Source organism: Pimephales promelas, chromosome 22 (assembly GCF_988280905.1).
Source record: "Pimephales promelas chromosome 22, fPimPro1.hap1.1, whole genome shotgun sequence".
In the NCBI taxonomy this organism is placed as follows: domain Eukaryota; kingdom Metazoa; phylum Chordata; class Actinopteri; order Cypriniformes; family Leuciscidae; genus Pimephales; species Pimephales promelas.
This window is the reverse complement of record NC_142790.1, coordinates 26075720-26289344: the sequence shown is the minus strand read 5'-3', so window position 1 is coordinate 26289344 and position 213625 is coordinate 26075720. Positions and strand designations below refer to the sequence as shown.

Sequence of the window (213625 nt, the reverse complement as noted above, 5' to 3'; positions counted from 1 at the left end):
TCAAGTTCTTCATCGTCGGGTGCACAGAAAAACAAGTTGCACTTACAATGAAATTCCATTTCCATACAGTAAGACATGAATGAATGACTGAATGCCCAAACTTATATATTTTTTATATTATTTTGAAAATAAATACATATGGGTGGTTTGGAACAACATGAGGATTAGTAGATGATATACAGAATTTACATTTTCAAGTGAACTATCCATTCAAAATAAAAAAAGACAGATAGATTGATGGACGGGCGGACAGACAGACAGAACGACAGACCGACCAACAGACAGAGAGACAGACTTACAGACCGACAGACAGACAAACCCACCGACCGATCGACAGACAGACCGACCGGTTGACAGGCCAACAGACAGACAGACAGAAAAAGAGACAGACAGACAGACAAACCTGATCGACCGACAGAGAGACAGGCAGACAGACTGACAGGCCGAACGAAAGACAGACAGCAGACAGACAGACAGACAAACCCACCAACCGATCGACCGACAGACAGACAGACAGACCGACCAGCAGACAGACAGACAAACCCAATCGACCGACCGACTGACAGACAGACCGACCGACCGACCAACAGACAGAACGACAGAGAGACAGACTTACAGACCGACAGACAGACAAACCCACCGACCGATCGACAGACAGACAGACAGAACGACAGACCGACCGGTTGACAGACCGACAGGCCAACAGACAGACCCGACAGACAGCAAAGAGACAGACAAACCTGATCGACCGACAGAGAGACAGGCAGACAGACTGACAGGCCGAACGAAAGACAGACAGCAGACAGACAAACAGACAGACAGACAAACCCACCAACCGATCGACCGACAGACAGACAGACCGACCAGCAGACAGACAGACAAACCCAATCGACAGACAGACCGACTGACAGACAGACCGACCGACCGACCAACAGACAGAACGACAGAGAGACAGACTTACAGACCGACAGACAGACAAACCCACCGACCGATCGACAGACAGACAGAACGACAGACCGACCGGTTGACAGACCGACAGGCCAACAGACAGACAGACAGACCCGACAGACAGAAAAAGAGACAGACAGACAGACAAACCTGATCGACCGACAGAGAGACAGGCAGACTGACTGACAGGCCGAACGAAAGACAGACAGCAGACAGACAAACAGACAGACAGACAAACCCACCAACCGATCGACCGACAGACAGACAGACAGACAGACAGAACGACAGACCGACCGACCGACCATCAGACAAACACGCAGACAGACAGGCAGACAGATGGATGGATGGATGGATAGATAGATGATGTGTCTTACACATATGAGAACTTTAAAAATAAATAATGCATGATAAAAGTAAGCAATGAATTCCTTTAGTGTGCAAGAGATGAGGGTTTGGAGATGTAATATTTGCACAGAACTTTTCTATTGTATTATTAAGACCATCTAAATGCAATTTGGAAGTTGATATCTCGTTGCAAAACAGATATAGCGAACCATTATTACAAAAGCAATAGGCTACTGGTGAATTAAGATGCTGGGTTTGACAGACAAATAATACAAGTCTACCTATTGCGGAATAGTGGTAATTAATTTAGTGCAAGATTAATGTGTATGATTTTAGATATGAGGATTAGAGAGCGTCGAAAACTGTCACTTCACTGTCTGTCACTGTGCAGAACATGTCTCACAGTTCCACATGTGACCAACAGATGGAGGCACACCACCTTGAATCACTAAACTGAGTCAGTCAGTCTTTTACTCAGAGAATATCAATCTCTTGACTGATGTCTCTAATCATTACCATTCCTGGCTCTACACATGTCAAATCCCCATCCTCAGTTGTATCAAAAGAGATTAATCTCAAATATATTTCATAACTGGTACATTTGAATACAGAATCTGTTGAAAATTACCATAATCTTACCCTCCGGAACCCAATAACTATTAATAAGGGCTACTGGCTATAACTTATTTCCTGGGTGACCCTTTAATGACAGTCCGAAGGGAGTTTAGGTCTTCTGATGAATTACTTCATTTCAATATCTACGTTATGGAGCTATATGAAGCTCAAAGATTATGTCAAAATTCTTCTTCAGAACTTGATTTTTAGTTCAAACAAGGCTGAAAAAACGCTGAGTGTTTTATTGCTTGAATCTCAGAAGTGTTGCGTAACATCTTGCATGATCAGTGCAATATCAGCACAAAATTATAGGGGACGTTAAAACGCTGAAAGCCATAAGCAGTTTTTATCTAGAGGAAAGTGGGTCTCCTCTTAGATTCAACTGCACTGCATCATCATTATCTTAATTAATAAAGTTGAGTGACTTTTATTCTCACTATAGTTTCAAGTGGAAAATAATCTAGTGCCGCAAGATTTCTCTGAAGATCAAAGTAAGCTACATGATAAAATGGAATATGAAAAAAGCCCAAAGCAAATCTCATAAAGTTTAGAAATCTCTACCAAATATATGCATATAGACATACACAGACATGTTTGGTTAATATATATTCAGCACAAAACAGCACACAACTCGGGAAACTGAGATGCAGAGATTGTGTCGATTCTAATCACATTACAAAATGATACTTAACAAGTGACTCAATGGGACCATTCTACAAAACAGTGTGAGAAGAGATCTCCCCAAAGCCAGAAATTAAATAATCAATACTGACACTTATGTGGTTAAACTGCAACACCTCAGCTATTTCACCATCCGATGGAAAGCTTTAATATTAAAACATCACAAATGCAGTTAAAAAATTCTTGGGATTTAGCTAAAAACAAAACAAAAACATACCATGCTTTTTGGACATACCACTCCATGTTATCTGGATTATGTAGCATAGAACCTTATTCTATCATGATAGGCTAAATAATCATTCAGCACCATGGTAATTATCTAATACCATGGCATAATCACAGTAATTTAATGTAAGGGTGAATCTTGACATAATAAATGCTATAGAGAATGCCTTGATATTGCATTTAGAGTGGACAGACCATCATAGGCCTATGTATTTGTGGTAAACCAACAATAAATTTGTCAAGCCTGAGATGCCATGTCATGTGTATTATATGCCTACCTACTGTAAATTATGGTCTTTTAATATAGCTAAGGCTGTAACCCTCGATCAGAACTCACTCAATCTAGCCTGACTGAACAATTATAAGCATTAAACTGTCAAGCAAAATATCTGGTTACATAATAGGCTACTAAAGCATCAGTCGCTTTATCCCATATCCCAACGCCACCCAAACATCCAATCGAATATCATCACTCCCCCATTTCAAGCAGTTACGTGATGTGTGACGTCGCAGTGGATGGCAGAGATGTCCGAGTCGTTGTTTTGAACCGGATCTTTTGAATGATTTGACTCGTTTGGAAATCACCGTGCGTATGGGACTTTGTTCAAGTTAGTAGGTAATGTTATACTATATTTATCAATTGAAGTGAGTCGAATAATTACAATAGTTAACAATAAACAAAACCAAATTTGAAATGAAAGCTCTAAGAATGAAAACAACGCGGTGACTGAGATAGAAACAGTAGCTAACCAATTAAATGGACTGTTTGTCTTTCCCCACACGCTTGTTTTCATTTGTAAAATTAAAATAATTTAAATGTCACCGTTATATCACCGTTTATACTGATTAAAGGTGCTGAGAGTCACACATTTGCTCAGCGAATCAATAATTTAGAAACCCACTGGCACTGACCAAGACCAAGTGAAATCTCGGTTTGAAGTGATTTCTGTGTGAGAAGAAGTGCTTCTTTCATCGAAGTTTTCCTTATGCGACCGCATCTTGACGTGTAAAAACGATTTTACTATACAAACGAATGTAAAATACCGCGTAGGGGGGTTATGGGACACGTTTGTGCAACAACTCAAAAGTAACGGTCACTCGACTCTTTGAACCGGTTCGCTTAGAACCGATTCGGTAAAAGAATCGAACTTTCCACATCTATTGGATGGAGGTGGGGGCCGGGGAGGGACTTCTTGGACCAAAAGGGGATTCAAACGTGTTTATGACTTTAGTGTAGAACCGTCGCATTCAGTCAGTCAATGGACTCGGGCGCATTGCGATAACCGGCCTCATTGTGTTCGCTTCAGGCTGGGAAGCAAAACAGAGAGATTCGGTCAAGGAGATCGCCCAAAACAAAGGTGTGTCCATCTGAAAGACTTTCATTGTCAAAAAAGGACAGGACACGCGCAAAAGAGCGAGATCGTCGCTGGGAACAATGATGCTGATTGAAGTTTTGGTATTATGAGCAAAGCGCGCGGATTTGTTGGAAACCCATTGATGCGTCATATATATTACGTTAACCGTTAGTTGTTATCATTCTTTACCGGATCAGAGTGTGCAGTGCGGATTTGTCGCGCGCTCTCCAAATCGTTCCAAACGCGGCATTTCTATTATTACCGTGAGCGGTTCCTAAATCCACAACGATGAATTACCAATCGAGCGTCCCGGTTTCGGTGTCAGTGTCCGGGATCTCTCAGCAGTCCCAGCCCGCTATGCCCACCCCGGGAACGGTACCCACACCGGTGCCCGTTCCTCAGTCGATTCCTGCTCAGTTCGGATCCGGATCGTCCGGGAGCTCCGGGGCGGGTCAGTTTGGCTCGGGAACCGTATCGGGCCCTGCAGCGCAGTCCGTTTTGTCCAACTCACAAGCCATCAGAGGCGAGATCCATCGGTTCGAGTCCGTCCACCCGAACATTTATGCAATATACGACCTGATCGAGCGCATCGATGACCTGGCCCTCCAGAACCAGATCCGCGAGCATGTGATCTCTATTGAAGGTAAGCACAAGGCCAGATGAAATGATTCCACAATGAAGCATTGTATTGTATTGTCTGTCAGAAGGCAAAAGCAGATGGTGCGTGAAAACGAGCAGGGGACATAAATGAGTGTACATCCCTAATCATCCTAATTAGGGGCTACTGATAGCCATGTAAGTTAGCTTACCACTTAATATGCAATGCAGTATTTGAATGTGCCATTCGTAGAGTTGTGACATATTCAAATAGTCCTTGGTGATGCTGATGTTTACACTCTATTTAGTTGGATTGTTCGGGAATAAAGAGCCGAGATCTTGCACAACCACGAGCTTCCAGAAAGCGTCAGTGTGTTGTGGATGTAAATTCAATTGTGAAGCAAAGATTTGTGACTCTCTGCATTAATATTGACACGCCAGTCAGATGTGATTTTCACAGTAGATCTTAATGCAGATTTGATTGTTTCATTATCAGAAGCGCTTCTGGAAAAAAATGCTTCTCATCCACTGTTTGTGCATCAGTCGTTCATTTGGTTAAAGTGAGTTTATTGATTGATTATGTCAAAGACATCGACTCTGACAATGTTTACAACAGATCCGACTGATTGGCTCCCACATAAATGGGTTTTAAAAGACAAAAGCTGATGGTGCATGCAAACTGGCCTGGGAAACATATGACGGGCATCAAAAAATCATTACCTGCATTTATGTTTAATTAAGGGGGGCACCAAGATGAATTCTGATCACTAAATATGGAATAAAATATCTTAAAGTCAAATGGCCTTATGTTGTTGAATTATACATTGGTAGTTAAAATGAGAAACTATTTGGAATTGGTTTAATGTGAATACTCTTTTAAGAGTTATGTTGGCACAATATCTTTGGTTTGCATAAATAGTCTTTGAGGAGCAGAGATCATCAACAATGTGTGGCATTTTGCATTAATATTCACACCAGTCAGATGTGATTTTCTGTGATTGTTTCATAATGAGAAGCTCTTCTGCGTTTGTCAGAATCAAACTTTCCTCATCTATTGGATGGAGGTGGGGGCCGGGGAGGGACTTCGTTCTTGGACCAAAAGGGATTCATCTTGTCGCTCATCTTGTTTAAAGTGAGCTTTTAGTTTTATAAAACTCATTATGTCAGATACATTGACTCTGACTCCCAATTTTTATACAGACCCGACCTCTTGACTCTCACATTAACGGTCAGGGTGAGAGTTCAGATTAGATGAGCTTTAGTCACAGGTTATTTAAATGCAAATCGAGCCCCTTGCTGCTATAGAGTCACATCACTTCTAGAATTGCAGCAGGGTATTACAAACCCTCTCAAGCAGTCTTATTTTGTCATCATAGAGTTTCTATACAGGTTTCGCAGCACATACCGAGCTAGAATGATCTATTTATGTATTTCCGAAGCAGCTACATGGTACCTATAATAGTATTTCTCTGTTAAATGCATCCCTAGTCCCTGCAGAAACACCATAAACACAAAGACACTTATAGAAAGTTCATTGTTGAGATGGTTGATTTATTGTGTTATAAATAGTGGTTCCACATACGATGAGGTGATTGTGAGTGGTTGTAACTGGTGAGTCAGTGAGCCGGTGAGGTTTTCTGTAACTCTCAGTGCAAGTTACCGTTGAGGGATGGAGAAATTTCTGGATGAGCGGACACCCTTTCGAGGGGGCGAGTGGTTGACAGGAGTGCTAGAGTTTGCCTTTTCGCTGGGTTGTGTGCAAGCTGAGGATATGTTAACATGAAATGGATGCAAAGACCGAATAGATTTTTTACAAAACCGAAGTCCTTTTATATAGGCCTAGTTCTTTATTCAATATATTTTTGTTTCATAGCTGCCAATAACAATGAATGATGCATACTGCATAAATGAAAAACAATTCAAATTCTGCTGTAAAACAGCTTATGGTATCATTGTTTACCTCAAGTCTGTTCAGTATTGATTCATTTCAGTTTAGTAATGTTGATGTTGCAAAATTCATCAATTATGAAACAAAGGCAATAGTGTCATCATCATCCAGCTCAATTCAGCATTCAATAATACAGTGCTGTCAAATCGATAAAGCAGTGTTTCTGAATCTTAAGTCTTTTAAACCCTAAATAGCAAGCTCAAGGCGAGAGTGGCAAGGAACCCAAACTCCACCAGTTGAGAGAAATGGAGAAAATACCTTGGAAGAAACCAGGCTCAGTCAGGGTGCCAGTTTTCCTCTGGCGAAATGAAAGAACATGGTGTGAATATCCCTCCCTGTATATTCCAGATAGAATAGCCAGACTAAAGGATTCAATGAAGGGTTGACAATATTGTTAGCTGCCAATAATCAGCTCTGTGGACCTCTGTGCCTAATGTTTATCGCAGGATATTAGTGTAGATCTTGTGCTGTTGAGGGTGTAAATAATCTGTGTTAATGGTATTATCCAACTAAACCTCTTTACTTAGGGTAGGGTTAAGGAGCAGGCCTGGCTCTGGACCAGCAAACCTATTATTTCTAACTAGTAAGTAGAGTCATTTATCTTGTTGTTAAAGGAGTAGTTCAATTAAAAAAAACCTTTATCCAAGATATGCATGTCATTCTTTCTTCAGTTGAAAATAAATTAAGGTTTTTGGTGAAAACATTCCTGGATTTTTTCTCCATATAATGGACTTTACTGGGAACCAAACGGTTCAAGGTCCAAAAGACAGTTTCAGTGCAAACTGCAAACTGTTCAAAGGGCTTTAAACGATTCCAGATGATGAATAAGGGTCTTATCTGGCGAAACGATCGCTCATTTAAAAAAAACAACAACAAAGTTTAAGTTAAAGCTTAAATGGTCGCCTTGCTTTGTTCTGTGATGCGCGTTCGTGACTGACTCTCCTGTTCGAACTCGATAATCAAATCTTTTTTTCGTGTCATTTGGTTCATTCAACGAACAAAATGAACGAATTGACTCTGAAAAAGATTTGTTCATTTTGATGATCGAGTTCGAACAGGAGAGTCACGAACGCGCATCACAGAACAGAGCAACGCGAGCATTTGAGCTTATAAAACTTAAACTTTTTTTTTTAAATGACCTATCGTTTCGCTTGATAAGACCCTTATTCATCATCTGGAATCGTTTAAAGCCCTTTGAACAGCTTGCAGTTTGCACTGAAACTGTCTTTTGGACCTTGAACCATTTGGTTCCCATTGAAGTCCATTATATGGAGAAAAATCCTGGAAAGTTTTCATCAAAAACCTTAATTTCTTTTCGACTGAAGAAAGAAAGACATGGACATCTTGGATGACATGGGGGTGAGTAAATTATCAGCAAAAGTTTATTTTAAAAGTGAACTACTCCTTTAAAGCATTTTGGAAATGAAAGGATTTTCCAGAAAATTCTAGCTTGCATTGCCATTGAAAATCCCAGATTTCATTTGTTTGCATTCCTTTTGTTCCCAGACCTGAAATAACCACGCCCTCTCAGACAAACACTAGTTACCCTTTTTTATCGCAAATGCCAGTAACGTCCAGTGTCAGTCACCTCTGGTCGATGCTGATTCATCCGGCCTGTAAAGAAAACCTCAGAAAGCCTGTTACACCTGAGTAAAGGCTTGCTGTTGCCATGGAAAAGCATAATTGTGATGTATCACTTGCCGAATATCTGGCCTATATATGACAGCAACGCCATATGCTAATGATTTCCAGCTCGTTGACCAATAATCGAGGTGTAAGTGTTTTGGTAACGGGTTAAATCTAAATCAGATGGAACGTTTGCATTAGCACTAATGGTGTGACGTTAGCTGTGCCCTTGACTGCTGGATGCTTTATTGACCATTATAAATCATATTATGGCAATCAACAGGAGAAATGAAAGGAGAAATATTAAGTTGGGATTTTTGGCATTAGTTCATTATCCTAGTGCAGTGCAAACCCTGTCTTTTATCTAAAACTGGAGTTGGACTGGTGTGAATTGAATTAGCATACTGTTCTACTATATCAGCAGAATATATATGCTTACTAAGGGTCTATTCTCACTTGTCGTGTTTGGTTCAATTAAAACGAACACTGGTGCGATTGCTCTGTTAGTGTGGTTTATTTGAATAAGTGGGAACGCTGCCATCTGAACCCTGGTGACACCAAACAAGCGGACTGAGACGCTGAAAAAGTCTCGGTTCGCCTCCAAATGGACCAATCAAACAGCTTCCAGTCGTTTACGTATGTGACGGAGGGATTTCTGCCTCGGTTTTGACTCATTTACACATTTTATAAGCTCCTCACAAGTTCTCGGCTGGTCAAAATACCATCAAATGTAGCAATTTAGCCCAGCGCACAGCATTGTTTAGATGTTCGGTCATAAAATATAAAATAAAAGCTGACCAATCAGGTTGTGAACATATCACTATGCTTTTAGGTTCAGTGTAAATACCAATATGAACATGAAGCTAACCAGGACTACTTTTTTTTTGGTCTGGACCAAACAAACCAAGCAAACCAAAACCGAACTACAAGTGTGAAGTGAACATACCCTAATATGTAAATATCTAAAAACCCCAGTATGCAACAATCTGTAGCCTATATCTTGCATAATGCATTTGGTTTCACAATTGTACACATTATTCAAGCCCAAACATAGGCAATTAGCCATATGCTAGTAGAGTTGACAGTCCATTGTCATTACTAGTACAGGTCTAGAATAAATGGTTTGGATTTAACCTGCTAGAGGAATTATAACCATCCGTGCTTCATTGTGTAGGCCTACAAAATGTCTCTAAGTCCAGTTCAGCTCGAAGTGCGCTGTGTTTTGGGAATTAAAAATCCGCCTCCATCTGTCATGTCCTCTTGTATCTTTTATTTATGCAGTTATTAGAGAACAGAAAGTTAATGTGACATAACAGGTTTTGTAAGAGAGAACAAATCTGTCTAATTTTGTATTTCTTTTTAGTAAAGATAAAGCTTATCAGCAGTTCATCAAAGCAATTACACACTTAAGCACAAGAGGCCTCCAGGCAGAAAGCTATTTGTTTTTCTTTGCTTCTCTTTCACCCCTGTCATGCCCCTTTGGTTATAATATTTACATGGTATTTACATAATCCTCCTCCATTTTATGTCAATACCCTGGAAAGTTAAACATGCCATACCACACGCATAGCAAACAGGATGCATTGCATCTAAGCAACTACATAGCAACACCATAGCAACCGCTTGGTGACAAGAGGCTGGTCCAACTCAGATTTTCTAAATGTGAGAGCCCACAAACATCATAATTTTAAAAGTTTTGTTCCTATAGAACAGGATTCCTCAATTAGTTTTAACCAAGGGCCACCGACCACAATGTTATGAGTCCGTAATGTTTGTCCTTCTACATTCTGGGTTAAAAACAATCATTTCTGGGTTATTTTGCAACCCACTTAACACTTCTCACTCCCCTGGAGAATTTGATAAGATAATCAGTAGAACCATCAAAATAAAATGGAGAAAGGAAGGAACCATCCAGATAAGGAACCGTCCAGATCACCCCAGCAACAGCATAGAAACGCCCTAGTGACCACTCAAAACACCTTTAGCAACCGCATGAAAACGCGTTAGCGACACACTAAAACATTCCAAACGCATTTGTTACTTAGCAACCACTCAGAACACCTGACTGAGGTGCATGGAAAGGCACCACTCACGTTTTCTTTAAAATTTAGTTATTTTTTTCGCATACACAGCAAAATCACAAGTGTTAAATTAACACTGAAAGTGTGAATTATATAAACTCTGAGCAGAGTGTTAAAGTTAATGAGATGAGTGATGATTGAGTATTATTGAAGACACCTGATGGTGTTACCTTTTCTATTTATTCACATCTGTTTGTTATAACTCATGTACAGCAGCCAAACAAAATATAAAGTTAATGATTTAAGGATCAAGAGCCCAAATAAAGTGAATACTGATCACCATGATGGTGACTTAAAATTACGGTTTTCTCCTTCAGTGATTCTGCTTGTTAGGTCTTCAATTATTCACTTAATTATCTCATTAATTTTAACACTGCTTCAGTGTTTTTTAAAACTCTGCTCAGAGTTTATTTAATTCACACTCTCAGTGTTAATTTAACACTGGGTTTTTTGCTGTGTATCATTCTGTGAATGGTTCAATAATGCTAAAGTTGATTTATATCATTCTGAGCATTTCCAAATTTGTGAACATTTGGTGGATTTTATTCGAAATGCTTTCTAGCCATCAGCGTCCATTGGGACAGCAGACAACAGCGAAAATAAAGTAATTGCTGTTGTTTTATGCTGCTATAACTGATGCCATATCAGCAAATTTGTGACTTTATATCTGCCGCAGCGATGCTGTGGCCCTTCTTCCACTTTAATTTCTTTTGTCAGCGTTATCTGAACGACCTTTAGCAGATATTCACTGGTGTAAACAGAATTTTGTATTCAATGTCATCAGGGTCTGAATGAAACCACAGTTCCAAGTTGTAATTTAGACTGGATGTTTATTTCAGTAATTACATGGAAAAACAATGTTATTGAGCAATACTTGAATCAGATCAGTAAAAGGAATTTCATATTCACAGACTTTGTGACCATTTGGTGTTCCCATTGCTACAACTATCATGCAAATGTTTAAAATATTCCAATAGTTAGCCTAGTTTTTTTAATCACCGTAGTTGCACACCGTTTGCATTTTTTGGTTTCGCAGATTATTTGTGCTTTTATGTAAAAATGGTTTCTTTTACTGAAGGTATGCCTTTTCAAAACAGGCGAGCAGGAAAGAAAATTGGTGCCTGAGAAATTTGCATATGCTTTGTTTTGTCATAAGCAGCACAAATCTCTATGCGCAACATGCTTGTTTCTAAATATTGTTGTGAAATTCTTGGTACAGAATCAAATTACAATTTTTTTTTAGGTTTTTCATGACGTGCATTGCAACATGCAATGCAAACTCATGCATTTAAGTTAAGTTCATGCACATTGCAAAACAAATCCAGTCAAAATACCTGTACTGACTTGTTGTGATTGTGTTGCATTGCATGCGACGTATTCCATGCAAAGCATCAAGCTGCACTACAGCAATCGCTTCTTTGCATGTGGTGCATCACAGGGGAGTTATTCTGACTGCAGCAAGGCTTGTGAAGCTTTTGCAGAAGAAGCTGTCGTGTGAATATGCACCTGTGTGTCTGGACTGCAGATACTACTGCTATCGTCCTACGTTATTGCAGCACGCCTGTTGCTTAGGAACCGGAGCCTTATAGCTTTGTTGAAGATTAGAACAGAACAGGAGTTTAAAAAAACACTTCAGATATTCACTCTGCTTCTCTAAGCTTGAGGAACAGTGTTTTATGAGCTACCCCACTACTGATTTGTCCCATTTAAGTGAGTGAAAGGATAATCAATAATTCTAAAAGACAGAAATCTTGTTTCCTCAAATTTGTTATGTTGATGTGTGTGCCGCTTAAGACATTAAAGATGGATTATTTGCCTGGTGAAAGATAAAGGAAATGCACTAAAAGCAAGGTTTTGCTTCTGAAACCGTGGTTTTTCTATAGAAGTGAAGTGTATGGAAGGATTGCTATTGTTTGGAACGTTTGCTGTTCCATTAGTATTGATGTTCTGCCAGTGACCAAAGAGGAACCTGCATGCTTTGCTCGGTAATGGTCTTCAAAATGACATTAAGAAGAATAGTTAGGCTAACAATAATTTGGTTTGAATTTAGGGCTGTGCAATATTGGAAAACCTGCTGACTTGAATAGCTCTATTTGGAAAGTATTAATCATTCTAATGTTTAATCGTTCACCCTGATTGTGGTTATTTTGTTGGGGATGGAATATACAAAATTACAAGCATAAATGCGTAGGGCTGTCAAACGATTAATCGCGATTAATCGCATCCAAAATAAAAGTTTGTGTTTACATAATATATGTGGGTGCACTGTGTATAATTATTTTATATATATATATATATATATATATATATATATATATATATACAAATACACACACATGCTTGTATATATTTAAGAAATATTTTAATGTATATACTGTATATAGATTTATATATAACTTATATTTGATATATATATATATATTATATCTAAATAATATTTTTTCTTAAATATATACATGCATGTGTGTGTATAAAAAATAATTATACACAGTGCACCCACATATATTATGTAAACACAAACTTTTATTTTGGATGCGATTAATTGTGAATAATCGTTTGACAGCCCTACATACAATAGAACAAAGATACAAAGGAAATGTTTTTCAGTCATCAATCAAATAAGCAAATGTAAAATAACACTGCGTAGTCTTCACTGTGTGAATTAAATATTTATTAATCTTTGTTAAAGCTAAAAAAAAGGATTTTCTCTTTGTGTTTTGTTGTTTGATTTAGATTAATGACACAGACAACAGCATTAATATTATGCTGCTGTCACTTTAAGACCAAATACCGAATATATGGTAAATATGTTATGCATACGTTTTCTTTCTCAATTGTTTATGCTCACGTAATCGATAAGTGACTGTTAACGGCATTGTTTGTGCTTGAACGGACACATGGACGTAAAATTGAGGCAGAAGAGAACTGAATTCGGTTTTCCCGCGCTGTCTTTTCTGCTTTGTATCTTGTGCTTGAATGGTTTAAAACCACGTTTTTTTAAATCAGATTTTTATTATTTTCTTATCTTTTTAACACACAAAATGACGTAGACAAACAATCAGCCATGCAACATTAAGTGGAAATCAAAACAACAGCTAAAAATCACTTATAATAAGCTAACAGGACATAAAGGATGTGCAAACGATAAACTTTCGCTCTATGAGGGAGGGTTAAACTTCGGAGATTCACGTGAGTTGCGCACACAGCAATACCGATGCTAAAATGATTTATCTTGCAGCCCTAGTTGGAATTAAATAAACCTAACTAGTTACCAAGGTCCCTTTTATACAAGTAGTTTGACTTGAACGAGGATTTGTTGGATTTAAAGTTTTCCTTTAGGAAAAAGTACTCAATTTCTTAGCATATTGAGTGCTGTCTGAAAACGTACAAATTCATTCATAAAAAAAATTTATCTCTGCTCTGTCTTCCGGATATCTTTGTTATTGGTTTTTCATCTTTGGCAGTTGTTAATTGCGAGTGATCATCATTCAGTCCGTGCATCTGTTTCAGCTTTTCACCAAAGCCTAATGCTTCACACCGTTCCATCTCAGATCCACGACTGAAGGAAGATTCTCCACATGGTTTAATCTCAAAAGCTCTTCTTTGTAAAAAACTTCTGATGCCACATCAAGATCCTAAGTCCCTCAGTCGCTGGTTTAAAACCATCCCGAACTTGGCGGTAACTCTGGATGCTTCGAGGTCGTAAGTGCGTGAGGTCATGGGTCAAAAAGTGTGCTCGTGAAGAGGCTCTTTTCATAGCAGGGAAACTCTAAAGCCACGGCCTATCTCTGGAACATAATGTAGGCCATTGTTCCCACTACACAAAGGTGCTCTCTCCGCTTGTTTGCAAGCCTTTTTTTTTTGCTGTTCTTAAGTGAACACACATGTTCTGGTCCACAGAAGAAGTCAGGGGTCTGTGTTTTGGTTGTGGTCAAGGGATCAACTGTGGAAGAAACACTCTTCATAGTCCATAGTAGAGCTGCATGATGAAGTACAGGGATGAAGTTTGTAGGTAAGATATAAAGACTGATGTCTACGGTAGCAAACAAGATAGAGCAAATCCCATTTGACCGTGACGCGTATCAATTGTATAAATGTACAAATGTACTATATATTGTATGGCGGAATACCACAGCAAGTGCTTCGGAGCACTCCGACTCGGCACACATATATATATATATATATATATGGACTCGGCGCAGTAATATCATCACTCTGGAGAGTGCAAGGACTTTTCTCGAGTGATGATATTACTGCACCGAGTCGAAGCGCTCCCAACAAATTGCTGTGGTATTCCGTCATACGATATAGTTATCCACTTTACACGCTTAGAAAAGCGCAACGTTTTATTTCGTGTCACCGTCCTAGGTTGAGTTACACTGCTCGAGTAACTGTATTTAAATAGGGAAAACGTGGAGGTGTTTGGTCGCTTCTCTGCTCGGCCCATATTGAATGAACTGGGCTAGTTAAGTGCGATCAAAGTGTCTCGCGCGCCAGAGCGATTGAGTACACGCACTGAGACGACAGAGGTATGTATCAACTCGTCTTAGTTAAAGGGATACTCGACTTTTTTTGGAAATAGGCCCATTTTACAACTCCCCCAGAGTTAAACAGTTTTAGAGTTTTACCGTTTTTGAATCCATTTGAATCCACAGTTTCTGGTCTCATTGACTTCCTAGTATATTTTTTTCCTACTATGGAAGTCAATGAGACCAGAAACTGTCTGGTTACTGATATTCTTCTAAATATCAGAAAATCGGCTGAATGGGTTCGAAAAACGGTAAAACTCAACTGTTTAACCCTGAGGGAGTTGTAAAATGAGCCTATTTCCAAAAAATGTGGAGTATCCCTTTAAGGGAATAACATAGTTTAATATGAAAAAAAAACGGTGGAGTATCCCTTTAACTTGGAAAATTCCTTTTAAATGACATCCCCCATTGATGCTAGATTTGATTGTAGTTTTTTCAGGAATTCTGCAAATAAAAGTGATTTTGAGGCTGATCTGAGATCATCTCCCCAACTTATGGAGTTGACGGATCTGACTTTCTGTAAGTACAGCCGAATAGGCATCTGGACCAGAACGGTACGCCTCATCTCCGGCGCCAGCGTGGCTGCTGAGTAGCAGATGGTCTGTGACATGAGAGGAGAGCTTGGAGAGCAGCGACTGAAGCCTGCCAAAGACCCCGGTTCTCCTCGCTGTTAGGACCGGCGCATTCAAACAAACACGCGCAACTCAGTGGAGACCGTCTTATTTGTATCTACACATGCTTACAGTGACAAAGGCGCTTCATTCCTTTGGGATTATCCAGGCATACACACCAGCAGGATCCCCGGTTTGCCCCACGGTGGGCGCCACCTGGTTGGAGACCGAGCCCCGTGACGCAGGCTAAACCACAAGGGCACGACTGCCGTGAAGTCCGGAAGGGATATTCACACTGTTCTGGCTCCTCTTCACGGATACACCCCCGTCCCCCAGCGTTAGTACGGTCTTGGAGAAATGGAGCGCGCCATATGTGGGAGCAGGATGTAGAGTAGATCCACAGCATGTGCTGTAGAGCATATATCGTCACTGCCTAAAGCTCCCACGCTGAACAGCTAATTGGAGTTGCACGTCCTGTTTGGGGACTTTAGTTAAATTGAGTTTATTAATTGCAATTATAGAACGAGGCCGTGTCACAGTTTTTCGCTCATACGTCAACTTTCAAGGGCATCCTCCTTTTTTGGCAGCTCTTTACCTACTTGTTTCTGCTCGAGGCAGGAAGTGTGCGTTAAGTCAAGGTTGTGTTTGTAAACTCTGCTCAGCTTGTTTTCCTCATGGATTGATGGATGTGTTTGGAGGATAGAGTACTCTGTTTATGGCTCGTCACACACACACACAGGCGCACGTTTTTCCCATGAGTACTTGGTTTTTGAAGCCATTTGAAACACTATCGTAAAGTGATACTCTTGTGAATGACTGTGACATTAGGCCACCGTGTGCAGAAGAATCACCTGTTTAAGGTGACTCATTCATGTCTACCTGTGGTGAGATATAGTCCATAGGGTTTTCTGTTGAAAATAGTTTTGAAAATATTCCCTTGTACCAGCTACTTTTTCTATCAACTCTCAGCTCTCTATCTCGCTTGGTTCATCATAAACTGTTCTCTCAAAATATGTAGCATTGAATTCATTCACTCATTCAGATCCCTTATTTTTGTGTCTGTTTAAAGTATAAATCATGTAATTGGATGCAATGGTTATATATTTAAAAAAACGTGTTGCTAACCACAAGTAGCTAGATTTAAAATTAGGGCTGTCAAACGATTAATCGCGATTAATCGCATCCAAAATAAAAGTTTGTATTTACATAATATGTGGGTCCACTGTGTATAATTATTTTATATATATAAATACACACACATGCTTGTATATATTCAAGAAATATTTTCATGTATATATATATATATATATAGATATCAATATTTTATATATAAATATTTTTTTTAAATATACATGCATGAGTGTGTATTTATATATATATATATATATATATATATATATATATATATACACAAAATAATTATACACAATGCACCCACATATATGTAAACACAAACTTTTATTTTGGATGCGATTAATCGCGATTAATCGTTTGACAGCCCTATTAAAAATGAATAGGAATACATTGCAATTTTTATATTTAACTTGTAGCTTTTTGTAGATTCTCACTGGCATTTTTTTCATGCTATTTAGCCCATATTTTACTTCATACCAACTGTAGGAGGTCACCGTTTACATCAGACCAGGTACTGTAAGTTTATCTTTGTACACACTATCTCTGATTGGGTTATCACGTTTAACTACATTTGTCAGTGTCCAAACCGTGAAAAGACCAAGGTTATACAGAGGTCAAGCCTTTTACAAAAAGAGAAAGCCTGCATTTTGAACTTTATTTTAGAAGTTGCAGCCAAATTTGGATGGGGTTTTTCTCAGCTAAAATACTTCCCATTAAAATTCTGGGGCAGGTTGAGTTAGAATGATCCATCTTTGCTTAATGCGATTTAGTGTGAAGTAGCGGCCAGTTTCATCGGGTTGTAAAAATTGTAAAATATAACAGCAACTTTCCAAGAGCTGTTTTGTGGGTGTCACGAGGGGGTGGTGTGGAGGCCTCAGGAGTGGAGTGTTGGCTCGGTTAGTTTACAGCTTTTGCTGATGACTGTGGGTGTCCGCCTTCAGCACTAAACAGAAATGTGCTTCAAAACCGATCGTTTTGTAAGATATTACGTTCAAAAGGATTCATGTGTTTATCATGTGAATGGATCCTCTTCACGAACGCAGATCAAGAAAATCTGCCCCGAACTGCAATTTGCTATCAGTCGTATGGCCATGTTTGGAAACCCGCCATGGTTCGTTCAGTGCAACAGGACATGTGTTTTTGTGTAACCCACCATACATTGCGCTAGCCTCTCTTCTTTGGTCAGAGGCCATGTTTGTGAAGTGATTTTGAGGTGGTTCTCTCCTTGATTCCTGGAGACGGCAGTGGGAGAATGGGTGTCCTTTGGCAGAACCAGCTGGAGGTGTAGGAACAAGGCTTGGCACCTCACTGTGAATTCACTCATTGTCCTCCTCTTTGTTTGTCTGTGATGGCGGATTGTGTGAATTTTAAGACCACAGGTTCTTTTTGTCCTGTTTCAGAGAGGTTTAAATATAGGTTTTGAAAAGTGAATACGATTAGAAAAATAACAATACTAATGTAACGTTGGGTTTGTGATATGGTCTTTGTTGATGAATTGTTACTTGGGCAAATTTGATCACCGCAAACTGTATTTTTCTTGCTCTTATAGAAGTCTTAAAGGTAAATTTGCAAAATCAGCCTGTTTTATTCAATAATAGGGTTTGTGAGTGGGTGGAAAATGGTCACAAAACCAATTACAACTGTTCTTTATGTAAGAAAGATTCACAAACATGTATTTGCCTTTTTTATACAGATAAATCCACTCCATTTTCTCACATCCTTCAAATCAGTAGGCATGCACAATATTACAAATCTGATCGACAATGATGGTTTTCATTTTGTCTCTGAAAACTAATAAATTATACTATTTTGTTTCTTAAAGTATGCAATTTATTAAACATGTATGCAATTATGTGCTATTTAGTCCAAAAAGCTAAAATTCAATAGTTTTTATCAATGTAAATCCAGGCCTAGAGGATTTTAGGCATCACAACATTATAATGTACAGTGTGTTATTTTTTTAATTAATAGTTGTGGACTATGCAAATCTTTTAAGAAAAAATGGGTTAAATCTTTGCTGTAATCTAGTGCTGTGTCTGGAAAACCCCTTTCACACAGAGATCCCGGAAAATACGCGGATGATGATTTGTCGTTTGTAGGGCTGTCAAACGATTAATCAAGATTAATCGCATCCAAAATAAAAGTTTGTTTTTACGTAATATATGTGGGTTCTCTGTGTATAATTATTTTGTATATAAATAAATACACACACATGCATGTATATTTAAGAAAAAATATTATTTATATATAAAATATTTATATTTATATATAATATAAATTATATATAAATCTATATGCAGTATATACATGAATATATATATACAGTATATATATTTCTTAAATATATGCAAGCATGTGTGTGTATTTATATATATAAAATAATTATACACAGTGCACCCACATATATTACGTAAACATAAACTTTTATTTTGGATGCGATTAATTGCGATTAATCGTTCGACAGCCCTAGTCGTTTGATTTTTATCCGTTCACACTGCCAGTGATTTTCCGAAATCTGTGAGTGCCTTCACAGGATGTGACGTGTGTCGAAAACGTACTCTAACGCATCGTGTATCGTTTTACAAAGCTGGCGAACGATCTCCGCTTAAGCGTGGATAGTAAGGAGCTCCCTGGTCTCTGCTTCATTACACTTTGCAGACAACAACGAACACAAACTTTCTTCTAAGAGCAACAGAGTCGCGTTATTATTTTCCTGGGATCATCGCGCTGTGTGAAAGGGGCTATTGTTAGTAAAAGTCATCTAAAATCATAGATACAAAATCATAACATTAATTAACTTTAATAATGGCTGCTATCCGATCTGATTCCAATAAATGGAGCGTCTATATATATTTCAGAGACATTTTCCCTTAATTTATTAGGAACTAGCAACCATTTGTTGTTTTCTACAACTTTTGCAGATAACTCCCATGATTTTACACATCTGCCCCCATCCCTGTGAATATGGAAATCCTGACATTCCCATGCAATGCTACAGCGTTTACTGGGGTCTCTGTCTTGTCCCACTGCACAGCTGATGGGTATTTTTAGGTTTCCTACATTCCTCTTTTCCAGGAAAACGACTTTGCTTGTCACTTTGGGTGACCGCTCTGTTGGGAGTAAAACATGCAGATCAGTGCTGATCTCAGGTCATTCCTGTGTCTTTAGTTTTAATAGGGTTTCGGTCAGAATTTGGCTTTGGGAGGCTGGACTGAGATCAGGGACCAGATCTGCTCTTGAGGGAATTGCTGTATGATTTTGTTTACCTCTTGATTTCCTGTGTTTCCCCAATTCTCAACGCTGGGTTTGTTCCAATTGCCCGATAGAGGGTCCGCTGTGCTTGTATGTATATTTAAATGGATACATATTAAAAAAATTAATTAAATATTTATTTGTTTGTATAGATTTGTTTTTATAATTTAATGCACAGAAAATGTACATGTATATAAATTATTTTATCTTATAATACAAAAAAAAAAAAAAAAAGTGGTGGTGCGCTTGTCAAATTTACTGGCACAGCCTTACATGTAAGTAACATCCGTGTGCCAAGTTTGTTCTCTGTTATATGCGTCGACCTGAAACTTTTTGAAGTAGCCTATTAAAATCATTCAGACATCGCAGACCGTTGCGATATGCATACCACGATAAGTACATTTGAGATATTTCGCTAATTTCCATATATCATGCAGCCCTATATTTATGCATTGCAGGGTGTTCTAAATGAACGATTGTGGTCAAGTGAAGTAAACTTCTGCAGATATCCCATGTTGAGTGTGTAGGGAGCACACAGTGGATACTCCATATATATATATTCACCCATGTGAATCGTAACGCAGCTTCTCCATCATTTTTATTCTTGAAGTTCAGTTGCTGTAGTATCTGTAATGTTCCCTTTTGCTCTGAGTTCACAGCTAAATCCTATTTAGTGCTTGCTGAGAGAGGTGCCATTAAGAATGGACTGCTCAGAACATTACTTCTGACTGTGGATCAGCAGTTTTTTCCTATAGAGGCAAAAAAAAAAGCATTGATGTGGAAAACTGGTTCTTTGTCAGCATTCCTGATATAATACAATCTCTTACCTGACAGGTGGACTAAAGATGTTTGGGTCAGGATGTGTTATTTTAAAGGTATAGTTAACCCAAAAAAAGAACATTTTGTCATTAATTACTCTCCCTACTCATTAATTACTCTCCAAACGCGTAAGACTTTCGTTCATCTTCAGAAAACAAATGAAGATCTTTGATGAAATCTGAGAGATTTATATCCCTCCATTGACAGCTATGCAACTACCACTTTGACGCTTCAAAAAGTTCATATAGAGATTGTAAAAAAAAAATCAACATTTTTGTCCAAATTACAATTTTTTTTGCTTTATGATAAATCGATTTAATTTAAGCTTTTATTACATCATTAACTCACACATTAGTTGACCACTCAAGCATGTTCATTTAACAACCAATGAGGTTCATTCTCTTGTTACGCATCACGTTTGAGCTTCAGCAATGTCTAGCAAGGTCGGTTTAGCTTCTGTTTATGTTCACTGTTTATATATCAATGTTTATATACGAATAAAAACCTAAATTAAATCTGTTTATCCTATAAAGCGTTCGAGTCTCTTCAGAAAATTTGGAATAAACTGCTAAATTCACATGGATTAGTTTTACGATCTCTTTTTAAAGCTTCAAAGTTGTACTTGCGTAAACTTTCCAAAGATTAACAAACGTCTTACAGGTTTGAAACGACATAAGGCAAGTAAATAATGACATTTTTGAGCGAACTAACCCTTTTATAGTTGCTTTGATGAATGTTATCATTCTATCAGTTTGTCAAATTAGTTTTTAAAAATGCATTACTGAAATACTCGCAAATCCAGCACAGTCCATCAGCCTCATTATATAAAAAAGCAGAGAATTTTAATTACTTTTCGTTTCATTCTTCACGTTTTGCATGAACAAAAAGCCAAGATAAATATTGTTGCATTGTAAACCTGTTACAAATTGGCTCCGAAAATGTCATTAAGAAAAAGCGAGAGGTGGGTTGCTTTGGTTTTTCTCCTGCAGTAATTGCCAGTGTGTCTAGTTTAGAAAATGCAGAATAACATGTTACATAAGAATACCTGCTGGCAAAAAAACATCACCAGCAAACACACACACGCACACAAAAAAACACGCTGAGAGGCATACACAAATCAACAACTCTTTGACAAGGGGGAGAATTTTTCAAACTCGAAAATTGTATCCTGGAGGTTACGTGCGAATGAGCGAAGTGACATGTTTGCAGTCATAAATATGAATGAAGTTTCAGATTTACCCTGTTTTAAAGAAGCTGTTACTATGGAGACGTTGTTACAAGAAGGTCATTAGAGAGCTGCATTGCTGATGCATCGCACAGCGTTTGGAGGCAGAGCAAGCCGCGCTGCTGTCATCCATCTCCACTTTTCTGTCATTTATGGCTTTAGAGCGGTTTATCAATCAACATTTTGATCTAATTGAGTGTGGACTAATTAGATGAGTCAGTTTTCTCGGCCTGCTGATATAAATCATTAGCCACTCGGGAAGATTTTTTCTCAATAAGGAATGTTTGCAATAAATAGTGTTTGTGAAGGCAGGCATCACAAGTGTTATTGCTCATGCTTTGTTTTCCAAGTATTATAATTCATCCTGCGTCGTTTGTGCAACAGACATTAATGAAACCTGAAATCATTTGAGTGACCTGAGCAATATAGTGACCAGAATATCATAGAGACTTTGAGATTGACGCTCTTTTTAATTTGCCCAGTAACCAGCCACCTAGTAATCAGCATTTTTATTTTATTTTTATCTTGTTTGTTTTACACCCACCTAAAGGATTATTAGGAACAGCATACTAATACTGTGTTTGACCCCCTTTCGCCTTCAGAACTGCCTTAATTCTACGTGACATTGAGTCAACATAGAAATGTTGGCCCAAATTGATAGGATCGCATCTTGCAGTTGATGGAGATTTGTGGGATGCACATCCAGGGCACGAAGCTCCCGTTCCACCACATCCCAAAGATGCTCTATTGGGTTGAGATCTGGTGACTGTGGGGGCCATTTTACTACAGTGAACTCATTGTCGTGTTCAAGAAACCAATTTGAAATGATTCGAGCTTTGTGACATGGTGCATTATCCTGCTGGAAGTAGCCATCAGAGGATGGGGACATGGTGGCCATAAAGGGATGGTCAGAAACAATACTCAGGTAGGCCGTGGCATTTAAACGATGCCCAATTGGCACTAAGGGGCCTGAAGTGTGCCAAGAAAACATCCCCACACCATTACACTACCATCACCAGCCTGCACAGTGGTAACAAGGCATGATGGATCCATGTTCTCATTCTGTTTACGCCAAATTCTGACTATGAATCGAGACTCATCAGACCAGGCAACATCTTTCCAGTCTTCAACTGTCCAATTTTGGTGAGCTCTTGGAAATTGTAGCCTCTTTTTCCTATTTGTAGTGGATATGATTGGTACCCGGTGGGGTTTTCTGCTGTTTTAGCCCATCCGCCTCAAGGTTGTGCGTGTTGTGGCTTCATAAATGCTTTGCTGGATACCTCGGTTGTAACGAGTGGTTATTTCAGTCAAAGTTGCTCTTCTATCAGCTTGAATCAGTCGGCCCATTCTCCTCTGACCTCTAGCATCAACAAGGCATTTTCGCCCACAGGACTGCCGCATACTGGATGTTTTTCCCTTTTCACACCATTCTTTGTAAACCCTAGAAATGGTTGTGTGTGAAAATGCCAGTAACTGAGCAGATTGTGAAATACTCTGGCACCAACAACCATGCCACGCTCAAAACTGCTTAAATCACCTTTCTTTCCCATTCTGACATTCAGTTTGGAGTTCAGGGGTTTGTCTTGACCAGGACCACACCCCTAAATGCATTGAAGCAACTGCCATATGATTGGTTGATTAGATAATTACATTAATGTGAAATTGAACAGGTGTTCCTAATAATCCTTTAGGTGAGTGTAGTTGCATAGAATATGTCCCATTATAAAGTGTACTGGATGGATGGATGTATTGTATCTGTTGGCAGCTAATGGAAATGGCCTTCATTATGACTAATCATATTGCGGTTTATAAATCACTAGATGTTTCATTTGTCTCTTATACTTGGCATTAAAATATATATTAAATTAATTGGTGCTAAATTAAAGATGTTAATCAGAGAGTATGTAAAAGAATTCAGTGCAATGGTGCAAAAATGAAAGCGAACTACATAGGCAATTATCCACGAAAAGGCACATTTTAAAGGGTCAAGAGTATATCAGTGGGTCAAGTGCTCGCTTAAATATACCCAGAAGGCCAGTGGTTGTGGACAGGCATCGTTGACTTAATAGAAGGTTGTGTGGTTTCGCGTACCTCAAAGCTACATGAAGTTGAAGCCACACATCTTTATGGACACTTTGACCAGTGAAACAGTGACAAAATCCAGAACCATCATCAAGTATCAAAAGACAAAGAAGACCCACAATCAGTAGATCAAATTCATTTAAAGTGAATAAAACCACCCGTATCATTGAGTGAGTTTCATATTCCCAAACATGCAGATAAGAATATCAATCTGTCATATTTCACAAAACAGTCTCTCTCTCTCTGATGAGTCTTCCTGCGTCTGCGGTGATGTTTTTTCACTAGTAGCAGTTGGAATGAATGGATGCTGCTTCAGCTATGCGGGAAGCTGGCAGCGAAACTCTACATTCAGCAACACCAGCCTTGAGCTTTTACAAATGCATTATGCACTTCCTTTCCTCATCCGCTCACAAAAAAAAATCAACTCAAAAGCGCTAACCTGTTAGAAAAGGAAGAATGTGAAACTGGAGGGCATTGCCTTCACCTCTAACACGCCGGTTAATGAGTGATGATTGTTGATGACTTGGACAGATCTGGAACACAGTATTAAACTTGTTGAGGAGAGGTGTGCTTTTACTTTTATTTTAATTTAATTTATTTATTTAAGGGTAAAGGCCATTGCACACCGAGTCCGAAATTCGCATCCGAAATTTTCGCACGTTAAAAAAAAAATTCGACCTCACATTATGTCAGTCACGCTTGCACACCGCCTCCGAAACTTTCGTCCGTCATAAAATTAATCGGATCGGGTTCGATTTTCTGCGTTTTTCGCATCCAGAGCCAGCATTTTGAGAGGTCTTTTGACAATTCAGGGCCGGGGGGAGCTCGTCCTCAAATCATTGCACATATGCGCCGTGCTTTCAGTTTCGGTTTTCAATTCGATCAAGTTATGTTCTCTTCTCTATATTGGATTATGAAATTAATAAACCTCCCCTTTCAATCAGATTGAAATTTAGGATCGAATAAAAAAGGTGTGATTGAGCAGCCTATTCGATAACTAATGTATTATTTGGGCACAACAATATACACAATAACAGCCTAGCTGCCCAGCGCTTCCAACGGGCCGCGCGCGGGTGTGTGTTTGTCCGTGTGTGTGTGTCCATACCTGGTCCATTTCAGACACACTGCCAGTCTCCGTTCAGAATCGATTGGTTCACGGAAATTGGTGGTCTTGTTTTTAATATGTGGCTCCAGAATCGCTAGCAAAGCGTTCGTCCCACTGACATTCTGAGGTAAATTTTGAATCGCTCAGGATAAATTCGCAACTCCTTGATAAGGAACTCTCCTTCCTCTCGGCGCAATTTCAGGATTGGATGGACGTAATATTTTCTCTTTCTTCCATTTTCAATAAGAGAGAGGGCAAAAATCATCCTCACTGCTTGACGAATCCATTTGGTATTTTTGCGTTTTTTCCCGCAAAGGTTTAAGAAATACGCAACGGACTCGGTGTGCAAGGTTTCTATGCGTGACGAATTTTTAAGCTGACGAACACGAAAATACGCATACGAATATTTCGTGCTCGGTGTGCAATGGCCTTAAGACTGCAGATTGAATTCATTCATAAGAACATACGACCAATGTTTGCTATGTGAATTTTTAAAAATGTGGTAATTTTACACAAACTCCTTGGTTGTATTACTAAATGCATTAACATTGCATCTGTGACTTTAATTTGCGTCTGCACAGTCATTAAAAAGAAAACAATATTTGTATTTTATATTATACCAGCCATCAGAATTCCTTCGAGTCTTTTTATGTTGTCATAAAATGAGTCAAATATCTGAAATTGGGCTATCTTTGCACAGTAGGAATTGTTCCATATTGTGCTAGCTGAAGATCCAGAGCCTTTATTAGGTGTCAGGGTGAGGCAGTGATATCTATAGCTGTCTTACAGAGCACCGATGCTGCCCGTACCATCTTTATCACAGCGCTGTGATGTGGAAATCGCCCCGTTGTGGGTGAGCGTGAGCGTGTTCGTGCTGGCACAATAGAGTGAGAGGGAACGTGTGTGTTAGTGGGTGCGTTGGTGGACGTGGGCGGGTGGAAACGAGAAGAATCGACGGTGCTAACGTCGGCGTTGTCTCTTCAGACACTCCTTCAGAGAGCTCATGTGGGAGAGAGCGTGTTTGAGAGTAACAGAGGGTCAGATCGACCTCAGGAGTGTCCAGCGAGCTCACAGCAGGTCTTGTATTAGAGCCAATGGGCCATCCCAACTGTGAGAAGAAGCTTTCTGCGCGATACGTCATTTGTTAAAGGGGATATATCGATTGAAATTAGATTTTCCTCACTTGAAAATATGAATGTATGAATCTCACAAAACCTTTCAAGAACATCAAAAATCAAAATAAATAATAAATAATATTTTGATAAAGGAAAACGAAGACATTTTTTAGGACTGTTTAAATTGTTGACATTTTTTTTCCAGCAATTTCTCATTAACGTAATGCAATAAATCTCATTACATTACTGTAATTTAAAAAAAAAAAGATATATCGTTTAAAATGTACATCATTGTATTGTTTGTTGTACTGTTTTTATGGAGATTTTTGATTTAAAAAATGTACTATAATATAGTAAAAAATACAATATAATGAGAATTTAGGAAAATGTGCTTAAGTGTCATGAAAATAATAATAACAATAGATTTAAAAAATATTTTCTTTGATATGAAAAAAAATTCAATCTATGTGAAAATAATACAAACAAATCGTAATATTTTTAAAAACTGGCTTTAATTCAAAAAGGAATCATTTTTAATTATTTTTTAATTTTATTATTTTTTTGTTATAAATGTATAATATAAATAACCAAATAAATAAATATATACGTATGTGTGTGTATAAATATATGTTTATATATATATATATATATATATATGTGTGTGTGTGTGTATGTGTGTATATATATATATATATATATATATAAATAAATATATTTATATATATATATATATATATATAAATATATATAAATAGACACACATATATAACATATATATATATAATATAATATGCACACACATTTATTTCTATTTCTATTTTCACACACACAACAAAGGTAATTTACATGTATAATTCATAAAGTTGGTAACGTTAGCAAAGAGCCCATTTAACTCTAAAGGTCAGAGAGAAGGTAAAAAAAAGGCCATGTTAAACAGTTTTTGTTCTAAGAAGCCTTGACCAACAATAATAGTGTAGCATCAAATGTGTTTCATTCCAGTTTGTTTTGCAGCAGGTCGTCCTCTTGTGGAAAGACAGGCCAGTCAGTCCGTATCTCTTTTTTCCTGCACTGCAATAATTCATTTTTTATTCATCATGATTTATTGTCCTGCGCCCATGTGCAACACCTCAGTTGAAAGTTCAGTATTTGAAAAGATGAAGGGCCGACAGAGGAAGAGGAAGGATACTTCAGGGAAGTGCACATTTTGGGTTACGATTCCAGAGCGTTTCCGTGTGTGTAATGAATCGTATTTGATTTATTCCATGAATTCCATCACGTTTCAATGTGAATCCCACTCATGGCTCCGTGTTGCTGTGCCTTCCATTGAGAGATGCAGCGGAGAGGTGGGCGGAAGAGGTGGCGTTACGTAACCCAGAAAAACCACTGATGGGATAAACTTCAGTTAGAGAGAATGAGGAAGATAAAATAGTGCTTTTCTCAAAGCGTGATACCTCATCCTTCACTTAAGACCACTGTGTGGGTGTGTTTGTGTGTATATGCACTTTCATGACCTCATATGTTGCGTTTATTGCGTATAAGGGCAATTCAGATAAACCGATTTTGACTCTCTCTTTAATGAGAGATTTATTCCATCCTGTCTTTATGCAAGTATGAATGCAGACACGTCTAGTTATGGTCAGTTTTTCCTGAGGTCATGCTGCTTGAAATGGGTCTTGCTGAGGAAGCCAGATGGTGGATAGCTACGTGAATACCTAAACACATCTGGTTTAATGCCACATTTGAACTATTGCCCCCTTCAGGTTACTGAGATTTGATATCGGGACAGTAAATAAGTCTCTTATGCTCAGCAGTACAGTAATAACAGTAATATTGTGGAAAATGACTGTGAAAAAAATGATTCAGTGTCACATGATCATCCAGAAATCATTCTAATATGCTGATCTGCTGCTCAAGAAACATTTATTATTGCTATCAATGTTGAAAACAGTGCATATTTATGTGGAAAATCTGAGTAAAAAGTTAAAAAGAACAGCTTTTATACTTTTATAAAAATAATAAATGTCTTGACCATCACCTTTTGATCAATTAAAAGAGTAGTTCACTTTTATAAAAAAAACTTTTGCTGTTAATTTACTCACCCCCATGTCATCCAAGATGTCCATGTCGAAAAGAAATTAAGGTTTTTGATGAAAACATTCCAGGATTTTTCTCCATATAATGGACTTCAATGGGTACCAAACGGTTCAAGGTCCAAAAGACAGTTTCAGTGCAGCTTCAAAGGGCTTTAAACGACACCAGACGATGAATAAGGGTCTTATCTAGGACCCTTCGAGTCATGACTCGATAAAAGATTCGTTCATTTTGATAAACGAGTTCGAACAGGAGAGTCACGAACGTGCGTCACAGAACAGAGCGAGGTGACCATTTGAGCTTATAAAACTTAAACTTTATTATTTATTTTTTAAATGAGCGATCGTTTCGCTAGAAAGACCCTTATTCATCGTCTGGTGTCGTTTAAAGCTCTTTGAACAGTTTGCAGTTTGCACTGAAACTGTCTTTTGGACCATTGAAGTCCATTATATGGAGAAAAATCCTGGAATGTTTTCATCAAAAACCTTCATTTCTTTTCGACTGAAGAAAGAAAGACATGGACATCTTGAATGACATGGGGGTGAGTAAATTATAAGCAAAAGCTTTTTTTCGAAGTGAATTACTCCTTTAAATGTATCCATGCTGAATAAAAGTATTATGAAAAAATCTTATAGACTTGAAACTTTTGTTTTTCCTTGTAGAATCCACATGTTTTCATCCAGATGCCTTTTTTCAGTCTTAAGAATCGCTGTAGTATTTCTATTTAGCTCAATGACCTTTACCTCAGAGCACTGTGCTACTTATTAATGGTTCCAGTGTCTGTTTTGTAACCGAGACTTGTTTCGAAAGTCTGTTTTGACATGTCTTTATGGTATTAACTCTGGAGGATCAAGTCTGAGGTTAGAAAGGTTGTTTTGTGATGGCGCTTAAGGTGCATTGAGATATTGAGAATAGTGGCTAAGCAATAATCATGAATTTACTACTCCATGATATATGAAAACTGTATTAATCTGATCTGTCCAGTGCCTTCTCTAATGACTGGACGTCAGTGTGTGATATCAGCTGATTGATGCTCAATGTGTTCTGACACACAATTGTCTTGTCTACATGTTTTATGCTTCAGTTGTTTTGACTAGCGATATAAAGCAGAACAATTCATCCGACAATATACATTTTTATGTAACATTTCATTATTGCAACTGAAGTAACACAAGGAAGGAACATCATATATAATATTATTATTATTATTAAACATATCTAGAAGTATTTATTCTGTATCTATATGGAGCTGTATTTTGTTCTTTGTATCTTTCTCTGTTTATTTTAATTGAAATGTTTTAGTAAAATGTTGTTTTTGAAAATATATTAAAATTAAAATCTTTGGTATTTAGTTGCATCTCATTTGCTTTATATCATCATTCATCTTTAGTATGTTTGACAAATAAGAATAAAAAAATGTCTTTTGACGATGGTCTTTTTCTTTTTTTTTATGTCCTGTGCTGCCACGCTAAAATGAATCCTGATGACGTCTACTTTTTAGGTAAGAAATTTCTCTTTATTTAACAGGCACACTAGTTACTTGCACTGCAGTTGTAAATACGAATCGCTATCCAGTTTTCAAATGTATTTACTGAAGAGCTTTATTTTGCTTCAGCATGCCATCGTTTGCCTGTAAGAGATGGCAATAATCACATTTTAGTCAAAAAGGTACGTAGCGTGTACTTAGCATATTATAAGATATTAAAAGGCATTTCGATTTGTTGAAAGCTCTTGAATGTAATTTCATGCCTAATATATATATTGCTGCCACATAACAGCCTCATTAAATGTGTCAATTTTGAGGTTTCAGCCTCCAAATGGCATGAAGAATCAGGTTTTAAACATACTCTAGTCTGGAAACGGTTTCCTTTTTTTTCTTTCTTTTTTTAAGCGTGCCATTACAGCTCTTTGCTATGTGTGTAGTTGTGTACGATAATGACTTTGGTTCTCAGAATAGTTTAAATATAACAAATTTCATATCCTGCACTCTAAAAAATGCTGGGTTGTTTTAACCCAATTTTGTGTCAAATATGGACAAACCCAATTGCTGGATTAAAAAAAATGCAATTTATAAATTTAACCCAACAGCTGAGCTGGGTTTGACCCAAAATTGGGTTAAAATAACCCAGCATTTTTTTAGAATGTGCTTGTTCGTACTAGTTTTAGTAAATTGCACGAGTCAGTTCTCGTCTTATAAACAATCTTCTTAAATTGGTTAAATCGATGGTTTCATATTAAATTGATATTGTGGATTATTTACGTTAGTGGTTCTCCAAATGGAGTATTGTTTGATGTGTGCTATGGAGTGCCTCAGGTGTATGTACTATGTATTGGGCAACATTCGTTTGCTAATACATGGGTATGTTTTCATAATTTACAATCTCATGAAAACATGCCCTGTTCATATTTCACTCCTCTATCAAAAGACAAAAAGTAATTATATTTTGCAAAATCAATATAAATTAATGGACAAAATGTATTTAATTGTCACTAAAAAGCATTTTTTTCTTAATGCAAAGTATAATTTCTTCTGATTTTGGGGAGGAAAATGACCTGGACAGGATCCTGATGCGTTTTGTGAGAATCCATACTTGGTATGCTTAACATGTATTTACACAGTCAGCTCACTAAGCCGTGTGAACGCACGTGTGTCATAAATAATTGGAATATATAATGAAGCAACAGAATGAGTGTATGTATAAGTGAGATCTGAAGGCCAAAGAGGTTGTCTGTGTGATGCTGTGTGACATTGAACTGATTGGTATCTCTTGATTGCTCGAGCTTTTGCTGGCCAGATGTTTTCATTTCTCTGTCTTGTGTTTCCCCTCCCTCTTTCACAGCAATCAGTCGCATCCCTCTCTCCCCTATCTTTAGGAGTCAGGCATGTAATTATGTTGGCTTGTTAGTGTGTGTGTGTGTGTGTGTGTCTGCACTCCTGGAAGGAGGAAGGTGGCACAGGGGGTGTAGTCGAACCTGCCACTTTGAGCTGGTGCTTCAATTACCCACTGGGTGTCTCGGTCACATACACACACACACACACACACATTTAGTTTCACATGCAATTCTATGCGTTTAATGCATACTATGAACTGAAGTGGAATTATCATAACTTAGATGAAGTCATTGTGATTTTCCACCTATATGGGTGTGTGAGCTCTCTCGCCCCGAGTGTCACCTGCAGGGTTTACAGCTGTGAGTTTGGTTTGTTTGTGAATTCTCGCGAGTGAGTGTGACGTAGTCTTCTACAGATCAGATGTTTTCAGCAACTACTGTGATTTGATTGCACACACTCCCAAACTTTTTTTTTTTTAGTGGCCTAGCTATATTTTATTTAATTTACCAAATTTTAGCAAAAATGTTGTATATATGTGTATATATTTGAAGGTCATTGGTCATTTTGGAGTCATGGGGTCTTTAAAGGAATATCAAAAAGTTAATATGGTGTTACAGTAATGTTATGTAATATTATGAGAGATATTAAATTATTTAAAATGGTTCTTTTTGTAGTTAGATTGGGTTTCTATCGCTGAACCTCTGGTTTACGTTTTACCGGCATTATTTCTGTGACTAAAGTTTGCATTTCTGAACTTCGTATCCTGTTTACCGGGTTTGAGTTATATGGGGATGGCATTGAAATTGGTTAGAAATCATCTAACATTAAACACACACACAAAAAAAATGTCAGTAAGGCTTCATACCAACATGTACAGTGTTTTGTTGTAGCTATAATTTTTAAGTATTACAATATTTAATTCATTAGATGCCTGAGATATTTTAATATAAAGATTAAAGTGATTTTATTTACTTTACTTTTACTTGGATTTGTCCTTAAACTTTTGTGCCTGCTACAATTGTATATAGTCATCTTAGATTGCAATCTTGATTGTAAACAATTAGATAACGTTTTTACTGTTGTCTTTTGAGGGTATTTGTGTCTCTATTATTAATAAGTAGTTGGCTAGTTCTTCTTTTCAGATTGCTGTCAGTTAGTATGATTGATATTACAGGTATGAATATTTAAAAAAAAAAAACATTTCTAATGCTACCCTGAACCTTCTAGAAGCCAGATTCTGCTGTCTCACTCAGAGCCAGAGTGTCTGTATCACAAGATGTAAACTTTTCTGAAACAGCCTTTCATCTTCCCTTCAAATGCCTTGGACATGTTCAGGTCCTATTTTCTATTCAGTTCAGGTAATAGAAATGGCTCTTTTTTCACCCATCAAAGCATTGTAATGGGTTAAAAGTTATTAAGAGCAATTTCAGCCTACAGTCATGTGTCGTACTTACTGCCTTTAATCCAGCTTCCCTTTTTCAATTCTGACTGTATGCACATCATTTCCAATAGTTAGCCATTTCTGCACTAACGGCTCTAGTTTCCAACTTTCATCCTTTTTCAGTGTTTGCATCTGTCTGAAGATTGAGCCATTTGGACTTGTTGGATTGTAGCAGGCTTATGCATGGGTAAATGGAGTTATATACTGTACCAGGGGCAGGAATCCTTTTTTCTTCTCTTTGTAAAGTGGCTCATGCTCTTTACTGCAGTTGTAAGGTGTTATATAAGACTGTAAATGTATTCAGACATGCATATGTTACCATAGCAGCCAATCATGCAACTCATGTTAGCATATATTACCATAGCAGCCAATCATGCAAGTCACGCTAGAATAAATTACTACAGCAGCCAATCATGCAAGTCACGTTAGAATAAATTACTACAGCAGCCAATCATGCAAGTCACGTTAGCATATATTACCACAGCAGCCAATCATGCAAGTCACGTTAGCATATATTACCACAGCAGCCAATCATGCAAGTCACGTTGGCATATATTACCACCGCAGCCAATCATGCAAGTCACGTTAGCATATATTACTACAGCAGCCAATCGTGCAAGTCACGTTAGCATATATTACCACAGCAGCCAATCATGCAAGTCACGTTAGCATATATTACCACAGCAGCCAATCATGCAAGTCACGTTGGCATATATTACCACCGCAGCCAATCATGCAAGTCACGTTAGCATATATTACTACAGCAGCCAATCGTGCAAGTCACGTTAGCATATATTACCACCGCAGCCAATCATGCAAGTCACGTTAGCATATATTACCACCGCAGCCAATCATGCAAGTCACGTTAGCATATATTACCACCGCAGCCAATCATGCAAGTCACGTTAGCATATATTACTACAGCAGCCAATCATGCAAGTCACGTTAGCATATATTACCACCGCAGCCAATCATGCAAGTCACATTAGCATATATTACCACAGCAGCCAATCATGCAAGTCACGTTAGCATATATTACCACAGCAGCCAATCATGCAAGTCACGTTAGAATAAATTACTACAGCTGCCAATCATGCAAGTCACGTTAGCATATATTACCACCGCAGCCAATCATGCAAGTCACGTTAGAATAAATTACTACAGCTGCCAATCATGCAAGTCACGTTAGCATATATTACCACCGCAGCCAATCATGCAAGTCACGTTAGAATAAATTACTACAGCTGCCAATCATGCAAGTCACGTTAGCATATATTACCACAGCAGCCAATCATGCAAGTCAAGTTAGCATATATTACCACCGCAGCCAATCATGCAAGTCACGTTAGAATAAATTACTACAGCTGCCAATCATGCAAGTCACATTAGCATATATTACCTCAGCAGCCAATCATGCAAGTCAAGTTAGCATATATTACCTCAGCAGCCAATCATGCAAGTCACGTTAGCATATATTACCACAGTAGCCAAACATTCAAGTCACATGCAAGTCACATTAGCATATAAAACCAACGCAGCCAATCATGGAATTTGAGTTTGCTAAAATAATGCATCCATATCCATTGGTTATTGGTTAAAATGTTCCATTTTGATTCAGTGTTGACTTTAAAATTGAATTGTTGTAACCAGGAGTTAACTGCAGCCTGTTTGACTAACTCTGGCAGAAGGAAGCCATCGCCTGTGGTTTCTCCGAGCTCTTGGCAGGGCCGAGCCGTGTAGCATGGGTTGGCTGAAGCATCTCTTGAAGGTCCGCCAGACCTTGGAGCTGACGCAACTCTTTCCACGCTAGTTACGTTCGACATTTCAGCATCTCCAATTTTCTCTGCAGGATAGAGTGAAAAAAACATGTTGTGGACGGTACACGTGTATATAGCCTACATGTAAGAATTTTCAGGATAAACCACCAAAATTGTAGTTTTATTGCTTTCGGTACATGTCTGTTTGCATTGCACCTCTGGTTATGCTAGTGCACTGCTAACATTTACTGTTTTACTTTGTTTCACTTATCTTTTGAACTTTCTATTCATTAAATAATCCTGATGATAATAATAAGAAATGTTTCTTAAAGCTACAGTGTGTAACTTTTGGCGCACTAGCGGTTAATAATCAGAACTGCATGCATCTTGCGGAAGAACATTGTAGCCAGAGCTACTTCTCTCTGTTTATGTCTATGACGAGTCACACAGGTACTCAGTAGTGGTACGACCCATACCAGTCTAAAATAGTCTGAATTATAGGTGTACTGTAGTGATTCAGGATGAGACAAAAACACGGTTTGGAAAATGCTTTTTTCGAGTTGTGTGAGCATGAGCCAAAAACGTTCATATTACTAAATGATCAGAATAAAAAAAAAAACAATCAGATGCTAAAAATAAAGCATTAAAATCTAATTTTCACACTTGAGCAAAAATGACGGTTCATTTAAAGTCTCTAATTGCTGAAATGTCCCTCAAGGAAGACTCGAAAGTGTTTTTAACCGCTTTGCTGCTCGTAGCTTGCTAGCGGCATCGACGACAGATTGCAGCTTCAATACAACCCGCACACATTTATTCCATTCATATTCATCCCAAATCTCCTTCTCTGTTGCCTTTTCATTCAGCTTTCACACGCTAGGAGCCAAAGCTTCATGAATGTGACCCTAGCGGTGACGTAGATCACCCCGCGCGCCCACATCCTGCTCGGGCAGCCGGCTCGCAGATCTCCTACCTGTTCAGGAGGAAAGGTTGGATTATACTGGCCGGATGCAAAGAGGGGGCTATCGTTGCTTCCCCTCATCAAAATCCTCTTCACACTCTTCTCTGCCATCTGGAGAGGATGCCAGTCGCCGTATTTAGAAGTGTGAAGTGGGAACCGTGTCAGTTCAAGGGGATACTCTCGTAGGCCGGGCTTGTCAGTATGGAGGGTCAAACTAATTGAGAGGGAGATTGTATTTTTTTGGACATTGAGAGCATTTTACAGCTTAAAAGTGTGTACTGTGTAGGAAAAGAAACCGCCACATTTAAGCAAGCTTGGCTATAACAGCATGTATCATGACTACTCACTCTACAGTCCTCTAATTTGAATCAACGCTGTGATTTGTAAACAGATGAGGTAAAAAAAACAAACTTCAAAGCAATAGCCGAGTAGGAAAATTGGCCAATGAGATTTCACTGTGGGCAGGGCTAGTTGATGCAATAAGACGCCCAACATTCAACCCGAAAATAGTCATATAACCAACCAACTAACCAACAAACCATCAAATAGCTTGACAAGTGCAGTTTTCTGTCCTGTGTAGGTATTTCCTATTCTTTTAATTGGAACATTTAATTTTTAATTGGAACATTTTTTTATCATTTTTTGGGTGAACTAACCCTTTAAAGTTTTTTTTTTTACATTTAGGAGATGACAATATACACTACTCCTCAAAAGGCTAGGTAAGATATTTATTTGAAAGAGGCTCCCCATAGCCGCATTTATTTGATAACAGAAATAGAGTAAAAAATGTGATTATTGTGAAATATTAATACAATTTAAAAGACCTGTTTTATTTTTGAACATATTTTAAAATTTAATTTATTCCTGTGATCAAAGTTCCAGCATTCAGTGTCACATGATCCTTCAGAAATTATTCTAATATGCTTATTTTCATTATGGTTGAAAACAGCTGTGCTGTTTCATATTTTTGTGGAAACGGTGATACATTTTTTTTTTTTTTCAGGATTCTTTGAATAGAAGAATCTATTTTATTTTATGTTTATTTTTTATGTTTTGCTTGTATCTAGTTTGCTGGTGAAGCTGGCACATTTCCAATGTCTTGCGTGCTTGGTGAGGTATTGTGGTAGATTTAACGGGAACGTGCCATGTACCTGCAGCCTTGCTGTCTAATGAGCATCACAAAGCCCAAAACACTCCCGGGTTTTGTGTGTGCATTTTAGCATGTGCGTGTGCTTGTTATGAAATGGCTAAAGGTGCAGTTGCAAATCTAGGGGTGTGAAGAGGGATACGCATATGTTTGAGCGTATGCGTTTGTCTGAAAATACCTGGAGGGGCTGTTTCAAACCTCCTGGAGTGTAGAGGAGGGAATGTTATCTTAGGTTGTATGTGTGTGTATTGGATCAGATGAACTCCCTGTGGTGAGCAATCCTCTCTCTCTGTGTGTGTGTGTTTCTGCATTTTATTGATATTTATTATGTGTATGTGTTCAAATGCTCCCCACCGACTCTCTTCCCACTGGTTTTATCAAACTCAGACATTCAGATATCATGAAATCACCATAACGCTATTCCAAATACGTACTTTCATGTTGAGTCTCATGATGTATAATAATCTTTGAATTGAACTCAGATGAAAGATGTTTTAGAAAGAGGCTTGCTGTGATTCTGAGTGGCACTGGCTTGTATTTGTTTTTCTCTTTATGTACTATGTAGGTGTGTGTTAAGTCCTCGTGGGAGCTGGTAAATGTACGCTTACAGTATATGCTTAAAGGAAAAGTTCACCAAAAAAAGTGTATTGACTTTAGACCATGTACAGTTTCAGTCAGGTTAAATCATTTACATGAAATTTTAAAAAGATATTGATTTAGTCCATATGAAATCACTTTTTAAAGTGCATGTTGATATAGCCAGGATTTTAGTGCTGTCAAGGACAACAGGTACCATAAAATCGTGTTTGGAATAACATGACGGAGAATAAATAATGAGAGAAAATTGTCATTTTTGGGTGAACTTAATTATTACTTTAGGCAGCCAGAGGTTTTGACCAAGGGACGTTCATCTTAGATGTTGGTGCATTTCTGATGGATTTTGTCCTCTGTCATCCACAGCTGTATCCCTTTTACAATGACAATTGAACACACATGTGTATAGTGTGAGGAAGAGCATCACGCCCAAAATGTTACCAAAAAAAAAAAATCCTATTAACTGGTCTCTCTAGAGAGATAGATAGACACCCTAGTGACAACCTGGAATCACATAATGTCCCAGAAGAACACCCAGCCAACAGCATAGCAACACCATAGCAGCCATTAAAAACACATTATCAACAGTCTAGCAACACCCTAGATAGCACCTAGATTCACAAAGCCTTAGAAGAACACACTACCAACCACATATCAACGTTACAGCAACCATCAAAAACACATTTACAACAGTATAGCAACACCATTGAGACTACCCTCCCAATAGCAGAGCAATGCCATAACAATAATTAAGAACACTTTTGCAGTAGTCTAGCAACAACCTAGATACCATACAAAAATCGTAGAATGCCCTAAAACACCCTATTAATAGCATAGCAATATATCAACTCCCGAGTGACCACCTAGAATCATGCAAACACCATAGCAACCATTAAGAACACATTTGCAACATTCTAGTAACACCCTAGAGACCATCTAGAGTCACAAGAACTCTAGAACACCCATCCAACAGCATAGCAACGCTATAGAAACCATCAAGAAGATATTTGTGACACCCTACTGACCACTTAGAATCACATAAAGCCCCAGAACACCCTACAAACAGCATATCAACGCTTTAGGAACCACCAAAAACACATTTCCCAACCACTTAGTCACAACACCACAAAATACCCTTCCAACAGCCTTAGCAACATCAAGAACACCTTTTCATCAGTCTAGTAACACCCTAAAGAACCATGTAATGCCCCAGAATTACTATCAGCAGCATAGCAATGCTATAGCAACCAACAAGAACACATTTGTGCCATCTACTGTAGCAACACCCCAGTGATCACATAGACTCATATAATGCCCCAGAACACCCTACCCTGGCCTAGCAACACCATAGCAGCCATAAAGCTTCATTAGCAACAGTCTAGCAACACCCTAGTGATCACATAGACTCACATAATGCCCCAGAATACCCTACCACAGCCTAGCAACACCATAGCAGCCATCAACCTTCATTAGCAACACCCTAGTGACCACCTAGAATCACATAATGTCCCAGAACACCCTACCAACAGCCTAGTAACGCCATAGCAACCAATAAGAACTCTTTAGCAACAGTCTAGCAACACCTAGTTTCACAAAACACATTTGTGACAGTCTAGCAACCCCCTAGTGACAACCTACAATCGCGTAATGACCCAGAACACCCTACCGACAGTTTAGTAACACCATAAAAACTTCCAAGAACACTCTAGTGACAGATGAGCAGACTCTTCGAGAACTGCCTAAACACCCTGGAAAAATGCTTAGCAACGGTCTCACAATGACCCAGCAACCACCCAAAACACCATAGCAAGTAGCAACCATTCGACACATCATAGCAACTGGTTGGAAATGAGCTAGAAAGCATCCGGAACACCCTAGCAACAGCCTAGCTGCCACTGAAACCTAATGACAGCACAACGAAACAAGAATGATGGTTTGGTGACAGTAGTAAATTGCACACTTCTGCTTTATGAAAGTGAGTCTTGTTTATTAATGTCTAAATAGTTCAATGTATATTTTTGGCTTTGTGGTTCTGTTATTTGTATTTTCATACACTCTGCTGTTAGGTGGAAATGAAGCGCAGGTCTTGAATATAGAAGGTTCAGTTCTTGGATTTGCAAAATGCACAGAGAAAAAAAAAAATCGATAGTGTTCTAATCTTGTCACATCTGAAGTCATTTCTGTCTCTTCCTCCTGATGAGAGAAGATGCGTGGAGCGTGCTCTCGTCCCTCTGAAAGAAAAGAGGAAAAGAAATTAGACAAATAAATAAATAAAGCTGGATTTTTTCCCACTTTCAACAGACAGGAGCACGTTGTGTTACCAAGGCAACAGTCTGCCTGCTGCAGAACAAGAGAAGAGGGAGTGTGTGGGCAGAAGGCAGGCGCACAGACGCATGCACGCATTCGAACGCTCTCTCGCATGTACGCGGTCACTCGCTGCGGTGACAGCTCGAGACAGAGTTCAAAGGCCTGTTGGATCCCAATGACAAGTTGTTGGACGGTTGTTTTCCAGAAAAGGCGCATTGTGAAAAACAGCACATCACCTGATGAAGAGAGACGTCTAACTCTGTAACTCGTGCCAAGGCTGTTTGATTAAAACCAAGTGGTTAGACCTTCGGCCATCACTCACTTTAATGCTTTAGGTTCAGTACAAGTGAAACTCATTTGGCAGCAGTTGTGGCATAATGTCGATTTTCCACAAGAATAACCTTTTTTTTCCAGTAATGTTCTTACAATGAACGTAAAAGGCTTTAAAAGCAGAAAATTGCAGCTTGTATTTTTATTAAAGGCCTCCTGTACTGTAGCCAATAATTTTATCGCTTAAATCTAAGTTTTGTTCACCAATAGTTTTTCCTTAAAAAAAAATCATACCTTAAAATATCTTGAATGAAACTACGCTTGCAAGTAGAAATACTGGTTTAATTCATTGTTAACATTAACAATTTGAGACCAAAGATATGACTTATTGTTAGATTTAATCAGCGCAGTTAACTGCAATGTCATAACCAGAACAAAAGTGGATATTTCTTACTAGTTCAGAAGACATTTTCCAGTGAAAAATCTTATGTTTGTCATATTTCCAAAAAGAATAATCTGTGATTCTGAATGCCAGTATCCACACCGGCGCAGTCTCTCCGACAGGTTCACACTCTCCTCAAACATTGTGTTCATCCACGCTGTGCCGTGCCGAGGGTGTTGAAGTACAACTCGCGTAAAGTTGATAATTCCGCAAATGACTGCAATTGCAGATTTTGAACAGAGATGGCGATAAAGAGGAAAAACACCTGACTGCAGCTTTAAATGTGTCATGATAGTTGTGTAAAATTGTAATTTTTGACGTGGGACCACTTTTCTACGTTGATTTAACTTATTCATAACTGATGTGATTACTGTGAATTTGCTCCATATAAACTTTGCCTTTTTGGTATTCGGGGCTGGCTTTTATCCTGTGAAAGTTACTAGAATTATCGGCTTTACCAGCATGGTCATGACAAGCTCAAGGTCTAGTACATAAATGTGTACTCAAAAAATGTGTTTTAGGGTTTCATGAATGTTTAAGGCTACATTGAAAGCATACTTTTTTAAATACTTATCATATTTTCCAGATACATTTATCTGTATATATTTTTGTAATAAACTGACTGTTAAGTCAAAATTATTTAATGCTATTGATAGTTTTACATGTATTGGGCCCCTAAAATTAATTTAAAGGGAAAGTGCACCCCAAATTGAATATTGTCATCAATTTCATTATTTAATTTGAACTCTTATACTATATTCCAGATTTAGAGATTTATGTACTATATCTATCGCATTTTTTTTTTTTTAACTTGCCATCCCCAGTCCCCATTTACTTCAATTGTATGGAAAGTAGCAGCTTGGACATTCACCTCAATATCTTCTTCTGTGTTCCAAGGAAGAAACAAACATGATAGTGAGCAAATGATGTCAGTTTTCCTATCCATTTAAGACTTCTTTATAACACACTCTTTAATATTGATAGAATTATACAGATAAATAGATGTGAAAAATATGACATACTTTTACTGCAAGATTTTTGATAAGTCAGAATTACTTTCGGTTGTAATTGTCTTTATGCCACAAATACTTAAAAAAAAAAACTTTAGCTTGTATTGGACCCATATTTAAAGTGATAGTGTACCCCAAGATGAAAATTGTCTGCTCTTTTTAATATAAAGGATTAAAAGTTTTATGCATTACATTTTAAGGTACTTTTTATCCTTTTTCAAACTTGGCAGCCTTAGTCAATAGACTTTTATTGTATGGAAAGTAGCAGCTTAGAGCAGCTCAGTATGTTCTTTGGAATAAATAAAGACAGAATTACATTTTTTGTGATGAACTCTTCCTTTAAGGTTGAGCATTTGGAGTGGGGACGGCATTAGGACTCAAAGTGCACAAGGTGTTCTGGATTCCTCCTCCACACATCGCTCGTGATTTAGAGTGATTGAGGAGCCGGTTTGTCAGAGATGGATTAAGCCTAGTCTCGGATTATAAAAGATATTGGACGGAGAATCTAGACAGACTGTGAAAATAAGTTCACTAGTCCTCTTAATCGCAGAAATAACCCTGAAATTTAGTTGCCAAAAGCTTAGCCTGAGTGACAGACTGAGACGAAGAAGTTCACTTTGAATTTTGGATACTTTGGTTTCAAAAGTCTGTAAAATAGAGGTGCGCTCTTCCATGCTGTTTTTATAAAGTATAGGCGTTTGAATAGCAGTCAGAGTAATGGATCTAATCCACTTCTGAACCACAGTTGTCCCAGCTTCCCCCAACTGAGCCTTTCAAACCACGTTTCCCAGTATGTCTTGAGTCCGAGGGCCGGAGTGTAATCCAGCGAGCTTTGTCGGGGCATTTGAGCTGCTGTTGTCAACAAACGTCGGCTTTGTTTTACGAGCAACTTGTAAACTCCTCCCCATCTGTTAAGTCTGAGATGTCACACAACAAATGGAGTTGGATAAAAGTGGAGATTTTTGTCTGGTGAGGACATGCTGCATGGCCTTCGTGTTTTGTTACAAAGTTTAGTGAGCAACAAAAGCGTCTTTGAGGCTGTTAAGGAAGACCTTGTACAATCACTGTTCTATTGGTCCTAGAGCTGAATGTGTTGGATGTTTGTTTCAAGTGCAAAGGACTGTGGGTGAGCTCATTGTGGGTGTAGATGAGTTTGATGACCAATTACTCAGATGTTATGGCCTAGATTCTAGAAGAAATGGCTCATATTATCAATACTATTATAGATATAAGTTCTAAATAAATAAATGACTACAAGTGACCTTTGGGAACCCACAATCAAACATAAATATCCCAATATCTGTATCCCAAATAATGCTAATAACGGGTAGTCGTGGCCTAATGGTTAGAGAGTCAGAACCCGAAGGTTGACATGAGGAAGGCACCTAACCCCCAATCGCCACAGCAAAACGTCTACTCATTTCTCCGGCTGTGTGTGTGTTTTCACTTTTCACTACTCCTAATGTGTGTGCACTAACTTGTATGCAGAGGACAAATTCAGATTACCAAGCTTGGCCTTCGCATGTCACTTTTTTACTTTCACCAAGATCAGTCAAAACCATTACATTACCAATTTTCTGAAGAAAATGTAAGTATGTTGTGGGCCCTTTATTTTGTGTTAGGCAAATATCTCCAGTTAAACTTTCTCAAACTTTATGCATGTGTTTTTGAATGACAGGAGCTTGTTAGGTTAGGTTTTGTTGGCACGGATTCTGGGCATCCTCCACGCTGTGGTTGTTGCGTAACATAAAGCCACACACACACACACACTCACACCCACAGGCAAAACACAACTCTTCTGATGCTGTAGTAATATACTCTGACAAGGTTTTTGTGGTGTGTGGTCATGTGCGATTGTAAGGATGGAGTTAAGAAAGTGTTTACTAGTTTAGTTTGTTCACTTTACTATATATGAACTGTACTGGTCTGTTCAAGACACTTCAAAGTGACAACTTTTAGCGTTAGCGCTAAGATCTAATTTTGGGGATTAAACCGAAACGTCATTCCAATGAATTGTGACATAACTGGGCAAAATAAACCTTGCGGTTTGATGACTGCCATATGTTACTGGCTGCAAACAACAGAATCAATATCTCAAAATAAAAGTTGTTTGAAGCTGATATTTGTGATGATGATCACAAATCTTTCTCCGGCTTGTTCTCATGATCAGTCAAATCCAATCTTCTTTGTAAACCGTGTGATGTCTGCACAGAGATTCAAGAGAAAATCAACAAATTTGATGCCAGTACCACAGAATCAGATAAAATGCTTTCATGGCAAACACTGAAATGAGAGAGCCGCGTGAACTTGCCCCTCGGTGAGCGAAAACACGCTGTGCTGAAGTCAAAATATGTCAAGTCATTGTGCAAATGAAAATGCATGTCATTATAATCTAATATGTCTTTTTACAGAAATACACTGTAAGTGAATTAATGTGCTATCATTACAAACCAGATTTTTCAATTTAGTTTAGAAGTTCAATTTCGTTGTCAATTCTTACTCCATGTACAGAACGTAAAGAAGATTGACCCATGGTGTTAACATCCTCAACACAACACTAGACAATTAATCAAAAATTATAGATAAAATCACAATACAATTCGGCACATGATCGTGGCCGGCAAATATCTCATCTATAAGCACAAATCAAGAGATTACCTTACCAATTTATAATGACATTTAAGAAGAAAATCTAAAACTTAAAAGCAGTCTGTTATGTTTTGTTTCTTTTATTCGACAAGAATATTTTTTATTTTTTAATTAGGGCCCAAGCCCTGAAAGGGCGAAGGCCCTATTGTTTTCCTTCCGATTATTTTTTTTTTTTCTTTTATTTTTCTAACGACTATTCGGGCACTTTTGGGGCCCTTAACATGCTCGAAAACTCTTGAAACTTTGCACACGGGTCAGAACCCGCGGCCATCAGAGCCGGGCTGAAGCTGGTACCCGGGCGTGGCAGGGCGGCTCGTCAGCGCCCCCTGGAACGGGGTCCGAACACTTGGTCCATAACTCAAACACGCTTGTATGTAATAATATGAAACTCGGTACACATGTTGCTCTCATCGTTTCATCTATACCTCACGCTCTTACTTTTTACCCCAGCCCAACAGGAAGTCGGCTATTGAGGTTTGTTTGTAAAACGCTCGCAATGGTATTTGAAATACTCCTCCTAGAGCTTTGATCCAAGTTCGACGAAACTCAGTCAGCGTGAAGTCAAGACATTGAGGATGAAAGTTTGCGAGGGGATTTTTGATATCTCGAACGGTTTGGCCGTGGCGAGGAAACGAAATCATGGCGAGAAACGTGAAACAGAAAGTGTGTCATAACTTCAGCATACATCAACCGATCTTGATGAAACTTCAGCAGTGTGTTCGCTGTAAGAGGACAATCACATGGATGTGACTATTGTGAGTCAAAGTTATAGCGCCACCAACTGGCAGCAGGAAGTGTGTCATTTTCAAAGTGTTTTGAAATCACCCTCTAATTTTTACTCGATTTGCTTCAAACTTAATCTGTATACTGCAAATACACAGCAGATGAAGACCTGTGAATGGATTCTTGATATCTTTGAAACTGTTGCCGTGGCAACGCATCAAACTTTACCATTCTTTTAGGATGCTTTTGAGACTCTTAGCATGCTTTAAATTGCATGAAACTCGACAGACACATCACATTTATTAGCCAGTAGACATGTGCAAAGTTTCAGAAACGGGCGTGGTGAGGGCTCAGTAGCGCCACCTTTTGACAAAAGTGGGGTTGTTAGTTTTATCTACAGTTACAAAAATCGGTATGTATATTGTACTCCTCGAGCCGGACAACTTTCTAATTGACACTCATTAGCTAGGACCCACAGAAAGTCAGATATGTTTGTTTGAATGTAGAGAAAATCTCAGAATTTTGCCAGTCTCTCAGTGTCTCTCTGTGTGAGTGAGAGGAGGGGCGCCTGTCAGGTTAATTTTAACCCTTTATTTGCTGTGTGCGACTTCTCTGGCATTTTCGGGGGCCTTAACATCCTCGAAAACTCTTGAAACTTTGCACACGGGTCAGAACCCATGGCCATCAGGGCCGGGCTGAAGCTGGTAACCGGGCGTGGCAGGGCGGCTCGACAGCGCCCCCTGGACTGGGATTCGAACATTTGTCCATAAATCAAACACACTTGCATGAATTAATATGAAACTCGGTACAATTATAGATCACATCAGGCCAAACAACTTTCGTGCTCTAAGTTTTATGACAGTTCAAATGGAAGTTATTTATGAATTATGAATTATGGGTTGTTTGAATAATAGTCCTAGGAGAAATACATTAAATCACAATGCATGTGTTTACCAATCACAACCAAACTCGGTCTGCATGAATTCAAGACATTGAGGATGCTCAATTCCGGACGGATTTTTGATATCTCGAACGGTCTGGCCGTGGCGAGGAAATGAATTTTATGACTAAAAAAGGACACATAAAGTGTGTTATAACTTTGCTCAATTTACCTACAGTTACAAAACTTACCACGTATATTGTTCTCGTCAAGCCGATCAACTTTCCAATTTAAAGTCATTCGCTCTGAGCAACAGAAAGTCAGATATTGTAGTTTGAATGGATTTATTTCCCCTGCGATTCTCTCTCTCTCTCTCTCTCTCTCTCTCTCTCTCTCTCTCTCTCTCTGTGTGTGTGTGTGGGTGTGTGTGTTTGTGTGGGGAGGGGAGGGCTGTTGTCTGTGTTTATGTGTGTGTGTGTGTGGCTGGCTGTGATTTTTCCTAAAAGTCCTTGTCTCTAAGTCCTTGTCTTTTTGCATAACAATATTTTTAAATGACAAAATAGGCATATAACCCCCTTCTTTTAAATGTATAGATTGCTTTAAATAAAAGTAAGATTGTATTTGTAATTGAAGTTGAATGAATTTAAAATTCATGTGCTATATTTCAATATATTTGTTTTCCTTAAGATTTTAAAACACTAACTTCATTCTTATCTGAATTACAAATATTTGTTTCTGTATAAAATAATACTCTGACTAAAAACACATTTGATGTTTTTTTTTGGTATTTTTATTTACATGTATTTATGTGTGTGTGTGTGTGTGTGTGTGTGTGTGTGTGTGTGTGTGTGTGTGTGTGTGTGTGTGTGTGTGTGTGCGTGTGTGCGTGTGTGCGTGTGTGTATAAAGTGCAGGGTTTTTTTAGATAAAGTAGAATTTCTATAACTACAGTATGTGTTGAACTAATAAATCACTCTTGTGTGTGTTAAACACAATCTACTTAATACAGACAACTTCATTATAAAGATAAATAACAAATCCAAAAAATATATGATTATAATCTATGACAAAAAAGCCATTACAAACTATATTAATGGAAAATACACATTGCTCTTTGTATTGTTGTAAAATATTCATGAAAAACAAGATAACAAAAATCAAAAAAGATAAATTATTTTAGATATAGCCATGTTTTAAATGTATAGCAGAGATGTTAATTGAGGCAGCAACATACAAACTTTCTAGAACAACATGGACCTGAATAGCTGGTTTTTATGGAGGACAGTGAAGAGGAAGAGGGTGCAAATCAAACAGCTTAAGTTAACTTAAGCTTTAGTTTTTAGTGCTTTGTTTGAGGTTTTTTGTGCTCTGTCCTATCTATTATCAACATATAATAGATGGAACAGAACAAGAAAGGCAATTAATAATCTGTCATTGCGTCACTGCATTATGATATGAAAGGCTCAGTACAGTGTGGCACAAAACGCTTATGCGCATCCCGAGTGGAGAATGATGCGCTTAAAGCCACATGGAGTTACAGTGCACAGCGCATCGAGTCCGCATTGATGCAAGCTCTACAATACACTTCTTTTTGATAGTCAAAGGCACCAAGGTGGCGGTGCCACCGGCTTTATATTAAATATAAATATAGCTGTGAGCAGCGATAAAGGGCCAAAGCCGGCGGTACCACCATCCCGGTGCCTTTGGGTAACTAAAGGCATCGGAGTTGCGGTGCAACCGGCTTGGGCCCGCAATCGCTGCTCGCAGCTATATTTACATTTTAATCTTGTCTTTTTTCATCAACAATATTGCATGTTGATATAATCTCGTCTTATGGAAAAAAAGGTTGTCAATGAACATTTTTCTTCATAAATTTGAGTTGCTAATTAACCCTAGCTTGGAGGCTTCAAACTGATGATTATAGATTCTAAATTCTGAAAGTTTCTTCATATTGGCTAAATTATATCTATGTGATACTTTAACCCCCGGTTCCACAGACCAGGTTTAAGCCTATTTTAGACTAAAATGCGAGTTTGAGCTGTTTTAACTGAAAGCATCTTGCACTGAAATGGTTTTGTCTCAAGGTGTACACCGGTAATGTTTTTGTTTTTTTTCCTAAGGCATGTTTATAAAAGCTGCTTACATATCACAATTAAACTAAGGCCTAATCCTGGTTTAATTCTTGCCTTGTCTGTGAAATCTTATATTATATACAGTCATATTTTTAAAACCTTGACTGACTCCGAATGTGTTCCAGCTCTCGACAGTAACAACGGCCCCTGCAGGAAAGGAGGCAGGCTTACCGTCTTTCCTCAGGGAAATATCCGTCATTCTAGGACTTGTCTTAATTTGTAAAGGTTCCAGGGGAAATTTGCACAGCGCCACTGAAGTCTAGCAGCTCCTGTGGGTCAGAATTTCTGGCAGAATCCATTATTACTGTTTACACGTAACAATACGCAGTCAAGGTACTGATCATTTCTGTGAAAGTGTAGCACATTGTATTTTTTGACCTTCAAATCCTCGTTCATTTGCATAATTATGCCAGTGTTTTGCACTATTACTCAATTATTAAGTGCCATTACTCAGAGGACTTACAATTAAAGATGAAATATTCCAATTCTAAACGGCATGTTTGATTATCAGTAAATGTTAGCTGTTCAGTTTTTTTCATAAATCCCATAAGAGCCCTTTTAATTGACTACAGTTATTAGAGGTTTTGCGAAGGCATGCATCACTATGATTATTGCAGATGCTTTTATTATATGCAGATTTGTTTATTTATATGAATTATAATTCTTATATATACTATATTTATATAAGAATTTTTTTATTGTTATTGGCCAATTTAGTATTTATTTATATTATAAGTGTATTATATTACATGTATATTATTTATTTATTTATTTATAGTGTATATAAAATTATTTAAATTATATTATTTTATTTAACGTTTTTTGTATATTTTTTTTTTTGGTCAATTTTAGGTTTATTTTGTATATTGAATTATATAGTCTGTATTGGTCAGTATTGAATTTATTTTATTACTATATATTATATTTAATTTAATTTATAATATGATTTATCTATAATGGCCATTATTGGATATTTATCGGCTGATTATGACTATTGAATTGTTTAAATTTACTTGTACAGCATAGTTCCAACCACAAACACTTAGCAAACAAGTACAACTTATACAAGGCTCAACAAACGACTCATTTTTCAAAGTGGGGAACTATGATGTCAAAGAGGATAAAACACCACCCCCGCAGAAGAAGATCGACGCCTACTTCAACACAGCCGGTTTAGCCCCGCCCACCGATTTGCGCATTACAAGCATAGATAAATAACATAGGCCTTCCTCGTGATGACAAACCGGATCGAGAGTGAAACTCATTATAATATGCAAAACTGTTATCCACTCACAGCAGTGGGTGTTTACTTCCATGTCTTCAGTGCGAGACGCCCATAAAAACCAAGCGTTTTTCAGCTAGGCTCAAAATTAGGGTAGAAAATAGCCAATACTTATTCATTTTGATGTTTTTCAATGTAAAAACCCAGCAAACGTCATAAATTGACCTCAGACAACAATATAATAAAATTTAAAAAGCCAGTTCATGACCCCTTGAAATGTGAAAGTAAGAAATTGGTCGATTACTGTATAGTGACATGTTTGCAAACGAAATAAACCAATTAAAAGCCATTTAGGTGGTGTGTCTTTTGTGTTCATGGTTGTGCTAATCTAATTTGCATTTCTGCTGAAAAACAAGCGTTCTAGCGCGAAAATGTTGCCTACAAATAGTGTTGCCGCTGCCTTATAAAATTCACATGATCAACCTCTCTATGGGAACTAATGTGGTTTACAGGACCGCGTTCTCTGGAATCATCTCAAGCCGAGGACTTCTACTTTCTGATTGGTTGCCGCCAAACCGCGTCATAGCTCATTACCATAAAGTTTACCTGACTTCAACTCCTCTCGCCCAAGACGCGTCGGGCCGGAGCTCGCCGCCGGCTTACATTGAAAATGAACGACTTCCGGCCACTTTGACGCTCTCGTCGGCGGCGGTGTGAACACACAGTTAGGCACCACTCCCGTCTATTTACCTAGTGATTTTTTTTAAATCTCTATTAATAGCTTTTTTACCGAAATGACTGCTTAAACACATTAATAGTGAGTGCTTTTGTACAATACAGTTGTGTGTTAATACAGATAGATGTAGTCTGGCAGAAATAGATAATCTCTTCAGTTGAGCGGCTGATGTGCTGTACGTACGTAGGTAGAGCTTATGTTGGGATTTAGCCCCATGTTTATTGCCAAAGTGCGGCTCAAACACAGACTAAACTTATACACGCGACACTCATACCTTCATGTGCTTGTTTCATCTCAGCAGGGTGATGGATCAGTGTTCTCAAATCTCTCCATCAAAGGGCGCATTTATTGTCCTGGCTTTTCTCACTTATCACCAATGCATCTCGATGGTTCATTTGTTCCAAACAAATGAGCTTTGATGCTGTCTGCACGACAGTCTCAAAAAAGCCAATGACACGTTGAAGGAAACCGTGCTTGTCGCCGTTCATGCAGTGTCGTAACATATTACCTTTTAGATTTGCTCAAGTTTCTATTTCAGCGTTTATAGGCCTACTTGCCTTAATGGATGCATCTGTACTAAACGCTGGTGCGGTGGCGTGGAGACTCCCTGTGTGTGTGATTGTTTAAATTTAGCCGGTACGGCGTGGAGGTTGATAATGAGGAATGGAGAGGAAGGCTTGTGCCAGACTCGTGACTTTCCACCCTCAGAGAAGTGTGCGGGTAGTCCCAGTGCCTGGTGATTGAATTAATGAGGTCTGGCTTTACCTGCCTCTATTTATAGGCCGATAAGGCTTGACAATGGGAGAATAAGGCAGGGGGCTAATCTGATTGTAGCCAATTTCTGAGATGTGATGGAGGCTGTAATGTAGTACAAAAGTGAAGGTGATGAGGTGATTTAGGCTAATAATAGGAAAGGAATATTATTTAAAGGGATTAGAAAGGATCATAATTACCCCGATTGGACTGTCATGACATTCTGGAATCTTATCCCTGCTGAAATCTTAGACCAGCTTAAGGTAGCCTTAGCTAGTTTAACTTTAAGTTTAGTTGGTCTCCCAGTCTATTCAAGCCAGTATTAACGGTTTAGTTGGTCTCCCAGTCTATTCAAGCCAGTATTAACGGTTTAGTTGGTCTCCCAGCTTTGTCAAGCTGGTGTTTGTGGTTTAGTTGGTTTCTTATCCTGTTCAAAGCTGATGTTTACTTAATTTAGTATAGTTTGTTCACCAGCCTATTCAAGCTGGTGTTTACTTGGTTTAGTTGGTCTCCTAGTCTATTCAATCTGGTGTTAACTTGGTTTAGTTGGTCTCCCAGCTTGGTCTTGGTGTTTGTGGTTTAGTTGGTTTCTTATCCTGTTCATGTTGGTGTTTACTTGGCTTAGTGTATTTCCCATCTTAGTCAAGTTGGTTTTTAGCAAGTTTAGTTGGTCTCCCCTATTCAAACTGGTGTTTACCTTGTTTAGCTATTGTCCCAGCCTGATCAAGATGTTTTTTTAGCTATAGTTTTGTTGTTCAACCTCTCAGCTAGACCAGCTGATTAGTGTCCAACACCGCTTTGAACCATCAAACTAGACCAGACTAACCAACAAACCATCTTAGTTTGTGATGGTTTTTGTAACACAGAGTAGCCTACGTGTTATCGAGAAAATGCGCGCACGCATTTGATTTGATTTGACTTTATTATTTTCAATGAATTGGTTAAATCATCACAAAGTAATTTTGATGATTCATTAGTAAACAAATTTTTTGTCTGTATTTATTTATTTATTTATTTATTTGCCAATCCTTATACTGTAATCACAAACAACTGGAAAGGTTATGAAATAGTAATTGCAGCAAGTTTTGAGACTGGTCGTATAGCAGATGTTGTTGTTGTTGTTGTTGTTGTAAATAGAGCAGATTAAGTCCTATTTGTCAGGATTGGGCTGTAAGAAGTTTAAATGTACATGTTTCCCAATATTGAAACAGTGTGTGTGTGTGTGTGTGTGTGTATTTATATAAAGTGAACATGAACACATTTATATACTGTAGTCTGGAGTTTAATATCACTATTCAGTGCCATCAGTGTTAGTTTAATATTACATATATGCTATTACTGTATTTGTTTATATTTTAAATTAAAATTAGCTTTAAATTATGTGCTCAATTTTATTATTTTTATTTTAAATATGAATATAAGTTCATTTAATACAATTAAAACTGAAATAAAGATAAAAAGAAATATTTTTGTTTCAGCTTTTTTTAAATGACTGAAAATAATTTTTAATAGTTTTAGTTGTAGTTATCAAAACACTAGCGTACACTACTCGTGGTCTGAAAATATATTTATATAGTGTTCAATGATCATAACTCTAATATGCCTGTGTCTCGCTCCAGGTATCTTTAGATCTCAGCTGTTCAATAAAAACGTTCTATATTTATCTTCAACTTAATTTGCATAATCGAATTAGCTATGGCACCGTTTGACACTGATTTCTCCATTATGAAATTAGTATGCAAATAAGATCCTGTGAAAACAAGCTGCCGATAGCTTTCTTATTCAATATGTGTCAGTGACCGTATTGTGGAATAAATTATATGCAAAGTCATTTCAGCATTATGTTTGAAGTCATTCGACCCTGATTCCACTTCACGCACACTCCATAACAGACATACAATAAGTTTATTGATGTGCAGAGGGTGTTACATATTGAAAGTAAAATTTCATTTAGAGGAAATTATTTAACGGTTCAATGACACAAATGAATAGATCATTCATTTTATAGAGTGAACTTTTTGGAACTTTTCTCTCTATTTAATTTTTTTTATATGTGTCAGTATTATTTCTTGTACTATTAACTGGGTCCAAACTTTTTAATGACTTTTTAACTCCCATGTCAAGTGAATAAAACTATATAAAATTACATATATATTTAATGAAATAAAAAATACTTTATTTTTACACTTATTAAAATCATGCATTTCAAATGTAAAACAAAGCAAAACTTTGCAAGTATTTTTGCACTTATTTAAAATATAAATATTTTAAATGTGAAATAATGCAATAAGTATTTTGCATTATTTTACTGTATTTTTACACGGATTAAAAGAATACATTTTAAAAGTAAAATAATGCACAACTTTGCATTATGTATAATGCAAAAAAGTATGTTGCTTTATTTTAAATAATTTAAATATATATTTTAAATGTGAAATATTGCAAAAAAAAAAATGTTTCACATTCATTTACTGTATTTTTGAATTTAATAAAAACATTTTTAAATGTAAAATGTACCTTTTATTATTCTACACAGTGATCTGTTTTTTTGTAGCATGACTGCAGTTAACAGTAGCACTCGCGACATCATATAATCTAACATGCAGAGTAATGGCACCACCACAGGAACCACCTCAAATCTCTATCCAGTCAGAATTCAACGCTTTATTCAGTCGATGTTAATTACCTCTGATGGTGGAGAGTGGGAGTGGAGTCTTCCAGTGACATCTATAAGCTCCGTGGCCTGCCATTATCCTCTAAACGTCTGTGGCTTTAGACAACCGGCGCATTAGCTTACAAACGCCACCCCTAGCTGCCATTATACCCCCTGATAACCAGAGTTTGATTACCCCCATTCAAACTCAAGCTGCAACATGCTATTAGCCTATGATGAAGACGTTTGTGAATCACCCATGCCGTCTGGGTCTGGATACGTGACGCATCCTGGTCACAGAGCCGGCTGGCATGAATGCTATAGCTCTATTTAATTATCTGCCGCTGTGAGATAAATTGAATTTCGTGTTCTGTTGATCGCATTAGCATAGCATTAATTGAGAAAGTGCTAATTTAAGAGTATTCATAAAAATTCTCTTCAGGGCACAAACCGGCACTGAGTACAGTAGAGGTGTGGAATTAGTATGGGTTGAATGTTGAAAATTAAGCTGAGGTGTAAAATGTCTCCAGCGTAAGTTGATCTTCAAAGTGGTTTGAAGTGGCTTTTTTAACATTATCAGTGCATCCTTAATCTGTCCACATTGTGCATGACAGAATCACAGCCAATCAGGAGACTTGATTTTGAATGTACGTGGAGGATTATTTTGGACCAATGATATTTGACGGTGGGCGGGGCTTACCAGTGTAATGCTGCGCAGTAGAAACCAAGTGATTGATATAAATGGTCTGAAACTTGCTGCAATCCTTTTATCACTTGCCTTTTCACTTCCAGTAGCTGTTCGGTTGCATATCACCCTCTTTTCCTATTGATTTCTTGTAGTCAGGAACATGTAAATCCACCCAACTCTCTCTCTCTCTCAGTCAGAGGGTTAGCTTTGACAGCTGCACAGCGCTTGACTCATTAGTATGTCTCACGAGCGCTGAAAGAGAGAATGAACAGAGAATGCAGATGGGTGGAATAAAACGCAGCACTGGCCGGAAGATGCCCTCATCATTAAAACAACACCTGCTTCTTCCCTCTGCAGCATCAGCGCATCAATTAAACCCATGGAAACCAGTCAAACCAACCACTCTCGCTCGTCCTCAACAGGTGGAGGGGTTTCAAACACCGCAATACTTTTTACATCCAATTAGCCGAATCAACGTGACGGTCTGTTATGGGCGTGTGACTATTAGCTTATTAGATGTATATAGGGCTGCAACAAACGATTATTTTGGTAATCGATTAATCGAACGATTATTAGAACAATTAATCGACTTTGGAACGATTATTCAGCTTTTTCAATTAGTTAAAACATTCAGTTATACATATTCTTACTATAATATAAAAAACAAAAATCAGTTCAGTTTTTGAAATAGTTGTTTTCATAAACTTGGAGCCAACTAAACAGGTCATCATTCTCTGTAAATTTTTAGATACATACAAATTTTTATTGTCGTCTAATCATTTCAGCCCTAGTATGCATAATCTGTTATGCCAAATTCGGAGATTTATTCAATAAATCCAATAAAAATAGGCAGTCAAATGAAATCAGTAAGATCAACATACATTTTTTGCACTGCAGAAGTTGCAATTACATTTACATAAATTATGCTATGAGATTTGAATATTTTGAATATTGTAATATATTATTTTAAAATTAAATAATTTAATAATTATAACTTTGATAAGTTGTGTGTGTGTGTATATATATATATATATATATATATATATATATATATATATATACACACTTAATTTTTAATAATATTACATTTTATTTATTTGATATTATATTTTATTATTTTGGCCCATACCGCAATTCAAATATTGATAATAATTAGGGCTTTCAAACGATTAATCGTGATTAATCGTATACAAAATAAAAGTTTGTGTTTACATAATATATGTGGGTGCACTGTGTATAATTATTTCACACACGCATGCTTGTGTATATTTAAGAAAAAAATAATATTTATGTATAAAATATTTATATTTATATATATTATAAATTATATATAAATCTATATACATTATATACATGAAAATATTTCTTAAATATACACAAGCATGTGTGTGTATTTATATATATATAAAATAATTATACACAGTGCACCTACATATATTATGTAAACACAAACTTTTATTTTGTATACGATTAATCGTGATTAATCGTTTGACAGCCCTAATAATAATCATTGTTATTGTTTAATAATTTTTTGTAATTTGTAGATTTTTTTTCTTGCTTGGTGGCCTCATCCTTTCAGTGTTTCCGTCTTGTTTTCTTGTCCCGCCTAAAGTTGTTTCTTGTTCGAGAAGCCGTATTATTGGATATACGTCACAACAGGGAAGACGAATCTTCTGCCCCGCTCCTGTTAGCGGCGGCGCAGAACACATACCGTGAGTCACTGTGTGTTGGCTGTCACACCTGTTTCTCTCCCACTGGCCACTGTTGGCCAAATATAGTCTGATCCTGCAGAGAAATGCACTATGGGATAGGTCCCGTTGCCTGATCTGGCATGACAGGGTTTGTTTGGAAAATGCCTGTAGACGTGGTCTCTTGGTGTAAAGTTGTCCCGTTGACCTCGCTCAGCGTTTGGATGGTGTCCTTGTCCTTGTTTTGGCCCGTGTAAACAGCGTAGCAGATGTGCTTTGTTTACGTGTGGTCGAGGGAGTGTTGGGAACGGAGCCACTGAAGCTAGTCGCTCCCTGGACGGGAAGGTAGTTTGATCTTTTGCATTAAAAACTTTGAGGCTATGAAAGGACACAGTGTTCCCAGGAATCCCCCTGTGATGTGGAAAAGTGCTCATCACAAACACACTCACGATCAAGCGCTCCTTCATAGTGTCGCTCTGTCCGGTTTGATGAATAGTGATGAGCGAGAGAGACCCGTGATTGGATGTTTGAGTCGTTCCTCAATTTAAGACGACTGAGATTCAGCAGTTTGAGCTTCCTGATGGCTCTTGTTATGCTGTCTCAGACACTGCTTTCTTTCTCTATTTTATGTCTTTATTTTGGTTTGGTTTGTTCTTTTTTTCTTTCATTATTTAATCCTTCCTTCATTTCATTTGTTTTGTTTGTTCCAGATTTTTTTTTAATTTTTTGTTTTTCCTTCAGTTCTTGTTTGCTTTCTATCTTTTTTCTCTTTTCCCTTTGCTTCTTATTTGCTTGGTCTTGTTTAATTTCATTAATTAGATTTTTTTTTTATTAATGATTTTGTATTTCCTTCCTTCCTTCCTTCCTTCCTTCCTTCCTTCCTTCCTTCCTTCCTTCCTTCCTTCCTTCCTTCCTTTGTATTCCTTCCTATTTGTCTTTCTTTCTTTCTTTCTTCCTTCATTTTTTTTCTTTATTCCTTCATTTTTCTTTCTTTCTTTCTTTCTTTCTTTCTTTCTTTCTTTCTTTCTTTCTTTCTTTCTTTCTTTCTTTCTTTCTTTCTATTTGTATTTCTTTCTCCCTCTTCCTTCCTATTTGTCTTTCTTTCTTTCTTTCTTTCTTTCTTTCTTTCTTCCTATTTGTCTTTTCTTTCTTTCTTTCTTTCTTTCTTTCTTCCTATTTGTCTTTCTTTCTTTCTTTCTTACTTTCTTTCTTCCTATTTTCCTTCCTTCCTTCCTTCCTTCCTTCCTTCCTTCCTTCCTTCCTTCCTTCCTTCCTTCCTTCCTTCCTTCCTTCCTTCCTTCCTTCATTCATTCATTCATTTCTTCCATTCATTCATTTCTTCCATTCATTCCTTTCTTCCTTCCTAAGATTTCAGTTTAATGAGCCTGTTTTAAGTTTCTTGTCATTTGGTGAAGAGGAAATTAATTAGTAGTCATGTTCCCTGTGAGAGATGTTTGGATCAGGAGGAAGGATCCGGATGAGCGATGACACATTAGAAACGCAGCGGTGTGTATTCACCAACAGCGTCACGACACAACAGCATCCTGCAGATAACACAAATCCAGCCTGACGAAGCTTTAGAAGCTCAGAATACTGGAGAAACTTAAAGACTTGAAATCTGTCCTCAAAGTCATCAAATATATCAGCTCATGAATGTTTTGGTACGGAAGCTTGTTTCTACCACTTTTTTATCTCATTTATAATTGCAGGATATAAACTTGCAATCGCATGAAATAAAATCAGAATTGTGAGATATAAACTCTCTCTCTATATATATATAGGCCTAAACTTTTTCAGAATTTCCAGGTAAAAGTCACAAAAGTTTTATTCAGTGCAGGAAACAAGCTTCCATATTTTTGAGATCCTTCGACAAAATTCTTAAATGAATCTATTTTTACCATTTTATTTATCAAAGTACCACATATACCATGTGGTAAAGTACTATCACTTTACCCAATTGCCATGATACCTTTTTTGTAAGGTTTGACAATCACAAAATAACACTGTGGCCATATACCATTATATCCTTGATTATAATATACTTAATTAGATTGCTACCATATTCATGTAGTATTTAATTGGTATTAAAAGAATACCATAGATACCAAGGTTCTTTATGGTACCATTTCATGATAAATACTTGTAAGTGTAATAAAGTGTTGCCAGGGCATCTGACCTGTTGATCTGGACTGAGAGTCTGTGCTAGTCTAGCCAAGCAAAGCCACTCGTCCCAGTAAATTCAACTCAATTCACTGATTTGAGGTCGTGACATTTGACGGTAAGCCTCAATTAGCCGTCTCTTTAGGAAGTTTAAGGCTTTATAGTGTTACTAGGCTGTGAGGGAAGTTAAGCTGCTATAGATCGCTTTTAGATTCTAGTCCTTTTTGGACCGTTGACTTGCATTGCAAGAGAGATTTTCAGAAATACTTTTGGGAAATTATGCAATTTGTTTTTTTAGCATCTCGGGAAACTTTTTAATGGTGGGTAAGGGAAGAGCTCTTCAACATTTACTTCGTAATGTCAGTCTGATTCATAATAACATTAGCAGTCTGTGGTCCGCTTGCATGGCTCCTTTGGGACATGTGATTCATTTTAAGATCATCTCTGTTGTTTTCTATACAGAGGTCATCTGTAAACTTTCAGGTCTTCTTGCTATGTTCCTCTAAAAGATCTGTAAGTTATAACACCTGATAGACCAAGCTATTTTATTTTAGTGTTTTTATTTTACATTTTTATTTTTAGTCTCGTTTCATTTAATTTTGATTCTATTTATTTATTTATTTTCGTGTGTTTTACTTTTTAGTGTTTTTTGTTTTTATTTTACAGGTAAAATTAATTAATAGGTTTATTTATTTTTCTCTTTATTTTATTAAATATTTATTTCATTTTATTTTTAGTCTCTTGTTTCATTTAATTTTACTCTGTTTACTTATTTATTTGTTTATTTATTAGTGTTTTTTGTTTTAATTTACAGGAGTAAAATTTTAATTAATAAAATTAAATTAAAAAGAGAATAAAAATAAATAAACAGATTAATTAAAATTTTACTCCTGTAAAATAAAACAACAAAAAATACTTAAAAATAAATAAATAAATAAATAGAGTAAAAATAAAATGGAACAAGAGACAAAAAATAAAAAGAAATAAATATGAAATAAACTAAGAAGAAAAAAAGAAAAGTAAAAGTCTTTTATTTAAAGTCTTTTATTTTTAATTTTTTAATTTCATATTTCATTTTATTTTTTGTCTCTTATTTTATTTCATATATTTTTGATTCATTTTCTATTACAGAAACTAAAATTAAACAAAAATATTTTTGTGCACAAATTAAAAATTATATATTTTTTATACTTCAGTTTTTTTTATTATTTATTTTATTTAACTCATGTTATGTCATGTTACCTAAATTTTAATCCACAGATTTGTTCCTTCCAAATGAGCATCATTGCTTGATGAGACCTCCCCCCCCCCCCACGCCCCCAAGAGGTATATTTATGTTTCTGACTGCGACACCATTCACAATGCTAAACATACGTTAGCTGCACTATAATTACATGATATGGTTGTTTACGCAACAGGATTTTTCGATTGTTGGAAGGACATTTGGATTCGCACACAAGTATGAAGCAACATTGTGTATATTTGATTTAAATGCAGAGCAATCATGGTCACTTAATATAAAAGCAGCATATGAGACCTGAAAGCTAGGTTTAGGCGCGCTACGCTTCTGCTGCTAGTGGTAAATGAGCTCTGCTGGTTGGATTCAGCTACATTGTGGCGTATGAAAGCTGTCTTGAGGCCTACAGTACAATGAGGTTCCCATTTTCATTGTGTTAAAGCGTGTGGGTGGAGGAGGATTCTGGAGAAAAGGCAGAGTTACGCTGTTGCTGGTACACCATTACAGGGCTATTTTTGGGGGCTTTTCTATAGTCGATCATTAGAGGAAAAATATATCTGATTAAAAGTGTAGCATCGTATTTCAAATCATCTCTACTTGCGTTTACTACATTGTTTTTACTACAACTAGCTTTGCTGCAAGCACACATGCAATGTGATCTCACTAATAACTAGTGATATTTTGAGAGAGTCAGGTTGATTAATAATTAGACAATATTTTGCAATTTTGATTGTCACCATTTCTCAATCATAATTTACTGTAAAATGCGCTTAATTTGCATTTCAGCTCTCATCTCAAACAAAAGTGATTACTATTATTGACATTTATGCATTCATTATTATGACAGATTGCAGTGGTTTTAATTAAATTCTACAATAAAATATGAACATATTTATTTGATACTGGGTGCTTTTGATGTATTTTTTTTTAAATACATAAATTTGAGTGAATTGATGTTATCAAACACCTTGTTTGAGACATTTAGAAGTGATTTGTCTTGCTAAATTGGTTTGTTCATTTGAATGCAACAGATCAAGAAATGAAGAATTCACCGGTTCTTTTATCTTAGCAACTATTTATTAAAATAATGAAAACACATTCTAGCTGTTTTTCAGTGCAGAACATGTTCCGTGTGAGTATTGATTCATTCGGTCTGTTTCTTTGTCCCATAACCAGCACCACTGGAGTGCCTTCAAAGTACAGTGACATTTATGGCATTTCCAAAAATCTGTGCACTTGTCATGTCAAGAGGGACCTTTTGATTTGAGGCATGTCATATGTGTGGAGGCAGGGCAGTGATTTCAGAGTGGAGAGTGGAGCAGCCTACAGCATCTTAAGAGCATTGAAGAGATCTGTAAGCCCACGCTCGCCTGCTAATGCCTTCAGCTCTCCTCCCCGATCCTCTGGCTGGACTCCCAGAGTTCCCTTCTCACACTCTTCGTATCTCTCATCCCGCTTAAAGGGATAGGACACACACACTCACACACACACAAATTTAAGTAGATTCTGTCATTTACACTATTGTTCCAAAACAGGATGACCAGATTGAACAGCAATAGGAGGTCATCACTTAAATAATATGTTTAATTAGTGTGTTTGTGTGTGTGTGTGTATGTATGTATGTATGTGTGTATATATATATATATATATATATATATATACAGTATATATATACATGTACATATACACACACACATATATATATATATATATATATATATATATATATATATACATATATATTTATATACTAGGGGTGTCACGATTCTCCGAAATCCTCGATTCGATTACATTTTCGATTCTAAGGTCACGGTTCGATTTGATTCTCAATTTTTAGAGAGGTGGAGCTGGGTATGTTTAGGGGTGGGTTTAGGGATCAGGGGGTGGAGTTGGGCAGGTTTAGGGGTGGAGTTAGGGATCAGGGGTGGAGATGGGTAGGTTTAGGGGTGGGTTTAGGGATCAGGTGGTGGAGATGGCTATGTTTAGGGGTGGGGTTAGGGATCAGGGGGTGGAGCTGGGTAGGTTTAGGGGTGGGTTTAGGGATCAGGTGGTGGAGATGGCTATGTTTAGGGGTGGAGTTAGGGATCAGGGGTGGAGATGGCTATGTTTAGGGGTGGGTTTAGGGATCAGGTGGTGGAGATGGGCATGTTTAGGGGTGGGGTTAGGGATCAGGGGGTGGAGCTGGGTAGGTTTAGGGGTAGGTTTAGGGATCAGGGGTGGAGCTGGGTAGGTTTAGGGATGGGTTTAGGGATCAGGGGGTGGAGTTGGGTAGGTTTAGGGGTAGGTTTAGGGATCAGGGGTGGAGATGGGTAGGTTTAGGGATCAGGTAGTGGAGATGGGCATGTTTAGGGGTGGGGTTAGGGATCAGGGGGTGGAGCTGGGTAGGTTTAGGGGTAGGTTTAGGGGTAGGTTTAGGGATCAGGGGGTGGAGTTGGGTAGGTTTAGGGGTAGGTTTAGGGATCAGGGGTGGAGATGGGTAGGTTTAGGGATGGGGTTAGGGATCAGGGGGTGGAGCTGGGTAGGTTTAGGGGTGGGGTTAGGGATCAGGGGGTGGAGCTGGGTAGGTTTAGGGGTAGGTTTAGGGGTGGGTTTAGGGATCAGGTGGTGGAGATGGGCATGTTTAGGGGTGGGGTTAGGGATCAGGGGGTGGAGCTGGGTAGGTTTAGGGGTAGGTTTAGGGATCAGGGGTGGAGCTGGGTAGGTTTAGGGGTGGGTTTAGGGATCAGGGGGTGGAGCTGGGTAGGTTTAGGGGTAGGTTTAGGGATCAGGGGTGGAGCTGGGTAGGTTTAGGGATGGGTTTAGGGATCAGGTGGATCAGGAGAAAACAGTTTTGACCCTTTCCAAACAGTTTTGACCCTCCTTTGGGGACCCGGGTGCCTCGTTGTCCTCTTTTGTAATGTTTTGTTCTGACACGTTAGGCTTTCTGAAAAAGGACATTTAATAATCTGTGTTCGTAAGGTCTCTTTTTGACACAAACGTGAGGTGAATCCATGAGCTTGTTTTCGGAGGATAAAGAGAGTGAGAGAGAGAGATGCGTCTGTAAAATGTCTCTCTCTCTCTCCCCCACCTCCCACAGATTCGCTCAAACCTATGATTTTCTCTGCAGTAGAGGAATTGTGACGTGTGCAAGTTGGTGGAGCAGCTGCATTTTAAAAAGCTTGACACCCACGCGTTCTCAAGACCACTAGTGCAAACAGCGCTTCTCTACTACAGGCGACACTCGTTACTGCGACATCATGTGTGTGCTTTCTTCTCTCCATATCAATCATAGCAGATGACATATGCTGGTATTTGTATAGACTAAAATGCTGATGGATGGATGGATGGATGGATGATAGGTGGAGGAAGAATGAATAAATAGTTAGATTGATGATAGATAGATGAATGATGGATGGATGGATGGATGGATGGATGAAAGATGGTTGAATAGATGGATGGATGGTAAATAGATGGATGGATGGATGAAAGATGGTTGAATAGATAGATGGATGGATGGATGGTAAATAGATGGATGGATGGATGGAGGAAAGATGGATGAATATATAGATAGATGGATGGATGGTAAATAGTTGGATGGATGGATGGAGGAAAGATGGATGAATAGATAGATAATGGATGGATGGATGATAGATAGTTGGATTGATGATAGGTAGATGAATGATGGATGGATGATAGATGGATGCATAGGCGTAATTTGGGTGGGACGGGTGCGACATGTCCCCAGCACTTTTTCTCAGGGTCGATATTGTCCCCCACCATTTTTTGAAACATTCATCAAACAGAATCTGCGGATCTATACATTTACTCCGCACTAACAATATTAGTAGATCTCATTTTAAAACGAATTAAACCCAATGTAACGTTAGTATTGAAATTGATTACTAGATATCGTAATGTTTTTTTCCTACATTTTTATTGTAAATATATCTGATTTAGCAACAAAACACACACACAACTATCCCACCCTCTTTTTTAAACAAACTTACACCACTGGATGGATGATATATGGATGGATGGATCGTTTAATAGTGTTTTTCATATGTACTTTAGTCATTATATTTATGACTGGCAATCACAACATTGTCCATGTCCATCAGTGTGTGCTGAAGGGGACAGTCGTACACTTGTGTTCAGAGAAACTATCTTCAATTAACTCTGGCCCTGTTTGTCTGTAGCTTAACTATGTGATATCATTCTCATGCTAAAGGTCGTTACACTTGTTACCTATGAAGATCTGACCAGCTCTCATTTAGTTAAAGGAGCCGAATGGAGGTCCTTAAAAGTCCAGTACACTCTCTTGTTGGTCCCATGGAAAACGGCCGGCCATTTTTATGCATGTTGTCATGGTGATTGAGACGGAGGGGCAGTTATGGCCTGAAGTACGCAAGTCATTTTAGACCTTATAAGTGCACAAAATGGTCAAACTATCCTGGCAAACTTTGCTTACAAAATTTTTTGTTTGTTTTTTTTGTAAAAAAAACTGGCATTACCATCAAAATATACCACCGTACTGCTTGTACTCCATTATACTTCAAAGAATTATGTAATAATATGCCATATTATTCTTTGAAGTATCTTACAGTACCATTCTGGAACCATAATACATGATTATACTGTCCGATTATTATTCATATATAATGCTTCATGAATGGTCCTGTAAGGTACTTAAAAACATATAAAATGATATCATCACAGTGGTTTTGGTAATATGGTGGTACTTTTTTGTTTTTTAAAATTCTAAACCATTTATCTTTATTGTCAATTCAAATAGATCAAACCACCATGGTACTGTATTTCCACCTATACACACACACACACACACACATATATATATATATATAGTGCCATTACTTTTGCATTCGGTATATGAATGTATTTAGTTTCATGATATTTGTAACTATTTGAATGCACTAGTGATCTGTAGCACATTATACAATACATTTAATGACTAATTCATCATATTGTGTTGTGTTTTCTTTCAGTGATAACTTGTCAGTTTTATTCTCAGATATCACACAGGATGCAGTTGAGGTCAGTATCAAAATAGTTTGAAAGAAGTTTCCTGAACAGTCTGACATGTGTTACGTCCCCAGAGAACTGGGTACGTATTATAGTGATTTTGAAAACAAACTGCCCAGAAGAAAAGACACGTCAGCAGCTTTAACGTAGTATAGAGATCACAGTGAAACTTGTCGTGGTTCTCCCAGTACCGATGAGGTACAGTAGCAGGTTTCGCAACGTGACGTCGTTGCATTAGTGTGTGCGCGAGATCACTCCTCCGCTGACTCATTCCATTCCATTAACATGCTTTCCAGCACTTTAGTCACCCGTTCGACACCTAGTCATCAGCGTGGCCCAAATAGCAGGCTGACAGTAGTGGGGCTAAATATGGCACCTGAACCCAGGACGTAATTCAGACCAGGAAGTGGATTTGCTCACTTTTAGGAAGCTGCTTTTTATTTTAAATGTCGGTACTTGCTTTTATCCCAATTTAGTGCAGACTATAGTGCTGTTTGTTTGTGGTGTTAACTCTTGGATCAACCAATGAGGTGGGTTTGTGGGCGGGAAGATGGAGGGTAGGTGGAGGTTTCGGACTGTGCAACTGGTACAGAAAATACACACTTCCATTTTAACTTCATATTTGTCATATTATGACTACTATAGGTGATGTGATGTAAGTGACACATACAGTATTGTTCAACAACTAAAGTTTAAGGCGGGACTTTTCACCCAACAGGAATTGATTGGATCGTGAAGAGTATTATTGTAGTATTATTTATATATTATTTTAATATTTGTAGTTATTTTGAATGAGCTTTTATTTGTATATTTTAAGTTTTAGTTATTCTTTTTTACTGTTATTATTTTTTTTACTTTATTTTTATTTAGCTTTATTTTATTTCAGTTGTATTAATTTTAGTATTTTTTTTTCAGTTGGTTGCCAAAGCAACATTTCAACATTTCTCATTTAGAATTTATTTTACTTCAGCTTTATTTTTAATTAACAAAAAACACTAATAGTTTTTGCTTTGGTTAATAATAATAACCCTGAAATTATTATTATTTTTAAAAAAATGTTATTGCTGTTATTAAATTTTTTCTAACAGTCTAACATTTTACCAGTTACCATGTAGTTGTACATTTTTGTTGTTTCTGTATATATTTATTATTTTAAATAATGAGCACTGATAAATAGTCCAGTTACAAGTATTAAAGAGAGAAAATTAAAATGAAAGTTGCACCCCATTGACTATCCCCCCTCCCATTATGGCAAGCCGTTTTTACTTTTATTCATTTCCAGGATATGAATTCTTGATATCAACAATTCAATTGCTACTAGTAAAAATGTTCATTTTTGATATCTGAAAATGTATTTCTGATATCAATAATCTGATTGTTACTAGTAAGAAAGCCATTTTAGATATCTGATACAATATTGATATCAGAAATACATTTTCAGTTATCAAAACTGAAAATTTTTACTAGAAGCAGTTGAATTATTGATATCAGGAATTCACATTTTTACTAGTAACAATGTAATTATTGATACACCCTAAAACATGCTGGTTTGTTTCAACCCAAATTTGGGTCAAATATGGACAAACCCAAATGTTGGGTTAAAAATTTAATTAGAAATTGTACAGTTGAAAGTGAAAGTTGAAGTTGGGTTAAAAGTTTAGACGACATTTTTAACCCAACATTTGGGTTTGTCCATATCTGACCCAAATTTGGGTTGAAACAACTCAAATTTTTTTAGAGTGATATTAAACATTATATTTATATTGATATTTATAAGAATTCATATCCTGGAAATGAATAAAAGTTAAAACGGCTTGCCATACTCCCCATACTCTGGAAGTCAATGGCGTCCATCAACTGTTTGGTTAACAACATTCTTCAAAATATGTTCTTTTCAGAAGAAAGAAAATCATACAGGTTTGGAACAACTTGAGGGGACTTAAATGATGATAAAATGTATATTTTTGGCTGAACTAATTGGGTGAGCAATTTTGCATCACAGTAAAACAAAACATGCATAATTAGAAAGCGCAGCATTTATGGTGTGTTTTTATAGCCTTAAAATCCCGTTGTTCATTTGAAAGCAGTATAAAGCGCATCAATAGCTTTTTCTTTATTTGAGTATAAAGGCGTTCACAACTCATTACGAACCCTCATTAAAGTTCAGTCGGCAGTAATTGTCTATCTGCATCCCGGCGGATCCTGCACACGTTCTTTGATTCGTTCTTTGCTCCTGCCCCTCGGGGAGCGTCTTCCCTTACGTAACGTGACTACTGCACCACAGCGCTCCACACCTGCCGTGTGTTCTTCTTCCACATGATCACGTTCTTCTCACAGGGACCCCCTGCTTTTGACCTGGACTGCAGTGCAGCTTGGAAAATTACACAACCTTGCGTAACCTAATTAGTATTGGTAATGAGTTTAGGAGTTTGAGTTTTAGCGTGTCGTCCTTCCTAAAGTTGCACACAAAGCTAATTTTGTGACTTCTCATAATTAGGGAAAGATTTGTTGTTGCATGTGAAGCAACAATGTCAGTATTTAATGATAGTATCATATAATTGGGTGAAATATAATGGCAGCTATGTGAAAGCTCACGTATTATTGTTGATACAGACAAAATCAAGATTTAATGATGCTAGACTTGATTTATGAACTGAAGTAATGGGTTCAGTGGTGCGCTGTGAGAGAAGATATACTGCCCCCTACTGGTGTTTGTTTGATGGACACAACTTGTAATGTTGCATTTATGATTAGAATCTGATTTAGAATCTTTTTAGATCAGCTTCATATGTGCTAAAGGCTTATGTTTAACGTTATTTTAGAAAGTAGTATGTTTTTTATGCAAAAGTTTACAGGTTAAAAGATAGTCACATTATTTTTGGATTACACTGATATGCTAATAAGAGACGCTGACATGATAATTGATGTGGGCGATGTGGTTAAATATATTTTTCATACTTTAGATGACATTTTTATTCTCTGAAATGGATTAAGAAGCGTTTCGTTTTCATCAGAAGTAGGTTAAAATGTCTGTAAGAACAAAAACACAGACCTTTACTAATGATTTCTGACTAAAAAAAGAATTATTTAATGTAGCAATATATCAGTATATAATAATTATATGCCCACTACTTTTCAAAAGTTTAAGGTCAGATTTTACGTAAATTCAGCAAGAGCTTGTTAAATTGATCAAAAGTGACCGTAAAATGTCTTTGAACTTGCTGTTTAATAAAGAATCCTGAAAAAAAATGTCAGTTTCAACAAAAATATTAGCTGGTTTCAGGTTTTTACATTTTAATAATATTTCACGATATTACTGTTTTTTTACTGTATTTGTGATCAAATAAATGCAGCCTTGCATTTTTATTTAAAAAAAACATTTAATGTGTGAAAAAGACAAGATTGATTCAGAGTAAAACTGGACTGATTTAATTAAATGGACACCTTAGAAATGATTTACAGACATGAATTGATTGATGAACTAAATATTGTGAATTTGGCGATATCACTCAGCTGCTAGAAATGTTCTTTAATAACACTACAGTATTTCCGTAACAATTCTCCTTTTACTAGATGTTCCTCAGTGTTACTGAATGTTTGTGTAAACAATTCCAGATCCGAAGATGTTCACTGAATTCTGTAATATCCTGAAGCAACATCTGCATCTTCATAAAAAAGGCAAAAGGGATTGGCATGCTGCTTGCGTCACTTTCTTGCTCTATTAGAAGTGTTTAAAATAAAAGACGAGAGGTCTAATTGTCTTACCGTAATTAGTTTTTCTGTTTTAATTAGACTGGCAGGCCAATTTCCAAAGGGTTCGCCGTAATAAAGGTGCGCCCTGAGGCTGAAAAAAGCATTCGGAAACGTACTTTCTGATGGTCTGCATAATTAAATCGCTAGAAATGAAAGGCATATCTAATGCTCTGTCTTTGCTACACCACCTCTGAAGGGCAAAATGTGTTTTTTCTCTCATCCATCAGTATTTGTATTCATTTATCCTCGCCGATGGCGCGGTGGTTTTTAATGAAAACCGTAATGAGATGTTGAGTCGATATGGTCTTTATGCGCTCCCGTTTCTATGGGATCTCGTCAATTAAATGCATTTCATTAGTTGGAAATAGTTTGTAAATGCATGTGTGGTTTCGTCCGAAAATGTCGGGCAACCCTGTGCGTTTCTGTAATGACTCAACTTGTTTAACTTTTGGTAATATTTTATAAAGTGGACAGTCTAGTTTTGATGCCTAGCTATGATCTTTGGATTCATATTTTTGTCTTATTTCTATTGTTTGTTTAATCTGACTTTAAATCAGACAAGTTTCATCACAGACAGCCAGTGGTTGGACTTGAAATATCAGTGGGGCGTCTTGCGTCAGAGCGTTGCACAGATTCCAAGAGGAGTTAAACAAGTTTTTAAAGGGACGACCGTACTTTACTCAAACAGAATTGGACACGGTAGCATTTCTGTGTGTGCGTGTTCGGTACAGATAATGCACCAATGACTATTGGTTAAGGATTAGACTAATCCTACTTCAGATTCAGGTAAGACAGGGAGGCCGTGGTCCCCTCCTCCTTCTCATGACGGATTACAAAGTTTCGACATGTTTCCTGAACCTGTCTGCTCATCCCTCTCGCCGGGACATTTTTGATATTTGACAAAGCCAAGCTCATGATCTCAGCATGACGAAAGCAGAATTAGAACATCATCACCGTCTCGTCTGAACTGAAGACCAGTCTTAATGGAAATATAGGACCCTGAACATGTTTTTAGTTTGTTTTTGGCCTGATAATGTCACCGGTGAAAGGATTTTCCTGTAGTTTGGAGAAGTCCTCATCATGATGTGTTTTGGAGGGAAAAGACGGCCGAGAGACAACCATGTGCAGTGGGGCGACGAGGACTGTTTGATCTCAGTGGATGTTACGGGGGTGACGAACCCTTTCGCTGTCGACGCAGGTAATAAATACTCCCTCAAAGGCGAATTACCGTGTTCGCTTCCATCTTATTAACACAGGTACTGATTTATGCTCAGTTGTTTTCTGGCTTTTCTAGTGCTTGCTTTACAAATGTCTTTTGATAATTAAATAGCTGAACTGTATAGTGAATAGTGTATTTTTAAAATACTGAGGTCATCTCTGGTCTGATGCATTTTATTTTAGATAGTGTTGAAAAGGGGCAATTGTGAATATCAAATATTCACGTCTGTGTCCACTAGTATTTATTTTTAACTTTCTTTGTACTTGTTGTTTTGCTGTTTATTTAAAATTTTCACTTAATCTATCAGCGGTGAAGGCTGTAAAAATGAAGGTGCTTCACATATGATAAACCTATGTGTAACTATTTTTGTGGTGAATGAAAAGCGAGTCATCAGTGACATACGTATATCCCCAGATAGCAAACTGACATTGAATCAACGTGGAAATATGACATCGAAACAACGTTGATCTGACATTGTTTTGCTCATCGAATTAACGTTGAACCAACGTCAGACGCGTCATTCTTTCAAAACTAACGGAAAATCAACTTGAAATCAGCGCGTTGTTTCAACGTTATGAAAGCAAACCAATTTTCGATTTTCATTTAGCTTTGAAGAATGCCGCGTCTGACGTTGGTTCAACGTTAATTCGATGAGCAAAATCAACGTTGTTTCAATGTCATGAGAGACGTCGTTTCCACGTTGATTCAATGTCAGTTTGCTGTCTGGGTCAGAACTATATATCAGAACTATAGCATGAGGTATGTTTTTAGCTTGAGAGTTGATGATAAGAGTATAGGACATACATCTTGCAATGGAAACATTGTGTTGGCTAAATATGACTTTAAAGTTAAATGGACAGTTCACCCAAAAATGAAATTTGGTCATTAATTACTCATCCTCATGTCATTCCAAACCCATACGACTTTCATTCTTCTTCAGAACACAAATGAAGATCTTTTTGATGAAATCTGAGAGCTTTCTGTTCAGCTTGTACAACTTTAATACTTCAGAACCGAACTTACGTACTTGTTATTACACAGGACGTTTGAGCTTCCGGAAGAGGTTTGTTCTTGCGAGACATTCATGTTTGGGTTAGCTTCTGTTTATGTTCGCTGATCAATGTTTATGTGTGAGTAAAAGCCTAAATTAAATATGTTCATCATATAAAGCAATCAAGTCTCTTCAGAAACTGTGGAATAAACCTCTCAATTCATATGGATTAGTTTCACAATCTCTTTATGAACTGCATCAAAGTGGTAGTTGCGTAGCTGTCAATGGAGGGACAGAAAGCTCTCAGGTTTAGAAGAAGATCTTCATTTGTGTTCTGAAGATGAATGAAAGGCGACATGAGGGTGAGTAATGACATTTAATTTTTGGGTGAACTATCCCTTTAAACTCTAAGCAACTGTGTTCTCGGATATGTCCATGTAATTTAAATATTAGGTTATACAAATTGGAAATCTGTCAAAGATTTTACTCTGAGTGGGTGGAAGCTCAAAATAAAAGGGCTTTAAGTTCAAGGGACTTGTAAGATTTCAGACATGAGTTCATAAAGGAGTAAACTGAATTAAAGTACTTATTGTCTCGTCTGGATAATTTGATGGTTATCTCAGTGATGATGAAGAGAGAGAGAATGACAGGAAATAATTGAGTGAAAAAGGAATTAGACATGATAAAGCGAGGAGAGAAAGAAGGAACGAAGGGAAGGAAATAGAGGAAAAGATAAAGATGGAAAGAATTTAAAAGGTAAGTAAGGATAGAAATAAAGAAGGGATGGAAAGAAGTAAAGAAGAAAATTGGAAAATAAGAAATAGGCAAATGAACGTAAAGAGGGAGAGAAAGAAAGAAACATGGAAAGAAGGAAGGCAAGAAAGAGACACAAATAAATATTGGAAGGAAGGATAGACCTTAAGAAGGAAAATAATAAAAGTGGGAAAGATGAAGGGGAAACGGGAAGGAGTGCTGCTGTATTATTTAGCATCTTTTAAAAGTCTGTTTCAATAAATTTGTGGCTGATATTTTCATAAATGATTATGTAATGTATATGCTGTTCTTAGACAAAATTGATGCATTTTATTGCGCATTTTTTTGCTGTAAGTTTACCATAGTCCGACTAAAATATTACTTCTCATAAATTCCTTTGCGCAGCAGGAGTGTCATCAAGCGAGTCTCTGGATCATTCTAAAAAAAATCTCCATGGCAGTGTAGTATAACTAGACTGGTGGGGTAGTTTTCATTGAAACCACTTGTGGGTGCTCTTTACAAGCGCAAAATCTCAAATCTGCTCCCTTGTTTTCCTAATCCAGATGGCTTTTTCTAGTATGACCGATGGCCAGTCAGAGCTACCATGTTAGGAACCAATAATGTTACACAGAATCCTAGGAAGCAATCTTAGTAGCAAAGCTAAAATTTGTTTATGGGGTAAATATTGGATTGTGGAGGCAGCTTTTGCATGCACATTTAGTGTTTCTGGGAAATCATTTTATTTTCATTGAACATTCTTTCCCATAATGCTTATTCAATGCTCCTAGAGTTGGCATAGGTGGTATGAAAACTTTACTTGTCATTACTTTAGCGTAGGCGAAGACATGCATGAGAAAACTGGGGAATTGTTTGGCATTTCATCCTCCCCCCATGCAATGAGCTCCCCAGTTTTGTTTGCCAATTTCTGCTTTGTTCAGTTGGATGAGGAAATGCAGTTGTGAGGGAGGGCAGTTTAGGAAGGGAGGGTGGGAATGTGGGAACTAGAGAGAGAATGATTTAGGGAGGCTCGAAGAAAGGGAAGCTCTACAAAATGCCCTTTAATTTGGATGCTTTTCAGGATGGTACAAATGTTGGTAACTGTGCTGAAGATACTCGCTACCCCAAGCATCAGACACCCTCCGTTTTTAATCTTCAGTCACAGCAGTATCTCCCGCGAGGATTTCTCTACAGGTGCCTTCGCATTAAGGAGACAAACTATTCTGCTCCTTGGTTTGCAGTTATCCTTGGGACATGTGGGAGCAGCTTGAAGTTCAAACAGACCCCTCTTACTCATGCCAAGAACCGGAACATTAAGGAATTTGCCTTCACTGTTGACTGCAGGGTTGCACAGACCTGTTTTTGACAGTAGGAGAAGACCAAAGACTCCTTAATCTGTGACCGTATTTATCCCTCCAATGCGCACAGGTTTGTTTTTTCATAGCGAGTCCCCCCAATAATCCCCTGCTAGGTAAAAGTTTCAGTGAGGTCATGCTCAGGCTTGTTTGAAGTTTTTCCCCCCCTAACTCTGTCTCCGTCTCTCACAAGTCAAAGGTGAGGGATTATTCTTGCTTTTGGAATGTGGCCTGGAGGTGAAAGACTCAGAGTGCGGCAGTGTTAGAGAGAAAGCGCTTAAGTTGCCGAGAACAAGCTTGTGGAGGTGTGTCTGGAATATGAAATGTGATTTCTAAAAGAAAGATCACATCTCCTCACCAAGACCAAGGTGGTAAAACTCTATACGAAGTTGTTGTTTTCCAGAATGGGACTCCAGGAGGAGCTGCAGACTCGTACGCCTTCAGGAGGGTCTGAGAGGAGGGTAGAAGCTGAGCTGGGAGTTGTTAAGAACAACGTGGGAGAGGACCACAACGAAAGACAAGAGGCGGATCAGAGGGAGGAACGCCGAGAGAGCCCAGGGCAGAGGAGGAGTGCAGCTGGAAAGCTCAATAGGTGGTTTTACCTGAGCAGCACAGGGAATGGGGGGTGGAGGAAAGGGGAAGGACTAGGAATGAGGACGGACCGGTTACCTTCTTTCTTCCAGGACAGCTGTGTGCAGCAAGCCTCTGCGGAAGACTTCGATTTGGCTGTGGGAAAGAAAGCTTGGACCAAAGAAGTCTCTGCTGATGTTTGCCACATTCCCATTGAGGAACTAAATTTTAATGCGATATCTGTGGAGAATGCATCAGAAACTCATGTGGCGGTCTTACGAAGGCCTGCACATGGGCTTCGGCTCCTGGGCAGCAGAAGAGTAGTGAGCATGTTTGTCTTCCCAGATGACGAAAGGAGACTCCAAACCACAACAAAGGTCAACCAAGATAGCTCTACAAGACCCCGCAGTGTTTGCATGTTGGCAGCAACAAACTTTCTTCTCCCTTCCTCTACCCCCAATGAGCAAGGCTGCCCAGATGTGGTCCACCGGTGTCAGACAAGACGTGCCGAGCTTCGTGCCATAGACGGTCTAAAAGCAGACATGCCGCCGTCTGTCAGCCTACTTCCTCATAGACTAGAAGAACCACCAATCCGTCGGACTTCTAAAAGCAGAAGCAAACCACGGCCCGTTAGCATGACCGTGCTTGAGCTTAATAAAGAGCGAACTGGATCCCGGGAGGAGCTCGCAAGCCACGTTTCTACTGGCACCGGTAGTTTGCCTCGCCCGGGCTTCCGATGGAGATGGTTTGGTCGACAGGCAACAGGCAAGGAAGTCGTAGTGCCACAAACGTCAACAAGGCTAAATGAACCCAACAAGAAGGACGGACAAAAGAGAACGTTCGGATCACTACGGAGGAGTTTGAGTCTCAGGATGAGGCGGAATCGTAATCAACTTGAGCAGGATGACCGAACTGAATGGAGACGCACTGCAAGTATCGGAGAAAAATCGATGCAAACCACTCGTCCGTTCTCCTACCTCACGGGCAGGACGTTAACACCAGCTTGCGAGCAAGACGAAGACCAAGGGGCCACACAGTACATACAGTACCAAACTCGCGGCAAGGTAGCAGTCTTGGAGATCCCTCTCCGTCCTGCCAAACTAACCAAGCCCACCAAACAGTTGCAAACAGAAACTAGTTTTTGGCAGCTGATTGCTAATCGTTTTAAGAGGAAGGACCCGTTGTCCAGCAACAAATCTGAGCTGTGCACTGAAAGCCAAGCAGTTGGCAGCCATCCCCCGGTGAGAAATAAAAAGCCTGATTCTGTTGCTATAGAGACTCTAGCTGGCAGTGGGTTCCGGAAAGGTCAAGGTAAGTAGTGTAAAATGCATAATTTCATTCCACATGCCAGTCTGTGTAGGAAAATGCTTTTTTGTCTGAAGAGGACAGTCTTTGAGTGCCTGGATGTAGCCTTAGAGAGCAGGGCAAATTGATTAAATATTAAAATGATATTGAAGGTCTGGCTTGAGCAGCACCAACAGGCATAATAAGAGGTTAAATGCATTATTCACTCAGAAGGCTTTGGCTCTGTTGGAGTGTCTGTGTGTGTGCTTGAGCTGTTAATTGGCTCCAAGAGGAGTTTTCTTCTAGTGTATGTCTGCACTGCAATTGAATTAGGAAGCAAAAAAAAAAGCATCCATCAAAATCTTGTTTAATCATTAATGCTTTCAAGGTAATCAAATAGACTGCAGGAATAAGTCAAGGATGGATGACGTAGACGAATAAAGAAAGGGAATTAATGGCGCAGTTTTACTATCAGATCCCTCCTAAGTAATACGGAATGATCACGTTTTCATTGGATGGGAGTTTGGGTTTTTTTGTGGTTTGTTTTTGCTTTTAAAAGCTCTGTTTTCATTCCGTCTGCTTGTTCTTTTGCCTGCAGCTCATGTACCGTCTCAAAGGTAGTCAAAGCAAATAGTGTAGTTGCAGAGCTTTACACTGTGATTTCTGAAAAGGGATTAGGTTACTGAGAGCATGACAAGATGATGTATACAGGCCTGGGCTCTTAACCTTATGTCACCTCAGCTCCTTTGTAATCCTTATTTAGATGATTTAAAAATTGATTAGTTTTGCCTATAGCATTTTCATCAGAAGTATTTGTGCAGCATTGCATAAGGTAAACAGAAATTACTTTTGGCTTTTGTCTTCAATCTGTGAAGTCTAGCTTACATTTGCAGTGCGAAATCTTTAGCCTTTAAAGCTTCAGGGTTTCAATTTATAAATTGAAGGAAGCGTCTGCATATGCAAGATGACTGAAATGCCAGTGGAGAGATGCTAGCACATCTGTTGAAATTGGGCTGGCCTTATGTTTGAATTATGAGAACATGTTTCAGGATGGAAGATGATGTTATTGGGAGTACACTTTGAGATGTTTTGAGCATTTAATATGTTGTTGACAGGCTTAAAGTGTCATAAAACCCCTCATTTCAGCACAAATTTCACCAGAATATTAAAAAATAAAGGAATGGAAATCTGAATAAAAGAGAGAAAGAGACAGCAGATTGAATTCATTGTAATGGAGTAACATTATCAAAATGCATCAACAAAATGCTCAAAAAATACAATTTTTCTATCTAGCTGTCTGTGTGCACACACAATTATATAATATTCTGAGTTTTGAGTAATTGGACTCATTTAATAATAACACGTTCCCATTAAAGATGGAAGGAACCAGTGACACTGAGATTATGACAATTCAAGGTTTTTATTTCAGTTGCGCATCTATATCATTCTCTTAATATAAGAAGAGCTTTCAATCCAGATCCCATTAATTTGCATTTAATATTAAGATGCATAGACTAATTTTATGATGAACAAGCTAATTTATGGTCTTGACCAATCCGTTTGCCTAAATTCTGTCCTTTTTAGCATTGTATTTATTTACTGTAACCATTTGCTTTCACTTGGAAGACCAGATCAGAAGCGTCAGGGTTGGGCATGCTAATTAGTTTTTTAAGATATGGTTGTTCTAATGCTTTATTTTTTATGTTAGATTTATTTAATGTAATGTTTCATCGACAGAAACAGTGGCACGGCCCTTTAATTGGCCATCATCCAATCAGTGGGCTTGAATTTATCGTAACAATCGACTCACATTACCTTCTTAAGTGTATCTGGGAAAGATTGCCTTAGCACAACAAGCTCTCACAAATGACTTACAGGGCTTGTACCATTAGTCACTCCTCAAATGGAGATAACAAATTTTGGGCCGTTTACACCCTAGGCATCTGCTTGAGTTTATATTCATTGGTTACTAAGGAAACTATCCTTTCCAAACTCACCGAATGACCTTTCTTTGCAAAAGTTGACTGACAGCCGGAATGTAGGTGTGTTTACTGAACTTGAGAGCTTTTTTTGGACCAAAGGTGTGCAGATTACGTGTACCTGTCGCTACATGCCCTGGTAGTTTGACAAGCAGGTCGTTCCTGGGTCTCGACTGTTTTCTGTAGCTGTGAGTTATGCAGGTGAGGGAAGGTAAAGCCTTCCAGGCTTAAAATACAAAGTGCCAGACTCTCTTTACAGGACTCTCCTCACGGCCTTCGGGTCGTGAAGGCTGGGTTTCAACAGCAGGTTAGAAAAATGGATTGAGATCTCTTCAGATGGTGCAAAGCTAGAAAATTGCATCACAGGTAGCTTGAGAGAATCCATTACTGTATGTTATAAAGGTACAAAGGGCTCCCTTTCTTTTTTAAATGTGCAAAAGAAATGGACGACTACTATCTTGGGACGTACATACATTCTAACCACTAATTAACTAAAAGGCTCTACATTTTCCAAAAGAAGCTCTAAAAAGCCTATTGATTTGCACGCATCTCGGTTCCTCTAGGCTTGAAATAGCATTAAGAGCAATTTCTAAATGTTCTCCCATGTGTTTGTGATGACCTTGCCCTCTTAAAACTCTGAGTCATATTTTCTTCAGCTGGATATCACTAAAGTTTGCTTCGGCTCCCACATGACATGAAAAGCGCTTCGCTTGCAGTTCACCCTTCAGTAGGAAAAGCATCAAATTGAAATTCTGAAGTGCAACATCAGTTTGATGCCTTTTACCTCAATGGGGTTTCGTTTTACTGACAAATTCACATCCGTCGCTCCAAAATACCGCAGTATTTACCTGATACTTCATTGAGTTTAGATCATGTGCAGTGCAAGTCTAATTACTTTGAATTGTTTTGACTTGTGGTACCTCAACATCTTCGGGAAAAAAAGGCAAGATGCTGTCCTGTGGGATTGTGGGGAGTGGTTGTCATGTTCAGATGTGTTTGCATGTTGTTGGCGTAGGTCCACTTTTCCTTGTATCTGTGTGTGAGAGCGAGGATGGAAGTTGAAAACGCCTGGTTTCATCAGGGCACGTTGCTGAGCGCAGCAGGAAGAATCTCATCTGAGTCACTTCAGCAGTTTGTTGAGTGCGAAGGGAGGGTGAGACATCAAGTTTAAATGAAGGACGGACGGAAACACCCCCTGACCTGCTTTGCGTTACACTTAGCACACCATGTTCCCACTATCACACAAATGAGACTCCTTTTGGTACCACGCATAGATTTTTTTGGTATTTTTCTCACTGTCCCCTGAATCTACAAAGAGTTTTTTGTTTCTTCTGTTCCTCAGAGGCTTTGAATAGAAATTTTGATTCGATTGGACATGAGCACCGGAGTGAAAAATGAACTAAACAATGCCGTGCCACAAACCTCTGTGGTGCTTTAAACAGGGCTGCCCATGTGCCCGCTGTGATGATGTAATCACTGCACAACAGATAGTGTTCGTGGCACTGAAATGAGCAGGATTTCGCTGAGCCAATGAGGCTTGTGCCATGTAGCCAATATGACAAACATGATTATTAGTAGCAGCTTAGCCTCTGATCTTCTGCATGAGTGGATGACATACTTTTAATTTACAGTTGGTGCTCTTTTTGAAGGCTTTGTGTAGGACCTGGAGTGACACAGATTTCTTCAATTTATTTCTTCCATTTATTAAGTGCCACTTATCAATATTCAAAAAACTACTTTTATAACACTCTTTTGTAAATATATAATCCACACATTGTTGAAAAAGAATGTTTTTGTTACGATAAGGTAAAAAAAAAATGCTAAAAAATTTTTTGTTTGTTGATGAATTGATGAATTCATCGATCATTCCTGGTTGATAGACATATTGATGTGTGTGAAAAAGCTAGGGATGGCTAAAACTAAAAATTTTCTTTAGCTGGGGCCTCATTAGCTGGTTGAAACCGGTTAGCCGATTAGTTTAAAATATGCTACTAGAGCCAGACCGATATTATCGGCAGACCGATATTATCGGCCGATATTAGGCATTTTCCAAACTAGCGGTATCGGCAGTTATAATGGCCGATAAATGAATATTTCAAAAATAAAATAAAAACGGACGAAACACGCTAGAACCATCTCATGAGTGTTGGAGTTGTATAGTTTGTCCACCAGAGGGCACTCTACACCGCTCCTGTTGGCAACACTCGTTGAGTTGGTCACGATACATACATTGCTTGAATATCAATTAAAAGAACATCCCCATCAGTTCTCTTAGCTCAAATAAGCATGACAAAATTTGTGACTATCATGTCCAGTTTCAAATAAATAAATAAATAAATAAAATATCGGCTGATATATATCGTAATATCGGATTTTAAAACCCAAAAATATTTGTATCGGTATCGGCCTTCAAAATCCTTTATCGGTCGGGCTCTATATGCTACGCTATTAGAAATAACAGCCATTTCGAGCTGCGCCTGCAATTTCGCAACTCTGTTGCATCTCTCTGCCGCCCGCTCACACACACTATAATAGTCTCTGAGCGCTGTTTGTCACATTTCCTACCAGCTAGCATAGATGACACGCTAGGTTGGCTTTGGTTACCTTTCTCACCCGAAGAGGCTTGCGGGTGTCGCGTTTTCAGGTGATGCATCATAGATGATGTGCTACTATTGTATTTAAGCATTGTATCACACAAGTTGCAACTTACCCCGGTGTCATTCTTTTTGGTGAAATGGTCCCACACACTACTTTTCTTTGCACGCTGTTTTCTGTCTCTAACTTTGAGTGTTTTAGCCTGTAGCCTTTCCTTTTCGCAAACCTTGTGAGCGTGCCAACCCAAACGCTGTGACCTCGCGCCAAATGTCTTTATTGTTTTATTAAGTAGCCTACAAACAGGCGAGTTATGAAATATATCTTGGATATAATCTCTTGGAATGAGATGGCTGACTGTTACTAGCGTTTTGTCCACTGTCTATAATAGCCTAATTTAGAGATCACTTCTTTTTTTTTTTTTTTTTACCGACAACTTTGATCGGTTAACGTACGGTCAACCATCGGTCAAATGGTCATCGGTTAACATTCCGATAGTATAAGCTATAATATACAAGCATGTCTGTCCAGTTTATCGAGTGAAATGAATGACATAATCACTTACTAAAGTTTTCTATCTGTTTTTTTTTTCCAGATTCCTTCGTCAACAGTCAGGAATGGACATTGAGTCGATCAGTACCAGAGCTCAAAGTGGTGAGTGATCTTCCCAACCTTTACTTTGTCATTTTATCTCTTAACATTTCATGTCGAGCACTGAATTTATTCGGCAAGCAGAGACACAGACAGCTGTATGTCACTCTCTGTAATGATATTTCAGCTTGAGACAGTCTGGAGTATCACTTATTCTCCCAATGTTCCCTCAGAATAGCCACCAGTGAGAAAATTCACTGATATTTCATACACAATATCATTGTCAAAATATGACTCAGTGTATGAATGGAGAGGAGGATGTTTAGTGGGGTTTTTTTTGTGAAAAGAAAGAACATAGGTTTTCAGTTTCCTTGAGGAAAGGAGTATTTGGTCCCCTATTGAAGGTCAAGTTGGTTCTAGCGATGCTCAATATGTGGCGGCCTTGTTGTCAACGGCCTAGGCTATAAATGTGTGGCTTGGTGGCCAATTTTCACTGATTTTACATATTATCAGTAGAGCGTGAAGGTTGAATTAGCAGAGGAATAGCACAGCTGCACATAAAATATTGCAATCCACAACATAATGGGAGATATATGAGAGTTCAAAAGAGGACGCATTGTTGGTTCGCATCTCGCTGGCTCATCTGTGACCAGGACAGCAAGTGTTTGTGGTGTTATCCAGGGTAATGTCGCCATGCCATCACGAAGGACGAACCACTTCCAATAGGAATAACTGTCGACGCAAGAGGAAGCTGTTTGAAAGGGATGTCCAGGTACAAACCTGGATTGTATCCAAAACAAAACAAAACAGAAATAAACACGGCTGCCCAAATCAAGGCTGAATTAAATGCAGACTTCGACTGTTGTGCAAGCATGGATTGTTCTCTGATGAGTCCACCTTCAAATGGGCTGCAGTATCATGGCGTTCCCTACTGGGCTTGTTGACTGATACACTGCCAAGGACTAGCCAACTACTCTAGAGGACCATGTGCACCCAATGGTTTAAACATTGTACCCTGAAGGGTACAACTTGAGGCACCAATACACACACAGCAAGAGTTGAGACAGAATGGTTTGATGAAAATCACCCATGGCCTGCACAGTAACCAGATCTAAATATTATTAAAACACTTTTTGAGGAGCAAGTCAGAAAAGGTTTTCTTCCACCAGCATCACATAAGAGGTGGACCTGGCTACTGTTCTGGAAGAGGAATGGCTCAAAATTAGGGCTGGGTATCAATAACGATACTTTATCGATAACGATACTTTGACTTCGATACCGGTTCCTGAGCGATACCTTTTTTTCATACCAATTTTATGTAACCAGTTTTAACAATATAATATTACCAAAATTCAAATTCAGTTTGTTGACTTTTTCACGCTCATATTTTGAGTATGTAAAAAAGCACCAATGCTAAAGTTTTCTATGTTTCCTAATCATTTAAACATGTATTCCTTACTTCAATGAGCTCATTGTTTCTGCCTTATCTTAATGCATTGTTTAACAATGAAACTGAATGAAAATTAATTGAAATGCATTACACAGTCACCTCTGAGTACAGATCACAAACATGCATTTTCTGCAAAACAGCTTTGAAACGATATGTATTGTGAAAAATGCTATACAAATAAATGTGAATTAAATTAAATATAGGCGAATAAGGGCGGCGCTCCAGTTCTTGCAGTCGAAAATGGATAAACTTTCTACTCTCAAGTGTCTGTGCGCTTATCAGATTTACCGCGGCAGTTATCTTGTCGAAAATATTGCATCGCGTGCTTCTGGCATTGAGTCTGGCACATAGGTACACTTTGGGTCATTTCCACATATTTAAAACTATGTAAACTAGTGTTTTCCGCCACAGCCAATCATGCTGCGTGCTTATTGTTTCACTGAAGTTGACAAGATTAGCCACTTAGGTACCGAAATTTGGTACCGAAAAACAAGACATGTTTCGATACTCGGTAGTACCGAGGCAATTCGGTCGGTACCTAAAAAGTACCGAACTCGGTACCCAGCCCTACTCAAAATCCCTCTAGAGATTGTGCAGGACTGGTATCTGTCACTTCCATGCTGACAAATTGATGCTGTATTGGCTGCAAAAGGAGGCCCTTGACCATACATGAAGAAAAAAAATGATGACTAACTTGGAAGACTAGTCTAAGGAGTTAATATAATGCAACCGGCCACTGATTTTTTCTGCAGAGTTCTGAGAAGTAGATTCAATTTTTATCAGCGCTCACCTCGTAAATTCACTTCAATATTTGTTAGGAAGTTCTTCATCTCCAGTGTTCGAGGGGGAAGACAGGTGTATCTGTCCTCATGTTTGTAAAGCTGTCCATCTCCAGCTGGTAGGGAATTATTATCCATCGGTGCAGGAACAGCCGTCTTCCCGTGGACTGACAGGCGGAACAGTTGCGTCAAGTGTGAGGAAACTCCTGAAAGTTGCTTTTCTCCACGGTTGAGGGGTTGTTTGATGACAGAAGGGATCTCGACTCGTTTGAGGGAAGTCCTGGATACAGAACGGATGCTCTCCATCTGTTGGTAGTGAATAGTTTTAGAAACTGATTATTGTCTTTTAGGCCCATTTGGTTAGTCTCATCAACGAAGGGGATGGTGTCTTTCACCCTCACTCTCACTGAGATTTACATTTCATCCGTGACACTTTCATATTAAATAGCTAATTTTATTAGTTATTTAGTATTAGGGCTGGGTATCGATTCACATTTCAATTTCGATTCAATTTCGATTCACAAGCTCTCAGTTCGATTCGATTTCGATTCTCGATTCAATTTTCGATTTCGATTCCTGATTTGATTCTCGATTCGACTATAATGAAGATGTAATATAAATCCTATATTTATAAAAAAGAACAGTGGACATAAGTTTACTAGTGGTTAATTAATACAAGGAAATTAAGAGCCATAAACCTGTATATAAAACTCTTTTTATTTACTAAATGCATACAAAGAATAAACAGGATTTTGATGCAATATGCAAAAAAAGTCAGAACAGTCGCACAGCTTGATCAAACAGTATCATGTTATTTTATGTTTAAGATAGATATAGATAAATAAATATATAAATATTTAGACTTTTTTTTACATTGATCTTACCTAAATGGTAATGTAATTTTTGGTTTATTTTTGTTTTAAGAGTTTATGTATGGAAGCTTGATTTCAATCTTTGAATTAAATTGAAAAAAGTAGCACAAATAAATACAATAGAATAAAGACACAAATTAAGAGACATTTTGGGGTAGTTTTTTGAGTATGTCAGAAATACTACAGAAACTGACTAAAGTAATCCAATGTAAAATAACACTGGATAGTCTTTTTAGTCCAGACTGAATTAAATACAAAGGCTATTAATTCTGATTGCTTACAATTAATACTATATTCTGTTGTTATGACAACAGAATTAATAACTGACACAAATGGCTGCGTTCACTTTAAGAACTAGTGCGCGAATCCATTACTGTTTCATTAACTTTCTGTTACACGCGTTTAATGCTAATTTAAGACATTACCGACTGTCTTTACGAGGTTACTCACCAAGACCAGAGTTTTGACATAATGTTGCGTGTTTTAACTGTTAAAGTGATATAATCCAGGGATAAAACTTTTGTTTCTGGCGAGCTGTTTGTGAGGCAGATTTAGGCTGTAACGTTACTGTGCACGCAGTGAAAGACATCTCTGAGAGTGCGCGAGCACGGAATAGTTTAACATTGCTTGTAAAACTTAAAAAGACGTGAAAATGATAAACTTTAGTTACGATCATAGGTTACGATGCAATGCTGGGCCGATTGTTAAGTGAATATTCCGTCATGTCCCGACTCCTAAACGCGTGTGTGTATCGACAGCTGCAGCGCTTGGCGCTTGCCTAGTGCAGAGAGACGAGAAGATGCAGCACCGCGTCCGCGAGCCCTTTATATGGAAAAAATCGATTCCGGCCGTTGAGAATCGATTTTGAATCGAACACAACTATTTAATATCCTAAAATATATCTCACTGATTATCTTCCAGACGATTATTTGTTTGCTATTCTGTTGTGTTTCTGCATTATACACCCAAACACTGTCGTCAAATGCGTGTCTGTTTCTCCATGCAGGGCATCGTGGGAAACCTGTCCAGTGGGAAGTCCGCATTAGTTCACCGGTATCTGACAGGAACATATGTCCAGGAGGAGTCGCCTGAGGGTGAGTGAGCAGCGGGGAGGGCCGAATACTGTGTGTTTGTCAGGGCCAGCCACCCAACAAGACCTCCTGCTGCGGAGCAGATCTGGCTGCCCATGAATTTGTTTGGTCTCATATGGTCATCTGTGCGCTCGCTGCATTTGTTTACTCATTTTTAGAAAAACTAGGGCTGTTGATTTAAAAAGTTAATTGAATGAATTACTTATGGAAATAATGTGTTAAAATTATTCATGGGTTTAAGGAACCCACTCTGCCAAAGAACTACGTAGGTCTTATATTTCATACAGCTGATTGAAGATGAAAATTTGATGAAGCCTACGGCCTAAAATTCAAGATATCAGGGCAAAAAAAAATGTGTCTCCTGATATATAGTTAAAAGAGTAGTTCACTTAAAAATTACAAATCTGTCATCATTTACTCACCCTCAAGTTCAAACCTGTATGAATTTCTTTCTTCTGCTGAACATGATTCAATGACACATTCATAAAGAGAGCCAGTTATTTCATTCCTGAATGAATCGGCTGTTTGAACGAATCGAATGTATGAATGAACGAATGACTTCATTCATTCACTTCCGCCACTGGTGGTTTTAGTTTCTTGTTTAGAGTATCATTCATCAAAAAAAAAAAAAAAAATCATATTCAATATTAATAAAAAAACGAAATATTTGCAATGTAACTATTGAAAAACACTGTTTATGTTAAGAAATTTTGCTGCATAAACAATAGTTCCGTGCTAAAAGGAGGATTTAGATAACTTTATGACTCGCATTATAACACAGATGTTTTGGTTTAAGAATGAAGCGCTTTAGCCAAAATACTAGCAGCACATTGCAAGTGCATTACTGCAAATCTGTTTTTTGCATGTTTTTATTTTAGAGTTAGAGATGAGTTAGAATAAGTTTCTGTGGTACACAGTTGTTGCTGATGTATTTTTTACTTACCCGGAACATACCTCAAAACAGGCTAAACTTCAGTATTCTGGCCCAGTGGGTTTTGTTGGAAGCCTGTATGCACATTGTGTTCTTGAAGGAAAACACTCCTGAGCCTGTTGGGACTCGTTTCGACGCAGCTTTCACAGTTCTGTCTCATTCAGTCAGATTCTCAGCTTCTCTCGGACCGGACTGTGGCGTTGATGTGGAATAATGCTCATGTCTAATGCAGTGAGAAAAACGAGAATCAATGAATCGCTGTGGGATTGTGAAATTGGTATTAACACAGTCCGAGTAGTTAACTTAAACTAACACATATTTGTTGTTCTATAATAGAAATCCAATACATCAGTCTTTCTGTGATGTATAACTCGCATCAAGGCAGAACATTAGTGTGTTGTTTAACTCGTGTTGCATAGTTAATATTATTGTTTATATTGGTTTATTATTAAAAATGAACATCATGTTCTGTAATAAAGCCTTGTCCTTGGACTTCCCTTAGAAAAAAGTTTGTTATGGTACCCAGTGGTAAAGCAATGTGTTTTTTTTATTTATTTATTTTTTTTATATATATAAAAGATGCACTACTGGTCAAAGGTTTGGGGTTGATAAGATTTTTTTAATCTTATCGTTGATAAGAATTCAAAAATACAGTAAAAACATGGATCAAAAAAATACAGTAAAAACAGCAATATTGTAAAATATTATTACAATTTAAAATAACTGGTTTATATGTTTATATATCCTAAAAAGCAATTTATATCTGTGATCAAAGCTAAATTTTCAGTATCATTACTCCAGTCTTCAGTGTCACATGATCCTTCAGAAATCATTATAATATGATGGTGTGCTGCTCAAGAAACATTTCTTATCATTATCAATGTTCAAAATGGTTGTGCTGCCTCATATTATATATATATATATATATATATATATATATTTGAAATAGAATGTCTTCCTGTCATTTTTTATCTATTTAATGCATCCTTACTGAATAAAAGTATTTATTTCTTGAAAAAGTATTTATTTCTTTGGTCAGGAACCTGACCAAACTTTTGAACGTTTAGTGTATAAAATCATACCAAACCTTACCATGGTACTACCATGTGTTTTTCGTTATATACCAGTATCAAAGCACCTTGGTATTTACCACCTGATACCACTACTTTACCATGGTACATTTTTCATAAAAGGATTACTATATATTCATATAAAATAGTATTTCAGTGGAGCTACCTCAAACAATACTATGATTTTACTTTAGTCAATGTCCAAAAAAGCCACGTTTTCACCATGTTATCATGTCCAAAGCAAAGATTATGTAAGAGAAGACTCTTTCCTGCATTGTCTGACATTAGTATTGTTGTTTTACACTTGCTCAAATATTTGTCATAAGAGCGTTTGCGTGATTGATTGTTATTGTGATTCATACTGCATGAGTCGTTTGCAGACGTCCTCGGGTTTATTAAGCACCGCTTGATTGAAAATATCCCTAATTTCTTTTAATCGTAATTTGTCATCTGTCATTTGCTCCTGCACAGACGGAGCTGTGAGTTTCCAAGCCGATGCTCCGCCTCTGTGGTTGCTCAGGTGTTGCCATGGCAACAGAGGGTCAGGCCACCAGAGCGTGTCATCAATCCTCAGCGTTTACTTTTGAGTGACGGGGAGAGATTAAATGTTTATGCCCTCTTGGCACCAGCTGCCCCCTCTGAAATCTAAATTAGAGATTAGAATAATAACGACGGATTCCTGAAGACTGAAATCAGCGCTGAGTTTCAGCGTCGCCAAAAGCTTCAGTAAGACTCGTTATTTTAGGTCTGTGTTAGGCTAAAAAGAAAACTACAATGAGAAACCATCTATTTTGATGTTTACAGGGCTTTCTGCCAAAGTCTGAATGAGCAGGGGACTTTGCTGCAGGGATTTTTGTTCTGTCATTTTATGACATGTTCAGACGTGCCCTTTTTTTTCAACAACTTCAAAATCCTCAGTGAATCAATGTGCTGGACAAACTGAACTACTTTCAAATAAACAACCATTTTTAGTGGCGCTTTTTAAGTCAAGTATTTTTACGGTTGTATTTGAGCAAACAAATTGATTCATCGAGTCGTGTGGATTGTGAAACTACTGTATTAAATTTTCTAAGTGACTGATTTTCAGATCTGTTTTGCATGCAAGCATGACTTGCATTTTCCTCAGTAGATTAAATAATTATTTCTGAATATTTATAATGCTTGAAATTTGATCTGGTGGATTAATGTTTACCAGCATGAACATTTTGTTCTCCTTTAAGAAAGAAAATTATCCTGTACCCTTTTGCTTTTAGGCTGAAGGGAAGCATTATGGAATAAAAATAGCTAGGACGAATTTTCAGGACAGATGAACTTATTAAAGAGATAGTTCACTTTGAAATTAATTTTTGGTATGTTTTAGTTCACCTCAAGGGCATCCAAGATGTAGGTGTCTTTGTTTCGGTAGTAGTTTCAATTTTGATATTTTTAGGTCAAACCGTTCTTGTCTGTCAGTCATATAATGGAGGTCTATGGTCACCACCTCATTAAGCATGCACAGAGAAGTCCAAATTAAACATGACGTAATGGCTCGTAAATGTAAGTACACATTGATGGGCTAAGACACGAAACAAGCAGTTTGTGTGAGAAAACGAACAGTATTTATATCATTTTTACCAATTTAGTCCAGGGTTCACTGAACTTGAAAGTAATGATTGGCCATGTGGCACGAACTTTAGCAGGTTTCAGTCACACACACTGTAGAACGAGCATTCAGTCATTATATTTACACTGAGGAGGTTCTCAGTAGTGGCGAAGCTCCATCATGCATTTCCCAGAAGGAAGCAGAGGTACTGTAAGCCTGCGATAGTTCGGCTGAATAGGTTGTCAGAGTGAAGTCATGCACTGAATGAACTGACCTGAATCGCTGCCAGCTTTTTATATTATGCTAGTTGTCACATGTTCTCATCACATTGCCTTTGAAGGTGTCCAGCTGTAAGATGAAATAATGAATCAAAAACAAGTGTTAGAATTGTCACTTTAATCACTTCCTGTTTATTTATCAGGCTGTAAATGCAAAGACAAGTTTATTGCATCGCATTGTGTACAATATAGCCCCCTAGTTTAGTCTGTTTTATTGTTTCTTGGTTTAATAATAATTTTATAATTGAGTAATTGTTAAATATCTTGTATGTATTTTTGTATATTTAATAATATATCTAAAAGTATATATCATTATTGTAAGTTTATCATTTAAAATAGTATTTTATTTATTAATGATGTTTTGTTTATATATATATATATATATATATATAAATTGGGTTTTTCATTAAAAATAGTGTTATAGTGTTTTCATTTATTTATTATTATCATTTCAGCTTCATTTATTTATCAGTCTGTATATAAATTTGTATTCATTTATTATATTCATTTATTATTTAAATTATATATGATATTCTTTATAAAATACTGTTATAATAAAACATTTATTTATTATTGTAACTTATATTATTTATTTAGTATATTATGTCAAATAATTTGTTCATAATTCATTTATGTATATATGATTATTGTTATGTTTATTTATTTTTCTATATTATATACATTTTTTTCATTTAAATTTAAAATATGTAAACTGTTTTCATTTTACATTTTAGATATTTTAAATATATTTTTTATTATTAAATATTGTTTTTTCATATTTTCTTTCTCTTAACTAACATTGTCACATCAGTTCTGTACCACACCGCTGTGCCGTTCAGCAGCTGCTTATTGAAATTTCCTAGCAGTTCAAACAAATCGAGCCCTCTCGTCTCTAGGCGGTTCCACTCGTCGCCTTGCCTTTTTAATCTGTCATAATCACCCTTCCTCTTTTGTTCTCTAGAAGATTACCGTAAGTCGACTCCACAAACTTTCCTACTATTAAAAAAATGCTATTTAATTTGTGGGAATCTCACAAGTCCATTCAGCTTTCAGAGCGCCAGCGGCTGTGAGGAAGGAAAATAACTTGTAGAGGAGAGAATAAATGAAGGGTGAAAAAGTCTCAGACTCTCATTTCACTGCTGGTGTCGAAATCACTTAGATTTTCGGATAAGGCTTGCCTAATTTCATTTGTTGGCTGATATTTCTTTTTCATCAGTTGCTCTACTCGTTGTTAACAGAGATTCCCATGTTTCAAGCAGGAGCGATGGGCGGCCCTCTGCCGGCTTTAATCGTTAGTCATGTTTAGACATGCTCACACGCGCATCCCAAACACTCATTTGCACGCTCGCTAACTCTATCCGCTCTTTCTCTCTCTTTCTCCATCCTTTGTCCAACACTTCACAACTGCCAGAAGGTATACATAAATTGAAAATTGGAAATGTCTCTCTGTTTAGATTGACGGGACTGGAGGGTGTATCTTCAGTCCCTTAATCTTGATGCCGTTGACGTTAACAGCACACTGCCTGATGATGAATGAGCTTCACAGAGGACCATGTTATATAGAAACAGTATAATTAATGTTGTTCTGTGTTTTTGCAGGAGGGAGGTTTAAAAAGGAGATTGTGGTGGATGGACAAAGTTATCTCTTGCTGATCAGAGATGAAGGCGGCCCCCCAGAACTGCAGGTAAGCCACAAGCCAAACTGGGAAAGCTGTGCAATTTTAGCATTGTTTACACACAATTATAATATTTTGGATTAGCTTTTGGATTTAGATGTTCAGTTTTCATTAATCTGTATAGTTCTTCAACTTAAACCCATTTCATTTAGTTTCCAAGGCCACATTTCTGAGATTAGTTTTTTTATTAATATATACTTAGAAAAATACTTAATTTTAAGTTTTTAAATTGTTTTTTTTTAATCTAATATTTAGTTTTTTTTTTTTCAGCTTTGTTTCAATTAACTACAATTATTTTAATAGCTTTAATTTTAGCTACCAATAACATGTCCAATTTTCCCTTTTATTTATGAGGCTTTAAAACTATAATAATTTGAAAACTATAATAAACTAAAGGAATAGTTTCCTCAACAAAAAAAAAAAATATATTTTTTTTTAAACTTATTTTGTTATGCAGAATGTTCATTCTCCTCTATTCCATAGAAAATTGTCCATAGAACAAATGATATACTGTAGTGTGGCTAATGAAGTCCAAAAAGCACCATAGTTGTTGTCATCGTGATTTGTATCTAGAGAAGGTCCAATTTTAGCCCTCAATCGGGTCATGGGGTCTATACGACTTTACTTAATAAAAAAAAAGGTTCCCTTCATCTCAGTGGAATAAGATTTTGTGACTTTTCATACATTATCTATCTATACACACACACACACAAAAACAAAAACAAAAAAAACTGGGCTTGATTCGGTTGTTCTGAAGGTATGTAAAAACAATATTTACACTTCTGGTCTTCGGGGTCAATATGACCCCACGTTGACATGAATGGGAAATGTAAAAAAAAACCTAAATATATTTTCTTCATGTGTCAAAAAAAAAAAAAAAATGACAGAAATGAAGGCCTAGTATTAGAGCATACATGCAATGTATCATATGCTAATGCTAAAGCTAATGGTGTAGTTGAGGAATTGTGTGGTATATGGATACACAAGGATACTTTTAATGGATACTTTTTATCTCCAAAAACACAGCATTAATGAATAGATGAGAAGTAAACAAACAAAAAAAAGATATATTATTTGGATGATTAAAAATGTATATATTTTGTACAATTACTCAATCAATTGTTGTGGTCGTATAGACCCCGAAGCGCAGAAGTGTAAACAAGAAATGAAGACCATTTGAAGGTTAATATTAAAATGGCAAAGGTAAACAAAATCTAAAAATAGGGGAAATGAACATAAAAACTTAAAAGAAAAGAGTAGCGTGAACATTTTGGATGAACTGACGTTTTTGGGTCATGTACGGACTGTATCTAACTGTAGTTGTTACTAAAGTACTAGAGGTAATACTGCAAACACCTTAATTATCTTGCTCAATTTGCAGCTTCGGGGCTTCATGCTGACGCGGCGCTACAATAATTGATGATATCTGAGAAAGTGGGATTTTTCACAAATTGAGAAAAGCGGAGAACAAATAGCTGTTAAAATATTCCACAAATGTGTCGCCCAGTCCCCATTCCCTCAGCAGAGAGCGGGATGTTTGGTGCCGTGTCATTTTGAACGGCTGTACTTGCCCCGTGGGACCCATTTCATGGTGGCCCTATTTTCACATTTTGCTGCGGCTCAGTGTAATTATAGTCTGATGGTTCTCATGGCGAGCGGGGATGAGTGCTCGCTTCCTGTGTTGTGGGAACAGGGATTTCGAGTGAAACTTTTTGTGCCCGTGTAGCTCCTAGTGGAATAGCCGTGATAATTATTCTCAGTTAGTCTGTGTTCCGTTTAGCTGGTTTTATGGTAATGCGTAATTGATTAGAATGCAAATTACCACAAGAATTTGTTATACGGCCCTTCAAATTTCAAGCAGACGTCAGTGAGTGTGTCTCAGGGCTCTGGAACAATTTAAGTTACTAGTCACGAAATTGATCCATGATTAGAATTATTCTCCTGCAGGTAATAGAAAACTAAAATAGGAATAACATGCACGTAGGCTTCAGTAAACAACCCAAAATTGCTTAAAATTACTGAAATGTTTCTTCCCGCACTGCAAAATATAACTAGCATATACAATGGTCCATCTGCTCAGTATCTATAATAATATCTATTTTTGTTCATCAATGAATCCTGAAAAAGTATCACAGGTTCTAAAACAGTATTAAGCAGCGCAACTGTTTCCTACATTGATGATAACTGAGTTTAAAATTAGCATTAGAATGATTTCTGAAGGATCACGTGACTCTGAATACTGGAGTAATGACTCTGAAAATTCAGGTTTGATCACAGGAATAAATTATATTTTAAAGTATATTAAAATAGAAAACCATTATTTTAAATTGTAATAATATTTTTATTATATATATATATATATATATATATCCAAATTAAAAGTTTGTGTTTACTTAATGTATGTGTGTGTAGTGTGTATAATTAATTTTTAGATATAAATACCCACACAAAAATGTGTTATTAATACATCACATATTTATATATAATATTAATTATGTATAAATATATATAAAGTATATACATGCAAATATTTCTTAAATATATACATGCGTGTGTGTATTTAAATGTACAAATTAATTATATACACTACACACACATAAACACAAACTTTTATTTTGGATGCGAATATATATATATATATATATATATATATATATATATGTATGTGTGTGTGTGTGTGTGTGTGTGTGTGTGTGTATTGTATATATATATGTACATATATTTACATACATAGATAGATAGATAGATATAGATATTGTCACAAAAGCTTGTTAGCCTAATTAAATGATTAAATTTGCACAGATTAATAGTGTTTTGTTTGCTTGTTTTCAGTTTGCTGCCTGGGTGGACGCGGTGGTGTTCGTCTTCAGCTTGGAGGATGAGATCAGCTTCCAGACGGTTTATAACTACTTCCTGCGTCTTTCCAGCTACAGGAACGTGGCAGAGGTTCCCATGGTTCTGGTGGGGACGCAGGGTGAGTCACGACACCATCGTTCTTCTACGGTAGACCACAGGATACCCAGAATTTGAAGTGCACATGTTTTTATTAGATCTGCCATGAAAGTCTCACACTTAGTCATAGTCTTGAAGGTGACGAAATGGTACACTTGTCTTGTTTTAACAAAGCAGCAGGCTAGGAAGTCTCATCTGCGGTAAAATACTCTTTCTGGCGCATTTGCCCAGTACTTTGAATTTAAAATTGGATTTTGATGAGACGCATAATTAGCAAATGATGAGCGTTTCGATGCTGTACTGTCATTATGTTTGCTGAAGAGTAGTTAGTTTTAAAGAATAGTACGCACACTAATTAATACTGTATGCTGCGTCTTCACTTAATGACATCATATGTCTTTTAGATGCCATCAGCGCCGCCAACCCCAGAGTGATAGATGACGCCCGAGCTCGGAAACTGTCCAATGACCTGAAACGCTCCACGTATTACGAAACTTGCTCCACCTATGGTCTTAACGTGGAGAGAGTCTTTCAAGACGGTAAGATGCTTGATGTGTTAACTAGTGTGTTTATGCAGTCTTAAGATATTATCCTGGGTCGTAGATAATATTCCTTGTTCTTCGAGACCGTTATTTATAAGTATGGACCAGTGTCGAACTGGAGAACCTTGATGTTAATGAAAATCTAGGTAGTTTTTGAAGAGGTTGTAAGAATTGCAAAAACTAATGCATTGCAACAACTTCCAGAAAGAGAGTGTGTGTGTGTGTATATATATATATATATATATATATATATATATATGAAGAGTTCAGATGCAAAAGCCTCTAAATGCCATTTGAAATTTTCTTTTAGAATGATGATTTTTATCAAGCTTGTATATTTAAGTTCAGTGATTTCACTTAAATGGCAATGATAATTACCTATTAATTGTTGTTTAAGTGAAATTACTAAACTTAAATATACAATTTTGATAAAAATCATCATTAAAGAAGAGAATTTCAAATGGCATTTAGAGGCTTTTGCATCTGAACTCTTCATATATATAAATATATATATAGACTGTATAAATATAACGGAATGGCAAAAATGTTTTTACTATTAATAATAATAATTACACACAGACTGGAGCCATTTTAATTAACCAAAATAACATACACTGTATAAACATAATGGAATAATGTAATAATAAGGTCACACTTTAGTTTAGGGTCCAATTCTCACTATTAACTAACAATTAAGTACGACTTAACCTCAAACTCCTAATTACTGCTTATTAATAGTTAGTAAGGTAGTTAAGTTTTGGTATTGGTTAGGATTAAGGGATGTAGAATAAGGTCATGCAGAAGAAGGCATTAATATGTGCTTTATTAGTACTAATAAACAGCCAATATCATAGTAATATACAGTAGATGATAATAAGCAACTAGTTAATCGTGAGAATTTGACCCTAAACTAAAGTGTCACCAATAATAATACCATTTTTTTAATTGATTTTATTACTCCTGCTATTATTATATTCATAGTGAATGTTGTTTTATTGTAGTCCAGTAGTTATTTTTTATGATGTCAAAAAGCAGAAATAAAGCAATAACTGAAAAGCTGTTAAGACACTCATCGTTTCATCATAAAACAACAGTGTTGATTATACACTCTTAGAAGAAATGGTTCCATCCCCCGCTTCATATATGGAACTCCAAAATGGTTCTATACAGTATAGGGTAAAAGTTTCTATTGGCCAAGTATGGAACCCCAGGGTTCTATATAGAACCCAGAGGAACCCTTTTTTTAAGAGTGTATAGAACCTTTTAGGGGTTCCAAATACGTAGCGCTGATCGAACCTTTTCTTCTAAGAGTGTAATGCATTCATCTTTAAAGGTATGACCGTGAATGGGTGTTGATTATGACATACTTTGCTTATTGTATTATATAATATACACACATCAACTATTGTTGTGAGACATTCTGAATGCATTATGGTCCAATGTTCTGCTTTTATCTTCTCATCTAACAAAGAACCGTGTTTTTATGTCGGTAGCGGTTAGTGCTTTCGCGAACAATCCTAAAAAGCGGTTGGAATATCAGCGGCACTCCGAGTTCACTGATAGCGCTCTCTCTTCCGCCCACTGTCGTCATGTGGCATGAATGTATTGCTGAGTAAGCAACAGAGATCTGCCCACACATCTCTTTTGTGTCCCTCTAGCCGCCTGCTCGAGGTAGAGTGGCATCACAACACCTAACCAATACACATTACATAAGTGTTTATCAAGCATCCGCACATGTATCCTGGCTGCTCCAAATATCGATATGAGAGTTCCTCCCGCGCGGTAATTCCAGCCGCTTTATTGCTCCGCAGCGTTTCAGTCTCCTCCGATCTCCAATATCATGGTTGTCAGGATGGATTTCTCTCGGCCCTGTGTTTATTGCCGGTTGCTGTTTTCTTCTGCGTGTAATTGCCTCCTCGGGCCGCATTTGAAATAATTAAAAGACAGAGATGCGTTTGTTGTCTGGAGACGGTGATCCGTTCGACTTGGGATAAACATCATCTCGTCTTTGCCGGTTTCTTTCGCTCAGTCTTCCTCTGTACAGCTCTCGTTTGTGTGTACCAGTGTTGTAGTCGAGACCACCTCACTCGAGTCCGAGTCGACACCGAGAGCAGAGAGAGTCGAGTCCGAGTTGAGTCCGAGACCAGAGACGGTCGAGTCCGAGTCGAGACCGAGACCAGTGAGGGTTGATTACCTAATTTACTTTTATTTACTTAGAGAAATCCTTTTTTTTTTTTTTTTTACTGAATTTACTTAGAGTTTAAAAAATATGATCAGTTTAGGGTAAAAAGGCCACATAGTAGGTGGTGTTAAAAGTAATTTTATTACACTTTGTCATGCGCAGTTGCGCACTAGAAAATCACCAATCACTGGGCGTGTCAATCAATTTAAAGAAATATTTTATTAACATACATTAATAATCATGAAAAATATTTTTAATTGAACTCGAGTGGACTCGGGAATAATTCCGAGTCCTAAAAAAAAAATGTTCGAGTACGAGTCAATTCCGAGTCCAAATGGACACGAGTCCATGACAAGACCAAGACCATTAAAATATGGTCTCGAGACCGAGTCCGAGTCTCGAGTACTACAACACTGGTGTGTAGTGTTGAAGTCATCTTTCTCTCTTCCTGTCTGTCTTTGTTACTGTGAGGAGTAGAAGTGAATAATGTTGAGTCACTTGCTCAGTGTCTGTAGGCACACTGTATTGTCGGTCTCCAGGGTTCCCGGTTTTATGCGGTTAATCTCCACGAAAACATTTCACTGCTGTGGACCAAACCTGGTGTGCGTCATTACAATCGAATTACAACTGAGAAATTGGACATGCATAAGTTATGAACATCTGCCTACAAAATAAATAAGCACTGGATGCAATGTAAATATCATGGACGAATACTTGCATGCTTTAACTAACTTTCAAAAGTGTTGAGTTGGTAAAAGATTTTTTGTTATTTTATTTTTTAAAGGAAGTCAAAAATCCTTTTAAAAAAATACTCACCAAGGCTACATTTATTTGATCAAACGATTTTGAAAAAGATTTTTGAAATATTATTACGATTTAAAATAGCTGTTTTCTGTTTGAATATATTATTAAAGCTGAATTTTCAGCATCATTACTCCAGTCTTCAGTGTCACGTGATCCTTCAGAAATCATTGTAATATTATGATTTGATGCTCAAGAAACATTTCTGATTATTAGTGTCAATGTTGAAAAAAGTTGCACTGCTTCATATTTTTGTGGAACCAGTGATACTTTTTTCAGGATTCTTTCATGAATAGAAAGTTTATTTATTTAAAATAAAAAAAATATGTTGCGTCATTTATAAATGTCTTTACTGTTACTTTTGATCTATTTAATGCATCTTTGCTGATTAAAAGTACTAAAACTTTTGATAGGTAGTGTATATAAAAACTCCAAACTCTAAGACCGGCGGGCGATCTCACCTCATAGGTGAAAATTGGTTTTCATTTTAAAATGTCAAATACGATCTGTAGGACGTGTCAAATATTTGTATGTGATTTACATACATGTAGATGTTAGATACTTTAGATTGATTTCAAAGTTGAAATGTTTATGATATGTGATTGCAGTTGCTCAGAAAGTGGTGGCGCTGAGGAAAAAACAGCAGCTTTCGATTGGTCCGTGTAAATCTCTGCCCAACTCTCCCAGCCACTCGTCTGTCCCGGCCGCGTCCATCCCCTCTGTACACATTAATCAGGTGAGTCTGGGCCATCTGTTCTGATCGGGGGTCAGCCTCACACTGCATTCTCAGAGAAGAGAATGGGCTTGTTGTTATTTGGAAAAAAAAAATATATATATATATATATATATATACAGTATTATATAAAAGCCTTCTAAAAATGGACCATATTTTCACCAAAATAGTTAAAAACCAAAATAAATTAAATAAAATGACAAAATTATTTATTATAGTTCTACAACAGTAATTGTAGTAGCTATGCTATTTAATACAGAAATAGGTTTACCATGGTACGTTATTATAAGGGATAAAGTGGCTTAGAAAAAATGCTATTCTACTTTAAAACCAGGGCTGGTCTACATGGAATTGAACTTGCAACAATTGTTTTAAGCATTCAGATTTCTACTATCTCACAAACTCTGATCAGTCTAAAATAACTAAAGCTTGCCTGCTTCTTTTAATTTAATAGTATGGCTTGGGCTGCATCTCATTTTACATACTATACATACTATTAGTGTGTCAAATTAGAATTGCTCTGTCCCAAATCATAGTTCCTTGGAAATAGAATTCCAAAGTAACATAAATTGATTTTTTAAAGTGAGCACAAGTACTGGATAATATACTAATATTGCCCTTTATGAATATACTGATTATCTCTCTTGTTCTTTTCATATCTATCTATCTGTATGTCTGTCTGTTTGTATCATTCTATCGTTATATCTGTATTTCTGTCTGTCGTTCATTCAATCTTTCATTTTATCTGTCATTATATCTGTTTATCTAACGTTATGTTTTTCTATCTATCTATCTATCTATCTATCTATCTATCTATCTATCTATCTATCTATCTATCTATCTATCTATCTATCTATCTATCTATCTATCTATCTATCTATCTATCTATCTATCTATCTATCTATCTATCTATCTATCTATCTATCTATCTATCCTCCCTCCTTCCTTCCCCATTTCCCTCTGTCTGTTTCAGGCTGCTAATGGAGGAGGCGCGTTCAGCGATTACTCCTCCTCTGTCCCCTCCACCCCCAGCATAAGCCAGAGGGAGATGCGCATCGAGACAGTGGCGGCCTCCAACACTCCCACGCCCATCCGCAAGCAGTCCAAACGACGCTCCAATATCTTCACAGTAAGTATGAGGCAGCTAATGCAGAGCACCACGCACTCCCACTACTGAGAGTGCTGGACTTCCCCTGACTGCAGATCTCCCAGCAGCCCCTGCTGCTTTCAGACGGCCAGTGAGCAAGAGAGAAGCTGTTTCTAGGTCTGCAGTGAGTGGATCTGCCCTTAGGTACCCTCTCATCACCCCCTTCCCCTCAAGCCAGGGCAGTGGAGGGCAAAGCCAGAGAGAGTAATGCCATCTCTGACCACCAGAGGGAGGTACAGAACTAAGTGTAACCGAATCCCTCCTGCCTCTGCTACCACAGAAGCGCATGACCCACATGCTTTTTATAGCTGCATATTACAGTAAATGCGGGGAGGCAAGCATTAAACCGCGAGAGATGTTTAGCAATTTACGCTAATTTTTCCACCATTTTGATTTGCCTCGTCTTTTATAGACTACATTTTGAAAGCTGCACACCAAGGGAACTTAGGATTTGAATACCTCCCCTCCCCAATACTGATAGTTTTCCCTTTGCCCTTCCTAATTTCACTGTGTCAATCAGCAAAATTCCACTAGCAAGCCCCGCCCCCTTCTCTTCTTTAACAGACATTCACCTAGCGTGTCTTTCCGCTGGAGCCAGACAGAGAGAGGCAGAGCCACACACACACACACACACACACTCTACTACTGTACTAGCAACACCACCATCTCCAATCTAACCTATCAAGATCCACTACCAATCAACCCCCACCCCGCACACCATATAACCAATTCAATTTGCCCCAAACTCTCCTCCAATCAAAAAGGACCCTGCAAGGTGATTGGCTGCAGCAGTGCCGGCTCTTTTGCTAGCTTCCCCTGTCCTGTTTCTCCCTCCCTCCCTGCTAGGTCGTGTCTAACCCCATCCACGCGAGACACGACGCTCTGCCGGTGCGCGTGACGGAGCCGAAGCACGCCACCTACCCCGTCTGGGTGCCCGAGTGGCAGAGCGAACGGGAGTTTCAACTCATGACCTTCTGAGGAGCCCCGTGAACCAGACTTACCGTGTGGGCGGGATCGAGGGTGAGGGCGGGGAGGGAGTGTGGGAGGAGCCATACCCAGAGGGAGGGGCCAACGCAGCCTCTCGACAACGTTCAGAAGACGGCTGGGAGATCTGGACCGTTCACTAATTTACCCTTTCGATGACATTTCTAACCAGTCATCTCATTGCCAATTGGATCTTTTTTTTGGACAAATTTTAGCAAAATAGCATGCGAAAAATGAGGAAAGCCTTTTTGTCTTTGCTAGCTAGCACCAGAACTTTCGGCAGTTTTTTTTTTTTTTTTTTTTTTAAATCAAATAAATATAATTTATGTTTGATGTTATTTTATTGTTCCAAGTCAAGAGTGGCCTTATAATCATAGTCTTTTTTGATCATAGTGAAAGAGTAAATTTGTTTCCACCAGTAGACTGTAAGATAAAACCACAAAAAAGAAATAAAATAAATTATGTGCGTGTATATATACATATATAAATGTATATATATATATACACACATACACACATCAGTGCCAATAAATTAAGGTAAGACCGAATGAAACATTTTGTTCCATATTAAATACAAATATAAAAAGAAAGCCATAAATTCAATATTTTGTTTAAAAAAATCTAAGATTAAATATTATTATTGAATAATATAAAAAGAACAGTTTGCCAATTTAGTATTTCCTATCACCTCACAATATTCATACCATTCCCTCATGATTATCATTTCATAAGTGTGTGTCTTTGCCACTAGATGTCAGCAGAGGACAGGAAACCAAGCACAGTGCTTCCATAATACGTAAAAACGACCATTTTTTTTGTCATTGGTCAGATGTGGCGTCTGTTTATTTTTCATTCTACAAGAGCACAGGAAGGGGTTTGATTTATTTTATTATTTCTCGACACATCATCACTCTTTGCCCTGTAAAAAGCCAATAATCACACCACATCTGCCATCATATCCAATGTAGATGTCTTAGCATTTTTTTACGATCCATTGCTTTTTTTTCACGCTCCCCGTGACCAAAGTGTTGAACTGTTTTTGTCGATATTTCCAGATTTGTTCTTCTGTTTCCAACCTATCTTCAACTAAAAGGGCTTTCCAGCTTCTCCTCAATTAGATGAGCCCTTGGTGGTGGTGGTACGACCGCAATGCATTATGGGAGGGGAGCAAACAAGCGCCGCTTTATTCCCCCTAATAGCCCGCATTGCATCGTGGGTATCACCATGGCTTTCTTGGACACATGCCCCTTGGCAGCCATGGTTGAGTTTAAAGGACATTGGTTGGACAGAAAAAGACAGATTTCGAACTTTCGTTACCTGAACACATTGAACTGAGTCATAATCAGTCATTTTACAGCTAAATGTTTATCCTGCATACTGAACAATCTCGGACTATAGCCATCGACAACACCCAAAAATTAATAAAGAAAAAAGGATGCTTTCGCATTTCAAAAGGACAGAACTTTTGCGGTAATTCCAAACGCTAGGAGATTTGCCAATATATTCTTTTTTTTTTGTTCTCCCCCCCCCCCCCCCCTGTTTTTGTTTTGAGTTTTGTGTCTGATGGGTTAGTTTAGCCAGTCACACTTCACACCGAGCGCCACAGACTGCGCCTCGCGTCTCCGTTCATCTTTATTAACAAGACCGCGGCTTTGTAAAGCTCGTCATACTCGAGTGTGATGCTAGTCGAGGTCCCGATGCTACACGGTCGATAAAAAGATGTGAATCCGGATCCCGGGTGACATAGCTCGATTTTTCGTTGCCGACCGCCAACTAACTGTGAAGCTAAACCGATGTCACGTGACACCCCGAGACGTCACATTGCGTTGTGACGCGTTTATAAAGCCGCTCGTTTGGTTGATGCAGGTGTCGCGGGGACGCCCGCTCGCGGTTTGCTCGCTCGGTGTGAAGTCTGAACGATATGAAGGCCTTCATAAACGTAGAGAAGCGTGACGGAAATGCACCGACTTGTATGAATGTAGTATCTATTTGTGACCCATTTTGTTCTTTTGTTTAGTTCGTTTTTTTTTCTTTCATGACAATGTGGTAACATGATGAACTGTTCCATGCGTTGCACACTGTTTCGTTTTTTATATCATTCAATAATGGACAAATATAGACTGCCGTATATCTTGTATTGAATTTGATTTCCAATGGTATTCTATAGAAAGTATATTCTATACATATATGAGATATATGAAACAGCGCCTCTTTAGTCAAACTCTCTCTTGTGGGAACTGCAATGTGTGGCTCTGCCTGTTGACTATTTCCACGTAAACCTGTGACTTGATTTGTATGGTGTCTGTATATATCCAAAACGAAAATAAACTGTTGAAAAAATACACATCAGCCTAGTTTATTTGAGTAGATGGAACCATATCTCTCTCCATTTGCGAATGAGCACCTCATCTTGTTTCGTATGAGACCATGTTGTCTGTCGGGTCGGGTGTGAGTGCGTTTTGAGGATGTTTTTGGTTCATTTTGTGTGAGGAACATTTTATTCTTTCCTTAATGGCATTTTCCAGGCACTTCCTGTCCTGGATGCGAAGACGTCTTGTGATCCAGATCTGAAGTGTATAAATGAATTCCCTAACGTTTTTCCACCCCGTGATTTTGCTTTGTTGGAAATGTTTGTGAATTTAACCCTAATTCTGCATTTTTTTTTAAATTTCTCGTCAGTGTTTATCAAATGTTTTGACAGGTGGAGGTCGTCGAAAAGATGCACCGTATTAACTGAATCCTTTCCCCCTTACTAACCTGTGCTGTTTTTCCTCACTTTTGTATATAAAACTGCATTTATTGTTCTTGAAATGTTTGAATCTGTGGTTGGTAAAGCCACAGGGAGGCGCCAAAGATCGCAAAAGAGCTCTAGAGGGGGTTTAGTTCTGACTTCCTGTGTTTGGTTATTGGTCGAACTTGATATGTTCCGTTGTCGTTTTGTGTGTCTGTCCTGGTCTGTGTAAATATGTATCTATATATACTGCACGTTCAATGTGCTGCTGTATGTTTGCACCGTTTTGCTTGCGCGTTTATTTCAGCCTTTTTATTGCAATTTTTTTGTTGTCCCCCACAACACACTGACACACATTTCACCTACGCGCACACACACTAGAGTTAAGACACAACACACACACACAGCCTCCCCACCTCCTTGTATGTTCCCAGTTTGTTCTTTGCACTGACATCTTGTCTTGTTTCTTTGCAGTCACGGAAAGCCAGTGATCAGACAAAGAGCATTGAGAGTAAAACTGACAGTATAGGGAGTGGAAGGGCCATACCCATCAAACAGGTACGTCACCTTATTCGTACACTCATTATATGAGGTAAGTACACTGTTATAGGATAGGATTGTACAGTTTTTTAAATGTCAATAGTGTTGTCAATAGTAGTGTTTTACTATGTATGTATGATGTGTGTGTGTGTATCAGCACTAAAAGGGCATGCAAACTATTTTTGAAGACTTTGAAACTGAAACGAACTTGATAGTTTTAGGCTTTCTCATTCAGTTTCATTGTGCGACCAACAGATGTCAGTACAACACAATGTTAGCTGAGTCTACATATTCTTGTTTTATCTATAGTAACCTGTTGGTAGTAATGGTGGCAGTTTATATGATATGCAATGTAAAAAAATATCGTTGGTTTAACTTAAAAAATGAAGCAACCTGGTTGCCTTAATTTTAAGTTCATTGAAATGGAAAAATTGAGTTAATACAATGAAGGAGATTGATTTAATCATCTGAAACTCAAAATATTAAGTTATCTGAACTACATAAATTAAGTTGATTTGACAGAAGAAAAAATATTGTGATTTACAAATCATGAAAATATTTTTTTACAGTGTAATCTGGCAAACAATGACTTACTTTCAGCCTTAAAATCTGTAATGTGAAGAGTCTCTTATGTGAATCAGTTCCAACATATTGGAGAATTATACTTTGTCATTGTCCTGCTCTTGCTATGGTGTATTTGAATGTCCATGAATTGTCTTGGAACCCTTACATTTATTTTTTACACTGTAAAAAAATATTGTTGGTTTAACTTAAAAATTATGTAACCTCTATGCCATAATTTTAAGTTTTTTGAAATGAAAAAATTGAGTTAATTTAAAGGAGATTGATTTAGTCATCAGAAACTCAAATTATTAAGTTATCTGAACCACATAAATTATTTAAGTTGATTTGATAAAGAACAAATGTTGTGATTACAGATCATGAACATGTTTTTTAACTGTAGTTTTTATGTTGGATATATTTAATTTATTTTTCTTACGTAATCAGCAGCCTTCCCAACAAATTTGGGACCCTTAAGAAATGTGCAATTATTGAGTATCCATTGCTTTTTTTTTTAAACATTGAATATGATTTATGAACCTAAACTGGTATTTCTTGTTGTTTTATAGTGTATAAGAACTTTTGGCTACTTGTAACATTTAGAAACAGGTGTTTAAGAATCATTACATTCTACATTACAGTCAGTTTTTTGATGTATGTGTTTGAACAGAAATGAAACTCAGTTTAGTGAAATACCTCGTCTGACGTCAGAAAGAGCTAATGTGATTTTGAAAGGATTCATCTTAGTAATTGGTGGCAGTACTTGATGGAGTGGCTGTCAAATATTTATTTTTCTTTAGCAGAGTTGTTCATTCATTTGTTGTTTTTTGAGCCTCTGATTCAATTTTCAAATGAACACTAGCCGTAACCTTTAACCCCTGCCAGAGATTAGCATTGTCACAATGAACAGAAGTCATTCCCCGTCACATGCAACCTCTGACTTAAAGCAAATCCTGTTGCAGTAGTTTACAAAATGGCTTCCGAATAGTTTTTAAAGTCACTCGTAAATGCAAGTACACATTGATGGCCTAAGATATGAAACGAGCGGTTTGTGTGAGAAAACGAACAGTATTTATATTGTTTTTACCTCTTGTAAAAGGGCCTCTGAGGGCGCAGGCGCTTTGTGGCTGTGGTTACAAGAGGTAAAAAGGATATAAATACTGTTCGTTTTCTCACACAAACCACTCGTTTCGTGTCTTAGGCCATCAATGTGTACTTACATTTACGAGTCATTAAGTCATGTTCAATTGGGACTTCTCTGTGCATGCTTAATGAGGTGGTGACCATAGACCTCCATTATATGACGGACAGACACGAACGGTTTGACCTAAAAATATCAAAATTGAAACTACTGCGGAAACAAAGACACCTACATCTTGGATGCCCTTGAGGTAAACTAAAACATACCAAAAATTAATTTTAAAGTGAACTATCCCTTTAACATGATTGGGGTGACGCGTCCCTCTCACAGTTAACATATCACACACCTATTTCCTCTTAGTCAACCTCCTTTACTCTATCTCCATTGTACATCAATTACACTCCTGCTTTAAAGATTATCCCTTTAAGAGCAGTCATTGTAATCTGTTTGTCTGTAGTGGATAGTCACAGAGAGAGTAAAGGAGAGGGGGGACGCTGGCCATGGTGGGACGCCTTTCAATGGAGCTGATTGCCCGGCCAGTCAAATGCACAGTCAGGAAGATCAAAGTGCCATGGGAGTATAATTACCTCCCACTGGGCAAATTACACACTGTGGACCCCCCCATCCCTCCTAATCAGTAAAAATGGTAAATAAGGACAACAATAGCAGTGATGGCTCAGGGGTGACACAGGGAGACTGTCAACACAAGGCTTTTGTGTTTAATCCCAGTAAGTTCCTCTTTCTTTCCCCCTCCTCTCCTCCGCTGACCACAGAACTGAGGCCATCATGATGATAGACATGTCTGTTTGAGCTACAGGAAGAGAGAGACCTGTGTGTGTGTGTGTCTGTTGGTTTAGGATGTAGAAGACAGACAGGTGCGTGTGCATTCAGCATGGTGTTTGTATACTTATTGAGGTGTAGGTTGTGATAAAAAAAAAAAAGTCTAAAAAAAAAGTCTAATGTAAATAACCACCCTTTGCAATAGGGTGAATTTTTTGGGGGGGATTTTAGAGTTGTTGTTGTTTTTTTTACTCAAGTTTGCTCGATTTTATATAAAGTTTTATGTTAAATGTGCATTTAACAATGCTGCATTTTACATTAATATATATATATATATATATATATATATATAATTCCCATTATTCACAATGATTATTTTCATTGAAATTTCTTATATTATTTAATTTGTACCATTTTATACTCAACATTTATTGTACTGCTAATTATTTAATTACATATAGGCAATACAACAAACATTACCATGATGTATAAATAATTTTAAAGTATACATGTAAATAAATTCATATTCTAAATTGATGTTAGAAAATTGCATTCATGATAGTAATAAATTCCCCTTAAAGTACTATGGTGGTACTATAGTGTACTGAGGGTGTCAGATGGTAATACTATGAATACGCCTAATTTTATTTACCACATTTATGGTATTTAATTGATACTTGAATGAAAACTTCAAATACTACCATCATGATATCACCATCATTATCTTCAAAAACGTGGTATTACCTTAGTGATATGTCCTGGCAAACAAGTTAACCTTGTACATTTTATAATGGTACTTTTTAGCAAGTAAACATTCGCATTGAAATATCTGAACGTATCAGAGTACATAGAGGTCATTCGAGATCCACAAATCCACCATGAACATGCTTTATATTCTTTTTATTGATGCTAGATGTTCATATTTCTCTCGTTTAGCATTGATCTGTTTCAGCACTGTGGGGTGTGATTTCACCGATCATGTTTATGCATCCATGACTATTGGAAACAAACGAGACTAGTGCGACGTGCATGTTTCGTGCACAGAAGCCGTTGCCAGAAGAGGTCACTCGGCTGTCCGTTTCATTTATTTCATTGACAAACCGATAGGAATTCTGTAGGAACACATGCATTATTGAATAAATAATGAAAGGGCAGTTCAGCTAACAGATGGTTGCTTCTTATGAAATGACAGTTCCAGTGTAGTGATCATAATATATTGTGAACACCAAATACAAGAATACAAGCTTGACCAAAGCACTCACACATGCTTCCTTTACAGTCTTCATACAGGATTAGACAATCAGGCAAAGCAGTTAGTTAGTTAGTTAGATGGCTATGTTTGCATACTTCATTTATATATAAATAAATAAATAAATAAATATATATATATATATTTTTTTTTTTGTAATTTTTTTTTATATATATAACTTTAATTTTATCTTTATTTCTTATTTATTTTATGCATTTGGTAGACTACTGTTTGAGCTACATTAATGTAATATAAAATTATATATAACGAGTCAATTTTTCTTTAAATATTTTATTTCACATTTCTTTGCTGTATAATTTTATGCATTTGACAGACAACTCTTTGAGATTTTTTTTTTAGCTTTTTTGCTATTAAATTTATTTGTATTATTTCACATTATATTTCATTTTATGCTTTTGTCAGATAATTGTTTGACACTACATGAATGTATTATAAAATGATACATAACAAGTCAACTTTTTACATTTTATTTTATCTATTTTATTATTATACATTTGGCAGAGTACTGTTTGAGCTATTTTTCACTGCTTTTTCTTTGCTAATTTAATTTGATTTACTGTATATATATTATTACTACTACCCAAATGCTTAAAATAAAATAATGTGAAATACAATAAAAAAAAAACATATGGCCATATATATATATATATATATATATATATATATATATATATATATATATGGTGTGTGTGTGTAAAAAGTTGACTTGTTATATATCATTTTATATTACATTCATGTAGTCAATGTAATTATGTAGTAATGTCAACTGCTTTTAAATGCTACTTCTTGAGTGGTTGAGTTGATAGAGCTGTATTTAGGAGAGAATATCCGTGAAGGGATCAGATCAAGGCGAGGAGAGGATTAGGACTTGATTGTCGGGTAAACACCATGATACCCAGTTGACCCCGGGTCAGCAACTGATGTTAAGCAAGTAGTGTATTCTTTGCGTGGATTAGTCCCCTTCAGTGTCAGGCTTGGCCGGTTAACACATCAGAGCCCTCCTACTCTCTCTCTCCCAACAGGAAGTGGTAAAGAGCACAGGAATCTTCCCTAATCCCCTAATTAAGCCAAAACAGGCCACCCAAACCCCCTGTGCTCCCTGCCGCCCACCCCTAAACACCTCTGTGCACTTCCAGCCCTGGCCGGGGAGTGTTTGTCCTGGCTGGACTTTAGGGGATAAATGCTCAGTGAGTGTTTTCTTAAAAGAACAGCGGGAGATTGATGGTGAGGCCTTGAGCAGGGGACGGGACGGAGGCTGGAAGCTTTTGAAGAGCTCGGGATCACAGGCTCTAATCCTCGTGCTAGCAGAGGTCTGGGAGAGTTCGCCGGCGCAACAGGCAAAAGAATACACACTGAGTCTGTGCACAAATTGGATTTAGCCTCTGCTCTCCCCCCACAGCACTGATATGTGCTCCTCACAGTCTTTGATGTGCACAGACACGGTGCCGATGCCCAAACCGGCCTCCTTCTGTGGGTGTCCATCAAACGTGGTCCTGTTCTGTGGTTCCTCTCTTAAAGGAGTAGTTCACTTTAAAAAAAAAAAACTTTTGCTGATAATTTACTCACCCCCATGTCATCCAAGATGTTCATATCATTCTTTCTTCAGTCGAAAAGAAATGAAGGTTTTTGATGAAAACATTCCAAGATTTTTCTCTATATAATGGGCTTCAATGGGAACCAAACGGTTCAAGGTCCAAAAGACAGTATCAGTGCAAACTGTTCAAAGGGCTTTAAACGATTCCAGATGACGAATAAGGGTCTTATCAAGCGAAATGATCGCTCATTTAAAATTAAAATAAAGTTTTAAGTTTTATAGGCATAAACGCTCATCTTACTCTGTTCTGTGATGCGTGTTCATGACTCTCCTGTTCGAACTCGTTCATCAAAATGAACGAACCTTTTTTCCAAAACAATTTGTTCATTTCGTTTGTTGAATGAACCAAATGACTCGAAAAAAGATTTGTACATACATGCATATACATACATACATCTAACCTGGTAGTTCTATCAAAGGCAGCTTGTAATGGCAATTACGAAAGTGTGAAACATGACGTTTGGAGAGGTTATGAGAAAACAGAGTAATGTTGTTTTTACGGCTGATAAGTAGTTATTCTTTTTGTTGTACTATTTCTCACTTGTAAGTCATTCTGGATAAAATCATCTGCTAAATCAATCAATAGAAAGGTCTGTTCACACCAATAACGACATGACAAACTGATGTAAATCACTGGAGAAGGTTAGTAGCAAAAATTTGCATTAAACAAATGTGGGCAAAAGTAAAAAATGTGCCTACTTTAAGTAAAACAAAACATTAACAGCAAATGTTTGGTGTGAAGAAGCCATTCAGTGATTTAAAATGTGAAAATGGACTGTGAAAAGCTACACTGTGTGTAAATAGGCCTTGTATTTATGCAAATGAGTGTGTGTGTGTGTGTGTGACTCAACATCTCAGAAGTGATCTGAACCTGAATGTTTCTGTATTATTAAAATGGCCCTGCTGATTGTTCTTGTGAATGTTTTCTGATCTGAAATCTTCTCATTACTGATTGTTTTTGTGTTGAACAGGGGATTTTGTTAAAAAGGAGTGGGAAATCGCTTAATAAGGAGTGGAAGAAGAAGTACGTGACTTTGTGTGACAACGGCCTGCTCACCTACCACCCTAGTTTACATGTAAGTACGCGTCTCCTCTGCTGTTAGAGTTCATTTAGCTGAATTAGTGATTCAATTCAATGAAATGATTCAAACAAATGATTCACTGAGTGGTATTTGGTGTAAATTGATGTTGCTTACCCAGCTAATACTTTTTGGATCCTAGAACATTTTTGTTCATATACAGTCTAGGGTTCTCTGTTGGTTAGCCAGGAAGGGACAGTTCACCCAAAATGAACATTCTGTCATTAATTACTCGCCCTCATGTTTCCAAACCGCCACTATTGGCCAACGCTGGTCACGTGAGCACCACGACATACTGTATGCATTTGATGCTGACGTAGGAGCTAGCCAATAGTGAGCTGGCTTTCTGACATAGTACCATTTCTGGCATTAACGGCATGTCGTTCCAAACCTGTAAGACCTTCGTTCATCTTCAGAACACAAATGAAGATATTTTGAAGTACATAACAAAACAGTAATGGATCAACTTTTCGGTAACCGACATTCTTCAAAATATCTTCTTTTGTGTTCAACAGAAGAACGAAATTCATACAGGTTTGGAACAACTTGAGTATGTGACGACAGAATTGTCATTTTTGGGGGAACTGTCCCTTTAAGAAAATGGAATGTTCATTTTAGGTTTGGAGAATGTTCCTCTGATACGGTCATGTGATCTACAAACGTTTTTTTTTTCTTTTTTCGCTTGTAACCAATTTTGCATAATAAGAGAATTGTTCACAAATCATTCCAGTTAAAAACACAGTGAAATCGACCTATCGAAGGGATTTTTCGCGATTACACTAGCATGATTTCTATACATCTTTAAATATTATTTGAACGAAGAACGTTTGAAACGGTTTAGATTCAGATTCACTATGAGAGACTGTTTGGGTGTTTTGGAGGTATTTTCTAGGTTTCTACTAATACAGACGAGATCCGGACAGGTCAGCTTCTCTTCCACTGCTCCAGCAGCTCTCGTATCTTACGGCAGTCGCCGCGGGAAAAGCACAGGCCGTTCCGCGCGAAACATTTATCTCTGTCAGGACCCCCGCGCGGCCTTAATACCGCCTAAAATCCCCTCTCACTCACTCCCCAGCTTTCTCACGCGTCCCTCTTCCACCGTTCCCCTCATTTGCATGCGTCACGCCTATCTTTGTTCTTGTGCTTCTGCAACACTTGTAACATAGGTTAGTAATTAATAAGGGCTTCCTAATTAAGATCCACTGGAGAAGCGGCGTACCTTGACCGTCAAGACAAGTTACATGAGACATTTAGCGGTCTCCACGGACTATGACCGAAATGAATATCTTGGCCAAACTCACGTCTCTCACATCAACTGCGTGTTTATTATCGATATAATGCGCCTCTCATGCCAGCGATGTGTGTAATAGGCACGCGATGCCATGGGCGTCATAATCGTTAGAGGCGTTTGGGTTTGGACACCTGTGGACCACTCGTTTAGCTCAACGAGAAAGACAGGGAGAGAGATGCGAGGAAAGACGGTTTAATTTTGCGCCGCAGCCAGCCGAGCTATCCCACAATCCCCTTCTGTTAATTCTGTCTGCTACATCAATTAAATTGTTTGTAGAAACTAATTGAATATGGCTTAATCACACATCTTAATAGCTTTCTGCGCCTCAAACTGGCTGTTAATTCCAGCAATAAAATGGAATGAGAGCGCTCACTGGGTAATTAGTACTGAGGCTTTTGAAGAAATTAGTGCTTTATGGGGCGCAATAAAAGTGAAGAGGAGTTGGCGGGAGACTTTCGAGGCCGAAATCTCATGCTCGCCTCTTTTGTGCTGAGCAGGGTGATTTGCACCTTGGCTTAGCCCATTTGCGCTTTGCAAACTCCCATGAAAATGGAATAGCCCGATTTAAATTGGAATGAGTCTGCTCGCAGTCGTTAATGCTAATTTTGCTAATCTGCGGCAGCGTGGAAACAGGTGAAGAAGATTGCGTGGGTCTGGTGCTGGTTTGGTTGTCCAAGGCTCCTTTTATTCATCGTTGTGTGCGTTTTTTAAGCTACGGGACCTCTAAAAAGTTTCTTACTTGGGTTTTTTTTTTTCTTAGTTGGCTTTAGCGCTGCATCTGTTCGTTGTATGTTTGTGGAAACTTCTGGCATATTTAATCAATTTTTATGCAAATTAGGCAGTGAATAATAGAAGTACAGACAGTTCGATATGTCATGCTTTTGTTAGTTGTTGATTTATTTAGAAAATTTAGAAAATAAAAAATCAAAAACTGTAATATACTGAAAAGCTGAAAATATTAGAATGTGTCGATAAAATCAAAATGGGCGATTCTTGTTTTTTTTACTACAAGTTATTTATCTGTGCACATACTTTTTTTTTCATGAGCCTTTTAATCAAAATACCCTCTTGGAGCGACATCTCATCTCTTCTCTTACTGATTCGAGGGCGGGGCAACCTGTCACTCACTTGAGATCGACCAATAGCAAGCCACAACAATCCAATCAGTTCCCTATGGACAAAATCAACCCTACATTTTTTCTTGATCGAAAAGCCGTTTCACTCCGATAGACGTCACAATAGGGGAAAAAGACGTCTGCAAAATTTAAATACTAGAAAATAATTAAACACCCCTAAAGTTAATACTAGAGTTGATAACTAAATAATACTACAACCAAATGTTTTTTATGACATTTATTTGACTCATTTAATTTGCATTTGTCCAAAAATGAGCCTGAAATACTGTACTAAAATTGTTTTGGTCCTACTCATTATGAAAACAATCGTTAAGCGGAATTTAATTGCAACTGGAGACGTTACATTTCGGGAGCATATCGAATGGACTGCGATTTTGCATTTTGAAGCCTCATTCTCAATTATGACGTGTCAGATGTGGGTTTACTTTTGACCAATTTCCCAGCCTAGATCTAGAAGTACATCATGTCATATTTTTATTTCTCAGGACTACATGCAGAACATCCACGGTAAAGAAATCGATTTGCTGCGGACGACGGTGAAGGTTCCCGGGAAGAGGCCGCCCAGAGCCGTGGCCACGGTCGCCCCTACAGCCAGCCCCAAAACCAACGGACTGACCAAAGACCGCAGCACTTTACAACTCGGTATCGGCGCCACAAGTAAGTGTGAGCTGAATCAGTAGTGTTATACTTTATAATAAATGAATTTATTCATTGCAACAGCGTTAAATTCTTGATTCCTCATGAAAAACCTCTCGTAGCTCTACCTAATGTGTGTTACAGTAGCATTGGTATCCATTCAGAAAACTTGTGTATACTGCTTGGTTTCAGATCGGTTTATTTGTGCCTTGTAAGAACCAGATTTACTCTGAGAGAGAGAGTTTGGGAGTCTGTGAACGTATAACTGGATGTAGGGAGCTGAGATCTAGTGTAATTAATAAAAAAACAGGAGCAACTTTCTCCAGGGGCTCTGCAAGCTGGCATGACCGCTGTGGAAACATAACCGGCCAGGACCTCAGCATCACTTAGCCTGGGCTAATTGCTTTTGCACCATTAAAGACAGGTCAGCAAGGGCTTCTGGGAACTGCAGTTTTCTGGCTTGTGTCCAGGCTTGTGTTGGATAGGGAACGGGGTTTATTGGTCTCAGAGACGTAAGGAGCATTTGTCAGTGTTGCTGGGCCAGATGAATGGGGCTGCTCGGAAAACCACAAAAGTTGAGATCGCGTTCAGGTTGGCAACTAATTAACCTTCAGTCGACTGCAGAGGTTAGAAAAGGGAGAATTTTGGGGCATTTGGACCTGAAATAGTCACAACACCTGGACTTGTTTTATTCAAGCTTCAGAAATAGAGATGTCTGGGTAACGAGCTCAAACATGGCCTCAGGCAGCTAACACACACAGATTACAGCATTAGTTAAGACTGGTTGCATCTGTATTTAGGTTATAGGAATAGTTGCTCAAATAAGCAAATCTGTTTTATATATTTTATGTATCACTGATAATCAACAATAATTTAAAGTTATTAAAAGTTTTGTTGATGAAAATAGTCTAGGTTATAATGAAAGTGTGAAAAATTATGAAATTATCTGTCAAACTATAAAAAAAAATGTGTTATTGTGTTATGAATTATTCATGATTTAGAGACTTATTTTGCATATTTCAGAGAATGTTTTGGATATTGTATTAAATGTACTATGTTTTTACTGTAACTGCGTATTTCCAACAAAACTTAGTTCAGATTCTGCAGTGCATACGATTTACTTTTATACATTTATTTTGTATTATTAATACAATAATATCATTTTGGGAACTGTTTGGTTCCCATTGAAGTTCAATATATGGAGAAAAATCCCATATCTTGGGTGACATGGGGGTGAGTAAATTATCAGCAAAAGTTTTTTTAAAAGTGAACTACTCCTTTAATAAAAAAATTAACTCTCAATAATCTCAATAACACGCCAGTGGGCGTGGCCAAAGACGCTACGATATAGAAGTAACGATATAGAAGTAGACCTCTTACATGTCAAAACATAAAAAAAAATTGATGTATCAATTTACGGGCCCTTAAAAACACAGAAGAATTTGAAATAAGTTACATAGGTTCCTCCCAAAAAACCTTCCTGAACTAAAATTTTTGTCAGTAAATATGAAATTAAGGTGGTGCACTTCATGAGTTAGTCTATTCCTGATGTTTAAAATCCAAATACAATCTTCATTTTTATTTATAGTGTTAAATGTGTGTAAATTGAAATTCATGTTGATTTGAATTATTCAAGCCATTTTATTAACCAGTTTTGATCTTATAGACATCTTAAGAATGTATATTTTATTGTTTTTACTTGTATTATACAACATTTACAGGTCCGATAAGGCTTTTTATCTGTGTTATTTTATAGATACGCCTGTTGACCTTCGGTTTAACACAAATTTACGGCAAAACGCTCGGGTCCCAATTTGACACGGGCCGCTTTTCCCGTTTCCCTTTTTCACTCTGCTTCGTAATAGAGGAAAATTGTGTTAATTTCCACTCGAGAGGGAAAAGGTTACGATTCGCAGTGGGCCTCCGCCGAGTGGAGGACGTACACTTGATTATGCAATCTGATTTTGATTTCATTAGGCATGCAATTGATGCGAAGGAACAAAGGGGTAATTTTTCATTCATGGCGGTCTAGCTGAGCCCTGTCTTTTTCTGTAGTCTGTAATTCATACACTTCCTCCTGATCTAAAGACCATTAGGAACTCTGGGGGGTGTGTAGGATTGGGGAGATGAGGAGAGGGGGGGGTGAGGATGAGAAAAAGAAAGAGTGAGTGAGGGAGTGAAGGAGCGCAAATGAATGAACGCATGTGTCCGCAAGTAAAAGAGTCTGTCTCGATGAGGCCCGGTCTAATCTTTCTGCTAAGTATTCACTGGAACCGTTTTAAATATGATCATTCTGCAAGCGTGCGTTCAGTTGTGTCACCGCTGACAGATATATAATATCAAAGCGCTAATGGCCTGCCCATCAGCTTTAATCAATGACATCTGCTCTAGAGGTGTGTTTATAAGAGTGTGAGACAGAGAGATTCACGCCATGGTACTTGTGTTCATTTACATGTGATACACAGGATGCAGATGGATTTTCTTGTATGAAGAGCTTCTCAGAGTTGTGCAACCTGTCCTTGTGAACTAAGACGTAACTTGTGCAGTGATAGACAATATATATCGACAATTTTTGTGATAAACCAGTAAATCAGTTGGTTATTTTAGAGATGATCGCATTGGCTGATCGCATTAGCGTTTTTTTTTTATGTGATTAAATTATGATTTTTTTTACAATATGTTAGTTTTTAATTCCACTAACAGCTTTGTCAATATATAATGTATGCATTCTGTTTTCAAGTGAAAGTTTTTTAGTTCATAGTTGATATTATTTAGATTTTTTTTTATTTAGAGTTGGGGTTTTTTTTCTGTCCAATTGCCAACTTAAAGAGAAGTGTTCATTCTACCATGCATAATTTATACCAAACTTTTTAAAAAAATATGTAAAAAAATATTTTTTAACATTTCAAAATTTCAGGAAGCTAAGTGCTGCGTAACTAGTACAATGGCCAGCTAACTTACATGACTGGTTCAAGCAGACAAAACATGGGATCCTGTAGCCATGTCGATATTAGATTACCCCGGTAGTAATCTCCAGTATTATTACATTGTTTGATACAATATTGTTTTATTTGATATTATGTAAATGTGATTTTTTTTATTTTATATTGGTTTATTTATTATTACCATATGTTACTTGTATTTATATTGTTTAAAGATATAAGTTAATATTGTGTCCAGTTTGGCCCTGTAAATAAAGGGGTATTATTTTTTGACAAAGTGTGTGCGGTTTCGTTTTCTAAAGTACCGTTTCAAGAACCGCTTAAGCACCGGAACTGTTTAAAAAATACAGAGTAGGTACTGGTATCGGATAAAACCCAACCGATACCCAACCCTATTTATAACAGTGTATTTTTGCTTTATACATTGTGTTAGGGGGGCGGGATTATTACACAGTTTTAATCGGAAAATTTGACCGGAGAGATTTAATTTTGTCGGACAATTAATTTTTTTTCCCGCCCAATGTCCGGTAATTACCGGACAACGGAAACCCTGTATATGGGCCACCCTCCTATCCAGCTATCCATAGTCGACCACTAACCTTAAGTAAATCCTAAATGAGCAATGTCGATGTGTTTGTGTATAAATGCAAGCACTTTTACGACTGAGTCTCCTTTAATGACACTTTACCACATACGTTACTCTCATGACAGCCTCTTTCAATAATGGCACAATCATTTCAGATGCTCTTTTATATGTGAGAAGGAAATATGATGTTTTGTATCACGTCGCAAGTCTTTCTAAACAGTTTCAGATGCTTATTATCCAATACGCTGCCTGAAATCGAATATACGCCGCTTCTGCTTGCGATGAGCTTGAGTCATGCGTTCTGAAAGCGTGAAGTTGTGGCTAAAATATCGGTTTATTGGTTGTCGCAGCATTTCCGTCGGACCTGCCACGTTTCAAATGTCGGCACGGATATCATTGCAGTTTACGCAAACGAACACAATGTAATCTGTATGCCTTTCCAAGACGCAGAAATCCACTCTCAGTTTGTAAGGGCGTCGCGGTGCCGTTTCACTTTGACCTGAACAGCAGATGATCTAACAGAACCCCCCTCCACCCTGACCCCTCCCCCGCCCTCCCGTCGACATTAGCATGGATGCTTCATTATCTCCGCACTTGTATATAATGGCAGCGGTGGCTCAGAGGGTCAGGGCTCGCTCCACGGCTCATCAGCCATCTGACAGCGCTCGGCGAGAGAAACGAGGAGAGATGAGGAGAAATCATCACCACCCCCTGCTAATCCATCGCCTCTACTTAACACCACAACCTCAGGCCTCCCTTCACTAGGACCCTAATACTTAGCCTAATAGTGTGTACAGATGGCAAGAAAAGTGCAAAGGACATTTAGATGTTTTTTTCTAGACGTGATCTGATAATGATTTGACCATTTGTGCACACTTGCTCAAAAGAACAATCAAAGCACATAATCATCAAGATTCTTGACTGTGAAACGTTTGTTTTTAAAAGTGTAGAGTACCGTTTCTGTGACACTAGTGGCACTAAACAGAACTGCAAAAATAACTTGGATGGATGGATGGATGGACGGACAGATGGATGGACGGTTGGATGGATGGACGGATGGACGGACGGATAGATGGATGGACGGACGGATGGATGAACGGATGGATGGATGGATGGACGGATGGACTGGACGGACGGACGGATGGATGGACGGATGGTTTGATGGACGGACGGACAGATGGACGGACGGATGGACGGATGGATGGATGGATGGATGGACGGCCGGACGGACGGACGGATGGATGGACAAGACAGATGGATGGATGGACGGACGGATGGACAGGGTGTAGAGTACTGTTTTTGTGACACTAGTGGCACTAAACAGAACTGCAAAAATAACTTGGATGGATGGACGGACGGACGGACGGATGGACGGAGGGATGGATGGATGGACAAGACGGATGGATGGATGGACGGACAAGACAGATAGACGGACGGACGGACGGACGGACGGACGGATTGATGGATGGATGGACGGATGGATGGATGGATGGACGGATGGATGGATGGATGGACGGCCGGATGGATGGATGGATGGATGGACAAGATGGATGGATGGACGGACGGACGGATAGACAGGGTGTAGAGTACTGTTTTTGTGACACTAGTGGCACTAAACAGAACTGCAAAAATAACTTGGATGGATGGATGGACGGACGGACGGACGGACGGATGGATGGATGGACAAGACGGATGGATGGATGGATGGACGGACGGACAAGACAGATAGATGGACGGACGGGTGGACAAGACGGATGGATGGATGGACGGACGGATGGACAAGACAGATAGACGGACGGATGGATGGATGGACAAGATGGATGGATGGATGGACGGATGGATGGACAGGACGGACGAACGGACGGATGGACAAGACTGATGGATGGATGGATGGACGGACGGACGAACGAACGGATGGACAAGACTGATGGATGGATGGATGGATGGACAGGACGGACGAACGGACGGATGGACAAGACGGATGGGTGGATGGATGGATGGGCGGATGGATGGACGGACAGACGGATGGACGGACGGATGGATAAGACGGACAGATGGACGGACGGATGGATAAGACGGACAGATGGACGGACGGATGGACAGATGGATAGATGGAGGCCCCTTCCATCTTGCTGCCCATCTTCCCCAAACCCACACCATTGTTTAAGATTTCGCGCAAACAAACAGAATTTCACGAATGTGACAGAGACTTTTGCCTCGACTGTGTTTTTGAGATTAAAAAACAATTCCCCACCCCCCAGACGTGCCCATGGTCACCTCTAACTCCACATCCGCACATCGTGTCACTCTCGGCTCGTGTGTGAACTGTGAAGTGGCAGGAGATCTTGTGTACAGTCTCTGCCCTGCACTCTCCTCTGATTTTCTCCACATTGTAATTGCATTATCCCCTTTTTATGCAGAATTGTTCTCTGGGGACTAATTGATGGAGACATGTTTAATTCATCAATCATTAGCATCAAATTTGACAATTAGTGATGATTGTTGAATTCTTGATGGAGATGAGGCATGGTTAGGGGCTCATTTTGTCTTTTTTTTTTCTGCACCAGCCAAGACAGAGAGAGCTAAATAAAATCATAAATAACAGCGTGGCGTTATGTCTTTGAAGAGTTGTTTTGGAGCGAGAGAATATTGGACTGTTTTATTTAGTCGATTTCGAGACATGTTCGCCTTCAGTCGGAACCGGATTGCTTTTAAATGGCAAATAGACTTCAGATTACTTTTTCTTGTGCAGTGATGCCAACTTTTATTCATTTAATTAATTGTTATCCGGTTTATGTTAGAAGTCAAATCAAACATAGGTATGTTGCCATCTATTTGTATGATGGTACTACAGTTTAATATAACAATGATAATGTTTTTTTTAGTATATAATGTTATATTATTATATATTGTAGTTCTAATTTAATATAAATGAGTCTGCAGTGTTGTTGAATAATCAATTAGTGGCTTATATCATGTTTAAGTGCATTGCCGCAGGTTTCCATGAGCATTAAATGAACTGATACTCCAATAGGTTTATGAAGACATAGTTCATAAGCAATTTGCTCTAAAACAATAATTACCACTCCTGCTGGATGCCAATATCATACAGCATTGATCCAAGTAATAGCGGTGTCTTAATTCATTGGTGAGGGATCTAGTCAGGGCCAATATTATGACAGAATTAATAAAATCTTCTCTTCAACAATACTGTGGTGATTACAAGTCTCCGAACAGACAAATATAAGAATAACCCTCTATTCTTTCAATTACTCACGAATTACTTCTGATTGTGTCAAGGCGGGTTTTTTTTTTCTTTTTCTAGGCGCTAAAGTAAACCGCGAAGAACAGACTCTTGTTAGCCTAATGCGTCCTAACCATTAGCGAGAGTAATAAGTGTATCAAATTCACATAATCATGTCTAATTAGTATCAGTAATTATCTTGTTGGGTGCGAGAATATTAATCTTGCGGTCCCCATAGGGGAAGGGCGTCTCTTGCAGGGAGAGAGCGATAGAGCTTCAACCTCACGCTGTGGAGTACTTGCTAAATTAGCATGCTCCAAATCAGCGCCGAGGAGGGAGGGGAGCGAAGGAAACGTGTCGAAGAAAAAGGCAAAATTGCATAAAGCGAAAAACAACAGAGAAAAGTTTAGTCCCACTGTGAAATGCATTAGAGCCTGGTAAATAAAATATCAATGTTTTCTGTGTGCTTTTGGAGTTTTTGCTAGAGTTAATAGTGCGCAGGGTTTGTGCTAAACAGTTAACGGGTGTAAGTGGGTAAAACTTTTCATTTCTATTCGTGTGATACGGTTTACATTAACTCCTGTGTTCTGATGCCACATTTAAGTTAGCAGATTTTTTTTTTTTTCATAGCATAGATTATATCTACAGATTGATGTTTCTTTAAAGCCTCTGGAACAACTGAAGCGGGGGGAAAAATCATAAAACAGCACATTACAAAATGTAATTTTAGTAATGTGCTGTTTTTTTTAAACATAGGCTAAAGGCAATATAAAACCAATTTGAAAATGAGCTAGCATTGACGGAAGCGCAAACAATGTTGGATCTTCAAGAAGAAACGGCTAGAAACATAGTTATTCATCTAAACCTGACCTTGAGCCTCGAATGCAGAGAATTAAATATTAGCCCTCATCTCTATCAAGCCGGGAGCCTGTTTTTCAAGAACAGGAGGAGAGGACCCCATGCGACCCGGCCAGGCCGGTGAATTGGCGCCCAACGCGGGGCATCCGCTGATTGAAGCCAGGGAGAGCCGTCAGCACCGCCGGGAGAGATGGATGTGTCAGGCGGAGAGTGGGGGAGAGCTAATTACCGTTCCGAGTGTATCTTGTTAATTAAGGGCTAATTAGTGAAACGCAGAAAGAGCAGTAGGAAGACGGGGTGAGGCGTCGACTGCTCATGTATTACGGAGAGACGAATGCGGCGACGATAAAGGGAATGCATACGCAAAATCTCCAACTTCTTTAGTCCTACCTACAAGTTGATACTATGCTTCTCATCTCATCTAAAGCAAAATAGCTGTTTTGGATTTGTTTGCTGATTGACTTTTTGAGGTTTTATTGACTAAAAACAGTAACAGGAGTACTTGTCTACATTGGAAAACCTTAATTGATTGGGATATGAGCCAGAAAACCAAAAAAGCTGCAGAGAAGAGATGGGATGGATCTTGTGTCGCTTGCATGAACACACGTACAGTAGGAATGGTGGTGGTGGCACTGTGGAGAAGACACATGCCTTTGGTGTGAGAGACCCAGGTTCGAATCCACTGTGAGACACCAATGTGTCCCTGAGCTGTCACTTAAAGGGATAGTTCACTTTGAAATTAATTTGTGGTATGTTTTAGCTTACCTCGAGGGCATCCAAGATGTAGGTGTCTTTGTTTCCACAGTATTTTCAATTTTGATATTTTTAGGTCAAACCGTTCGTGTCTGTCAGTCATATAATGGAGGTCTATGGTCACCACCTCAAAGAGCATGCACAGAGAAGTCCAGATTAAACATGATTTAATGACTCATAAATGTAAGTACACACTGATGGCCTAAGACACGAAACGAGCGGTTTGTGTGAGAAAACGAACAGTATTTATATCGTTTTGACCTCTTGTAACTGCAGCAACATCCAAGTGATCTGAGGAAGCGGGCGATTTGGTCTCCGCAAGCGCCGGAAGTGATCTTTTGCGCAGTTGTGAAAAAAAAAAGTTGTCTGTTGATATATCTAAATCGTCTTCCATTGCAATTTCCTGTATACCTAAATGTGTTTAGATCTTCACAGTGAAGGATAACACTTCTGAAATCTCTGAAGTAAACAATGAGTGACGTAAACGCGCGAGAGATCACTTCCGGGGGTTTCCAGCGCGCTTGCGCAAATAGAAGCGCCCTCGCTCTCAGAGTACTTGGACGTGGCTGTGGTTACAAGAGGTAAAAACGATTTAAATACTGTTCGTTTTCTCACACAAACCGCTCGTTTCATGTCTTAGACCATCAATGTTTACTTACATTTACAAGTCATTACATCATGTTTAATTTGAGCATGTTTTTTGAGGTGGTGACCATAGACCTCCATTATATGACTGATAGACATGAACGGTTTGACCTAAAAATATCAAAATTGAAACTACTGCGGAAACAAAGATACCAACATCTTGGATGCCCTTGAGGTAAGCTAAAACATACCAAAAATTATTTCAATGTGAACTATCCCTTTAACCCCTAGTTGCTCCAGAGGCGTGCGACCTCTGACATTTACAGCAATTGTAAGTCGCTTTGGATAAAATCGTCAGCTAAATGAAATGTAAAGGAATCACTGGGTAGATTTCACCTGCATCTGTGTGCTTAGTAAGTTCTCCGCACTATGAAATGTGATTTTGAATGTCTCTCTAACCGAATCTCCTCTCGTTTGCCAGGCACTCCTCACTCGAACAGCAGCAGTTCCCTTCAGTCCGGGGGCTCTGTGGCTGGCGTGGCTTTGGGGACCAGTAAAGAGGGGATGCACCAGCGCTCGTTCTCTGTGTCCAGTGCAGAACAGTGGAGCGAGGCAGTTATCAACACCACAGCAGGTCAGACACTCCTGTTCTGCCATACTTCCCTTTGTCATTTCAAAATGCTGCAGTTTTCCAGTTGCTTTTTCCATTGCTATGATATTTACAGCAGATTATCTGCTCACGGCCTTATTTTGTTGTACAAAATAAGTAAAAAACTTGCGCATCTCATCGTTTTATTCATGTTTTTAGTATGCCTAACATGTAATCAGCCTAATACCTTAGGATTTAGGCTAATTAATCAACATGTTATCAGCTGTCATTGTCATCACAAAAATATTAAGATGACAAAAAGGTTCTGAAAACCTAAATTTTTTGAAGAAGATCCTGTATTTATCATGATTTTACAGCATTAGCAAAAGCAATTGGGTAGAAATGATGGAACTCAGTGGTGACGTATTTAGGATTTCTCCAATCATTTAGTCAGCCTCCACTTTTAAAAAATCTCAAAATCCCATCAACAACCTGTAGTCTCACCCTTTTTCTTTTTCTATAATCCTTTCAGATCTGTCCCTACTTCCCGTTTCATCTGCTAAATTCTCTTTGATTGGCACAGAGGTTCTAGAGGTTTCTAATCTGTCTAAGTTATTAGTCAATTAGGATTTTACCATATGTTTATCGCTTGTATCAGTGGTTGTGCTGTTAACAAGCCAATGGCTAATCAGGATAATTCAGTAATTGTGGCTTTGATCGTAACTTGTCCTGCCATGCAGTGTCCAAATATTCTCTCCACCTTGCCCTCTCTCTCTCTCCTCTCTCTCTCTCCTCATCCTGTCAGTGCACTTGAGTGAAGTCAAATAATATATTTGCCGGGCGTAACAACGCTGCACATTTTTTCCCCCCGTCTTCACTACTTCTTTTTTTCCCCTCCCGCGTTGGAAAATGAATGCTTTACGGGGACAACATTCATCACTGGTTATTTCCCTCTCTTTGTCGGCTGGCAGTAAAAAAGCACTTAAATGCACATCAACAGAATAACAGTCATTTCCATGCATGTTTGCGCACTCGTCGTTCTCATTAGCGGCTGCTCTGTTTCTCCCCCCCCCCCCCGCCCTCGCTCTCTCTCCCTCTCCGTTTTGGTCTCTCGCCCTCTCTCTCTCTTTCTCTACTCCCCCCTCCTTCTGTTAGGGTCCCAGGGGCCCCGCTAGTTTAAAGAGCGCTCTTTACGAGCAAACTGGAGGCCCCGCCGTGTGGCCCCGTGGTGTCGCAGACAGAACACGACGCTGCGCGACACTCGCCCTTCTCCGCTCGTCTCCGCTTGTCGAACAATCAATTTCAGCCTCGCTCCGCCATCGGCCCCCCGTCTACACCCATCAGCTCCACATCCTAAAGCAGAATTACTCAAAGCGGCCGTAGCCACGGAATGAGCTGCATATGCGTGTGTGTGTGTGTGTGTGAGGCACAGCACTTCATTAGGCCCTGGTGTAAAATAGTTATTGTCACACACAAGCACACATACTCAGACATTTAGCTGTATCAGGATTTGGTGGATGCATTTTCTCTATGACCTGTTACCCATCAGCCTCTCGGTTCTTGCGTTTACTGAGAGCATTATAGCTTTACAGGTCATAACAGAGATAATAGAGTTTTATATCAAAGATCTCCGGAAAGAGCACACCTAGAGCAAACCTCGTTTATTGTGCCTGAGATTTCAACTCGTCGTTCTTTAGAATGCTCAGAAGTAGGGATGGATGCGCATGCTGAAGTACAGAAGTTGTGCAACCGCTGACGTGTCCACTAGTGAGTAGGGATGCACCAAAACTACTGATTTTTATCACAAAAATCCTAATAATTAATTTCATGTTATGGCTAATTCTGTGCTATTTTGTAGAAATAAATTAAGAACACTAAAAAAATCAATTTAAATGCTTTAAGTTAGGCATCACAATTTTAAAATTTGCAGTATGAAAAATTAATTGTAATTAAGATCAAACACATTTGACTAAATGAAATCTAATCAAATGTAAAGAAGCATGCAGAATTTTTACATCTATTTTATATATATATATATATATATATATATATATATATATATAATCAACATACTGTATGTTGCTATTATTTTTTATTATTGCATACTTTTTTTACTGATATATTAAGCATCGCTACTAGACTAGTGAGGTAATATAGAATTTTCTCTTTTTTGTATGCATGCTTTATAAATGGTTAATTTATAAATTCTCACCAATGCTGCATTTATTTGATAACAAATAATGTAAAAACAGTTATTTTGTGAAATGAAATATTACAATTTGAAAATAATTGTTTTCTATTTTAATATACTGTGTGTTAAAATGTAATTTATTCCTGTGAATTTTCAGCATCATTACTCCAGTCTTCAGTGTCACATGATCCTTCTGAAATCATTCTAATATGCAGATTTGCTGCTCAAGAAACATTTCTTATTATTACCAATGCTGAAATTATTTAAAAAAAAAAAACATAAGTGTATTTTACTGATCAATTTACTCCATCCTTACTCAATAAAATAATTAGTTTCTATCAAAAACAATCTTACTGACCCCAAACTTTTGAACTGTACTGCACAAAAGAAGATATTTGAGCATGGTTCAACTGTTTTTATTTATACACTGATGTCTTCAACATTATAAGACTCCACTGACGTTCATTGTATGGAAGAAGAAAAAAAAACACAGGCATTTTTTCTTCTTTTGTGTCCCAGAGAAATAAAAATAAAGTATTCGTGTCATCAGGAATGTTTTACGCAAATTCACCTTTGATGACTGTTTAGGTGGTGAATAGATCATAACCATGCCCTATCATGCCATTATCCTTGTCAAGGGTTGAAGGTCAACCAACAGATCAAGGCTGTTGAGATGAGCATCTGTAGATTGATAATATCCTCAAACAATCACATGCATCTCAACCCTGTAACTATTTCCATATGATGTAAGTGTTGTTCTCATTTATAAGGCTGCGCCGGATAAGGAGAGCCACACACCGCTACAGACTCTGAATACTGATTCTTTTGATTAAATCTTCCCTCTTCTTTTACTGTAGGTATATTTGTGCCGTACATACTAGATATCCCTCATAAGATAAGAGTGTATGTTATGGAAGTGTATTCTCACCATGTATCTCAATCATGTCTTGGTTAGCTAGTGGACTTAGTTTTCTACAGTTTTATAAAGAAGCTAGATTTTTACATTTTCAGAAAATTCAGTAGATGGGGTGTTTTATGTGGTTTCCAGGGCATGGAAGGGTTCTAGGGTTTCATGGGAAACATTCTAGGGTGTTCTGGGTGGTTGGTTGCTTTCTTACTTTGTTGATCATTGTGTGCATATCTTCATGTCCACAATTGTTTTGTTTGTTTATTAGAATGTTACTATGCATTGTAGTTGCTAGGATGTTCTGGGTGGTTGTCAGGGCGTTGCTATGATGTTTAAGTGGTTGCCAGGGTGTTGCTAGGGCATTCTGGGTGGTTGCTTTCTTACTCTGTTGATCATTGTGTACATAAAATCTTAATTTCCTAAATTGTTCTGATTGATTGTTAGAATGTAGCTATGATGTTGTTAGGGTTTTCTGGGTGGTTGCCAGGGCGTTGCTAGCCAAGGGTGTTCTAGGTGGTTGCTTTCTTACTATGTTGATCATTGTGTGCATATCTTCATTTCCACAATTGTTCTGATTGTTTGTTTGAATGTTACTATGCATTGCAGTTGCTAGGATGTTCTGGTGGTTGTCAGGGCGTTGCTATGATGTTGTGGGTGGTTGCCAGGGTGTTGCTAGGGCATTCTGGGTGGTTGCTTTCTTACTCTGTTGATCATTGTGTACATAAATTCTTAATTTCCTAAATTGATTGTTAGAATGTAGCTATGCTGTTGTTATGGTTTTCTGGGTGGTTGCCAGGGCGTTGCTAGCCTAGGGTGTTCTAGGTGGTTGCTTTCTTACTATGTTGATCACTGTATGCATTGAATCTTCATTTACACAATTGTTCCTATTGACTGTTAGCATTTTGTTATGCCGTTTCTAGGGTTTTCTGGGTGGTTGCTAGGGAGTTGCTAGGATGTTTTGTGTGGCTGCTAGGGCGTGGCTTGGGTGTTCCGGGTGGGTGTTAGGTAGTTGTATTACTCCATTGATCATTGTACAGTGTGCAAATTTTCACATTTGTTCTGATTTGGTTGGTAGCATGTTGCTATGCAGTTACTAGGGGGGTTTGGGTGGTGGTGACTAGGGCGTTGCTAGGGTGTTCTTCTCCTAGATCATTGAATGCACAGAATCCTCATTTCAGCATTTGTTCTGGTTCATAACATCTTGTTTTGCAGTTGCTAGGATGTTCTGGTTGGTTGCAAGGACATTGTTTTAGTCTGCTGCACATAATCTTCATTTTCACATTTGTTCTAATTGATTATTAGTTGCTTTGGTGTTCTAATCAGTTGCTAGGGTGCACTGAAAGTTTCTATTTGCTTGGTGATTTTCTTATATTATTATATAGATATAATCCCTATTTCCCCTTTTTTCTGATTGGTTGCTAGCAAGTAGCTATGTAGTTTCTAGGGGTTTCTTACTTATTTCATGCATAGAATCCTCATACTAGCACAAAAGTGTAAAGTGTAATGATCTATACTTAGGCTACTTTCAGTTAGTCTGTAGATTAGCGTGCAGCAGCTGAGGTAGTCTAGCGGTTCGGCGCTAATCTGGAATCCGCCGTCGTTAAGGGGCGGAGAAGACTTCTCCCCTGCGGAGCTCGAGGAGGCTGCGAGCGCAGGGAGTTTGATTCCCCGCTCTTGGCTGTAATGAAGTTTGACATTTCGTTTGGAGAGAGCAGCGGCGTGTGCCTGCCCATGCCTTGATTAGCGCTCTCTAATTGACAATAATAAGAAGGAAGTAGTGATTGTGTTCTGCACACTTTTTTCATCATTAATTGCAGCCATTGCCATTGATTACGGACGGGGGTTGCTCACTCGGATGCCGTGTCAAGGGGTAGGAGTGGAGGGAGGGGGGCGTCGTCGGCTTCGTCGCAAAATTACCGTCCGCACCCGCTAGCTCTCGAATTAGCTACTGGGAGAATCAGAAGTTTCTCCTCACGTACGGCTGGAGGAAAAAATTGAGAGCTATTAAGAAATGAGTTAATGCTCTTTGTTCACACCCTCCAATCTTTCTGTGCTCACCCACAGCCCTCGTCTCCAGAACAGTGCTGTAAAGTGCCGTTTCCCGCGGGGACGCTAACGGTCGCTAATCGCAGGTTAGCTGACCACCGTATTTTCTAATGCTACCTGAAGAGTGCTTCCAGCTAAGCTCAGATTAGGCTGTAATGAATTCTGATCCCTTACACACTTCAATTTACCTCAACTTAGACTCTGCATTGAAAAAAATATTTTTCTTCGTTTTTTTTTTAATTTGATTTCCAGTTAAAATTAGGGTTCCTACACAGTTGGAAAAAGTATAGAATAAGCTTCCGGTCTGGAAAAGTTTTGAAAAAAGAAAAATGTATTTCCACACTATTACCCCTATTCAGTTTTCTACATAACATAAATTTAGAAAAAAAAATATTTTTTACGAATAAATGTATCATGCAAGCTGATGATTTCATGGCAAATTGCAAGTGGGTTAAGAAAAATACACTTATATTCAAAATACAGTCTTTGATATCTTAATATCTAATAACTTAATGTTTAATATATATATATATATATATATATATATATATATAGGAAGAGTTCAGATGCAAAAGCCTCTAAGTGCCATTTGAAATTTTCTTCTAAAATGATCATTTTTATCAAGCTTATATATTTAAGTTCAGTAATTTCACTTTGTCATTTACGTGAAATTACTGAACTTGAATATATAAGCTTGATAAAAATGATCATTTTAGAAGAAAATTTCAAATGGCACTTAGAGGCTTTTGCATCTGAACTCTTCATATATATATATATATATATATATATATATTAGGGGTGTAACGGTACATGTATTCGTATTGAACCGTTTCGGTTCGAGGCTTCCGGTTCGGTACGCATGCAAACCGAACGATTGCTTGGACCATTTTTCCTGCCGGCAAAATTCGTGCTGACGCGGCCAACACAACGTTGCGCAACATCCAAATGGCAAGGGTAATGAAAGCAGAAAGAAAACTGCGCTACTTGTTATGTGCTTCACAGATCGTTTATCAGTTCGGATCAGCAACATCTGTGCAGCGCGAGCCGATCTCGATCAAGCAACACTGTTACCACACCGCGCTAAGAGATCCGGTAAAGAAAACATTTGAATTCGCCACTGAGGTAATAACATCGCTGCGAGATCTAGTGAGATGCATTCACATTTCTCCGTTATTAACCGTAGATCTCTATTAGATCAAACAGCGCTGTCATGGAAACCAGGAGAAACATTGTGCCGTGAACTAGTAATACTTTACGTCCACAGACCAGCAACATTCACCATGGATTTAATATAGTAACACTAACTGGAAGCAGTTTGGCTGGAATGGTGAAATGCTTTCAAGTACTTCACACATCTTTTTCCAGCACTTCAAAATTCAAATATTATATAAATAAATATATATTTAAATGTTATTTTTAATGTGATGACCAAAACATTATTCGTTCATCCTTCAAAGATGACCCCTATTTATAAACCTGAAAGTTTCAAGATCTAGGAAAACTCACACTTATTTAAAAATATTTTTTTTCTTTAAACAAATAGGAAATTTCTCTGGCATTTCTTTCTTTTTGCTGTATCGAAAACGTACCGAACCATGACTTTAAAACCGAGGTACGTACCGAACCGTGATTTTTGTGTACCGTTACACCCCTAATATATATATATATATATATATATATGAAGAGTTCAGATGCAAAAGCCTCTAAATGCCATTTGAAATTTTCTTCTAGAATGATCATTTTTATCAAGCTTGTATATTTAAGTTCAGTAATTTCACTTAAATTGCAATGAGGATTACCTATTAATTGTCATTTAAGTGAAATTACTGAACTTGAATAGATAAGCTAAAAAATGACCATTTTAGAAGAAAATTTCAAATGGCATTTAGAGGCTTTTGCATCTGAACTCTTCACATATATATATATATATATAGACTTTAAAACAAGGCAAAATAGCCTTCCAATTAGGAAAGATTTTTTTGCTGTGCACAGTTTGTTATTATTTTCACAGAGTATTTTGCAAAGTTACATTTGTAGCGCTGCAATGGTAGCGGTTACCATGAGGCATTAAATAAACATTATAAGCAAGCAAAAATCTATATATTTAGATTATTTTATACATGTTTTCAGGAAAAGGGGAGATTTTCAGCCATTCAGAGCCAGTCTTATTGTTATGACAGTTGCAGTTAAATATTGTTAAAAATGACCAATTGAACAGTCTAAATTTACAGATCGAGCCCAAGTGCATTTTTACCAATTTAATCATGTTTAATGAAATTAAATGTTTTAAATTATTAAATTAATAATTAAATTATTGTAATTAAATTATTTTCAAGGATATTATCAGTTATTTTATGTTAGATTTTAAATAGATGGGTGTAGATATCGGGGTAGTAATATAGTTTCAGTTTCGGGGTAGCAAAATTCAGTTTTCTCCAGTTCCATGGCATAACACAAAGTACCGTTGCGTTTATAGCCATGTCCCTTGGTATTGTCATCGCCGTATCATGGCGTTTTTTTGATTAGCAACGACTCTGTAAACAGACGTTCAGATGATTCATCTGAGGTCTGGTGTGAGGGACAAGGGCAGCCCTTGACTGTTAACCTCCACCTACACGCACACAATGCCACTGCTGTCACAGCCACTGATGGCCACTCTTCTGTGTGTGTATGTGGGGGAGCTTCTGCATGTGTGTACGTGTGTGAACAGTATTCTCAAGAAGCCCTCTACCCCCAGCTGTCTGCTGTAGCTAATGATTGGTCCCAGGGGGGCTGTTGGGAAGAGGAGTGTAGAAATTGAAACAGACGTTCGCGTCCCTGCCACAACGTGTGTGGCAGCTGGGAGCGCCGCTCTGCCATTCAGTGCGAGGGAGGGTGAGCAGACTTTTAAAGTCATGAATATCAATGGTGAACACAGAGTCAGTGATGAAGCATCAACTGCCAACCTGCCGTGTTTCCAGCGAGTTTATATCACTTTATCTGCTTTGTAGTGGCTAAACGGCACTCATGGTAAACACAGTGATCTCGGGCTAAGACAGAGGCTTTAAGTGGTAGTTCTACACTACCGCACCATTGAGGAATTGGTTTGTTTATATGACTGATAGAAATATTGTTATAATTGACCAATTAAACATTATACATTGACAGAATATACCCCAAGTGCATTTTCACCACCCCACCCCCCTCAAAATTTTTTTATATAAATATTAAATACATTTATTAAAAAATTTATAATGAAATTTAAGTTAGTATCAGTTAAGTTAGCATTATATATGAAGAGTTCAGATGCAAAAGCCTCTAAATGCTATTTGAAATTTTCTTCTTTAATGATTATTTTTTATCAAACTTAATATTTAAGTTCAGTAATTTCACTTAAATAACAATTAATAGGTAATTATCATTGCCATTTAAGTGAAATCACTGAACTTAAATATACAAGCTTGATAAAAATGATCATTCTAGAAGAAAATTTCAAATGGCACTTAGAGGCTTTTGCATCTGAACTCTTGATATATATATATATATATATATATATATATATATATATATGTAATGTATATATGTATATATATTACACTTTTTATAAATAGTATAAAACTAATAAAAATACATAAAAAATACATCACCAAAGGTGATTATTAAGGTGAAAAAGAAAGGTCATTCACTCTTAAAAAATGCTGGGTTGTTTCAACCCAAAATTTGGGTCAAGTATGGACAAACCCAAATGTTGGGTTAAAAATGTAATTAAAAAATTTTAACCCAACTTTAACTTTCATTTTCAACTGTAAATTTTTTAATGACATTTTTAACCCAACATTTGGGTTTGTCCATATTTGACCCAAATTTTGGGTTGAAACAACCCAGCATTTTTTAGAGTCTAGCTACACTTTCCAATAGGATGGAATTAACGTATTAATTTCATCCTATAATCCTGACTTTTGAATTTAAAAAAGCTCATGGACATCTCATGCGTCATCTACCATTTACAAATCCATTTATGCATTTACACACCGCAGTGACATTATCATTAGGACGAATCTTTCTTGCGTATCTTTGATAAAGATAAAGCAACAATATTGATTGAGAATTATCGTAATTGTGTAACGGGGCTAATTGTTAAACCCTCTAATTTGTCTCTTGCCTTGTGTAATTAAGCTCAAATCCCACAGTGCATTTGAGTAATCCTCCGCTTCATCATTTATTCATTATCAAGCTGTTCTTATTAAACACCTCAATCATAATTATTAACCACGTCTTATCAATAAAACTACAAATTGCATCGGTTCACCAGATGAAACTGCAGCAGCGCAGAAGTGTAGGAGGAAAACTAAAGTGTTAAAGGTAGCATTAGCTACACGCTAAACTCATCTGTGCCTACGGCGGATTGGGTGTCTGTAGTTTATCCTCCTGTACCCCCTGCGCGCCTCCATCTCTCTCTCTTTAAAGAGCACGCTAGCCTCCAGATCCCTCAAGGTAAACCCCCAAATTACGCCTAATGTTCTACACAGGCTAATGGTTGTCAGTGCCATTAGAATATGCGTTATTTGGCTCCGCGGGTTTCAGACACTCCCAGACCCGACCGTTGCCGCGCACACACACACACACATTTACACGCGCACACACTTTTATGCACCCCAGGCCTGTGGAGATGAATGGAGTTTGCAACACTACAATGAGCTTTTGATGCCAAGACAATGGAGGAGGCTGCCCACATCTGACACACTGTGTGTGCGAGTGTGTTTCTGAGGGCCGCTAACAATATGGGGTCCACTTTGCCGGGCCCTTCTGCCCCTGGGCTGGTCGGGGGGTTGTGGGTAATAGTGTCCCGAGGGCGCCCAGAAATGATGTGGAAGTGTCATGAAGCTCAGAAAGATGGCCGTGGCTTGCCCACTGACACCCCCTGTTCTCACCGCGTCACAGAAACACACTGGCGTGGAGCGGCAGGTTAATATCACTTATATAAAATCACCTTACACCCGAAACCCAACCTCTCTTGTGCTTGGATGCTCGTGTGGCCTCTCCCATTACAGCCGCGGTCCTCGGGCAAGACCGAATCATCATTTGTTACTCACGCGCACGTCCCCCTTCTCGTCAAGCTAATAGAGGTGAAACGGAGGTGTGCTACATCTCTTGTTGTTCTCTGGGGTTGTGGATCTTCACTTGTCCTGTAAAATGTGGTGGAACCAGGGTCCAAAATTAATGAGAAATCGGCAATTGACCCGTAATCTGTTGAGGATTTTGATCATTTTTTTCTAGAAAGCCAGAGCTTTTAGTTTTTTTTTATTATTGTTTTGTATTGATGTCTTTCTTGATTGTACTATATGTATGTACACACAATATTATATTATATAATACAATAATTATTATATTATTATATTGATTATTATTATTATTTTATTTTTATATTGAATATTACTAATGTTTTTATTATTGTTATAATATATGGGGCCCTATTTTAACTAAGTGTCAAGCTCGAAGCACAAGTAACTGTGGGCGGGTCTTGGGCGCTGTTGCTATTTTACCGGCGGGATAAATGACTCTTGCGCCCGACGCAAGTTTAAAAGGGGTTGGTCTGAAATAGCTTCATTATTCATAGGTGTTTTTTGGGCGTAACGTGAAATAAACTAATCAGAGCGTCATCCAACATATCCTTTAAGAGCAGGTGCATGTTGCATTGTTATTATTAGGGCGGATTTACCAGGAGCGTTCACAGCCGAGGAGACAGACTTCTTTTCAGGGCAGTGAAAGACAGAGATGTGACGTTGTATGGGTTGTAATTTGCTCTGGATGAATATTGTTGGTGTTACAGGGCTTGAATTTTGACGATTGCTCATATTGAGCATACTTTTACTAATTCCCGCAGATTTTGTGCTCACAGCCAAGTATATTGGCTATATAAAACAGTATAATGTATCTGTGCGTCAAGTCTTAAAGTGACAGCAGCCTAATATACTGGCTGCCAAATTATGATATAATATAAAAAATATCTATAGGGCAGTAATATAAAAAATAATTGTGGCCAGTGAAAATGCCAAAACTTTGGAAAACCACTAGCCACAGTGGCTGGTGAGCAAAAAAGTTGCTCTAAAGTTGCTCTGTTGACTAAACTATATGTCTGTTTTCCTTCCTCCAGCCAATGGGATGACAGATCCTCTCAGCTCCGCCCCTGGCATGAGCAGCGCCACCAGTCCCAAACTTGAGCCTCCGCCGTCACCTCATGCCAACCGTAAGAAACACAGGCGGAAAAAGAGCACGGGCATCACCAAACCAGACGGGCTTTCTGCAGGAAATGAAGGTAAAGGGACGCAAAACATGACCTGTCCCGTTGGTTGGTTCACAAAACAACATAAACAGCAGTAGCGCTTTTAGTAGGTTTGCTTTGCTGACCGAGTGCTCGTTTTAGTGAAAAAAAAATCATTTAATCCTTTTCTGAATTAGAAAACACTGCGATTTGATCCATTGTCCTGTGCCATGTGTGCAACAAAGATGATGTGTTATGAACACGCTGCCACTTTGGTTTTATTGCCCGTCCCAATGACAAATACAGTCTCCTAATTGGTTGTTATTGAGGAAACAAAAGCACATCCCTCAGGCTATTCTGTTGCCAATAGGCAAAATCCATCAACTAGATGGACGCTGTCCATCAATGACTATGCCACTGCTGCTTCCTAATAAACTTGTCGTTTGTTTTGGAAAATCATTTTATCAGCCAATGTGCGACTTTGACATCACACAAAGACCATGATCAAGCACTTGTAGGTGGTTTTGAACCATCCATTTTTATCGATTTTTCCAGACAGAAGCTAGTTTAGCTTATTCTAAACGTCACCAGAATCAAGTTTAATTGTGTTTTTACGCCTCAAATGATCCAGCTTCACTACTGTGACTATTTTATTGGTTTTAAATGTGTATGAACGACATTGCAAGCTCAAGGGATCACAGACATGGTCATTTGAGTTAAAGACGTTCTTAGCGTTCGTTCTGTCTCATTACATGCGGTCTAATTGTCAGTTCCTCAAGAATATGAGGTCTAACCTTTGATTTGCTTGAGCTTTACTTGGTCATCTGGCAGAATAACAGAGGCGGATTGTGTGTGCGGACAGAATTCGGTGGGAACTTCCATCATGAACATCGGCGTCTTTGCGCCGCTTCAGTCTGAAAGGTTCTATTAGTGTGCGCTTGTCTGCTCTAGTGAGTGCATGCAGAATACAGACATATTGCTTAAGTATGACAATCACTCATATGGAGCAAGTAGTATCTACTGAAGGCAGAGGAGTAGGAGGGGTGGTAAAGGGGGAGCTTGGATCCTTGAATAAATTGCTATCAGTTTATCTCATTTACGGGGCAATCAAAAGCGCCGAATGCTGGCAGAAATCGAATTTTAGCTGTTGTGAAGCATCATAAATCAAATGTGCTGTCGCTCTCTAAGAAGGTGAGGCAACTTTTTTTGTGCTTTGCTTCGTGAGCGAACGTCTCTGGGAAGATATTTACAGCTCTGATTCACAAATGGTCTTAGGCGGTTGATGGTTTCACGTATACATCTACAATTAGACAACTAAACGAATTGTTGAGGGCAAAAAGTGTGCTTGCTGGGAGCATTGAGAAAGCTCATAGTGAATCAGTTCATTTCAGATCACTGATTCTTCTGAATGAATCCATTTGATTCAAGCAGGCCGTGCCCATTTAAACCGTTCAGACCCTGAAGTTTAATCCAACAGCAAACAGGCCTTTAATTCCTCTGCATTTGAACAGCTTCAGTGGAGCATCTCCTCCATTCCTGCTGGATGTACAGCGGTATAATGAACATCTCAGGTGCTTACAAGATGATCCAGGGTTCCCACTGAGTCGACTGACAGGAGCTTTAATGCCTTTCTTTGTAACTGCACCTTTATCTTCACTCATGTACAGTTAAAAGATCTGCTCTGCTAGTCTGATCTTGATTAATCTGGGCTATTTTCCTCCAGTCTATCCATGCACTCTTTACAGATCTATTTATTTCTTAAATGTACTTGCTCTACAGAACTTTTTGTCTTGTATAGTAAATATAACATCAAATTATACTGTATTGAATGCGTTATAGTGTGCTGTTTAAAATGTACGTCACAAATTGTGCACTTTCTGAATAATAATTCAACTTTTTAAATAAGCCGTAGCTTAACATATATTATAGTTATTTAAATTGTAAATTTAATCTAATGTATTATTAGTAGTAGTATAACAGTAGTATGTTATTGTTGTGGTTGTTATTATTAGTTATTTAAAAAATATATAAAAAATAAAAATATATAACAATTACATTTAAACATTTTAAATACGAAATATTACATTTTATTTATTATTATTAATATATTATTGATAATAAAATGAATAGTAGTTGTTGTTGTTATATTATTTGGTTTATATATATATATATATATATATATATATATATATATATTTAAAATTATTTATTGTATATGAAAGATTTAAATATAGTATTATTATTAATAATAAAAATAATAGTAACTATTATTGTTCTTATTTGGTTTATATATAATCATGTTTGTATATATATATATATATATGTATGTATAATAATAATTACATTTTTAAATATTTAAATTGCATTTAATTTATTATTATTGTTATTATTATGGTTTTACTCGTGTAGTCTAATGATCATTTAGTTACTATTGTGGCAGAAAATAAAATAAAATATAATTTCTACTTATCGATTATTAAAAATCAAATGTGAATAATCACTAAAGGTCATAAAAAATATCAGACAATCTCTGATTACAGCTAATTAAGGCCGAATCAGTTTCTCAATCTAAATACAAAGATCAATAGTTGTAACTTTCAAGCCGTTTTTATACTAATATAACGATGTGCATGTGGCATTACTAGTTTTGATCCTGCGGTCTGATTAATACACTTGCCCGGTTTGCAGACAGCCAGCAGCGGGTGAAGCTTCATGTGTTTTTTAGACTGGTGCTGCTGGTTTCTCGTACCCCAGTGTCTCTGATACACCTTTTAAAGAAGATAAAATGTGATTGCACAAATATATTTGTACATTCATGCGCATCAGGTCATTGTTGGAGTGTTTCTGTCTGCATTTACCTTCAGTTCATTGTTTGAAGTGTGTGTGTATATAGGGGGTGTTTTTGTTTACACTGTGTGTGCGCCTGATGGAGACGGTGAATGCGTTCTCGCCTCCTCAGTGTTTGTCCCGTATCCCCCCAGGCCCGTGTCAGTAATGGGCGCGTGCTGATTGCTCTAATACAGGTTAGGAATATTGCCTTTAATGATGTGTAAAATGAGCAAACGCCACTGCTGACATTTACAGATGGCACAGGCAGGTCTGGTTCCTCCCAGCTGCCCGTTAATTCTTACACACCAGCTAGCATCTCTATAGGCCCAGTCCTGTTTAGTGTACTAGCTCACATGTGTTGGATTCAAGGTTTCTGAGTTTTTAGAGCCACACACACACCTTGACTTAAACCCCTCGCGGCTTTGTGTCGGCGCTGATTTGATGGATCTGTGGTCGCGTGGCGGAGAGCTCTGACAGAATAGCAATCGGGTCACACTGGCAGGTCCAGATGTGGTACCGGAGCAGGCGTGTGACCCAGAGGGTGTTTGGAGTAGAAGCATCTGCCTCGATTAGACACGATGCACTTGAGTAAATGTTGTGACTTCGTTTTCCTTTCCTTCTTTCTCTTTCTCTCTCTGTGCTAATTTGCTTTAAAGGGGTGGTTTAAATTGTGTGTAATGTTGCTGTTGGTGCAAAGTTGCAGCGCTGAAAGTTCAGTGTAAGCAGAGATATCGTCCTTTAAAAATCAGGAAGTATATTGCCTACAAAAACGACTCGATTGGAACTACAGCTGGGTTTTAGACGTCACTAACCAATACATTTGCATCAACCCTCCCTACGAAAAATGCGAGAAAGGGCATGCGCATATTTCTGCGGCACGTCGAGTGTGTTGTGTTCAGCTGTCAGGTCTTCTGTGTTCGGGCTTCTCACGGACGCTGTACTTCGTCAACAATGGATACAATTTATGTTTGATTATGTTCCTGAAAATGACGATTGTAATTTAGCTCTCTGTGCTGCGCATTTTACGGAAGACAGCTTCCAGAATCTCCACAAATTCAACGCCGGATTCAACAAGAAACTGTTACTAAAACATGAAGCAGTTCCGACTTTAAAACCAGAGGCAGCAGTTGTTGGGCCACAACCTGTAAGTAGGCTAAATCATTTTAAATGTATTTGCGTGTATAATTTCAGACGTAATGTTTTAGTTTTATCAAATGCCAGCGCTGGCTTTATAGCCACTTAGTTATGCAATTTTGTGTCTACGACAAACGCATACAAACATTTTGGACCTGAATTTGTATATGTACTATTTTTGTAAATGTGTTATATACTTTATGACGTTATTTTTCGATTTGATCAAGAACGTAAACCAGTGCCAAGTTCAACGCTGCTTGTTTTTATATAGTAGCCGGTCAGTAATGCTATTGTGTAAAACAAATGTGTATAAAGTTTTAAAAATATATAGGTAAATTACCATTCAGAACCGTTTTGTAAGAGCCGTGTGTGGTGAGGTTCTGCTTGCCTCTCTTCATCGCCGCTTTCTGGGACATGAACACATATGCAACTTCGCCCGTAAAGGTAAAATGGGCATTAAGTATCCGGACAACGTGCGCTATACATTTTAGCCAATCACAACACACCGGCCCAAACTAACCAATTGGAGCCCACTGCCTGTTTCTGAGGGAGTGGTTTCATAGACTCAGGAAGTCAACTGGTCGTTCAAATGACAGAGGCTTACAATAAAGGTGAAATTTATGAAAAATAAGACTTTTAAAAAAAGAAAACACGAATACATGTTATTTTGCACCCCATAAACACAATCATGAAAAGAAAAAAGCATTAACCACTCCTTTTAAAAAAAAATCAGGTTGAAATGCATCTCAACTTAAAGGCCAAAATAGACTTAGTGTCCCAATATGTGTTACTGGTCTTATTGTGCATGATTTACAGATTTACAGTACACATCACTTAAAACAAGAAAAAAAAAAAGTATTTTAAATAAATGCTGTATTTTTTTACTTTCTATTCATCAAAGAATCCTGAAAAATGTATTACGTTTTTTTTTTTTTTTTTCTTATTCTTGAGCAGCAAATCTGCATATTAGAATGATTTCTCAAGGATCATGTGATACTGAATACTGGAGTAATGATGCTAAAAATTCAGCTTTGATCACAGGAATAAATTACTTTTTAAAACGCATTGAAATAGAAAACGGTTATTTTAAATCGTAATAATATTTCTGGGTTTACTGTATTTTTGATCATATAAATGCAGCCTTGTTGAGCCATACGAGGTTGCTTTATAAATATATATATATTTAAATCTTACCAACTCCAAACCCAGAAGAAAGAATAGAAACTTGAATGAACGATTGCAAGGGCCGGGAGAAAGACTGTGGTTTTAGATGTTGTTATCTTTCTTTTATTGTAGCGTATTAATTAAGGTAAGTTGTTTCTGCCCTCTTTGCCTCCAGTCCCTCAGATTGGATTTTAACTGGATGTAGTCAGGCAGAACCTGCTCGGCTCCGTCTCATTACTGCTAATTTCTGAGCACCAGTGGCTGATTGGGAGCTTGTGTTATTGCACATTTTATATCAACAGACCAGAGTCTGATGGTAATTTTTGAGATAATATGCTTTCTTATTTCCTATAGTGCAGTTTCCTATTCTCTTGGACCTACACCACCAGTCGTATGTTTGAGACACGCATACAAATACTTTACTATGACTAATTTTCTGATTTTTAAATTAAAGTCAAGTCATGAATACAGTGAAATAACACATATGAAAGTATGGGAACAACAAATTAATATTAAATAAATTAAAATGAATCCAAGGTTTGGTGTGTTGTGTTCAGAGATGCTCTTCTTGTTGGTGCCAGACCAGCCCATCTTAAGCTAACATTTTGATTGGTTGATTTGCTCTTGAGACACAACAATTCTTTAAATTCATTTGACATCAGGTGATTTTCCTTTTGACTGCAATGAACTACTGTTGATTCAGACAGCATTTTGGAGCATCATAAATGAGTTTAAATACTATGCTAGTTAAAGGGATACTCCACTTTTTTTGGAAATAGGCTCATTTTACAACTCCCCCAGAGTTAAACAGTCGGGTTTTACCATTTTCAAATTCATTCAGATGATTTTCTGATATTTAGAAGAATATCAGTAATCAGACAGTTTCTGGTCTCATTGACTTCCATAGTAGGAAAAAAATATACTATGGAAGTCAATGAGACCAGAAACTGTCTGGTTTCTGATATTTTTCTAAATATCAGAAAATCGTCTGAATGGATTCAAAAACGGTAAAACCCAATTGTTTAACTCTGGGGGAGTGGTAAAATGAGCCTATTTCCAAAAAAAGTGGAGTATCCCTTTAAGACAACATGTGTTTTTACATTGCTTCAACTCATCAAAATAAGTTAAGTAATTTTCAACTTTTGTTCATGTTATACAAGATTCAACTAATTTAGTTTAATGCCATTTAAATGACTTATTTTTTTTACCAGCCACACTGAGTATCTCATAACTCAAATTATCTGCCTTGTTTTTGAGAATAAACTTTCACACTCCTTTTTATCATAGAATTTAACAATTACTGTAATTTTGTGCTGCTCAACAACTAAAGGACAAAAATTATTTAGCTTAGCTTTTATTTTCTGTGGTTTCAAACATCAGAAACAGATTTTTTCTCTTTATTATAATTCCACATTGAAATTACCTGTTGTAATGGCTAATTTATCAGATGGCCAGCCAACAGAGTAATTGTTTGTGTTCGGATGCAGAGGTGTATAATCATTGGACAGTGGAATGCAAGATAATTGTTTTGCTGTTCATAATAGCAGACAGGAGAGAAACTATATCACAACAGCCATGATGTTACCCAAATACACTAAATATGTAATAATGATGTTTGTACAATTTGTTCGTTACTAAAAATGAAATGCGTTCCCTTATTTTGACCACTCTTAGAAAAAAAAAAGGTTTTATCCATTATTGGTTCTATGTATGAAGTGCCTGACAGACCCCTTTAATGTTCTTTATAAAACCTTTCTTTTAAGACCTCCTAAATGAATTCTAGCGACCTTTGTTGGACATATTTATCCACATTGTGTATCCAGGCTTACGCTTGTGCTTCGTTTCCAGCAAAAAGAAGCATGAAATGTAAACAAAGAAGAGAGATCAACTGGGGCGACGGACCTTCACCCTTTAGTCCTTGATTTAGACACAAAGCTGCTGGCTCCGTATTGATCCCTGACCTGGAGTCAAGTCCCGTGAATAAATCGGGTAATTGAGGAGGGTGTCAAACTAATTGGATTGTTGCCATCCGCTTGAGGCCAAGTTCTCCGCTGAAGTGAACGGGAGTCTTTTACAATGATACGCATGCGTTGAGCGGATCGGTTCAAGCCTTCATATGGAGATTATTGATTGGAGATGAGAGTAGACGGAGATCTATATGCTTCACATTCAAGATGAACCGCTGCCTTAAAACCCCATTCATCATTTCATTTGAATTTAAAGTTGTGCGCGTAGTTTTTATGCAAGCGTGAGCGGTATGATGGTAGAAATGTGTCATCTGGTCAAAATTTTATGCACTGTAAAAAAATATTTTCATGATTTGTAATCACAACATTTTTTCTTTTGTTAATCAACTTAAATAATGTATGTAGTTCAGATAACATCATATTTTGAGTTTGTGATGCTTAAATAAATCTCCTTCATTGTATTAACTCAATTATTCCAGTTCAATGAGCTTAAAATTTTATTGCAACCAGGTTACTTCATTTTTTTTAAGTTAAACCAACAATTTTTTTTTACAGTGTGGTAGATATATTAGATACAGTGCGGGACATGCCTCAATGTACCATTCAACAATAATTTGTAATGAATAATCCCATTTATCCCATTAGTTTATGTCTGTTAAGTTCCAATAAAATAAAATAAAGTAGCTTTCATTTATAATTGATTTAATTCATTGGATCATCAAAAATAGACATTGTAAAAATATGTTCATGATTTGTGATCACAACATTTTTTCTTTGTCAAATCAACTTAGATCATTTATGTAGTTCAGATAACATGCATATTTTGAGTTTCTGATGATTAAATCAATCTCCTTTTTCCTCTTAACTCAATTTTTCCATTTCAAAGTACTTAAAATTTTAAGGCAACCAGGTCACTTATTTTAAGTTATTTTAAGTTAAACCAGTGTAATATTACTACAGTGTAATAATAATAATAAAAGAATACTTGTTGAAACATGTATAAAAACATTGATTTTTCAGATTATATTATTATAGCTAACCCTGTTATATATATATATCACATTGTATGGAAAGATTTAAATTAACAAAGAAAGAAAAAAAAATAACAGGGTTGGCACATGACCTTGATAATTCATGATAATTTCTCTAAAAATGAGACCTCAATAATGTGTTAATGATCATTGACGGTGGGCGTCAATAAATGGTGTTATTTTGTGCATTTTAATGCTAATAAACGCTAATAAACCTTTATCCTGTAAAACTACTGCAGTGATTGAGTCTGTGAACTTGTTTTCGCCTCATCGGCCGGAATACTCGCGTGTGTAATCATCGTCACGTACACATCAAAGTGATCATGCTTTTGAAATGAATGTTGAGCAAATTGCAGAAATGATGGTCTGTTTTTCACCTCGCGCCCCTCATTTGAGCTCGGTGGAAACTTTGCAGTACCTCGCGTGTGCTTTTGCGATGTGGAAATTACTGTGACCAGAATGATTAACCCACATTATATTCTATTTAGGCAGCTGCAATAATAATGAGTCTTCCCTGGTAATGAGATAAGTACTCTAATGGATGTATTTACCTTTTTAATCACTTGGATTTTACGATGCTGATGAACAACAGCAACTGACACTAATCGCAGATACCCATAATGCACCTTGGATATTGGCCATTTAAATGTTTGTGTTTGCAGCCTTCATTGAAGAAATAATGGCATATGCATGATATCTAGGATTCAGGATGTTTTTTTTTTCTTTTTCTTTAATCTACAATTAAATTTGAATAATTTAATGTTCTTATGTTTGATTTGAATTATTGATTTATTTTTTAAAAATATGTATTTACTTTTTTTTCTATTAATATATGAAGAGTTCAGATGCAAAAGCCTCTAAATGCCATTTGAAATTTTCTTCTTTAATGATGATTTTTATCAAACTTGTATATTTAAGTTCAGTAATTTCACTTAAATCATTGCCATTTAAGTGAAATTACTGAACTTAAATATACAAGTTTGATAAAAAATCCTCATTAAAGAAGAAAATTTCAAATGGCACTTAGAGGCTTTTGCATCTGAACTCTTCATATATAATTATATTAGGGCTGTCAAAATTCAAATTAAATTTTTCAAGTTTAAGGCGTTACAAATATTTAACATCCATTTTTTATACGTACTTTAGTTAGCGTTACATTATATAAACAGGCTCTTATTCATGAAAATGCTTAAAAATCATTTAAGCACAATAAGACACTAAAGAGAACGCCAAAAGTCGAGTATCCTCACAAGCACAGTCTTAAATGTGTTAAATAAAGTCTTAGTGTTAATAATTATTAATTATGTTCAGATAATTGTGTAATGAAGTTGTGTTTCATATCATTGTGGACCCACAAATCTTTTGCACAGAAACGTTTGTCGTTTACAGAACTGATCACGGTGTATAACCCATCTCACATTTGGTGTGTTTCAGAGCAAGAAGAGTCCTTTGAGTTCATCATCGTGTCCTTGACGGGTCAGATGTGGCACTTTGAGGCTTCCACGTTTGAGGAGAGAGAACTGTGGGTGCAGGCCATTGAGAGCCAGATATTTGCCAGTCTGCAGTGCTGTGAGAGCAGCAAGAACAAGGTAAGACGCTATTATGGTATTATGAACACTCAAACAAACCCCTCTGCTCTTTCCTCATTGTAATATCTGAATTGTTATGGCACGTAGTCTCGATTAGGAAGCCAGAGCGATGCGTTGACCATCCAGTCCATCAGGAACGTGAGGGGAAACAGCTTCTGTGCAGACTGTGACGCCCCCAGTGAGTGAGACATTTCTGAACGTGAAGCTAGTCTCATTTCATTAGATATTTGCCGTAATGTGATAAACTACATTAAACTAAAAGTATTAAAAATAATTATAATCTTTTGGCGGTTTTGGATAGTTTTACTTACATTTGTACAAAACCCCAGTCCGGGATATGGAGTAGTTCACTCAAAAATGAAAATTTCCTGATTATTTATTCTCCCCAAGATTTATATTTCTTTCTTTTCACAGCTGAAGAGAAATTTAGGTTTTGGAGGGAAACGTTCCTGGATCTTTTTTTTTTTTTTTTTTTTTTTTTTTTTTTTGATGTAGGCAGCAAGAACTGCCCCATTGTTTACAACTGAGTTTACATCCAGGATACACAAGCTGTCCATTTTAAAACTGAAACAAATACTAATATACATCAACGACAATTTGTTCAGGGCAGCGTTCCTTCTCCACACTTCCTGCTGCCTACGTCACCTTCCCAACGTGCATACGTCATTCGAGAGGTCGTGAACTCAAACATCTCATGAGTACGCTATGCACCAGTTGGGCTACAGTGAACATTTGTAGTTACTAGTTTAAAAAGTATATGTTTTTTGGTCCCACTTTATATTAAGTGGCTTTAAGTACTATGCACTTACATTGAAATTAATAATTTGATACAGTGGGCTTACATGTATATTTTGAAAATACTTGCATGTATTTACAGCTATAATTAATTTATGTTATTACATTTCCCTACCCATACCACCACACCTGACCCTAACCTTACCTGTATCAGATCTCAATAGAAGCAAAAGTGTTTTACAATACAACCTGAACACAATAAGTACATTGTACTTATTTTTCGATGTAAGTACATAGTACTTAAAGCCACTTAATTTAAAGTGGGACCGTTTTTTTTTTTTTTCTGAAAATAACTGATTGTTTCGCTAGAGAAGACATTTAATCATCGACCGGGGTTGTTTGGAGCCCTTTAAAGCTGCTTAAATATGCATTTTGGTCTACATTGAGCACCATTCACTTGTATTAGATGGAGAAAATCCTGGAATGTTTTCCTCCAAAACCTTAATTTCTGTTCGGCTGAGGAAAGAAAGTCATATACGTCTCGGGTGGCCTTGGGGTGAGTATATAATCAGGAAATATTCATCGTTTGGTCAACTATTCCTTAAAGGTTGGCATAGTCATTGTTGAAAATGACCCATATCCGACCTTGAAATGTGTACAATGTTGATTTGGTATGGTACACTGAAGTGTATTGTCTCTGACCCTCAGATCCAGACTGGGCTAGTCTGAACCTCGGCGCTCTGATCTGTATCGAGTGCTCCGGGATGCACAGGAACCTGGGTACACATCTGTCCCGTGTACGGTCTCTGGACCTGGACGACTGGCCGGTGGAACTCAGCATGGTGATGACTGCCATCGGGAATGCCATGGCCAACAGCGTATGGGAGGGCTGTGTGGAGGAATACACCAAACCCGGGGTAGACAGCACCAGGTGGGTTAGCCTTGAGAACTAGTCAACAAAATCATCATGACCAGATTCTTTTGTCCCAGGCACCATGAATTCAAGCCACAACTCTGATTATAATAGATTATAAAGTTTGTTAATTGTCAAATTATTTCTGTTTTGTGTTATTAGCCAGGTTTCCATCCAGTTTGCTAGCTTGTATTGCCCCAAAAAAAAGAAGCTTTAAAGGAACACTCCGACTTTTTGGGACTTTAGCCTATTCACCTTACCCCCCAGAGTTAGATAAGTCCATACATACCTTTTTCATCTCCGTGCGTGCTATAAGTCTGTTTGACGCACCCACCGCTAGCCTAGCTTAGCACAAAGACTCGATGTGACTGGTTGCAGCTTTCATACTAATCCAAATGAGTGGCAAAATAACGCAAACGTTTTCCTATTTACATGTTGTGATTTCTATAGTCACAGAGTGTGCAAATAACAAAGTCAAATGAGACACAGACATCTTTTAACCGTATAAAACCTGGGAACTATTCTCTGAAGGCGAAGCACTGCTACTTTGACGGCGTAATAACCGCATCACCGGAGACACGCTGTGGTGAGGATCGGAGAGTTCGCTCGGTGTTTGGGTAATAGAGTCAGCAATTTATAAATAGTAAAAGCATAGTTTAGAGTCATGGGTTTTCGCTCTATTGTAAATAGCTGCGACTGTAAACAGGGGACGTAATACCATGTATCACAGAATTCCAACTAAAAACGCTGACTGGATGAAGAAATGGCTAACTTACTCTGGATATTTATCCAAACACACCTAAGATTATCAAGGGACATTATGTTTGCTCGGTACATTTCAATGAGGACGACTATTTTGAAAAAATTAAATTTGCCACACGGACCATAATGTGCTGAAGGATACGGCTATCCCATCGATAGCACAGACAGGACAAGTGGATCACCTGCGGCTGAGGTAAGTGTTCCGTTATGTTTTGAGATGACCTACTGTAACAGTGCCATTAGCCAGATCTAATGTAACGTTAGTGACACTATTATATGATTAGGGTATGAATATGTTTTTATCTTGATGCGGTGCGGACGCGCTTGGGGAAAAAAAACGAGCGCGTTCACCGCGTTGAACTTGCACCCTGCGCGCGGCGCGCCTAGTAGCCTAAATTTGAAATAACCATGGAAATAACGAACTTGAGCATGCAAAAGGGTACGATAGGCTGTGAGTTCATTGTGCAAAAACAATTTGTGCTATTACTTTCCCCTTATTCTATCCTATAGTAATGCAATACTGTATATTATATAGGCTACTGTTGAATACATTTGGTTCAGCTAATAAATTGCATTTAAAATATATTGATTCCTGTAATAATAATTATTTATTCATGTGATATTTATAAATCTGGGTGCGTTTTTGGTTGGAAATCAATGAAACATGGTACTGTATAACCTGGTCTCCCCTGTTTATTGTCACAGCTCATACAATAAAGCAAACACCCATGATAAACTATGCTTTTCTATCTAACGTTAGTAATTGCTGACTCTTTATTCCAACGCTGAGCGAAGCGAACTCTCTGCTCCTCGTCACGGTGCGTCTCAGGTGATTGTTATCACTCTGCCCAAGTAGCAGTGCTTCCCCTTCAGAAAATATAGTATTTATACGGTCAAAAGATGTCTGTGTCTCATATGGCCTTGATATTTGCACACTCTGTGACTATACAAACCACAACATGTAAATAGGAAAACGTTTGCGTTATTTTGTCACTCATTTGGATTAGTATGAAAGCTGCAACCATTCACATCCAGTCTTTGTGCTAAGCTAGGCTAGCGGTGGGTGCGTCAAACAGACTTATAGCACGCACGGAGATGAAAAAGGTATGTATGGACTTATCTAACTCTGGGGGGTAAGGTGAATAGGCTAAAGTCCCAAAAAGTCGGAGTGTTCCTTTAAGGGCTTCCTGTGGTTTTCAACCAAAAAAAAGTTGGTTTAACGTTAAAATATGAATTGTGATAGTATAAAAACAGGGCTGTAATAAAAATACATCTATACATCTATACATTTATATATCTATGAAAATACAATTTTGGGCTTATTGTGTGGCAATAAAAAGATGCACAGCAAACCTGGAGATTTTTTTATATTGCGTTATGCATCATAGGTTTTATTTTGGTCTTTCCAAAACACTTTTTCACAAATTGTTTTTTTCAATAAAACAATTAATCTTGAGACTCAACTGTAAGCTTACTTATTAACTTAATACAAAATAAATTATTGCCTACATACTAGCTTGCATAGACTAATACCAAATGGCAGCCTCTCTGGTCAATTTTAATAACGTTTGGAGTGGGAATTCAAGTTGCATTTACGTTCTAAAGTTTTGTTTTGCATCGTTTGACATTAAACATGGCAGCTTGAAGTATGAAAGAAAGTGAAGTGTAGTATTGGAAGGGAAGAGGTTGCAATGGACTCTTTGTTCAGGCTATGGAAGCATATTCAAGTACGCCTTGCATCCAGTGTCAGTTATATGATCAATAGCTGAACTGTGTCAAAGTCTTCATCACCCAATCATCGGTCCATTAGTGCTGTTTGAAGAAGATGAGATGCTTCAGGAGATAATAGGGTCCATAGACCATTGTCTGAAGCCGCTCACCTGCTCTGGTTCCAGGCCATGTCTCGAGGTGTTTCCCCCCTTTAAGCCTGACACGCGCTCTCACGTTCCCCAATCTGTCTAATGACCTGGAGAAAAGAGTGTTTTTGGTGGCAATTAAGGACACTATTACAGTCCCAAAGCACTCCCCTTGGGGCTGAATGGAGAGCTCTCAGTGGCTCTGACAGCTATCCATCACTCAGGGGGGTGTATCAGTCACTCCTGAGGGGATGAATCCAGTCGCACACCTTGACACCACCTGGCCTGCTCTAATGCATCGTAATGTAGGATGCATTTTAATGCTAAAGCATTAGCTGCTGAACTGCATCATATGCCTTTATCTGTTTGATCAGGTTTAGAGATGCTATTGGATGCATAGTAAATGATTTTTATAGCGCATAATTTGACATTTTCGTGTTATGGACATGAATGACCCTTAAAATGTGGCTTGATGAGAAGAAATGTGCTATTACTTTTGAATTGGGACTTTTGCCTTGAACACCAGCACCAAATCCTGTTTGCTTTTATGCTATAGCCAATAACCAATATGATGACAGACCAATAATATATATATATATATATATATATATATGGCTTCTTATTTATTTTTGCCATAAATATAGCCTTTAAATTAAATCATTCATTAATTCCTCTAGAACTAGCATCTAAAAAGATATTTAACTGATATATATATATATATATATATATATATACACACACACACACATATTTATACATTCATCAATTTGACAGCACTAATATATATATATATATATATATATATATATAAGGGCTGTCAAACGATTAATCACGAAAGTTTGTGTTTACGTAATATATGTGTGTGTGGTGTATATAATTATTTTATATCTATAAATACACACATGCTTGTATATATATTCAAGAAATATTTTCATGTATATACTGTATATAGATTTATATATCATTTATACTATATATAAATATGAATATTTTATATATAAATAATATTTTTTTCTTAAATATACATGCATGTGTGTGTATTTATATATACAAAATAATTATACACAGTGCACCCACATATATTATGTAAACACAAACTTTTATTTTGGATGCGATTAATCGCGATATTATGTATATATTATATATGTGTGTGTGTGTTATTGTGAATCCCTAGTTAATAGTGTTTTTTATGTTTTTATGATCATGGAATGATAGTATTTTGTGAAAAAAGTGGATTGCATTTGCAAAAAGATCTATTTTTCTACCTATAAATATCTATGTACTGACTTAATGTTTATATACTTTGTTTACCTGCTATAATATCTGTTTACAAGACAGTGAAGTGACCTGCCGCTTCATAGTGTGCAAGTCAAGACAGCATCAGGATTTCCCTCAGTGGAGAGCGTGAACAAAGACGTAACAACTGCCCTACAAAAGTGTGCGTGGCGCAGATAGCATGTAAAGGAAGATAGCCCTTTCGATCCACTCCCCACCTGGGGTGCTTCAGCCTTCTGTCTCCGTCTGTCTCTCTCTCTCCGTTCTTTTCTCTCACTCGGTGGCGAGTGATGGCTCACAGTTATCTATTGAGTGGTTGGCGGGCTGCAGCTGAGTGCTTTTGACTTGATGAAAGATTATTGATGCTGATATCCCCCCTCACACTTCAGTCGTCAGGACGGGCTCACTGCCGGAGGAGGGAATGTTTTTCATTGTCAGGAGAATCTGATGGTTCACGGCATCCTCCATTTCTCCCGTTCTCTCGCTCGCTCACTCATTCTCTCACCCGCTTGGACAAAAACTGAAAATCTCATTACCGTCATAACTGATTTTCCTTAGCCAAGGAGTAATGGGTGAAACATGGTGTGTGTTTAGAGTGCACATATGTTCAATATGTAGTCATCAATATGTCGTTTTTTTTTTCTCTCAATATGACAATAATTACTGGTGTAATTTGATTGTGTCATGTGTGTGTGTGTATATATATACATATATGTTTGTCTCAGATCAAGTCACAGTCTTAGCGCTTGTTTTTTTTTGGTTCATGTTGGTCATTCACTCATTGGTATGAATGGGTCATTTGGACGGTCAATTATACATGTATCATCAAAAAGTCGTTTGACATCAGTGAGATGAGTAATCGGGCTGGTTTTACTGTGGTGCAGTCAGGCAGGATTGATTTAACTCTCATCACGGAGGTGAAAACTAACATCCGAGTGAGGGTGACAAGTCTCGGTGTTCTCCGAGCTCATTTACAGCCCTGATGACTAATTTAAACCCCATAACACAAGCCATGCGAGGCCGTAATGGGCTCTGGATTACTTGCGTACACACTTTCCCATGAGCTAAACACAAATACTCAAATGTGAAAAAGTCTTGCACAAATTTCCCTCCACAGTCTTAATGAAATAAGCTAAGTTTTACTGTTATTTGCTATATTATTAGGTTGTATTGCTACTTAGAAGTGGAACTAACAAGTTGATTTGAGACTGTTCCAGTTCAATATAAAGTTTGGCATCTTAAGCTTTTATTTAAACATTTTATTTTATTTTCAAGCTGTCCAATCGCTTATAATCATTATTTGTATTGTTTAAATATGCATATATTTATATTGTTTTATTTATTCTGCTTAAGTACTTTTAATTAAATGATAACGATTAATCATTATAAAAATGTAGTTAAAGTCATACACTCTAAAAATTGCTGGGCTGTTTTAACCCAAATTTGGGTCGAATATGGACAAACCCAAATGTTGGGTTAAAAAATGTAATTTAAACATTTAACCCAATGGCTGAGTTTGTCCATATTTGACCCATGGGTTAAAACAACCCAGCTATTTTTAGAGTGTAGCATTTTGTATTTTTTTGTTTATTCAGCACTCAAAGATTTAAAATGATAGAGATTTATTTTTGAACTTATTTTAATGTTGTCTAATCTCTTGTTTTACTTATTAGTGTAGTATTTTACTTATTCGTATTTAGTATTTATTTTACTTGTTTATTCTATTTGTATTACAGTACACTCTAAAAAATGCTGGGTTGTTTTAACCCAACTTTGGGTCAAATATGGACTAACCCAGCCGTTGGGTTAAATTTTTACATTACATTTTTAACCCAACATTTCGGGTTTGTCCATATTTGACCCAAAATTGGGTTAAAACAACCCAGCATTTTTTAGAGTGTAGGGTTGTTTTGTGAACCCAAGTAGGATAAATTCAGGATAATTTGTCCACATTTGACTGTCATATTTCTTCAATTCTCTGAATTTGCCCGATATTTGAGCATACAATCTCACTTTAAACAATGCAGGGTTGTTTTAACCCAAATTTGGGTAGAATATAGACAAAAATGTCATTTCAAATTTGAACCCAACTTCAACTTTCACTTTCAACTGTACATTTTTTAATTGCATTGCATGGGTTTGTCCATATTTGACCCAAATGTTGGGTTGAAACAACCAAGCGTTTTTTTAGAGTGCTCAATCATGATTATATTTTCTCCCTCTGTGAAGTTAACACACGCAATTTTCATTTCCTGTTTAACTAAACCAAGATTTGACACGCATGGAATCTCAAAGCGTCTCACCTGCTGATGTGTTTCCAGCCGTTTTAATTATAAATATTGTTTTAATTATTGAGCAGCGTCAATCGATCATGGAGCTGTGTAGGTAATCTGTTAACCAGATTGATAGATTTATGATAGATTTGCACAGTTTTGTCATGAATTCTTGTGTGGCCATCAATCTTGCTGTGTGGAGAGCGCGGCGCTGCAGAGGTTGGCTCATCCGAGGCTGTTTGGGCTTAAATTAGAAATTGGCAGTTGTGTGTGTTTTCGTGTCGACTCTAATTGCCTGGCACCCGTGTGCCACAAGACTGAGAGAATTCTTTCAGACGGGACGCTGACGATTCACACACGTGTACGGCTTTGATTTGAATCGCTCGCGTCGCTCACGTCATATTATTGCTTTTACAACTCTGTTTAAACTATGTATTATGATTCGGGGGGTTGTCAACAAACTATTTAAAGGAGTAGCTCACTTTAAAAAAAAAACAAAAAAAACTTTTGCAGATAATTTACTCACCCCCATGTCATCCAAGATGTCCACGTCTTTCTTTCTTCAGTCGAAAAGAAATGAAGGTTTTTGATGAAAACATTCCAGGATTTTTCTCCATATAATGGACTTCAATGGGAACCAAACGGTTCAAGGTCCAAAAGACAGTTTCAGTGCAGCTTCAAAAGGCTTTAAACGATGAATAAGGCCAGACGATGAATAAGGGTTTTTTAAAAGTGAACTACTCCTTTAAATGCGAAATATGTGTCTATACTGTATATGTATCTGTATCTGAGTTATTATAGTTAACTATAACTGAACCCATAAATAAACTTGCATTGCTTGAAATAATACCAATGTTAGCTGAAATAAAATATGATTTAATATAATTCTATAGCTATTAGGCAACATTTCTCATTTTCATTTAGCTTAACTTAATGTACTACAATAACTAAAACTGAAATTTAAAATGTATTCACTTTTTTAATGACAGAAACATAAAACAAGAAAAATAAAAATTATTGGAAAATACATTTAAAATACTTATAATATTATATCAGTGATAGTAAAATGACACTTATTTTGTCTATTTATATGTATATAGTCCGTCCATCACTAAACTCTTTATTTTCCTCTCTTTTATTTTCTTCTTTTTTGCTCTTTTGAAGCTAGACTGAAAGAGATAACGATTGTGTGTCTCACAGTTTCTCAAACACACACACACACACACACTCAGACGATGCCCTTTGGCCAGAGCAGGTAATAGCTCTGATGATCCTCCAGTTTGTTTCAGAAATAATTTGCCGTTGCGTCTTCGCCACGGGGCAGTGGCACTAATACAAATGAATCACTTCACTAACTTCTTCCCCCTCTCACACGCCGTCAATCCTTCCTCTCTTCCACCTGTCCTCTCCTCCTCTCCCTCATCGTATTTTCATTCTGTTTTTTTTTGACCTACAGTATGTTATGCGGTCGATGGGGAGGAGTTTCTTGATCTTCATGTGTTTTATTTCATTTGATTGAAGATTGATGCTCTTTTTGCAAGCCAAAGTTTTAGTCAATCAGCTGAGAGATATCAGGTTTGATTGACAGCTCAAGGCGTCTCCAATCCGAGTAATGAATATGGTAACAGGTTGATTAGAAACCACAATGATGTTTGATGGCTTATAGTGTTTGAAAAGAACTGTATACAAATTTTTACAATTGTACTGAGCAATAGTTCAATTTCCAGCATTTCTATCCTACCTATTTCTATTTGAATTCAGTTTCACGAATCGACCGTAATTATAAACACATCAGCACATACAGGCGGGTTGCCTTTTATGACTTAAAATTCTGGAATGATAAATGTTTGACATCATGAATTGCTTTTGCTGTCGCACATTTTCATTTTCCCTTCTAGCAATGAAAATGTTTTGCTTTCTTGTGGCACATTTTTCAGAGTATTGTTTGTGCTATCATAGCCTGCTGCAGAAAATGTATTCAAGATAAGGAATATCTTTATTTGAGAAAATTTGACATTGGTCAGATGATTGGATATGTTTGTTTTTTTCATAAATTGCTAATCATCTTTTGTGTCATAAAAATCACTAATGAAAATTGACACCGAAATGTAATTATCTATTATTCAGGTCTCCATTGTGCACCAAAAAAATAGATGTTTTGCACTATTTTAGCTTCACAACACAGACTAATTTGTAAATGAACTTGATTGAACTTATATGTTAATGATTGTTATTATGATTTTTAAGTTTGCTGCTTGTAAGATTTCTTAATGTTTTTGTCTTGATCACCAAGGCTGCATTTATTTGATCAAAAATACAGTAAAAACAGTAATACTGTCAAATATTATTTCTTTTTGTCTATTTGAATTTATTCCTCATCATCACTCCAGTCTTCAGGGTCACATGATCCATCAGAAATCATTCTAATATGATGATTTCTGCTCAAGAAGCATTATTATTTGCGCTATCAAAATAAAAGTTTGTGTTTACACAATATGCACTGTGTATAATTATTTTTATATATATATATACACACGCATGCTTGTATATATTTAAGAAATATTTTCATGTATATAGATGTATATATAATTTATATTATATATAAATATTTTATATATAAATCATTTTAATTTTTTTCTTCTTTAATATACATGCATGTGTGTGTATTTATATATACAAAATAATTACACACAGTGCACCCACATATATTATGTAAACACAAACTTTTATTTTGGATGCAATTAATTGCGATTAATCGTTTGACAGCCCTAATTATTATTAATGTTGAAAACCATTGTGCTGCTTACTGTTTTTGTGGAACCTGTCATACATTTTTTTCAGGATCTTCGATGAACAGAACAGCACTTATTTGATATAGAAAACAAAAATATTGTCAATTCTAATCAATTGAATGCATCCTTGCTGAATAAAAGTATGAATTCCTTAATAAAAAAAATTAAAAAATGTGAACGCAGTTAGTTTGAAAACATTTTGTAGACAATCTTCAGCATATTTTCTATAGAATATGTTTGAAGAAGAGCTAGACTCGCATGGTAGAAACTAGAGCCAGACCGATTTATCAGTAGGCCGATATTATCGGCCGATATTAGGCATTTTCCAAAGTAATAATGGCCAATAAATTAATATTTCAAAAATAAAATTAAAAAACGAACAAAAAACGCTTCAACAATAAGGCAATGTAGGGACTAATTATTATTTTATTCATCAGATCTTTAATATATTTTGATGTTCCTCTGTTCTGTTGTGACAATAAAAGAAACAAGTTTCTTTTTAAAATGCATTATCATATTATTTTAGTTAAAACTCATAAATAACTACAAATAACTAATATTAGGGAAATCTGTTAATGTTTTGTTGCGCGTTTCTGAAAAAATAAATAAAAAATATCAGCCGATATATCGAAATATCGGATTTTAAAACCAATAAATATTTGTATCGGTATCGGCCTTCAAAATCCTTTATCGGTCGGGCTCTAGTCGAAACATTAAAGCTCTTTGTTTGTGAATCTGTGTTGTGCCTGTTAAGTGTTCAGTACGTGAAGCGTCATTGATAAAAGTGAACTACACACTGACACTGCCTCATTGCAAACACTCCCCCTCTGTTTCTTTCTCTCTTCCTGCCTCTCTCTCTCTCTCTCTGTTCTTTACAAACACTCCATCCCTGCTGTTCGGCTCTGCCCTCCCCTCTGTTTGATGTGTCTTTTGAGCGTTTCAGGGGGTTGTTTTGTGTTTGTGTGTGCCGGCGAGTCCCCTTCCTCTGAGCCCCACTTACCTCCATGAACCCATTCACTTCCCGGTCCTGCGCTCTGATTGGTCGCTAGTTGAAGAAGGCATTCACCTTCCTCCACGCCCTCGTCATTTCACTTGCATGTCCAATTGCTTTTTGGCCTTCCCGGAGAGACGCCTCCCCTCGGGTGTGCGCTACATAGGGACCCTTCTCATAAATCCCTGTGTGCTGTTTAGTCTGGGTTGAGTAATTGCCCTGTTGTTTCTTCCTCCGTATTGGAGTGCATTCATGTGTTCCTGATTCTCCGGGCCAGCCTACAGGAATCATTTTCACGTTTCTGTGATCATTAGGGTCAGGTGATGCTAGAAAAGCTCTTGTAAAAGCTTGACCTGATACCTCACTCCCGCTGACCGCAGTGAACACCGTGTTCAGGGTTTTAATTGTGTGGATTAAAGGAAAAATTGAACATTGAACTTCATGTTAATGTGACTTATTGTGTGTGTGTGTGTGTGTGTGAGAGAGACGTTGTTATTATATCATATTTAAATGTTTATTGGTATATTAATATATTTATATTTAATTTGATAATTACATTTTTCCTCCTGTGTAGCTTTGGTTATGTCAGTACATTGACATTTTCATTAATCACATGATTCAATTGATCAGCGCACATTATTCGAAAGGAAAAATGTTTTTGTTATCTTTAAACAAAAAAATAAAATTTAATAAAATGTCAATAAAAAACAAATATTATTAATATTTTAAATATTAATACATTTAATTATAATGTTTCATTATAAATAAAATTCATTAGAATAATTAATTGATTTTCTATTCGTTTTTTCAATGAATTAATTTGCATTATATTTGTATATAATGTATATAAATTAAGGGAAATATTTTGGTAATTATATTTATTATAATTAAATGTAATGATATTTAAAATATCAATAATATTTGTTTTTATTTACATTTTATTCAATTTTACCTTTTTCCTTTAGAATAATGTGCGCTGATTCGGAAAGTGAATGGGGTCGGTACTAATTTCATGTTGACTTTAATGATTAATTATTGAGTGACATTATGAAGTGCTAATTTTATTGTTGTTCTCTTTGAAGCAGTTAACAGCATTTAAAGTCAAGTTGAATATAAAGAGTATTTGGTCTCCTTTTCAGACTGATAGTCTCTCTCACACTCGAGTCCCCCGATGTCCCCCAAGCAACCCTGATATCCACTGCAAATATGTGTGTATCAGTGTGTGTGTGTGTGTGTGTTTCCTGAATGTGGTTTTCTCCCCCTGCAGAGAGAATCTTCCCTCCATCTCATCACTCTTTCCTGGCCTCCTCGTCCCTCCCTCGCTTTTGACACGCTAAAGCTGCACATTTTATTTTTCTTCCTCCTGCCGAGAGGAAGTGTCTTTTCATGGCTTCTCGGCTTTCTCCCATAAACCCCTCCACACAGTGCCCTGTGTTTGGATTGGGTCTCCATTTCAAACAAAAGTCTGAGGCGGGATTACCAGCCCCTCTCTTCCTCTCTTTCACACTTCTCCTTTCAAGTGGCAGTGGCCAGGGGTATTTGAGAAGCCTGTTGCTGCTTCTGAAATCTTCCTTCTTCCTTTTCAAGGACAGGTGACCAGAAACGGACTTTAAAAGCATCATAAAGGAAATGATTTGGATCAGTTGCATGTTTTGGATGCTTAAATACATGCAAATTTATGTTTAAATCCTCCCCCAGCTATCCTGATAACTGATGTCATCTCAGAAACAAACAGTTGAGCAACTTCCATTAATCTGAGTTGCACATAGCAAAGCAATAGTTCAACCATGAATGGAAATTGTCATTATTTAATCACTCTAAAGTCTTTCCAAACCTGTATGGGTTTTTTTTTTTATTCATAAACACAAAAGATGTTCTAAAGAATGTTCACACTTATTTCACAATCAAAGTGAATGTGGATGCCATTGAGTTCCTAAAAAATAACCGTTTACTTTATTTTGAATTTGGATAGATGTACCATAAAGCTCAGATTTTTCACTCGGAGTGAATTTGAATGGATCTCAAGTTCCAAAAATGGGGGGAAAAAAGTGAATGTGAATTTTTTTTGAGTGTGGACAGATACCATAAAGCTCCAAAAATAATGAGGATAAATAATTTTATTTTATTGTTATATGTATTTATTATGTCATCATTTATTTTAAGTCGGATGAAATGTTAGCTGAAAATAACGTGCATCCAAAAATATATTGAGACATGCTAAGACAGGTTGTCTAAGATTTGATCTCAAGTCAAACGTCAAACCTATCGTCATTGACATCAGACCTGGCTTGCAGGTGAATAGGATAAAAATTTTAACTTACAGATGTCACCATGAAACTTCACCAGTTGATTACTCGCATGAATAGGAGAAAAAAATGTATTGCAAATTTTCCTTTAATTTTATGTTTAAATATGCTAATCAGGCTATATATATTTAAATATGTGCTAATATGCATATATTTTGAAGTGACAAATCTGACCATTGAAAAAAACAAGGTTCAAAATGATGTTTGCATTTTGTTGATTTATTCAGTGAAAAGACGTTTTCAGAGGGGATTATGAATATCTCCTTTTGTTACCCTGTAAATCCGAAAATGCTGCCAATAGCCTTAAAAAATAGATTTCCGCCCTATTTTTAGGCATAAAATGTCATATAAATCAGGCCAAGAATGATATATCAACAAATCCCTCTGAACAAACCTTCACTATATATATATATATATATATATATATATATATTTTTTTTATTTTTTTTTTTTATTTATTTTAGGCAATGGCACAAAAGTACAAGGCAGACAAAAAGTCATACAGTGCAAAAAGAAACAAGAAACACAAAAAAAACAAACAAAAAACCCCCCCAAAACAACAACAACAAAAAAAAACAACAACAAACAAAACAAATCGAATATATAGTTAGGAATACAGCTGTAAAGTTTGGTATATGTAGGTGCCACAGAAGTGTGAGGAAAAAACTCATTTTGAGAAAACAGCCTTTAAAGATTTTTATGGGATTGTGCATTTCGAATTAAATAGCCCATTTTACTTTCATGATTGGTTGCTGATAAACAGGAAATGACCATATTTGGATCCGACAGCATTGAAGAGTAGAGAGAGAGCTTGCGTTGACACGGTGCGGATCGCGATCACGGAGCAGCGGGATGATTTAGAACGCCAACTTTTGAGGAATTTAGGCATAATCTACACACGTAAACAGACAAAATGTAGTAAAATAAAGACCTAAATGTGTATTTTGGACTTTTTTCGGCACAAGTCTGAAAGACGACTTGTTATTGAATACAAATAGCCCAAAATCTCAAAATTGACCAGTGAAAAAAAAACTGTTTTGGCCAACCTTAATACACCGTATTTGATTGCAAATCTAGACAGCATTCATATGCTATAAATACGATTCCTTTTTTAATAATTTGGGGAGTTTGACAGGTCACCAGCCTCTATTGTGTGGAAAATATCAGCGTGAACCTTCATCAAAATATCTCTTTTTGTTTTCCTCTTGAGACGGGTTTGGAAAAACATGTTTGCCCATTTTATGGGAGAACTATTTCTTTAAATGTCATTGCATTGAGGTTTGTTGGTGACCCTGTAAATGAATCTGTCCTTCAACTTGTCAAAAGTGATTCTCCCTCGTTAAACCAGGGTAAACTCCCCCTCCCCCTCCTCCTTCCCCAAACCCCTCTCTCTCCTCCTAGACTAGTTTAAGAGTCGCCCACCCTCTTAAACCCCTGTGATGGCGCGCTGGGCTTCCTGTAAAGAATTCAGATGAAGAGAGAACAACAGGGTGGGTCTCCTCAGAAGAAAAACAAGCTTTGAAAGATTGACTGCTGAAGGAGGAGGGGAGGGAGGCTAATTATACACACACACACTCAGTTTCTCTCTCTGAAGAACGATTCACTGTGCCCAGAGTCCATTCAATTGCTCTCTGCCTTGTTCACAAAGACCTGTCAGGATTTTCAGGGAAACAGCATTAAAGATGTGCTTTTCTTAATTAGCTCATGCCATTGTTGCCAAAGTGACTTAAACAACACTTGCTGGAACACACGCGATTGTCTTCGGGGGAATGTAATGATGGCACGGGATAACTGATTATCAGTTTGGAGATGCCACAACATTTGTTCTGCTTCATAAAGCCAGTGCTGTGCACTTGTAAAAAGCATGTAAAGGCCGAGATGTAACTGCTGACTTATTTAATTAGACATTTAGTGCTTCCTTTTAGTATTTTAGGTCAGGTTTGTTTGGTTGCTTATTTTCTTATTCATTTTTTAATGACGCCTCGATGTGGTGCATTATAAGACACTGATTAAAGGAGTAGTTCACTTTTGCTGATCATTTACTAATGTCTTTCTTTCTTCAGTTGAAAAGAAATGAAGGTTTTTGATGAAAACATTCCAGGATTTTTCTACATATAATGGACTTCACTGGGCACCAAACGGTTCAAGGTCCAAATGACAGTTTCAGTGCAAACTGCAAACTGTTCAAAGGGCTTTAAACGATTCCAGACGATGAATAAGGGTCTTATCAAGCGAAACGATCGCTCATTTAATAAATAAATAACAAAGTTTAAGTTTTATAAGCTCAAATGCTCGATTTGCTCTGTACGATGCGCATTCGTGACTCCCATTAATCAAAATGAACGAATCTTTTTCTGAGTCAATTCGTTTGTTTATTTCGTTGAATGAACCAAATGACTCAGAAAAAGATTCGTTAGAGCAAACCGAGCATTTGAGCTCATAAAACTTAAACTTTTTTTTTGTTTTGTTTTTTTAAATGAGCGATCGTTTCGCTTGATAAGACCCTTATTCATCAGCAAAAGTTAACTAAACTAAACTAAACTACAAAAGTGAAATATTCCTTTAACGAAATGAACACATACTACAGTGACTATAGTCTTGCGAATATATACTTGATAGGTAATCATTCTCATCTATACTGTGTCATTATGTCATTCCTCTCACTCTCTTGTTGGTCGGTACTGTAAACATTAGCACTGCCGTTACGGTGACGGTGTCTTTGTGGAGTGGCGTCCCGAGGGAACGCCGTCACCCGACATCCTTTAAGACTCTCTTTACCTCTATCAGCTCTCTCTCTTTCCGTCTCTGCTGTCTGTCACTCACCCCAGCGAGGCGAACAACAGCTCCTTTCTGCTCCCCTTATCACCCGCCTCACGGGGTCAGCGGGTCAACCCGGCACTGAGCATGCCCAGATACACTCGTATCGATTTTAATTTTGCGGCGTACCCCTCACCGTTGCCATGAATGCCAGCAGAAGAGAGGAGAGGGGGCGGCTGGGTGATAGAGAGGGATAGATAGAAGTCTGGTGTGCAGTGAAGAGTTGGACTCCATTCTCTCGTCCAAGTGTGTCTCTTTCAGCCCTTTTCTTTGGGCCTTCGATCTGGCGGGCTGCCGGCGGACCCCTAGAGGGTTGAGGGGCCAGTGTTGAGAGGGCCTCCTTTGTGGGGATTCACCGGGCAGGACTGACAACACTGACAGCGGCGATAAAAAACACGGCTTCCCCTCCACACACACACACACACACACACTCCTGTATTGTCCACGATAGACATGCTGTTCACAATGTGTAACCTTTCGATAGCCAGACAGATTTTAACCCTCTAGATTCTGATGGGGGAAAAAAAACTGTTTAAAGGAAGTTAACGCTGCCGGTGTGTGTATGTGTGGTGTGATTTGTACATTTGAACCTTCTTCCCTTGTGACCTCTATCATAATCATAGCTGAATTACTCTGGACTTCCTCAAAGTCACTGATAAGGTTCTGTCAGTAATACAGACTCTGCTGGGATCGTCACTTATTCATAAGTTACAAAGTTTATCTAATGCATCAAGGACCGGTGTTGCCAAGTCCCTGGCTTTCCTGTGGAATTGGGCTATATTTGCACTGCTGTGCCGTGGGTTTTTTTAGTCCGCGGGTTAAAGTGCCCCCCACCAAACCCCATACAACCCCACCCCTCCTAATGTGGCGTTACCAGGGAACCCCAGTCCCGTAACACGACCGGCTAGTTTTGGCAGTGATTGGGCAGGTTTTAAATAGAAATACACAAACCTGGCAACCCTGTCAAGATACAACATGTAAAAAAATAAAAAATAAATAAATAAAAACACTTTTACCAAAGATTGTCAAATTAGATGGAAGGGATTTATGAATATACTGCATTAAATAATATATTTACATAAATAATACATTATAATGATTTAAAGGGATAGTTCACTTTGAAATTCATTTTTGGTATGTTTTAGTTTACCTCAAGGGCATCCAAGATGTAGGTGTCTTTGTTTCCGCAGTAGCTTCAATTTTTCAGTCATATAATGGAGGTCTATGGTCACCACCTCAAAAAACATGCATGACGTGACTAGGGTTGGGTATCGTTTGAATTTGAACGATTCTTATTCCGATTCCGATTCCTTGTTTCGATTCCGGTTCCTAACGATACTCGATTCCGATGCTTTTAAGAGGCCGGGTCAAAAAAGTTTAGCTAACCTTGCTAACCAACGGCCTTTCTGAAGGAAATAATCCTTTCTGAAGGAAATAATCCTTCTGTAAAAATACTCCTTTTGTCACAAATTTTGCATTTTGCCGAGATTTCGTTATTTTTAGAAAAGTGAAGCCACACTTTGGATCGCCGATGTAAGGTACTCATGTTCGACTCGCGTGGTTATGCCAACACTTCCGGTAGACGCTTCTTCGTCGGTGTTGTTCAGCGGTTTCTTCTTCCGCTCGGCGGACTGTGAATATCGAAACTAGGAATCGAAATTTTAACTTTTGAACGATTCCGGGAAAAACAAAAAGTTAGTCTCGGTTCCAATCGATACTCGATTCTCGATACCCAACCCTAGACGTGATTGATTACAAGAGGTAAAAACGATATAAATACTGTTCGTTTTCTCATACAAACCGCTCGTTTCGTGTCTTAGGCCATTAATGTGTACTTACATTTACGAGTCATTAAATCATGTTTAATCTGGACTTCTCTGTGCATGCTCTTTGAGGTGGTGACCATAGACCTCCATTATATGACTGACAGACAAACAGTTTGACCTAAAAATATCAAAATTGAAACTACTGCGGAAACAAAGACACCTACATCTTGGATGCCCTACCAAAAACATACCAAAAGTTAATTTCAAAGTGAACTATCCCTTTAATGCAAAATGAAAATGTGCAGCTTTATGATATGAATGAATACTCTCTATATATTACTTTTGAGCCACTATATATACACATGTACACATACACAATAAAATCCATAGTTAAATTAAACGTACATAATATTGAATTATTTTCACTTAAACTGAATTTTGACTTAATTTTCAACATTAGAATGGTGTTAGAACGACAGTTGCAAAAATACAAGAGAATAGTTGATTGTAAAGTTGATCCCTGTGCGCATCCTTATCCTCAGGGAAGAGAAGGAGCGCTGGATCCGGGCGAAGTACGAGCAGAAGTTGTTTCTGGTTCCTCTTCCTCAGTCAGACGTGCCGCTGGGACAGCAGCTCCTGCGGGCGGTGGTGGAGGACGACCTGAGGCTGGTGGACCTCCTGCTGGCCCACGGCACCAAAGAAGAGGTCAACGAGACGTACGGGGACGGAGATGGACGCACCGCGCTGCACCTGTCCTGCGCCATGGCTAATGTGGTCATCACACAGCTGCTCATCTGGGTAAGGACGCTCGAGATGCTTTCCTTCATGAAATTCCCCTCCATTTATTCAATTGAAACATTTGTCCCTTTTCCTCAGTACGGCGTGGACGTGACGAGTCGCGACTCCCGTGGTCAGACGCCGCTGTCCTACGCCCGGCGGGCGGGAAGTCAGGAGTGCGCAGATATCCTCATCCAACACGGTTGTCCCAATGAAAGCGGTGGCCTGTCGACACCCACGGCCACCCGACACAACCCCAACATCAACAACAACGCTCAGTGCGAGCTCAACCGTAGTGTTAGCATCATGTAATCGCGTCGATCTTCCCAAAATGGCTTCATTTCCCTCAGCAGTTCGTCATTATTAGGTGCCTTTCCGTAGGTACGTAGGTTCGTAGTGCCGTGCGTGTCATGTCAAGTCATCACACCGTGACAACTTCCTGTGACCAATGCTAGCGTACGGCGAGAATTAGCAGTGTTAACGTTATCAATGCGTGTTATTTTTAAGCTGAAAAACAAAATTATGTTTTTAGGGGTCCTCTCTTGTCTGAGTATTGACCAAAAAATGAAATGAGGGGTTCTGAACATAATCAAGTTTTACATTTTTAAGGTGCGTCAGGTTAGAAATAATTAATTATGGATGATAATTTTTTTCAGAATGTTCAATTATGCTGTTATAGGGATAGTTCAACCAAAAAATGTACTCTTGAAGTTATTCCAAACCAGCATGGCATTTCTTTTTTTCTGCAGAAGAACAAGACAATATTTTGAAAAATGTTGATAACCGAACAGTTTCCGTTCCCATTGAATTTCATTGTATTTTTTGTCTGTATAATGGAAGTCAATGGGAACCAAAACTGATTCAACAGAAACAGAAAGTTATACAGGTTTGGAACAACATGACAGAATTTCATTTGGGGATGGACTATCTCTTTAAATCAGCGATTCTGACGAAACCTGCCAAGAGCGTCTCTTTCACCTCAAAGCCAAATGCCAAATTAATTTTAAGGTTTAAATAACGAAAAAATATTAAAAAAAATATTTTTCCATTTTAATATAGTACAAAATACTGTGTTACAGTAATGAGGATCAAAAGGAAATAAATAAACAGACAAGAATTGCACACAAAAAATGTTTTGAGGGGTGGTTTGTGGAGGAAAAAATCCTTAATTTTCTTTCTGCAAAAGTTATTTTACTAATTTTTGACGCTCATTAACGTCACAACTTAATCGTGAAATTTGTCAGATTCATGATAAACGTTTAAATGTGTATTTGATCTTGTGTTTCACACGTTTAATAGTTGTTCCACCATCGAAACTCAGAAACACTACGGGCTGCTGGGTAACGCATTACCATTCGTAGCATCAGTACGAGATAACGAAACCCAAATCATCAGACTCGTTACCTTTTACATTTAGCCTTTCCGTGATTGTCCTGCTAAGAAACAGCGTGACGGCTTGATTACATGACAAATACTGTATCATTACGGATGCCTCATTTCTGTTCTTCTAACTGTTTGACACTGTCGTGGCGCTAAAGCTCTCCTGCCTCCTTTCAGTAGCAGCGGACGGTACCTACACGCTAGATTACGAAATAAGACGCTCTCGTCGTGAAGTGTGTGTTTGTTTAATGAGTCCGATGACCTCCACACTTGTGACGGTGTGGATGTTTTTGTATCCAGACGTGTGTTTCTTATCGAATGGGATGAGCGGGTTTATGTACATTTATTTGTGTGTATACAATAGCTTTTCCTTCTCCCTCTTGCAGCTAGCTAGCTGTGTGTCGTGTTTATCGACCCATCCGAAACCTATCGGCCTTAACCCTCGTGTGTACGGCGTGAAATTTTACAAAACACTCCTTACTTGAAATATAAAGTACTCATGATTCGACCCTGATTAATGTTTGGCACGTCAGTTAAAGGGAAAGTGAGATGTTAAACCTCTTTAATGAGTTTTTACCAGACAGTATTTAAGTTTACATGTTTTTTTTTAGGTGTATTATATGGATGCTTGTTTCCGCCACGTAATAAAGAAAAGAAAAACAAAGTTTTGCGAAGTGTAAATTGAGCACTTTTTCCCACTATTGTGAGTTTATATCTGAGGGAATATACAATTCTGAGGGGGAAAAGACTTTATTTTGTGGTGGAAACCAGCTTCTATAGTTTTACCTTCTAGCAGGTACGTTTTCTGTCACATTTGAGTCCGATTTGTACATGCAACCCTCATCTAACCAAGCTTTAGGAGAAATGCCATTGATTTAAAATACAACGGCGTTTAATTTCTGCGGCACATTGTATTTTAAACCTGTTTTTAATTCTGGAAGGTCATTTGGAGCAACATGCATGTAAAGTTTCCTTTGGTGATCTGCCCATGTGACCCTTTTGACCTTCATAAAGTGAACATATATCAACGTTATGAACATTTTTTAAAATATACGTTGAGTTTGCGCTCCTGTGTATTGCGTGAGCTTTTGGGAGTATGGCAGTTGAAAAGGATAATAGTCCACGCGACTGCCGGATTATTGAACGCTGGGATTCGCCTGTAAAGCTCAAGAAGTATCCCAGTACCACAGAGGCAACGTTCTGTTTTTAAGTTGTTTTTGGTACCTGTTTTTGGGTCTCAATGTGTGCACATTGTCTGGCCATTAAGGTACTTTGTGTATTATATGTACATTTGACATATTTATAAAAGCAAGATGTAAATAATTCTTTTTGTTGTTGCTTTTATTGAGCTGTTTGATAACTTTTTTGTTGGTTCTTTTAATTTGCCATTGTTTTTAATTGCTCCTTCTGAACACGACGGAGCGCTTTCATGAGAGTTAGCTGTTGTCTGATTGGATGCTTGGCTGGATATTGACATAATAAACACTCCAATAAAATGATTTATACCATGAGTGCTGAAAAAGTTTGTCATTCATTCGTCATGTATGATTATGAAAAAGTATGCTTGAGAATCTTTTCTCAATGGTGTTGTTTTTGGTAAGTATTTTAAAATGTTATTTTCCTGAAAAATTGGTGGGAATAAAGAAAATGCTCATTTTAATAGTGATACTTTTCTAGCTATGCTTTGTTTTAAAACACAAACAAAACACTAAGGAGTCCTATTTAGCCACTGTCTTTTTCAAGACATGTCAAAGCTTTAAATAAAATCACATGGGGGTGAAGAGTGGTGCTTGGATGATGTATTTTTGTAGGCCAAAACCTGGAAACGCATTAGCATTTTAGCACTTCTGGTTCCATCGTCCTGAAGTCAAGTAGTTTTTGGTTAAATGCTTTAAATACGGTCTGTTGTGAACACAAGCTCAAGATATTTTCATGTTTTATTCTGTGATATAAAAACAACAGTAATACCCTCTGTTTTTTTGTAATAACTTTTAACTGTCTTGCAAAAGGCAGTGGCTATAGGGACTAGGCTCTCAACATCATTAGCCAAACAGATAAACTCTTCTAGTCGCTAGTTTGCTTCCACAGCCTTGTGTTTATAATCATCCTCTTGCAAACTATTTTAACTCAAACTTTAAGGGAAAATGTTTTTAAAGCTACGCTGTGTGATTTTTACCACCATCTAGTGGTGAAAAGGTATATGACCATTCAGTGAATATTAGTTTCTGTTCCTCTCAATTCCGATTTCGTTTTAACTCCTACGGTGGCCAATGTAGTCGAAGATTCACATGGCTTCTAGTTCGACATCTTCCATGAGTAAACACGAAAGGCGAAGCTTGAATTAATATCCCTCTTTGGCTAATGTACTTTCAAGATGGAGGGGGGCAACATGGCGAACGACATTAGAACCCCTTACCCGTATGTATTTTCAATGGCATTATACATTCACGAGAATACTTTATTACTTGAACGAAGTAAATATACATTAATGAGCACATATATTTTTGTTTTTAGCTAAGAATAAACTAAGAGTTACACAGTGTAGCTTTAAAGATTGTGAAAGCTAGTGATGGGACTGAAGTCATGTGACCAGGGTTTAGTCCGTTTGTTTAGCTTTTGACTTCTGCTGATTGTGTTTACGCTTTAAACATTGTAGTCTAAGCATTTGTGAAGATTCTCATGATGAATAAAACGTGTAAGAATCAGTTTTTTTTTAAGTCAAACTCATATTTTCTGAAATACTAATCATTCCAAACGATCCTTTTTGGTTGAGGGAACCAAGGTGATGCTAACTTCCGTGATCATGTCCAACAATTATGCTGGAAATATCTTAAGCCTTTGAGATAAACACAGACTTCATGCATTTACCCCAACCCTTCAACTTAAAAACCCGGATGTTTACTGATGCCATCAGTGTTTTTTTTTTCTTAGAAGAGCAAGACTGTAAATTTTACATGCGTGTTTGTGATGAAGGCTAATTATGTTTACGTATTAGCATACAGATGCTAGAAAAGGTTCATTTCAGTTTCATAGGCTGTTTAATTGTCATTTTATGTTTTCTGTCCTCGCATTCTCTCAGTCTTGCGCTTATCACTTGTTCTTTCTTTCTTTCTCTCCCGTCCTTGTTTGGATTCTCGGTGTCTCTCTCTCGCTCTCAGTGTGTTAATTTGCCTGAGAATGCATTAGCTGTAATGAGAGCTGAAGGCCGAGGGAATCCTCCAGGGTTCCATTAATCATGGACCCTCAGACAGCCAACCTTGATTACAAGTGGCAAGAAATTCATTAGAGCCGCGCCTCTGACAACTTTTATCTCCGCCACTAGCTCTGACTCATTAGGCAGCCAAATTAAGGCTATGATGGCACTGATGAAATTCATCGCTTGTTTATCCTGTGTGATTTGATGCATCTGCCCATACATCAGCGGCGTGGGCGTCCACAGACACTCCCCAGGATTCAGGCCTCGCGCTCCCCGTCCCTCCTCTTGAAGACTTCCGGAGAAGAGAACGGCACGCCGAGGAGCGGGAATAGCCGGTACCTTGCGCTTCCTAACGATCCGTTAATGAAACAAATGCTCGGATATCAATTAAACTATTAATCTGATTGTCATAATGAGAGTGTTCCGCTCTTGACAAGCTGTGCTGGTATTCCCATCACCGCATCCTCGGAACAGCACCTTGTGGAATATCTCTGTAGGCTATTTGGTTTGTGATTCATATTTTTTTTTTTTTGTAGTGATACTATAATAATTAAAGCTAGTATAATTGGCATAATGAGAATGCTAATTAGCAGAGTGTCTAAATGAGGGGATATGTAAATGCAACAGCTCATAGGCATTTACCACTAGCGGTTACTGGAGGCTGAAGCAATTAACTTGCACACTCATGTCACAGCGACATGCTGACAATACAAGTCAAGAAAGTTCAGAGATTCCTCATTAGTTTATGAGATTGTTTTCTGTGCACATAATTTATGGGATTGCTTTTGTGTTTAGCACTTTAAAGTCATGAAATCAAAATCGACAATTCTTCTTTGTTTGTTTTTTGCAGTATTTATTATTTAAATGATTTATCAGAGCACGTAATTATATATATTTTTTTAATTCATGTGCCTCTTTAATCAAAATAACTTGCTCTTGCAATGTTTACGGGTGTGAAGGCGGGGCAACCTGTCACTCACATGAGAGCGACCAATAGCAAACCACAACCATCCAAACAATTCCACATGAACAAATTCCTTCCCGCACATTATTTCTTGTTCGACCAGCCATGGATATACGTCACAATAGGACTAGATAACTATCGCAACTTCAGTTTCATGTCGACTTGAAGTGAGCTTGTTTCATCAATTAAAAAAAATAAGGTCTGAATGTGGACACACTATAAAAAATTATATGATCAATAAGTTATGAAAACATGTTTTTACATAGCAATTTTTTCAGATTCATCTAATTTGATTTAATTGGTTTCATGTAATTTAAGTTGAAATGACTTAAACATCCAAGTTGATGGTACTGAAAATGTTTTTTTTGTTTTTTTTAAACAGTGCATGAGCTTTGCAACAGGTTATGCTGGATTCTTTCAGGAGGTCAGTGTCTTCACATCTCAGCGTTGCTTTCGTCCTCCCTATTAGCACTTATGAGAGAAAACATTGCTGGTGTGTCATACATCATGGTCCGTTACACTTGGCATCCTGTTGCCGTTTCGAGCCATGCAAGTCATTGCAAGCATAGAACAATGCCCAAGTCATAGGTTTGATTCCCAGGGAATGCATGATCTGATTTAAAAATACACGTATACCTTCAATGTGGTGTAAGTCACTTTGAGTTAAAAGCACATGACAAATGCATAAATGTATCTCATTCTGTATTGCAGAACACAGTTGTCAGTTCTGCTTCTTGATGCTCCGGAGATCAGCATAATGAAAACATGATGGACAGTAATATGCAGTTGCTAATGTTACTTTGGCCAAAAGAAGTCAAGGTTTATTGCAGCCATGAGACAACAACCGAACCTGTTGCTATGGTTACCACTCTGTCAATCATTCCAGTTTGCAGGTGAGTCCTGTATTACATACATGCGCACAAACAGTCATTTAGATGCAGATACTTTTATCATTCCTAAGACTTTCTGAGACATCATCTCTTAAACCAGCCGAAACTGGTTTTCTGGTTATAACTATAGTCTTCCCTTTGGTTTTAAATGTTTTTTCTTCTGTGCTAAAACCAACTATTTTGGTTAAGTTACCCATGTCTTTCAAAAAGTTAGCAGCATTTAAAGACCGTTCCATTCACTTCAATATCAAGGACATTCTCTTTCAGCCGCACTAATACATTTTTGTCTCCATTTGCTAATTTTCATTAGTAAAAGGCAGATTAATCAGGGTCGAGACCAAAAACAGCCGTCATTGCCACTAAATTCCTCGCGTGTTCAGAACATATTTGAGCTTATTCCATATAAGACTTTAATTTAAATTACAAGTCAGCACCTATACATTAAATGTATGAATAAACCTATAAATATCTTGTATATATTATTGCTCTAGCTCAAACAGAAGCATGCTAGCAAAACCAAGGTCATGGGTTCGATTCCCAGGGAACGCGTGCACCGATTAAACGTGTCTTGAATGCAATGCAAGTTGGATAAAAGCATCTGGCATATGCATAAATGTGAATATAGTTTACCTTCATTCACAGCAGTCTGATGATGAGCGTGACTGTAGTGACTGAATGAGACTCAACCCTTGAACGAGAGAGAGACCCACCGTGGTCTTTCGCTCTCTCCTGTAATGATTGATGTTGAAGTTCATTACAGTGTGTTGGATATGACCAGTGTAATAGAGCTCCATCACTCTCATCTGAGACAGCACGGCCTCCCAAAGAGAGACAAATGAGTCCCGTGCTCATTAACAAAAAAAAACCTTCTCTCTCACACACACACACACTCTCTCGCTCTCTTTAGATGATCTGCGCTGGTCATCATGGAGTCAAACGATTGTTGTCTGCTGCTGTGGGTCAGTGTCGGTCCGTCTCTTTCACAATTAGGACATATTTTTCAGGGAAGAAGGACATTGTGAGACTTTTAGTAAGCTAGAAGTACATCGGATGCACTGAATACATATTTTATAGCACAAAGGTTGTCTTGCAGTTCATGAAGAGCCTGAGAACTGAGAATCTTTCATATTATGTTTGTTTCTCATGTATAGTCGTATGGTTTGGATAAATAGTATGTTTTCACTAAATCAAATGCATCTGTGCAAAGGCTAAATGGCAAAGTTAATGTTTCATGTCAAAGTCATATGTAATATTGGCATAATTGCATGTTAAATGAAAACTTAGATCTCTGGATAATGCATGTTTGGTTTGTTTTCAGAACAGCAAAGGAATGGTCCAGAACAATAATTCTGATTTAAAGGGAAATTCACAATGATTCTTACTTCAGAAAAAATAAAAATCCATGTTCATTTTTAACACAGAAGAAGAGCAAAGACAACTTTAAAAGTCAACAACTGTTTCAAAGGAATTGAAGATTTTAGTTATGACCTGTGCATTCAAGATTAACATTTCCTGTAATTTGTAATAGCCTATCTTGAAATTGAAAAGATTCAACATATAACATATAAATAATCGATTTAATTATCATTATCATCATATAGTTTAGTAAATCAAACCATATTGTTTTGTATTATTAATTACACTTTATAATTGCATGCTAATGTTTGGTATATATATATATATATATATATATATATATATATATCAGTGAGTTGATCAATAATTAATTAATTCGTTTGCACAGATGACAAACACTGAAACACTATTTAAAAAGAATAAACGTACACACTGAATACATTTTCTCCCAATTGTATGCAACCATGTTGCACCATATTTATTGTGACGTCGATGTAAGTATATCACTCTGCCATTGTGTTCTTGAGCTTATTTATTTCCATCATCTTTTTTTTCTCACAAAGAACTGGGGGATATTCCGCCTCTGACAGAAATGCCTTTAAGAGCACATGCAAAAACTGAAACGGCCCGTTAAAATCAGACAACAAATGGCAACACATGCAAAAATTCACTAGACAGCAACTTATAAATACTTATTTTTTAAAAAAACGTCTCTTTACAGTCTCGTATAGTGCACAAGTGTGTCGCACGGACACATTTAATATTTACAAATGTACAAAATAATAAATTAAAAATAAAGAAATTTTAGGGGCGAGAAGGAAATGAACAGTGTCGACGTTGAAAAGTCGACAATACCTTAATAAGTTTCAAATATTTATAATATAATGCTTAACAGGTCATGTGTCAATACATTCAAATATTATAAACTTTAAGTCATATGTATAAACCGATGATCCGTTAAGCATTGTATAGGCCTCGAGTTTGAGTGTTACCTAAAACGTCACTGGATATCCTTACTGGAAAGGTCTCCTTTTAGGTGTGCTTCATGCATCTGTACTGCGTGACCCCTGACCTGTGTGACTGTGGCTCGTGTAGTAAATGTTCGTTTGAGGAGTTCAGGGTCACTTTGATTGAGGAGTTCATGGCCTGCTGCCCGGCTCGATCTGTTGGTGCTGACTCCGAACCGCGAACCTGTTGACGTGCACGGGGATGGGCACCACGATTTTGGGGTTCCGGACGGGCTCCCCGGATCTGTTGTTGACGTTCCCGGCTTTGATCCGTTTCCATTTGGCCCTGCGGTTCTGGAACCAGATTTTGACCTGGACCTCGCTGAGTTTGAGCGCGTGCGCAATCTGAGAGCGCTCGGTGAGGGACAGATACTTCTTACAGTGAAACTCCTTCTCGAGTTCCAGGAGCTGTTCGCTAGTGAAAGCAGTCCGTCTCCTCCGGCTCTTTCCCGCAGAGCCGCCCGGCGGTAACGCGTCCTGTGAGCCGCCTTTCAGTTTGCTTTTCTGGGCCGCTGAAGCGCAGGTGTTCCCGTCGGAGAAGCTCTCGTTCTCGCTGTCGGCCGAGCTGTCCTCCCGGTCACTGCACGCGGCCTCCGCGGACTTCAGGTCCAGCTTCTCGTCGTCGGAACTGTACAGTTTGGTTTCGCCTGAACAGAAGGACAATTATTGAGCATTACAAATATTCCGGTCAAGGGAGAAATGTAGTGTTTATGCATGTAGGCTAAAACATTTAAACCCAAATCAAACTTAATAAATGCATTACAAGTGGTGGCAAAGTGACGAAGTACAGTAAAAAGTAATTTTGACAACCTCGAATTGATTACTGATCAAGAAAATCGAGGTTAAAATAAATGGTCGTTATTGGCATTGAGGGTTCCATAAAGAACCTTTAACATCCTTGGAACGTTTGCGTTCCATAAAAGGTTATTAAAATAAATTTAAAACATGTCTCTATTAAGATCTGTTCGCTGAAAGGTTCTTTTTGGAACCAAAAATGGTTCTGGCATCACTGCGATATCAATGTGTAGAACCTTTATTTTTAAGAGTGTAGAAATTAATTCTTTAACATGAGGAAAATATTGCTCTAAAACATTAGAGTAATTGTTAATTATTTGCTTTATGGTGTAACATGCTCCATTTAAAACTTTAATTGTAGATATTATTTAATAAATATCCTGAAACATATTAAAATCCAACAATAATAAAATTCCGTCAAGGCCTGTCCACATATTCGAACCAATGACTTTAGTTTATGCATTACAAATTTAAAAGCAAATTTAATCTGTAAATTCGTTACACTTTTTTATGTTTAAGAAAAGTGTGTATAAACTCAAAATCTCGAATAGAAATGACAGTATTGGAACAATTTGAATGGGGAAAATGATATTTTTATAACATAACGATGAAGTAAAATAAACAGTGCTGAAACTTCACAGCAATTGCTATTTTGTTCGTATCGTTTGCTTTGTGATCCAGTCTGCTCAAACTCCAACTTTAAAAAATCAAATTTTGCAAACTAGCCTATTTGAAAATTGGCATAGCCTATAATTATAGCCTAATTGTTTCGAAACTCCTGTGGCGGAGGCCTGTGCCACCTGACTTCAAATCAAACGACAATGGAAGTTTCAAGCTAAAATGTGTTGATATTTATTTCAATAATTTTAAGGTCCGTTAGAACAGTAGGCCTATATTATAAAATGTCTAAAAAACGGCAGCCACAAAAACGACAGTTTTAAACCGTGAATTTTGATTCAAAAGCTACCAAAAATGTCATATCAAAAAATACATGAAAGCACATGACATGACGTTTCATGACATTTCTGACTGTTTTAATATACAGCAAGTTTTAATTGCTTGTTAATGACACTAAAGGAAGTTTTTAATGAAGTTCCACGCTATTAGAAAAAAAAGATGAGATGCTCTTTTTTCACCAAAAGAGCATCTCATCTTATCTAGAGCATCTTATCTTTCGAGGTTAAATAAAGTTATTTTATTTAGCATATTGGTTTGTTTGTTATAAAACTCAGCAGTAGCTATTTTCTGAAGAACTAGGGTAGAGGATAAAAGTTTGTTTTAGAACTTTTGGCATCAGACTGTAGAACCCTTTAGATTCTTATCAGAACTTTTATTTTAAATAAAGGCGGTTAGAACTTTTGAATCCAGCTGTCAGTGAGTTTATCTCCGGTGCTCACCTGCAACCGCCTGAAAAGTTTCCGTAAAATTTAGGAGTTCGGAGCCCTTGAGCTCGTCATGCGGGCTCTCCTGCCGGTTCATCCCCGTCCCGTCCGCGCCTAACCGGGGTCCCGGCATCTCCTGCGGGGGATAGAAACTATCTGGAGGGTCCGAGAAACTGGGCAGGGTGGTGGTGAGCGCCACCATGGAGGGCATCCCCTGACCCAAACCTGCGCAAAAAGTGTTGGTGAGACGCCCCGCGAACGATGCCAACGGTGCCAAGGGAGGGATACCCGACGGTAATGACGAATGAGACAGGGCTTGTGGAATCATAAGCGGTCGGTACGGCATAAACATCGGGTAGCCCGTGTAGAGCAGGTGGCCCGGCCGGGGCTGTGGAGTGCCAATCAAAGAATCAATGGAAAACGCCGTGCCCGTACCGCTCGGTCTCTGCATGGTGAACTGAGCGCGGTCTGGTCGTATAAATCCCGTGCACTGGCCTTCTGAGACAAATCACCCAAATGTGGTCCACAGTTATCCTGGTGGTGCTGTAGGGTCCTCGCCGTCCAACTGACTGGGACCTGATGCGTTTTTTTGTCTGGAGCTCTCAGTGTCTCAGCCTCTATTTGTCACATACTGAGACATAAACACACACACACACACACACACTCTCGCGCGCGCGTTCTCGCACCCTCTCTCTCTCTCTCTCCCTCTCTTTCTCTCGGTTATCATCAATACAAGAGGATAGAAGGGGGTGTTGCCCTGGAGACTCATCCATCTTCCTCAAATTACGCTTCATTTCCTTATTCAGTCCCTGACTTTTTAGGCCGCCTAGAGAGGGGGGGTGTAGTTTCCCAGTGGGTCAAGTCCCCTCCTCATGGAAAGCGAATGCGAGGGGACTGCGTTGACCACACCAACCCAATCAACTATTATTAATTTTGATTGATGATAAGTAATTACTTTGTATTCAAGGGAAGATATATAACAACGGTTCTTTTGTTGATTCTTTTAGAGGCCGATGGCATCGGAGTCGTGAGGGCGGAGAGGCAGATGTTTCGGCCCTCTTGTGAGTGAGAGTCTTTTCTTTTCTGTTCGGAGAAAGAGTGAATCTGGCCGACAATTATCCCCAAGAGAGAGATTTTACTGATGAAATGACGTTTGAATGTAGAGATCTGTGTGAACACTATGCTGATAAAATAGGAAGTATTACAAGATTTTGTTTTATAATTATCTTGGCCAAAAAAATGGATTTTAGATGATACAATTAAGCAATTTCTTGAAGATTTTTTTTTAAATATTTGGATCAAATATTGACAATCACAGCCATTGGGTTAAATTTTTAATTCAAACCATATATATTTCAAATAAAATGTAAACCAATTTACGCTTGCTCATCCATATTTGACCCATACGTGGGTTGAAACAACCCAACGTATTTTAGAGTGTAGGCATTTTTGTGGAAATGTTAAATAAATAAATAAATAAATAAATAAATAAAAAATCAAAAGCGTTTTCAAATAACTTCCAGTCACCAAAAGTTAGATAAGTTCGCTAAATGTAAGCTACATGCTAGCGAAAAGAAATCGTGGTTGTTCGCCTGAGGGGTAGCCATAGCAACAGCAGGCGGCGCGCGTGCTTTCCGTTGGGATCCGGGCGGAACTTCCACAAAACACAAGTAGGCCAACTGTCATTATTTATCATTATTTATTCTATATTAAAATATCGAAAGTATATCACAAAAAGTTTTGTTTAGATGGCTTACGATAGGCCTAGTTAAGGGCGGCGAAACGACAATTGGGTTACGTGAAACGATCTCAACAGATTAAACCGAAAATTAGGCTACTGACAAAAATTCCCTTAAAAAGCTTGGCCTTGTCATGGATAACAAATTACTTTAATTTCTTCGTTTGACCTGAACAAACCTGCCTTTTTGTTTATTTTTTAAAGTAAAAACTATAAATATATATGCCTATATATAGCCTAATAGCCTAGCTAGGCCTAACTTACTATTTTTACACTTGGCACAGCCATTAGGGTCTAAAGGGTTCTGTGGTTTTTATCCAAGATTTTCAGCCTTTCAATGAGACATTTCTCTTTTTTATAATCTCCGGACAGTTAGGTCATCTACATAAAAAAGACCATAAAAATGATCGTTCATAAGTTGAAAATATTAATCATGTGCATTCACGTATAGGCTAATCCATTGTGATGTGTTTAAATAGAGCCAGACAAAAAAGTGTCATGGTCTATCTCCACAGATATTCAGAGGAAAGGTCCTTGATTAATCATACAGATAATTTGGGCAATATGTAGGCTAAAGAAAATTAAGAAGGAAAAGACTTTAAGAGAAAACGAATCATATACTTTACTTAGTTGAGAATATAATTTAGATTTTAAGAGAAAAAAAATAAAAGAAAAAACAAAGAAAAGGGGTCTAAAATTGCAACCTCTGAGCGGTTTCTCTTTCCCCGCTAAGCATTAATTTAATCGGAGATCATTTTACCGTTTAAATGCCAATTCACTTCTGATGATGATTAGGCGCTATTGAGTCCTGCGGGGCGCGAGCTCTCCAACTGGCCGTCTGATTGCGCGAGGACATAAACACATCACCTCCGACTCTGATTAGCGATGGAGGACCCACAGATGCTAATTATTCTTATAATTGCAAATGACTCCATTCAGGAGCAGTGCTCTTTGATCTATTGAAACCAGACAGCGTTCTCTCTCTCTCTCGCTCTCCCTCTCTCTCTCACTCTCCCTCTCTCTCACGCTCCTGAATGGGACACAATCAGAGCCCCCCTCCTCCTCCTCTTGGTCATCGTATATAAGACTTTTATCAAAGATCTGTTCATAGACAATTGCTTTGCACCTTTGTTCTTTACATGAAGAAAAAAGAGCAAACCAACAAGGCTTTATTATCTGACACGCAATTATATCCAAATAATTTATGATCTATGTACAGTATTAGGATGGATACAGGCCAAGGTGTGGACAATTGGTAAACTTCATCCTAATCTAATATAGGGTCACATTTGGATCATATATTTTTTAAACATCACTAAATTATCATAAAGTGTCCCACTGTATTCTGATACTTTATAATAATTTATACAATTGTAGTATAATAAGTATTATTATTCACAAACAAATGTACATTGCATTGTTGCTAGTGTTTTTTATAGAGTCAAGGTGACAGGATCATTATGAGACCCTTACATTGTCCCCAATCATTCTGCGCTCTGCCTTTACTTGCTGTTTATCATTCAAGCGCATGCATGCCTCTCCATAACATAATCACATAATACTTCCACACAACTCATCTCCATAATGCTCCTCTGAAGGAAAAGCCACATGTGGCTGGATGAACCTGTGTCACTCATCTTTCAGATCGGATAACAAGTAAAAAAACAATTAAAAACCTGACGTGGTACTTAACATTTAAAAAAATCGTGTTTACATAGTTTTCATCTAGAGAATTGTAATGTTACAGCAAGATTTCCATATCATTCCTCTGAGATGATAGATCAATGAAGATGAAATCACTGGATAGGATAACGATATCAAATAAGAAAGTGCCATCCAAGCATATCTGGACATGTACCATAATGATACAGTATTGTATTGTAAGTGAAGCCTTAATTAGACATGATAGTTTAGAAAATAGTTAAGTTGATAGAATAGAATAGAATAATAGAACCTTGCTCTCTAAAAATAAACATAAATGTCAATCAATTTTTGCTAATTAAAAAAGATGGGTTGTGTCAATTGGGTTGGTTTAATTTTTTTATTACATTTTTAAACCCAATGGTTGTATTTTTAGCATTAATAAGAAATAAAATAAGAAAAGCAGCTAAAATGAATTACATAAATATAGATACAATTTTTAAAGTTTGTTTTACAAGAAAATTAAAACATTAAAGCATACAGAATGGTTTTGAATATTTTCAGAAACTCAATTTCGCATGAATTCCTACTTTGAAGAGTTCAGATTCCATCAGAGCTCTATGGCGCCCCACTGTGGAAGCTAATGAAATGGTGAAAGTGCTTCACTGCATGAACTTTATGTACTGACCTTCTGCATACACCTCCTGTTTTGTTCTTCATGAAACTCTTTAATCTTTTTTTTCCTTTCTTTTAATGCTTTAAAATATATATCAGTAAGAGTAAAACACATTTTAAATTCATCATTAAACCAAATAGGCAATTCTTGTTTTTCCTATATGTTATATGGAACATAATTCTTTTATTTTTAAACTAATGTGCCCTCATAATCTTTAATCAATATAACTTCCCCTCCCTTCTTGCAGCGATGTCTCTTCTCTTCCCTGATGATGTGTTTACTGGCGCGAGGGCGGGACAACCTGTCACTCACATGAGATCGACCAATAGCAAACCATAACCATCCAATGATTTCCCCATGTACATACGGTAATCAAGAAGACACTTCACTCGGATATATGGTCACATGATTTCACCAGGTAAGACGTTACAACAGTACTCTCTGGAAATGTAATCCTAACCCTACCCACAAGTTAACCCTAAAATCAGGGGGAAATGTAAAACTGATGTAGAAGCACCTAGCCTGTAAACTTCAAATCTGATTGGTGGATTGAAATGTTGATCCAGTGTTGCACGGTGAAATCACATTCATCATGTCACAATAGGGTAAAAAACTATTGCAACTTCCGCTTAATGCCGACTTTAAACAAAAAACTTGGTAAAGACAGGACAATTTTTCTATCATTCAGAATCACAAGGAATTAAACAAAACTCAATGACTCGATGGATTGGTTGTGTGCGTGCTTGTGTGTTCTCAGGTTTGTGGTCTCTCAGTGCATATAGTCTTTGAATGCCAGCATTATATAATTTATTAGAAAGGTTGGCAGACCCAGTTGAGGCAGCACCCGGTGCAAGCGACCCTCCAGAAACGTCCGGAGTCTGTGGCGGGCCAGGTGCTGGAGACTTCGAGGAGTTTGGCTCAGCGCAAACAGGGATTCGTAGAACTCCCGGTGTTTCTGTGACGAAACAAGATACTGAATTCATATGATCTGATATTGTACGGAGATTATTTTGAGATGAGTGACTGCTTTAAAAAGAACATTCAGTTAAACATTCAATACATTATATTTAAGAAAACATTGAAAAAAGTCATCATCTGACCTGAAACACTTCGGGAGGAACCGCTTCTACCCAGGCGTCCGTGATTTTGAGCCGGTCATAGGCGTTGAAGAGCACTTCTATTGTTCGTGGAGATGTGCAGCAATATTTCAACACCTGTGTCAGAGAATAAAGCTTTCATATTACAAGAAAAAGAAAACAGGGAAATAAAAGTCAAATATCAAATATATTGTTTATAGCTGTTTTTTATTTGAATATATTTTAAAATGTCATTTATTTCTGTGATGCGAAGCTGAATTTTCAGCATTTTTCATCCAGTGTCACATGATCCTTCAGAAATCATTCTAATATATTCTCTTAATTCATTATTATGATCAATGTTGAAATCTTATTACATTATGAATGTCTTTACTGTCCCATTTGACCAAATTTAATACATCCTTGCTAAATAAAAATATCATAAATGTTAACATCAAATATTAATAAAGTCTTGTTAATCTCTGAAAACAGATCCAAATTTAATGTTCTTCAGAAACCAACAGAATAGATCACAAGGAATCAAATGGCCAGATCTTAATAAGAATAAACCCTTTCCCAGTAAAAAAAAAAGCGTCCGAAATCGCATACTTCCCTATATAGTAGTCGAAAAACAGTGTGACAAAATAAGTATGTCCGAGTTCACAGTACTCATAAAACTGATGGCAAAATTACCCGGATGAACTACTTCGTGCGCATACGATAAACACTTTACGGTAACACTTTACAATAAGGTTCATTAGTTAACTACATTAGTTAACATTAACTAAGAATGAACAATACTTCTACAGCATTTGTTGATCTTTGTTAATGTTAATTTCAACATTTACTAATACTTATTAAAATCTTGTTAACATTAGTTAATGCACTGTGAACTAACATGAGCAAACAATGATCAGCTGTATTAACTAACGTTAACATGGTTAGTTCATGTTAGTTAATACATTAACTAATGTTTAATGAATGAACCTTATTGTAAAGTGTTACCCACTTTACTATCCCATGAGGCCACAGGAGAGGATTTATGAATAGAGGTGAAGCGGCGCAGCTGACGCTGGTTACATGATAATGACAACATGGCGAGTGTATGACCGGATTTAGTGGTTGTGAAGTAATTACTTATTCAAACTAAATACCTACTCTAGAGAGTACGCGATTTCAGACGCAGCCGGTCACAGATCAGCAGGTTTCTGTCAGTTTCCACCTGGTGCGACAGCCCCACCTGTGTTGTGGAGGTCAAAGGTGGAAAGTTGGAGTTTTGGGGGAACATTGCATGGAATAATTAACTACTTGGGCTGATGAACAGATTGAGCCCCCCTCTGGGGGATTGTGGGGAATTTCTGCAATTACTGCTAATTAATCTCCTATTAACATTTGCCTCGTTAAGACTCAGGCAATTTATTTGGCACAAGTGGGACTCATTGGATGCGTGATGTCAAGTGTTTTTAACTGTGCGGCGCTTTTGAAAGACAGAAATAAATCCATCTGAAAGTGATTATTTCTGTATTTGTGACAACTAAAGTATCATATGCTGCTTGCTGTGAACTTTAATGATGGTTTTGAGTTAATTCATTCATAGTTGAATAGAATAAATACTGTATATCCTGTGTGTTAAAGAAAACTGTAATTTACAGACTGCAGATGGATGTCTTCTTGAGACGTGGGTTCGTTCTGAACAAGTGGCAAAAAGGTTAGTTTCTCAATTTTACTGTGATAGTTATGAATAGTTTGAGTAGTCAAATTTATTTACCCTCATGCCTTTCCATGACTTTCCATGGTTTCTTTGAAAAAAAAAAAAACTTTTGTGGTTTCTTTGGTTTATTTGTTTCTTTTTTCATAATGGAGGTCTATGGTCACCACCTCAAAGAGCATGCACAGAGAAGTCCAAATTAAAAACATGACACAAAACGAGCGGTTTGTGTGAGAAAACGAACAGTATTTACAGTAACAGTACCTCTTGTAACCACAGCCACGTCCAAGTGATCTGAGGGCGCGGGCATCATATTTTGTCTTCTTCACAAAAACGATATAAATACTGTTCGTTTTCTCACACAAACCGCTCGTTTCGTGTCTAAGGCCATTAATGTGTACTTACATTTACGAGCCATTAAATCATGTTTAATTTGGACTTCTCTCTACATGCTCTTTGAGGTGGTGACCATAGACCTCCATTATATGACTGACAGACGAGAACGGTTTGACCTAAAAATATCAAAATTGAAAATACTGTGGAAACAAAGACACCTACATCTTGGATGCCCTTGAGGTGAGCTAAAACATACCAAAAATTAATTTCAAAGTGAACTATCCCTTTAAAGGGTTCCAATCTTATTAGATTGGTTCCAAATTAGGATATAAATTAACATGTAGTGTCCAGTGCTGACCTTGGGCAGAGCTCCAGGCCACACTCTGATGGACCCGTAATTGAGGAGTGCCTGAACGATCCTCTCGGGCTCATGGTCCGTCTTGTAGGCCACCACTTTCAAGATGTTATGCATTGGTGCTTCTCCACCGTAATCCATTTCGTTGACCAAGGCTTTGTTTTCAAGCAGGAGATGCACCACGTCAGGGTTGACGTTCTTACACGCCATGTGCAGTGGAGTCTGCTTGTCCGCGTCACTGACCTGCACGTCCGCCCCGGCAGAGACCAGCATGTGGCAAACACGACTGTAGCGCTCCTGAGACGAGCGGTCCTGAGGCTGGGAGCACGCGGCATTCAGAGGTGTGTTTCCTTCATCGTTTTGTATGTTTAGCGCAGCTCCGTGTCGTAAGTAGAGCTCCACGTGATCTGGGAGGCCATGGCGGGCCGCCACATGAAGGGGTGTGTCGTTCTCATCCAAGCTTTGACTGTTGATCAGAGCGCCGAACGCAAGTAGATGTTTGGCACATCTGGAAAAACATACACAAATATTACATTCTGCGTTATCTCTATAAATGTTGTTGGATATTATTTAACATCACAGTCTGCGTTGTTTACAAGTACACTCCCGGACTAAATTTTGAGGTCAGTAAGACTTTAAATGGTTTTGAAAGAAGTCAATCTTATATGCCCACACCCATGTGATACACCCTGACGAGTCTCGATTTGTGTTGAGACATTCAGAATTTGGCGTAAACAGAATGAGAACATGGATCCATCATGACTTGTTACCACTGTGCAGGATGGTGGTGGTGTAATGGTGTGGGCGATGTTTTCTTTGTCACACTTTAGGCTCCTTAGTGTCAATTGGGCATCGTTTAAATGCCACAGCCTACCTGAGCATTGTTTCTGACCATATCCATCCCTTTATGGCCACCATGTACCCATCCTCTGATGGCTATTTTCTTCAGTGTGCAACAAGATCACAATGTAGCTAATCTTAAACACCCATTGATACACCCATTTTAACACGAGCCTATAATGTTAAAGTGATATCCAGTCCAATAATGTCACTAATGTTTCTAACAGTCCATTAATGAAAGACAACGACTGTTATACATAAAAAATGGACATACAATACACATATTAGTGTTGCATTTATAAGAATACAAATAAAAATAACATATGCATAGTGCGACCTCTCTCCTAATTTTAGTAGTTTACATATGAGAAGGGCTCATCGCCCTAATTTGATTAAAAAATACAGTAAAAACAGTAATATTGTGAAATATTATTACAATTTAAAATAACGGTTTTCTATTGTCATATATTTAAATATGTAATTTATTCCTTTCATGCAAAGCTGAATTTCCAGCATCATTACTGCAGTCTTCAGTGTCACATGATCCTTCAGATATTATTCAAATATACTGATTTGCTGCTCAAAAAACATTTATTATTATCAATGTTGAAAACCGTTCAATGTTTTTGTGGAAACTGGGATACACTACCATTCAATAGTTCATATTTTATCCCCCAAAAAATGACAGCAACAGCATTGATAATGTTACAAAAGATTTCTATTTCAAATAAATACTGTTCTGTTAAACTTTCTATTCATCAACAAATCCTAATAATGTATACGTTTACTCACAACTACCGATACATATACATCGATAGATCCATAATTAATAATTGAGCTGCAATATTAGAATCAGCGTATGATTTCTGAAGGATCATGTGACATGTGAGTAATGATGCTGAAAATTCAGCTTTGATCACAGGAATAAATTCCATTTGAAAATATATTAAAATAGAAATATATTTCTTCTTACAAAAACAAACAAACAAACTTTTGAGCGGTGGTATACCTTCATTTCAAGAGTCAATCTGACAGACATTTGAAATGGTGAAGTTCACCACAGGATTTCCTGTAATCACAGCACTGAACAAGCACTTACTCAAGGGAATCGAGTTCAGTGCACACGTGCAGGGGCATCAGCCCGTCTTCATTGGCTGCGTTGGCATTGGCTCTGTACTGCAGCAACAGCTTGGCACACTCGGGCTGGCACTCCTCACAGGCCTCATGCAGGGCAGTGGTGCCCCCAGGTGCCAGGTCCACTCGAGCGCCCCTCACGAGGAGATGCCGCAGACATTCGGTGAAACCTCGGCCAGCGGTGATGTGCAGTGGTGTGGTGAGCTCTTGTTCATACGTCAATGACCACAGTCCTGAACAATAGAGCACGGTTATGAGATTATCTTATTGCAGTTAGTTTATAATTTAGATGGGGAAATCAACGATTTTTGCTCAGTTTGTGTGGATGCCAACCAAAGTGACAAGGCTAAAATCAAGGGAAGTGGCATAAAGACTCTTTAGGCTTTTTTGGTGCATTGTTTTGACTCATTTTTACATTACATTTGCATTTCAAAAGTTTGTGGTCGGTAACATTTCTCAATGTTTTTGTCTCTTCTGTTCACCAAGGCTGCATTTATCTGATCAAAAATACAGTAAAACGGTAATATTGTGAAATATTATTACTATTTAAACATTTTCAATCTGAATATATTATAAAATGTCATTTATTCCTGTGATCAAAGCTACATTTTCAGGATCTTCAGTGTCACATGATCCTTCATAAATCATTCTAATACGCTGATTTACTGAGATTTTGACAATTAATAATAATGTTTCTTATTATTATCAATGTTGAAAACAGTTTTTGCTGCTTAATTTTTTATGGAAACCATTTTATGAGAACATTTGAAACAGAAATCTTTAAAATTATACATATCTTTACTAATAAAAGTATTAATTTATTTTTAAAACATCTTACTGAACCAAACGTTTAAATGGTACTTTTTTCGGTATATGTTCAATCTGAACAATAATTCTATAATTATCCAAAGCAATTTCTATTGCATTTGTTTTATTTAGGTGTTTGATGACATTCCAGATCCATTGTAACTGTAACATCGCACACAGTGCTGTAGGTTTATCTGAATTCACTCATTTACTGTTAACAGAATGCTAAATGAGTCAAACACCAACATCCAACATACTGCCTGACACTTAACAGTGTGTTCTTATAGATTAATAAGTTAGCAGATGCCATGATGCACATGAGCAGACAATCTTGTTCAGTTTCATTACTTGCTAAATGACAATGCGGACAGTCAGTTTATAATGTAACACACCAAGAAAAGTTTGTCTCCCATGCAATACATTTTTTCTGATCAGTATTTTATCAAGTTTCAAGGGAACGCGCATAAACACAAACTCATAAAAGGACTCCGAAGCAACCTCAAAGACACAGTCGGGGTGGTGCAATAAGAAGAGAGCAATCTATGTGAAACCGGAACACATAGGGGAACAAATAACTGTGACAGCAGGCGAGTCTGACGTGGAAATACTGGAAATGAAGATGCGCTTTAGAGTGGCAAAGTTTAAGCGCTAGTCTATTTGCACAGGAATGTATACACTGCTGTGATACTTAGGTAGACACAATGCATGACAGAATGATCTTTGAGAACAGAAAGGATTTTATTTTATCCACACTATATTCTACTGCTATATACTGTCCTATTAATTAATTCTGGGTGGTCAGGTTTTTAGATTTCAAAATTATTTATAAGATTATTTTAACGCAGGAGGTCTAAAAGTGCGCTAATCTAACCCGTCCTACTCGACCCGCTCTGAGCGGGATTCAAGCCCGGGTCTACAAGGCGGGTGCGCTAACAAAGAAGCTAAAGACCTCAGCCTAGCATCAGACGCTAGCGTGCCTCTTGAGGCCAGGGGAGTGAGGTTTACACGCTCAGCTCTCACTGGCGTACGTCTGTTGCACTAAAACGCATTCAGAATTACCAGTGTGAAGTTACTCTTAACCCAGGGTTAAAAATGGCCTCAACCTGGGGTTAAAAATTACATTTAAATCAGTTTTATAAGCTACATATAGTGTGAAATGCCTATTTATGCCATTAAAGTCACTGAGAAACTGGACTTGAGAGCAATTTACTTTGTTCAATATCATTTTACTTGCTATCACTAACAAAAAAAAAAAAAGTAAAACTTACTTAATTTTTTGCATGTTTTCACAGATTTTTAAATTGCAATTGAGAAAAATCTACCAAAATAAAATTAGTTCACATAAAACAAAAAAGTTCACACTGATTTTACTCAGTTTTTCTAAGGCAAATGGTTACACAAAATGAATGTATTTATTTATAGTTAACAATAATATTCAGTTTTGGTCAAATGTTCAACAATTGTGTTGTTTTAAAGTAACTAAACTAAACAAACTAAACCAAACTAAACTAAACAAGCAGCAAGAGGCCCATTGCATAGAAACATCATATAAACACCAAACATAATTTCATTGTGTGTCCCTGTAACATACTTAGCCCTCTGTAGTTGAACCTGAAGTTCTTCCACTCCTCTATGTTGCTGGTGTCATATGTGGCATCGATGAGATAAGCGTATTCTGGGTCATCAATGATACCGATAATGGTGATGTCATCGCCGACCAGAAGCGCATTCCAAAACTGGAGGATACACCCTGACGCTTGAGCCGTTGCGATCACGTCGCTCCGATATTTCTTTTGTTTGCGAAATTTAATCTTTGGCCCCATGTGTGAGGTAAAGCAAGGAGCCGTTACGAATCCAGCTTCTTCTTCACGGTTGTGAGGGGATTTTCAGCCTGGGCACAATGTTATCGATGTTTGCCCTGAATATGTTTGGTTAGTCTGCTGCCTGTTTTTAGAAAGGGGCTATTTTAAGGACGCCTGGCATGACCTTTAGAACGCTCCAGAAACCCGAGGCTGTCTGGCCAAACTGAGAAGTAATCAGTTCAAGTAATCGTGACAATGGAAACAGATCGCTTGGGGGCAACCGAAATACTCTAAGCTCTAGTAGACAAATGCAAAGTTGAGCTTGACAACAACTTGCGCAAAGTTGAGCTCGGTTGCACAACAGCTTGTTCTTACCTCTCACTTTTCCACTTGGGACGTAGCGCATGGCTCCTCCCTGTGGCTGGATGAGCAGGTCTGAAGGAAAGCCTTTGGAGAAAAGCTCTTTCACGGCCGCTACGTTTCCAGTATACAGGGCATTTTGAACAACAAGGTCTCGGCACACCATCGGAGGGTTTCCCACGGTCTGCCTGGAAGACGTCCCTCTGTCCCGGGCTTCTTTCCTCAGCAGATACCCACTGAGAACCGGGGCAGCCAGTCTCATCTGGTGCCGCTCCTGCTCTGAAGAGCGCAGAGAGCTTGGATTATACATGGGAGTCTTCACACTGAAAGGCCTGGGATCTTTCAAATGGCCTTCTGCTCGGAGGGCTTGTTTTGACATCTGAGTTGGAACTTGGCCACATGTGCATCGAGGCTATTTTTAGTGTCACATGGGCGGGACATAACTTTACAGATTATGTTCGGTATGTAAAAGGCAGTGACTCATTGTTTATATCTAAACAGCCGTTTACCAGCAGGTCAGCTCTGCCTTGTTAGTATTTTAAGATCAATCAGAATCAATATATACACTCTTGGGTGTTTCATATATATATATATATATATATATATATATACTGTATATACATACATATATATATTCATAAATTATGAAGCGAGAGACATTAAAACATTTGAATTCATTTCTATCTATCTATCTATCTATCTATCTATCTATCTATCTATCTATCTATCTATCTATCTATCTATCTATCTATCTATCTATCTATCTATCTATCTATCTATCTATCTATCTATCTAATCAGTGTGTCTGTCTGTCTGTCTATCTATATATCTGCCTGTCTGTCTGACTATCTATCTGTCTGTCTATCTATCCATATCTATCTATCTATCTATCTATCTATCTATCTATCTATCTATCTATCTATCGATCTATCGATCTATCGATCTATCTATCTATCTATCTATCTATCTATCTATCTATCTATCTATCTATCTATCTATCTATCTATCTATCTATCTATCTATCTATCTATCTATCTATCTATCTAATCAGTGTGTCTGTCTGTCTGTCTATCTATATATCTGCCTGTCTGTCTGACTATCTATCTGTCTGTCTATCTATCCATATCTATCTATCTATCTATCTATCTATCTATCTATCTATCTATCTATCTATCTATCTATCTATCTATCTATCTATCTATCGATCGATCTATCTATCTATCTATCTATCTATCTATCTATCTATCTATCTATCTATCTATCTATCTATCTATCTATCTATCTATCTATCTATCTATCTATCTATCTATCTATCTATCTATCTATCTATCTATCTATCTATCTATCTATCTATCTATCTATCTATCTATCTATCTATCTATCTATCTATCTATCTAATCAGTGTGTCTGTCTGTCTGTCTATCTATATATCTGCCTGTCTGTCTGACTATCTATCTGTCTGTCTATCTATCCATATCTATCTATCTATCGATCTATCGATCTATCGATCTATCGATCTATCGATCTATCTATCTATCTATCTATCTATCTATCTATCTATCTATCTATCTATCTATCTATCTATCTATCTATCTATCTATCTATCTATCTATCTATCTATCTATCTATCTATCTATCTATCTATCTATCTATCTATCTATCTATCTATCTATCTATCTATCTACAGTATCTATCTATCTATCTATCTATCTATCTATCTATCTATCTATCTATCTATCTATCTATCTATCTATCTATCTATCTATCTATCTATCTGTCTGTCTGTCTGTCTGTCTGTCTGTCTGTCTGTCTGTCTGTCTGTCTGTCTGTCTGTCTGTCTGTCTGTCTGTCTGTCTGTCTGTCTGTCTGTCTGTCTGTCTGTCTGTCTGTCTGTTTATCTGTCTGTCTGTCATGCCTTTATACCTTCAAACTTTAAAGTTTTTTTTAAAATGTTTCTCAAAACTTGTTTCTCAAACAAGGCTTTGCTTCTTTTCTTGTTAAATATTTTTTATTTGTATGAGTTAATTTTTTTTTTTAATTGCAATTCATTCATTTCCTTACATCCAATTTCAAATTGCAATTCCGCATCCTGCTTGCTACCTCAGTTCAATACGGATTCAGGAATTGGATTGCACTTTAAAAGGCATTCTCAGTTTAATCTATTTATCTTTCCATGTTTTCTCAATATAAAAATGCATCTTAATGCAATAATTATGATTATAATTCCTTAAATGATCATCCACCATCTCTCCGCCCCCTCAAAAAAAAAAATTCCCACATTCCGGTTTGCTCTAAAGACACTGCCTCGCGATGTCTTATCCATATGTTAATGACCCTGCCAATAGGAATATAAATGACATTTATTCCATTTTGCCATGCAGTAATAGCTGTCACATTGACTGAAGGCATCAAAAAGTTGCGACTTTGCGAACACACATTACAGGCGAGGCAGAGAATGGGAAGATTGTTTTGCTGCTGGAGTACATCCTTTTAAATGATACACATAATGAGTTTATAATATGCATCTGGGCTACCTCCTCACTACTTTGATGTCTTCCAAATGGCCCGGGTATCATCAGCAAAACATGTAGGCACTTTCCCGCCCCATTGCCTCCCAAATGTATTTTAAATATCATTCCTTGTAACGCAATTATTTAAAACGTTGAACTAAACACTTACTAATGGGGAAAAAAGACAGTGACTTCCATGAATTCATTTCTCAAATGGTGGACATTCAATTTTTGTGGAGGCAGGGACTTTCTCAAGCAAGAAAAAGAAAGAAGTGCATTGAATCAGCACTCCCTCGACTCGTTCGTCTTACTCCCTGCGGACAACACACACGCACACGCGCATATACATATGCACGTACGCAGACACACACTCGTTTGTCTTGCTCCCTGTGGATAGAAGATGTCTATCATTTTGTCCTGCCGTGAGCTTAACAGTGAGGCCATCTGTAGGGTTAGGCCGGTCCGGTCAGGCTCGCGCTCGCTGTCGAGGGCCGTCACTGGACTTCCAGAACGGGCTAATGATCGTAACCTTCATCAGTGTAATTAGACAATTAGTTCCTGCTGATTATCCTCCACTTAAGACTGCTGCGCCTCATGTTAAAATCATAAGAATACACTGCTGAAACATCTAGGCCTACTCGGCGTGCGACACTAGATGCTACTAATGAATTTACTAATTAAAGGAACAAAGAGAAGACCAAGAATTAGAAATGCGAGCTAATTGGTTGAGACTAATTGATAACAATCATTATTTTTCGAGGAATAACCAACATGATTATGAGCTGTTTGAATGCTGTCTAAATGGTGCTGCTGCGAATGAACTTAGCTTTGAGGCGGATGGATTGAAGAACTTCATGAAGAGGATTACTTTGTAAACTGAACATCTAATGGACTTCCTTTCAGAAGTATAAAATACAGTATTAGTTAGTCCTGCACACTCTCAATGACCATAAACTGTTTCCAAGAGGGCAATCTGGTGGTTCCTCACTGACTGATAGCAATAAACACCGCTTAGGATGAAGTCATGACACAAAGACTGTTCAAAAGTTCAGGAGCAGTAATATTTTGCACACCAAGACTGCATTTATTTGAATACAGTAAAAACAGTAATATTGTAAAATATTATTACACTCTAAAAAAATGCTGGTTTGTTTTAACCCAAATGTGGGTCAAATATGGACAAACCCAATGGCTGAATTATTAAACATTTAACCCAATGGCTGAATTTGTCCATATTTGACCCAAAGTTAAAACAACCCAGCATTTTTACAGTGTACAAACCCAAATGTTGCGTTAAAAAGTGTAATTTACAGTTTAAAGTGAAAGTTGGGTTAAACTTTAAATTAGATTTTTAACCAAACATTTGGGTTTGTCCATATTGGACCCAAAGATGGGTTAAAACAACCCAGCACTTTTAGAGTGTACAAACCCAAATGTTGGGTTAAAAATGTACAGTTGAAAGTGAAAGTTGAAGTTGGGTTACAACTTTAAATGATATTTTTAACCCAACATTTGGGTTTGTCCATATTTGATGCAGATGGATTAAAACAACCCAGCATTTTTAGAGTGTACAAACCCAAATTTTGGGTTGAAAAATGTACAGTTGATAGTGAAAGTTGAAGTTGGGTTAAAACTTTAAATTAGATTTTTAACCCAACATTTGGATTTGTCCATATTTGACCCAAATTTGGGTTGAAACAACCCAGCATTTTTCTTAAAATAACTGTTCTCTTCAGAAATCAGTATAATATGCTGTTTTTTGGCTCAAAAAACGTTTCTTATTATTTTATCAATGTTGAAAGCTGTTATTTCCGTGGAACCACTTTTTTTCAAGATTCATATTTTATATGGAATAGAAATCTTTTGAAACACTATATCTTCACCATTGCTTTTGATCAACGTAATGCATCTTTGCTGAATTAATGTAAAAATGATTGACCTCAAACTTTTAAATAGTAAGATACCCAGATGAGCAAATATTGGTCTGCCTAGTCATTATTGTGAATTGTCACATATAGAACCTGCAGCAGAAGGTGTTGTATTGGCTGTTGAACACTTTTGAGTTGATTCAACAATACAGTATCAACTTTAATGTAGCATCTTTCCTCCAGATTGGGCTCTGTTCAGTTCCGAAACATTAACTTTGGGGGATTAATTGAATTTCTGAGACATCAATATGCCTCAGTAGAGAATATTATATCAAATTAATTTATGCGGCAAGTTTGCCAAAATCGTGAGTCAAACGTTGGCACCGACATCAAAAGTTAGCTGGCATTATGAGAGACGTAATTCTTCACGAAGAGTGGCGTTCGTGATATTGTCCCACGCTCAAAAAAAGCTCGCAATTCTGTTTTATAGCCGGTTGGTCCTAACGTTTTGAGTAGATTATTGAAATTTAGTAATGAGGTGAACGACGCGGTTGCATTTTCTCTCTGCAAAATTGCTTTCTCTCGTTGTTTCGAGCGCCCAGAACCCACAACGCATTGGTGTGTGTTGCTCTGTTGATTGTGTACGACCGGGCACCCTCTTCATTATGGCAATTGAGAGGTTCATATTTCAACCTAATAGCTCTCGATAACTTTAACAATTGATCACAACCTCATTTTATTGCGAGCCGAGTTAATACACGCTTCCCTGCCAAGTAGAACATTTTCTAATGATGTACTTGTGCACCAAAACAATGCGGGGCCCAGCGCCTGCATTAGTTACTAATGTCCCCATCCGTAATGTGCTTATACCACCCAAAAGAGAGAAAAGAGAGGGAGAGTGTGTGCAAAAATGAAATGAGCGCATGGGGATCTATGAGGGAACCGCAAGATCAAGGGGAACATGGTGATGATGACGATAACGCTTAAGACGTTGTCATTAATGACACCATCACCCTCGCTGCTGTAATATGTCCATAGACATGCCATCATTAGCATATATAAGATCATCAGTAAGGCTTATCGGAGGAGCCGGAGAGGGAGGGCTGGGAACACAGAACACCAGTATTCCTCAGATTTCCCTGATTAATGAAGGGCAACACATGATTTGTTTTCACCAAAGCTTCCTCCTGTGAAATACTTCATTGGTCAGCTACTAGACTGTAAAATGGACAGATCATTATATCACTATGAGCTTTTTAAATACAAAAGTAAAATTGTAGGCCTATTTGATGCTTCTCATTCTGGCTTCTCAAATGCACGAGTCTCTCACAATGCATGTGACCCGTAGCTTTGTCTCTCAGTCTCACCATATACATCATTTCATGCCCATAAATACGCTTCGCAGCGAGTCATGCTGGAAAATCCAATTACTGTATTTCAAATTGAACATTTGTCAGCATTTACAGTTTGTAAAAGTTATTCATTACAATTTGCTGGCACCTCATGGTATGTGTGATTAGTTTTTTTAGCTACAGTTGGGCATATTTAACATACATTTAAGAAAACAACTTAGCACTTACAAATAATTAAAAATATCAAGCCGTTTGCTACATAAAAATAATAATTTTGCCAGAATATATCAGGTGAAAGAAATGTCCAATTGTCCTTTTCTTTACACATAACTTTGTTGCAAAAATGGGTAACACTTTACTTGAAGGGGTGTGCATGAGACTAACATGACACCTTCACAATCATGACATATGTTATGAATATGAAGGAAGTTTTATGCATTTTTGTGACAACTGTCATTAAGTGTCATTCGCTCAGTTATGATATTTTTAATGCAAATATGACACCTTGACATAAACCAATACATCATAACCTGTCAGTGTCTTTGTCATGACAGCTTGACATTACTAAGACAACACAACCTGTCATAAACATGACATAGCAAATTCATTATCAAACTTAAGAAACCACCTAGCTTTATTAGTTAACATTACATTAAACAGTCAGGTGGTTGGTTTTGACATTGGCTGTCATGAAGCCATTATAACTTTTTAATGACAAATTCAATTAGTACCACTGTAGTTGAGGTCACGAAAAACATTCATAACACAGTTATAATGTCCTCATGACAGCCAATGCCAAAGCCAACCACATGACAGTTTAACTTTATTTTATGCCAAGTTGTCATGACAAAGACACTGACAGGTTATGATGTTATGATTTGTGTCATAACAAATGCATCTTAAACAATGTCATATTTGCATTAAAATGTCATTATTGAGCGAAAGACACTTAGTCATAAACCCTACTTTATATTCAAGACATATGTCATGGTTATGAATATGAAGGGGTAATGTCAGTATTATGCACACCCCTTCAAGTAAAGTGTTACCCAAAAAGGTCGAGCACAAACATTCCCATTTAAAAAAAGCAACCTCATATTATATATTTGTTAAACGTTTTTTGTAAGAAATTTTAGTTTCACTTTGTTTGAAATACAGGCTTTGTGATGTAATTGTACTTAGGCTATTTATTCATTAAATTCAACTTTTTTCATATGAAAAATTAATCCAGTGTGGAAAACAAACTCCTGCACATGGCAAATGAAAGTGTCGCTCGAATCCATTCCAGACTGTGACTATTTGATTCAGTCACTCATGAAAAAGTAAAAATGAGTTGCTCAGGTCTCAATAGTGTTGAAATGGCTCCATCTAGTGGCGAGAATACAACACTACAGTGTGAAGGATCTCTGCGCATAACAGAAAGATGCACTTTATTGATCACAGATTTGCAAGATATTATACACTCGAAACTGTATGCAATCACTATAGCTGAATTATAAAACCTTAAACAAAATTGCAGAAATGAATGAATGAGAAACTTCCCTTGGCCACTGAGTCACATTTTAGCCCATTTATACCCTCATACATATTTAAAATGAAGAATCTTAAAGGGATAGCTCAACCAAAAATAAAAGTGGCCTAATTAATTCTGTTTAAGTCTCTTAAGAAAATTTGGACTAAACCGCTCAACTCATATAGATTAGTTTTACAATCTCTTTATGAACTTTTTTTAAGAGTCAAAGTGGTAGTTGCGTAGCGGTCAATGAAGGGACAGAAAGTGCTTCAAAAAGATCTTCATTTGTGTTCTGAAGATGAGTAATTAATGCCAATTTTAATTTTTAGGTCACATTATCCTTTAATAAAACGAACAATCATGTATGGTAACAGCATGGACATTTATAAACTAATATTTAATCAGCAAAAATCAGTTGTTTCCAAGTTTTGTAATATGGTATACATTGTACATAAGCGCATAATCAGTAGATACCATTCCCTCAGTGTGTTCTTCTGCACTCGCAAATAAACCTGAGCAAAAGAGATTGCTTTCTAAACCAGAATAACGAATACTAGTTCCACTCAAGTTTCTGTGTGCATTTATTAATATTGAATAGTGATTGCAAACATGGCCTTTACATTTTTTGTATTAGTTGAAAAGATTCCCACCCCTTGGACAGGTCTCAGGTGATCATTTGGAGCTGGTGTATTTGGTGACGGCCTTGGTTCCCTCTGACACGGCGTGTTTGGCGAGTTCCCCGGGCAGCAGGAGCCTGACTGCGGTCTGCACCTCTCTGCTCGTGATGGTGGAGCGCTTGTTGTAGTGCGCCAGCCGGGACGCCTCTGTAGCGATGCGCTCGAACACGTCATTAACAAACGAGTTCATGATGCTCATGGCCCTGCTGGAGATACCAGTGTCCGGATGAACCTATGGTGGAATGCATGTGTATACATACACACATAAGCACTAAGAAACAACAGTTCTGTGATAAAAAACTATACATTTTAACATTCCAATAATGAGGGTAAATTCTTCCGCCTGCCTGGTAATATAGCTAATTAGCTTAATAATATATATATATATATATATATATATGTGTGTGTATTTGGATCAAAAAAAGTTAATCAAAGTTGTCCTAACTAAGACAAGAACGGGTAGGCTATTGTTCAAATTGTATGTATAACTGATGAAAAGTTGATCCACTTAATGATTTCAAATGTTGACTACTGAGATACACACACACACATTAGATGTGATTAATCGATTTGTCAAGCAAAGGGATAATTGAGATGTTGTGTACCAGACATAATTCTATGGATTATTTGGATAATGTCATTTAGAAACTGGATAAATGTTAACTTGCATTACAAAAAATACTTACATTTATTGGATGAAAATGTTTTTTTCTAATAAAAACAATTTCGTTTTCTTGTGGGTATTTATTGACTAAATTGATATAGGCGAATTAAGTTATAAAGATTTGTTCCGGAATTGGACAGATCTAAAACAAACGGTTCTTTGTTCAGTGAGTCAAAAAAACGCATGACTCGAGAGAACCTCTAGGAGCGATTCAGCCGGTACAACGAAAAGATTCGACTCGTAAGAATGATTCATTCACGAATCCAGCGCGATTGCACATGGCGGCGTCAAACGCAGGTCATCAATCAACAATTACAGTAGGAATCATCCGTTTGATAAGTATTCTTCGATATTCTTTATTATTTATGAAAACTGACCCACCTGCTTCAAAACTTTGTAGATATACACTGCATAAGTTTCCCTCCTCTTTGCTCTCCGTTTTGTTGTTTTTTTGTCTCCTGGTACTTTTCCCTTTTTTTTGGCTCCTTCATTAGACATAGTGGATTTTTCTTTTTATTAATAACACTAAGCAATATTTGTTGCTTTCAGCTACGTGTTTGCCGCTTCGGCAGGTCTTCAGCTGGCCTTCAACAGCCATTTATGACGTGTACGGAAGTGTACACTAATTAGAAAGCGTCTGCTCTCAATCTCGCGTGGCGAACGGAAGTCCACCGCTCAGCCTTCACGAGACCCAGTAAGTCGTTTTATTTTTCTACCTCCTGTCACATTTTAGTTGGTAAACAGATAAGTTAAAGGGGTAGTTAAGCTAACAATGAAAAGTGTTATCATTTACTCTCCCTTATATTGTTTTAAACATGTGAGTTTTTTTCGTGTTCTTCTCCATATTACTATGGAAGTCAAGGGGGTTTGACTTCCATAGTAATCCAAATCAACTGTTTGGTTACCGACATTCTTTAAAATATCTTATACTTATAGATTTTCTTATACTTATACATTTTTGGGTGAACTATGAACTACCATAACAAATATGCAGATAACTATTTTCCTTGTTTATAAAACTAAAGACATATTTATATATCTCTTTAGTTTTCTGCCATGGGAGGAATATTGCACAATGAATGAGCTTGACATTTTATCTTCCATGATGAATGACCCAGAAATAATTTTTAACTAATTAATTGATTAAATGACAAAGTTGAGACACTGTTACAAAACTGTATTAAAAATGTATGTTTTAATTTCCAAGATGATAACTGGTTACTGATATTGATGAATTAAACATTCAACCGTCATGTTTCAAAATGAAGTATGTTGTTGCATTTTACAGTGTTTTGCATATCATTTCAAAAAAAGTAGTCTGCACCAAATATCACTTTTCAAATCCATAAAACATCTGGCCAGAGAAGAGACAAGGTTCAGGTGGTGAAAGGATGGAAATTGCTCGTCACGCCTTCAGTTAATTAGCTTCCGGCATAATATGCCAATTACGTTAAAGAGCTGCACCTGCAGATACTCATTACAGCTCAGTAAATTATGAGAGAGGCTAATATCTGTGCTGCTTGTACAATTTTGAACTTCAGGAGAGCCTACTTTACTGGCCTAACTAGTAAACAATTGAGTTTTTTTGTTGTGTGTGTGTGTGTATTATATGCGAGTGCTGTCAATCAAGTGCCATAAAAACTAGTGATTCTGCAATGTATATTATAAGAAAATAAGTGGGGGTTTTTTTTTTACCTTGGAAGCATGTAAACCTATTGTAGGTGACATCCAAAACAAAATTAGGAATCTTTAAAATTACATTATATAATAGGGGCACTTTTAATATCTTGTTAAGTGTTCCCTTCATTGTTCATGATCATTGATCCGGTTTTGTTGCCTATGTAGCACTACATCAGCAGGAGATGTGGCACACACTCAATAAACCATCAATACAAATCACAGAACTGTGTGCAATGACTTTTAGTCCTGTTGAGTTTGATTATGCCTCATTTTACCCAAAGATGGTGCATGTGGGAAGTTCCCCATAGGTGTTGTCTCTCAGGAGAGACCATGTAAAGAAAGATCCGGTCCTGCTGGCTCTGACTAATAGAAGGTAAACAGCCGTTTATTATCTTGTTTTTTATACCTTCATCCCTGAGTGATAAGCATGAGTTTTGTGTATGATTACAAAGTGACTCATATGTTTGGGCTGCCATTTGCTGTAAAAGGTCATCCTGTGCAGTCAGCCAACAGTTTGATAAAATTGCAGTGTGAATTGCTTGGATTAAGTCAGGGCTTCATAAGCAAATAGGCAATAAGAAAATCACATACAGCCTGGCTGAGTAAAGAACTGTATTTAGAATATTAATATTTCTAATTGCATATCTATTTATGTTTATATTTCTTTGTAGATGTGTATGTGTCAGTGTTTAGTACATCTAGGTGTGTTTATTTGCATAGTTCGTTAATTGTAATGGCACTTACCTGGTGTGTAAATATCCAATTAATATCCCAGCCTGGTCTGTCTGTTTTTTTAGGGTTCGAACATTAAGGTTTACTCTGCTTTTCAGCTTGTGACCAGCGATTTGTGTGCTGCAGGGTATTCCTCCTTGTGTTCAATTTCACGTTTTTGTTACTGGACGAGACCTTTTGATATTTTCAATTTCACAGTCCCTCCGTTCTGACAAGTTCATTGTACGGCAAGACTGATGTACACCCTCGGGTTTAAGGCTTCTCTCCACTTCCAAGAAAGGTGGTTTATCCTTTCTTTTATCCTCGACTTTATCTATTTACAGCAGACATTTTTTTACCTGAGCCTCAAACTTTGCAAGAAAAAGCCGTTACCAAACACAAAGTATGTGATTACTTGATAGAAGGCTTCGTCATCAGTGTTTGTGTTAAAGCTTTCTGTTAGTTAATCTGAATGTTTTGTCCAGACCTTCTTTAGTTATTTTTTTAATTACTGTGAAGAATGCATTTCCTGGGAGCAGTGTTATTTTACTATTATTTATATACTATTAGAACATTTAAAGGCGCTGTATGCGAGATTGTGGCCAAAACTGGTACCGCAATCACTTTCATATTATGGTGTATCCCCCTCTTCCCCCATGACTCGAGGTTGCCAGATATGCTGCAGGTGTCAGCAGGAACGCTGCTACAAGAAGCTTCCAATACACCTTATTCACGGCAGCGCCATCTTTGATTTTTAATGAGAATGAAATAACAGTACAGCCCATCTCTTCAATGGGCTGTACTGTTATTTAATGCGTTTTCGGATTGTTCTCCTCATGAAACACTGGAAAAATATCTTTCAAAGAAATGTCAGTTGACAAAAAACTCCCGACAATGTAAGCTGTGAAACATTTTAAGTAATCTAGCTGCTTTAGGATGCCATTGGAAACACGGTAAGTCTATCCCTCACAGCCTCACTTTCATACCTGTCATGGCGCTGCTTTGAATAAGGTCTATGGCAAGTGATGTTACTAGCCATGATCAGTTTTACATTGACTCTACAAACTTTGAGGCATATATTAGACAGTGATGGTTTGATTCATATGAAAACAAGTGAATGAAGTGAGGCCAGATTTCGTTTTTCGATTTGTTATCAAAGATAAACTTTAAAAGCGCCATGAAATCAAAATTCTTTATTTTTCATGGTACATTTATATTGTTTTTCTTTTCTTCTTCGAGAAGCCGTTTCACTTTATATGTAAAGAAAAAATTAGCGCAATTTTTTAAAAAAAAACTAAACTTTTGTGAATTATTATTATTATTTGTATTTTGCTACATTTTAACCTGTTTTTCGCCATAAATAGCTGTGTTAGCTGGTATGGCATTTCTTGAATGAAGTTTTATTGGAATATGTTTTGCAAGATATTACTACTTCAGTCTTCAAAACGTCCCATTTAACTCAATGTTACTTGCCATTTCCCTGTAATTATTTGTGAAATTTTTTGTGAAATTTGTTTCAATTGTATTCAATTCAAGTAAATCCTACACAAAAATGTTTTAGTGTAACTGAAGTGTTTAAACCTCGTCATATGCCGTGTTCTGCTGTTAGTTGCAACACAGATTTAGATTGCGTTAGATTGGGCGCAGATGTGGGATGATTTATGTCCTGGGTCAAGCAGGGTGGCCCGTGTCATTATACTCACCGTCGTTTCTCAGTAAGCAGTCTCAAGAGGCTGCTGCAAAGCTGATGATCCTTTAGTGTTTACAGTATATCTCAGCACGTATGAGCAGCGACCCTGATGCTCTTCTGCCTGTGACAGACATTTTAGTGGTTTCAAATCTATCTGTTTTAAGAGGCTTGCACTTTCATATTAGCTGCAGCATCGTTCTTGCGAGTGAATGTCTCACTCCTGCTTTTGAGCTGACTTCAGCGATATTCTCGGCTGAATGGGATTTTGAGTGTGTTCCAACTGCCCATTGAACAATTATATATTTTTTATCTGGTAAACGACGTGTCTGGTGAATGTGTGTATCACTGCTGTATCACTTTTTTTTCTCCTGTCTTGCCCTTCATTTCTTTTATAGATGGAATAGTATATTTATTTGCCTTTCACAAAACTTGATGTTAAACAGCATGTTCATGCTCTTTTCCATGTAATGAAACTAAATTGTTTCTAGGGGTTGCATAATATGTTGGTGATGTATCGGGTTATCAGATATTTAAATTGATTTATCTGACAATATTTATCTGACTTAATTGTGCAAACTATTTTTATAGATGCATGGCTGTGCTATCATCTAACACTTGCTTAATGAATTAAGCAAGTGTTAGATGATAGCACCCATTTGCTTTAAGCATTTTATTGTTAGAAACCCAGTCATACTATTGAATGGTCGTGCAACACTCTCTCATTTTCCCCTGAGACGAGAGAAATACGCTATTTACCTTTTTCACTTCCTCCTACAATGATGCAAAAATCGTCATTTTACGTCATTGTAGGAGGAAGTGTAAGAGGGGGGGATTTCTGTAAAGACTACAAGCACTAGATCTCACCCTTTCAAACCCGCCCATAGGGGGCTGGACCTAATGCACTAACAGACCAATCACAGATCAGTGCCAGTGCGTTTGATTTCACTGACAGAACGTTTTTGAAAAAAGGATGAAGGTACTGAATATGCGGACGGATGCATTATGGAGAATTGGGATTACACATAGTGTCAGCCATCTTTTTTTTTTAAGCTAAGCTAATAGGCTCTTGTTCTGTGGAGAAAGTGGAGTGGTAGGGGTTACCATCCTCTTTTTCCCGTACATGTCCGGGATTCAACTTTTGCTTTCTGAAATCGCCATTTATTGTTTACATGCACAGCTTTTATTTCAATCTAATTGAATTCATTCTGATCTGAATCTGAATGTAGTGTTTACATTAACGCTAAACAAGTGATTGGTTGGTGTGTGTTTTAACATTGCTTAGAAAATTCCCGCTCCTCTGTGAGAGATACGAGACCGGTGCGTTTCACAGGTGTCGCTCATCGGTAATCACGCCACTGGCCTCACGCCGTTCTCCCGCGGCCCTCACTCATCCCGCTCGCCACAGTACACATGACTCGCGCCGTTCTCCCGCGGCCCTCACTCATCCCTCTTGCCACAGTAAACATGGTGAATGGCGACTGTAGAACGCAAAAGCTGAATCCCGGACATTTTGGGCGATCTCGAAACACATTTTCTGGCAGACTCATCACGGAGACTCACTAGTAGCCTAGACTTGTTTTTTTAAATACAACGCTCTGTTACTGGTAGGCGTGGCCTCCTAGGGCTGCGAAAGAAGTGCATTCTGGGACTTGTTGTCTTTCATCCACATAAGCCAAAAATACATATTCTGGCTTTTCTCAGTCTAGAAAGCTCCAAATTAAAAAAAATATTTTCATATTTATTCTACATAAATGGCCCATTTTATATACACATTTATCTTTCCAGAGGTGAAGTATCCCTTTAAATGTAGTCTTGAATCCCTTTTTCACTATTTAAATGGTTGTGATGCCTAAACTCACTCTTCAGACAATTGTGTTTGTAAGTATTGTGTATTTAAAATGGTATTTGCTTTTTATTTACTTTTTGTAATTTTCTTTTATGTTGACACAATAGTAAAGAAATTTAATGCGTCTTTTAACGGTTATTGGACATAATTATAATTTATTGGTAGCAGATGGAATTTTTATATTTCAACCCTGAAAAGCACATAAAAAGGATCATAAATGTGGTCTTCTGAACATTGTTTTTAACTTAGCTTCTCTAATCTAATTTCCCATTCAAACATGCTGTCAGTGTGAAGCCAAACACCATTGGTCCTCAATTAACTTAAAGTTCACATTCTGCCTATAACTTTTATTTGTTGTTGTATTACAATAACAAGAAAAGAGAAGTCTTAGTGGGTTGGCTAGAGAGTGGCAATAGTCCAGTACTTATGAACCAGTGTATGAATGACAGTAAGCCTGTTCCTCATGGCCTCTTATGACCTTAGGTCAACTCCCTGAGGGATTAATCTAATGGTTTGTGCCAAAATATCTCTGCATTGACAAGCTGTTGTGCTTTTCCTGACAGATGCCAAGTGTTCATTGGGTTGTATTGAATCAAGCTTTGATCACATTAATTATACGTCAAACAGATCAATCATTAATGTACAGTTACAATAGTGCAATATTGCATAGAAGTGTTTTGCACCATTTGGAATTTAATTGAAAATGAATGCTTAAACCAGTTAAGCTGCTGAATTAGAATTAAAGTAGCCAACAGGAAACAGAATTGAAATTTGAATGGAAAAGTAGAATTTAAAAAGAAATTCATATACTGTAACTGCAATAAGTGTAATTTAACTAGAAAGAATGTTTTTCAAGACAAACTTTAAATGATAGCTTGACAACTTCCAAACAATTTTTGTTTTTCAAACAGATCTGTTTGAAATGTCACCTGTGGAGATTTATGTTTAATATATATTCACCTTTTCACACATATATTCAACTTTTATTCCTGTAATTCCAATTTAACTTCCTGTGGTGTGGCCAATTCACATTCACACTCAAGAATTGAAAGGGAGCCAGTTCTTTACTTGACTAAACTAAATGTACTAAATTCAGTCCTGTGGCAAAAGAATGTCTTCCCAAGTTAATTGTTTTTAATTGTGTTTACTGATGTGACTACTATTTCAGAGTTTTAATCTTATTCCAGGTGTTATTTATGTATCTTTGTATCTATGTACAAAGTGAAATCCATTGGATCAGACATAAATGGTTTGACAAATGGACGAAAAAAGCAAATCGTTGTCTAAAAGGATTAAGATGTCAAGTGAGTTAACACTAGATCTTTACCAGTGCAAGTAAGAAAGCCCTCAAAAAATGCATTGCTGTAGCATGTCGAAGCAAAAAATTCTCCTGGTCGATGTACGAGACCAATAAACAATTAGACAAATAGCCTGTAACTGATTTTCTGCCAATGTTGGTTAAAAGCAGCTAATAGTTTGCTATATTTTGATGGTTTTGTCGAGCAAATTAGTTTTATGGTTGTTTTGTTGGTGACTCATCTTGGTGAGAGATGATTTCAGCTGTTGATCACTGGTGACCAGGTTCAATATTTTATTCATTCAACCTTCAGGTGATTGTAGGTAGTATGTAGGAACATACTCAAAACAGCAACTCCCATAGTGTAAAGTGGTTAGCACATTTGGTCAGGCAATTGGCATATTAAAAGCTCCATCATGGTGTTTGGAGTGCCCTCTCTCTGATTAAGTGCTGCCCCTCCTTTTAAAGTCCAACTTTAAGATTGAATCTTAGTTTATTTCACTAACTGTTTTTTTCCATTTTTTGCTCTTCATTCTTGAATTTCTTCATAGTGTGTCTCAGTGGTAACTGCTTTTCTTTGTTACTGATTGGTTGTCTTGTTAAACAGCTAAACCGCATCTGTCGCATCCGGGAATGTGTGGTAATCAATCATGCAGCGGTATGTGAAATATAAACCCATGTTTGTTATTGCATTATCCATCTGCCTTTTATTCAAGGACTTGTTTTAGATATGCTACCTACACATGGCAAGCTTGCTCAGTCTAAGCATAACAATGGATTTAGAGGAGGCTGCTCAGTAATTTACATGCAGAAATATGCAGAATAATATTGTAATATGCTAATCCTCACACTCAGCATATTTGCTATAATGGAGAGCCTGTAAACAGGATCCAGACATTACAATATTTGCAAAAGTCAGAATATAAATTCATATACACAGACTCCATCTGGTCTATGTGAACAGTTCTGAAACAGTTTTTTTTATATTTACCATTGGCCAGGATGCGAGTGCAAACTAAATTTGACATTAAAGCTACAATATGTAATTTTTTCGCCGCTAGGGGTCGTTAACATCTTACAATAACAAAGGCGTAGATTGATGACGCAGTGAAATAAGCGGAATCATGGAACTTGCTGTCATGATATTGGATCTAATAATGTTAATTGATGTTTTTAACATGATTGTGGTATGAAGCAGGGTGCGATTGCTAATAAAAGACAAGATATCAGCACTACACGTGAGTCTCGTGGATATAAGGACATTTCATTCTACCGAATTACCCGCAAGTGCTGAATTAACTCACACAGGTCAGTTTATTTGACTAATTAAACTTGTGAGGTAACGCAGCGCTGCTTCACTTGGTCTACTATCACACTAAACTGAATTTGAGTGTTTTGAAAGTTAGAATGCTAATCTGTGTTAGTTTGTCAGTATGAGACTAGCAGTGAGCTAGAACAACATTAGAATTACATACTGATCATATTCTTACATTGCATCATGTTGAGCTATATAACATTAATTAGTTTTTTGTACATTTGCTCACCTGTTTAATAAAATGCATAAAAGAGTGGTTCTCTGAAATTAAAAGTCTTTGGGAACTTTTAGGATATTGTAAGTGCACAGTGTAAATTAATTGCAGGAAATATATCCCACTGTGCAAGTGATTTTTGGATATTTTATTACAAAAATCATATCGTAGCTTTAATTGAATTGTGTCTATTAAAAATGAGACCCTGCAACAATTAAATATAAACAAGTATTATTTTACTCCCATGTTACCTCACCTTTCAACATTGATTGGATATTGATTTCATTTGGTTGAGAAAGATCTCTAACCGTGACCATTCACCCATTGTTATGGTAATTTTTCTCCTTTGAGCATCATAGTGGATTTGCTAGTGGGCTGTGAAGGGATCCCTGAACTATTAACCCTCAAAATACATTGCATATTGGTATTGATTGATTGAGCCTCAGTCCATAAATCGAGCCTGTTTGACCAACGTGTTTGCTACTGGTCACTCAAATGGTGTCTTGAAAAGATAAAAAACCATGCGAGTTCATCTCAACTAAATTAAGATGCAGGTTCAGTAGGGAAAATGAGGATGTGCTTTCATGCAAAACCAACCTCCTCAGATACGATCACATGGCACAGATGGTTGCTTCTCTGCAACTACCTGTAGCTGAAATACAGCATTGCACATTGAGAGCTTTTCTTTCATACAAAACCTGGAGTCGAAGTACCCCCAGCCCCGCTAGCACCCTCCCCCATGCTTCTCTCACACACATACACAGGCTGTGGCGGAGCAGACGCTCAGCAGTGGGATGGATCCTGACTACTAAAGAGCAACGGAGAGAGAGGAGGGGTGGCAGGCAGCCGGCAGAGGTGCATAAATCCTCATTTCCAGATCTGGAGGAAGAAACGTTCGCTGTGTGAGGCGAGACCACCACATTGGCTTTCCAAAACACCAAGAGGCAGCGCTCCCCGCGAATCCAGGAGAGACTGGGAACCCAGCTGAGGCTGTCAAACGCAGAGGTGGGATAAGAGGTCTATGACCCTTGATTTTCAGCAGGGGAGTGGCACAGTGGGACGTAGCCGGCGACGAGCAACAGACGCTCGGCTCTTGTAATCTTCCCATTCACGAATCCATTCCATGGCATTGTCATAGCGATGTAAAGCCATTCAGTGCCGACCGGAGGAGGCACGCTCCAATCAACTGTTCTCGCCGAGCGAGATCTTTCTGCTGTGTTTACATTTTCCACAATTCCTCTGTGCCTTTTGGTCTCCCTTCACTTCTTTGTGCTTTGTCCCTCAGAAACCGGACAGCGTCACTCGTCCTGTCTTTTCACGCGACTTGGTCTTTTTGGAGCTGTCATTGTGTTTGGTTCTGCATGGAATGACAGCTGCTTTCTCAGAGACCCTGGAAGAGGTTGCAGATGGAGTGAGGACTACCACTAATTGAAAAGCTACCTTCAAAGACTTGCTGCTTTTGTTAAATTGCTTCATTTGCACACTTTCTACTGATTATTTCAGCCTGAAACCTAGTTTTCAGTGGATACCAAATGACAGCCATGAAGGGAGACTCCGAAGACAGCATTGAAAGCACGAGGCCGTCCAGCCTCCAAGTTTTTGCCAACTCCTCCACGTTACATGGCATGAGCCACATATTCGCCTACGGGCACATGACGTTCCGTCGCTTCCTATGGTCGCTGTCCTTCTTGGGCTCTCTAGGTCTGCTGATGTTTGTGTGCATGGACCGAGTGTACTACTACTTTGAGTTCCCTCACGTCACCAAACTTGATGAGGTGGCGGCGCCCATCCTCACCTTTCCTGCCATCACCTTCTGCAACCTCAACGAGTTTCGTTTCTCCAAGATCACAAAGAATGATCTGTACCACGTTGGGGAGCTGCTGGCACTGCTCAACGAGAACTATCAGATCGCTAACCCTCACCTGGCCGAGCCGGAAGTCCTCGCTTTGTTGAAGGAAAAGGCTAATTTTGCCAACTACAAGCCCAAGCAGTTCAACATGATAGATTTCTACAACCGCACAGGCCACGATATCAACGAAATGCTCTTGCAGTGCACCTTCAGAGGGGAGGATTGCATCCCTCCAAACTTCACCACTGTAAGTTACCATGGTGGTATATTCTTCTAATGCTGTAAAAAGTTTTGAATTACAAGCACTTTTAGTTTATAGGCAAATATCACCTGACATGAGGTACGACGGGCCATTGACTGAGACTGTGTGTATTGAATTACGCAAACTATATTCTTTTTCTTTCCGACTACTTCTTTGTTAACAAGAGAGATCTCCGTTTTTTGCTTGTGCAGTGTCGTTTTTTTTTTTTTGTTTTTTCCCCACAAATCCATTTCCAGCAGAGAAATCTATAGGTTGAAATATGCAATTACATTTATGAATCAATGGCTTCTGGGTAGTAAAAATCAAAAATGACTCTCAAATTGCCACTCTAAGACATTACAAGAGTAGTACACTTGCTCTCTCACTCAGTGACTATATTCTCACATGTATACAACTAAAGCAAGATGAATTTCAGTCAGAATTGCAACTTTAAGATTGGAATATGTACAATATCTTAATGCTCTAATGTTCTGTGCTAGGGTAGGAAATGAGAGAAGTCTTCTTTATACCTCAAAGCATACATTGTATGTTTTTCATATTTGTGACAATAGGATCAAAGGTATAATTCACATTGAAATAAAAATACTCAACCTCATGTCATTTCTAACCCGTCCTAATTTGACTTTCTTACATGGAAAACAAAAAGAGAATATATGAAGAATATTCTGATTACTCTTAATAAAACTTAATAAAAGTGAATGATGACTTGAAAGCTTCAAAATGACCAGACAAATACACCAAGGACATATGATGTATGCACAATATGCCAAGTCCTTTGAAGTCATGCAATATGTTTGTGTGAAATGCAGACAGAAATGTAGGTTTTTATTTACAAAACTATCATGGCTTTAGAAGACTGCATGTAGTGGGTCATATGGACTGTGTTTTTACTATGCTTTGACATGCTTTTTGAAGCTTAAGTGCCTCAGTCCCCATTCATAGTATTTTTTTACTTCCCATTCAAAGTAAGTAAATACTAGAATTTTCATTGTTGGGAAACCGATTACGTGTCAAGTTCATTTGACATGATGGCCTTTTAATATAAAGGTACTTAGCAGACAGGTTATTTTGTGTGTTCAGCATACTCACCTTCTGACTTTGTATAATTTACTGTCATAAGCATCCTAAATGACCAAATTAAATAAATGAGGGGTCATTAACTGGACTATGAGTGCCATAAACTCTGAGTGCAAAACATTACTCTAATTCTCCCTAAAGTGGCTTTTGATTGACTTTAATGAAAGTAAGTGTTGCGATCAGGTATCTACAGTATGGTCTCCTGACAATATATACATCAATGCTGAGTACCAGTGTAAAACCTCTGGGAATGGGCCCAATGCGCACTTACCTAGTTTAGGGAGAAATCTGTTCTTAATGAAAATGAAATGTACTTAGGAAAACCCAAGTATCTATTGACATTCAGTGTTGTTCTTGAAACCCTCAAGGGCTGGATCCATTCAAAAGCACAACTCTTCGGTACATCTGTTTTCAGCTGCTTAAGCATCACAGCTGAACCGCTGTGATCCAGATCGTTTTCAAGCCCCCCTTCTGTCGGCCGAGTAACGTGCCCTATACTTTTTTACTTAGAGAATGGGCTTTCTTCATTAACATGAGTGTTGCCTGGCAACAAGGCATCGCATTGCACTGCAAATCATTCAAGGGTAATTGCTATTGTTGTGCATGATGACAAACACTCACTAGGTAGTTGAGATGATTTGAAAGCAGTCACTTTGTGTGTGCATGTGCACGAATGTTTGTGTGTGTATATGTATATAACTATTTTGTGAAAGTACTCTAATAGCTGTCAGATTACTGTTGGTCACAAACAGCTATGCTGAGGTTCATGCACACATCTTTGAAACAAAACATTACTGTGTCTTTCCCATCATGCATTTATGTCTTAGTCAGACATTGCACATTATGTATTCTAGTGCTTGTGCTTCTTGGACAGTTTAGGTGCAAGAGGTGCAACGTCTATGTTTAGTCCACTGAAACATTGGTGGTGCATTTTTATTGTATTTCTTTTATTATTCAGAGAGGGTAGCTTTGTGGCATCATCAGTTTGATTTTGCTGCTTTTTTTTTTTTTTTTTTTTTTTACAAATTGTGTACATTATGTGCCTGATAATGATTGTAGCACTAAAATTGCATGTATTTTTTGGTTTACAATGCATTTTATTACAATTAAACAATTTCTATATAATTTGTAATATACTAAGGATTTTTTTCATGGGCACATTATTGATTTAAATTCTATGTGAATTATGAGCCAATATTATGAAAAATGTTGCCTTGTCTGAAATGGGATTTAGCGTTTGGCACATGCACAAACACATTGAGCTGTAATGCCCATGTGGGACACACAAGCTCAGATTAACCACAGGGCTGATTTGGCGGTTGCTTACGGGCCGTGAAGTCCAAAGGGTTTTGAGTTGCGACCAGTTTTTTTTTTTTTTTTTTTTTTCCAACCAGTCACTCATTCTAAATGGCTTCATTACTTCATTATGAATGGCTTTAGTCAGGTTTTTCAAGCAACACAATGGCTTTAGTGACGGGTGTGTGACTGTGTTTATTCTCACAATGTTTTAAATTCTGGTGAGTTTTAATCCATTTGTGGGACATTTGGACAGTGTGGGTGCAGAGGTTGTGCTACAGATAATCATTACCTGTCACTTTGATGGACTTGGTTGTCCATCATGCTTTATTTTATCCTTTCATTAATGAGTTAAGTCCTCTTAGCACCCCAGTGTTAGCCATTTAAATTTGCCTTTGCCTGAAAAATCTAGCAGCTAGCAGTTCAGAGTCAGTGATGTATACATATATACACACACATATCACTGACAACTAGGGTTGGGTATTCGTTTGAATTTGAACGATTCCGATTCCTTGTTTCGATTCCGGTTCCTAACGATTCTCGATTCCGATTCTTTTAAGAGGCAGGGTCAAAAAAGTTTAGCTAACCTTGCTAACCAACGGCCTTTCTGAAGGAAATACTCCTTATGTAAAAATACTCCTATTGTCACAAATTTTGCATTTTGCCGAGATTTCGTTATTTTTAGAAAAGCGAAGCCACACTTTGGATCGCCGACGTAAGGTACTCATGTTCGACTCGCGTGGTTATGCCAACACTTCCGGTAGACGCTTCTTCGTTGGTGTTGTTCAGCGGTTTCTTCTTCCCCTCGGCGGACTGTGAATATTGAAACTAGGAATCGAAATTTTAACTTTTGAACGATTCCGGGAAAAACGAAAAGTTAGTCTCGGTTCCAATCGATTCTCGATACCCAACCCTACTGACAACAGTAGTCCGGCCAGGATATTGTCCTTTAAAAAGTGAAGTTGCAGCCCAACTTCAACTGATGTTGATAATGTCATGTTGTGTTTTGTTCTGATGCGTCACCCTCCACCGATCTACCAATCACAGAGTCAGTAGTGTTGCGGCATTCAGGTTGCCAGCTCTTCTCTAGTTACCACAGCTGCAGATGTGGTAACTAGAGTGTTGGAATCTGATAAAAAATGTCGGAACGTGTCGGAATCTGATTTAAAAAAAAACGTGTCGGAATCTGATAAAAAAATGTCTAACGTTGCGAAACCAAAAAAAGCTCGATATGAATCCGAAATACTTCGTGACAAAGTCCGAAATAAATAACAGAAAAAAACTCACTGTGTAGGACTCTTCACTTGCCATTGGAAGCTTCTTGTAGCTTCTTGCCATTGCCACGATGGCAAAGAGCACTCACTGTTTCTCATTCATCTTTAATATTATGCATTTTATGCATAATACTGATTCCATTTTTATTTAGACTTTTCTTTCCAAAATGTTTGTAGCGGCAAAAAAACGTATTTGTTGTCTAACATAGAGTAACATCCGTGAATGTCACTCTAAAACATTACTAGGCAACCAGTAGTGGGAACGCCCTCCAGCGCAGCCACTGGTCGCGTGTAGTGTGAACGCAGCTTAATGCAATAAAACCGGCCATAGTTTGATTCTTGTCAAAGTGTGTTTGATTTGTTTTACATGCAACTCTTTTCTTGTCTGATGTACTACCAGAGTATGCTTCCATTATTTCAATACACAAAGGCTCCACACTACAGGAAAACACATTGTCTAACTGCCCCGTTCACAAAGGGTGAGAAGATAAACCTAAAAATCACATAATGGATGTCTTTTGAACACTCACTTTCAAGCATTTTCTGTCTTTATAACACTGCATTCTGGTTCATGTCAGAAAAGCAGGAAGAGCAACCTAACTGCTCATGATTATAATTATGGTAATTTACTTTCATGCCCTTTCGATTCAAGCTGACATGATGGAATTCACTCTAGATTACACTATTGTTCACATCTGTTGTGTTTCTAAGTTCATACAAAGTGCTTGAAGAAACTATGTAAACAAAGAAAGGCCTTTGCACTGACGTTCATTATCAAGTTTCATGAGAGCAGAATTAGCTTGTGTTCATCAAGCAAATGGACTTTGCGATTCTTTTTGTTTCGTGATCAATTACAAAGTTTCTCTTCGAGTGTTTTGTCGCTAAGCGTTTGCGAATGAGAACAGCTGCTGAAGTCTAATCATGTACTTTGAGCCTGGATCCTTTTTTCTTCCACTCTTTGATCAATGTTCATCTTGACCTACTGCTCACAGTCCTCTTTGAGACGAGGTTCGGCTCACTTTTTCTCTCTCTCACGTTAACTGTTGCCGAGCCCCGGAGACGTGAAAAGATTGAGGTGGCTTTTAGCAATAAAAGACAATGTCGTTACGGCCGAGGGAACCTCAGAAGACAACGCAACTCATCTCATCTTATCGTCGTCTTATGATACTCAGCGTTTGATGCGGGTGATTTGCCAGAAGGGGTGTCACAATACAGACTACATCAATAACTTTTATGATGCTTTTGGGAAGCGGCACAATTTTTTCCAGGAGCTTCCTGACGCTATCATTCTCTTGAAGTGTGCGAAGGCTGCCTAATAAATGAGTCGTGCGAGTCAAAGGCCAGTGTTTTTAGAAGGAGAACGAATGCCACCACTATTAAAGGTAATGCCAGGTCAGCGTTCCTTAAAATATGTTCACACTTTTGCAGCGATTTTGAGCTGTTATGCTTCTTGGGATGTGTGGGGATTCATTCACTGTATTTGGTTTATGCAGACATCTCAGTTCTGATGCAGTGTGAATAATAAAGCTAAGCTGGTGGGGGGATTGATTCGCTGATGCATTGTGATTCTTTCACAGTTCTGTATCGATCTACAGAAATTCACCATTAGAATTTGAATGGAATTATTATTAATTCTGCTTATTTACATGCATGTCATTGGACAAAATAGGGCAAGATGTGTCTGGGTAGGCTGTGCCACCCTTTTAATATAGTAAACTGCATTAATCTAGCTTTGTGGAGCCTATCATATACAGTTCAGATTTGAGATAATTAAATAGTAAAAGATTAACAACATAACAACAACATGTTTCCAGGTCTATAAAATAGATAAATTAAAATGATTAAATAATATTAAAAATAAAAATTATTATAAAATTATTTGTTACATTTTATTTATTTTAATTTGAAAATGTATTTATATTATATTTATTTATATTAATCTGAAATGGTTTATTTTTTTATAATAAATAAATACGTTTTTGGCACAAGATATGAAGCATTACCCAAAATGGTGGCTGTGTTAAAGATGCAATTTTATTAGGCTACTGCAAGTATTGATTTTTTTGTCTTCATTTCATATTCATAATATTAAAATGCAATTTATTTTGAGAAGACACGACTATAGATTTTTACTTAAATATGATTAGTTGTTTTAGCTTTACATCAATCTAATTTTTTCATGCCTAGAGCATGACATAAGTTAAATGTGGCAGCTTTTTTATGTTTGGAAACTTAGCATTTATGATGTTTTTCAAGTTATTGTCTGCACACACACTCGGGGATCTTGTATACGTGGCCTTCAGTGTCATAGTTCAGCTAGTGCTCTCCGTGATGCTTGTTTACCTGACAGGGCAAATGCTTGTGGAAAGGGAATTGTGCTGCAGTATCCTCAAGTGTGTGTTATTGGGCCCAGCTGACAGATCCACCTCTCGCCCCACTGGAACAATGATGCACCGTCACTGTATCTCGAATTGGTTGTTTTCATATCTTTCAAACCTTGGTGATAAACTGAACATTGTTGTTGCACTTTGAGTCATATGTCACCAAGGAAATATTGTCTAGCTGGCAGAAATAGTTTAGGGTTTGTTGAAATCGCTATTCCTTTTGACGAATATTGTGTGATTGTCTTGGAAGCATCAGTTAGAATTGGTCAAAGGCAGAATAGGTGGGTGATTTAGTTTCAGAAGCATTTTTTGTTTTGTTATGCTGATTAAAAATCTTTTCACATCCTGATAGGAATTTCTAAGTTAAGTGGCTTAATTGTGTGTATATATATATATATATATATATATATATATATTCTGTGGAGGGAGTAGGACCATAAAATATTCATCCAATCAATGAAACGATGTCCTACTTGCCTGTCAACGTATGTATTTTCATACCTTCGTCCACCTGCTCACATAGTCAGAGTCAGGCAGACGCCAGTCACTGCGTATCGCAACCGAAACAGCAGCCGCCTTTTACAGTTCCTCCTGAACCAAAACAACGAGCTTACCCTGTGTTCACGCCTTAACTACTGTAATTTGGAGTCAGGTGGTACAGTTCATGGCTCTTTAAGTTGTTTATGTTCATTATTATTGTTATGTTATATGCTTTGAGACATGAGGTAGTTTAACACCGTGTCTTGTGACACTTGTGTTTGTTCCCTGCTGTGTGTGTTGCATGGCTTTGGAGACTCTGAAGTGAAGGTGGGATCTTATGCTTTCAAAGCTAGCTCGCTAATGCTAGCCACTCTGAAAATTCCCTAACTTTAAATTATAAACAAATTAGTAACACGTGACATCTTATGCCATTATTTCCTAGCAAAAGTGGTACTTTTTTGTAGTTTTGTCAAATATACAATAAAGTCCAGTCAGAAAATTCTTCAAATGCAAGTGCCATATCCACAAACTCTTTACCAAACAGCATTGCACAACTTTGCCCTCATTAAAATGCGTTTGTCACAATTTAAGGAGAAACGCTGTCTTGGAGATGTTGTTAAATCCATGTCTTTATATTAGGCAATGAGGCTGTGTGAGCTGAGCTGATTTCCGCTGTAATCTCCCTCCGTCCTGCTCGCGGATGCCTGACTGTGCCGTCTGATAGTCTCTGTTCATTCAGCACTCATGGTGGTTACGCTAATGGATTTCATGCTAAGACTTTATGGTAATGTCTAAAGCTCAAACATTGTACAGAGATGTTATTAATTTACTAAGTCAGCAGTTTTTAATTGATTCTTGCGTATTAATCATGTTACACATGGTTCTGCTGTACGTTTTTTTTTTTTTTTAACTGCCAAAGGGGGTGGTGCTAGAAATAATGACATGGTTGTCTAAATGTGTTAAGTCGCTATAGTTCTATTATTTCAGGATTTTTTATTTGGATATTGTTGCTGCCTTTGTTTGCAAGGAAAGATGTCAAAATAAATTATCAGCTAAACATTAAGAATCAACTGTACAGAAATAAGAGACGAATGAATGTTAGAATTATTTATCTATTTTTTTACTATTGGAAATTATTGAAGACATTTTTTATATATATTTTTTATATTTATTTTTGCAAATAATGGAAGGTGGTGGAAGAATTGTTATATTTTTATGATTTTCCTTAAATATTAATTTATTTTTACTAATTATTTTCTTTAATCATTTTGATATTTTTATTACCCTTTTTTTGTGAAATAGTTACAAATATATTTCTATTTAAAGTTTGCAAATATGTTAATTTTATTTTTTGGGGGGTTTTTTGTGGAATATTTATGATCTTGTTTTGTTTTTTTGCCAGTCTGTTTCAGTTTTACTTCTAGCAAATGAAAATCCTTTTTTTTCCCCCATTGTTCTTGTAATATTGATAAATACTTTGACATAATTTTGTATTATAAACTGTCAAATAATGACCTTAACTAAGTTAATATACTTTCTTAACCTTTTGGTCTTGTACATGTGATCTTATCTCCAGCTTTGACTTAACACAGTATCTCTAGGCGATGACTGTGGCTTAAATGTCCTTTAAATGCTTGTCTTTATCGATCTGATCCTGCAGACCGGTCCATTTTGTTTTGAACAAAGCATTCTGCGTCGACCTGTTTCAATCTCTATATTTTTTTCTGGATGATTTGCGTCCACTGGAGTGTGGAATTACTCATTTGTTTCAATCAGTGACATCTCCGCTCAATTTGGAGAGCAGGTTTGGATTATAACCACCAAGAGATCTGATGATTTTGTGAACTCGCACCACTGCCAGAGATGAAGACGCCAATCAAATTCGACAAGGCAGCCATCCAGTCTCGCTTGAACTAGTCTATTGTCTGCTGGAGAGGCCATACGGTGACTCGAGGGGACAAAGTTGTGATGGGAAATAAGAAAAGAGACCGTGATAAAAAAAGACCCGCTTTGATGTGGGTTTGTGAATATCGCCTTTTAAAGAGGATGATTTCGAAACCTCACATTTGAGACCGTGTCACATGTTTCATACCAATCCGCTTAAAATGGAATTGGACGAACTTGGGAATAAAGTCAGGAAGTTAGTGTGAAATCTTTTAGAAACTCAATCAAAGTCAGGTCAGGTGGTTGGTAGTTGTATGCTTATTTATTATGAATCTAAGAGATTTGTGCTTTTGTATTTGACTCATTTTGCTCTGAGGGCAAACGCAGTATGGGATACGTATGTGTTTTTCATTTCATAATATTATTTGCTGTAAGAAAACTATTACATTGTGTTCTCTCAACACTTATGATTCTAGATCTGAAGGCTATGAATTAATGTTTTGTCAGGGGACCACATACAGAAACATGGAAATGAGTGTGCATATAATTGCCGGTATTACATCAGTGCATATCCATGTAAAAGGCTCTCTGGGCAATGGTGGAAAGTCTTTCACAAAATGTCATTGTACTACCTAGATATTAGAATTGCTCCAATCTAGGAAGAAATTGTCAATGAACCATGTATTGATATGCTGTGCTCCGTCGGTGCATGAAACCAGGATCATTTCTAAAACATTCACCCAGATGAGCTAATAAGGGAACGGAGGTGGGATGAAAAGCACTACTGGTTCAGAAGGTTGAGCTGTTATGGCTTTGTCTCCGGCACGATTAGCGCCGTAATGAAGGCGAGAAGCTCTCCCTCCAGCTGGAACACTTAGATCTTCATTCATGAAAATATTAAAACGCACATAAGTAACTCGGAACAAACTCTATTGTTTAAATAATTTGTCGGATGTATCCAAAAGGATTCCTGGGAATTGATCTGTTGTAGGTGTATTTTGGTTATGTAAGGCTCTGGGAGAAGACTAACCATTTACTTAACAGTGTTGGCAAGCAACAGTATTAGTCTCTGAAGTTTTCCAAGTTGCAGCCTACTCATACTTTAAAGGAGTAGTTCACTTTAAAAAAAACTTTTGCTAATAATTTGCTAATAACCTTAATTTCTTTTTGACTGAAGAAAGAATGACATGGACATCTTGGATGACACGGGGGTGAGTAAATTATCTGTAAAAGCTTTTTTAAAAGCGAACTACTCTTTCAATATGTCATCTACTGTAAAGTCACACTACCTTTTTAAAAGTTAGGAAGCTATTTTTCTGTTGGTAGCTTATATTAAGGAGACAATGCATTTTTTTCAATCATCTATATGACATTTAGTATTGGATTAATGCTGTGCAGCAATTTCAGGCTCAAAAATAATCAGGGGTTTTGCATGAATGAATCGAAGTGCCAAAAAAGACATTTCCATTATACACCTAGTGATTAATCTTGTCATGTTGTGCTTTGGCTTGTTCTAGTGTTGTTGTATCTGACAAGAGTTAAATGCTACCATTCAAAAGTTTGGGGTCTGTATTTTTTTTTGTCTGCAGAAATTGTAAATATTATTACAATTTAAAATAACTGTTTTCTATTTGAATATATTTACAAATGTAATTTATTTATTATAAATTTTTAGCATCGTTACTCCAGTCATCAGTGTCACATGATCCTTCAGAAATCATTCTAATATGTGGATTTGTTGCTCAAGAAACATTTCTTCTTATTATTATTATCAAAGTTGAAAACTGTTGTGCTGCTTAATATTTTTGTGCAAAGTGGAAACCAT

At 37.6% G+C, this 213625-nt stretch overlaps 5 protein-coding genes across 14 annotated transcripts in view; 2 read left to right on the top strand and 3 right to left on the bottom strand.

The window, feature by feature from the left end:
* The first annotated feature begins 4010 nt into the window (after nt 1-4010).
* agap3 (ArfGAP with GTPase domain, ankyrin repeat and PH domain 3) lies at nt 4011-163405 on the top strand. 2 transcript variants are annotated; one of them, XM_089125926.1, is made up of 18 exons: nt 4011-4812; nt 78771-78829; nt 82874-82961; nt 88419-88504; nt 91328-91469; nt 91852-91986; nt 95581-95708; nt 96679-96834; nt 101042-101125; nt 107425-107529; nt 110445-110616; nt 120045-120197; nt 131430-131591; nt 141097-141251; nt 141339-141429; nt 142695-142917; nt 160280-160535; nt 160614-163405. In XM_089125926.1, exons 1-18 carry the CDS (start codon nt 4458-4460, stop codon nt 160824-160826), a joined length of 2763 nt encoding a protein of 920 aa, XP_088982052.1. In that variant the 5' UTR covers nt 4011-4457; the 3' UTR covers nt 160827-163405. The 2 variants fall into 2 exon arrangements, with proteins under 2 accessions (XP_088982052.1, XP_039540625.2); XM_039684691.2 differs by lacking the exon at nt 4011-4812 and adding an exon at nt 72140-73631.
* Nucleotides 163406-168733: 5328 nt separating this feature from the next.
* gbx1 (gastrulation brain homeobox 1) lies at nt 168734-172158 on the bottom strand. The gene is made up of 2 exons (XM_039684938.2): nt 171500-172158; nt 168734-169954 (listed from the first exon to the last, which is right to left on the bottom strand). The coding sequence occupies exons 1-2, from the start codon at nt 171933-171935 to the stop codon at nt 169440-169442; spliced, it is 951 nt and encodes a 316-aa protein (XP_039540872.1). The 5' UTR covers nt 171936-172158; the 3' UTR covers nt 168734-169439.
* A 3043-nt stretch (nt 172159-175201) lies between these two features.
* On the bottom strand, nt 175202-184270 carry asb10 (ankyrin repeat and SOCS box containing 10). Its single transcript, XM_039684472.2, has 5 exons — nt 183973-184270; nt 180954-181221; nt 179018-179522; nt 176640-176753; nt 175202-176494 (listed from the first exon to the last, which is right to left on the bottom strand). Exons 1-5 carry the CDS (start codon nt 184265-184267, stop codon nt 176309-176311), a joined length of 1368 nt encoding a protein of 455 aa, XP_039540406.2. The 5' UTR covers nt 184268-184270; the 3' UTR covers nt 175202-176308.
* Nucleotides 184271-191763: 7493 nt separating this feature from the next.
* h2bk1 (H2B.K variant histone 1) lies at nt 191764-193063 on the bottom strand. The gene is made up of 2 exons (XM_039685169.2): nt 192923-193063; nt 191764-192109 (listed from the first exon to the last, which is right to left on the bottom strand). The coding sequence occupies exons 1-2, from the start codon at nt 193037-193039 to the stop codon at nt 191873-191875; spliced, it is 354 nt and encodes a 117-aa protein (XP_039541103.1). The 5' UTR covers nt 193040-193063; the 3' UTR covers nt 191764-191872.
* A 34-nt stretch (nt 193064-193097) lies between these two features.
* The window catches only part of LOC120488428 (acid-sensing ion channel 1C), an 84828-nt gene continuing 64300 nt past the window's right edge, over nt 193098-213625 (top strand). For 7 of the 9 annotated variants that reach the window (XR_016149117.1, XM_089125455.1, XM_089125456.1 and 4 more), the window contains exons 1-2: nt 193098-193235; nt 194503-194594. Coding sequence is in view for 1 of the 9 variants with exons in the window: in XM_039685166.2 (XP_039541100.1) it covers nt 202827-203390 (564 nt within the window). In the remaining 8 variants the exon portion in view is untranslated. Of the gene's footprint in view, nt 193236-194502; nt 194595-202028; nt 203391-213625 lie in introns of those variants that run through there. The other 2 variants (XM_089125452.1, XM_039685166.2) reach the window with 2 other exon arrangements.

Coding starts and splice junctions, on each gene's coding strand:
- agap3 (XM_039684691.2), top strand. CDS start 72,155: ATGGGACTCCAGGAGGAGCTGCAGACTCGTACGCCTTCAGGAGGGTCT. Junction 73,632..78,770: donor TGGGTTCCGGAAAGGTCAAG/GTAAGTAGTGTA, acceptor TTTTTTTTCCAG/ATTCCTTCGTCAACAGTCAG. Junction 141,252..141,338: donor GTGAGAGCAGCAAGAACAAG/GTAAGACGCTAT, acceptor TATGGCACGTAG/TCTCGATTAGGAAGCCAGAG.
- gbx1 (XM_039684938.2), bottom strand. CDS start 171,935: ATGCAGAGACCGAGCGGTACGGGCACGGCGTTTTCCATTGATTCTTTG. Junction 169,955..171,499: donor AACTTTTCAGGCGGTTGCAG/GTGAGCACCGGA, acceptor CCTTCTGTTCAG/GCGAAACCAAACTGTACAGT.
- asb10 (XM_039684472.2), bottom strand. CDS start 184,267: ATGTATAATCCAAGCTCTCTGCGCTCTTCAGAGCAGGAGCGGCACCAG. Junction 181,222..183,972: donor CCCAAGTGGAAAAGTGAGAG/GTAAGAACAAGC, acceptor TCTATTGTTCAG/GACTGTGGTCATTGACGTAT. Junction 176,495..176,639: donor TTCCTCCCGAAGTGTTTCAG/GTCAGATGATGA, acceptor GTTTCGTCACAG/AAACACCGGGAGTTCTACGA.
- h2bk1 (XM_039685169.2), bottom strand. CDS start 193,039: ATGTCTAATGAAGGAGCCAAAAAAAAGGGAAAAGTACCAGGAGACAAA. Junction 192,110..192,922: donor TCTACAAAGTTTTGAAGCAG/GTGGGTCAGTTT, acceptor ATTCCACCATAG/GTTCATCCGGACACTGGTAT.